General features: G+C 39.7%; 1 protein-coding gene across 2 annotated transcripts; it reads right to left on the reverse strand.

The window, feature by feature from the left end:
* Positions 1-6,841: 6,841 nt before the first annotated feature.
* On the reverse strand, positions 6,842-176,624 carry rspo1 (R-spondin 1). 2 transcript variants are annotated; one of them, XM_073034718.1, is made up of 6 exons: positions 176,124-176,624; positions 171,700-172,115; positions 109,677-109,868; positions 66,630-66,779; positions 64,420-64,608; positions 6,842-7,529 (listed from the first exon to the last, which is right to left on the reverse strand). In XM_073034718.1, exons 2-6 carry the CDS (start codon positions 171,788-171,790, stop codon positions 7,357-7,359), a joined length of 795 nt encoding a protein of 264 aa, XP_072890819.1. In that variant the 5' UTR covers positions 171,791-172,115; positions 176,124-176,624; the 3' UTR covers positions 6,842-7,356. The 2 variants fall into 2 exon arrangements, with proteins under 2 accessions (XP_072890819.1, XP_072890820.1); XM_073034719.1 differs by lacking the exon at positions 176,124-176,624 and adding an exon at positions 173,195-173,347.
* Positions 176,625-288,358: the final 111,734 nt, after the last annotated feature.

Below are 288,358 nucleotides of genomic sequence, written 5' to 3' on the forward strand. Positions count from 1 at the left end.
CTTTTTGCAGTTTGCTCTGGAGTGAGCCTCTGACAGGTCACTTCCAAAATTAAGAGTGCCTCCTCCTGATTCCTTTCTGCAATGACATGTTAATCCTTTACTTCATTACCTCTGGACGGTGTATTGCCTTGCCACATTTCATCTTGCATCCAGCATGGACTTAAGATCTATTAATATTCTATATTTAATATCTTAACCTATTCCAAATCTTCTTCTCCTAAGAACAGCAGAAGAGCACTGTTAGAAGGGCCGGTGCCTCACTGCTCCAGTGATCTTGATTTGATCCTGATCTCTTGTGGAGTAAGTGTGGAATCTGAACATTCTTGCTGTGACCACATGGGTTACCTGTAAGTGATCCATTTTCTTCCAAAAGAGCTGCAGGTTATTAGGTTAATTAATCATTCTAAAATTGCTGCACGTATAATGAGGGTAGAATCCCAGGTGAGTTGTTGGGTTAATGGGAATATAGTAAGAATAAAATTTGATGAGTCTAGGAATAGTGTAAATGAGTGTTGATAGTTAGTGAAAACTTAATGGCTTATAGGGTTTTCCCCCATGCTGTATGAATATTCCATTGATGTCTTGCTTTTCCTTTTCCTCGAACATTCCAACAAGATCTCAGTTTTATCATTGTTTTTTTTTTAAGTTCTGCACTCATCTTCCAGAATAGATATAGGGAATTGGATGGAGAGAAGGACAAGAAAGCTTTTGATGCAAAACATTAAAAGTTGTTGGAAATCTCGGTCTCAGATGTTCAGTCAATTATTACATTCGGAACTAACATCCATCAATAAGTCTTTATTTACCAACAGGATCGGAAAACTAATGAAAAGTTTTGCCAGCGGAAGCAATGGACTCAGGTTCGATTTCAACATTTAAGAGAAATTTGGATAGATTCATGGTTGGGAGGGCTATGTTTAGGATGCAGGCCAATGGGATTAGGCAGAATAATAGTTTGGCCTGGACTAGATGGGCTGAAAGGCTGTGCTGTGTTTTTTTTATGCTTCTATGACTCAGGCATGGGATTACCCACAATCTTGTTGAATGATCGCACTGGTTTGAAGGGGTGAATGGGATATTCCCATTGCTAATTCTGCTGTTCTTTAATTCTCATTTATTATTTTCTCTGCATCCACATCCATTTCTATGAATAATTATTATCTCTAAACTCTTCTAATAACACCCCTTTGTAAATCCCCAATTTCAATTAGTCATTGGTGACCATGCATTGTGCAAATTATTGACCCTGCATTTTTTTTAACTTGCCTGCCTCTCAACCAAATAGGATTTTTAAAATCCTAATTTGCCAGCCATGCTTTCTGACGCCTCTTTTCTATTGCAGCTTAATGTGGAAATGCTCTTTCTTCCATATGTCTTTATGGTTTTGAGATGTGGTGAGGCATTATAGCAGTATACAATGCAACATGTTGTTCTATAATTGAAAAAAATACCATTGCCTTAAAACTACATTCAGCAAAATGAGCAGTCAAATGCTAAGTGCATTTGTGTCATTACCTCATAACTTTATTTCCCACATCTTGATATAGTGAATCATAATTACATCCTCACAACAAAACTAAGCTTTATCTATTGAAACTATTTTTAGAACAAACTTTACCTCATAACCCTATTTTAAACAATTGTTTAAGAAATGCAATCAAATGTTGATTTTAGTTATATCACTTTTAGATTAATTAAGTATGTATTATTATTAAAACTCCTGAATCTGTTTAAACTAGATCAAAATATTTATTTTATTTGTGCACACTTTCAATTAGTTTATTAATTCTTCTGCCCTTTCACCCAGCTATTTTACAGAATAAACTTAGATTCCCTTTTTATTGCTAATCCTTTACAATTTTCACTCATGCATTTGCCTTTATATTCCTGGATGATTGTATGGAAAGTTCTGCTCAGAGTCCTACTCTCTGTCATTGATTTAATTGTCATGCACATTAATTTTAAATGCATACATTCCTGGAGATGGATGTTACTTATCAATGCTAACCACTCAATGGTCACACTTATAATAAGCGGCCTGATTGATTGACCATGAAAAGGCATCTCCGTAAATTGACATAACATTCCTGCCCATTAACCTTACTTCATGTTTTCAATGACATTTGTCATTGTTGAATGAATACATCAGCATTTCCTAATCAATTTCATTCCATCAACTGCCATGGCACAATTGTCTCTAAGCACCAGACTTCTTGGATTGTTGTATATTAAAAATCAACGTGTAAACATGAAAAAGCCAAAGCATATGCCATAGACCATTTGTTAGAACAAACTGGAGCCTTCTGTGACAGTTGAAATCCATTGTATTATTTCTGGGTTTTTGACAATGATTTGCACGATGCCATTTGTACTTTGCATGCCATAGGATGCGGAACATCTTTAAGGAGCGTTGTCTCAAAAAAGTGGCATATATCTTTAAAGACCTTCATCACCTAGGTCATGCCCTCATCTCATTGCTACCATCAGGGAGGAGGTACAGAAGTCTGAATGTATATGAATCTGGAACAGCTTCTTCCCTTCTGCCAACCGATTTCTGAATGGACATTGAACCCATGAATATTACCTCTCTACTTTTTAAAAAAAATTCTATTTTAGTACTAATCATTTAATTTAACTATTTAATATGTATATACTTACTGTAATTCAGTCTTATTTTCTATTACCATGTATTGCATTGGGTTGGTACCACAAAGGCAAAAAATTTCAGGGCATATGCCGATGATATTAAATCTGATTTTGATACTGATTCTGATCTCAATAACAAATCAGTTGTCAAATTCCATGTTTTTGCAAGGTATTCACCATAAGCAGTCAACTACAGAGACAGAAGAGACTGCAGATTCTCAGATCTCAGGCTAAAAACAATTTGCCTGACGATCTCAGTGACCAGAAGACCATAAGACTATAAGATACAGGAGAAGAATTAGGCCATTTGGCCCATCAAGTCTGCTCCACCATTTCATTATGGCTGATCCAATTTTCCTCTCAGCCCCAATCTCCTGCCTTCTCCCCAATCAAGAATTTATCGAACTCTGCCTTAAATATACATAAAGATTTGGCCTCCATAGCTGCCTGTGGCAAATAATTCCACAGATTCACCACTCTGGCTTAAGAAATTCCTTCTCATCTACATTCTAAAAGGACATCCCTCTATTCTGAGACAGCGTTCTCTGGTCTTCACCTCTCCCACCATAGAGAATATCCTCTTCTGCATCCACTCTGTCATCTCCACTCTGTTAAGACAACTCACCATTCAATAGCTTTCAATGAGGTTATCCTCATTCTTCTGAATTCAAGTGAATACAGGCCCAGAGCCATCAAACACTCTTCATATGACAAGCCATTCAATCCTGGAATCATTTCTGTGAGTCTCCTTTGAACATTCTTCAGTTTCACCATATCTGTTCTAAGATAAGTGGCCCAAACCTGCTCATAATACCCCAAGTAAGGTCTCATAGTGCTTTATAAAGTTTCAATATTACACCCTTCTTTTTATATTTGACTCCTCTTGAAATAAGTGCTAACATCGCATTTGCCTTCCTCATCACAGACTCAACCTGCAAATGAACATTCAGGGAAACCTTCACAAGGACTCCCAAGTTCATTTGTACCTCAGTTTTTTTTAAATTTTCTCTCCATTTATAAAATAGTCAACCCTTTCATTTCTTCTACCAAGCTGCATGGTGATAAACTTCCCACCACTATATTCTAACTGCTATTTCTTTACCCATTCTCATAATCTGTCGCAGTCCTCCTGTAGCTTCTCTACTTTCTCAAAACTAACTGCCCTTGCACCTACCTTCATATTGTCTGCAAACTTTTTAACAAAGTCATCAATTCCATCATCCATATTATTGACATATAACGTTAGAAGAATCAGTCCCAACACAAACCCCTATTGAACACCACTAGTCACTGGCAGCAGCCATAAAAGGTTCCCTTTATTCCTACTCTTCATCTCCTATCAATCAGCCACTGCTTTATCCATGTTAGAATCTTTTTTGTAATACCATGTGCTCATAGCTTGTTAAGCAGCCTCATGTGTGACACCTTCTCTAAAGTCTTCTGAAAATCCAAGTACACAATATCAACTGACTCTCCTTTGTCTATCCTGCTTGCTATTTCTTCAAAGAATTCCAACAGACTTGCCAGGCAAGACTTTCCCTTGAGGAAACAATGCTAACTATGACTTATTTTATCATGTACCTCCAAGTACCATGAGACCTCACCCTTTATAATTGACTCCAACACCTTCTCAACCACTGAGGTCAGACTAATTGAGTTAACATTTGCTTTCTTCTGCCTCTGTCTCTTCTTGAAGAGTGGAAAGACATTTGCAATTTTCTAGTCTTCCAGAACCATTCCAGAATCTAGTGATTCCTAATGCCTCCATGATATCTTCTGCCACCTCTTTCAGAACTTTGGGTTTTACTCCTTCTGGTCCAGCTGACTTATCAACCTTCAAACCTTTCAGATCCCAAGAACCTTCTCTCTAGTTATGGAAACTTCACACACTTCATACCCCCCGACAGCTGGAACTTCCACCAGAGGGTTGAGAAGAATCTGAAGGAGAAAGGAACTTTCAGCATTTTGGGATGAAACACTATGTCAGAACTCAGTGATCCCAAGGCACTGTTTCACCCACTCAGTTCTTACAGCAGATTGTTCATTGCAACAAGTTAATTACATTTTCTGGGAGACAAAATGTGTTTATCGTGTGTAGTGGCAAAACTAATCCAAAATGAAAACATAGCTTCTACTTCTGGTACCAATATGTTACAAAATTTGCTGATCATTAGAAGTTGGTGATGACAGAGACAGATCAGATTTTTTTCACACTTGAAGACGAAGAAAATTTGACAAATTTTCAGAAGTTGGTGAAGCAAACTAGTCAATAGATGAGTGAATGCCAGTGTAACTAGTGTGAATCTGTGCAAAATGTTCAAAATGCCTTCAAGTATTTTACCACTAGTTCAATTCCTGCTTAATCTTTCAAAAAAAATCTTTGAAGTACAAAAATTAACTATATCTTATAGCACTGTAATTCAAAAAGAAAAGAAAATGAGTAAATATTGGGAATAATGGCTCTAGCTTATTGGTGCCAAATATAGGTAGCTCCAGTGCTTTGTAAATAAAGGACCAGGTTGATATAAAAATCTCAATATTAATAATATTTGTTTGACATAAACTGCACTAATAATGAATAGTCATTAAAATGCATAAGCAGATTGTCTGAAGGGAACAGTGAGTTCTAAAAGTATCCCAGAAACAACAGAGCATGGATAGAATTAAGACCATCACAATTGCTTATTAAATATAAGACAAGCTGAATGCTTGATGCCATTATTACTTATCTGTTTGTAACCAGTCAATCAATGCAGCATTTTCTTTCCTGATGAGATCATTCAGATTACATTCTCAGCCACTCCTATTTCTCACCTACTTTCTGTTTCTTAAGAACATCATTGGAACATAAGACCATAAGACATAGGAGCAGAATTAGGCTATTTAACCCATATATTCTGCTCTGCCATTCCATCATGGCTGATTTATTATCCCTCTCAACCCCTTCGCCTCTCTTCTCCCCTTGATCTTTGATGCCTTGACTAATCAAGAAACATAAGTGGCCTTACACAAATAAATAGGCAGCATAATTTTCCATACACCGCCTGATGACATAATCTCTACCTGATCCCCATGTCTTGACCACTCTACTATTCTGGATCAATAGAACCTAACACCAGAATCACAGAAGTTTTCCGATAGAGGCAATAACAAAGGTGTCACTTCCAGTCAACTGTGCCAGCTCCAATTTCCTCCAAGGCTGAATTTCATTATATCCATAATATACTTAGCCTTCAAATCCACTTTCGACCAACTATGTGCCCCATCATGAAAACTGATGTTTTCATCTCCATTGCCTGATTCTAAACTTTTCCTTGGAGCATCTGTTGCTCAATTCTTTTCCCATTTGATTGGTTACTCTAGGCACAAGTATTCCAACATTCAGCAATCCAGTCTTCTATTTTGTACTGTGGATAAATATGAGATCTTCCAAAATTGTTTGTCATAATTACACAGCGGTGAAACAAGCTCTTCAATTGTTTGAGTCTGAACTGAACACTTCCACCAATCCTACACAAATCTAATGTTTTATTTGCCTTTTATTCTCATCAATTATCTGACAATTTTATCTTTCGTCTACTAGGAACAATTGGCAGTGGCCAATTAACTTACAAGACTCTTCACCTTTGAGGACAGCAGAGCACTAGAAGGAGATGAAAAGGATGTGCAAACTCAACATAATTTGGACAGGATATCAGGATTTGAACTGGAAGGAATGGCTTTTCTAGCCATGCCACAATACTTGCTGGTTTCTCTCACCTCCTGCCAAGCATTTTGTCATTGTTATCCCTATGACTGTTGACTCCTCCAAATTAAGCAATATTTTGACTTTTAAAAAGTTCTTTGTGGTTAAATCTTTTACTGGCCAAATCATTCTCCATCTGTGCTCTCTGCAGAGCTCTGAGAGTTTTGCTTTGCTCTGAACCTGGTCTATTGTCTTTTTCCTGAGAGGTTTATTGTGAATAGTGGATGAATGACATTCTGGAGACCATTGACATAGCTGATGATTAATTTAACATTTTTTTCAACGTAGATTTCTGTGTCCATTGCTTGTGTATTGATTGCTCTATATCAGGTACCAGTCCATACAATTTTCTGCTGAAGGGAATCTCAAATTAAGATTGAAAGATCACATCACTAAACAGAAATCACTTTAAAGTAACTATTAAAATAATTGATCCTTTTTAAATTGTTATATGTTTTATTGCCTTATTTTAATTTGAAATATATTTTAAAGCAGTTTAATGATGCATCATTCTAATATTCTGTCAGGAAATTAGGCTTACAGCTTTCATTCAACACAGTGACCAACTGCCCAAAATTGGTGCCAAAATCTTTGCACATTTTCAGAAGCTATTCTGTCAGTCATTTCTTCCCTCCCCAGAACAGTTGTTTCCATTAGTTTTGCAGCCGGTCTGCTCTACAATATTCAGTCATTGCTTCGATGAAGGTTCCTAACACAGTCCTCTGAAAGATTGTGTCCACTGAATTATTTAATTCCCATTTCATTCCATTTTCAGATATACACTGAAGCCAGGTGCAATGGGGTTGCAATATTTAAGTCCTCAAAACAAAAAAAAAAGTCACTTCTTTCCTGAAACAGTTAGGGAAGCATGAGCCTTGTAGTTATGTCTTTCTGCAGCAGTGCAGCAGGTCAGAAAGCTGACTTATAGGCATCAGCATTAAAGTGTCTGCGTTGAAGTAAGGCTGTTATTGACTGGTGCTGGGGGTTGTTGCAGGAAGCGTCTTCCCCTGCTGCCCTTTCTTTTTTTTATTCCCGGACTTGTCCTTCTTGCTTTGCCTGTTGCCGCCTTCTTTGTTCCGTGCTTTGCCTTTCCTTCCTCCTTTCTGCTTGTCTCTTCTTCTATTGCCTTTTCCTTGTCCTGTTACAGAAAGGCACATTGTCAGTATTGCTCTGCAAACCTTGCTCCCCCGATAATTACCAAGCTGAGGAAGAACCGCAGTCTGCACGGCGGTGGATGGTGAATGAGCCTAGAAGGTGGATAAATATCATCTTTTACAAAGGGAAATAATATAACATTCCTTGAGTGCCATCACTGATTCTTAATATATTTATGCAATTATAAACAGCATCACCATGACCCCCATGATGTCATTTTATTGCTTAAAAAATAGTGGGGTAAGAAACTCTCTTGCATAAAAATGAGCAGATAATTCTAAATAGAACTGAATGGAATAGAATGTACAGCAAATCAGAAACACAAGAGATTCAGCAGATGCTGGGAATCCAGAGTAACACACAAAATGCTCCTAGAACTTGCCAGGTCAGGCAGCATCAACTCAAAGGAGTAAACAGTCGACGTTTCAGGCCAAGACCCTTCCTCTGCACCCTTCATCTTAGTTTCGATGAAGGGTCTCAACCTGAAACATCGATTGTTTATTCCATTCCATAGATGCTACCGATCTGCTGAGTCCCTCCAGCAATTTGTAGAAGCCACGACCACATTACATTACATACTGTCTCTGATGCCATTGACTGGGGGAGGATTACTAAGGGAGCATTTTCTATACAAAAGCAGAATAGTTAGGGAGTTACTAATCCGATGAAAGGTAAAACACATTAGGAACTCTCAGAGGGGATGCAGATTCACAGAGAGAAAGAGTTAAAGCTTTTGTCACAAGTAGAAAGAGTTCAACTGGAGGATGGGATTTGAAGATCAGGACCTGGCATTTGGTGTTGGTGTAGTTTTGCGACATGACACGGAGTGTGAAGGGAAGTAGGGAGCGGTAGGTCCAATGAAAGAGGATCTGGATTCTCATAGGTATACAATTGACATCCAGAAGAGTAACATTTATAACTGGTCACAGTGGTGCCAGTGAACAAAGCTAACTCGGGAGACATGTCCACAAAACTGTTTCTTTCACATCTTTTTATTTTAAATGTGTTTCTCGTACAGAGTCTACAATCTGTAGTTTGAAGATCAATTGAGTGATGCCCTTGAGAAGATTCCAGGAGGTGAGCGTCCTTGAGGCCTAGAAGTTTAGAGACTGGACATAAGCCCGTGGTCAGTGCCATTTCTCGCCAATCTCTTCGAATAAAGTGTCGAGGAAGATTGAAACATCAAGGTGAGTGCAGAAGGCGAGCGAATGTTCAGCACTATCCACCAGCCTCCCGCTCCCTGCTGCTAGAAGAAGGTGAAGACGTGTGACCGTCTCTTGCTCACTACTCCCGATGGAAGGCCTCCTGCTGTCAGAGGATGGTACCAAAGTTTTGGATCTGTCATCTATGGATTGGACTGTACTTTACGTGGACTTCTTCAATTTAATGTTTTTATATTCTAAGCTTTTGTCCTTTCTTTCTTGTTGCTGTTTAGTGCGAATTGTTTGTTTTCTTTTGTGCGAGGTGGGGTTGAGGGTTTGGGGTTCGATGTTCTTGCATGATTTTCTTTTTGGCGCGGGTTGATGTTTTTCGTGAACAGCATCCATGATTTTCTTTGCTTCGTGGCTGTCTGGAGAAGATAAATCTTGGAGCAGCATACTGCATTCATGCTTTGATAATAAATGTACTTTGAACCTTGAAATTATCATTATTCATTTACAAGTTACTGAAGAACAATGTTTCACCATTAAATTTCTACAAAGATGCCACAATGAAAACTGAAGGTAATTTAATCAAGGAGTCATTTTATGTTGTGGCTTATAAAACTCTAGTTAGGCTAAATCTGGAGTAGTGCATTTGATTCTGGTTTCCCCATTATAGGAAGAGTGTGGAGGCTAGGGAGGGTGTTAGAGAAGTTTACCTAGAAGATGGATAGCTTAGAGGCCATATGCTAAAAGGAGAGATTGGATAAACTTGGACTGTTTTCTCTGGAGCAATGGAGGCTGAGAGGAGACCTGACAGTAGGTTATATAATTATGAGAGGCATACAGGCTGTAGCTGACATCTTTTCTTTTAAAGATCAAAATGTCTGTTACTAGAGTACATGCATATAAGATGATAGGGAAAAGTTCAAGGGAGATGTACGGGGGCAAATTATTAACACAGTGGTAGGTACCTGGAATGGTGATGGAGACAGTTACGATAAAGCAGGTTAAGAAGCTGTATTAAGCAGGAACATGAAAATGCAAAGAATGAAGGGACATGGACCATGTGCGGACCAAATGGATTTGGTGTCATTAGTTTAAAGTGTTCTGCATCACATTGTGGCCTCAGGGGCCTGTACCTCTGCTGGGCTGTTTTATGCCCCATGTTCCTTATATGTTGGGAGTGAGTGGAGTTTAAAAAGTAGCTATTCAATGTGAGGAATAGGTCAGGTAGTGGAAGGAGGAATGAGGTGGATAGGGATGGTCTTCTTCAGTTTCAGGAGGAAGCAAAAAAGCTCCCAGCAGTGTTGCTGAGCAAGGGGAGTGTAAAAAGATAACATTTGGGTGAAACCTGCAAAATATTGACAATGCTATAAAAATAGAATTAGAACTTTCTGCATCAAGAGGGAGGAAGAGATGAGTGACATTTCAGGCTTTCATCAAAAAAATAGAAAATCTTAATGATAAAGAAGGGTTAAGATGCAGAAAAAAGGGCCAGGAGAAACAAAAGGGTTGCATTGTAGAATATCGGGCAATGAAAGATAAAATGACGAAAGGGAGTACTGATTCCAAGCAAAAGGGGGCAGTAATGGAACAAAAAGAAACAGAAGGGTTTGGAGATTGCAAAGCTTCATTTGCTATCACTCATATTATATATATTTCAAAATGTAGCTCATACCATTTTCACTGTATTGGTGTACAAGATGTAACTACCTAAAGTGATGAAGACTGATATGCATTTTCTTAGCACAGGGCAATATTACTACATATCTGTAGAGGAGCCCAGGATTGAGAAGTATGCAGTGGACTAAAACAATCTGCAATGTTACTCTAACAAAACAAAAACTTAAACATATTCAGTACTGTGCAAAAGTCTATATATATCTATATATTTAACTATCTATCTACCTATATCTATGTGTGTGTGTATAGTGTCTAAGACTAGTGCATTGTATCACTGTCACACAATAAAACTAATTTCATGACATATATGAGCAATGATAAACTTAATTCTAATGTGGGTCTCTATTGTGGACTGAGGGTGTTAAGGGGGCAGGGAGAGGGGATTCATGGTCGGGAAAGGGGAAGGTAGTGGGAGGCACCAGAGAGGCATTCTGTAATGATTAATAAGCCAATCAAATGTCCCTGCGTGGTGCCTCAGGGATGGGTGTTTCTTCACCCGTGCCATACCCCATCCCGTCACTTCTTTCCTGCCACCTGTCCCACACGCTTCCCATGCCATTCCACCTTCGGCATTCCCAACATCCTTTGCTTCCGCCAGATTTACAAACTCAATCTCCACTCTATGTTGACAAATACAGTACTATGTAGAAGTCTTGGGCAGCCTAGCTATATAAGTGTGCCTAAGACTTTTGCACAGTACTGTTAAAATGGAACCCTTTTTGTAGGAAGGCTAGTAGCTACTTGAAGACTCTTTTCAAAGTTTACAGCACACTTCACCCTATGCAACAACTCTCATTCCACCTCACCAAACATTTTCTGCTACTATCAAAATCAACATATGGTGCTCTGGGTCAGTCTCGGGTAAATTGGACTGAAATATAACTCACATTAAATTTTTAAAAATACCCACCTGTCCAGAAACAGTAACTGAAAGGCTTTATTATTTTTTATGGTGACAGGATGAAATAAAGCTTTAATATCAAAAGGTAGGAGGTAATCGCCAATAATCCAAGAAAATAGTTCCTGATGCTTGATGAGTGCTTGAAGAGGGAAAAGCTAAGGAAAGGAGAAATCCAGATTTTTGTATTGGAATAGAGAGCAACAATTTTGTTTGCAGAGGTCTCTTTAAATAAGTAGAATCTCTTCAATCTCGCCATTATGGTTAGACCTACACCACTGAGTATTGACAAAATGACAGAACCCTTCTGAGTAAGTTGTTTACAATATTCAAGCCACTTGCTGCATAAATCTTAACTGAAGAAGGATTTGGCTCAGATTGACTGATCTGATTCAGATTAACTTTTATTCTTGGATTCATACCTATCACAGCACTTAAGGAAATTCACAAGAATGTCTCAAGATGTAAGGGCTTAATGAGTAGACTGTACATGAACAACTAGCACGTAATGTTAAATTGAAAACCAATGTTATTTGGGAAAGACATTATTACACATGATATTGACTGGCAGCCAGATTAAAAGCATCCAGAAATGAGACCCAATTTATTATCAATTCCATGTGAATGCCATCAACATTGGTGAACCATAAGAAACATACAAGAAAGCAAAACATAAACAAATCAGGACTGGAGAGTAAAGGAAATAATAAAGTGAGGTCAGGCATGGATGCCAACAGAGCAAGGATAGAATAGAAGACAAATATTACAGAATAGAAGAGAAATGCTGCCTATAAGAAGTATTCCCCCCCCCCAAAAGTTTTCATGTTTTATTGGTTTCCAGAAAAAGAATCTTTCATGTCAAAGTGAAAGCAAATCTCAACAAAAGGTCTAACTTAATTAGAAATATAAAATACAAAATAATTGGTTGCATAAGTAATTATTTAGTAGATGCACCTTTGGCAACAAGTGCAGCCTTGAGTCTGTGTGGATAGGTTTCTGTCAGCTTTGCACATCTGAACGCTACAATTCTCCCCATCCTTCTTTACAAAACTGCTCAGGGGGCTATCAGATTGCATTGGAGACCGTGAGTAACAGTCCTTTCCAAGCCCAGCCACAAATTCTCAGTTGGATTGAGGTCTGGACTCTGATTTGGCCTCTGCAGGACATTAACTTTGTTGTTTCTAAGCCATTCCCATGCAGCTTTGGCTTTATGCTCGGAGTCATTGTCTTGATGGAAAACAAATCTTCTCCCAAGTTGCAGTTCTCTTGAAGACTGCATTAGGTTTCCCCCCAGGATTTCCCTGCATCTTGCTGCATTCATTTTACCCTCTACCTTCGTAAGTCTTCCAGGGCCTGCTGCAGCGAAGCATCCCCACAGCAAGAGGCACAGTAGGGAATCATGGTATGCTTCATGGGTAGGGATGACGTGTTTTTCATGATGTGCGGCATTTGGCTTATGCCAAACATAGCACTTAGTCTGGTGGCCAAAAAGCTCAATTGTGATTTCATAAAACAATAGAACCTTCCAGCTGACCTCAGCGTCTCCCACGTTCCTTCTAGCAAACTCTAGCTGAGATTTCATGTGAGTTTTTATAATTGATTGTGAGTCACTCAAAGCTGATTTCATTGCTCAATCACCCTAATCGCACAACCAATTTTATGCCATTGACAAATACTTTTAATCAAGGGGTCTGTAGATGCCAGGTTGAGAAATTTAACTACCTGCACAGCAATACATGCACCATCTGCAGGGGTATTGACGGTAATTGTGTGTTGGAATAAAAAGCAAAAGTGGGACACTGAGATGAAAATCAAGACCGGAGTTAAATGTGGATGAGCATAACATTTTTGGCAAGACCAAGTAAGATAAAGGTAGGTGCAGTAGAAATGCTTATTAGGGAAACATAATGAGAATAGAGAAAGAGAATAACCTCTAATTAAGACAATAATGGAATCCATATGGAAAGAAATGAAAGATTTTAAGAGGAACAATCACACCATAAGACCTACGGACTAAGTATAATTGGAAAGGGAACGAGGAAGAAAAATATGTGGAACATTGTGGAAATTATTTTTTTAAAAAGAATAATAACGGACGATTTCAATTACCATGATGTAAATTGTAGCAGGAGATGGATAAATGGGATTAGAAAATGTTATTCTTGCAATGTATACAGAGCTTCATTCTAACCCACTGTTTAAAACTTAAGAGAGGATTTGTTATTGGATCTGATAATAGGGAATGAAACAGGACAGTTAAGAGAAATACTCTAAAGAATATTTGACCAAAGAATGCATAATATCAATAATTAAAAGTAGAACACAGTATAATAGATTGAAGGAATTTTGAGAGATGAGAACAGAATTTGGGAGAAAAGGATGGACAGGAAGATAAAAAAAGGAGAAGGTGTTCCTTGAGCCAGCTCAGTTATTCATCCAATCTTGGTCACTGCACCACTTTTTAATTCTTGTCCCAAACTCCTCAACTTATCTGTTTTAAACACCTTTTTTTCCAGCTTTCAATATATTCAGTGACTTCATCTCCATGGCACTCTGGGGTAGGAAATTCAAAATACCAACCACTGTCTAATAGAAAACAACAGTCCTCCTCACCTTCATCTTATTATAATGCCATGGCCCAGCTCATAGCATCCTTCCCGTTAATCCCATAAGAACCTTGTAAGTTTTAGTTAGAACACAAATGGGAAATGGAGAATGAAAATAGTAGGTATTTAAGGTTTTAAGATGATCTTCAATAGAGGGCAGGAAAAATCCATTCCTCTAAAAGTAGCAAACTAAATACTCTTGCAGAATGATGGATGAATAACTGAACGCAGGGAAAGAGGTACATGTTATCTTTGTAGGACATATGACTGAAGGAAATGTGTGGGGAGAGTAAACGAAGTAAAAAACAGTCTGGGGCTAAATGTAAACTATGATATGATATTAAATAGGAAATATTTAAAAAAGTAAAATATTTTACAGATGTATCAATCAGACTAGGAAGGTTAGGATGGTACCAGGCACATTAAAAAGGTAGGCAGAACAATTGACACAAAATGCTGGAGGAACTCAGCAGGCCAGGCAGCATCTATAGAAAAGAGTTAACAGCCAAAGTTTCAAGCCTTTATCGGGACTGGGAAAAAAAGTTGAGAAGTTAGAGCAAGAAGATGGGGGGAGGAGACGAAGGTGGTAGGTGATAGTTGAAATCGGGAGAGGGGGAGGAGTGAGGTAAAGAGTTGGGAAGTTGATAGGTGAAAGGGATAAGGACTGGAGAAGGGGGAATCCGATAGGAGAGGGTAGAAGACCATAGAAGAGAGGAAGTGGTAGCAGCACCGGAGGGAAGTGTTGAGCAGGTAAGGAGATAAGGTGAGAGAGGGAAATGGGAATAGTGAAGATGGGGGAGGGGGGCAATTACCAGTAGTTCGGGAAATCAATGTTCATGCTATCAGATTGGAGGGCACCCAGACAGCATATAAGGTGCTGCTTCTCCAACCTGAGTGGGCCTCTTTGCAGAAGTAGAGAAGGCAATAAACTGACATGTCAGAATGGGAATGGGAAGTAGAATTGAAATGGGAGTCTACTGGGAGATCCCGCTTTTTTTTAGCGGATGGTGTTCAGTGAAATTGTCTCCCAATCTACACTAGGTCTCACTGATATGCAGCAGGCGATGCTGGAAGCACTGGTTACAGTAGATGACCCCAACAGACTCAGAGGTCTGTTTGGGGCCCTGAATTGGAGTGAAGGAGGAGATGTAGGGGCAAGTTTAACACTTCTTCCACTTGTTACAAAAAAGACACTGAGGCACAAGGGAGGAGGGAAAAAGATTTGCTAGGATTACATAAGAGAAATGAGGTTGAGATGACCAAGAAAGAATAAGCAGAATGGACCACCTCTCGAGAAAATAAAGCAGAAGGGTAAACTACTAAAGGCATTTAACATGCTGAAAGGTCTTGGTTGACTAGATACAAAGAGAATATCTCACCTTGTGGGGATGGTTATAATTGCAGGCCATCTTTATAAAGAGAATTACCATGAAATCCAAAAAGGAATTCAGAAGAAACTGGGTAACTTCAGAATGATGAGAATGTGGAATTGATGACCAGGGAGAGTTTGAAACAAATAGAATAGATGGATGTAAGGAAGTATAAATAAACATAGGTGGAAGAAGGTAATAAAAGTTTACCTAATCTTAGGTGAAGAAATAAAGCAGGAGGATCAAATGAAGCATAAATGCCTTCAAAAGGTCAGCAGAGTGTATGAACACACACACACACACACACACTTACTTCATCATGGGATCTTTAACATAAGCTCAAAACATCTGTCCAAGTCCCAAACACTGTTTCAGTTAGGGTTGTCCACAGATATCTTTGCTGGGCTTTATGATAACTCACCTTTTAGGGCAGAGGTTCTCAACCTGGGGTCCACAGACGCCTTGGTCCGTGGCATAAAATCGGTTGAGTGATTAGTGTGATTGAGCAATGAAATCAGCTTTGAGTGACTCACAATGAAATTAAATGTATTTTATTTTCTTAATAAAACTGAACACAGATTGTGGCAATAAAATAATGAAAATAACTTGGTAACTATTAACTAATATTGGTAAACAGTGGTTCTGCTGGTTGTATTCCAACATTTGACTAAGACATTAGTAGAGAAAGCTAGGCTTGAGAATTACTGAGAGAGTGCTGTATTGTCCAATATGCTTTTTTTTAGTTGAGAATAGTACATATGGGTTAGTTTTGGAATAGGTCCAATCAACATCACAAAAACAAATAAAAGTTTAAAAATAAACTGCAGATACTGTAAATCTGAATTAATAATGAAAAGATGGGAAAGGCTGGAAACATTTAGCATTTCCAGTACTTTCTGATTTTACAAGGCATTATCTCGCCATTTTCAGGCAATTCCTTGAGGCTCAAGACATCTTGCTCCCAGCTATGCTGAGGGTAGTTAATAAGATCACTGAGTTACTTGCAGCATCTGCCCACAAAGGACATTCATGTTGCTTCACAGAGTAGGCAGCAAGCGATCAGGGCTGGAGATGGTGTGATCCTTCTGCTATTTTTACCTGGGCTTCTGCACGATCCGGATGAAGAGATTCAAGTTCTTCATATTGCTCTCACGTTCTCGTACTTTCGTAAATACAGGTGGGGGACTTTTGATCCATCGTGTTCGTACCACCTCTCAGAGCACTTCTGTCAATCCCATTCCTGCACTAACTTCCTGGCATGAATGGTTACAGTCTTTTCCCACGTGCAAAGGAGTTTAAAACAAGAGGTCTGGAGTGAGAAGAGAAAGATTTGAAATGGTCCTAAGGGGGATACTTTACCTTCAGAGGGTAGTGGACACAGCCAGATGGAGCAGCAGATGTGGGTGTAATTGCAATATTTAAAAGACATTTAGAGAGGTACATGAGTAGAAAAGGTTCAGGCTAAACACAGGCAAATGAACAGGCTTGGACAGGTACTTTATTTGGCTTGGATGAGCTGGGCTGAAGGGCCTAGACGTATAATTCTATGCATGAGCTATTCAGTATTGTATCTTCTCTCAATGGTTATGAACTCCTTCGGACATCTGAGCTCACTCCAGCTTCCTGCTGCCTTAATGGGGATTGAGTTCTTCTTGTACTCACCTACCACCCCATGACCCTCTGCATCCAACACATCTTTCTCCACAACTTCTACCTCCTTCTGCATGGTCCCAGCACCAAACCTATCCTTACCTCCTCTCCCGCTCTCCACTTTTCACACGGATTTCTCCCTCCATGATTTCCCTGCCCACTGATCTCCCTCCTAGCACATCTTCCAGCAAGTGGCAGAGATACGACACATGCCCATTCCCCTGCTCCATTAACTCCATTAAGGGCCCCAAACAGCCAATCCAGGTGAGGCAGCACTTCACCAGTGTATCTGCTGTGGTCCTCTGTTGTATGCGGTCCTCCGAATGTGGCCTTCTCTACACTGGAGAGACCCGGTGTAAACTGGGGGACTGCTTTGTTGAGCACCTCTGCTTCATTTGCCAAAAGTGAAATTTATATTTTAATTTTTATTCCCATTCCCATTCCCAATCTGACATGTTGGACTCTGGCCTCCTCATTTGCCATGCTGAGGCCATTCTCAGGAGCAACACCTCGCATTCTGTCTAGATATGAACATCAATTTCTCCTTCTGCTAATTTTTCTCCTCTCCCTTCCCTCTTCTATTTCCCACTCTGGCCTCTTACCTCTTCTTGTCATCTGCCTATCACCATCCCATGGTGCCCCTCTTTTTTCACTTTCTCCCACGGTCCACTCTTCTCTCTTATCAGATTCTCCAAACCTTTACCTTTCCCACCCAGCTGGCTCCACCTATCACCTTCTAGCTTGGCCTCCTTCACCTCCTCCCACCATTTAATTCTGCAGTCCTCCTCCTTCCTTTCTAGTGTTGAAGAAGGTTCTCAGCTTAAAACCTCGACTGTTTACTCATTTCCATTGATACTGCATGACCTGCTGAGTTCCTCCAGCATTTTGAGTGTGTGGATTTCCTGCATTTGCAGAATCTGTTGAGCTGATGATTTTTTTTTAGCTTTTCTGTTGATGTAGATTGACTGCTGCGGACTTGCTCTCCGTGTGGAAAAGCAACACCTCATATTTCGTTCAGGTAGCCTCCAACATGATGGCATGAACATCGATTTCTCCTCCTCCTTCCCTCTTCTATTTCCCACTCAGGCCTTTTACCAATGTGCTGTTACATTATGTTATACTTTTGCCATCAGCTGGTATGCAGTAAATCACAAACTCTCCAACACAGTCTCACAGCTTTATGGACCCTGGGCTCAATCCTAAATAATGTTGAGTTTTCACCTTCTCCCTTTGAGCACATGAGATTCTTCTGGGTACTTTCACATCACAAAGGCCAATTGGTTGGTTAATTGACCACTGTTAAATTGCCCCTAGTTGCACATGAGTTGTATTATTTGGGAGGACCTGTTGGGAACATGGGGAGGATAAGTTACAGGATAATTAGAGAAGAATGAGATTGCTCTGTGAGCCAACATAAACGTAATGGACCAAATTAGCCTCCTTCTACGTATGTTGTCAGAAAATAATGGCATGTGGTATCACAAAAACAGTACAGCTGATGTAGTGCAATATTGAATTGAATTGACTTTATTTCTTACATCTTTCACATATATGAGGAGTAAAAATCTTAACATTACATCTCTGTCTAAATGTTCAATGTCCAATCATAGTAATTTGTAATAAATAGAACATAGAATACACTCAAATTAGCATGAGTTAATCAGGCTAATGGTCTGGTGGAAGAAGCTGCCCCAGAGCCTGTCGGTCCTGGCTTTTATGTTGCGACACCGTTTCCCGGATGGTAGCAGCTGGAATAGATTTTGACTGAGGTGACTCGAGTCCCCAGTGATCCTTTGGGCCCTTTTTACACACCTGTCTTTGTAAATGTCCTGAGTCGTGGGAAGTTCACAACTACAGATGCATTGGGCTGTCAACACCACTCTCTTCAGTGTCCTACGAATGAAGGAAGTACAGTTCCCATGCCAGGCAGTGATGCAGCCAGTAAGGATGCTCTCAATTGTGCCCCTGTAGAAAGTCCTTAGGATTTGGGGGGCCTGTACCAAACTTCCTCAACCTTTATTTTTTATATCTTTAATATAAAAAATTAAAGGTTATTCTAGAGATTTAATAGGTGGATTATTATGAATGCGCTATGTGTTCAGACTTCAACTATACCTTCAGTGATTCACGTGTGTAAAAAGTGTTACTGATTTGGGTAATGGTCACTGATCATCTGATTGGTAGTATCAACTCTCTGAGCCCATTGATTAAGTATTTTCTGTAATTGTACCAAGCTGCTTATTGTTGCTGGTTAGGTCACCTTTATTTCATTGTACTTCCTTTGCAGCAACACAAATACACAAAATTAGTTCTCTATAAAGTTGAAATATTCTGTTAAATCCAAAGTTTGAGATCAGTCCCAAGCATTCCATCTCCCCTCATTTTCCTGTTGATTTTAAATCTTCAATTTCAAAGTCAGGTAATTGGTGTCTAGTGAGAAAGCCAATACCTTAGTGGAAGTGCTACAAATCTATCAACCACTTTACTCCTGATTTTAAATTTGACAGTGATGCCAGAATGTGCAGTCCCATGATCCTGAGCTTATCACCATGAGAAAATGCTATGTCCAATGGAGATGAGGAGGAATTTCTTCAGCCAGAGAATTTGTTGCCACAGGCAACTATGGAGGCCAAGACATTGGGCATATTTAAGGCAAAGGTTGATAGATTCTTGATTAATCAGGGCATGAAGGGATACAGGGAGAATGCAGGAGACTGGGGCTGAGAGGAAAAATGGATCAGCCATGCTGAAATGGCAGAGCAGATTCAATGGGCCAAATAGACTAATTTTGCTCCTGTGACTTATAGTATTAAATGTGCCATTGACCTTTTTGCAGAAGCAGACTATCACTTACTATGATTTCTATGAATAATTGAAAAACTTGCTACTGGATGTAGAAATAGAGTTGTGAAGGGGAAGCAGGGGGATTAAATCCAATTGTCTATTAGTCATTGTCAGGTTGTTTAAGGATCTGAGAAATAGAGTTGAGAAGGCTACTGACATAATTAAGAAATATTTATGTTACTGGAAAGCCAAGTATAAATTTGCTTTATTGTAAGCCTTGATTTAGTTGTGGTATTTGCAAGCGTCTCACCCTGGCCCTTCTGCCGACTATATAACAAAATGCCGGAGTATAATGGAATGCTCTCCACTTCTCTGTGTGAGTGTAATGCCCACAGCTTTCAAATCTCAAAAGCCTTAGCACCCATTCAGGACTAAATACCCTGCTTAATTGATACCCTATGAATCACCCTAAACATTCACATGATGCATTGGTAACTATCTTCTAACTCCAAGCTACTCAGTCAGGCTAATCCTATAGCTCCTTTCTAATCCACCAGCTCTTCCATCAAGAGAAGAAGGTTGGCAGGTGCGTGGAAGCACCTTCCCTGAAATTTCCCGTCCAAATTGCATGCCACCCTGACTTGGAAATGTGTCAAACATCGCTTATTGTTTAAATTCTGAAGTTTCATGGCTACCAGTTGCAAGGAGACCCTTCACTGGAAGGTTTGCAGTGGTTCACCACCTCTTTTATAAAGCCCTTTAGAAAAGAGAAACAGATCGCTTTGTGGATGATACGTAAAGTGAATATAAATGAAAATACCTTCTCTGCACTGATTATTGAGTGAAAGCAGTGTGGTCAAGCTTCACTGATCTTTATTAAAGTTAGGTTCATCATAAACCGTCCTCTGGATTGAAACATCATTTAGCGAAGGTCAATTTGAAAATCTGTCAACCAATTCCTCTCTCTGCCTCTCTTATTTGTCAGCAAACACTCAGAGAAAGTCCATTAGTTTTACCCATTGTTATTATTATGATATAAAGAAGGCAAAGTTGTCCTGTCTCTTCATCTGTCCTAACTGCCTATCATATAAGAATAATAACTCTTTAAAATGGCTTCCCTCCTTCTTACCTAAACAAGGTCTCAAATTAATTTTAAATAATTTCTCTGGCATTTCGGGTCAAATTGGTGAATAGGGTAAAACAGATGGATTGTCAACCAGCAATCTTTCTCACTTAATACTTTTTTTTTAAATGAAATACAACACTGATGTTATCCTTCCCCTGCTTTTCAAACAAAAAAAAAATCAGTTTCCATGAATTACGTTGAAACAATTTGGTTCAGCTCAAATTTTGCCTGGTGGTATTTGCAGTTATCAAAATGGTGACATTCTGGCTTTAAGTGAATGAAACATGCATAATATTTCAAGTTAGTGAATGCAGTCAAGTACAAGATTAAAGGTTAATAGTTCAACAGTCTGGTGTCATTACTCTGAGGTTGTATAGAAGTTGCATTGTGTAGATTGATTGGAACTGCATGGTTATCATTTCAAAGTTAAATGGAGTTTTTACATCATCAGTAAAACATGACAAATACCATCTCTCTGAAATGATCCTGATTTATTTATTTTACCCCTAAGATACTGCTTCACATTCCTCAGCACTAAAGAATACAGTATTTGCAAAAGTACCTGCTTGAAAAGAATATACAACATTTTTTTGAAAATGGTTTGTTTAAAGGGACTGTGGAATTTCCCCCAAAAGGTACAGAAGGTCAGTGCGCAGCTTCTATGAGGAGATTCTCTCAACTTTATGGCATCATTTAGGTAAACACAAATCTTATCTTATATGTCGAGGTTGAATTATTGAAGCTTTATTTGAAGACTTAGAATATGTAAACTGCAAGAAAATGCCCTGGTACCAATGGGACAAACCTAACCTGGATCAACTAGGAAATGATCATGGATTCACAATTTAATGTGTTTGGTGCAGAGCAGATACTAAAAGTTTGAAGACTATGTGGATTATGGATACACAATTTAATTTACTTATTATAAACATGTATTGTTCTAAAATGTATAATCACTAGCAAACAAGTAACTTTTGCTTCACTAAATGTGACTATCAAGGATAGGATATGAGTGGAAAGTGTGGCACCCTTTTTAAAACAGGTTTATTTTGTGAAAAAACGCTTGTCAGACTGAAAATATTTTTCCAATTAAATGTCCTTTTCCCTGTTGCCATTTAGACCATAAGATATGGAAACAGATTCTGGCCATTCAGCTAGTTCTCTGCCTTTCTATCACAGCTGATTTATTTTCCTTTGCAGCCCTATTCTCAAAATTAATGCTAATATTGTATTTGCCTTGCTCTGTGCCAGCTCAACCTGCAAGTTAACTTTTACGGAATCCTGCACATGGACTCCTCAGTCCCTATGCAACTCTAATTTCTGAATGCTATCCCCATTTAGAAAATAGTCCACATCTTTATTCCATCTGCTAAAGTGCAAGGCCATCCACTTCCCTGCACAATGTTCCATCTGCTACTTCTTTGCCCATTCTCTTAATCTGTCCGAGTTCCTCTGCAAACTCCGTGATTCCGCATCACTACTGGCCCCTCCACCTATCTTTGTATCATCTCCAAATTTGGCCACAAGGTCATCAAATCTATCATCCCAATCATTGACATACAACATGGTAATTAGTGGACTCATCACCAAGCCTTACAACAGACCAATGGTCACTGGTAGCCATCCAGAAAAGGCTCCCTTTATTCCCATTCTTCACCTCCTGCCATTCAGCCAATCTTCCTGTAATGCCATGGGCTCTTACCTTGTTATGCACCCTCATGTGCTATACCTTATCAAAGGCCTTCTGAAAATCCAAGTAAATAACATTCACTGATTCTCCTTTGTCTATCTTGCCTTATATTTCTTCAAAGAATTCCAACAGATTTGTCAGGCTGAATTTCCCCTTAAATAAATTAATTCTCCTCCAAGTACCCTGGAAACTCATCTTTTCAGCTTGGATGTTATATACAATATACGGACTCTTGTTAAATCAAGGGTAATTTTGTCTTTTTGTAAACTTTAATACAAGGATCAATGTTAATTCTAATTCAATATAGCTTGACTTGCTGTAGTAAGTAGTTTGAGTTTCTCTTTAGCCACTCAGAATCGATGACATAGAGACATAGAGAGATACAGCAAAGAAGCAGGCCTTTGACCCACCAAGTTTATATTTACATCATGAAGCCATTAACTTCATATTTTCACTAATCATACATTTAACCCTTTCTTATTTTCCCATGGTCTCATCAAATCCCTGAGATTCTGCCACTCACTTACGCATTGTACTGGCTATTTAACCCACGTGCCTTTAAGATGTGGGAAGAATCTGGAGTAGCCTCAAGGAACCCACAAGGTTGCAGGAAAAACGCACATACTCTGCACAGGCAGCACCAAAGGTTAAGATTAAGTCCAGGTCTCTGGCACTGTGAGGCAGTGGTTTCATCAGTTATGGCACTGAATTGCACGACTGTTACTGACTCATTTGAATTTTAGTTTACAAAAATAGTTCCGCTTCAAAAAAATGTTCATCATCTCAAATATATTTCCGTTCTGGCTCGGAATTCCCAATTACAAAGCAGGTATATGCAAGCACTCTGTGTGCAGGAGGCTGGCTCATCAGCCATCATTCAGAGAACCTGTCCTCTCCCAACACACAAGTGCAATTACAAAGAAAGCACAACAGTGTTTCCACTTCCCTGAGGAATTTGCCGACATTTGGCATGATGTCCAAAACTTTGACAAACTCCTATAAATGTGTAGTGGAGGGTATATTGACTGGCTGCATGGCATGGAAACACCAGTGCTCTTGAACAGAAAGTCCTACCAAAAGTAGTGAAGGTGACCCAGTCCATCGTGGGTAAAGCCCTACCCAACATTGACAACATCCACATGGAGCATTGTCACAGGAAAGTAGCATCCATCACAAAGCACGCCCACCACGATCTCTTTTCACTGCTGCCATCAGGAAGAAAGTTCAGGAACCTCAGAACTATGCCACCAGGTTCAGGAAGAGTTCCTAGCCCTCAACCATCAGACTCTTGAACAAAAGGGGTTAACATCACTTGCCCCATCATTTTGAAATGTTCCCACAATCAATGGACATACCTTTAAGGACTCTTTATCTCATATTGTCAGTATTTATTATTTATTATTATTATTATTTCTTTCTTTTTGCATTTGCACGGTTTTGCACATTGGTTTAACAGAAAGTTGGCGCAGTCTGTCATTGATTCTGTTATGGTTATTATGCTATAGATTTATTGAGTATGCCCACAAGAAAATGAATCTCAGGGTTGTATCTGCTGAAATGTATGTACTTTGATAATAAATTTACTTTGAACTTTGAAAATATCCACTGCTAAAGGGTGGTAAGTACTGTCTACCCCTGATTACTATATGGGTCACATAAATCAAAACAGGTACATGTAAACTTCTAGGTTTGCATGAACACCCACCCACCCGACAGATAACTGTACCAGCAAATGTTAGGGATCCAGAGCTGAACCAGAAAATCTAAATTAGAATATATAATTTGATATAAATCCATGTCTGGGAAGCAAATACAGAGAATGCAAAAGGAAGACTGTGCCTGAGTCAGTGGTGGAGGCAGATACACCAGTGAAATTTAAGAGACTGCTAGACAGGTATATGGAGGAATTTAAGATGAGGGGATATATGGGAGGCAGGGTTTAAGGGTCGGCACAACATTGTGGGCCGAAGGGCCAGTACTGTGCTGTACTATTCTATGTTCTAAGAGGGTCCGAAAGAGAAAGATATTTAAAAAAACTTTGCCTATATCACAAATAATGATTATTATCTAAGGGAATGAGATCCCACACTTTAATTTCTTTTTATCTTCAGAGAGAGATAATTAATTAAGATGTATTACACGATTAAAGCTTCATTTATAATTAAATGAAGAAGTTTTAATCTTTGGCAAAATGATTCAGGCTAACAAGTGAATAGGTTCTGCAACAGTAACTCCTCTTTCATGGACCAAATCCCATGCAGTTTGGCTCAATCTTCCACGCAGTCCATTGCTAACCCTTGTGGCCCTGCTAAGTGAGATGCTTGCCATGACAACCCCATGAAATGCACCACACCCTCTGTGGTGCATAGGAATCAGGATCCTAAGGCTTTGCTCCCATCCCTACCCAATAAGCTTACTGTTTTTAAATATCTCTGAATTTTAAAACAGTTTCAAACCTTTAAGTAAGATCAATTAGAATCGATAAATAAGTAATACAAAATCAACAAATTCAGCTTAAATCACATTTAACTGATATATGTAAGTCTGCTAAAACAATATCGGCAAGCTGTCCATCTGCACTTGACCGTTCATTCCAACTCAGTATCTCCATTCAAAGGTCTCGCACTGCAACTGTGAGGCTAAATACAAGCCTATTCTTTAGCGCAGCACAACTGAGATCTGCCTTGGACTTAGTGCTGAGTGGTACAGACAATCATGTACACTGCCTTCTTGTTTTCTGTCCTTCTGATTGCAGAAGTCAGGAGCATGCTGATGCTCAAAGAACACACGGAGGTACCGTCTCACGATGCCGGAGATCCCAGTTCAATTCTGATCTCAGGAGTTTGTGTGTTTCTCCTGTGATTGTTTGGGTTTCCTTCCATATTCCAAAGATGCATTTATTTTATTTAGTTTATTTATTTTGTGTAGGTTAATGAGTAAATAGATAGAGTGGACAGCCAGTTCCTCTTCCCCAGGGCACCACTGCTCAATACAAGAGGACATGGCTTTAAGGTAAGGGGTGGAAAGTTCAAGGGGGATATTAGAGGAAGGTTTTTTACTCAGAGAGTGGTTGGTGCGTGGAATGCACTGCCTGAGTCAGTGGTGGAGGAGGATACACTAGTGAAGTTTAAGAGACTACTAGACAGGTATATGAAGGAATTTAAGGTGGAGGAATATATGGAAGGCAGGGTTTAAGGGTTGGCACAACATTGTAGGCCGAAGGGCCTGTACTGTGCACTATTGTTCTATGTTCTATGTAAAGTAGCTACTGTTAATTGCCCGATTGTACGGAGAAGAGTGATAGAATCTGCAGGAAATTAATGAGAATATGGAAGAATATATATTGCGGTTAATCTATCTGTGCATTTATGATTGGGGTTGATAGATGGCACAGACTTGATGGACCAAAAGGCTTGTCTCCATACCGTAGCTCTCTATAACTGTAAATCTGTGACTTTCCATCACCTCACTGGATGTCCCCTACTCCAATATAAGTATATTTTAGCTCCTTAGCTTTGAGTGTCAAATTTCTTGATAAAGTATCGGTAAGGCAAAGCCTGGGCTAATTTGACTGAAGTTGTTGTAATTAACTGAGCATGTGAATTACTATGTAATTCAGTTCTCCTAAAAGCAGTATGGGGTCAGAGTGAGCATTATTTCAAAGTCTAGACCAATGTTCTACAGCTTCAGCAAATTTAGGACAAGAGATTTTTTGCCATCTTAATTAGAAAGGCTACTGTCAAATTTAAAATATCAGGAAACACCTCATTCAAGAATTCGAAATATGCCTTTTGATTTTGTGTTTTATATCCTGCGTTTTTGCTCATTTTTTTCTTTCTGTTGCCATTTGTGCAATTTGTTTCTTTTGCTGCGTGGGGGGAGGGGGTTGAAGTTTTTTTGAACTGGTTCCATGGTTCTTGTTTGTTTCGTGGCTGCATGTGAAGAAGACAAATCTCAGGGTTGTATACATGCATACATACGTTACTTTAATAATAAATGGACTTTGAACTGGATATGTATCATGTTTGGCTGCTTTGGATTAACTGCACTCCTAACTACACAACTTCTGCAGTGGTGTCCACATTTTATATTCCTGTTATTTATTTAGTTTAATTATTTTTTATGGATGTGGCAATGCTTGCTGAGTTATATTTCCACCCATATGTGCACACATGCACCTACAGTGCATATACTGTATGTAGTTTGCAGAAAAGCTCCTCTCATGATACACCAGGGTGGGGAAGAAGAGCAAAATCCACTGCTTATTCCAGTCACAGGGCTTCTGAGACCCAGCTGAGGTGTTGCAACCCAAGTCAGGTCAAGGAATGCACTCGGAACAGGGATTAAACATCCCAATGTGTTTCACTCTGTATTACACTGGGAATAGACAGTAAGAGCCAAAGGAAGAGCGATAACAGAGCAGGGTTAGAAATGCTGAGCGAAGCATTATTGAAAGCTTTTTTTTAACATCAAACTGGTCTGATTAATTACATTGAATCAGCAAGTGCCCGACCATGTGTCTTTGAAGTTGAACTAATTAAACAGAATTTGATATGTAAGTAATCTCAATTTAGATATCAGTTTCTGTTTATAATTTCCATCTTAATAACTAGTTGATCAGCCTTCTAAAGCAGCATGGCTTTCAACAGTACGTACATTCTTCTCTGCTGGAACCTGGCCTGGTAAAAGCTGTAGGGAAACCAGGCTGAAGCCTTGTTATGCTTGCACAGGTAGAATTCATCCTTCAATCACATATTAAAACAAAACATTATTTCATCATGTTAGTGCTTACGGGATGCAGCATACAAATTGCCTCTTGACATTACTTAAGTAATAAATATAATTGCAAGCTGTTTTATCAGCAATAAAGTGGCTTGAAACTCAGTGACATGGAGCTGCTGGCTCCTGATGTTTTTGCGATCCAAGGGTTCTTTGGAAGTTAAAATGAGGCATAAAACTTGTTGCTTACGGCCGTTTTATTAAGCGTTGCAAGAAAAAAGGAAATGAGGGGGAGAAGCATGATGATAGACAAAAAGGAAAAGGGAACGAACAAAGCTGGTCTCTTTATGGCAGACTTCTGATTCCAGCAGGTAGCAGTTAACCAGATTCAAGAGTATGACACTCACCACTGAAACCAAGAGATTTCCAGGCAACCGTAACCAATGAAAAGCTTACTGAACAACCACATCTACAAACGTATATAGGTGATTATATAAAAACACAGACATAACAAAGTTATAAAGTAAGATACAAGGGAAATGACAATTCTACACCACAATTCAACAGAGCACAAATTATTTCTTTCTTAAACAAACCTGTTTTAATTGAATAATAATAATGCATGCTGTCGCAAAGATGCTGTGTATCAATTATGATCAATCCACACCCCTAAAACATGGTAAATTTAATTTACGTTACCTACCGAAGCAATCTCCACCAAGAAATATTTTACTTGCTTGATGGTATTACAGGAAAGATACCAGAATGGATAGAAGATTGGCTGTCTGGCATGAAGCAAAGGTTGGGAATAAAGGGGGCTTAATTCTGCTCTTATGTCCTATGACCTTATGATAGTGCTCCTATGTTTTATGACCTCTTGATTAGTAAGGACATCAAAAGTCATAGGGGGAAGGCAGGAGAATGAGGTTGAGAGGGAAAATAAATCAGTTATGACAGAATGGCAGGATACAATCAGTAGGCCAAATGTCCTAATTCTGTTCCTGTGTCTTATGGTCTTATGGTTTTATATTTAAAATACGTGAATAATTTTGACCAAAAACATTATAACCATTTGGAAATCAAAATCTCAAGCTGGCAGGATATCTCATCGTCCATTTGGTACACTGAATATCGCACTATTAACTGTTATTTTTTTTTTAAATTGCTAAATAATGGGACCTGCTGCTGTACAGAGCTAAGCGTTAACATTCCAGCAATTCTTTCCATTAGAATTAGCCCACTTTTTACAAGGAGTTCATCTGGTGCACCAGACAGAAAATATTTTGTGGATTTATATGGACATAAATCAAAGGTTGCAAGATGGCAAAAATAACAATACCGATTTTACAAATAAAACAAAACCCTCCTGTGTGGAATGATAAGCACACCCCTGCACAAAAAAGAAATAATGAGATTACTTACTAACAGCTTATAGCTGTAGGTCTGATTTACTGCAGGGAACTGTTCCAACAGATAGCTTAGCCAACACACTACAGTATTAAATCCATGTTTTAAGTGGGGAGCGGCCTAATGTCTACATTACAAGTTAGAGGTGGGTTCATTCCTTGCTAAGAAAGGTATCCCTGTCTAAAGTAATGCACGGAAACTAATTGGGGTGAGGGGGGTGAATTGGCTGCAAAGTGACAAAGCTGGCAGAGTATTTTGACAATTTTGAGAAATAAGAACTTAGGATCCATCAAATCTATCAACATAAAATAAGGCAGAGATGTCTGCATACAGGTTAAAAGCTTTAATGCACCCTAATGGGTGTGGGAGACATTTGTTGTAGTTAGGCGCCAACAACCATTGAACCTCCCTTTACAAACTACAGTTGCATGTGGCTGACAAAGCCTTGGCTGCAACTGAATAGGCATTGTATGTATCAGCTGGGAACTTGGACAAAGGTGAGACTTGAAAGAGGTTGTTTGGGAGACAGAAAAAGATGATCATGTTGGAGGCAATATCTGATGGCAAACAATAATGGCCGCATTATGAGTGTCTCCTGTTAAGGATTATATTGCTTTCTGTCTTAATGCGAAAGGTTATTGGAAAAATCTGCTTGGAAGGAACTTCCCATAATGATATTGTTTAGAAACATAAAATGTACCAACAATGATGTATCTTGTTTGCTAGTTTAGGTCTTTAAGCCTTTCCAGAAGAAGAGTCTCAGCCCGAAACATTGACCGTTCATTTCCATGGATGCTATATAACTTACTGAATTCATCCAGCATTTTGTGTCTGTTAGCTTGAGTATGTAGCTTCTTACAGTATCCTTAGGGAAATGGCTGGTTGTGGTGAACTACATATACCTGTCTGGACACGCCCCCTGATGACTGATCCTGTGGCTCCTCCCACAGACCCCTGTATAAAGGTGATGGAGGTCTGAGCCCGGCCTCTCAGTCTCCAGGATGTAGTATGGTGGTCACTCACTGCTTGTTCCTTCTTCCAGTCAATAAAAGCCGATACCTCGTTTTTATGTCTCAGAGTGAGTTATTGATGGTGCATCACTGGTGAAGGTAGAGAAGCAGGATAGGGGCTTATGCGATAGGTTAGAATGCAGGGCTGGATTGTCAGTAATGTGTTAAAGCAGGCCTAACCACTTGGCAGTGGGCTCAGTATGCTTAGGGAAGATCTGGTTATTCCAGAAATGATTCTTGGTGGTTATCCCTAGGGCAAGTTCACTAACGATGGTCTCTAACACAGAACTTACATCGGGGATTCAAAAGCAACTCAAGCCAACAACAATCAGCCACAAATGCTTTTTATTGTTTTTTGCTCCAGGAAAAATCAACTTCCAGTCATGCAGCACAAAAAATGTATTGAGTAACACATTGACCCTTATTGAATCCACCTTTTCTAGTCTAGTTTAAAGCTGGTAATATGCTTTCAATGCAATTTTTGCTGAAACTGAATGAAGCATTTTTAGCTGTAAATGGCAGTAAAGGAACAAAAAAAATAGACTGCTGTCACAAACAAGAGACAATCTGCAGATGCTGGAAATGTAAGCAACACACAAAATGCTGCAGGAACTCAGCAGGTCAGGCAGCATCTATGGAAAAGAGTACAATCAACGTCTCGGGCTGAAACGTCGACTGTACTCTTTTCCATAGATGCTGCCTGGCCTGCTGAGTTCCTCCAACATTTTGTGCGTGTTGAACCAGAAACCTGTGGTGCCTTGATCTGAATGAATCAACAACTTGCCACCAAATACACAAGGTTTAAATTAAAATAACAATTAATGTTCTAAAATATTCAAACAGGGACAGAACATGATTATAATTATCTCATTAAAATTCCAACATTATTTTAAAACCACAAATAAATAGCTGCGCTCATAAAGCTAATTCACAGACCTAGCATTGTGCTTTCTTTACAGCTTTAAGTTTAGGTGGCTGGTTCATTTCAACTACCTCTGCTTATTTACTTTGAAACCAGAGCATCTTACAGAATGACACTAAACGGTAAATCTAACTCGCTTCCTCAATTGTCACTGAGGATTAATTCTTCCACTTTTATCCAGAGTAATTTGATTTTGTGTTTTATCAATTCAAAGCAAAGTTGAACAAAGTTAGCTTCTCAACGGTTTTTTTTGATAGAGAGCAATTTAGAAACGTTCAAAACATTTTAACTGTTTTGGTTAGAGGACATTCCCTACCTAATGAAAATAGAACATGCTGGAATCAGTAGGTCAGGTAAAAACTGTGGAAAGAGAAATAGAGTTATCGATTCCAACCTAAGAAATTACAACAAAATGTTAACTATTTACCTCTTTCCACAAACACTACTGAACCTATTGAGTATTTTCCACACTTTCTGTGCATAATTCAAAATCTCAATAACTGCAGTAAATTTTTGATTTTCTTCAACCTAATTTTAATGATAAATTTTTAAAGATTAGCTTTATTGGTCAAATGTACTTTGAAACGTGCAGTGAAATGCATTGTTTGCTTCAAAGTAAATCAGCAAGAATTGTGCTGTGCAGCCCGCAAGAGTTTCCACACTTCCGGTGCCAACCAGCATGCCCACAACTTGCCAACCCTAACAGGTACATCTCTGGAATGTGGAAGGAAACCAGAACACCCAGAGGAAACCTGTGTGGTCACAGGGAGAATGTACAAACCTGTTACACACAGCGATTGAAATTGAACCCTGATCTTACAGCTATCTTTGTAAAGTGTTGCGCTAACCTCTACACTAATGTGCCATCTTCTGACTTATCTGGATGTCTAAAACATCTGCAGCTATTTCTTATTTGGATTTGTTCTGATTTGCCCTCCAATATGATGACATTTATTACATGCATTCTTCTTCCAGCAGAAGGCTCACTGTTATGGATCTGAAATGCTTTAATCTGAAAGCAGATCCACAAAAGAAAAGGCTGTATTTACTAGGGAGCCAGTGATGTAAGCAAGTGGATCAATACTGGAACAAAATTCTGGTCCATGATGGTTAGAGACGTTTGCTTGGTCACATTTGCACTGCATGCCTGGAAACCATTTATTTAATTAAATAAGCTATAAGTTGTGTGAAGAAGCAAAGGATTTAGGAAAATTACACATATAAGCTGCAATCATTCATTTCTATCGAGAGTCTTAATTAAAATATAATGAAGATAATTGCTCAGAGTGCATTTGATAAAGAAAAAACCTGTTATCTTACAGAGAAAAAATTAATATACTTCACTGGTTTGGTAAGAGTGGTTGATGTCAAATCTCAATAAACATTTTCATTTGCCACTTAATGTTTTGCCTCAGGTGTTCAATATCAAGAATGATAAGCTTGAAAGTTGTACAATCATAGTCATAGAGCCTTCTTCTCAGAAACTGAGCATTCATCCAACTATGCCCATGCCAATCATTTTGCTCATCTACACTATTCCTACTTGCCTACATTAGTACTATATCTTTCTATGCTTTACGTCTTTCTAAACATCTCCTAAATGGCATATTATGTTGCCAATAATCACCGATTAGGGTTCAATTCCCACTGCTGCCTGTAAGGAGTTAAAGCATTCTCCCCATGACCACTGACACTCTTTTTTTCTCCCACATTCCAAAGATTAGTGGTTATGGTTAGTGAGTTGTGGGCATGCTATATTGGCACCAGAAGTGTGGTGTCAATTGCAGACTGCCTCGCACAGTTCTCACTAATTTGATTTGACACAAACTATGCATTTCACTGTAAGTTTTGATATTTCAATAGACATATGGCAAATAAAACTAACCTATATTAAAAAAAAACATTGCGTCACTGTGTCAATGCCATTGATATTGACTGGAATATATCTCAGGGTGATGAATAATACAAATGAACAATAATGAATATTTCTAACTATCTACAAAATGGAAAGTAACTGAAAACCCAGAGGTCATTCAATCCTCACTGGCAAAGCCAACAAAGCAAAATAGTGTACCATTGGGGGAAAATCGGGTTCTTCAGATGATGGGTTATTCAATTTAGTGTCTAAGTTCTTTGACTGAGCCTGGTAATAATCCAGATTTAACAAGGATACCCCTTTGGAAAAGGATTAAATCCTTCATTGATTTAATCTTTCTTGTGGTGAGTTAAATGTTTATGTTTAAGTATATATCTTCTCAAAGCTATAATTAAATCAGCTTGGGTCTTTAAATCTGTACTTTAACAAAATGATGGTTCATCAACGTTTGGCTTAAGTTTCGATTGGAACTACTAACTCTGTAGTAATGGCAGGAACAATACAACAATAAGCATTCTGGTCATAATAACCTAAACCTACAGCCTTTTTTTCAAATAAATACAGAAACCTACTGGAAATACTCAGCAGCTTGGGCAGTATCTATGGAAGGAGAAATAGAGTTAATATTTCAGGTTGACGACCTGTCACCCAAATTGTTTCAGCTTTCTTCCATCTGCACTATTTTTGTTTCATTCTAAGTCCTTCTTAAGCATTGGTTATTTGATGACAGAGTTTAGTGCCTGCAAGCAAATATAGACATTTTCAAAAATAAGTAAAACAAGGCAGGAATATCAGAAATATTCTCTTCCATCGTAATGTTATGGCAATGTTATTGTAGTGTCCTTGTTATATATTCCTGCTCCTCCAAGAGAATCTCCAAGAATTTGAGGGCAAGACAACCAACCAGCCAGTTTGGTCTCTTTGATGGAGATCCAAGCATTCCACAGAATCAAAGCTGACTTGTGACAAACATGTGATTTCACTCAGATGAGAAGATCTTTATCATTCTCTCCTTGCTAAGAATAGAATCTCTTCTAAAGACCAATATTTTTAGGTGACTAAAATTAAAACTAGGTCCCCATTAACATCAATTTGTTCCATCTTTTCTGATTATTTAGTCTATTGTCTGCTGCTGATCAGAGAAAATATTTTTCACTTCCACTGCTAAAAATAGAAACAGTAGCGTAAGTTCTTAAAAGGATCGAAAGTGTTACAGTAAACAAAAACCACATGAGCTAGCCAGACGTACAGAACGTTCTATCAACCTTGACATTTATGGGGAAAACTATTTCAAATGGTTGTTAAAAACATGGCTGGGCTGTCTTGGACTACTGTAAAAATAAAACTTGATCAAAATCAGTCATCTACGTACTAATTCTGTAGATGCTGGAAATTCAGAATAATACATACAAAATACTGGAGGAAGTCAGCGGGTCAGGCAGTTTATAGAGAGAGGAGAAAATGGGTTAAGGTCCTTCAACTCCTCTCCATAGATGCTGACTGACCTGCTGCGTTCCTCCAGCATTTTCAGTCATGTAAATATTTAGAAGTTCTCTTCAACAATAAAGGAGGAACATTTTCCAACTTCTCATTGCAGAATAACTTGTCTATTTGCTGGGCAAAGGAAGCAAAATTATTTGAGAATGTTGTGCTTCACGAGGTCTTAGAGCAATCTTTTGATCCCAAAGTGATTAATGGACAGCTCTCTTCTGAGGAGACCTGTTCATCATTTTTCTGATGGAGACATTGACATCTTGGAGTTTAACTAGCACCAAGGATGAGCTAAAATCAGCACTGAGATGCATGCAGTTCTTTTCTATCTTCACTGTCCAGGCAGATAAAACACAGGAATTATTTTCCTTTTAAAAGATTTTTGATAAATTAGCTGATTAATTGGCTGCTGCCCTCTTTCTCATAAGATGAAAGAATAAAGTCAACGTAAACATGGCAAGGCAAGCAAAGTTGCTTCCAGCAACTCTCCGATGAACTAATAGTATGAGTATACCAAGGAAATCACGCACAGCAGAGCAGAGAAGTTAAACACAACATGGCGTTCAAACATAAAATCTCTAGAAATAACAACACTGAAAAATTGCGGTACCAATGCCATAACTGCTTGGACAAAGGAACTCTAAGCTAAATATATGATTTAATATGGAGTGATCTAACTAATCCCAACCAGCCAAATGCTTATTATATAGTGCTGGTGCTCTTTCATTCTTAGGGTTCAAAAGAAAGATTTTACATTCAACATGATCTTTCAGATAATAACTAAATCCATTGACTTCACTGGAAATAAAATTCCAGGAGACAAAAACACAGCACCATAATAGGGAAGGCTAAGTAAGGTGTGGAAGTAACTGCATTTATCATGTCTATTCACATGCACTCTGAAATTTCCCTGTGACATATCAATCCCTTGCCTTAGAGCTGGCAGAAGGCTCAGCTGGAAAAACATCAGTTTGTAAGCAACACTATTTTTGGAAGTTTACTCTCATGTTTATCAGAAATGGAACCTCAAACAACCCCCTTACAAGGTATATCAAGTACTGTTATAGGTGCCAAAATTCCTGAAGCTAAGAGTTTATAATCATGGAATGGGACCATGTTTCCATTCTCTTTTGCATGTACCCATATATTTTTATTTATGAATACAATTTATTTTTAAAAAATCTACCTGAGTAACTTGTGTTAGCTAGCTTCACAGTGTAAAATAATTTCATACCACTTCTTATGATCATTGGAACATGGGCTGAAGCAACAGTAATATCTCAACATTTTAACATTATGCTGAAATGACAAGACGTCCTGCCACAGAGGTGAACATTTCCCAACGTTTATGTCGCCACTCATCAACTGCTGTTGAACATCCAGAATGGTGATACATTCTCAGTATTCACGGTCATAGATGGCTTCTTACTCTGATATCTCATTCTGTGCAGCGAAGTCCCTGTCTGAGTTTCAGTGATAAACAAAAAATTACTCCTTGACTGTAGAATCAAAGAGGACTTGTTGCTGTCTATTGTAAACTCTTCTTCTCTCAGCTCTTCAGAAGCTGAGCTATTGTTGCACCCATATTGTGACCAGCCATTGTTGGAGTAGAAGGGGCTCCCTGTAAATCACTGTAAATTTCCCCCAGGGAGATGGAGTAATGAGATTTCCATTTAAATGTAAATAAACTCTCAGGAGGGTGAAATGAGCTATTGGTGCCCTTGGTAAGGAGCATCCAGGAAAATCCAAGTGCATTTTATGCATGTACAAGTTGACTACCACAAATCTGGAATGATTGGGACCTGTGCAGTGCCAAATTAGTTATTTTACCGGATCACAGGTGATTAGGTTAGGATTAAATAAGTAAACACCTCTAACCCACTTGATCACCTCGGCCTTGGATAATAAAGAAAAAAAAATGACAAATGGAAAACAATTCTTTTACATATTCCTGTACTGGTCTGTCAGAGTCAACTGCGCTCAGTAGCCACTTCATAAACAGGGAGCAATATTTAGCTTTCAAAGAGTATAATATGCCATTGTCTAGGGATTGATTTAATAACGTACAGTTAGCTGGCAGGTAGACATTACTCTTTACCAAGAGTTCTGCTTTTGGATGCACAGTATGGTTACCTAAACTCAGAGTGATCTTCCAATTAAAAGAAGAAGATAACTGTAGTCTTCTGATGAGGAAGGCAAGCTTCCATTCGAAAAGGGAGGTACAGAGGCCCAGGTTATAGAGCTCGTTGATTAGTTCTAAGAGTGTGATGGTGTTGAACGCTGAGCTGTAATCAGTAAACAGCAGTCTGACGTAAGTATTGCTTTTGTCCAAGTGATCCAAGGCGGAGTGGAGACCCAGTGAGAATGCTGTAGGCCGATTGTGGCGATAGGTAATTAGCATTGGGTTCAGGTCTTTGCTTAGGCATTCTGGCCATGTGCAACCTCTCAAAGCACTTCATCACAGTTGATGTGCACGCAATTGAGCGAGCAATGTCATGGCAGTTCACTCTGCACTTCTTGGGCATGGGTATAATTTTGTCCTTTTGAAGCAGTTGTGAAAATCCTCTCCATCAGTAAGAGACTGAAGATGTCCTTGAACAGCGAATTCATTGGCCCAGATTATCAGTGCCCTATTCATGATGTTAGGTTTTGCTTTGTAGGAAATAATGGCCTGCAAACCCTGCCAGAGCTGACGTGCTTCCAATTGGGAAGTCATAGTGCTGCTGTTTAAGATCTTAGATAGGCTGCATATGGAGTATTTTGTGCAGTTCTGATTGCTACACAGTAGGAAGCATTCACAGGGATATTAATTGAAATGTAAAGCAGTAGCGATAAGGAGAGTCTGGATTATTTGAAAGGGAGAATAAAACTATACCTGTGCAAATCTCTGCAGCATCTGATAACCCTGGGATACATACCTCCAATGTCATCATCAGAATATCTTTGAAGAGGGTGAACCCTCGCAGAAACATTTTTCAAGAGGGTGAACACTCTGGCCCAGATGGTGGACCTAGCAGGGCACTGAAAACCTGTGCTAACTAATTGGCTGGAGTGCTGAAGGATATTTTTGAACTCTCACTGCTGCATTCGATGTTTCCACCTTCTTCAAAAGGGCATCAATCATACCAGTGCCCAGGGAGAATTGACTGAGTTGCCTCAATGACTATTGCCCATTAGAACTCACATCTACTGTGATGAAATGCTTTGAGAGGTTATTCTTGGTTACAATTAATTCCTGAACCCACTGCCACTTGTGTACAACAGCACAATTCCTCACAATTTTTGGAAATTTTCACACAAGAGTTTTAATATGAATGAGACCATGGTCAAAGTGTTAGGTCGTCAGTCAATGCCAAGCATTGTTATTTAAACCCACTCCTACATTCTTTGAAAGATGTATGAGTGAAACCTAAAATAAACAAGATAAAAGAAGATTGCACAGATGGTGACTGTTTATGATTTTATTTTATAATCTACAAACTTGTCAAAGTGCTGAATAGTTGTAATAATCGTTGTACCAATAAAGAGCTCTCAATTTGGCTCATTCTGGCTTTTTATTGGAACATGAGAGGAACTACACTAAACAGCAGCCATTTTATTTTGGTTTTTACATTAAATCCAAAACTTAATTTAGAAATATAAAAAACTACCTCCAGGAGACTTCAAGATCATTCATTCGTCAGTTGAAAGAAATAGCAAGATATTAATAAACCATTCTGTCTCAGCCAGATGGGAGGAACGCTAGAAAGAAGGCTGCTGACAAATATGATAAGCTTGTTTCTAAGGGACGAGGCAGTGCACTCTAGGTACGGCATCCAGCATTTGAGAGAAACAAGTCAGGGAAGAAATTTCCAGAGCTGGTTTTGATTGTATTTCAACAGAGAACAGATACTCTAGGTTAAAATTTATTTATTTGTTTGTTTAATAGAGATACAGTGCAGAATAGGCCCTTCCAGCCCAATGAGCTGTACTGCCCAGCATTTCACGTGCTTTATCCCTGGCCTAATCACAGTACAATTAACAATGACCAAATACACTCAAAAATTTCCATCATACCATGGAGAGTATTCTGACAGCCTGCATCACTATCTGGCATGGAGGGGCTTCTGCACAGGACCAAAGGAAGCTGCAAGAAGGATATAAATCTAGTCAGCTTCATCTTGGGCACTAGACTACAAAGTACCCAGGACATCTTTAGCGAGCGGTGTCTCAGAAAGGCACCGTCCATTATTAAGGACTTCCAGCACCCAGGACATGCCCTTTTCTCACTGTTACCATCAGGTAGGAGATACAGAAGCTTGAAGGCACACACTCAGTGATTCAGGAACAGCTTCTTCCCCTCAGCCATCCGATTACTAAGCGGACATTGAAGCTTTGGACACTACCTAACTCTTGTTTTAATATACAGTTTTTCTGTTTTTGTACATTTTTTAAATCTATTCAATATACATAATTGATCTACTTGTTTACTATTATTAAGTTTTATTTTATTTTATTTATTATTATCTTTTTTTTCCTCTCTGCTAGATTGTGTTTTGCACTGAACTGCTGCTGCTAAGTTAACAAATCTCACATCACAAGCTGGTAATAATAAACCTGATTCTGATTCTGATTAACCTACTAACCAGTATGTCTTTGGACTGCAGGAGGAAACCAGAGCACCTAAAGGAATTCCACAAGCTCATGAGAAAAACGCACAAACTTTCCTACAAAGCATGCCAGAATTGAACACCAAACTCCGACGCCACATGCTTCAGTAGTGTCGTGCCAACTGTCACATGACAGTGGCACCCTATGAAGCATTAAGAAGAATAAAGTTGTAGGCTATTTTCTAAATGCGGAGAAAATTCAGAATTCGGAGGTGTGAAAGGACTTGGGAGTTCCTGTTCAGGATTCCGTTGAGGTCAACTTGCAGGTTGAATTGTTAGTAAGGGAGCCAAATTCAATGCTAGCATTAATTTTGAGAGGACCAGAATATGAAAGCAAGGGGGTATTGTATCTCAGGAGAAAAGTGCTGGTCATGGAGAGGGTCCAGAAGGGGTTCACAAGGGTAATCCCTAGAAGGAAATGTTTTATGTATGAGAAGCAGCTTCTCTGGTCCGATAGTTGATACAATTCAGTAGGATGAACCTGCTGAGTACTAAAAGGCCTGGATAGAATGGGTGCAGAGAGGATGTTTCCATTAGTCACAGAGTCTAAGATGTGAGGGCACAGCCTCAGAATAAAGGGACACTCCTTTAGGACTGAAATGAGGATGAATTTCTTCAACTAGAGGGTGGCAAGTCTGTGGAATCTGTTGACACAGCTGACTGTGGAGGCCAAGGAATTGAGTGTATGTAGGCAGTGATGAATAGGTTCATGGCCGGTATGGGATACAGGCAGAAGGCAGGATAATGGGGTTGAAAATAAAATCAGCCACGATTAATAGTGTAACAGACTAAATCAGCTAAATGGTCTAATTTTCCTCCTATGTCTTATTTCTTAAGGTCTATTAGGCCTTTCAGTCTGGCATAAAGAGGACTCAACCAAGATACCAGCTCAGGCCATAAGTTGGAACCATCTGAGATTTGGTCCTTTTAAATAACTATTAAATGGAGATTTGAAAGCTAAAATCATAAAACTACACAGTATTGGATGACTACCCTCATCCCTTAACCAAGTCCTCTCACACCAACTCTTATAAATATCCGAAATGCATATACGAGGGGTGATTGATAAGTTTGTGGCCTAAGGTAGAAGGAGTCAATTTTAGAAAACCTAGCACATTTATTTTTCAACATAGTCCCCTCCTACGTTTATACACTTAGTCCAGTGGTCATGGAGCATACGGATCTTGGACCTCCAGAAAGTGTCCACAGCAGGTGTGATTGATAAGTTCATGGCTTAAGGTAGAAGGAGATGAGTTATACAGCTCTCTTTACATGCGCATGCAATTCAACTCTTTGAGTGATTATGCAGAAAGTTTGAAGTTAATAATTCATCTCCTTCTACCTTAGGCCACAAACTTATCAATCACCCCTGCTGTGGACACTTTCTGGAGGTCCAAGATCCGTATGCTTCATGACCACTTTTTAAATCATGCTGTTAAAATCAGACCTTTGACCGGGACAAATATGTATATCAGGTTAATCTACAGTACCAATAAACCCTAGTGTCTGGAGCAGTTTTTAATGCCACGCAGAGTGATGATGAGAAATTTATCGCTAGTCCAAATGGACTCACACAAAGTAAAATTTCAGTTATCTGAAATCAGACACCTCAAACAACATTTATAACCTGGCATAGTTTGGCATGAAGTGGCAACACAAATGAACTTCAAAAGATCATGCTGATAACTCTGGACAATAAAGATACTTCTTCCTGAATACTTGTGGGTGTACCTTAAGGATTTTGGGTTGCTAAACATGAACATCACTATGAAATTACCCTACCACACATCATTTTAAAAAAATTGCCTGTAATTTTTATTTCATTTCACAATTCATGTCAATTAAGATGTTGCCCACAATGTAAACTGAAACCATGAAATGCAACATGTTACTAAAGACTCATTTTCTGCATTCCCATTTAGACTTCTTCCCTGTCAGTGATGAGCATGGTGAAAGGTTTCCCCAGGACATTGCAGTCATGGAAAAACAGTATCAGGACAACTGGAATCCATCAATGCTGGCTGATTATTGTTGAACACTTAAGCAAGAAGCCTCCAACACTGAGTGCAAACAAAAATCATCAACAAAACATTCTTAGCTTAGTTGAACTATTGCAAAGCATTAGCCCCATCATCCAATTAAATGCATTATACAGAATAAAAGTTAATTTCTTGTTTCTCCAAATTCCTACATTATAAAGTAGTCTGAAATTATATTTGAGTTCAGCTTCAAGCAGTCTATCATAAATATAAAATGCTTTCTGTGGAAGCAAAACTTTTGAAAAAAAAATTGTTGTCCAGTGTAGTATTTTTTGCTGCATTCAATATTTCATATCCTTGACTTGATTTTGCATTGTCATTGCCAAGTATCTGCCAGCATCAATGTTCTGACCAGAAGCTTGGTCGGACATAAACACAAGAGCAGGTCAGATGTTCAAAATCCCGCTGCAAATAAATCAGCCCTCGGCTCCAGAAAGTTTTTCCAATGTCTACAGGCTCAAGACAGGAAAGAAACTGTCCTCTCACCAGGATGGATGCACTCATGAATATATAAATAGCCGCTTAGATGTTCATGTGATTATCTGCACTCTTTAGTTCCAATGTCTACTATTCAAAACAAAACCCAGCAGTTACCGACTGAGAACGTTTCCACATCAGCTTGCCACCCTGTGACAATCAGAAGGGAGGACAAAAATGACAGGCTTGTGGGAACACCACCATCTTCTCCTACAAGTTACTCACTAACTTGATTCGATAATAAAAAGTTGGGCTTTTTTTTATTAGCACTTTAAGTCTGGGAACTCCCCACCTAATAGCATTAGGTGAACAATGGTTCATGATCACCATGTCAAGGATAATTAATCATGTGCAATATCTGTTGGCCTTACCACTTACACCCTAATTCTACCAATAAATACATAATCAACTATTCTGATTGGGAATACTTGGCACATATAAAGTTTACAGATTCCCCTTCAATGATTAAAGTTCCTGCGGTATTTGAGGCACCTCTTTGACAAAGCCATGCAAACAGGAATGAAACACTGACCTATCAGCTATATGCTAATGCTTGGGTCGGTTTGCATAGATAGACAAAAGGGCTTTTATCTGTCAAGAACTTTAGCTACATAAATTTAATGAAGGTGGATTGGCCACACCCTGAGAAAGCCAATCAACAACATAACCAGGCAGGCAATAAAATTGAATCCCCGAGGAAAGGGGAAAAGGGACATCCAAAGAACACATGGAGGAGAGATGTCAAGGTTGAAATTAGATGATGGGGATTGGCTGAAAACAGAGAATGATGGAGGCAGGAGATCATTGATGGCTTGTGCTCAACTGGGAGTTAAGGGCCCAAGAAAAGGAAGAAGAATTTAATACAAGGATTTGAATAAGTTTATTGCTGTTAAGAAGGGATTGAGTCAATATGGTCACTTGAGTTTCTCAATTCTGCAGATCTGATTCCTATCAGATTCACTTACAAGAAGAGATAAATAACACATGATTTAAAATAAACTTGAATTTTTAAAGAAACAAATCAAAAAGCAGAGAATCTTGCCCAGTTTTATATTGAGCTCTTCAGCAATGACAAATATATTGTTTCTTATAACAGACAGACCACACAGAAAGCACCCATTTAAAACATTCCTCTGAAATGATAAATCAAAATGCTGAGCCATAATCTAAAAATGACTTTGTGATCAATTGAATACCAATCCTTTTGTGGCTTGAACCAACCATCAGCAGTGTATCGTAACTATGGTGTAGACACAAGTCACTACATTTACTCTCTTAGGAATAAACTTACTTAAATGTAATCCCATGGTAGGTAAATGTGTTTATGGATTTGCAACCATTGGATAATTTAGTATGAACTATTACCATAAAGATCATATTACTTGTGATTCATATTCTATTTACTGCTTCTAAAGTTTTATTTTAAATCATAATTTAGCAGGGATATTCATAACTTCTCTACGGACAAGAGAAGAATTACAGAACAATATCTTCAATAAAATTAGATTCATGAAAATTACTTTTAATGTCTTGCACTGTCCTTCTGCCAAAAAAAAATTCACAACACATGTAAGTGATAATAAGCCTGATCCTATCAAAAGCAAGAAAAAATCTGCAGACGCTGGAAATCCAAGCAACACACACAAAATGCTGGAGGAATGCAGCAAGCCAGGCACCTATGGAAAAAAAGTACAGTCGACGTTTCAGGCTGAGACCTTTTGGCAGGACTGGAGAAAAGAAAATGCTGAGGAGTAGATTTAAGAGGTGTGGGGAGGGAAGAGAGAAACACAAGATGATAGGTGAGAATGTGATCAATGAGTCAGAGGACTGCAGAGATCAGAGAGGGATTCTTATTCCAATTGACATAGTGGATCAATACTATGATTAGAGAGTCTGTCTACTTATTTTACACTGGAGGTGAACTTTTACAGGTAACACTTGCAAGAAAAGTGATGTTTCCAAGTTCTTTCTACACAATCAAGAAAGCAGAAATAAAACATCAGCAGAACTTCAAACTTTTTGAACCAGAGAAAAAGAATCATTTTTGTAGGAGCAAAAGAAAAACAGCAGATGATGGAATCAGGAGCAAAAAAGTGATGTTGGAGGAACACAATGGCTCAGGCAGTATCAATGGAGGGCTGAAGTGTGGCGTCAGAGTCCAGGCCCGGAGCGTATCAAGGTGACAGAACCATGTCCTAGAGTGAGGAAGGAACCGGTGTTTGGACAGTCTAAACATGGGACACATGGATTGAAAAGGCTGAGTGTCAGGTCCAGAGGCAACAGTCAGGTCGGTTCTGCTCACTGCTCTGCAATGTTTGGCACTTCTCTCCACTGCACTGAGGCTGAGGCCTTGGGCCTGCTCTGGACTTCATGTCTGTGGGCTCTGTGACATTTACTCCACTACGTGCTGAACAGAGGCTGAGGCTGGGGCCTTGGGCCTGCTCTGGACTTCATGTCTGTGGGCTCTGTGACATTTACTCCACTACGTGCTGAACAGAAGCTGAGGCTGGGGGCCTGCTCCAGCTACTCCGGGCTTTGCATGTCTATGGATTCACTTTTGTTCCAAATGCTATTTGCTCACTTTTATTGTTTGCACGATTTGTTTCTTTGCTTTCTCTCTCTGCACATTGGGTGTTTATTCTTGGATTTCTTGTTTTGCAGCTGTCTGTAATGAGACAAATATCTCAAGGTTGTATAATGTATGCATACTTTGATAATAAATGTACTTCGAACTTTGAAATGGACAGTCGACATTTTGGGTGAAGCCCTTTAGTCTGGGCTGAAAGAGTAAAAGGTTGACAGTCAGTATAAAGAGGTACAGGGAAGGAGACATTATTTTTGCTGTTGCTTCTTAATTGGATGTGGATGGTCTGCCTGCTCCTAATTGCCTCTTAAACTGAATGATTTTCTAGACCATTTCAGCAGGCAGGCCAGGCCGAGCACTAGAGATCTGGAATCACATATAACCCTATCTAGGTAAGATGATTCTAAATAAATTCCACTACCTAAGCTTTCTATGGAGCATCACATTACTCTGTCCTTTGCATATTTGGGCAATTTTCCTTAAACAACCTAATCGTTAATGCCTGCACCATGCCTTGCAGAAAAGTATTTCATAACTTAAAACAGCATGTGTAAAGAACTTTCACCTAATCTCTGCCTCAAGTCTCAATTATGACTTAGAACAGAAAAAAAAATTATTTCTGTCTCCCTAGAGAAAATGAGCTTGCTCCATCAAAACCTTTTAATAACACTGAAGACTGACCAGCTGCATTTGTAGATAATTTGATTTGAAAAGGCTTCAACCTGTCGTTTGCAGTAGAGCATTATACCATATGTATAGAATTTACTCTTGTAACCTTCAATCCACTTCAAGTACGAAAGCTTTTCCCTCTTCCTTTTAACGTTGACTTTCTTTGATGACAATTTATTCCAGATATCAATTACTTTGTCTGAGGAAGAAGGGATTTCTTCCAGCTTCCAGTCTTGTTTCTCATCAAGTCTGGCAACAGTAATTATCTCCCCTCTTTCAGAGTGAACTACAATCAATTCACAAAGCAACTTATGTCAATTTTATCTATTTACAATAGAAATAACAGAGCATTCAGCGGCTGTTTTTATCCACTGATTTTACTGATCGAAGGATGGAATTCTCAGTGGAATTGCAATAGGGGCAATACAGCAAGGATCTTCTATTTTCCATGTTGCCTCTTTGAGGCAGAATATCAGAATCAGGTTTATTATCACCATATGTGACGTGAAATTTGTTAACTTAGCAGCAGCGTTCAATGCAATACATAATCTAGCAGATAAAGAAAAATATTAATAATAAATAAAATAAAAGAACATTAATAATAAATAAACAAGTAAATGAATCACATATATTGAAAAGATTTTTTTAAAATGCAAAAACAGAAATACTGTATATTAAAAAAAAAGTGAGGTAGTGTCCAAAGATTCAATATCCATTTAAGAATCGATGGCAGAGGGGAAGAAGCTGTTCCTGAATCACTGAGTGTGTGCCTTCAGGCTTCTGTACCTCCTACATCCTACCTTCTTCCTCAGACAAAGTAATTGATATCTGGAAAGGGCATGCCCTGGGTGCTGGAGGTCCTTAATAATGGACGCTGCCTTTCTGGAATCTTGCTTCCTGAAGATTCCTTCCACTCATTGCAAGGTAACTGATGAGCAAGGTAGAAATTCCTTCAGTACATTGAGAAAGTTGTGGCACAAAGTCCATGTATTGCCACCAGTGAAATTCAAACCTGTAAAGTAAACTTTAGAAATGTTTTCTATTCTCCTGCAAGGAGACAGACACTTTTTATATCTGGGTTAATCGCTTGTTTGGATGATCATCTAGGAGGTAATTAAATGTGTTCCCTGGTTCTCAAGCAAGCAGGGATTAGCTTCAGACACCACCCAGTAACTGCTGGAGTTGCTGCTTTTAGGAATTTGTACAGGTGGTGCCTTTGTGGGCAGAAGGAGAAAATAGCTCATTTTCAGCTGTAGCTATCAATTTGAAAGATAATGTAGCTAATGTTCAGACAGGCACATTGATAGCCAGGTTTTCTGCTGGTCATTCTGCATTCTAGAGCAACAAGCAACATCCTAGAGGAACTCAAAATGTCAGACAGCATTTGTGGAGAGAAATCAACAGTCGAATTTTTGAGTTGAAACCCTCTGTCAGACTGAGTCTCCTTCAGATTCCAGAATGTGTTTCATTCTGAACTCTTGCTCGCACCATGGACAATACCCTATCTAATATTTGACAAGACATTGTTTTGTATCTTCAACACAACACAGTTATCCGGTGAATGTGGAGGCAATATTTCTTCTTGAAAGGGCATTTATACAGAAGGGTCATCCATCGATGGTGTAGATGAAGGGACGTGCTTTCTTTCAGGCAGTCTTCAGTACTTGGAACTCTCTTCCTCATAGGGGAGTGGAAGCAGAGTCTTTGAATATCTTGTTTTTAGGTCGAGGTAGATGGATGTCTGATGAGTGGGAGGTGAAAGGTTGCTGCGGCTGACTGGGAATGCAGACCTGAGGTTACAACCTGTCACAGTTTTATTAAATATCTGAGGTGAAAGAACTTGCACTTTCAAACATGCGTTCATGTGATTTATGACTTGCACTATAAAGAATGCATTTTTCCTGTAAATGCCTGCAAGAAAATGAATCTCAAGCCGGTTCATGGAGAATTATATGCACCTTGATAATAAATTTACTTTGAACTTTGAACTTTAGAGCAAAATGGTGATCCTTTCAGCTTTTGACTAATGGACTATACTTGAGATGTCTCCTCACATGTGGCAGAGCCTAAGAGATTGATGCTTATGGCAATGAATGAGGAATGAGGGTGGTGATTTTGTCTGGTTTTCTGCCCCAAAAGACAATGCGGTGTGTCCTACCAAGCTGCTGCCTACACACCTTTCAGGAGCTACTAAAAAGGAAGAAACTAACAGTGGTCCAGGTTAGTTCCTGTTATATATCAGTTCTGAACACCTCCCAGAAGGTTGGATCATTGGATCAAGGAGATGCTCTTCAACCTTTTAAACACAAACAAATTAAGTTACAATCAATCAGTTGATTGATCAATTTATATGCAATTATAAAATCCCTTAAGTTTCTCTGAAGTACTGTCATAGGTATTCATTCGTTTGTTATGTACCATGTCATATGACGTAAATGATCATGGTTCTTTCCATGACCAGATTGTTCTTGGCAAATTTTTCTACATTGCCTTCTTCTGGGCAGTGTCTTTACAAGATGGGTGACCCCAGCAATTACTAATACTCTTCAGAGATTGTCTGCCTGGCATCAGCTGTCGCATAACCAGGACATGTGATGTCCACCACCTGCTCCTATGGGTTCACTTGACCCCCATCGGGTGTGCTAAGCAGGTGCTACACCTTGCTCAAGGGTGACCTGCAGCCTTGCAGAAGGAAGGATCCCCGCCTTACACCTCCTTTGGTAGAGACATATCTCCACCCCACCACCCCAGAGGGGTTATGGTAAACCCCTTTCTATTTCTCAAATGAAGCAAAACAAGAAGCTTGTTTAAATAATGGAGAACTAAAATTTATAAGTCTGGCAAAGCTCATAACAACTTGATGAACAGTTTATAATACTTCATTTTTATTATTCCATTTCACTTGGACAAGAGCTCTTTCCAGCAGGCAGGCGTCGCCCAATGTAAATCTCAACCCCATTTCTCAAACCAAGCTGACACCACTGTAGCAGAGGCAAACTCCTCCATGAAGTATTTCCAGTCATGTTTTTTGTTCATCTTATTTTAACAACATTTGTAAAGAAAAGGGGAAAAACATGCAAGCAAAACTCTCAACTAAAGCCCGCAGATAAATATACCACCCGGTGGCCTCTGAAACTTGGTAAATAGTTCCTTGGATATTTTTCTTTGCCTTACACTTCCTCTAGTGTCACTAGACTCTTCGTACCACTAAATCTCATTGCTTTCCAACTGTCCATCAAACCGTCCCATAAACATTCGGCAGGCTGCAATCAAGAGAGCTTTGTCCTTTCACAATTTTAGCTAAAGAATTGAAATAAATAAGTCTATATTATTTATATAGGAAAGATTAGCCACAAGTAAGAGTTGTAATGTGTGCACTCTTTCATCTGTGAAATGCTTGATACGAAGTTTACAATCACCAGGAATAATTTCAGAAGCAATTTATAAATGTTTACAAGTTTTCATCGTATAGAATACAGAACAATTTTCTACCCCAGATAATTTTAATATGACCCATTGGGGGTGACACATTTTGCATCCAAGAAATAATCAAGGTACCAAAATAAAATCAAAGTCCCTATCTGATGAAATGTCTTTGACTTGAACATTAACTCTGTTCTTCCTTCCACAGATACTGCATGGCTTGCTGTGTATTTCAGTATTCGCTGTTTTATAATTAAGGTATTACATAAGTTTTTTTAAAAAAATGTGACCACTTTCTTGAGTTGACTACAAATATTGGGAAAAAACCAATACATGCATCATTGGCACTACATTTATTAAAATGTTGGCAGAGGCTGAATGGAGAGCAAAAGTCTGATAGGATGCAATGTTATACTCTGCTGGATATTTTAAAAAAATGAGTGCTGACATGACCTATGTCCTTGCTTTTATATTCTAGTTCTCTTGAAATAAATGCTAACATCACACTTGCCTTCCTCACCACAGACTCAACCTGCAAATTAACCTTTAGGGAATCCTCCGCAGGGGCTCCCAAATCCCTTTGTGCCTCAGATTTTGTATTTTCTCTCCAGTTAGAAAATGGTCAACCCTTTAATTTCTTCTATAAAAGTACATGACCATACACTTCCTGACATTGTATTCCATCTGCCACTTCTCTGCTCATTCTCCTAATCTTTCTAAGTCCTTATGTAACTTCTCGTTTTCTCAAAACTACCTGCCCTCCACCTATCTTTGGATTGTCTGCAGTCTTTGCAACAAAGTCATCAATTCCATCATCCAAATTATTGATATATAACGTAAAAATAGGACCCAACACTGACCACTTAGGAGCACTACTAGTTACTGGCAGCTAACCAGAAAAGGTCCCCCTTTATTCCCACTCTTATCCTCCTGCTAATCAGCCACTGTTTTATCCATGCTAGAATCTTTCCTGTAATACCAGAGGCTTGTAGCTTGTTAAACAGCCTCATGTGCGCACTTTGTCAAAAACCTTCTGAAAATCGAAGTACATATCAACCAATTCTCCTTTGTCTAGCTTGCTTATTATTTCTTCAAAGAATGCCATCAGATATGTCAGGCAAGATTTTTCCTTAAGGAAGTCATGTTGGATATGGCCTATTTTATTATATGCCTCCCGGCACACCGAAGCTACCTCCTTAACAATCGACTCTAACATCTTCCCAACCACTGAGGTCAGACTAACTACCCTATAATTTCTTTTCTTCTGCTTCTCTCCCTTCTTGAAGAATAGAGTGACATTTGCAATTTTCCAGTCATCCGGAATCGTTCCAGAACCTAGTGATGTTTGAAAGATCATTACTAATGCCTCTAAAATCTCTTCAACCACCTATTTCAGAACCCTGGGGTGTACACCATTTAGTCCAAGTGACGTATCTACTTTCAGACTTCACAGTTTCCTAACAATCTTCTCCCTAGTAATGGTAACTTCACATATCTCATGACCTCCTTACACTTGGAACTTCCATCATACTGCTAATGTTTTCCATAGTGAAGACTGATGCATTATACTTATTCAGTTCTTCTACCATTTCTTTATCCCCCATTACTACCTCTCTAGCATCGTTTTCCTGTGGTTCAATATCCACTCTTACCTCACTTTTACACCTTAGGTATCTAAAGAAAGTTTTGGTACTACCTTTAATGTTATTGACTAACTTACTTTCATATTCCATCTTTACCTTCTTACTGACTTTTTTAGTTACCTTCTGTCGGCACTTAAAAGCTTCACAATCCACTAACTTCTCACTAGTTTTTGCTGTGTTATATGCCCTCTCTTTGGTTTTTATGTTGGCTTTAACTTTGCTTCTTAGCCATGGTTCTGTCATCTTGTGTTTAGAATACTTCTTCCTCTTTGGGATATATATATCCTTTGACTTCCGCATTGCTTCCAGAAACTCCAGCCATTGCTGCTCTTTCATCATCCCTGCCAGTGTTGTTTTCCTTTTTATTCTGGCCAACTCCTCTTTCAAGCCTCTGTAATTTCCTTTAATCCACTGTAATACTGATACATCTGACTTTAGTTTCTCCTTCTCAAATTTCAGGATGAATTTGATCATATTATGATCAATTCCTAAGGATTCCTTTACCTTAAGCTCTTTTATCAATTCTGGTTCATTACATTCATTCTAAACTTGTTATATGTAAATGTCTGCTTAAAATCAAACCTTTGACTTACATATTCAATACTGGTAAGATAAGGGAAGACCTGATGATGTATAAAAAGTCTCCCTTAGCCAATGTGAACTAAATTATGTGGCATTTTTGACAGATGATTTCTATTCATTGTCGAGATTGCGATCACTACACTTCCAGAAGTCATAAAAGTTATTTCCAGAATACCAATCCAAATTCTAAAGCCTAGATGTAAAGAAAGATGAAATGTTATGTTCAATTATTGAAGTTTGAGGTAGACTGTCTTTTTGTATCAGTCAGTTAAAGCCAGCTCTTAATTCTGTTCAAGAACATAAATGCTAAGTCAGACCTTTAAGTACTTTGGATGAAACTTTCATTGTATCTTTCCCCTATTCAGTTTCACTTAGGTTGATTTTATGCTCAAAACTGAATACACACATCATGAACTGCAGTGCCTGTAAAACGTAATCATAAGAAAACTGCAGTAAAGATTTTGTATTGCTGGTTTTGGACAGTCCCCAAGAAGGGCATGACTGGAAAACAAGAGATGGGTTTTCAATGCACTGGACTCAATTCAACAGTATTTTTATTGCAATGAATCCAAGAGATACAGGAAGTAAGGTGATGTATTGTCTAATGTATTGAAATGAATCAGAATATTACATCTCCTGCAGAGTGCACATATTGTGCCAAGTCATAAAGCTACAAAACTAAGCATGCTCTGAATGAATACATAGCTAAGTATAAACGGGGTGGGGAAACCCTCTACATCTGCAACACTCTTTCCCAATGGTCCTTCAGTGATGGTTGTGACTTCAGCCTGAAGCGGGCCCTGGAGACGAAGGAAAGAGAACGAGTCTCTCACGCGTGCTGTTCTTATATTCCTGAGGTGCCCAGAACTGGAAACTGGTGCCGTGGCACGCGAGGCAACCAATGGGAAAGTGCTGCTGCATCCTTTGAAAGAGCCAATTAACAAACGAGACAACGGAAGAGGCTTTTGACCAGCAGATATGCCAACCCCTCGCATAACACTGGCATTGACTTATGACTCCTCCACTGCTTTATGAGGTCTTGCACAAGTTCTCAGGATATTGTTGTCGATGGTAAAGAATAGCCACTGTCTCCTCAGGTGTATAAACTGCCCATTATCTCTTTCTCAGACGCCTGATGATGTTTGGAATTTGTGCTTACAACTAATTATAATAGATTCTGAAGAATTCAAGCACTTGAAAAGGTGGAAGATGAACTGCAGGGAAAAAGGTGGGCTGAAGAATCCCATTAACAAGGGTGAAGAGAGAATGAACGGAAAACAAACCAATCTGGAGAAGAGACATAAGCAGGCAGTTCGTCTAAAATGCTCGATCAATTTAGGATCATCCTTCAAGACTCTGGGCAGGTTTCTGAGAAGCCTGTATAATCTTAAGTCAAGACCATGTTGTTTAACAAATAAATATGGATTAACCATTAAGGATATTCATGAAACTGAAATTATCGGAGAAATTGTGCAGATTGAAATTGATCCACTTAGCCACATGGTCTGCACACGATCAGCTTGAATGGGTCCTTAACAGTGTTAGCGAGCAGAGAGATCTTTGGATCCAAGTTCATAGCTCCTAGGTTGATAAGGTGGTTAAGAAAGCTTATGGAATGCTTGCTTTTGTTTATCAAGGCACTGAGTTCAACGGTCAAGAAGATACTTCGCAACTTTATGTAACACCTTGGGAAAGGTTTCACTGCTAAAGCAATGGTCTTTCTGTAGAAGCAGTGTTTGGGTTATGGTTGGAGATAATGGGTCCTTTGTTTGGTGTGAGATGAAGAGAGAAGACACTGAAGAGGACCAGCTGTACGATTTGACCAGGTGGGGAGATTGTGATTCGATGGAGCCAGGCGGCGAGATTAACTGAGGATCGGTAAATTGAGCTCCAACTGGTGAACATTTGACTGTTTAATTATAATGGGCCCTTTTTGTTTCCTTTACTAACCCTTTAGTTAAGATTCATAAATATGATTCCTTTAATCTTATGCAGCGTGTTTTCTGTTGTTTCTTGGCCCTGAATCGTAACAGGGTTGTAAATTACACAGCATCCACACAAACTTGGGAGAGCAGTCTCAATCTCACAGGTTCCGCGAGACCTGAGAGTGTCTTCCCTGGACTTACGCAGCCAAGAAAACCAGCGGGGTTTCATTTATAAAACTCTGGTTAGGCCACATCTGGAGTACTGAATATAGTTCTAGTCACTCCACTATAGGAAGGACATTGAGCCTTTGGAGGGGGTGCAGAAGAGGTTTACCAGGATGTTGCCTGGTTTAGAGGGCACCTGCTCTCACACGAGGCTGGATAAACTTGGGCTGTTTTCTCTGGAGTGTCGGAAGCTGAGGGGAGATCTGATATAGGTTTATTAGATTATGAGAGACATAGATAGAATGGACAGAGAGTATTTGTTTCCCAGGGTTGAAATGTCTAATCCCAGAAGGCAGGTATTGAAGGTGAGAGGGGGTAGGTTCAAGGAGGATATGAGAGGTAAGTCTTCTACTCAGAGAATCATGGATGCCTGGAATGCAGTGCCTGATATGGTGGTGGAGGTAAATCTTAGAAGCTTATATTAGAGGCTTTTAAGAGACGCTTGGATGGGCACATGGATGTACGGAAAATGGAGGGATATGAACATGGTGTAGGTACGAGGGAATAGTGTTTGGGTGTTTTTGATTTGCTTTTTAGCTAGTTTGGCACAACATTGTCAGCCAAATGCTTTGTACCTGTGCTGTAATGTTCTATGTACTACATGTACATTGAAATGAAGTTAATAGAGTGAAACTGCCTATATAGATCTGCCTATTTGATTTCAATATGATAAAAATCAAATGGTTTCTATAATATGAGGATAATTCATCCTGTTGAATACCATCTGGATCATGAAATAGAGTTCTTTTCTCGCATTGGCATTTCACAAATAGTTGTCTTGAATTGCCTAATCTGTTCTTTTATCCTTGATTCCTGTATCTACCCATTATTTGATTACCTCATCAATCAGTTCTCCTCTTAATTAGATAAATTTATGTTGCTTTCTTTAAAATAGTGGAGGCTGAGTTCTGTAAAATTAAGAGAATTACAGAGAGTAAGTGATTCATTTCCCTTAGTAAAGGAGCCAGCAACCAAGAATATAGATTTAACAAAATTGGAAGAAAGAGTTGAAGAGATATGAGGAGAAATATTTTCAGCCAGAGGATGATAAGGATTTGCTACTCATTGCTTAAAATAGCGGCAAAGGCTAAAACTCTCATTTTGGAAATAAAACTTAAAGAACCATGACTTATTGAGCTATGGAAGGTGGATAATTCTGCTTCTTGGAACTGACACAATGAACCTAATGCATTCATTCAGTTTCTTTGCTTTTCTAAGATTCTACGAGCTGCAGTGGGATTTTGAGTTTGACTACTGAATGGACCGCTTGTATAATAAAGATGAACTCTTGACCTCGTCTGGGCTCTTGCAGATTTTTGGCTACCTACATGGTACTTGCTCTGTAACTGTAACTGTATGCCATGTTCTGCATTTGGCCTTTGCTTTTCCCTTGTACTACCTCAATGTACTTACATTGTAAAATGATCTGTCGGAATGCCATGCGAAGCAAGAATTTTCACTACCTCAGTACATCTGATAATAATAAACCAATTACCATTTATCAATTAGTTATGGGAGAGAATGTCTGCCTCCATTTAAAGTAATTTCATTGAAATAAATAATACTTGCATTATGACAGCAACATAATGATGCTATTAATTGTGTGGAATCACACTGACAGCAGATAATTCCTCAAATACCCGAAAGGCCTGAATGACTGAAAGTAAGTGTGTTTTTGAGAGTGAGTGCACTGGGAGGAGAAGTACAATGGCACGCATGAGAAACTTTCCGGGATCAAGCGCTGTCTTCAAATGCATCCCAGCAAGTGTTCTCATCTGGGGCCTCATGACATCCCTGGGTTGGAGCTCATGCTGTTGTGGGTCTGGATTAAGTGTGTCTTCCTCTTCTTCCTGCTCATTCTGGTGGCTTTTATCTCCCACTCCTACATCCTAGCTGCTCATACTCCATTCTCTCTATCTCTGCAGATAATGCCTGACACTATTGACTGACCATGTTATTTACTGCATAGCAGACAATGACAACCAGGATACTCAAGGTGGGGAAAACAAATAATACTCTTGTTATAGAGGGGTTGGATTCTTGGAAGGCCAATTGTATCACAATTTTCTACAATGCAAAACTCTACTTCCCATTGAATCCTCTGTTGTCAGTGGGCAAGTGTATCTGCAGGATGTTCTTCTCTCAACAACAACGATGTGTTCATAACAGGGAAGGCCACCTATGAAGTTGTGTTGGCAGTTTCCAAAGCCAATGTCTGAATTGGCCAGCAGCTAAAATGGAGACGCAAGTGGCTATAGATATTTATTCCCCCCACCCCCCAGCCTTTAGTTTGAATGGAGATAGACACTTTTAAACACACAACAAATTACATTTGGAGCTCTGATCAGAATGGAGAGATGATAAAGGTTCTCTAATGATGGATGGAAACCACACATTTTCAGAACACACTTTCCTGCGGAAGATTATTTTGTGGGTTGTACATGGTAGATATAAAGTGCATGTGAGAGTGGTCTGCAGGTGCTTTCAGAAGGTTGTTTTCTGTCTTCTTTGGATAGACAATCATGATGCTTCCTGTTCTGGAATGGGACCTCTCTAAAGCTGGGATGCAAGACAAACTGTGAGTTATAGCACATTCTATTGAGACCTGGAATGAATCCAAGGCTAGGAAGCTGAAAGTGACGACAAGCTTGAATTTGAGAGTTGCCCAGTCTTTGTGTGATCACATAATTTACAGTCTCAGGGATGTCAGTGAGATCTCTTAGATGCATCATTTCTTCACTATGAAGTCGAGACAAGGGTGTGTCTTCCTGCAAAGCCCGTGTGGATGAAGATATTAATCTTGGACCTGCTGCAGCTCCATCAACTGTGTCATCATGCCAATTGAGTCAATAACAAAAGTATCTGTAGATGCCTTTCCTTTTTTGTATAATAAGCAATATTGAATACAAATAATAATTGTTACTTTAAGGGTGCGGCTCCTTTAAGGATTGAGTCATTGATATTATGTCCAAAATTTTAATACCCTTCCAAGTGCTTATAGATGCTATTAAAACCTGTTTTGCAGTGTGAACACTCCTTTGTTTCCTTCTGCCTAAATATACAAAATGACAGTAGCATAAAATATCAGCAAGTAAACTGTTTATATTGATGGAATGATGTTATTACAAAACCATAAATTTTTGTACAGCTGAAAGCTCTTTTACTGCAAATTCCTGAGGTGCAAATAAAAGAATTTTAATATATTGATGCGTGCATAACATTAGGCTCAATGGTCACTGGATGTCGAACAAGTCTAGCAATGCAGACAGTCTTTGCAGTTCTCTGAATACATTCTCCATTTTATTGTGTTTATTTATATCTTTTTTGTCAGTATTTAATAATTTTGTTTTTGTATTACGTGGTTCAAAAGTCTGCTTCCAGAATCCCTTGCCTTCATAGAGCTTTACATCAGAAAAAAATACTTCCCTTACACATTGGCTTCACTTTCAAGCGACAATATGAAGTTTTGCCCTCTCAGCTTATCAAAGTTCAAAGTTTGAGTAACTTATATTATCAAAGTATATAGTAACATCATATACAACCCTGGGATTCATTATCAATCAATGGTTATGGCTTTTTCCCAATTTATTTTATTATAAGTCCTCACAAGTTTTATTGCTCTGTCAAGCACTCTTCACTTTCTCAGTTTTAGAGTAAAGCATCAAATTTTCTAAATGTTTCATATTACTGCTTTAGAACAACTAAACCCTTTATATTTTCTGTATTGGCTTCAACATCGTCTCTGAAGCATCCAAAATTAACTTTGTTCTAAATGTAGCTTAAAAAATTATGTGTGTAAGTTTACTGTTACATCTGTAGTCTAGTTGTTCACACACACACACACACACACACACACACACACACACACACACACACACACACACACACACACACACACACACACACACACACACACACACACACACACACAAAATGCTAAAGGAACTCAGCAGGTCAGGCAGCATCCATGGAAATGGACAAACAGTTAATGGTTTGGGCCAAGACCCTTCTCCTTTCCATAGATGCTATCTGATCTGCTGAGATCCTCCAGAAATTTGTGCGTGTGTTGCCTAGGATTCTAGCTTTCCTCTTCTACAGATATAAAAACTTGTTTTATAAAATCCACTTCTGATATTTTAAGATATAACTAAATATATTTTCTCTCACGTACCATTTCATACTTGTTCAAAGTAAGTTTCATTTCACATTCATCTCGCCAACCTCCTTACAAGTATACGCCATGTAGATATTGCAAATAGTAGTGTCCACAGTTATTGGATGGAATATTAACCTTCTGAGATGGAATGGAGAAAAGGGAATTTTAAGTGTGTTGGCAATGGTTAGATGGGTGGAAAAAAAAGATCAAGTCCAATATTGTTTTTTTTTACTGGAGGTGGGTCAGTCACCAAAATATCTTGGTGTCTATCTCCATTTTATTGTGTGTGAAAGAATGGTTGTAACTAATGACTGTTTCTTTATGATTGTCACTTCTTCGGAGAATATATCAAGTGACTAACTGTTGACTCTGTTACAGAATTCACTTGTAGTAATTTCCACAGGCAGTCTATGAAATGCATTGAGTAAACCATGCACATTCTTACTGAGCCCCTGGGTCTTGAGTAGATAAATCTGTACATTCATTCAAGTGCATTTCCCTCTGAAAGCACTGAGGGTAGTTGGTATGCTCGGCTTCATAGGCTATGACATTGATAATGAGAGTTGGGACAACATATTGCAGATAAGCAAAACATTGGTTAGACCTGACCTGAGTATTGTGCATATTTCTGGTTACCAGGAAGGATGTGGTAGCATTGGTGAGGGTGCAGAGGATATTGACCAGGATACTATCTGGAATGGAGAGTGGAAGTCATAAGGAGAGGACGGGAAGGCTGGGCTTATTCTCTCTTCAATTTATGGGCTGAGGATTGACCTTTTAGAAGTTTATGAAATTATGAGGGTCATTGATTGAGTAAATAGTCAATATTTATTTTTCCAGTTTGCGGAGTCTAGAACTAAAGACCACTGGCTTCAGGTGAGAGGGGAGAAATTTAAAGGTAAAATTAGGACAAAGTTTTATTTGTCACAAGTACAATGAAACACAGAGTGAAATGTGTTATTTGCGACAATCAAACAGCGAGGATCGTGCTTGTGCAAGTGTCACCACACTTCTGCCGCCAATATAGCATGCTCACAACTCACTAACCCTCACTATACGTCTTCGCAATGTGGGAGGAAACCAGAAAACTGGAGAAAACCCATGCGGTCACGGGAAGGACATACAAGCTCCTTATGGACAGGAGTGGGAATCAAACCCTGATCTTACAGTTGGTGCTGTAGAGTATTGCACTAACTACTATGCTACCATGCCACGTGAAGGAACTCTAAGTGGTAAATTTTCACAGAGAAGATGATGAATGTCTGTAATCAGCTGTCAGAGAAGATGCAGTTATAATGTTTAAATGACATTTGTTCATGTACGTTGATAGGAAAGGAGTAAAGGAATACAGACCTAAAGCAGACACATGGAATTAGCATAGTTGCCGTGGACGAGAGGGCTGAATAAATCATTTTCTGTACTGTAATGTTTCTACAATTCTTTAACTTTATTTGTTGTAACTGCATTTTTATTTTTTAATCTCAAACAGAGTGTCCGTCCCATCAGGTAAAAGCAGGTAGAGAGGCAGCATCCACTGTCTTTTAAGCCGTTAGTGAATCGGGAAGTGGAACTGTGTTTGTTCCAAGCTCAATACACTGACCTCCAGATAATTCTCTGACATGAACTACTTGCCATCTGCCCAGTAAATATCTGGCTGGCCTTTGTATAGGAAACATTATGTATGGCTTTCCTACTTAACTATTCTCCTGCTCCATGTTCCTCCTTAACTCACTCCACAGTCCTCAGTAAATGTCAGAACATAAAACTGTAAGGAATAACATTAACTAACGCTCACTAAAGACACTTACCAGTGCAAAGGATATGCATATCACAGTAAGCACAGCAACTCTGGAAGTCAGTATTGCAATCATTTTCTTAAACCCATAGACTATCTGACCAGATTTTTGTCGAACCATCATACCCACGAACCCATGAATACAACCTCTCTTTTTGTTTTGCACTGATTTTAAAAAATGTTTTTACATATTTCTTCTTATAATTTCATCTAATTTTTTTTGTATTGCACTGTACTGCTGCCGCTAAACAACATTTTGATGATATACAGTACTGTGCAAAAGTCCTGGGCACATATATATAGGAGGGATGCCTAAGACTTATCCACAGTACCGTATTTGTCAGCACGGGGCAGAGAGCGAGTTTGTAAATATGACAGGACCAAAGGATGTTGACAACGATGAGGTGGAGCACTGCGGGAGGTATGTAGGACAGATGGCAAAGAAGGGGTGCCAGGGGCAGGGAGGGGATTTGCTGGCACAGGTGCAGACACACTTAGCCCTGAGATACCAGGCAAGGACCTTTGATTCCAAACAATTGGCTTATTGATCGTAACAGAATGTCTCTCTTTTGCTTCATGCACCCTCCCCTCTCCCTTTCCCATTTCCGAACCATGATACCCCTCTCCCTGCCCACTTCCCACTCTCAAACCACAATAAAGAGCCATAAGAGAATCAGGTTTATCATCAATCACATATGTCATGAAATTTCTTTTTTTTTGTGACAGCTGTATAGTACAATATATAAACTTACATAAGATTATAAACCTAATTTAGATTCTGATTTTGTACCTAAATGGTCAGTAAAATGATCAGAACAGCTTGTCATGTGTTTTCATTAATTGCTCATCCATAATCCATTAATGGGCTTTCCCCAGTGCCATTGCTTTACCAGGTACAGGGATGATTTACTCAGAATCAAACACAAAATTACAGCTAATAATCAACTGAACACAACACTTTGGCACCATGAGTAGAGCCACTGCCTCATAGTGCCAGAAGCCCGGGGTCAGTCCTGAACATGCCCCCTGCCTGTGTGGACTTTTAAAAATTTCCCTGTGACTACGTTCTTTCTTCAGGATGCTCTAGTTGATGCCTATAGCCCCGAGACAAATGGTTCAAGCAGGCTGATTGGCCACTGTAAACTAGGCCTGATGTGTAGGTTTGTGATAAAATCGGGGAGAACTGATGAGAATATGAGGGAATTTTGTTTTTAAAATGCAGGATTAGTGTAAATGTGTGATTGGTGGTTGACATAAACTCTGGGCTGAAGGGCCTGTTGTCATATTGTACGTATCTTTAAATGTCTCTTTGATAATATCGCCCAACCTCCAATAGGCTGACCATCACTATAAAATTGCCCCTAAAAATGGTTGGTAAGTGATGTGACTACTTCACCTCATCATAGCACGTACAGTTGAGTTAGAAATAGACTTATTCATAGAGCTTCTCTGTTCTACATACAGACTTACAAACTGAGATATTTTTAGATAGAGTAATTAAAATTTGGGTGGCGGCTTAGAAATACATCTCTACCAAAGGAGGTGTAAAGCACTCCTTTCCTCCACTAGCCTGCAGGCCACCCTTTGGCAAGGTATACACCTGCTTAGCACCCCACCCCCCGATCAGGGTCACATGAAGCCAAGTGGATGGTCATATGAGCAGCTGGTGCATGTCTCTAATCCTGGCTAAATTACTATTGATGCTAGACAGACAATCTCTGAAAAGTATTGATAATGGCTTGGATTATCCATCTTGTAAAGACATTGCCCTGAAGAAGACAATGGCAATCCACTTCTGTAGAAAAATTTGCCAAGAACAATCATGGTCATGGAAAGAACCATGATCGTCCATGGCATATGACACAGTACATAACGAACAAACAGATTAACATTGCTTTAAGTTACAAGCTGGGTCTTTAACACAGTTTAGTGATATTATACCAGCTGTTATTGTTCTAATATTTATGTTGTCCAGCAAAGCATTCTGTTTCTGGAAGAAAGGCTTACGCTGTTATTACTGGTGACTGTTACTCTCTTCCGGATGTTATGGCTCTAAAAAGGTATTTGACAGACTGGAGCCAAAATAAATGAAAGAAAGCTTTGGCAAATCTAATTTCTCAAGGCTGATGTTCTGCTGCATACATAATAAAATTAAACAAGCGCATGCAGACTGAGAGACCTATTAATAAAAGACTTCTCATCAAAACAAACCTTCTCACTGGCCTCATAGAAACAGTGCCCACCATTTTCCACAAGGAAATCTGGCAAAAACAACTACTCTGCTGACTCCCATAAATCTGTAAAAAGGAGTTTTTGACCCTGCACAGAATAGCAGAAAGAAAATACAAGTTATAGCTGGAGGGAGGTAAAAAATAGAGACGAGTCTCAATCATTCTGAACTTCCCCTTTAACCTCCTGGTTCCCCTAAAGCCCTTTTCACTTTAAATTCTGACTGAAATTGAAAGCAATGTTGAGTTGGAATTTATAGAATTACAGATCTTATTACATTGAATATTCAGTATAAGATTTTTTTTTGGTGAGAAATATTTTTCATCTGCAACTTTCATTATATTAGATAGAGGATTAATTCCACACAGTCCACCATGTATGCATAATAGCAACTAAATCTCCACCAGATCAGCAAGAGCGGTTCAAGATCTTGGGGATCTGGACAATGATAGCAAGATGGCATTGGTATGTCACTCTGGTCACCCATAGTCAGTCACAAATAAGAAGCTGGAATCACATGTAAGACCAGGATGGCAGACAACACCATGATTACCAGTAAACTAATAGGGATTTGTCAGAAAATAAAGGCTTTGAGTCCACTTTGCAGCAATAGGTTTCAAGCTATCATTTATTCCATCCAACTCAGAGCTTCTGATGGTCAAATTTACTCTTGTAGTCGCTAGGATATCAGGCCAGCACAGTAAAAGGCACGTAGAAAGTGAGAAAGCAATTTTGTTCAGATCAAATACATGTCTTGACACTGAAGTGCTCCCAGAAGGGGAAGGGTATCAGGAGTGAGCAAGGCATTTGATGGTATGGGTTGGTGCAGGGAGATATTGGTAGAGAGGATAGCAATAGGCGGTGATGTGGTTCATGCAGTGCACTGGGAATGAGAGTCTAGAAATAAATGGCGCTGTGGGCTGCTGCTCGGGATATTATGAAAATCTGTGAATGCTATAAATCCAAGCAGCACACACAAAATGCTGGAGGAACTCAGCAGGCCAGGCAGCATCTAAGGAGAAGGGTAGCAGTCGACGTTGCAGGCCAAAACCCTTCACCCGGACTGAGGAAGAAAAAATTCTATCAACCTCCGCTTTGAATATACTCAATGACTTGGTCCCCACAACTATATGTGGCAATGAATTCCACAGATTCACCACCCTCTGGCTAAAAAAAAATCTTCATTTCTGTTCTAAATAGATGTTCCTCTGTTCTGAGACTGTGCCCTCTGGTCCTAGACTCTAGATTAATTATCTCTGAACCCCATTCTTCTGCTTTTGTTCCATAACCTTTGACATTGTTACTAATCAAGAACCTACCAACCTCCACTTTAACATACCCAATAACTTGGCCTCCACAGACACCCTCTGGCTAAAGAAATTCCTCCTCATCTCTGCTCTAATGGGATGCCCTTCTATTATAAAGTGACATCTTTCTATATGTTCTTAAGTTTATCGTTCGTAAAAAAATTATTTTCTTCAAACCTATTGCATGATTTTCCACTTCAAAATGTAGATTCAATTTTGTGCTAAACATAAATAAGATAAAAGGCATTTCTATACAGTACTTTGCCAAGTCTTAGCTGGGATGCCTAAGACTTTTGCACTGTCCTGTATTTGTCAATGTAGAATGGAGAGCAAGTTTGTAGATCTGGCAAGAGCAAAGGATTTTGGGATGGAATGCCATGGGAGGGGTACGCGCCAGGTAGCAGAGGGGATGTCGGGGTGGGAGGTGATGCGGATGCAGACCCACACAACCCTGAAACATCAAGCAAGATCATTTGATTGCAAACAATTATTTCTAGATCATTACAGAATGTTTCTCTGGTGCTTCCCTCTCCCTTCCCCTTTTCCCCACCATGATTCCCTTCTCCCTCCCCTCTTCTCACTATCAGTCCACAATAGAGACAGATACCAGAACCAAGATGATCACTGCAAAACATTATGCCATGTAAATTTTGAGGAAAAAAGGAGATGTAAGGCAGAATGACTCTGCAAATCCTCACCTGGACTTCACCGGACTGGGCAACACAACAGTGTAGCAGATTCTCATTGACTGCAGAAGGCTTGAGTGGCTTGTCAAACTTTTGTTTTGTAGTGTTCTTCCATTAAATTCAAAACAGTTCCACACAGTTGAAGATCACAGGCAAGACCACATTTTTTTTTTACAAATATTTGGAAGCACACAATGTTAAGCATGAGAACAGGAGAACACCATTTCTCCATTGTCACACCATTCAATTCATGAGTGACTTGTACATCATCTCTAACAGCTATACCAGTAATAATGATAGATCAATAACAACATAGGGCTCAGCAGTCCTGAAGTGCCTGTGCATTTTATGTCATGGGTTAAAATTATTTTCTTTGGGCTTGAAAATCTATTTTTCATAACAAGCTAAATTTATGTGGGAGTTGTAACACCTCATTTTCTATATGAGTAGCTTCCTCAGGAAAAGTTAGGAGATTCATGGAAATGATTCAAGATTGAATGGCTTCTCGTATGAAGAGCATTTGAACACTCTGGGCTTGTATTCACCAGAATTCACAAGAATGAGCGGTGACCTCATTGAAACCAATCAAATGGTAAAAGCTCATGGTTGAGTGAATGTGGAGAGGATAATTCATATGGCAGGAGAGTCTAAGACCAGAGGACACAGTCTCAGAAAGGAGGGGCATCCTTTTAGAAGGGTGATGAAGAGGAATTTTTTTAGCAAGAGATTGGTGAATATGTGGAATTCTTTGCCAGAGGCAGCAGTGGGGGGCCAAGTCCTTATATATATTCATGGCAGAGGTAGATCAATTCTTGATTGGTCAGGACATGAATGAATAGGGAGAGAAAGCATGAAACTAGGGTTGAGAGGAAAATTGGTTCAACCATGATGAAATGGTGGAGCAGACCCAATGGGCCGGATGGCATAATTTTGCACCTTTGTCTTATGGTACTTGCATGAACATTGATTTCTCTATTTTCCAGTAACTTCTCACCCCTTCCCTTCTCTCTTTTCCCATTTCCCATTCTGGTTCCTCTCTTATCCCTTCTCTTCTTTTCACCCGCTTATCACCGTTTTCTGATGCCCCTTCCTCCTTCGCTATATTCCATGGTCCACTGTCCTCTCCTATCAGATTCCTTCTTCTTCAGCCTTTTACCTCTTCCTCCTATAATCTCGCAGCTTCTTATTTCATCACCCTTCCTGCACCTGCCCATCTGAACTCACCTATCTCTTGCCAGCTTGTAGTCCATCCCTTCCCCCACACTCCCCTTCTGGCCTCTGCCCCCTTTCTTTCCAGTCTTCATGAACAGCCTTAGCTCAAAATACCGACTTGCACAGATGCAGCCTGACTTGCTGAGTTCCTCCAGCACTTTGTGTTGCTTAAGTTTAGACTGCTTGTTTAATATAAAAAAAGTACTTTGAATTTGATGACAATTATCATATGCTAAAAAGTAATAGCTTTCTTCAATCAAGGGCATCATCTTGATTCGAACAGGCAAAAGCTATTGTTGGTTAATTGATCAATGAAGAATAAAGTCTAACACAAGAGTTAAAACAAGGACTGAAATCACAAACAAGAGAAATTCTTCTGATGCTGGGAATCTGAACAACACACATAAAATGCTGGAGGAACTCAGCAGGCCAGGCAGCATCTATGGAAAAAAAGTACAATCCACATTTCGAGCCTGGCTGCTGGACTCCTTCAGCATTTTGTGTGTGTTGCTCCAATGACTGAAACATTCCTTTTAATTTTGGGTAGGTCTGACTAGAATTGTAATCACAAACAACACCCCCTTCCAAACTTTGCTCCCATTCCCCACCCGGCATTTTGTTTGGTTGTGTTGGCTGATTGATAGGTTGTCTGTGAAATGACTTTTAAAATAAACCTTTGTTGGCATTGTTTCTGCAGCGGCCAGGTGGTCAGCCGCAAAGATCAGATCAGCTGTTGGACTTATATTTTATACAACAAGGATTTTCTGTGTTTTTAATGGATCACCTCAGTTAGCATTCGTGAATTGTTGCCACTGCGTTAACAGATCGAGTTGGATGAAATGTTGGGTTCATGGTTGGAGTCATTTGAGATAATTTGTTTATATTCATCACTTACCATTTGAGCATGGCTTTCGCTGCACCGTGCAACTTCTGCTCTCTCTGACTGGGGAGCACGTCACATCTTCTGATGCAGGCTTCTGGAGAACTTGCCTGGTCCTCGTTTCAGTGCCCCTTTTGAATCCACATAACTTCTCTTTCTTGGTACACGGACCCCAGGCGCTCCACTCACTCAGCTCACAGGGAGCTGTGAAATATTAAGGAATGCATGTTACGAATCATTTAAAAAAAACAAAATTTTCTCCTTAAAGTCTGGTTTAAAATTAGAATCAAAAAACCACATAAATGTTCTGCAGGAGCTTATCTGAGAACATTGCTTAATCTATGGGTTTTAAATTTATAAGTGACTTTGCGCAGGTAGATCAGTTTGCTTGCAAACTCATTTGAGTCTGTCTGGAATGAAAGAGTTTTACTCAGATTAGTTTAAGAGTCAACCAATGGATTTTCTCTTTCTATCTTTAGCTGTTCTCAAGGTCCAGACCAAGTGGACAGCGACTGGGAATGATCAGTGATAGGCAGTGTTGAATTAGCTCAGAAACATGATTTTATCTCAACAAGGTAGAGCAGCAGGCACAACTGTGATCTTCAAGACACCAAACTCATTTTTTAACCTCTGCTAAGCACTTGTCAGTCACTGCATCGAAATGTAATTGCACAAACTATGACTGAGAATATTAAACTGCGCAAATATTTTCGAAGATGTTTTCAAATGAGTGGTATTCTAGGTATTCTAGTATTCAGTTTCTTCAAAAGGGTAACAGATATACCAGTGCCCAAGAAGAGGACTGTGAGCTACCTTGGTGACTATTGACCAGTAGCACTCGCACCTACGGTGATGAAATGCTTTGGGAGGTTAGTCTAGTTAGAATCAGCTCCTGCTCAGCAAGGATCTGGCCCCACTGCAAGTTGCTTAACGCCATAAAAGGTCTACAGCAGATGCAATCACAATGGCTTTTATGCGGCCTTAGATCACCTGGACAGTACAAACACTTATGTCAAGATACTGTTCATTGACTATCGCTCAGCATTTAACACCATCATTCCCACAGTCCTGATCAAAAAGCTACAGAACCTCTGTATCTCCTTCTGCAACTAGATCCTCGACTTCCTAACTGGAAGACCATAATCTTTACAGATTGGTAATAACATATCCTCATCGCTGACAATCAACACTGACACGCCTCAGGAATGTCTGCTTTGCCCACTGCCCTATTCTCTCTATACCCATGACTACGTGGCTAGGCATTGCTCAAATGCCGACTATAAACTTGCCATAATACAACCATTGTTGGTAGAATCTCAGATGGAGATGAGAGGGTGTAAAAGATCAAAGTATGCTAGCCAGTTGAGAGTTGTCGCAGCAACAACCTTGCATTCAGCGAGAGTAAGTCCTAAGAGCTGATTGTGGACTTCAGAAAGGGTAAAATGAGGGAACATGAACCAATCCTCATAGAGGGATCAGAGGTGGAGAGAATGAGCAATTTCAAGTTCCTGAGTGTCAATATCTCTGAGGATCTAACCTGGCCCCAATATATCAATGTAGCTATAAAGAAGGCAAGACAGCAGCTATATCTCATTAGGAGTTTGAGGAGATTGGTTTTGCTACCTAAAACACTCGAACATTTCTCCAGATGTACCATGGAGAGCATTCTAATAAGTTGTATCACTATCTGGTATGGTGGGTTGGTGGGGGGGGGGTGGGTGGGATTGCTATGACACAGGATCAAAATAAGCTACAAGATGTTGTACAGAGTAGAGCAGAGGGCCAAAGATAAATCCTTGAGATACACTTGTGTTGAATATCAGCAAGGAGGAGGTGTTACTTCTGACTTGTACTGAATATGGTCTCCAAATTAGGCAATCAAGGATCCAGTTGCAGAGTGAGGTAAAGAGGCCCAGGTTTTGAAATTTGTTGGCCAGTACTGAGCCGAACTGTAATCAATAAACAACAGCCTGGCAAGGGTGTTGTTGTAGTCCAAGTAGTTCAAGGCTAAGTGGAGATCCAATGAGATGGCGTCCACTGTGGACCTGTTGCGGCGGTAGGAAAATGCAGTACGTCCAGGTGCCTGCACAAGCAAGAGTTAATCCTAGCTTTGATCAACCTCTCAAATTACTTAACCTGGGCCTATACATCACATCTAGACCAAGTATTTCTGTGGTAACATAAGAAGCTTTTTAGTAAGTAGAGTCAATCCGTTGTGTACTTACCAGCATGGCTACACTCCATGGTGCCATTTATGGCTGCAAACCCCTCTGGACAGCTGTCATAACATTTCCCTCGATGCAGGTACAGATTGTCTTTACATTTAGTACAAAAGTTTCTGCTAAAGCAGGCCTCACAGTTCTCAATTTTGCATTCTGCAAAGATAATGACAAGCACATTCTTAGTTGACAGTAGGACTTCGTATAAGGGTGCAATCCAAAGCAATTTTAACATTCAGGGTAACGTTATGTTTTCTGGGCTTGACAAGCTTTTCAAGCCCACAACCTCTATAAACTAGAAAGACAAGCGAAGAAATAGCACGGGAACCCCATCACTTAGAGGTGGCCCTTCAAGCCAGACACGATTCTGACTTTGAAATGTACATCAATGTTGCTAGGTTAAAATCCTGGAACTTCTTCCCTTACAGCATCATTGTTATGCCCATCTAAAGGATTGTGATGGGTCAAGATGGCTGCTCACCACCACCTTCTCAAGGGTAAGCAGTGATGGGCCATTAAATAAATGCTGGCTCAGTCTGCAATGCCCACATCCCTTGACTGAAGAACAACAGAACTCTTTTTTTTAACAATTATCTGGGAGTCTCTTTCATCAGCTCTTGACAGAGTGTTACACTGTGAATTTGACAATTGTGTCAGGTACACAGGCATGTAGAGCTACATGTGGAAACCCTGAAGATGCCATCAGTAATTTCGAACCCCTCCATTTTGCATTCTTCCCTGTGAATTAAATAAACCGAAGAGAAAAGGGATCTAGAGCTCTCCTGGCGTATATGATGAATAAACTCTTCTTGGCTTCCAGCTGGGTACAGGTATCGATTTTAACCGACGTTTAGATGACAAACTCGGCCATCTTCATCAGGGGCAATGCCTATTCTGATGGCATTTATACCCTCATCATCTATCCCTCCTAATTGGTTGGTCCTCATCCAATCAGGTATCCACTGAACCACCTTGCTTACAATTGTATTCCAGTCCTTACTTAGAGCGAGAATTTCTTCTCTGTTAAAATTCTTTTTCCTCTAGTTTTATTTCAACAGCTTCCTTTACCAGGCAGTACTAAAAGCCATTGAAGCAGCAGCACAGTAGTTTTGTGCTGTCAAAGTCAATCCTATGGCCACTGTGAATGCAATGTTCTGCTAACTCCAATTTCTCCAGGTAACCCGAAAGGATACACCTCCTATGCTTCTCGATGCAGTTTTCCACCACACACTCCACCTGGCTGATGGACGCTGCTCTGTATTCACAGTGAATCCTGTAAACTCTGTCTGTCCTAAGTCCCAGGTCACCTTTGACCTGCATAAGTTGTGATTTAAGCTTCCTTATGAATTTGTGGATAGCATTAATCTGATATTTCATCAGGATCCTAGTGACCCTTCCAGAAACCATGGAAACATAGGGAAGATCGACGGTTGCAATAGGTTCCTCCTCGTTGCTAGTTTTCCTAGTTTTTCAGTCATCCCTTTTAAGAGCCTGATTGATTTCCTGAAGCTTGTAGCCATTCTGTAGGAATGTCATGTGTAATCGTCTTAATTCCTCACGGAGACTCTAAGGGCCCAAAGTACTTTTCACACTGTAATCAAAGTAGTAAGAACTGCTCTACATTGGGGAGCGTGATTGTGGCTGTTAGTGTTGAGGTATAAGTCTGTGTGAGTGGGTTTCTGATAGATGCCATATCTGGAGCTACCATCTGATTTCCATTATATTAAAATGTCCAGGAAGGGAGGCTGTCTCCCTTTGCTGGGAGTTGTGAGCATCACATCATGAATTCAACTGATTTCGTTAAAAAAAAAAGAACCAGCATCTAGCTGACCCCAGAGGACATAATGGTCAGTTTCAACGTGGTGTCCCTGTTCATGAGAGTTCCCATTAAGGACAACTTGGTTCTCCTGCAGTCAAGGTTTGATAAGGGTATCATTGACCTTTTTGAATACACACTTACATCAATGTACTTCCTCTATAAGAGGAACTGCTATGGACAGATGGACATAGGGGCCATGAGATTGCCCTTGTCACCAGCTATTGCTAATTTCTACATGGAGGTCTTTGAGGAGAGGGCTCTGAATTCATTGCCCTTATGTCCCAAATGCTTCTTCAGATAATGTCCATGACACCTTCATAGTGTGGCCTCATAGACTCCAGGCACACTAATAGTTCCACTATCATCTGAACAGCATAAATCCAAACAATTGATTTATGATGGAGAATGATTGCCTCCTATTCCTAGACGTTCTAATATGATGGAAACTGGACGGCAGCCTGGGACATGGCATCTATCAGAAACCCACTCACGCAGATTTGCACCTCAATGATAACGCCCATCACACCTCCCAACATCGAGCAGTTCTTTCTACTTTGATTAACCGTTCGAAAACCATAGGTGAAGGAAATCAATCAGGCCCTTAATAGCCAGGAAACCTAACAACGGGGAGCAGCCTGTCACTACCACCAGTCTTCTCCACATTTCCAGAGTTTCTGGAAGGACTGCCAAGATCCTGAAGAAATACGGGATTAATACCATCCACAAACCTATAAGGAAGGTCAAATCACAGCTTACGTGGGTCAAAGATGACCTGGGACTCAGGGCGGCAGGATTTCCTGTGAATGCAGAACAGCATCTATCAATCGGATGGGACGTATGCTGAAAACCCGCATCAAGGGGCATGGGAGGTCTATTCATTTGGGTTACCTGGAGAAATTGGAGGTAGCAGAACATTGCATTCGCAATGGCCATAGGATTTACTGCAACGGCACAGAATTACTGCGCCAAGCCAATGGATTTTGTGACTGCCGAGTGAAGAAAACCATTGAGATAAAATTAGAGGAAATTTTTTTTTAACAAAGGCAAAGGTCTCACTCTAAGTAAGAATTAGAAGTTGATTGGAAACAAGGTGGGACAGCTGAAATTTGATTGGATAAGGACTAACCAATCAGGAGGGACAGATGAGGAGAGTATAAATACCACTGGACTAGATGTGTCCAGGCATCATCCTTGATGAAGGTGGCAGATCTTAAACTGAGGAGAATTTTGTCTATTTATTAAGATTTCTTTGGCGCAGAGAAAATGAACATTCGACATTTTCTGCAGTTGTTAATTAGCTTTTTATGGAATAATTACATTTAAAAAATGTGTACAAGCTCCAAAAGGCTTATTTTATTTATGTGGATTTTAATTTCTTCAGATAAATATTTCAAAGTATGATAAATTTTATTTATTATTTTTATATGGTTTGCTTATAATATTTCAGGATGTTTACATTCCAATTTCTACTTTGTAGTTTGTGAAAGATTTTTTTTTTTAAAAATATCCCTTTTGCTTCTGGTTTGCTATTACACTGTGACTGACTGATCAGCCCATTCAGTGTCACGACTGTTGTTGGATACCAGTGTCACCCATGACAACCAGCACTGCCAACAGAAACCCTTACTCCAGAGCGATCACTAAGCTCTTGTGACCAAGTATCCTTGAAAACCATCACTTTGCCATTGACTGAAAAATCCAGGCCAGTGTCAGCATTCCTTCTGCAAGCAAAAACTTCAAAAAAAAAAGAAAAGAGCCTGTTCTTAATTTCTAAACCGGAAGACACCGTGGAAGAAGAGGTCAAGCGTGGAAAATTTCTTAATTTATGGAATTTGTTGAATTAGTGTTAGTCATGCCACTGACCTGTTCACTGCAGTTGAAGCAAGACAAATGGTGAAGCTAAAAAGACCGCTAAAAATTTTAAGATTATCAATTGTTTCTCTTGTTCCATATGCATCAGCTTCACAATCATAACATATAATGCTGAAAACTGATGACAAGAAAGTAAGACCCTCTCCCATGTTCCAGATTACTTAGTCCTCTATCCTTGTGCTTACATGTGCCTCTCTAGCTGAATAAAACACTGAATTGTTGAGTGCTTTAGTGAGAATCAAGAAGGTAGTTAATGCTACCACATACATGGCCACAGACAAAGTCATAATTGATAATTTTATTATACCATTAAGCAGATCTATAAATGTCAGAAACCGGCTTTGTATTGTGCCAAAATTGAACAAATATCCAGTCAGAGCTTAATGGGGAATGATGAAAATAAAATTAAATTGAGAAAATGTAATTAAATTTGTACTTAATGGCGTCATATATTGCATGATTCTTAATGAAATGATGATATTACTGTATATAAAATGAATAGTTATGAAAGCACACACTCTCACACATACACTCTTCATCCTCAATACTATGTCTTCCGTGATGAAGTCATAGACATTAGCAAGACTGTTACTCAGCAAACAAAATTGTTTCCATTTATTGTATGATTGTCTGTTCACTACTAAAATCACCTCCATAGTAGTAGGATAGTCACCCAGTTCCAGAGAAAGAGACAAAATGATGTGACTGCTGAGAAGCAGTTCCAGAAATTACAACTGAGGGCACGATTTAGCTTGTCTCTTGCAGCTTGACAGCATTTTGTTTGACTTCAAACTAATGTGAATGAGTGGTGTGATGGTAGGGTATCCCATCAAAACTATTGCAAGTACAAGAAGGAGCTTATTGTCCACATGGAAAACTGATGCCCACTTTTAACTAAAAATTCCCAGAATTACTTTTCCAAATGCCCTGTAATAAATGGAGTTTGTGATCTTTATTCTACAGCTATAAGTTGTGGAAGTCTCCAAGTGCACTCTCTGATATTTATTCTTACATAGAAGGAAGTAATTCAGCTCATTCAAGCTGGCTGATGGGCAATCCCATCTCCCACTTATTCTGCCTGTAACTTATTCTCCCACAACTTTACTGAACACCTACAGTCCACTCGGGGTCATTTACATTGGATGAATACTCTACAGAACTGCAGATGTTTGGGATGTGGGAGGAAATCGGAACACCGTGAGAAAACACTTGTGGTTGCAGGGAAAATGTGCGATCTCCACATTGACAGCTCCTGAGGTCAGACTGAACCCGGGTTACCGGAGATGTGGGTGGAGCAGCAATATAATTCTCTGAGCCAGTGCCCAGCCCTCCAATCAACATAATTCTAGTTCATTGCAAAGCAGATTTCATCAGAGGCAACCCACAACTCTTGTGTGCTCATCCGAAAAACATCAAAGGGAGCTGTAACCAAAATTAAAAGGTAATAAAGACCGAACCCTGTCGATATGAATGAAAAGATGACAGTTCTAACCACAGAATGAGCAGGCAGATGAAGTATCCCTACCTTTAGTATGGATTTACTATCACTGTACCTTACAACACATTCCATCCAGTGTTGACAGACAAGCTCCAAAAACCTTCAGGTTGAGAGTGTTAGGGAGACTATTGTAATCACCATTGCTTTTGCATTGGGAAAAGAAGCTAACTGGATTGTGTAATTCACCTTATAAGGTGACTGTGCCACTCTGACTAGGAAGCAATAGCGAGAGCCAAGGCTAATAAAGCTGAAGAAAATATTTTTAGAAAACAACAAGGACTCCATATGTCAAACAGGAAAGCTTGAGGATTAGTGTGAAAGAGTACGTAAGGTGAAGCAATAGATAACGTTGGTGTCACAGCAGCAACTTTGCACTCAATGTCAGTAAGACAAAAGAGCTGATTGTGGACTTCAGGAACAGTAAGACTAGGGAACATGAACCAATCATCATAGAGGGATCAGAAGCAGAGAGAGTGAGCAATGTCAAGTTCCTGGGTGTCAAGATCTCTAAGGATCTAACCTGGATCCCAACATATTGATGCAACTATAAAGAAGACAAAACAGCAGCTATATTTCATTAGGAGTTTGAAGAAATTCAGTTTGTCAAATAAAACAACTTGAAAACTTCTATTGATGTACCGTGGAGAGCGTTCTGACAGGCTGTATCTTTGTCCGGTACAGGTGGGGACCTACTGCACAGGACTGCAAGAAGCTACAAAAAATCATAAAAATAGTCAGCTCCATCTTGGCTACTAGCCTCCATAGTAGCCAAGATATCTTCAAGAAGCAGGGCCTAAGGAAGACGATGTCCATTTTTAAGAATACTATGCCCCCTTCTCATTGTTACCATCAGGAAAGAAGTAGAGAAGCCTGAAGGCACACACTCAGTGATTCAGGAACAGCTTCATCCCCTCTGGCATAGGATTCCTAAATAGATATTGAACCCATGAACACTACATTACTTTTTAAAAAATTATATATAACTTGTGTTTTTGCACTATTTTTAATATATTCAATGTACATATATATATATATATTTAATGTAATTGATTATTTATTTGTTTTTCTTTCTGTATTATCATGTATTGCACTGAACTGCTGCTGCTAAATTAACAAATTTCATGTCACATGCCGGTGATAATAAACCTGATTCTGATTCTAATTCTGAACATACACGAAGAAGTTCATGTTTCTTGCTGCAGTCCCACATAATACTTCTTTGTTTATTGCATATGAAAAAAAAGTGTTCAATTATTGCTTATCCCACATATAGAAACCGCTTCCATTTGGAGCTTAGGTGGGGTGTGACTGTAGAGCCAAGCATTTAGTATTGGTAGGTAAAACACAGAGCAAGAGTATTAAGTGTAGGGAGCTGTGCTTTACTCTCCGTTTGGGACACCGAGGAGAGCAACCAGGAATTATCAAGAGGGAGATCTGCAGCTGGAAATTCATTATTTTAAAACAGGAAGGAGAAAATAAACATGTAGCCACATTCCCTCCTTACCTCACAGGCCTCAGGTCTTGTGTCCTAGGAGTGCCCAATAAGCGGTTTCCTCAGGACAATGCTGGTTCAGGCTGCCTGCAGTGCTCCAAGAGAAGCATTACATAGGTCATGATATCATCTGGGCTCAGGGTGGAATAAGTTGTTCTGTGGAGAGCTGGAGCAAACAAAATGGGCCAAATGGCTGCTGACTGTGCCATAACCATTTCCTGATTCTATGATGCGTGCCCCAAAGCACAAGTAATGCTGGGGTTACAAGAATGACTCACGAAAGGAAATGCCTGTTGAATCTTCTTAGTGACCCGAAACAACTCGGAAATGTTTGTTAAAATTGATTTTTAATTAGATAAAGCCGAAAAAAATAGCTTTAAGCAATTCAACATCCGGGCAAATTATTTAGAAGACTGCAGGGACTATTCAATTTGTAAGAAGAGGAGATATGAGGAATACAGCTGGTCAGAACTAAAGATCTAGATTGCAAAATATTAGATTGCAATCTTAAATGTCTGAAATTATCAAGGGAAATTTCACAATTTTATCTTATTAGAATTTTGGCTGGAAGTTTTCAAGGGTTTCAGCAGCTTGCATAATAGAAAATAAATTGCATTATGTTTTTCATCCATCAAGATTTTGTTTCTTCCAAGAATTCTTAGATCTGCTGGTCCACCGCATTATTCTATGTCCTCTGTTTCCAGTCCAATGTTTTGTTTTGGCATGCTCTCAATATTCTGCACAATGTCGGGGTTGCCATTTCTTGGGAGTGCATTGTGGTGCTGCAAGATATCTTATGGGTGATTTATGATTCACTTCTTTTGACACAATGACTAGCTGCATCAAAGGCTCAGGATTTCATGTGGAAGTTGCATCTGTCAAACAGCATTTTCAGTCCCTTCAAGCTCTGCCCTATTTGCTATTTGCAATTGGATTTGGATCCAAGCTCCTCACCAGAAGTAACTCTTCAGCAATTGTGTTTAACAGCTTTGTCATTTCGTTTTTCTCTCCCACTCCTTTTGCCAGAGATTGGCTAAATTTATTAATATTGTTAATGTTTCGGGAGAACACTGATGAATCTTTTCCATTTCTCAACAAGGTGTAATTGTGCACTCCACGAGTGTCCAAATATATGGCAGTTGTCATCCTACTCATACACCAGTTAACATAACAGACCCTGAAACAGGTATAGAACAGGGTGGCTTTTTGGTAGTCTCTTACGATCCTGTATTTGAAGTAAATGGAAGCGGTGATGCATCCACAGATTGAAAGGATAACCCGGGGTACAGAGAAACAGTGTTAAGGTGCAGATCATTTAGAATCTGCAAAGCTTCTCTAAATAGCAATAGTATCTTTGGTTTTGTTATTTAGACTATTCTTTCTGCTGCTGATTGCATAGCCCAGTGGAAACATGAAGGTTTCTGATGTTCAATCCTCATCAATTGGCAACTCCTGAATCAAAATGATCTAACTTCTGCAGTGTAGCTAGCACTCCTGATTGGTAAGTCAAGCACTTTGTTGCATACATAGCACCTCCCTCCCTTCACATTAGTTATGGAGACTTTACTCAACCCTTAAAGGATGAGATCACTGTTGTAGTGAACTATGATATTGGCTCAGAAGCTGAAACTGCAGAATGATTTTGGGTAAGAAATCACTGCTGGCAGTAATGTAGAGGGTTCTAACAGTAACCATGCTCTAAATGAAAAAATAATGCAGGCTTGTTAAAAAAGGAACTGTAATAATCATGGGTCATATTAATCATCAAATTTATTGAAAAATCATGTTGAAGATAGGACTACAATCTGTATTTTAGTTACAAACAGGAGGAAATCTGCAGATGCTGGAAATCCAAGCAACACACACAAAATGCTGGACGAACTCAGCAGGCCAGGCAGCATCTATTGAAAAAAGTACAGTTGATGTTCCGGGCCTGCCGAAGTGTTTTGGCCTGAAATGTCAACTGTACATTTTTCTACAGATGCTGCCTGGCCTGCTGAGTTCCTCCAGCGTTTTGTGTGTGTCATTGTATTTTAGTTGCTTTCTTTGAGCAATATAATGATGAAGCAATTTTAGACCTTAAGTATTGCCAAAGGATTAGCTTGGCAAAAGGTATTGGGGAAAGAAGGCCGTAGCAGAGTAGAACTATAAATTCATTTTGAATATGAAAATCTTGAAGCCTGTCTTAAGCTAATGTCTATAATTTAAAGGGTGCATGGTGAGTTTTAGTTAAAATGGACTAGGATGGGATTTAATGAAATAACAGCAGAAGTACACATTCAAGGAAATATCAACAAATATGCATTGCAGTGAGAAAGAAAGGCTCTTTGAAACTTTTGCAGCATCCAACACTTTTTGAGAAAGTTAAAGTTGGTATTCAATTGACCCAGAAAGGACATATCATAAAGACAGTCCAAAAGTTTCAGAATCTGTAAAAATTATCAAAGAATTAAAAAAATAAGTGAAGTGAATATACTTGAACTTCTATTACATATAAAAATGAAATTAGTAGTTGAAGTAAGTATAAATTTTAGAGGATAAAACTGTGCAGTTGAAGGAAATAGAAAAATTACAGAAATCCTAAATAATTGTTTCAGATCTTCATGGAAAAATACACTAATATAATTACAGGTAATAATTGGGTAAAAGGAGTGAAGGTAAATTGGGGGTGGGTGGGTTAAGAACTAACAAATAACATAGGCATGATGAGGGAATCCTTGGACCTTGATAGAGCCACGCCAGAAATGATGGATGTGTTGATATAAATTTTCCTGGCATTTGGAAAGGTTGTAGAGAGTGGAAGATGCAAGTGTACCATAATATTTAACAAAGGAGGACGAGAGAAAGTAGGAATTTATAGGCCACTTTATGAAAACATTTATCATTGGGTAAGTGCCAAAAATTAATTATTAGAAAGGTAATTGAGCATATAGAAATTTGTAAGATAGCAGAACCTATGTAGATTTTTTTCAAAAGGAATTTCATTTGACAAAGTTGCTAAAGTTGTTTGAGAATAGTCAAAACAGAGTGGGGGAACCAGTAGATGAAGCATATTTGGATTTCCAGAGGCAACTGATGTTTCTTAAAAAACTATTGCACAAGAGTGTGTGGGGTTGAGGGTCATGAATCTGTAGAGATAGAGGAATGAGTAATGAACAGAATACAGGGAGGTAAGATAAATGGGCCATGTTTGGTTTGGCAATCAATAACTTATGACTGTTCAAGGTATCAGAGGTTGGTCTTCAACTGTTTACAACGTATGTCAATGAGTTGGATTATATCATTTACAGATGATATAATGATAGATGCCCTTGCAAATTATGAGGAGGATGCAAAGAGTCTGCATAAGTGATATAGGGGTTCAGGTAGTAATAAGAAACCGGTGATGGAGTAAAATGTGCCAGATTTTGAGGTTATCTATTTCTGAGTCATATTTAAAATGTCAATTGCTATTTAAGTTGAGTCAGATGTCAAGGTAAAAAGTAATCTAGTTATCCTAATGCATGAAACAAAAGATGACATGAAGATATCATAAGTAATTGGAAGAGTTGATTAAACGACTATCTTAATTGCATTGGCTGTGAATCTGGAAATAGAACAGTTTTAATGCAACTTTCCAGGGTGCTGGTGAGTGTGTAGAAAGCTGTAGACCATTTTGATTTCCTAACCTCAGGAAGGGTGTGCTTAGAGGTGACACAGAGAGAGTTGACCATGTTGATTCCCACAATTGCCATTCAGATATCTTATTAATACAGACAGGTCTGATATCTTTGGACGTGCCTTAATGAGAACATAGAATATATCATTTCCTTTTGATCAAAATCTGATAGGAATTCTTTAGAATCACCCAGTTAATCAAACCCAGTGCTGGCAATGGTGCTGCTTTGCATTGTTGTTATACTGCATACAATGAGAGTGCTATTTCTAGATCCTTATCAATACATGATCAAGGCTCAAAACCCCTTGCCAATAATAAACTCTTACGTTCTATTCCAATATTTTAACCTAACCGTATATACAAATACAACATGATATCCACAACTGAATGCAGCACACTAGATATGGTCTAATTGGGAGATATCTTTAATATTTGTATATATTAATATCTCTGTTACCTATTTCTGGAATTTAGTCTTTTCTAGTTTTTTTTCACTGATCTCCAAGTTTTATTAATTTCTATATACCAAATCTCTAAATCTTTTTGCTCATGATTCCCAGATATTGCCATTATAAAATAGTTAAATCTATCTTCTTTGGGAATGATGTCAGACTGTCTCTGACAGTCATTGATCTCAGTCTGCCTTGAATTTACCAGTTGATTTTGGTGTAAGTTCTCACAGGAAGGTATTTTCAGAGGATGGGATTTGACTGATCATTTATTACATATGATTCATTTATTATTGATGAGAGGCATTGATTGTGGGGTTTTTCCCAGGCCTGAAATGGCTAACATGAGAGGGCACAGTTTTAAGGTGCTTGGAAGTAGATACAGAGGAGATATTAGGGGTAAGTTTTTTATGCAGAGGGTGGTGAGTGTGTGGAATGGGCTGCCGGCGACAATGGTGGAGGTGGATACGATAGGGTCTTTTAAGAGACTCCTGGATAGGTACATGGAGCTTAGAAAAATAGAGGGCTGTAGGAAACCTTCAGTAATTTCTTAAGCAAATACATGTTCGGTACAGCATTGTGAGCTGAAAGGCCTGTATTGTGCTGCAGGTTTTCCATGTTCTATGTTCTATGATGGTTCTGCCGGCAAAGCCTTCACTGTGGCAATCTTCCCCCTCCCAAAGGCCTCACTTTCTCTAAGTAGCACATGAGTCAAGGCTAGAGATCAAGCATAAGTACACGTGAACTTCTGTCCCACTGCTGGGCTTTGCACCACACCCTACTCTGCATCTGTTTCAGTTCTTCATTGTGATGCTTCAAGCATTCGTGGATTCCTTCCTATCACCCTCCCTTGGAGATGCAACGGAGGGCTGTAAGTATACTGAAGCAGGCTTGAAGAAAGCAACTATTCTAAAGTTCTTCCAGGGTTAGAATAAATCATTCAGTCTGTGAAGCTTCATTTAGATGCTTGTTGGCCTGCAGACAAATTCAAAACTGTGAACGCAAGAGATTATACAGATGCTGAAAATCCAGCGTAACACATACATAATGCTCTAGGAACTCTGCAGGGAAGGCAGCATCTATGGAGAAGAAGAAACAGACAACATTTCAGGCTAAATACTTGAAAGGAAGGGATGAGAAGCTAGACTAAAAAGGTTGGTGGTGGAGGAGGACATGCTGGCAGGCGATAGCTGAGACCAGGTGGAAGGTGGGTTGGGGAGAGGCAAAGTAAGAAGTGAAAAGTTAAAGAGCAATTGGGCTCGAGATGAAGGAAGCTGAAAGGAGAGGACAGAAGAGACAGGGAAGGAGGACAGGCACCAGGAGAAGGTGATAGGTAGATGAGGAGAGGAGAAGAGGTAAGAGGGGAGGCAGAAGAGGGAAAGTAATAAGTGAGAAGGCGAAGGGGGAGAAATTACCAGAAGTTAAGAAATTAATGTTCATGTCGACGGGTTGCAACAAGAATAACCTCAGCATTAGAAACGGCTGATTCAGTACTTATATTAAAGTAGCAAAAATTGGAATTCACTTCCTCGAAAAACAACTGATGATGAATAAGCTAAAATGTGCAATAATTTTCCTTATATGTGGTAGAGATATGGAGCAAAGATGTGCAGATTGAATTAAAATATACATCTGTTGTGAACCAACTTAAAGATGAAAAAAGCTTCCATGACTAGTTGACCTATCCCTGATCCCATATTACATAACAGCCTCATCTACACCTCTAACTACCCTGGTTAGAGGCATACACCATAGTCATTAAGGTCAAGGGGGTGAATATTGATGGCTCACTCCTCATTAGCATTCTTTTAATTTTATGTAACCAAGTTATAACCATCACTGACACAATTTATTTGAAAACCAGTGCTACAATAATTACTGGTATTTTCCCTGTGGTTTGATTTTCAGATGTCATGTAGGCTTGAGGCATGGTCAGCACGTCTGTACTCCGATGATACAAGATGAGGTAAAGTTTATGTGGAGCAGGAGTGAGTGTGAGTTGAGTCATCTATCCAACTTTACCCCACAGCAGTCCAAGAAGGCTACACATCATATTAGTGATGAAATATCACACATGGCTTCTGCTGTTTGTGAAGCTCTTTACCAGTGTTAGACCATAACCCGCATAAATCATTGGCTGAATCAGAATTGCTCATTGTATATTAGGCAATGCTAAAATATTCATCCTTTGGTGGAATTCCAGTTTCAATTACTCTTACTGTTTATTTCAGTTTCTGTCATGAAAACAATTCTTAAGTTGCTATCCAATGAGTTAACTCCAGCTAGGACTTGTTCATACCTACTTTTTCACAGCTCTGGCTTTGATTCTGATCTCCGTGAGGAATCTGTGCATTCTCCCTGTGGTGACGTGCTTTTCCCCAGGTGCTCTGGTGTCTTGCAAATCTTAAAAATGTGCTAACTTACTAGGTTAGCAGATGACTATCAATGAGTCCCAGTCTAGTGAGCAGCATAGAAAATGGGAGGGGTGGAGTCAATGGGCATGAAAGAGTGAAAAGTTTACAGAGAAATAAATGGGGATTTGTGGGTTTGAATTGATGGATGAAATGCCTTTCTTCTATTTTGTAAGGAACAATTTGATGAATATACTTCTCTGCATGAACAAGCTGGAATTGTTTTGAAATGGTGCTCAATTTGCTTAAACGACTTTGGAGCCATTGCGCGTTCCTTGAACATGTTAGAATAATCTTAAAATGAGGTGCTAATTTCTTAAAGATTACATTGTAGTACGTTGAAGCTTAGGTTGTCAATGAGAAACACATTCTGAGGATCATCTGGGGAGCAGTACACAAATATCACCATGCTTCCAGCATCAAGATGGCACAACCTCAAATTACTAACTCTACCCTATATGTCTTTTGGAATCTGAGAGAAACTAGAACACCCGGATAAAAAAAACCCATACAGTCATGGGGTAAACATACAAACTTCTGACAGACAGTTGCAGGAATTGAACTCCAATCTTACAGCTGGTGGTATAAACCATGGTGCTTGCTACTACACAACCAGTTACTGACAGCAACTATATTGTCAGGAATTAACAACAATTTGCCGAATAATTCTTGCGGCTGATTTACTATTGTGATTCCTATACACAGAAAAATGCCACTCAAGCCTATTAGTCAGGTTACGCTAGTCACCCACAAAGAGAAGCTTCTTGTTTCTTAAACCAGGGGCACAAGTACACATGAGCAATCAGATTTTGAAGCTAAAAGTAAAATGCAAGCCATTTCAGAAGTGAAAAACTGAAAAGAAAACAACAACTTCTGGAAATCTGAGTATAAGCAGAAAATGCTAGAAATTCAGCAGGTCAGGCAGCATCTCTGGAGAGAGAAACATGATATTTCAGATCCAGGACCTTACATTAGAATTGAGAAAGTGACAAATAGGTCAGTTTAAGAAGCAACGTAGATTGTGAAGGGTTATGGGTGGAATAAAGGGAATTTCTTTGATGAGATGAAATAATGTAGGTACAAAAGGAGAAATTTGGTGTCTTTGTCTGTGTAAAGTGTTTGCAAGGAGCAGTGTTGAATGGTCCAACGTACAAGCAAGTAAAAGGGGTGGAAGGCAAAAATACCAGTTCTGATATCAAGAGAAAGAAAAAGAGATTTATCTGAAGTTGGAGAATATAATATTAATAATAATCCTGCCAGCTGCACCAGATGATGGTGTTTTTTTAACTTTTTTTTAACCAGATTGTGAAGCCTAAATCTTAAGATAAAATTTAATCAGAAATGTACAGATTCCTGGAGCTGCTGTCTATGATTTACCACTGGAAACCTACTATTCTCTGGATGCAACAGATGCATCAGAGAGGCAGTTTTGCCCAACATTTAGGTCTCAGCCTCACTAGAAAAATCTGCAACAGCGGTTCAGATATTTTAGGTGATTGACCATTCCACAACTGTATTTACCTCTCTGTTATTAAATGTTTCTTCTCCTTTTAAAAATTGATCAGTGAAATTCAGTAAGGCAAACTTGCCTTGGATTTAAGCCACAATCAAACAATCACTTGTATTGATCAGAAAGCAAGAATTTCTCATTTGCATTCACATTAATTTCAAAAGGGCGCCCCATTTATTTTCTGTAAAACAGCCATTATTTACACAGCAGTTCACAGATTATTAAGGTGCACTGAACACAAAGAATAAAATCTAATAAAGAGTCTGAATAAAGAGTCAAAATACGGAAGACCTTAACTTCCATATTCTCTATTTTTAGGGGAGGTTTTGTGAAGAAAAAGCTGTAGAGATGGGCTTATATTCCCTCAGCTTGGACTCTCCAGACCCATGAGAGATAATTTTCCCTTCCAAGTGAATTTGTACCTCACAGCAATGCCACATAATTCCATGATCTGAAAGCTGTCCACAAGTCTAGTAACACTGTAGTTTGAAAGCTGATCATCAAAGACTGAAGGTAGAGGCCCAAAGGAGTCACGCGGTTGGAGGTCCAAGTGAGTCCAGAGTCAAGACCCGCAGGTCAAACCCGTGATTGATGTCATGGGGTGAAGTCCAACATTGTAGGCATAATATCTATGAATCTGGGAACAAGAAACGGAGGCCAGCAGGCTGCCTGTCTGTGTGAGGAAGTGGGTGGGAGAGTGGGTCGGAATGACGGGAAAGGGGCTTGTTTTACTGTTGTTCTTTTGTTCTGTTATTATTGTTGCTTTTGTGTTGTTCTGTGGAACATTGTAGGGGTGCTATTTTGATTCTGGAATGTGTGGGCTGCCCCCGGCACATCCTTGTGTATGCTGGTTGTTAACACATGCCACATTTGACTCTATATTTCAATATGCATATGGTAAATAAATCTGAATCTTGTCATCTTAGCTGTACCCCCGTGAATATGTGTACATATGTAGGATAGGTGGGATTCAAGCCCTACTTGCTAGTTAATGAGAAAACAAGAAATCCAATTACTAGTAAACTCTAATGCTGGTTATGTTCAATCACTGGACACTTGTGTTATAAATATTTATTACACGTACCTGTGCTTTATACATTCCATGCCTTACTTTAAGATATGGCCTTAATCTTTAAAGCAGCTCCAGGTATTTGTTATTCATAACATATGTTCTGCTGTCATTTTATATGGGGATTTTACTCAGCTTGGGCCCATGTTAATTTTAGTTTATATTAGCTTTGAATGAAGAGGAATGTCTTCATCTCAAATTTTTGGAAGACCAGCACTACAACCTGCTCAGTACGACATCTGGCTGCATTCTTAATAAGTCCTGCGTCATGGTGTCAGCCATTTACCCTGATAATAAGTTCCAGCTGCAGTAGTTCTGAGCAACAGGCCAAAATTTACCATTTACGGAGCAGAATCTGGGTCCACTTCTCACTTCAGCTGAAATGACTGTAGATCCCCAAGTACTTTTTCTCTTCAGTACATTTCAAAGATCAGCATTCTTCACTTATAAATTAGTTATTAATGATGCAATGCATTGAAATCTCTTGTACTGTCTCCCAGTTCTTAATGCTTTACAATACAGGAAATAGGAATGGTTGTAAACATATCAACAGTGTTCTGCCATTCAATCTCTTTGTCACTTACTGGTAACATCTTACTGTTTACGTGGGATGTAGTCATCACTGACAAGTCCAATATTCAATTGTTGGTGAATTGGTAAAGTGGTTTATTATGTTACATGCACCAAGGATATAGTGAAAAGCTTGCCTTCTCTACCATTCATACAGATTGATCCCTTACAACAGTGCACAAAGGTAGTGGCAAGGTAAAACAATCAGAGGATGCGGAATGAAGTGTTACAGATAAAGTGTAGGTATTCTGTAAGGTGCAAGTTCATGAGGGAAATTGTGAGGTCAAGGGTCCATCTTATCATACTAAGGCTCCATGTAATAGTCTTATAAACTGCCCTTGAGTCTGTGGTATGTGCTTTCAGGCTCTTTGTACCTTCTGCCTGATGGGGAGAATGGGAGAGAAGGGAGAATGTCTGGGGTGGGTGCGATTTTTGACTGTGTTGGCTACCTTACCAAGGTAGCGAAGTGTAGGCAGAGTCCATCGAGGGAGACTAGCTTCCATGATATGCTGAGTTGTGTCCACTGCTCTTTACAGATTCTTGCAGTTATGGGCAGAGCCGTTGCCATAACAAGCCATGAGGCATCCAGTCAGGATGCTATCTATGGTGCATCGATAAAAGTTGGTGAAGGTCAAAAGGGACATTCCAAATTTCTTTAGCCATTTGAGGAAGATTTATTAGTTGTGACTTCTACATGGTTGGACCAAGATGGGCTATTGGTGAAGTTTATAGTTAGGAACTCAAAGCTCTCAGCCTTGTGAACCCAGTACTACAGGTGCAAACAGGAGCATGTGCATTGCCCCCTTCCTGACGTCAATAAAACAGCTCTTTTGCTTTGCTGATTTTGGAGGAAAAGTTTGTTTTCATGTCTATCACCCTTCTGCAATTCAAATCACCATTATGTGATGCCCCACTATGGTAGCATTACCTACAAACTTGTAGGTGGAGTTAGAGCACAATCGGGTCACGCAGTCGTGATTGTAGAGGGAGTAGGCGGGTTGACATCGCAACATCGTGGGGCACCAGTGTTAAAATGATCACGGAGGAGGTGTTGCTGCCTGTCCTTGCTGACTGTGATCCATTGGTCAGGAGGTCAGAGATCAATTTGTAGAAATTGTCCCCAAGACATGGCAGTCCTTGTGATTAAGGTAATCCATTTGTCGTGCAAGGCTGGATTTCCGATGGATGAGCAATAACAAAGGGAAAAGTATATGTTATCATAAAGGTATCTGTGTGACTTGGAAGGGATGCTGCAGATGTTTGCACTCCATATGCCTGTTACCTCCAGTCTTCTAGATGGGCTCGAGGAATCAAGTCAAACAAATTGTGGAAAGTTGGCTCAGTGGATCCTGTAGGCTGGAGACAGTGTGTCAGTGGTGGAAGAAGCAATGATTTAGGATTGCAGAACAATTGCTGTTGAGTGCCTTGCTCGACTGAAACATCATGACCTTCGATTGTTGATGGAGTAAACTTCATGCAAAGTGGTGGTGAGTATTCCGTCACTTTCAATTAAGTGGCTTGCAGACAATGGACTTTGTAAATGGAGAGCTAAAAGGCACGATAATCATAGCAGCATTCCAAGCTTCTGACCTGCCAGTCACTGATGTAGCTGCTTCAGATAATTTTCTGATCAATATGAACGTAAGTTAACTATAATGGACATGCTGAAGTTATTAATGTTAGTGAATGTAAAGGAAAGTAGTTTAGACATTCTCTCTTGCTGATGATGGTACTTGCACAGAATTTAAATAACAAGAATGCGAACATGACTCAGGTCCAAATTGCTGGGAGTGGTCAATGCCCAGACTTCTGTGGCATAAGCAATACTTACTAGGCCAAATGTTCTCCAGGTCTTGGGATATTTCCACTGCCCCATGATGGCAGGAAGATCTTGTTTAAATGGCTGAAGAAACCCCATAGAAGTATCCTGGGTGAAATAATTGACTTCCAGCCACAGGCATCCTCTTTTACCTCAGGTATGTGTTTTCCCCTTCCTTTGGCTTTATTGCAGGTTTGTCATTATGTTAACAAATCCTCAGCTGAAGGCTGAGCAAGAATAATTTGGAGTAAGCTAGGAGTTATGGAATGCACCTTGTCAAACTCCAGTAAAGGTCTGAATAGCATTCCTCTGATCTATAAAATGCCACGCTTTGGTGAAAGGTCAAGATGTAATTTATGTTTTCAGACATTGATTCAGTCAGTTCTCTGAATTTTCTGGCCGGCGGGTTCAGTATCCTCACTTTAGAGAAGCTTCTGCTTTTCACTATTAGATGTGCCATTATGTTGTTCTCCATTTATGTCTCAACTTCAGTATAAGGAGGAGATCTTATTGATAAAAGTTGCGGAAGACTTTCTGTAATTGGTAGGAGGTGAAGTCACAATAACAAACTGATGATGCTCTTGCTACATTTTTCTACTAGGCACAAAAAGTAATGAAATACTTAAAGCATTATCACTGTGACATTTGCTTCAATATTGCTTTCTGGGTCAAAACAAAATACAGGTGTTGAGAGTCTGAAATAAACACAGGTAATTATGGAAGCAATCAAAAATCAGAGTTGAATTTATTGCCATTTGCACGTTTGCTCAGGCGCAATGAAAAACCTACTGCAGCAGCATCGCAGGCATATAACATCACATAAGCAGCATTCACAAGAAAAACATGAATTAACATTTTTTACAAGACTAACACAGTTAAGGCGAAGTAAAATATAATAAATCCATTTTTGTGCAAAGTGATATATGTGGTCTTGATGTTGCTAAACTCGTCATTACAGTTGGGCCAGTTGGTTCAAGGACCAAAAGGTTGAAGGAAAGCAGTCAGTTCTTGAATCTGGTTGTGTGGGGCTCCGGGCTTCGGTAACTCCTGTCCAATGGTAACTGAGAAGGTGGCATGGCCTGGATGATGAGGAACATAGAAGATAGACATTGCTGTCTTGAAGTGGTGCTTCCAGTTGATACTGCTGCATCAGAAGACAATCAAGTTTCTGCCATCTGGGACATTAACTGTGATTCCCTTTGTACAGATGCAGACCAACTTGCTAAATCCAGCATTTTCATGTTTTTAAAAAAAATTGATGTTTTATTTGCTCTGCTTCTTGATACTAAGTCTGTGCTTCACAAAGAATCCGTTCTCACATCCAGCCAACACACTAGGGGATTCTGCAGGGAGCCAAGGATGTGTTGGTAGGTTTTTGAAACTGGGGGTGCATTTTAATTTAGGAGCCTTAGGGTGTTAAAACTAACAACAAAACAAATGTTGGAAAGCCAATTCCAATTTTCACGCTGTATCCAGTTGCATTCATTCATAATACATGCCTGAGAGGTGAATTTCCTTTTAGCATATGCCAAGCTATCTATAGGAGAAATATTTTAAGCCAATGTTGTCACATCCCAGACTTTTCTCAACCGGCTGAAGCTCGCAAATGAAAGACGACGATAGACACATTTACATTTGAGGAGACTGATCAAATCTCATGCATGCTTACAAAGTGGCACAGTGGTACAACTGACAGAGCTGTGGTCCCACAGCTTCAGCGAGCCAGGTTCTATCCAGGTCTCTGGTGATATCTGTGTGGAGTTTCCGTGGTCACTCTGTGACCATGGGTTTTCGTCCCACATCCCCAAATATGTGCAGGTTGGCACGTTAACTGGCCCGTGCAACTACCACTAACACAGAGGTGAGTTGGAGATGGAGTTGGGGGGAATGTGGGGAGAATAAAATTGGATTAATGTTAATGGTGGTTGATGGGTCAGAGGACCTACTTCAGTGCTGCTTGTCCAATAAGTATTCAACAGCAAGGAAGTTAAAAGGTGACTTGACACCCGGAATGAGCAAGATGGGAAAATAATGTAAAATAACGATGCAAACTGAGACACAAGGGACTGCATTTGTTGTATCTGGAACAAAAAGCAACCTGCTAGAGGAAACCAAAGGGTCAAACAGACAATCTGGGGGGTGGGAAAGAGACACAAATGTTGACCTCATATGTCAACCGTTGCTTTCCTCCATAGATGCTACTCACTCTGCTGAGTTCCTCCACCAGGTGGTTTAACGATACAAGTTGATGGATTGGATTGTGTGGTAAAATCAGAATTAGAATCTGCATGTATTGTTAAATTTATTGACTTTGCGGCAGCAGTGCAATGCAAAAGATAATAATAGAGGTAAAAATTGTGAATTACAGTAAATAAATATATTAAATAGTTAAATAAGTAGTGCAAGAAAACAGAAATTAAAAATTAGTAAGGTAGTGTCCATGGGTTCAATGTCCATTCAGAAATCGGATAGCAGAGGGCAAGAAGCTGTTCCAGAATCACTGAGTGTGTGCTCTCAAGCTTCTACACCTCCTTCCTGGTGGTAGCAATGAGAACAAGGCATGACCTGGGTGATGGGAGTCCTTAATGATGGACACTGCCTTTTTCAGGCACTGCTCCTTATTCATACACTCAAGCACGTACTCTTCCCCAGCTTAAAGGTTTGCTCTTCTATTTCATGCGTGACTCAACTCAATTGGCTTCAGCAGAGGTAGAGGCAGGTTGCTCAGACCACCAGTGGCTGCTGTTGTGGACTTGGACTGAGTCCTGGAGCTTTGAAAGTCTTGCCAAAAGGCTGTTCCTAATGAACCAATGAAGAGGCAGATTTTAATCACTGAGAAATAAGGAAGAACATCAAGCACAGACAGGAATGCAGGGACGGATAGGGTCAGTGGACAATGTGTTGAGGAATTCATTCTTCCAGTTTGATTTTCATCTTCATCCCTTTCATGGATCAGATGTACTGTTATTAATCTGCTTTGGATCAACTGAGTATTATGACCTGGTAAGATGAATCCTAATGTGTCTGCATTCCTCATTGAGGCAACAGATATTTTTGGGTAGATCCTTAGTTCTTTGCAGGTGATACCTTGGCTGAGGGATACATAGCTTCCACTCCAATTCTGTAGATTCCATGAAGGGTCTGCACTCTCTTTAACAAGTGGAGCCTGATGGGGCAAGTGTATGAGTTACTTGTCATCTGGTGTTTATACTTGACCTGAATACAAGACCATAAGATGTAGAAGCAGATTTGGGCCACCCAGCCCATTGAGTGTGCTCTGCTATTCCATCATGGTGATTTATTATCCCTCTCAACCCCTTTCTCCAGACTTCTCCCCCTAATCTTTGAGGTCCTGTTTAATCAAGAACCTATCAACTTAAATATACCCAATGACTTGGCTTGCATATTAATCTGTGGCAATGAATTTCACAGATTCACCACTCTCCAGCTAAAGAATATTTTCCTTGCTCCGTACTAAATGGTTATCCCTCAGTTCTGAGGCTATGCCCTCCAGTCCTATAGGAAATATCCTCTTCAGATCCACTCTATCTGGGCCTTTCAATATTCAATAGGTTTCAATGAGATCCCTCATTCTTCTGAACTCCAATGAGTACATACCCAGAAGCATCAAATGTTCCCCACCCTTTCATTCCTGTGATCCTCGTCTGGACCCTCTCAGTGCCAGCATTTTTTTTTCTTCAATAAGGGGCCCACAACTGCTCAGAATATGCCAAGTGCAGCCTGACCAATGTCTTATAAAGCCTCAGTACTACACCCTTGCTTGTGTATTCTAATCCCCTCTAAATGAATGCTAACATTGCATTTGCCTTCCTTATCACTGCCTCAACCTGTAAGTTAACCTTTAGAGAATTCTGCACAAGGACTTCCAAGTCTCTTTGGACCTCTAAGTTTTGAATTCTCTCCCCATTTAAAAATAATCTACGCCTTTATCACCTCTGCCAAAGTGCATGACCATACGCTTCCCTGCACTATATTCCATCTGCCACTTCTTTGCCTATGCTGTCAGTCTGTACAAGTCCTCAGTAGGCATTTTGCTTCTTCAACACTACTTACCCCTCCACTTATCTTCATATCATCTGCAAATTTACTTTACTCCAAATTATTTTTATTGACATATAATATGAAAAGAAACAGTCCCAACCCTGATCCCTGTAGCACACCACCACTAGTCACTGGCATCCTACCAGAAAAGGCATCCTGCCAGTCAGCCAATATTCTATCCACGACCTTTCCTGTAATACCACGGGCTCTTATCTTGTAAAACAGCTTTATGTGTGGCACTTTGTCAAAGACCTTTCAAAAATCCAAACGAACAGCATCCTGTCTATTAGTGCCTCAAAGAATTCCAACAGATTTGTCAGGTGAGATTTCCTCTTTAGAAAACTATGCTGACTTGTCATGTGCCTCCGAGTACCCCAAAAACTCATCCTTAATAATAGAATCCAACATCCTCCCAACCACTGATGTCAGGCTATTTGGCATAGAATTTCCTTTCTTCTGTCTCTCCCCCTTCTTAAGGAGTGCAGTGACATTTGCAATTTTCACGTCGTCTGGAACCATTTCAAGAATCTAGTGTTTCTTGAAAAATCATTAATAATGTCTCCACAATCTCTTCAGCCACCTATTTCAGAACTGTGGTTAGTAAACCTCAGCTAGTGAAGTCTTGGGCAAGGAATTTCCTTGAGTCATAAAAGCACCACAGTTCAAGAAGGCTTTGACAATGTTCTTTGAAGAGTTGTTTCTGAATTCCTTACCGTTGCTTGCTGTGATGCAACTCAGAGTGCTTGTTCTTAGAGTGATCCATTGGATGTGCAGACTATTGATGCAGGTTGATCAAATGCTGAGCAATTTGACCTGAGAGGTTATCTATGTTGCCAATGTGTTTTGCAAATTTTATGTAGGGATCATTGGTTGCATCTCTCCACTGCTTTACTCTGGGCTGTACATTAATAGACAGGTGGGCACCCTTCATTTCCAGTTCTGATTGAGAATATCAGAGCTGAAATGTTTACCCTGTTCCTTTTTCCTGTCTTCCTGTCTTCTTCCAACATGCTATTTTTGAATTGTGGTAAAGAGGAGAATGGCGATGCTGTTTCAGGGAGAGTAATGTGCGTGAACATTGAAAGATATTTCATTTTTTTCTTTCCGTGTTCATATCTTTAGTACTTGAATGTACTGTGAATATTTCACCATCTTTTATGGAAAGATAGTGAAGCGTTCTTTCAAATGTCACCTTTGGATTGTCTCTGTAAATATTGATTGTGTTGCACGGGCACTACCATATGTCCATGAGAAAAGAAGAAGCCAAATGTTAATCAATGATCAAGGATCAACTTTATTCACCATATACGTTTAAATATATTAGGAATTTACCATCGTGTGATAGTGCAATATGCAAGAGAAAACAATGATATTTGACAATTATAAAAAATTAAAAAACATATAAAAGAATAAGTTAGATTATTGATATGAAATAAAATGTGCATAAATATGTAAATACTAGCATTTATTTATAAGCAGTAAGGCTGATCAACACCTCCACCCACTTACTCCACGACTACTTTATTATTTCTTTTTGGTCAACTTATGTATAGCCCAGCATTACTTTATGGAAATATAATCAATATACATCTATATAATCTATGTATATAAGCTATCTTATGTATTTATATTTATTGTGTTGGGTCGAGTGAACTTGGCCATTTCTCCTTCAGGCTGAGGCATTGAGGCAATCTTGAGGCATTGATCGTGTGGTTAGCCAAAGACGTTTTCCCAGGGTTGAAGTAGCTAAACACAAGGGAGCATAGTTTTAAGGTGCTTGGAAGTAGGTACAGAGGAGATGTCAGAGGCAAGATTTTTTACACAGAGAGTGGTGGGTGTGTGGAATGCACTGCCAGTGAAGGTGGTAGAGGTGGATACAATAGGGTCTTTTAGGAGACTCTTAGATAGGTACATGGAGCTTAGAAAAATAGAGGGCTATGTGGTAGGGAAAATCTAGGCAGTTTCTAGAGTAGGTTACATGGTTGGCACAACATTGTGGGCCAAAGGGCCTGTAATGTGCTTTAAATTTGTATGTTCTTTGTGTTTTATTATTATCATTGTGTTCTTTATCTTTTGTGTTTATTTAATTCTCATTTACACTTGTGTACAGGATATTACATTAAGCAATCTTGAATCTTATTTAAAATGTAAACGGTATATTAAAAAGTGGTTTAGAGTTTTTACCATGCATTGCAGTCATTGAGGTAATAGAGTGGGGTAGAGGGGCTAACTAGAATAATTTATCGGATTAATTGTGTGGGGAATGAAACTTTTAAGATTGTGGTGAAGTTTTTGTTTTAATAACCCTATAGTGCTTTCTAGCAGGGAGCTTTTGGAAAAGGCAGTTTGCAGGGCGGGTAGTGTCTGCAATGGCATTTCCTGCCTGCTTCTTTGTCCTGGATGCGTACAAGTTCTGCAGTGAGGTAGACTGAAGCCAATGACTTTCTGCTGACGTGACAGTTTGCTGTAGTTTCCATAGTCGAGTGGTAGAAGGAAATCAGCAACGTGGAGACGTCCTGGTATTTTTACAGCATTTATGTCAGACATCCACCTCCACTAGTCTCTATATGATTCTAGTTAATAATGGACCACCAGGAGACAATCATTTCTGCTGGCAATCTGTAGATCCTACCCACCCCTCATAATAAAACTACCAGAGAACATTGGAAACATCCTTGTTTTGGCATCACCACAAACACTGGGCTGTTGAGCAGCCTGAATAAAATGCTAGCTTTGGATTGCCAACTTAATTCTTTGGCTTCCACATGACACTCTCTGTTCTCTGCCTGAAGAGTATGTCCAGGCTTGAGGCAATTTTTTCATTTAAAGCAGACTTGTTCTGCATGTCTACACTGAAATAGCAATTAGTTTCAGATATTGTGATTACATGATGAAAAAAAATAGCAAGATATTTTTCACTGATACCTTCCAATCATGAGGGGGTTTATAAATAGGCTATTCAAAATCTTTCCAAACCAGATTCCCCGTTTAACTTGAAATACAAACTAGCTTTTGAATAGAGAATGGCATAATGGGACCTGTTCAAGGTGGAGTTGTGGCTTGGGGCTTTCCCAGCCCTATTTCAAGCCCCAGTCTTCCACCAGTTATCCATATAATCTAGTTTGGATTACACGTTATTAATATTGGTCCGTGGCATAAAAAAGTTTGGGAACCCCTGCACTGGAACAATTTATAGTGGTCAATTAAACTCTCTCTCTCTCTTTCCCTCTTCTCTATCCCTCCTCTTTCTCTCTCTTTCTTACATGCACATTTATTATCTCCTTAACATCTTTCTGTTTTATCAAATTTGTGGTCGCCGTACGTGACATGATGTCACATAACATTGCTGAAGCATCTTCATGTGGTTGTGACATGTGGTTTTGTCACAATAGAAGTACGATAGGAGTAATGGGTCCAGCTGTGGGAGTGACCCATGCCTGAGTAAGTAGATTGAATTTTAAGGACTGAACAGACAGGCTGAATCCAGGTCACTGGAACTGTGAGGTGCCAGCTCGACTCACTCACTATCAAGATTATTTTAAGTATCCTGCCCTGCCACTACAATTTCAGCTCTAGGATGTTACTGTTGTTACTGAGCAGGACAACAAAGCCGAACTGGCAACTGAAGATGTTGATGACATGGTCCAGTGATTTTATTGATGCCAAGCTTGCCAAGGTACACTCGTGAAGGACTGGACCCGTGTGCGGAGGAACAGCAGGATCCCCAGGAAGAGACAGAAAGAAGAGGTTAAACATCGGAATCAGAGCCTCAGAGGAGTGACAGAGCAACACCATCAGACAATTCACCCTCTCCGACACAATGGCCCCACTAAGGCATTGACTGAGAGTCCTCCCAAAATAATCATAGAATATGGGAAACTCCTGTCAGCCACAATTAACTTTACAACCAAAAACACAAGGGCTTAACAAATCTAGTTTAGGCACTGATTAGCAAATACTGGTGCTCAAAAAACCCAGAAACATAATGCTCTACAGCAAGCCACAGGGCTCATGACAAACCTAAACTTTACTCAAAGTCTAAAGGAGAGAAAAATAAAAGTGCCAGTGAAACAGACTGTAGCAGGCAAGGTGGCATTCCTATTCAGTTTTGTGAAGTGATCTCCCTTTATGTATTTATTTATTTATTCCAATTAAATTCATTGTGTAATAACAATGTACAATGTGAAAGATACGTGTTTGAGTCAATCGATGAACTATCAAAGCAAAAGAGATAAAAGTCACAATAATTTTAAACAATAATCTTGGAGACAATGCAGTAGAGGAACTCCACTACAAGTCTAAAGTCCCTACCACTCAACACAAACATGGCAACGGTAATTGACTTGATATTGTCAGTATGATGACAGGTTTTTGTTTGTAATTTTGTTTTCATTCTGTTCCTATGATGCTTTTGTTGTGATGTGAAGGATATTCACTTCCCAGTGTCTGAGAGGCTTATTGCTGACCTCAGCTTTCTAGCCCAGCGGAATGCCCTTTCCAAAGGCACAGAATTGTTTTTGAAGAAGTTAAACTTCTAACCAATATTCCTTGCTCAGTTTCTTGTGCACAAGTAAACATCGAGGTCTTGTCCACCCCTGTTTAATCAATGTAAGATGATGGAGATATGCTAACTGGTCTGTATCAACACTGCCTGAGTTATTTGTGCATTGTGATTGAGCTCAAAGAAGCTTGTAGATCTGACTGATTTTGTTATTTAGCACATCAAGCATGGTCACAGGTATTGTTGATTAGTCAATAGTTGTAATATTTGAGTGCTTTGAGAGTCAGCCCTCACAGCATTAATTCTGGGTGTCTGGGATCTCAGTCCGCAGAAAACTTTAGATCATTCAAAATGCAGGGCAGAGCAGTGAAAAAACAGACAGAGGTGCCGCTGATAAACTCAAGTGATTCAAGTCTGATCCTGGCAGATGTTCCTGTGTAAAATTTCGCATATACTCCCTGCGACAGTGTGATCTTCTTCATGTTCTTTGGTCTTGCACACACATCTCACAGACAAATTGGTTGGTGGGTCAAGTGGCTGCTGTAAATATTAGAACATAGAACAGAGGAGAATACAGCATGGGACAGGCCATTCAGTCCTCAATGCTCTGCTGAACCAGCAAAAAAGCAAGACAAAAACACCCAAACATTAATCCCTCCTACCTACATCATGTCCATATCCCTCCATCTTCCTTACATCCATATCCCTCTCAAAACATCTCTTAAAAGCCTCTCCTATGTTTATCTCTACCATCAGACCAGGCACTGCTTTCCAGGTATCGATGACTCTCTGAGTAAAAAATTTACCCCTCACATATTTCTTGAACCAACCCCTCTCACCTTCAATGCATTCTCCCTGGGAAACAGGTACTCACTCTACACTTTGGCTATGCCTCTTATAATCTTGTAAGCCTCTTATCAGATCTGCCCTCAGCCCTCTAAACCAGTCAGCATTCTGGTGAACCTCTTCTGCATCCTCTCCAGAGCCTCAAGATCCTTCCTCTAGTGGGGTGACCAGAACTCTATGCAATACTCCAGGTGTCACCTAACCAGAGTTTTATATAGTTGCAACATAACCTCTTGTCTTTTGAACTCAGTGCCTCAACTAATAAGAGCAAGCATTACTGCGTCCGGTGCTCCTGGTGCGGCCTTCTATATATTAGTGAGAGCCGACGAAGACTAGGAGACCATTTTGCTAGATGCCTACGCTCTGTCCTCCAGAGAAAGCAGGATCTCCCAGTGGCCACATATTTTAATTCCACGTCCCATTCCCATTCTGGTATGTCTATCCATGACCTCCTCTACTGTCAAGATGAAGCCACACTCAGGTTGGAGGAACAACACCTTATATTCCGTCTGGGTAGCCTCCACCCTGATGGCACGAACATTGATTTCTCTAACTTCCGTTAATGCCCCTCCTCCCCTTCTTACCCCATCCCTTATTTATTTATTATTCCCCCCTTTCTCTTTTTTTCTCTCTCTGCCCTTCTCACAATCACTCATTGCCTGCTGTCCATCTCCTTCTGGTGCTCCCCTCCTCCTTTCTTTCTCCCTCAGCCTCACATCCCATGATCCTTTCCCTTCTCCAGCTCTGTATCCCTTTTGCCAATCAACTTTTGAGCTCTGGTACTGGCAAAATGCTGGCGATAGACTGGCGTCCTATCCAGGGGGGAGTCTCATACTCTCAGTCGCTTCGCGCCACGGAACCCAGCATAAGCACCAGCCTGATGAGCCTATAAGGCTCGGGACAGACTTCAACTTTAACCTCAACCGTGTATGGTCTTCTTGCATTTGCCCTACTAAAGTGCAACACCTCACATTCATCTGGGTTAAACTCCATCTTCTGTCCCTCTGCCCATGTCTGTAACTGATGTACATTGTGCTGTATACTTCCTCACCCAACCATCTACATTTTCAGCCAGGTCATTTATATACATCACAAACAGAAGAGGTCCCAGCACAGATCCCTGTGGAAAACCAGTAATTTCAGACTTCCAGCTCAAATGTCCCTTCAAACACTACCCTCTGTCTTCTATAGAACCATAGAACCAAAAAAAATTACAGCACAGTACAGGCCCTTCAGCCCTCCATGTTGTGCCTTTCCATATAATCCTTTAAAAAAAGTACTAAATCCACACTACCCCATAACCCTCCATTTTACTTTCATCCATGTGCCTGTCCAAGAGGCTCTTAAATACCCCTAATGTTTTAGCCTCCACCACCATCCCTGGCAAGTCATTCCAGGCACTCACAACCCTCTGTGTAAAAAACTTACCCCTGATGTCTCCCCTAAACTTCTCTCCCTTAATTTTGTACATATGCCCTCTGGTGTTTGCTATTGGTGCCCTGGGAAACAGGTACTGACTATCCACCCTATCTATGCCTCTCATAATCTTGTAGACCTCTATCAAGTCCCCTCTCATTCTTCTACACTCCAAAGAGAAAAGTCCCAGCTCTGCTAACCTTGCTTCATGTGACTTGTTCTCCAAACCTGGCAACATCCTGGTAAATCTCCTCTGCACGTTCTTCATAGCTTCCACATCCTTCCTACAATGAGGTGACTAGAACTGAACACAATGTGCAAGCCAGTTCTGAATCCAAACAGCCAATTCGCTGTGGACCCCATGCAAATTAATCTTCTGGATTAGCCTCACATAAGGACTTCTTTCAAATGCTTTACTAAAATCCAAGTAGGCAACATTCACTGCCCTACCCTCATCAATCTCTCTCATCACCTTGTCAAAAAACTCAACCAAGTTGGTACAGCACGATCTGCTCTCCTAAACCCTTGTGTAAATGGACAACAGGAGAAGTTGACAGACCTCTGAAAGAATTTCAGGTTGTATACTGTATACATTTCTCTGACATTAAATGCACCTATTGAAAATTGGTCATGGGAAAATAAGTGATTGGCAAGAATAAATGAGAACTAGCATAGATTTACAGACAGACAGACAGACATACTTTATTGATCCTGAGGGAAATTGGGTTTTGTTACAGCCGCACCAAACAAGAATAGTGAAGAAATATAGCAATATAAAACCATAAATAATTAAATAATAAGTTAATCATGCCATGTGGAAATAAGTCCAGGACCAGCCTATTGGCTTAGGGTGTCTGACACTCCAATGGAGGAGTTGTAAAGTTTGATGGCCACAGGTAGGAATGACTTCCTATGACGCTCAGTGTTACATCTCCGTGGCCAAGTCTCTGGCTGAATGTACTCCTGTGCCTAACCAGTACATTATGGAGTGGATGGGAGATATTGTCCAAGATGGCATGCAACTTGGACAGCATCCTCTTTTCAGACACCCTGTCAGAGAGTCCAGTTCCACCCCCACAACTTCACTGGCCTTACGAATAAGTTTGTTGATTCTGTTGGTGTCTGCTACCCTCAGCCTGCTGCCCCAGCACACAACAGCAAACATGATAGCACTGGCCACCACAGCCTCGTAGAACATCCTCAGTCTATGATATGATAGTGGGCCTATAATATGGAAAAAATAAAACAATAGAGCAAAAATGCTTGGAATGCAATAGAATAAAAATGGGATCACCTGGTCAAAAATCTAGTATCAGATATAGTTCAAAGTTTCTAATTTATCAATAACATCAGCACAGACACAATCCAAAAGTGCAAAGTTAGCATGTCTGGTGTTAGCATGAATCATAGAATCATTGACCCATAGTGACACAGAAAGAATGCATCTAGCCCATTAAGTTCATGTCACATATTTGTGGATTAATCCAGTTGTTCACTTTCCTTCTTTCACTTGCTTTGGTCCTGCAAATCACTTTCTCTCAAATACCTTTCCAATTCCATTTTCAAAGTCATTGTTGATTCTGCTGCCAGAGGCCATAGAGGCAGAATTCCAATTTATGAAGAGGAATTTTTCTTATATCCTCTCAATCTTTTGCCCTTTGTTGTAATGATGTGAACTCTGATCTCAGAATATCTGTTTATATCAGATTATGAGTACATCTATTTCCATCAACACTCTTTGCTCTCAGAGAACAACTCCATCCTCTCTGTCTTAATCTTGGATCTCATCCTTCATCTCTGGAACCAATTTTTGTGCCATGTCTAAGATTACTTGCAGAACAATTTTAATCTCAGACGGACACAATCAAAATGGATTAATTGTTAAGATGACCTATTTGTTTCATTTATTGAGTTGCCCAACTCTTTTAAACAAAACTACCGGTAATATTTCAGCACATAAACTGAACAAGTTAATTCTGCACATGCAGAATTGATTTAGAAATTTTGGAAAATTAATGAATTAAATGTTTGTCGAGTTTTCCTTTTCTGGGGAGCTGGTTCTAAGAAGGAAATGTTATGCACTCCCTTTTAAATTGTGGATATTAAGGAAACTCCATTGCACTCACTATGATAAAATGAAAAAGACATCTGTACATTTGCAGAATTTTGTTTTCATTTTCTTAGACAACAATTTACGATGAGTACCTACTGTTTATTCTTTTCCATAGAAGCTCCTGACCTGCTGAGAATGTGTTGCTTTGGATTTCCAGCATTTGTAGACTTTTTCAAATTTAAAATGGATCTGCGATTGAAATATTTTCATAGAACTGCTCTAGACAGCATCAGAATGTTATACAGTTGGCCCTCCTTATCCACGGGGGATTGGTTCCGGGACTCCCCGCAGATACCAAAAGACACGGATGCTCAAGTCCCTTATTTAACCCATTTCAGTGCGGTGGTCTTTAGGACCAGGTGCAGCTCTGAATCCGCAGTGTTTCTGTTCACGAAAATAATCATGATCAGGTGATTGAAAATAAGCTGTAAGTAATAAAGCGATCAAAAAGAGGTGAAACGCCATCGGTCATTGGAAAAGCGTTAGGCTACAGTCGGTCAACGATTGGAACAATTTTAATGGAGCATGTGAAAGGCCCTGCCCCAATGAAAGCTACAATTATTACTAAGCAACGCAGTGGTTTAATTATTGAAATACGTATGTTTCTTAAGTGCTTTATATGCATAAGAAGGTAAAATATATACTATATACTAAGAAAAATGTTTTACTAACTGACGCTAAATAATGCCAGATGCACTTCAAATCCGACTTAAAGACGGACTCAGGAACAGAACTCATTCATAACCCGGGGACTGCCTGTACTTTTAAATCATCTCTAGATTACTTATAATACCTAATACAATGTAAATGCTATGTAAATAGTTGTTATACTGTATTGTTTAGGGAATAATGATGAAAAAAATAGTCTGTACATGCTCAAACAATGCGTGCTGGAGAGAGAACTTCCAGGTTTTCCTGATCTGCGGTTGGTTGAATCCGCGGATAAGGAGGGCTGGCTATACTCCTATATCATCACAAGCCCACTGGTGGTGTAGTAACAAACTGCGAGGTGAGTGGTCCCGGGTTCAAATTCGGCCAGCATGGTTTCCATCCATGCTGAGTTGCGCTTCGAACAAGCAACTTGGCCTCATTGAAAAAAAGACAAAAGCTAAAGAAACGGCAAGGTTGCTGCCCGATGCACCGCAAGGCATGGAGAGCAACAACAAACAAGAACAATATCATCATGAAATGATGTGATGATCATAGCTCACCAATCCCATTAAAGACATCAGATATCAGAAATCAATGGCAAGAAACTCAAATAGGGTAAAGCAGCCCACTTGGTCAGCGCCCCATCAATGAAAAGGCTGAAAACATTATTGGAATGCTTGAATGTTCCTGTTCAATTTACACACTTCCTTGGTTTGAAATCCAGATATTGTCAGTGCGTAGTGACTCACTGCAAGCTGCTCTCTACAGATCCATTCATTACTTCTATTATAGTTCTTTTTGTTAATCTAAATTCTAAGCTGTAACTTTAACCTTATATTCTGCATCCTTTTATTGTTTTTCCCTTGACTCTATGTATTGATGTCATTGAATGATCTTCATGGATGACATGCTGAACAGAGGTTCTTCATGAATCTCAGAACATCTGACAGTAATACATCGAATTACCAAAATATATTTTCAGTTCTTCTTTGCTGCGAGGTGATAGTCCTGCAAAATACCTCCTTAATTGGGCATACTTCTAGCATTGTGACTGAAGCACCCCAAGGAAGCAGTTAACTCACACACTTGTGTTTAGTGTTTGGCATTAAAGATCAGTCTAACAATTGAGTCATAAGAATTTTTCAACTCATTCAAAATGATTTTTCAAAATTCATTCAATTTTTCAACTTAATGTCAGAGAATATGGACAGTATACATCCTGAAATCTTTCATCTTCACAGACATCTACGAAACAGAGAGGGAAAAAATCCGAAGAATGAATGACAGAAAAACATGAGAACCCCAGATCCCTACTCCCCACCCTCCCCCTACTTTTTCCACCAGAAAGGATCTGCCCATCTGCCACCAAGCATTAGCAAGCCCCCTGATACCATGATCTATAGATCACCAAACTCCACTATCCATCCTAACACCCTGACATCGCAACAGGCCCTCTTACTAATGAGGGATTGATATTGCTCCTACCACAGCCAGAGGGTAGGGGTTGAATACAAAACAAATAAATCATTGTGTTAAAATTTACAAAGGGTACAAGCCTTTAGGTGCTAATAATGTCCGCAAATCAGCCTTACTCGGTGATCGAGTTGTGTATCAAACAAATATTCAGCTGCATAGACATGTCAATGCCTTGTACTTTATCTCCAATCCTACAAAATGAATGATATGAAATTAAGAGGCAGAATGCAATGTACTGACATGACTATATTGCCTGGTTACTACCGCTAAATGGGGATAAATATCAAGCAAATTCTCTACTTTGCATCTAATAAACACTGACCACCATAATTTGGAGTAGAAATACATCACATTCCAGAACAGTTTTAATATTTGAAAGACACGCCATACAAAACTTCAACCAGCCACTCTCACTTGATAAGAAGAAAGATTAATGGTATTGATACACAGGAAAGCCAAGGAGATCAAAACTAAACTCTCAAGCAGTGACTGCATTAAAAATAGCTGAAAGTTTGTTTTAAAATGAAGGCATCAAAGCAGAGAGAATGCTGACTGTTTGATTTCTAATTTGTGTTAAGCAACTTGAGATAAGTGAAAGCTATTAGTGTGTAATGACAGGTTAATGTATAATGACAGCCAGACCACTGTATAGGATTAGTGTTGCTACAGACCATCTCCAGTAAGTGATTATCCCTGGAATATATAACTTCACTCAAACTTCTGCAATTTGTTCTTAACAATAAGAAGCCACCCTTATTTCATTCTGTTTACATCTAATCACCATTATGGTCAGCAAGGACATGATGGGGCTAAAGGCCCGTCTCTCTGCTATAACCTTCAATGTTCTCTGAAAACTGCCAACTCATTCCAGCATTCAGTCTGTGTAATTGCTGTGGTCCCATGTTATTTTCCAGGGCATCTGTGCTTTTGCTTTACATTTCTTGGAAGGAAGACATCAACTGGGTTTGAAATGTATAAACCATAAACATCTAGCATGATAGAATACTATCAACTAGAATATAAAAGCAAGGATGCAATGTTGAAACTTTACAAGGCATTGATCCGACCTTGCTTAGAGTATTGTGAGCAGTTTTGGGCCCTTTATCTGAGGAAAGATGTGCTGGCATTGGAGAGGAGGTTCAGGAGAATGATCTCAGGAATAAAAGAGTTAACCTATGAGGAGAGCCTATTGGCTCTGGGCCTGTACTAGTTAGAGTTTAAAAGAACAAGGGAGGATCTCATTGAAACCTATCGAATATTGAAAGGCCTAGGTAGAGTGGACACACAGAGGATGTTTCCTATACAGTAGTTGTGGAGTCTTGGACCAGAGGACACAGCTTCAGAATAGAAGGACGTCTCTTTAGAACAGAGATGAAGAGGAATCTTTAGACAGAGGGTGTTGAATGTGTAGAATTCATTGCATTGGGTATACTTAAAGAACAGATTTATAGGTTCTTGATTAGTAAGGGTGTCAAAAAGGTTGCAGGGAGAAGGCAGGAAAATGGAGTTGAGAGGGATAATAAGTCAACCATAATGGAAGAGCAGATCAGAGTCAATAGGCTGAATGGCCTAATTCTGCTCCTATGTGTTATAGCCTAAAAACTTGCTCTTTGAATGTGATTGAACTATGCTCAGACTCCAGGTTTAGCAAAGCCATTTTTCTTAACAAGCATCTAATATGCAACATTATGACTTGTTGAAGAACACAAGGAAAGCATTCAAAACAATGACTTATTACGATCAGCCCTGCTGATTGCTGACCACCCCCCCCCCCCACCCCCATTGACAGGCTAAGGTAATCTGTCAGTGACACCTCTCACAAGCATCATGGAGCTTCTTGTAATACTTCAGAATTGACAGTGCTCAGAATTACTCTCCAAGCAGCAAGGAGGATAGATGGAATAATTCATCGTAAAAATGACACATATTATTAAAAATTCATGAACTCTGTGGCACAGCCCCAGTTCTCAAGCTTTGAATAAAGGCACTAATCCATTCTATTTGTAATTACTCCAATACCTATTTATTTATTCATTGACATAGAGTGCATAATAGGCCCTCCCAACTCTTCAAGCTGTGCCACCCAACTATCCCTCAATTTAATCCTAGCCTAATCATGGGACAATTTACAATGACCAATTAACTTACCAACTGGTATGTCTTTGGACTGTGGGAAGAAGCAGAGGAGGTCACGGGGAGAACATTCAACCTCCTTACAGGCAGTAGCGAGAGTAGAACCTGGGTTGCTGCTGGTACTGTAAGGTGTTGTGCTAACCACTACCCTATCATGTCACCCCAGTGGACCTATCCACAGACCAGGAATTTGATTTCACATATTTTCTTTTTCAATCAGAGGATCACTGACAAGAGTGCCATTTATTACTTGCCCCTAACTGTACTTGAAACAATGGTGGTGAGTCACCTTCTTGAACAACTGGAGTCCTTGAGGTCACTGTATTCCCAGAGCACTGTCGGGAAGGAAGTTGTGGGTATTAGATCCAATGACAATGAAGGAACGGCAATACATTTACAGGTTAGGGTGCTGTGTGACTTGGAAGTTAACCTACACGCGGCGGTCACCTGTTGCCCTTGTCCTTCTTCGTGGTGGAGGCTATAGGCTTTGGCGATGTCATCAGAATTACCTGGACGATGAACCAGAGTGCACTTTGTAGGTGGTACATACAACCACCTTTTTGCACTGATAGTACAAGGACTGGATATCCAGCATAATATCAGGCTGCTTTGCCCTCCATGGGGATGAGTTCTTCAAAGTACAAAGTAAATTTTTTATCAAAGTACATACGTGTCACCATGTACAACCCTGAGATACATACTCAATGAATCCATAATAGAATAATAACTATAGACGGTACCATCTTGTGTGTTCAACCAGTGTGAAAAAGACAACAAACTGTGTAAATACAAAAAGAAAGAAGTATTAATAACAATAAATAAGCAATAAATATCAAGAACATGAGCTGAATAGTGTTTGAAAGTGAGTCCATAGGTTGTGGGAACATGACTAGGCAAATGAAGTTGAGTGACGATATACGCACTGGTTCAAGAGTCTGATGGTTGAGGGGTAATAGCTGTTCCTGAAACTGGTGGTGTGAGTCCTGAGGCTCCTGTACTTTCTTCCTGATAGCAGCAGTAAAAAGAGAGCCTGTCCTGGCTGATAGGGGTGGGGCGGTCCTGATGATGTATGTTGCATTCCTGCAACAACGCTCCAGTTAGATGTGATCAATGGTTGAGAGGGCTTTCCCACAATGGACCGGGCTGTATCCACTACTTTTTGTAGGACTTTCCATTCAAGGGCATTGGCGTTTCCATACTGGGTTGAGATGCAGCCAATCGATACATCATCTACACATCTATAGAAGCTACGAGTTGTTGGACTAGTTTTATCCAGGCAAATAGGAATGGTCCTCTTATCGGTTTAAAAGGCCTCATACTTGGCTTAAAGATGTTTTTCAGTCTTTAAACAACAAACACTCAACAACTACTTCTTCCAGAATTTAATTTGTCATTTTATTGGGGAATTGCAATGTTTTCCTCACAGCTGCTTTCACAGAAAATATCAATCAAATGATCTAAGCTGGCAGAGTTACATGTACTGTACATGTGAATTTGTATTTGACTACAAAATAAGCAACTTTTCTTCAACAAACACAGGGAGTGAGTGATAGTGGGATTACTCATTTCTGTCTGACACAAGGACAGAGTTTTTACTGAAAGGAGAATCAAATTGAATGGAAGTGTAGGAGCCATGTTTCTGTTTTCTATCTGCATTATATTCTGTGTTGCACTTATAGTACGTTTATTATAATAACTGGTCATGTGGGTGGGGGCATGGTAAAAACAAAGGGTTTAGTTATGTATTCGTGCTTTGTTTTGGGCAGTTTAGAGCTGGAAACCATCGGGTTTCATAACTTGTTGACTGCTTAATTACACTTGAAATTGCTTAATTATTCTTAACTTTGCTTACTTATATTTCAAATCACTTAACTCTACTTAACTTTGCTTAAGCCCACATAATATTGCTAGTTTAAGTTTCATAAGTTTCATCACTTCAAGATTGTATGATTTGCTAGTTGCTAATAAAGGATTAAACCGATTTCCTTGACTTTTTGGAACATTATTATTGGATTGGTCAGAGGGTGTGTCATACAAGGATAACTTGCCATGTAGTTTCTAGCAGCAGCATGTTGTTCAAGCAGTCACTACAGGCAGCATGTTGTTCAAGCAGTCACTACAGGCAGCAAACAACAGAAAGGAAAGGAAGAACTAATATTTTTAGAACATTTTCTCTGAATTCAGGGCATCTAAGGTAATTTACTACCAATTAGAACTTAAGAAATTAAGTCACTGTTGTAATAAATGTTCACAGTTAAATTTCACACAACCAGATCTTCGAATCAGCAAGATTATAGTGACCAGATCAATTGTTGAAATAATATCCAATGACAATTAAACATTGGACAGGTTAGCATGGAGAATTATTCTCATAAAAGAGTCTTTCATAGTTTTTCAGTTCACCTGTGGACAGCTTGGGGTTTCTGATAAATATTAAATGTTTCTTCAGCACAAAAGTGTGGGAGATAATAGTCATGGTTGGTGCCAGCAATGTCTGTCTGGAAATTTCAGATAAAAATCTCTGGTACTAATTATCTATTGTTATTGGATGGATGTAGTTGCAGCTTCTGTTACAATGGTGACTGGTGTTCAAAAGCAGAACCCTATCTGTTCTGTAATCTCAGTCTTGAGTTACCATGCGTGTTTTTTTGTGTTGTGTTTTTTTTCAAGTTGTTCTATCTTCCTAGTATCAGAAGAAATCACAATGCTTGTGCCAAGGGTACTAAGAGGCACTTCCTTTTGTGTGCTTCAGTTTTCAAAATTCAGTGCTTTTTTCTTAATAAATTACATATGTTAATAAAAGAGGACTTAACCTAAAAACTCAAGCAACGCCACAGACTCAGGCTCTCACAAAATTGCTTTTATAATCAGTCCCCCTTTCTGCTCCAAAATGAAATGTCACCCTGCCATCTAACTGAGCCATGAAATCGAACACAGCTTTGTTTCTAAGAACCAATATCATGGGAAAATGAAGAGTTTTGGATCAGTATTTGCCACTCTGTGCCTGTAAGTCTTCAACTAAGCTCATTCAGGCATATGTGTATGAAAATGGGAGGTCACCTGAGACTTCGAGGAGCAGTAGGCTGTTGCCTGGGGGAAAGAATGAGCAGGTCTCCAGCAAGCATACCAAATTCAATAAGGATTTCAGTAATATTGTACAGTGTTTATGAAGCAATTACTGGCACATCATTCATATTGCAAGACGGATAACTCAGCAAGTTATATCACTGCTTAAAAGGCTAGCAACAACAGGCAGTTTTGGGGACCAATATCTTGCACCTCAAAGACCCCAAAACGACAAGTAAGTCCATATTCAGTTCAAATCTCAATATTGGGTCAGAGTCATAGAATCGCAAAGTATAGAAGTAGGCCTTTCAGCCCAACTTGTCCAAGCCTAACTGTTATTCTCCTTAGTCCCATCAACCTCCATGCCCCCACCATCCATGTACATACCCAGACATCTTACAAAATGTTGCAATCAAACCCACATCCACCACTTCCATTGGCAGCCCGTTACACACTCACACCACCCTCTTGAGTGAAGAATCTCCACTCACATTTTCCTTAAACATTTCTCTTTTCACCCTTAACCTGACCTTGAGTTTTAGTCTCACCCAACCTCAGTGGATAAAACCTCCATGCATTTTTCCTATATATACCCCTTATAACTTTGTCTACCCCTATCAAATTTCATTCTCTTACACTCCAGGGAATAAAGTCCTATCCTATTAAACCTTTCCCTACAACATATGTCCTCAAGTCCAGGTGCATCCTTGTAAATTTCCTCTGTACTCTTTTAATCTTATTGATAACATTCCTGTAGGTAGTTGACCAAAAAGAATGCACAATGCTTCAAATTAAGCCTCACCAAAGTCTTATGCAACTCCTATGCAACATCCAAACTCCAATAAGTTCCTCACAGAACTAAACATTAAGTAATTTCAAAAGTGGTAACAGCTTTGGTGTTGATAAATTATATCTGTATACCCCTATAATTGGTGGTTTCCATCTTTATATTTTATTGATTTTAAGCAATTATCCACAGCCAAACTTACGGTGTGCTCGTAATCGGCGAGACTAGCAAGTATGAAGCAGCTAAATAGAATAACATATCACAGCTATTTTCAAATTTTTTCTTAAAATAAAAATGTATGAAATTTAATTTGTGCCCATGACAAACTTATTTTATGTTTTGACTTTGAGAAAGCTTGTGTTCATTATGCTGAAGAAAATTAATAATAGAGGATGCAACACGTTCCCATTGTGAGCCCCTAGTGTCAGCTTTAAGCATGTCTAGGTCAGCCATAGCATGCTATGACCCAGACTGAAGCTTCCTGTCGCTGGCTCAACAATAAGCCTCGACTTCAATTTCAGAATGCTGTACAGCTACAATGTGGCAATTTCTCCACTTGGCATACAAATATAATTTGCCTTTTTGCTTCCAAGTGTTTTTTAATTAAACCCAGAGTAAGCTTGTGTTTATTGACAGCGCTGCAGGGTTAACAAAGAACAGGTATAATCCATGACCAGGCAGATGCAGCTGGTTAAATACTTCAACAATTCTGATCCGAGAAAATAGATTTTAAAAATACGTTTATATTAAAAGTTATGTTTCAGGGTTCCTTAATGTTGTTATAGTTGGGGGGATGGTAATGTGGACGAGCTCCCACTACCTATTCAATGCTCCCAATGGTGTGTGTCTCAGATAGCCTCTGACAACCAAATCTAGCTCTTGGCCTTCACGTGTGGCTTAGCTACTAAGCCCGGTGGAACCATTTCTACCGACTGGAGAAGGGTCAAAGGGTTACCAGCGCCTTAAAACCAGTCGCTTCAGACAGATGGGGTATGTCAGCTCATCTAGGAGAAGGAGAACTCTGATCTCAAACCTCCCCTGACTTGCAAGTATACCCACTCATGGGGAAGGCTTCAGGAGTAGACACCGAGGGAAATATCTGGAGCTGGAATCCCTACGGCAGTGTGACTTTGAGTTCAATGCTGATTAACAACCCTTGTGATGCTTCTGGTACCAAACTGTATCAGTCTCTGCTGTTCCTTTGGGTTTATCAGATGTGTGGGTAATAGCTTGCTCTCCAAACTGCCCAAGCTTGCATATCTAGGCAGCTAAGACACAACATCCATGGTCAACTCTGACCAGTGGAGGCCTCAACTCAGCTAAGATTCAGGGCAACTAGTTCATGGCTTCATAGACCTTAAATTGTAATATTTTTAGAATTGTATGGCACAGGAGGAGGCTGACTGTGTAAGAAACTTCCAAAATTTGCTTCACCTTTTTGATTTTTTGATATTTTATTTAGAGATACTCTGCGGAACAGACTGTTAGAGTAACTTATTAGAAGAGAAATAAGAAAGAATAAAAAATATGTGTATACAGTGCCTATAAAAAGTATTCATCCCCTTTGAAGTTTTCACGTCTTATTATTTTACAACATTAAATCACATTAAACATTAAATTTAATTTGGATTTTTTGACACAATAGAAAAGACTTTTCCATGTTAATGTGAAAACTAATTGGACTAAATTTATTAGAATTATTAAACACAAAATAATTGTTTGCATATTTACTCACCTCCATCAAGTCAGTATTTAGTAGATGCAACTTTGGCAGCAATCACGGCCTTGAGTCTGTGTAGATAGCTCTCTATCAACTTTGCACATCTGCAAATTGCAATTTTTCCCCATTCTTCTTTACAAAACTGCTCAAGCTCTGATCGATTGCCTGAGGGGGCTGTAAGTGAACAGCCTTTTCAAGTCCAGACACAAATTCTCGATTGGATTGAAGTCTGGACTCTGACTTGGCCACTTAAAAAACTTTGCTGTTTAAAGCCATTGTTGTGTAATTTTGGCTTTATGCTTGGGATCATTGTCTTGCTGGAAAATAAATTATCTCCCAGGTTGCAGTTTACTTGCAGACTGCATCAGGTTTACTTCCAGGATTTCCCTGTATTTTGCTACATTCATTTTACCTTCTATCATCCCAAGCCTTCCAGGACTTTCTGCAGTAAAACATCCCCTAAGCTTGATGCAGCCACCACCATGCTTCACGGTAGGGATGGTGTGTTTTTACTGATGTGTGTGTTTGGCTTATGCCAAAAGTAGCATTTAGTCTGGTAGCCAAAAAGCTCAATTTTGGTTTCATCAGATCATGGCAATAGTTGTTGTATGCACAGTCTCTCCCATCTCAGCCACTGAAGCTTGTAAGTCCACCAGACTTGTCATAGATCTCTTGTTAGCCTCCCTCACTAGTCCCTTTCTTGCATGGTCACTCAGTTTTTGTGGACAGCCTGCTGTAGGCAGATATACAATATTAATGATTGACTTAATATCCAAGGGATATTCAGTGACTTGGAAATTTTCTTGTATCCATCTCCTGACATGTGTTTTTCAATAAACTTTTCAAGGAGTTGCTGGGAGTGTTTTTTTTGTCTTCATGGTGTAGTTTTTGCCAGGATACTGACTCACCAACAGTTGGACCTTCCAGATACAAGTGTATTTTTACTACAATCAATCGAAACACCTTGTCTGCACACAAGTGATCTCCATGTAGCTAATAATGCGACCTCTAAAACTTCTAAAAACTTTTGAAGATTAGAAAATTTTAAAATGTGACTTCTGAAAATTAGCTGCACCAGTGATGATTTGGTGTGTCATATTAAAGCAGGTGAATAATTATGCAATCAATTATTTTTTGTGTTTTCTGTTTGTAATTAATTTAGTCACTTTGTGGAGATCTGTTTTCACTTTGACATGAAAGAGCCTTTAAGCCAAATTAAACCCATTGTGTTTCAGTGTTGTAAAACAATAAAACATGAAAACTTCCAAGGGGGGGTGAATACTTTTTATAGGCACTGTATTTGTGCACTTGTAGTGCTACTGTGACACTGTAATTCCTTTTCAATGAATAAAGTATCCTCTATCTAACTACTATGCTCCTGTTTTCTCTTTCCTAGAGTATTTTTCCGTTGAAAATAATATATAGAAAAACTTTTCACATTTGCTATTGAATCTGATTCCATCACCCTCCCAGATTATAGCTTCCTTTTTCATAAAAGAATGTTTTGTTATCTCCTCCTGCCCCCTCTTCAATCTGTCTCTGGTGTTTTTGTTAATTATCTCCCCGTAGAAGCCTTTGGATTGCCTTTCATTTTGTTCACTTAGCTACTTTAAATATGTGATAAATATCCAAGGAATTTACAGGTTGTTAACAGGCAGTGAAGTTAATTGCATGCATATGGTATAAACAACATGAGGCACTGGCCACGGAGCTCTGCAAATGGATCAGCAAGTGTATCTGCTGAGCAGCTGAGGCTCGAAGGCATAAAAAAGATCCCAAACACGATCAGTGATTTAACCAATCTCAGACAAGAAAGTTTTTTTTTGCAAGTTAAAATTAAAATTGTATCTGTACTTTTGGCATTGGGAGGAACAATCTGGTCAAGGTTCTTTCAATCCCTGTAGGATTTGCGTGTGTCTGCACATCAGGTAAGAGATTTGGCACATTACCATCGATAACTAAATAGTCCATTGCCAGACATTTCCAAAGTCCCAATAATAACAGCAATGTTATGAGAAAAATTGGACCCAGCTAAAATAAATGGCAAGTGATCAACGCATTACAGACATTTTAAGATGAACAAGACAGTGTATTTAATATGGAATTTCCACTTACTGGTACATTTGTTCATTTCTGGCGTCCGAACGCCAAAGTGTCCAGGTGGGCATGATGGTAAGCAAATGCCAATCTGCCTAATGTCATTCCTTTCCAGAAGGATGAACAATTTAGGCAAACACTTTAAACATCCATTGTACTCCGAACACTGCTCACACCCTTTCGGACAAACTGGAGTAACCTCCGTGCTTACTGTAAAACAAAAATGCACAAGAAAAACTTTAAATGATCAGATTAAAGAAACTCGCAATACTGTCTCCCAGTACATTTAGCACTGAGAACACTGCAATTCATGTTGTTTCTCTAGGATTTTTTAATCAAATACTGGATACCACAGTTTAGCAGTAAGTTTTGACAATGCACGCTTCACTGCCAGAGGCACTGGAAAAACTTACTAAGTTTCTATCCCACATTTTGGCTTAGGCACAACTAGATTATTCGCTTCACTCATAAACGTGCCAGTGTGGATTTTCTGTAAATACTTGAAATATTCCATTGGTTCTTTGAGAGAGATGATTAGGTGTTGTGGTGCAAATTTAGCAAAAACTCTGCCACAGACACATATACCACTTTAGACTAAATTAAGTTCAACATTAACCGCCAGTAAGTAATCACTGGACTTCAGCAGCACCATCTTAAACCATAAGTGGACGAGTGAACGGAAGTGGAAGTGGAAAGTTACTGCAGGAACAGAAGCAAATTTTACAAAAACCAGTGTACCAATGCTCTTAATTCATCAATAAAATTTCTCCCATCCCTAACATCAATATTAACACACTACTGCCATCAGTGTTTTATCAACAGTTAAAACTTGATTCCGTTAGATCTATAATTACTGGACAGTTCCTTTAAGAGGAGATGGTAGGACATTTCATACTTTCCTTCATTATGTGCTTTGCATAGTAATTAAGACGTTGCTGATTACAAAAAGCTAGTTTGGAATTGCCAAATCATACCCACTGAAAGGTACATGAAGATCAGATGACAAAAACCAAATGACAATTAAACTCATTTAAAGCAACACAACTTACAATATCTTGATCAATAACTAAATAATGGAATTTTAATTCCTCCCTCTTTGAGCAAAAATTGAATATGTGGTCCATTTTTCAATAACGTTCTATTCCCTTGTATAATTTGCACAAAATTTCATTGGAAAATACACAATTTTGAAAGGGAGAATTTACCAGTAATGATTAAAGGAAAGAAAGAATTTATTGCATTTGTATGCCACTTTATCCAGTGTCAGCAGGCCACACAAATCACCTTACGATCATGTGATTACTTTTGACATCATTAGTTGGGTGAATTGAAACTAACAACCATGGTCACACTAATGTCGGCAGTCAGAGTCGATGACTGAGAGAAGGGTCGCCTAGGGCACCAGAAGTCCCTTCCTTTTTCTGGTAGTAATTTAAAATCCTACATGTATTGTGGCTAAAGCATTTGTTTACTTGGTTAAACCTGTTCTGAAGGATGGTGAATTGTAACTCAAAATTTTAACAGCTTTGCATTGCTTAGGGTATGCATTCGGGGCTATGCCAATGACTATTGATTTAGCCTCTCATTCACTTTTTTCGACTGTTGCACTCAATGTTGTAAGATCCTATTCACTGCAGCCTCAATTTCAGACTATTTGCTTTAGATTTGGTTTTAATTCTCTCTTCACCCAATTCATATAGAACTGTTGTTATCACAACACACACAAAATGCTGGTGGAACACAGCAGGCCAGGCAGCATCTATAAGGAGAAGCACTGTCGAAGCTTTGGGCCGAGACCCTTCGTCAGGACTGACGAACTGTGGTTATTCCTTTTTCCATGCCTTGTGATGCACTTTTTTTTTTTACCATTTCCTCATTTCGTTAGCATTTAGCATAGGCGAATTGCTAGCTCAATGCTCAACCCCAGCACAAATGGAAAGCGTGCAATGAGGCTGGCTAGATTTGAACCCAGGACCATTTGCCTCAAAGTCCATTGCTGATGGCACTACACCACCGGCCATTTACTGAACTGCAAAACACACTATTTCCCATTGCAACTACTTATCATTATAATGTTCTCCACTTCCTTCTTTCAAGCCTGTTTTTAGTTGCTTATTTAAAACCCTCATGATTAAACCATATTCCATGTCAAAACCCAATTTTATCACATGTTGTTTCCTCCAAAGTTTATATTTCCCATGTCTATATTTAAATCTCTTCATTCATCTTCCTCCTCCACTGATGCACCATCAATAACTCACGCCGAGACTTAGGAAGTGAGATATCGGCTTTTATTGACTGAAGGACAACACTACATCCTGGGGAAAATGAGGGAGAGCAGCAGGCCACAGTCGCCTTTATACAGGGGTCTGTGGGAGGAGCCACAGGGGTAGTCAGCAGGGTCTTGGGAGGAGCCACAGGAGCAGTCAGACAGGTATATCTAGTTCACCACATCCACCACAGTTCCAAAAGAATCTTTTGAGTTCAAAGTTCTCTTTCATATTACAAGTTCTGTAATGTTTATCACAAGCACATTCCTTCCTTTTCCTTTATTTCTTTTAAGCAACATCACATTAAAATAGTATCAGATTGCTTACAGTCAAATGATCCTTAATATTCCTTCACCGACAGTATATTGGTTATCCCCACTCTTTCTCTATTGCTGGGCAGTTTCTCTAAGACCAAGTTTAAGATGAACTAAAGTTTAGCTTGCTGAGCATTGGGAAATCAAAAGAGCTATCTTCAAGCAAATACATATACATTCCTCTCTCTAGTCGCTGATTCCTCTTGAAGTTAAATATTTGCTATCCCATTTGACCAAGTACTGAGCTTCTTTCCTGATAACCACTTTATATTAGAAACTTCTTTCTAATTGAGCATTGGCATCTCAATGGGAACATCCAAGTGATATCCCAAGGAGTCCATCTAACTGCATTTACTGCTATTATTATATGCTGAGTAAACGGATGACATTATGCCCACCAGTGGGAAATATTCTTTACTTTGAATTTGGATATGAAGAAAACGTAGTTTCCATTTCACTTCCAGCAGTTTTCCTGTTCCCAACTACTTGCTGCAAAATCATACATCTACACTTTTGGTATTTTTAGACTTGACTACTAAAATGCATCGGCAACTACTTACCCTAATCCATAATAAACTTCCACATGTGCAAACTTCTGCTGTGCTGCCCGTAACCCAGGCAGTGCCAAGTCTCACTCATCCATAGATTTCTTCACTTTAATGTTTCCCAGCTTGCTGTAACCTCAAATTTTAAAGTCTAATGCTTGTTTTTAATTACATTCATGTTTTGCCACTCCCTAACTCAGAAACAACACTACAGCCTACAATCCTCTGAGTTCTTCCTACATTAGTTTCTTCTGTAAACCCCTCGCTCCAACACACAGTCACACACTCACCTATCCTTTCAATTATTTCCTGAAACACCCCCACTTTCAGATCCTCCTTTGGAACTCCCTCAAAACTTAACACTTTGAATAAGTTTTCAATTGTCACCATTAATATTTGTTTTTTGGTTCACTCTGAGGTGACCTGTAATTCTTTAACATGTTTAACTAAATGCTAGTTAATTGTGATTTTTTTTTTGAAAGAAAATATTTTACTCAAATTGCCTGCCATGCTTACAATGTCACAGGGTTTAAGAGATGTAGATTTCATATGTACTGAAATCATGAATGATTCTGTATAAATACAAGTTAACAATTTTAAAATATCATTTCCATTTGAAATGCAATCCATTTAAACCAATTATTTCAATGCGTGTCAAATATTTGCTCTTTAATTTCCAATTTTTTAAATATATTATTTGGTTTAACTCATCAGTACATTGATGTTTATGGAACGGCTTTGAAAAATTGATTACACAGTATCTACAAAAGTATGAATTTGTAAATGAAAAACATTTTTACTGAATAGAAGAAAAGCTCAAATTAATTAGTGGTTCTTCAAAACATAGAATTCAAGAGGATAGAATCTTTTATTTATCTTTGAAAATAATCATATCTTTGTTGTGGTTAAATAATCAAAACTGCACATAATCCTCCATCTGAATTCATACTAATTTTTTAGGTCTAAAAATATTTTTTTTTCCTTTCTTCTTTAATTCCATGTCAGGAACTGGAATTGCTGGCAATGTCAATATTCATTGTTCATTCCTAAGACACTAGAAAATCTTCAAACACCAGAAATCTTGAGCAACAGTAACAAATGTGTCTTCTGTACTCGATCCCCCAGTTTTTTTGCAAATATATTTTCTATTACAGTTATGTTTTGTGATTATGTTTTTATTTTGAATTAAACATGGCTACAAGATCTTTTGGCTATTACACTAAATAGTGCAATTTGTAGATAGTGCATGTTGTAGCCAGAGTGGGCTGGTCTTGGAGGGAGAGACTATTTATGATGGTGGGTGGAGCGTCAATTCAGTGATTAGCAGAAGACCTAACACGGGTTGCAAGGTTTTCATTTATAATAATGTCCCAACTTGAAAACTTTGCAACTTTCTATTTAATTCCTATTCTCGGTTAAGTCTCTAATTTTCTTTGCAGTTTACATTACTTAGTCTGTTCAAAGTTTCCTTAACACTCAAACAGAAATTGAACAACAGATCTTCTCTAAATTTAAGCATGATATAACATCACAAAACCATTGAGTGTGAGTAGGCGGGGGGGGGGGACATCCTTCCATTTAAGCAAGATCACCCCCTAGTTATAAGAGAAATAAAAGCCAAAATGTGCAAATCAGATGTCTCTGAAATAGTATCTTTTCCTCCAACAATACCGAATAAGGCAGTCAAAGGGTTTGGCTTAAAATTTACTTTGAAAAGTACAGAGAAAGTTTGGAATACTTCTTTCCAGTATTTTTCAAGACTTGGACATGTCCAAAACATATGAATTAGTGAAGCTACTCGATTGTTACATTTATCACAATAGGGAGATATATCCAAATAAAAATGAGATAGCTTATCCTTGGTCATGTGAGCCCTATAGACCACTTTAAATTGAGAGGAGGGAGTGGCGGGCACATAACAATGAAGTGTTAACCAATTTAAAAATTCCATGCTAAGTTTCCTCAGAAGTTGAAGTCTGTAAATCTTGTTCCCAAAGATTTTTAATTTTGTCTAAAGGCGCATTTCTCATTCCTAGCAACATGCCATAAATATTGGATATTGAACCATTATAAAAATCGTCATTTTTCCATTGTTCAATTTCTGAATCTAGTCAAGACTTCCAAACATTGTGGGGACCATTTTTGAACTATTTTCAAAATCCTTGATTTGCTCTTAAAGTACAGACGTTGGCTAATAACATATTTCATTATATGATAAGGATGTTTTTTTTCCTTTTTTCTTCCTCTACTAAACAGTGTCAATCTTGGTAGTGGGCTTAGATTTTTTTTGGATAATAAAATTAGCACATTTCAATATTATGATTTAATTTAACTTACATGAATTGAGATTCCAAGTGTGATTCAAATATAATGTATTTGATAGTATTTTATCCTTTTTCTGACTTATTATATATATATATCTTCTTGTACTCTGTATTCTTCTATGTAGAATTTAATAAAAATATTGAAAGAGAAAACTCAAATAGGACACATCATTGCCCACTGGAAATACCAGCAGGGTGTCCAAGGATTATATTATATTCCTGCCCTAAATTCATTTGACAAATTATAAGATTAGTTTACAGATTTAAGTCAATTTCTGGCTGGGTGGAAGCTTTTAAAAGATAGGAAAGAGAATGACAAGACCTGTGAGTTATGTTTGTTAAATGCAATGGTTTTTATTTAAGGAATGCTTCTTTCAATTTGTATTCTAACACAGGAAAAAAAACATTGAAATGATTCTACATCAGCTACATGAAGTGATTTGTCTCCTGAGATACTTTCAAATGCTCAAATGTTATTTTCCTTGTGAAAATAAAATTTTATGTCACCGAAAATACTGCTAATAAGACTGCTAATTTGACAAAAGGGTTAGAGAAAGGTTGACATCAATCTTTTGGAGGGCTACGTTCACTTTGGCATCTAACCATAGATTGAGTATTGTTCCCCTTCAAAAATCTATGTACAGAGGAAAACAAAAATGATGTGTTAGGATCAGAATCAGGTTTACTCTCACTGTTATAGCTCATAAACTTTTTGTTTTGTGGCAGCAGTACAAGGCAGGGTATGAAAATTACTGTAAGTTACATAAATAAATAAACTGCAAAAGAGGAATAATGAGATAGTGTTCATGGATTCATGAAACATTCAGAAATCTGATAGAGGAAGGGAAGAAACTGTTCCTACAATATTGAACATGGGTCTTCAGGATCCTGTACTTCCTCCTCGATATTTAATATATTATTATATATAATGTGATGATTTGCAGTAAATTTTATGGATATCAACATGACAAAGGTACTTCCAACTTCTAATGCCTATTTCAAAACAAAGTATGTGTTGCTAGTAAAATGCTTCATTTGTGCATTCTTAATAATCAGTCTAAACATCGCTTTCAAATGAGCATTGCTGTACAACTGAGACAATTTGTTCCAACTTATTTTTTTTAAAAGAAGAACAATGATAAATTTTAACATTTTTATAGCTATCAATTAATTATTTTAAGCAAATATTAAGTACTGATCTTTCGCCTTTGGACATAGTTCAGATCAAAGCCATAATATTGGAAGAGTTACATTGGTGCAATCGAGGTTCCACCTGGACACTGAATTTCCGATCATCTAACCCAGAAAGAATTCTGCTGCCAACAGAGTGTAGACAGCTACAATAATAACTCTCTGAGAGCCAGCTTTGATAATCTCAGCAGGTATGATGATTTTCCAGTTAATTTTGAATGTTTTATTATTAAATTGCCAGTCCAAATAATCTAAGAAACGAAAGGATGATGGGCTTGGGAATGGTAAAATATCACTATGACAACTTTCACTCTGAGGCTACGTGTGATATTAAGGCAAGATAGAAGAAGCTGCAACTGTCTATTGTATCTGCTCTTATTGATGACATCTTAAAATATAGTGTCCCAACAACACCTGATTTGAGCATAACTTGTTGAATAGTTGTCTAATGATGCAGATGTTTCTTTGGCATCATTCGGAAGATAATTGCTTTATTAAATTAAAGACTATCAAGAAAAAATAATGGAAAATAATTTTACACTTTACATGATTCAAGAGATAACCAGAGGCTATTATTACTGCAAGTGGGATACATGAGTGAAATAGAAAAGATGAAATGTCTTTGCTCGAAGGGAGGCATCTTCCAACTCCTCTCAATCTGCCAGCATAACACATATCCCAGGATAACTTCAGCATGGACTGGACTGATGTGGAGTTCCACAACATCTCGGTCGCAAATTTGCTTTAAGAAACAATTCATGTTGATGCATATGATTACCTAATTTCTAAGTGGAAATTGAATTGGTAGCTGCATCATGGAACAGTTTAGTGATGACTTTTTTTTAACAGTCCCATCTGCTATTAATCATGAAGTCATCTCCATTAAGCAAGCAGATCTTTTATAATGTTGATACCAGTGCCAGTGGTGCAAGCCGAAGTTTTTCTATTAGTGACCTTTATCGCTTTTGTTCTTTTCTCATAGCATTATTCCCACAACCACACTGCATGCTTGGTGCGAGTCTAATCTTATAAAAGTTATCCCCTTAAGGTAAAGAGGATGCATTAGTAATGCTGATGTTATCCAGCACTGATGCATGTGGCACTAAGTCCACAAACCAATTCTACTTCGTCAGGACCTTGGTAGTCAGCACAGGGACGCTTTTGAAACCAAATGGATTTTAGATTTCTTTAAAACGATTTCTAGTCATTCACTGCACTTGGCAGTCTTTTCCAAACATTTCGAAATGTTTGCCAGCTGTTAGTGATATCTGCAAGTATGCCTAAACCATGCAGGCAAATATACATATAACATCTCAAGCCATCCACAGCATCAATAATGGGGTGCATGATATTTAGTCATCATTTGTACTACTCTTGGAGAGATATGTGATCTTTAGAAACAAGAGGCACCGCAGACGCTGGAAATCTAGAGCAATACACATAACGTGCTGGAGGAACTCAGCAGTTCAGGCAGCATCTACGGATGGGAATAAACAGCCCATGTTTCAGGCTAAGAGTCCTGATGAAGGGTCTCGGCCTGAAATGTTGACTATTTATTCCCGTCCATAGATGCTGCCTGACCTGCCGAGCTCCTCCAGCACACTGTGTGAATTGCCCACTTTAGAACATCAGTGCAGCACCATCACAAATATCTCATTATTTTAAAGTAATGTCAGGAAAGACTAGGATGAGGCTGTGAGTTCCTCATGTCTCACCTACAATGACAAGCTGTAATTTAAGAAAGCTTGACCACATCAAAAGATATGAACCTCCTGATTTTCACAGTTATATTGTTCTGTCTGTCAGTTTAGGAATAATTTCTTCCCCCTGCCATCAGACTTCCGAATGAACAAAGAACCAACCCATGAACACTACCTCACTATTTTTGCTCTCTTTTTGTACTACCTACTTTTTATATATATTTCTTATTGTATTTTATAGGTTTTTATATATTGCTGCAAAACCACAAATTTCATGACATATGTCAGTGATATTAAACATGATTCTAATTCTGCTTCACGCAATTCCAGGCTCATCTGCAAATCAAATGCATCTTCCTTGCATTTGCAGTGGAAGTTTGCAGACTGGAAATTGTCTGGTACTGGGAGAGTTTGGGGGTTGAGCAGATGGTGGAGTGGGGGGTGCTGGTGGGTGGCTGAAATACAGGTCATGGGTAACAGGTCAATACTTATGCAGGAGATCAGTACCTACAGTGGAGGTCATGTGGAGCGTGGAGACAGATTGACTACATCTGCTGAGATGGTAGAAAGGTGGAAAGGGAACAAAAAAAGGCATATTACTTAAAAAGACCTACTTGAAGGGTTCCAAACACTGGATTCAAGCAAGGATTTTCCCAGTGCATTTCTATTTAAACACCCAGGGGTCACTTCACTAGCTACATCCTGTACCTAATAAAGTGGCCAGTGAGATTACGTATGTGATCTTCTGCTGCTGTAGCCAATCTACTTTAACATTTGACATGTTGTGCATTCAGAGACATTCTTTCGTATACTACTGTTGTAATGTGTGGTTATTTAAGTTACTGTCACCTTCCTGTCAGCTTGAACCAGTCTGGCCATTTTCTTCCGATCTCTCTCGCTATCAAGGCATTTTTGCCCACTGAATTGCCACTCACTGAGTGACTCACTGCATTCTCTGAATACTCTAGAGAAAACTGTGCATGAAAATCCTAAGAGATCAGCAGTTTCTGAGATACTCAAACCACCCCATCTGACACCAACAATCATTCCGTGGTCAACATCACTCAGATAAGATTTCTTCCCCATCCTGATGTTTAGTCTGAACAACAATTGAACCTCTTGATCATGTCTGCATGTTTTTAATGCATTGAGAGTTTCTGCCACGTGATTGGCAGATTAGATTAATGAGCAGGTGTACCTAATAAAATGGCCACTGAATCTTTGAAGAGGCCTCGTGAGCAGTCTGAGCTTTTTAAACAGTTCTTAACCCTCAGGAGAACATGCTCAATCTCCTTTATGTCAGCAAGTCATAGAGGAGCTAAACGATGGTCCTCATGGGACTCATAATAAAATTATGACTTCCCTTCAGAAAGCAACTTTTCATTGAAATTAAGTCATAGTGTTTGCAGCATGTTTATAAGTGATCAAATTTCAAAGTTCAAATCCCCCTCTACAGTCTTTGAGTTGACTCTTTGTTGCTGGTACTCGGGTAATCAATAATCTTTAGTTCATCTTTGGTGGTTCTACAATGAAGGACAGTTGTCCAACATTCATCAGTAAACCAACAATTCCTGTTAAAGGATGTTTTAATTTGTAATTACTCTGTTATATTGGATTCTGCTGTGTATAAATTGGCTGCTGTGTTTACAAGACTACAACTGCTAAAACATTTCAATGTGTTTTTATCTTTGAAGGAAAAGTTCTGTGGGCTACAATAGCAAGAGGTCTTGAGGTCATGTCTAAGTGTTAATCTACTTCTATAAATAAAATAGTAAAATAGTACCTTACAGTAGTGGTTTGAGTTTTCCCTTAATATTATCAAAATGCTTCCTCATTAAAACTGAGAACGAGTTTTAGCATTCCTTATTACGTATTACACATTTCTCTGCCATCTGTCAGTCGCTTGTTCCATCTGCTTTCACCCATATGATCCCAATACTATAAATAATTTGGTTAAAGTTACTGATATATCTCAGTGAAACTGCAGTATGAAAGAACCAATTTCATTAACCTGCATGTATTGATTTAAACTGCAGTGGTTAGATTGTAACATGGAGACTGAGGATAAACCCAGATGCTATAAGGCACCACCAGACCAATCTCACTTCAATCAATTTGACATAAAACAGTCACAGAATCAAAGAAATACACAAAGAAACAAACTCTTTGACTGCCAAATCCATGTTGACTATCAACCACCCATTTACACAGAAGCTACGTTAAACCCATTTTTATTCTCCCACATTATCAGCTTCTCCCTGGATTCTCCAACACACTCACACACCAGGGACAACTTGAAGTGGCCAATTCACTGATCATCCCACTTGCACTTAGGATGTGGGACAAAACTGGAGCACTTTATTTTGATCTGCAGCAAAGGACTTCGCCAAAGCTATTGAGAAGCATTGGTTTAATCTGTGCCTTGGCAGGACCATTCACTTCTAGACTTTATTACATATTATACACCTAGTCCTAACATTATGCAAGACCAGAATTCAGATTTGATGTGAATTTATTTTTTTTTTGCTTGGCATTGCTTGGACGACCTTGTAAATTTGGCATCAAAAGGAGTCAATTTTGTAACCGGTTCCTTCTGTGTTCAGGGAAAAATGGCAATGCTTGTTGGAGACTAATCATCTGTTTGCTACATGCTAGAAAACATACAACTTTATTTGCAAGTGTTCAGGTATAGAGTTGGTTGAAACCCATGTTCAGCATCTAAGCTGGGACTGATAAAAGGCAAGTTATGTTTGCACCACATGATGAACGTGAAATCACCAGAGAGAGCTGTTTCATCTTTTTAACATTTAACATGGGTTTTAGTAGCTGAATCTACATCATCTACAACTTCAAATGTGCATGAACACCAATGTCATTATCAAGAATTGCAAAATCCTGACTGGAAAGCATGTTACCATTACTTCCTTGCCGATCAGTGAAACGGTTATGTTTATAGGGTGAGAATGCTGCTGAAAGTTGTTATTTCATTTAAGCACTATTTTAGCCATAGGAAAAGTATTGTTCTTAATAAACGACCTCTATACCGCGTTTCAACCCAAAACATTGACAGTTCTTTTTGTCTCAGAGATACTGTTCATCCATTGAGGTCCTGCATCATTTTGGCTGACTCCATCATCCTGGTCCTATATCTTATTGTCTTATGGGACACGAGGAGAAGGCAGGAGAATCGGGCTGAGCGGGAAGTGGATCAGCCATGATAAAATGGCAAACAGACTCGAAGGGCCAAATAGCCTAATTCAGCTCTATATTATGGTCTTATGTTTATTGTTGAAATATAAATGATAAACAGAATGCAAGATAAAAGTTGAGACAATTGCAGCGCTTAAAAGGCAGTTAGATGAGTACTTGGATCGGAAAGGAATAGAGGGAGATGAGTCCAATACAGGTAAGTGGGATTAGCACTGATAGACGTTGTGGTCTGCATAGAGAAGGTGAACTAGAAGGGATTGCTTTTGTGCTGGATTATTCCATGATGCTATGAAATACAGACAGGAAGAAGAAAAATAGATGAGCAATGCTATTTAAAAAGAAGTCTTTTAAATACTGAAGGAAAAACATTTTCGTCCTTCTAGTTCACTCAGGTCTCAGATATTGTAAATTTTCACCTTCAGCTGGTTGCCATGCAAAAAGTTCAGGAACCTAAGTATGCCTGACTAAATTCAGATCCCAATAGATGTCCTGCTATGTTGCCATGCTCCATTAATGTCTATTCTCATCAAAGAAACAGATGACCTGCTGAGTTTTTCAATATTTTCTGTTTTGTTGCACGTGAGATCTTTCATATACAACATTTTTTAATTATTGCCATTGGCAACCTGAAAGGTTGTTTTGCCGTTGCCACGAGTGACCTGACTGAGAGGTATTTAGGATGGTCTGCAGCCAAGACAAATGGCTGTGACAATAAACAAGCAATAACCAGCTGTTTGGTGATGCAGAAAATGCAACCTCCCTTTCATTTCTTTTCACATTCCTTTGACATGGATGGTAAGAATCAATGGCCTGGACTGTGTTCTCAGTGGCAAAGGAATGATGCTCACAGTGCAGAGTATTTTTTTTAATATAATATCCCTTAGAACAGAATCAGTTTCAATGGATTAGTGACTTGTGGCATCTGTGAGCAGGACAAAATACAGCAAGGGTCTTCAACCAATCACACTCTTTTCAGCAATAGGCAGATCCATACCTGGAATTACAAAGAGGGAAATATAACTTATACTCAATTTATGGGTCCCTTAAGGTCATTATATCCAGGGGTGGTAATGGGGTTAAGCTCCCGCTACCTATTAAATGCACCCAGTGGTGTGTATCTCAAATAGCGTCTGACAACCAAGTTCAGCTCCTTTCACATGCCGCTCAGCTACTAAGCCTGGCAGAACCGTTTTTTTACTGACAGGATAAGAGGCAAGAGAGGTTACCGGTGCCTTAAAACCAGGGCTTTGGACAGATGGAGTTTATCAGCTCATCCAGGAGAAGGAAAACTCTGATCTCGACCTACGCTGCCTTGCAGCTTCACTCACTCATGGGGAAGGCTACGAGAGTAAACGCCAAGGGAAAAATCCAGAGCTGGGGTCCTTAAGGCAGTCCTATGTTGAGTTCAATGATAACTGGCAATTCCTGCGACAATTCCTTTAGGTTCATCAGCTGCGTGGAGAGGGAGCACTTGTTATATGGGCAACAGCTTGCTCTCCATATTGTACTGCCCTTGCTTTGCGTATCTAGACTGCTTGGATGCAACATCTATGGTTGAAACTGACCACCAGAGGCCTCAGACGTAACTGATAAACAAGATGTTGTATAAAATATCCACTACATAAAGTGTAAAAGAGAGGTGGAAGTGGATATCAGACTGTTGGAGAAGTAGTAATGGGGAAAAATGAAATGGTGGAAGAACAGAAGTATTTTTTGTCAGTCTTCACTGTGGAAGACACTAGCAGTATGATGGATGTTCCAGGTGTCAGGGTCATGAAGTGTGTGAAGTTACCATAACAAGAGAGAGGGTGCTTCGGAAACTGAAAGGTCTGAAGGTGGATAAGTCACCTGGACCAGACCATGTACACCTTTGGGTTCTGAAAAAATTAGCTAAAGAGATCGGGGAGGCATTAGTAATGATCTTTCAGGAATCACTAGGTTCTGGAATGGTTTCAGAAAACTGATAATTGCAAATGTCACCCCACTCTTCAAGAAGGGGGAGGCAGAAGAAAGGAAACTATAGGCCAGTTAGTCAGATCTGACTGGTTGGGAAGATATTGGTCAATTACTAAGGATGAGATCTTAGAATACTTGGAGGCATATGATAAAATAGGCCATAGGCAGTATGCTTTCCTGAAGGGAAAATCTTACCTGATAAATATTTTGGAATTCTTCAAAGAAATAACAAGCAGGATTGACAAAGAAGAATCAGTTGATGTTATGTAATTGGTCTTGCAGAGGGCCTTTGACAAGGTGCCACACATGAGGCTGCTTAACAAGCTTTGAACCCATGGTATTACAAGAAAGATTCTGTAAAGCAGTGCTAAGCTGTGGCTGATTAGCAGGAGGCAAAGAGTGGGAATAAAGGGAGTCTTTTCTGGCTGGCTGCTGGTGACTAGTGGTGTTCCACACAGATCTCTGTTTGGACTGATTCTTTTTACATTATATATCAATGATTTGCATGATGGAATTGATGGTTTTGTTGCAAAATTTGCAGACAATACGAAGATAGGTGGAGGGGCAGGTAGTTTTGAGGAAGTTGAGTAACTACAAAAGGATTTAGGCAGATTGGGAGAATGGCAAAGAAATTTCAGATGGAATGCACTAACAGGAAATGTATGGTCATGCCCTTTGGTAGAAGAAATGAAAGGATTGACAATTTTCAAAGTGGAGAGAAAATACAACTGAGGTGCAAAGGGACTTGGGAATTCTTGTGCAGGATTCTCTTAAGGTTAGTTTGTCGGTTGAGTCTGTGCTGAGGAAGGCAAATGCAATGTTAGTGTTCATTTCAAAAGACTAGAACATAAAAGCAAGGATGTAATGTTGGGTCTTAATAAAGCACTGGTGAGGTCTCCATTTAGTATTGTGAGCAATTTTGAGCTGCTTATCTGAGAAAAGATGTGCTGAAACTGGAGAGGGTTCAAAGGAGGTTCATCAAAATAATTCCAGGATTGAGTGGCTTGATATATTTAGAGCGTTTGATGGCTGTTGGCCTGTATTCACTAGAATTCAGAAGAATGAGGGGTTACCTCATTGAAACCTACTGAATGGTGAAAGGCCTTGATAAAGTCGATGTGGAGAGGATGTTTACTGTAGTGGGAGAGTCTAAAACCAAAAAACACAGCCCCAGAATAGAGGGGTGTCCTTTCAGAAAGGAAATGAGGAGGGATTTCTTTAGCCAGAGAGTGGTTGATCTGTGGAATTCTTTACCACAGGTAGCTGTGGAGGCCAAGTCTTTATCTATATTTAAGGCAAAGGTTGATTGATTCTTGATTTGTCAGGGCATGAAGCCAGGAGGTTGGGGCAGAGAAGAAAATTGGATCAGCTATGATGAAATGGCAGAGAAGACTTATTGGGTCAAATTACCTAATTCTGCTCCTATATCTTATGGTCTTATGATCTAAAAAAATGTGGTTGAAGAGTAAGAAATTAAAAATATTAGCATAAATATTTGGGAAAGAAGTTGTTGTTAAACTTCAATCATTAACATTCTTACCAGGGAATGAAACTCCACACAATTAAAATCAATTTTCAAGACAAATTTCAGAAGTATCTGTCACTTAATACACCATTAAATTCCACTGACTCTTGGGGGCAGAGTTAGTGAGAAAGAATCAAGTTCTCACCAGAGTAGCTGTCAGTCTACTCTTTGAGAGGACTGACACTTTTGAAGAATCATTTGTCTCTGAGAGGAACCTTCAGGTTTCTGTATTTAATTGTTCATTCACAAAGTCCTGAAGTAATTTGCAAACTTATTTGTAATAGCAATGCATGATATTAATACTGGAATATCCTGACCAATGCCATCAGCAGTTTCCATGAGTTTATAATCGTGTCACAGGAAATGCTGGCAAAAATTTTGAACTGCCTCATTTTGTAATCATGAAAATGTCAAAATGATAAAACAGAAATACATCCTTGGTTGCAGTTATTGAACATGTAATGTATAATTTATCTTCTTAATCCTTTAATTCAAAAATTCCCTTACACTAATTTCAACAGAACAGAATTTTGCAGAATGTGATGTGCATATGCTGTTATGTCACACACTGAGTATTTATAGCCAATGAGAAACTTCTGCAGTGTTGTTTCACTGAAGGAATATTACCAATCCACAGAAAATGCACCAGGAATTTCTTAATAAGGAGGCAGATCATCAGTTGTATCCCAGTCAGTTTATGCCTGCTCCATTTAACTGTATGTTCCATCCTCCATGTAAAAATCAAATAGTCTGGCACTTGCAAGCAAGGGTAGAAATTTTGAAAGTATGGGCTATAATAGAACAATTGTACCCTGTCATAGTCCTTGTTCTGAACTTCTAGAGGTTAGCATTTCCCAGTGTTTAGAAATCTACCCACTGTACTGTAGCTTGTTAATCTGGTGATAGTCCAATCATCCACCAGCTGGTTTATTTTTTTTATTGTTTAATTGAATTTATTTAACTGTTTTAATTGTTCCTCAAAGATTCTAAGATATTTTTTCAATTTTATGATTTTATATAAATATGTTTTTAATTGTTCTTAATATCTACCTTTAAATGTTTTTAGAAATGTTTGTAAAGATAACAATGTTTGTCATTGGAAAGGAATAAGGAGTCAAAGTTCCTCTGCAGCAAGAAGGCAAAGTGTTGCAGAAATTCTGGGTTGTCCGCTTCCATTTCTTATAACATGTAACACGACTGCCCCTATACCATAAGGTGAGATGTCACAGGCAAGCTTCACTGAACTGTATGGATCATAATGTTTGAGAACAGTGTCTGACATCTCCACTTCCTTTGCTCTTTCAAAAGCCACCTCACACTGCTTTGTCCATCATCATTTCTTCCCTATGTATAGTAGTGAGTTCAAGGAGAATATCCTAAAAAGGACTGCAACGGTGACATCTCCTTTGGGCTTGGGGCATGCACCACTGCTTGGATTTTCACAGCACATTTGTGTAAATCTTGTGCATGAATGGTGTCACCACAGTAAGTGATACTTGGTTTAAAGAATTCAAACTTGTCCCGTCATGCTCTGAGCCCATAATCTTCTAATCCTTTTAACACTGTCTTCAGATTTTGGAGGTGTTCCTTGCCATTATTGCCAGTAACAATGATGTCATCCAGGAAACACTGAAAACCTGGACAATCTTGCAGCACCTGGTCCATAGCTTTCTGCCAGAGTGCAGGTGCAGACGCTACTTCAAAAATAAGCCTATTAGGGCAATAAAGCCCTTTGTGAGTGTTTATGGTGAGAAGCACTTTGGACTCTTCTTCTATCTCCATCTGTAGGTAGACCTCAGCTAATTCCACTTTGCTGAAGTGTTTTCATCCAGAATGGTTTGCAAATATATTCCCTATCCTATACAGAAGATATTGATCTACTCTCAGTTATTGAGTTGATGGTGGTCTGAAAATCACCGCAGGTCCTGACAGACCAATCCTTCTTGGCTTCTGGGTCCATTGGTGTTGCCCACTGGCTCAAATCAAGAATTCCTTCAGCCTCTATGCGATCTAGCTCACTGGCTACTTTACCACAGCTAGTATAAGGAATTGGATGGGCTTTGTAAAACTTGAGAGCAACATTTTCTTTTAGCACTATTTTACCATTGATATGTCTGAACTTTGCAATGCCATACTAGAACATTGCTGTGGCATCATACAGTACCTTTCTTAATTTGCTTTCATTTGACTCTATTGCAGAGGATGTGGCAGGCAAATAGTGAATAGATCTCCAACCAAGTTCTAGTTGTCTCAATCACTAATGTCTCCACAATGCTGGCTCTCTTGTTTTAATCACATACAAACCCAATGTGTTTGTCAGTTGTTATATTTCACTGATACAAATGTCATTCCTATGGAATTTATATTTTCTTCGGTATAAGTTCTCAGTTGGATAGCTGCAAACTTCAGTTCAGTATCTTAGAAATATTGTTCAAATTCATTTTGTGGAATGACTGAAACAGCGAACCACTGATCAATCCATTTTAATTAATTTGTAAGTTATATTGCGGTATCTTTTTTTAATGTTTGCACTCAGTCCTGTTTCACTCTCATCGTTATCAGATTTTTTTCAGTAGAATGCAGATTATTGCTCTTTTTGAAACTGCAACTTGACTTTTTATTTTTTTCTCTGTGCAGGCTATTTATTTTTGTCCGACAATATGCTCTTTGTGTGTGTCCCACTTTTTTGCATTTTCTGCAAGTTTCACCTTTAAGTCTGCGTTGGTCTGATGCATATGAGCCCCTGCCACAAAGGTAACACAATTTATGCAACCAGGCAGGTTTCTGTGTAGACTTTTCAATTTTTTCATGCTCACTTTATTTCCTGACTGGAACTCAATAATGTGTCTGTTAGTTTAGAGGAGATCTAATGTACAAGGAGTTACTGTTGTGGATAACATTAAACAAATAGATCAAGTATGCTATTAAATCATAAAGTGCAAAAATGGAAATTAAAGAAGTAATGAGGTAGTGTTCATGGGCTCAAAGTCCATTCAGAAATCAGATGGCAGAGGGAAAGAAGCTGTTCCTGAATTATTGAGTGTGTGTCTTCACATTTCTGTACCTCCTTTCTGAAGGTAGTAATGAAAACAAGGCGAGACCTGGGTGATGGAGGTCCTTAATGAAGGACACTGCCTTTTTGAGGCATTGCTCCTTGAAGGTGTCCTGGGTACTATAGAGGCTAGTACTATTGATAGAGCTGGCTAAATTTACAATTCTCTGCAGCTTACTTCGATCCTGTGCAGTAGCACCCCTCCCGCCACCAATTCCATACAGTGGTGCAGCAAGTTAGAGTGCTCTCCATGATACAACATTGCCAGAGTTGTAGGAGACATACCAAATCTCTTCAAAGTCCTAATGAAATATAGCTGCTGTTGTGCCTTCTTTGTAGCTATATCACTATGTTGTGCGTCCATGTTAGATTCTCGGTGATATTAACACCCAGGAACTTAAAATTGCTCACTCTTTCCACTTCTAGGGGGACTAGTGTGTGTTCCCTAATCTTATGAGTGGAATTATGACAGATCCAATTCTGAGTAGGTGGGTGTGAATTATCAGTATACTTAGCAGAGGATATTTAATGATATGGAGATGCAATAGAAAGAAAGATGTTCATGGTAATAGCTTTGCCTTAAAATGTTATGTGTCTCCGTCTGAAAGAGTCAAGACATAGTACACCTTCAAAACATACAAATCACTGAGTGTTACTTTATGTAGGCACAATCAGTCTGTGTATATAACAGTTACTTGTACATTGTGTTTTATTGGATTGGTTTTATATTTATATTTATTTTGTTTTCATTTTTGTTTTTTTAAAAAAAAATTTACGCATTTTATCCTGCATTGGATAAGGAGCAGCAATCATTTTGGACTCCGTTACACCCCTGTATTGAAGTATGACAATTAACATTCTCAAGTATTGAATCTTGAGTGATTAAGGCTTTAACAAAACTACATGATCCTTAGTTAATAATGCCAAAACAAACTACAGAGCTGCACACAGTTTAGTGCTAAAAGCTATTTTAAATTACAGGGCATATTCTGCGAAAAACACAAAAATGAAGTACTCAGCTGCAAAGTTTTATAAAGAGCTCCTGATGAACTGATCTGGTACCAGAACATACATTAGAAATTGATTGTTCATACCAAGTTGGACCAAAGTAAATGCAGTGATTCCATTGCTGTTCCCAGTATCAAAGGGCTAAGGAGGAGGAATAAGAGCCTTGGGTTGCATTCCTGTTCACCATCTGAGGACAACTGCCAAAATATACAACCATTAACCCCTTATTATAGAAATGTATTATCAGCCAAGATGGTCACTGGATCTAAATTGTTTATTCAAACCATTTGACTCCAATATAGTCCTTACAATGTGAGTGGAATTGGATGAGAATAGAAGTCAGTGGCTCCAAGAACAAGAAAATAATGAATGTGACATAGCAAAATGGTGCAGTATGTAATAGTGTGTAATATGGAATGTAAAATGTAATATGGTAATATAGAATTATACTAGTGTCGAAATTGAGAAAAACACAAATCAGTATTCCTCTCCTCAAATCTTGTTTATTTGTCTGGTAAAGAAATAATTGAGTTTTATTTTTTCAGCATTCATATTTTCTAGCATCAGGCTGCAGGTCAATAATCAGCAAAATATTCCTCCAGCGCAACAATGTTTGTTGACAAATCCTTGTGGTGTGCATTGACTGCAGGCAAGTGATGAAAGAGCGAAATGCAGGAGAAACAGAGAGAAAGACAGGGACTGAGAGACTGAAAAAAAGCAAAGACAGAGGGCAGAGAGAGGCAGAGATGGTAAGACTGCCTTCAGATGCACATGAAAATTCACAAAATTGACTTTCCTGGGATATGATGTCATCTGCTCGCCTTGATTTGACCAGTATGGCATTGTAATTATTCTCAATTATATATTAATCTCCACATAAATCATATGAACAGAATGAGATCACTGCAGCCTTGTAATTATTCACAGGTATGCATTAGTCTCTAAATGAATTATTCAAATTTCTCAGTTAGATCATTTCTACCATGTAATCGCACCCAGGTATTAACTTACTTCGTACGGACAACTCATGTTCCTTGATTGGGACTTTAATGCCTTATAATCACTCCAAGTTATTGACTGTGTTATTGTTAACTTATTCTGAATTGCAGATGCATGGAACAGCGTCAAAAATTTATGATACTAACAGAGAAAAAATAGATTGCCAGATTGCCGGACCTTGCCGAAAGTTCAATTACTTCATTAAATGATTGTTTGGGTTGATTAACTGTATAGTATAGGAGACAGTCACCATTAATTTGTTTAGTCTGGAAATCTAAGAAAAATATTATATGCTGTTGGATCTCTGTTTAATTTCTGATCCTTAGGGTTCTTATGAGGGTCAAAAATTGCGAGCAGTCTTAATTCCAAGACTTCAGTTTATTTTAAAGTACAAGCAAACAGCGAAATGGTAAGCAAACAAAATAAAGACCTAAGAAACAATGCTAAGAGAGGAATTAATGCTAAAGGGCATAAGACAAAGGAATAAAAGATGGCGCTCCTGAAAGATCTATCATTTTTATAGTTAAGATAAAGAAATTCCTTAGAGATAAATTAGTTAGTCTACATAATTAAAATAATTACATCACATGGGTATTATGCTAATACTTAGCCAATGAAAAATGAGACAGGTGATAAATTGTAGGTTTAGCTGCTGTATTGCTTTCTGCTAATGAATGTGAAAATACATGAGTTTGTTAAAAAGTACAAATTTTGTTAAAAGTATTATTAAAAAAAGACAGTGGTTTCCAACAATTCCAAACTTAAGTCATATACCCACATGGTTTAGGGTAGCTTGACCGTTGAATTAAATAGCACAGCACCACAGGTAATTGAGTTTCTATATCTCAGCTGTAGAAACCCGCTTTCAATATTGAGCTTCAGAGAATGTCAATGTTGTACTTCAATGTTCTACCGGCCACCATGCAGAATTCCTCAAGATGTACAGGTTTCCTTCCGATCACAAAGTCTTGCAGGTTGTTAGATTGATTGGCTATTGTAACTTGCCCGTTAGTTGGTGGCGTTCAAAAGTGAGAGGGAATTTATGCAAGGGCAAAGATAATAAATTAGGATTAGTGTAACGGGTCCTAATGGTCATTTTGGACTCAATCAGTTGAGAGGTCTGTTTTGTGCTTTGTTTCCTGGCAATTTATATTTCTTTATGACACAGGAGACCATTTAGACTACTTAAGCTAGAGCAGCTCACATAATTTTTGTCTTTGTTTTTGAGGGATAGTGCAGAGAACGCCAGGATGCCAGCATGCAGGATACTCAGCTGAACTAATTTGATAACCCTGCTTGTACAGAGTTATCAATTTAGTGAACTCCTCCCATGCAGAAGTGGCTAACTGAAAGGTTTAGGAATACCATTATTAATTATCACTACAAGAACAACCCCAAGATTTTCTTCCCACCTGGTAACTTATGCTTATTGACTTTGCCTGACTGCCCCCACCTCAATTCTCCTCTCACCTATTGACACAAGGGATAATTTTCAACAGTGAATTAACCTACCAGTCTTTAGGCTTAAAGATGTGGGAGGAAACTAGAACACCCAGTCACAGGAAGAACATACATAGAAACTCCACACAATCTGCACTGCAGTTCAGTATCAAACCCAAGCACTTGAACTCTGTAACATTTCTAATCCCTCTTAGTATTGATTTGTGGCCTTCAAGATAAAATCTCTCCACAGATGCTGCCTGACCTGCTGACTATTTCCAGAGTACTCTTTTTTTTTTAAAAATAGAATTACCTGTAATATTAGAATCGCTAGAGATAAGTAACAAAAATAACAAGCCCTGCTGGAGGACTTTAGAATAGGCTGGGGTTAACATTAGTTTCAACAACAAATGAGTCAAGGCCAAGTAATCTTCAATTAATATTTAACACTTTTACAAATATTGAACAGTATTTAATTTTAAGATGTTTTAGTGGGAGCATGTCTTCTTCGACCATAGACTCATCAAAGAGCAAGCAGACATAGATTCAACCTTTCACAGGAAAAGCCCTCCCACCTTTGAGGGCATTTACAAGGAGCATTACCACAGGAAAACAGCAGCCATCATCAAGGATTCCCACCATTTAGGCCATGGTCTCTTCTTCTTGCTGTAAAAGATCCAGAAAGGAGTCTAATGTCCCTCACAAGCAGTTTCAGAAACACTATGGAAACACTTTTAAGGACTCTACAACTCATGTTCTCAGTTTTATTTATTTATTTACTTACATTATTTCCACAGATTGTCTTATTTTGTACATTATTGTTTATCAGTCTTTATTGTGTAGTAGTTTATTGATTCTATTGTATTTCTTTGTTTAAATGTGAACACCTGCACGAAAATGGATCTATGGATCTCCTGGTAGTATACGGAGACATATAGGTACTTTGTTAATAGATTTACTTTGAACTACGAATCAATCACATGAGAGACAGTTGGTCCATGGAGATTACAACATCAATTAAAAAAAAAGGTTTTGATCTGCCCACTATTTACTTTATCGGTATTTTTAACAAGCAGAACTTAGAGAAGGGGGACCCAACCTGGGGTCCAGGGACACATTGGTTAATGGTAGCGGTCTATGGCATTAAAAGAGGTTGGGAACCCCTGACTTAGAGAGAGCAGTAGCTTCAAGAGAAATGGTAAAGAAAAAACTGGGAATCATGCATCTGCAATTTGAAATTAGTACTGAACGAACAGGTGAGATTATTGCTAAGCCACAAGTCTTCTCAGAGAGCACATTTCAGACAATTGACTTCCATCATATAGGGTGCACAGGGCAGGAGCAACATGGAATTGCCATCATCTTCAAGTTACAGTCATTCTGATTTCTCTATATATGGATATGTCTTCATTAAAATTAGTTCAATTTCTTAAAACTCCCTCATTAACAGTGCAATAAAGACAGCAATTGCTGAAGGAGTTGACATTCAAGCATCCTCTCAAAGATAACACAAAGTATGCATTAATTCTTAATATTTCCTTAGGCTGAACAACCAATCATGTTGATGGATTCTCAGAAGGAGCAAGTAAGAAAGCAAATGCTCCAGTTACTAATAAATGTAGAACATTTCTCAGAGAATGAAATAAGCATAGAACTAAGATAAAATTATTTACTAAAATATTAAATAGAAAATGTTAATGTTAAGTACCATGTAATTCTGTCAGGTGGCAGGAAGGAGGTACATACATCTCTAGCAAAGGAGTTGTAAGTCGCTCCTTCCCTTTACTAGCCTGCAAGTCACTCTTGAGCAAGGTGTAGCACCTGCCTAGCCCCCCTCTCCAAATTGGGGTCACATGAAGGAAGCAATGGGAGCAGGTGGTGGATGGGCAGCTGTTTAATATTCTGTTTTACATATTTTATATAGATTTATATAGCTGTTTTATATTGTAAGCAGATGTTTATTCTGTGTTTTTTTCTTGTAATTTATTCTTTGTGCATTGGGGGCTTGAAGTTTTTCTTTGAATGGGTTCCATGGTTTTCTTTATTTCTGAGGGAAGACCTATCTCAGGGATTTATATACTTTGATAATAAATGTACTTTGAATCTTTGGTGCATATCACAAATCCTGGTTATGCAGCAACTGATGCTAGAAAGACAGTCTCTGAAGAGTACTGATAATGGCTGGGGTCACCCATCTTGTAAAGGCACTGCCTAGAAGAATGCAATGGCAAGCCACTTCTGTAGAAAAATTTGCCAAGAATAATCATGGCCATATGACCATAATCACTAATGTTATATGACAGGGCACGTAATGATGATGATGAAAATGTAATTCTGATGTAATTATTTTGAGCAATTATACCAACAAATAAAATTAGGCTTCAGGGCTATTCAGTTACTCATCAGTAATTATATTTGAGTTTAATGTTAAAATAGTGTTACAAATTATTCACAAAATCTTAACTGTTTCAAATGTTTTAAAGCAAGTATTTCATGTAAAAGAAATTGAATATGATATACTTGCAGGAAAGACCACTACAAATCTCTTTATCGGAGATCAGGGTGTTGTTGTTAAGATTTTTGAATTTCAACTATAGCTCTTGAAGGTGATGTCGGTTTCAATATATAAAAAGATCAGATTTATCAGTATCCACAGTTGTACTACCATTACTCCTTGCAAAGTAGTAAATACATTCAGTCACCTCTTTATTACGTACACCTGCACACCAGCTTGTTAATGGAAATATCCAATCAGCCAATCATTGACACCAACATAAAGCATGCAGACATGGCCAGGAGGTTCAGTTGTTGTTCAGACCCAACAGAGAATGGTGTGAAAAACAAAAATAAACATTCAGTGAGTAGCAAAAAAAAACCCCTGTGAATGAGAGTGGCCACACCGGTTCAAGCTGACAGGAAGGCAACAATAACTCAAATCACCATGCGTTCCAACTGTGGTGTGCAGAAGAGCATCTCTGAATGCACAACGTGTTCTGATGAAGGGTGTCAGCCCGAAACATCAACTGTTTATTCCTATGCATAGATGCTGCCTGGTCTGCTGAGCTCCTTCAGCATTCTCTGCGTGTTAAACTCATTGACTACATAATTAGGTGCAGAAGGTATCTAATAATGTGACCACTGAGTGTGTAGAGTGCATATGATTTAAATGCAGAAAAATGAAACATCTGACAGTACTTCCTGCTTCAACACAGATAACCTGTTTTTAGCAACCATTTCCAGTTCAATCCTTAGAAATTAATCATCTTCTGATAATGGAGGGCCAGAAATTCAACCATGTAATATTTCTTTCCGTGTATTGCAGTTAAAATGAAGTTGGAGGGAGTCAAATATGATATTTACTATTTCCAAGCAACACACACAATTTGCTGGGGGAAGTGAGCAGGCCAGGCACCATCTCTGGAAAAGAGTACAGTCAATGTTTCGGGCTGAACCCTTTGTTAGTGGTTGACTCTTTCCATGTTGCTTTGTGTTACTCTTGAAATTTGACTGGGTGCTTCACCCTTAAATGACCTCATTGCCCATGCATTTCCCTTTTTGCAATGTCTGGGGAAGCACATTGTGTTCAGAGCATAACTGAGTTTTCATAGCTGAGCATCACACTCAATCTCATTGAGGTGAACCCCTTGCTATCCTCCTAGTCCGTTGATACCTCACATCCTTAATCCTGAAACCATACTCTTGATATTCCTTGGCAATGGCCTCTTAGTTGCCCAACTCCCCGATAATCCTGTCACAGTCCCAACCGTTAATTCCCCATTTTCTCCTAATTTCCTTTGATGGCAGCACACCTGGTTTTCATCAAGACCTGCAACATAAGAACCCTGGCTTTGCACCCACTAGTTGCCAGATTGTTGGTTTTGCCAGTGTGGTAATTAACGCTTCCCAGCCGTTTAGGGTTGTGTGTCCTAAGTTTTGCTTCAGTACCGAGATATTTCTGTGAAACTCAGTCTCTCCATGTCAAGATCACTTTTCTAAGTTCTACTCCAGTTCTGAGGTTTACCGGTGAAACCCAGTCTCTCCGTGTCAAGATAAATTCTTCCTGTCTCCTGCATTCCTGCTCTCCCTCCTGTTTGCTGTTCAACACTCACACCTGCACCTTCATCCGAACTAAATCTCCATGCCTGTGTCCTGCGCTTGGGTTTGCCTCATTTGTTGCAACACATCCAGGCCCTCTGATTGCTGCCCTGATACCCCATTTTGCAAAATAATAATTTATGACTTTAATTTTTTTTAAATTTCACTGCATTGCCATTTCTATCTTTAATTGCATACAAATTAGTTACTAGCTTGATGATCAGCCAGCACAGGTGGAAAGTGTACAAGGAGTCGGCCAAATTCAGATCTGTGACCTCTCACCTCGAAGTCTGGTGCAGATGCCACTACACTAACAGCCGGCAATTTTTATTTTACATACTGAACAAAGGTTGAAAAATGTAACTTAAGAAGTTAGCGTTTTACCCCCAACTTTATAGATCAATGTTGTTCTACAATTGGCTGATCAACTTGCCTGATACCATCGGAAATTGACTTCTGACTGCTGCCAGTAATGTAGAGAATGCTACTAATGAGACTTCAGATTCAAGAGTCCAGATTGTAATTGTCATTCTTCAGTATAGGAGTGTAAAGGAGAATAAAATCATTGTTAATCTGGATCCGATGTAGCATAAACAAAACACATTAAGCATAAAGAACACAGTAAAGAAGACACAATAAATATAAATACGTTAGATAAGCATATATGCATGTACGTACAATCTGGAAGCAAGACACAAAGGCTGTAGAGGAACACAGAAGGTCTGCAGTAACTATGGAGGGTTATCGACAGTCAACATTTCTGATCTCAAGTCTCCATGATAGATCGTGTGTTATACATATTTCTTCAAAGTTAGTGCTGATGAGATATTCTGAATTTTTAACCAATAAAGAGGAAATCATTAAACCTCTATTGTCCTTGCATTAAAACTAACCCTATGTAAAACCATTAAGAAGTAATCTACCATGGAAACATGCCCTTTGGCCCAAGTCATCCATGCTGACCAACAGCCTAACTGAATTTTTCCTGCCCACATCCTAGTAAACCTTAAACAGGTCATGGTCTCTTCTTGCTGTTGCCATCAAAAAGAAGGTACAGGAGCTTCAGGACTCACACCACCAGGTTCAGGAACAGTTGTTACTCCTCAACCATCAGGCTCTTGAGTCAAAGGGGATAACTTCATTTCACTTACCCCATCACTGAACTATTCCCACAACCTGTGGATTCACTTTCAAGGACCCTTCATCTCATGTTCTCGAAATTTATTGCTTTTTTCATTTATTATCATCATTATTATTATTTCTTTATTGTATTTACAGTTTGTTTCCCTATGCACGCTGGCGGTCCATGCTTTTTGTGCGGTCTTTCATTGATTCTATTATGGTTATTGAATTTACTAAGTAAGCCCGCAAGAAAATGAATCTCAGAGTTTGTATATGGTGACATATATGTACTTTGATATTAAATTTACTTTGAATTTTTGACCTTTGAACTTGGAACCCTTTCTATTCATGTGCCAGTGTAAATGTTTTTTTGAACAGTTATCGAATATTTGTGAAATTAATTGTCCAGAATGTCTTAAAGTTGAAATTGTACAAGTAAAAATGTTATAACTTTGCCCAAGCATTTACAAAGTCGACATTTCCCCTTCTGAGCCTGAGTTTCATTTCAAAATATACTTTAGAACCAGATATCTGCTTTCTGTTCGGTGGTACTCAGTTTGAACTTTAATTGGGTTCAAGGGCAGAGAAAAACTAAGAAGTAAAACCAAATCGTCAGTCTCAGAGGTCTGATATTACAATAGACGATGCTGGAATTGGAAGTCTCTCAACACAAAGAGTAATGATTGGGAAGCTGGATTTAAAGTCAAATACCTAGAAATATTTGACACTGGTAAAATTGCATAAAGCTATTGGTGCCCAATGGGGGGGGGGGGGGAGGGCAATGAGCATTCTGTTAGACAGTCCAGTTCTGTAAAATTGAGCAACACACAAGGTCTATTGATGAACACCCAAAGAAAATGACATGCCGGGGTCTGTTTTCAGGTCCAGGGTATCATTTGGGAAAAAGTCCTGAGGGGAGGGTTGGGGAGGGCAGGTGATGGGGGGAGAGAAAGGGTCTAGAAAGAGGGATTGGATCCATATTTCAGATAGAAAACTCAAGGCTAGGTTGGATAAAGTCATAAAGCCCTACAACACATAAACAGGGCTTTTGGCCCACCTATCCCATACCGAATTGTTATTCTGCCTAGTCCTATCAACCCACACCTAGAGCATAGCACTCCACATCCCTCCCTTTCATGTATTTGCCCAAACTTGTCTTAAATGTTTCAATCAAACCCACATTCACCAATTCTGCTGGCAGTTCATTTGGCACTCTCACTACCCTTTGAGTGAAGGAGTTCCCCCTCACATTCCCCTTAAATATTTCACCTTTCACCCTTAACATATGACCTCTAGTTCTAGTCTTGCTCAATCTCAGTGGATAAAGCCTGCTTGCACTTATTCTATCTACACCCCTCATCAGAATTTTGATAGCAGGATTAAAATGAGAGTTAAGTTGGTGGATCTTCAAGAACTGTTAACAAGACCAGGGTGATGATAATGTAGCAGACAGGAGAAGGAGCAGGCCAATTTTTTCCATGGTCCTTTGTCGACATATTCGAAACACTTTTAATAATCTTATTATTTGTACCATTGCTTTGTCCTTTCCCTTTAATTTTCTAAGTTACCCTGAATATAATCCTGTCTTTCCCACTCCCTAACTCTCAGATACCTACAAACACTGTTAATTGATCCATTTTGATTTCATTCCCACCGTGCTTCACATAAGCTCTGTGCCAACAGGACCATTGCTGGTGCCAGTGTCCAATATAAGAAATTTATTTTTCCCATATGAATTTCTAAGCCATACATACAATTCTCTGATCTTACTTACCACAACCAATTTGCATTTCATTTGGCAAATAGGATCACAAAATTAAATCCAGAGATCATTTCTTTTGCTGTTCTTTTTCTTTGAACATAGCTTCTCATCTCCTTTCAACAGAACCTCTTCTTTGCCTGCACCTGGTTCCCATATGGTCATAACAATAGAACATCTATCTCCATTCCAAGTTCCTCCCTGGCCTCAAGAAGGTGCCCTTAAACTTGGCACTTGGCAGGCACCACACCTTTCAGCACTCATGCTTGTTGTTTCAGAGAACAGTGCCTATAGGGAAGGTGTGATTAACTGAGAGAGGGTGAAGAAGAGATTCCAGGAATGTTATCTGGACTGAAGGGCTTCAATCACAGGGAGAGACTCGTGAGACTGGAGACGGAAGAAACTGGAATTGCCGTAACCTGGAGCTAAAATCAAGCTGCCAGAGAAATACAACAGGTCGAGCAGCATCTGTGGGGGCAAAGGAACTGCTGAAGCTTCTAACTTCAACTGTTTGCGTTTGAAACCTTAGGTCCCATACCACAGGCTCAGGGATTCAGGAACAATTATTACCCTTCAGCCCTCAGGCTCCTGAGCAACTTCTCACACTTCAGATCTGAACTGGTGCCACCACCTATGGATGATACAACTTGCACCCTGGGTATTATTTATTTATTTAATTACTTAATTGCTAATTATTAATTAATTAAAGCTCGCACAGTTCGTCTTCTGCTGCACATTGATTGTTTGCTAGTCTTTCTTTGTGTGTGGCTTTTCACTGGTTCTGCTGCATTTCTTTGTTCTACTGTGAATGCCTGCAAGAAAATGAATCTCATGGTACTATATGGTGATATATATGTACTTTTATAATAAATTTACTTGAACTTTGACCTGTTGACATTTCCTTTGCCTCCTCTACTACTACTTGATCCATTGAGATCTCCCCGCAGTCTGCTATTTATGGAAAGACTGAGGTTGTTTTCCCTGGTGCAAAGGAGAGTGAAGGGTAATCTAAAAGAAGTTTGTAAAATTATAAACAGAAGAGGTTCTGAAGGTGCTAAAATATCAGAGTAACACACACAAGAAGCTGGAGGAACTCAGCAGGCCAGACAGCATCTGTGGAAAGGCATGTAGTGCTGACGTTTCAGGCTGAGACCGTTCATCAAAAGTAGAAGGGACATAGACAGGGTTGATAGTCACAGTTATTTCCAAAGAGTAGTGAAGTCTAGAACTAGAGGCTGTAGGTTTAAAGCGACAGTTATAAGATTTAAGGGCGAGATTTTCACACAGGTGGTTGCAGTGTATGGAATCGGTGGCCAGAGGAAGCGGTAAAGACGCATACATTTATATGTCAGAGTCACATGGCATGGACTTTAGTCCCAACCCCACATCCATTCAGATGGCTACATGCATAGGAGAGATATCGGACAAACATCGGAAAATAGGGATTGACATACATGATCATTTTAGCCAGTATTGATGAGTTAGGCTGAAGGGCCTGTTTCTTAGCTCCATAACACTATGGATCTGTACTGTCTCTGTTCCAATAAATTTGCCTAGCTTGAAGCACGTGGCCACTTCACAGTTCCACTCTTCTCTCGGTCACATTGGGGGCAGAAAGCTCACACCTGCTGAATTAGTGTGGCACCCACAATCCTGCCTGAATCCCATTACTGGCTCATGTAGACACATTCTCTTCTCTTTCATATCTGATTAAAATGTCTACAGTACTTAATCAAAGGAATGTGACTAATTCTGCTGACAAGCTATTCGCATGACATCCCCACCCCCATGATGCATCATTGTGTCTGAATCCCAGACTGCAGCTCATGAGCTCTGAGGCAAGGCTCTGCAATCTGCACCTTATGGTGGTTGCTACAGATCTACTGGTTTCCTTCAACTCTAACACAGTGCTGCAGCAATATACAGTATCACCAAGCCTATCTTAAAATACTTTATTCAGTTTAGTCAATTATTTAATGATGTCATTTTTGCACCTATACACAGTATGTGCACCTCAGTTGCATCAGTAAATTAAGTCTACACTCAGTGAATATGAACTCAAGGATGCCATGCAGGAACTATGTCTGAAACTATGGAGGTGAGGTCCAAGTGTGTCCAAATGATATGTCCATTGCCCTTGCATGCGCTGCACATATCCTGGCTTCTCCTTTTTCCCAGGCAGCACAGAATACTGAACGGAAAGTTGCAGCCCTTGTTCAACTCATTTCCCTTCCTTCCATTCTGTTTTACTTTTCCTTGAGACACAGTACAGAAAACAATCAAATATCCAGTGATTTTGCAGAAACGTTTCTAATATGTTACTCTTCACTGGAAACTGCTCGAAAAAAAGAGCACAAAACATATCACTGTTTATTTGTTTTAAAAATCTGAACAATAACCCTTGCTTCTATTTGTTTCTTCAGCAGTCTTGCAGCCCAGACAGCCATTTGGACCCACACCATGAAATACCAGTGTAAACAGAGATTAGCATCTGAACAAAATTTACTTACATAAGTGACGGTAACTCAACAGATTGTTTAGAACACATACTGTTTCAATTGGTATGCTTATCAATGAATATGAAGCAGAAATCATATGAGCATAAGACCCATAGGAGCATTTGGCCTATCGAGTCTGCTCCATCATTTCATTATGGCTGACCCATTTCCCTTTCAACCCTAATGTCCTGTCTTCTCTCCATAATCTTTGTCTTATCAAAAATTAATCAACGTCTGCCTTAAATATACCCAATGATTTTGCCTTCACAGCCACTTGTGGCAAAGAATTCCACAGATTCACCATTGTCTGGCAAAACTTCCTCATCTTCGTTCTGACCACATACATATGTAAATATTTCTCTCTGACCTAGATAATTTTTTATCTCAAAGAGGCCAACAACCTTGTTGTAGGGTTTGGAGGCTTGCATGCCTCAATGACCCAGAGGGCAATGTTGGCTGGAGTCAGGGCTTTATGCTTTGACTTTTGCTAGGGTCACCCATGCCAAGCAGGTCAAAGGGTAGAGACAAAACTAAGAGTTATCCAACTGTCCTCACAGCTCTGGGGTTCAGCTTCAAGCTAACAACCCTGACTGGTAAAACAAAACTGTTTCGTAAGCAGCAAATAAGAACCCTTTTACATCTGAGTGTAATGGTATTCCTGAGTCTCCATCAGGGACCTGCATGACTGACAGTAGTGAAAACTGAACTACTAACATGATGAAGGAAGCCCTGATCACTGCCAGAAATGCTTCATTGCTTCCCTAAATGTCAGCAGTAGGTAGGTAGGTCAATCATTTTAAAATTTTGTTTGCACTTTTTTTTTGGATTGAACAAGAGTATCAGATTTATTGTACAGGTATCTGTAGTTCCAATTATTGTAACTCTAAACATTGAGATATTTTGAAAGAGCAAAATATTATCATACTACATGGATACCAAATGTAGTGGTTAGCTTTGCAAGTGGAATAAAAACATTGCTTGGTTACAGATATAATAAGAAGTGCTGTAGAATTGGTTTCATCATGATGATGAGGTTTTGAAATCAATCATTTCCTTTATTTTGTGCCCTGAGTCTTAAAATCTGATTATTTTAATTTCTACTACATCTCAAATTCTTCTGATGTGGACAGCGATGAATACTCTGATTTGAACTGGCTTGATGGTACATGGAATGTTGCCAGACCTCGAGTAACTCTAGATTTTATCAAATTCACAATAAATGAGCTTTGTTTAATACTGATTTGTTTTTGAACTTGTGGTTATAAGAGTTAGGTTAATTGATCACATATATTTCAAGTTATGAATGAAGTGCTTTAATCATTGTAGTGTAAGAAAAAGTCTAAAATGCAATGAGAGAGCATAGTTTGATTCAGAGTTTCATTAAGTAAGATATGAGGGGCAATTTGCTCTAACTTGATGGAATTCACTGAGGGAATTACATAAACTTCTAGAAAATCTTCCCTTTGGTTCAAGAACCTGACATAATAACTGTTCCTGAACCTGGTACTGAGAGTCCAGAGGCTCCTGTACCTTCTTCCAAATGACAGAAGTGAGAAAAAAGCATGTCCTGTGTGGTAGGGGTTCCTGATATTGGATGCTGCCTTCCTGCAACAACACTTCAAGTAGATGTGCTCAGTGGTGAGGAGGGCTTTACCCTTGATGGACTGGACCATAATCCCTACTTTCTCTAGATATTTCATTCAAGGGCATTGATGTTTCCATACCAAACTGTGATGCGGGTAGTCAATCTACTCACCACTACGCTTCTATAAAAGTTTATCGAAGTTTTATATGTCATTCTGAATCTTTGCAAACTCCTAAGGAAGTAGAGGCACTGCAGTGCTTTCTTTGTATTTGCACTCCAAAATAATAACACCAAGGAGTTTAAGATTGCTGATCCCCTCCACTTCTGATCTTCCAATGAGGACTGGCTCATAGACCTCTGAAGTCAATAATCAGCTCCTTGGTCTTGCTGACATTGAATAAGAAGTTGTTGTGGTACCGCTCTGCCAGATTTTCAATCTCGTCACCACCTTTGATTTGTTGTCAGCACACTTGAATATAGCATTGGAGCAGTGCTTGGCTACACAACCATAAGTGTAAAGCCAGTAGAACAGGGGGCTAAGCACACAGCCTTGTGGTGAACCTGTGCAGATGGAGATTGTGGAGATTGTGGACTGTTGCTAATCTGAAATGACGGGGGTCTGCAAATGAGAAAGTACAGAATGTAATTACACAAGAAGATATCGAGGCCAATGTCTTGAAGCTTTTTCACTAGTTTTGAGGGAACGATGGTACTAAATGCCGAGCTGTAGTCAATAAGGAGCATCCTGATGTATGCAACTTTGCTGCCCACATGTTCCAGGGTTGAGTGAAGAACCAGTGAAATAGCATCTGCTGTGGACTTGTTGCTCCAGTCGATAGATTGGAGTGGATTTATGTCACTTCTCAGGCAGGAGTTGATAAGTTTCATCACCAGCCTTTCTATCACTGTGGATGTAGGTGCTACACAAGGCTGTAAGACACTAGGATTTCCATCGTTCCCTTGAGTGATGGAGTCTGAAGAGATACCCAGCAAGTCCATACTGACCATTAACCTCTCACTTACATTAATACCATTCAGAATGAGCATCAGAATCAGAATCAGGTTGAATATCATTGGCATATATCATGGAAATTGTTGTTTTCCAGCAGTACTACCATATAATACATAACAAAATATGAAGTGCAATAAGAAATATATAAGTTAAAAATAATAATTAAATAGTTAGTCCAAAATGAGTGAAAAAAAATCTCCTTATAATCTATCAATTCTCCCCAGATTATACTACTCACCTACATAGTAGGGGCAATTCATAGTGGCAAATTAACCTAGTAACTTGCATTGGTGTGGCATGTAGAATAAAACCAGAACATCCAGGGGAATCCCACAAAGTCACAGGAATCAGCAAACTCCACACAGACAGCAGTCAAAGTCAGAACTGAACTCAAGTCTCTGGCACTGGGAGGCATTGACTCTATTAGCTGTGTCACTGGGCCACCCAAAATGAAGGGATAAGGGGATCACCTGTTAATCCATTTAAGGTGACTGGAATTTCAGTGAGTAATATGAGAAGAATAGAAAGTCCAGAAAGCCATTTCTGGTTACCCCATTATTGGAATGACCTTGAGGCTAATGAGAGTGTACAAAAGAGATTTACCAGGCTGTAGTCAGGATTAGAGGGCAGGTGCTATAGGGCAATTAGTCAAAGTAGGTTTGGAGCAGTGGTAACTGAGTGGAGAACTGATAGAACTTTATAAAACTATTGAGGACATCTCGAAAAGGCAATGCCTCAAAATGGCAGCATCCACCATTAATGACATGCTTTCTTCTTATCAGTACCATCAGAGAGGTACAAGTCTGAAGACATACACCGAAGTTCTAGGAATAGCTTCCTCCCGCTGTCATTAGTTTCCTGGTCAGACAATGAACCAACCTATAAACTGTATTTCACCATTTTGCTCTCATTTTGCACTAGTTACTCAATTAAATTTTCTATATATATTTCTTAAGACCATAAGACCACATGACAAAGAAGCAGAATTAGACCATTTGGCCCATCAAGTCTGCTCTGCCATTTCATCATGGCTGATTCAATTTTCTGCTCAGCCCCAGTCTCCTGCTTTCTCCCTGTATCCCTTCATGCCCTGAACAATCAAGAATTTATCAACCTCTGCCTTAAATATACATAACTAATTGGCCTCCACAGCTGCCTGTGGCAAAGAATTCCACAGATTCACCACACTCTGGCTAAAGAAATTCCTCCTCATTTCCATTCTAAAAGGGGACCCCTCTATTCAGAGGCTGTGTCCTTTGCTCTCCTACCATAGGAAACATCCTCTCCACATCCACTCTATCATGGCCTTTCACCATTTGATAGGTTTAATTGAGGTCACCCCTCATTCTTCTGAATTCCAGTGAATATAGACCCAGAGCCATCAAACGCTCTTCTTATGACAAACCATTCAATCCTGGAATCATTTTCGTGAACCTCCTTTGAACCCTCTCCAGTTTCAGCACATCCTTTTGAAGATAATGGGAGCAAATCTTCTCACAATACTCCAAATGAGGCCTTTACTAGTGCTTTATAAAGTCTCAACATTACATCCTTACTTTTGTATTCTAGTCCTCTTGAAATTTCTTCTACCAACGTGCATGACCATACACTTCCCAACATTATATTCCATCTGTGATTTCTTTGTCCATTCTCGTAATCCGTCTCAGTGCTTCTGTAGCTACTCAACTTCCTCAGAACTATCTGCCCTCCACCTACCTTTAATTGTCTTCAAGCATTGCAACAAAGTCATCAATTCCATCATCTAAATCACTGATATATAATGTAAAAAGAATCGGTCCCAACACAGATATTTGTGGAATACCACTAGTCACCGGCAGTCAGTCAGAAAAGGTTCCTTTTTATTCCCATTCTTTGCCACCTACCAATCAGCCACTGCTTTATCAATGCTAGAATTTTTCCTGCAATACCAAGGGCTCGTAGCTTGTTAATCTGTCTCATGTGTAACACCTTGGCTAAGGTCTTCTGAAATTCCAATTACACAACATCAATCGATTCTCCTTTATCTATCCTGCTTGTCACTTCAACAGATTTGTCAGGCAAGATTTTTGCTTGAGGAAATCATGCTGACTATGGCCTATTTTCTCATGTATCTCTAATTACCTTGAGACCCCATCCTTAATAATCAACTCCAACATCTTCCCGACCATTGAGGTCAAAATAACTGGCCTATAGTTTCCTCCTTTCTGCCTCTCTCCCTTCTTGAAGAGTGGAGAGACATTTGCAATCCTCCAGTCTTCCAGAACCATTCCAGAATCTAGTGATTCTTGAAAGATCATTACTAAACCCTACACAAGATCTTCATCACCTCTGTCAGAACACTGGGTTGTACACCAACTGATCCAGGTTACTTATCTACCTTCAGCGTTTTCAGTTTCCCAAGAGCCTTCGATCTAGTTATGGAAACTTCACACACTTCATGACCTTTGACCCCTGGAGCTTTCACCATACTGGTAATGTCTTCCAAAATGAAGACTGATGCAAGATACTTATTCATCTCATCTACTATTTTGTTGTCCCCCATTACCACCTCTCCAGCATCGTTTTACAGCAGTACAATATCCACTCGCGCCTCTCTTTTACAGTTTATGTATCTGAAGAAGCTTCCTTGGTATCCCCTTTAATATTATTGGCTAACTAACTTCTGTAATCCATCTTTACCTTCTTATTGACTCTTTGGTTACCTTCTGCTGTTTTTTTAAAAGCTTCCAGATCCTTATTTTTGTTCTAATCAATAGTATTTTTATATGCTTTGCACTGCACGGCTGCTGCAAAACAACAAATTTCATGTCATACGTCAGTGATATTAAACCTGATTCTGATTCTGATTCTGATGGTGTCTGGAATGCACTCCTAGGGTTGGGAGTGGAGGCCGATGAGACTGAGTTGTTTAAAAGTTTTTTAGGTAGCCACATGAGTACGTACAAATGGAGGGATGGAGACTATGCACAAGCAAAAGGCTTCAGTTAATTAAGTTAAAACAACATTCTGGGTCAAAAGGCCTGTTCCTGTGTTGTTCTATGATCGATGATCTACATAAAGCTTTGCATTGATAGCATTGAGCTATAAGCTTGATGAAACACAAAGAATATATTTAAAAATTTCAACAGAGGTGAGACAAATCTTCCACAAGTGTTTGGGATAATAACCAAAGTAGGATTGTAGAATCTCTTGGCACCACTTAGGAAAAGTTTGATTCCCCCTTGTCACTGATGCTAAGCAGAATCAGGCCTGGTTAGTACTTGGGTAAAAACTCTGGGATTCACTTTGATTCTGAAGAAGGAAGTAATAAGAAATAATTGTTGATGGTATGTTTCTGATTCACTGCATATGCACCAAATGACAACAGCTGTAATAAATATCTCAGGGGGTATTCTCAATAAATATATCTATACAACTCTTTAGGTAATGAATTGTTTCTGATTACTGATATCTGGAACTCCAGTTGAACGGATGACCAGTTTTCTCTGCATCAAACTGATGGGTTTGCGTGTTATATTGAAGTTCCCATTAGTTTTATTGCATTAGATCTAATGTTTCCTCTCCTAAAGGCAGTGACTCATGCCCTTGATGAGCTCAATCCTGTTATTGAACCTGTAGTTATAAGGGTTCTGGTTAATTAATCACGTACACTCAGTGGCGGTCCCTCCTGCAGCTAATAACATAGCCACGGAGCCTCTACTTGTGGTCAGGGACCAGATAAAATCAAACCTTTCCTGAGTAGTGCCCAGGGATTTGACAGTTCTACTTTGGTTTTTATTCCAAACACCTGTGGTAGATTTTTCTCATCTCTGTTGTAATCTTTAAATGCATTCTTTGCTTGTGGTCTTCTACTGCTGTTGCCCATGTGATTCAATGTTTGATGGGTCGCGCATTCAGTAATCCTCTTCTGCACACCGCTGTTGTAACGCGTAGTTATTTGAGTTACTATTGCTTTCCTGTCATCTTGAACCGGTCTGGCCATTCTCCCTCTCTCTTAAACAAGGTGCTTTCTCCCGCGGAACTGCCGCTCACTGGTATTGTTTGTTTTCCGTGCCATTCTCCGCAAACTCTAAAGACTGCTGTGTGTGAAAGTTGCAGAGCAGCATTTTCTGAGATACTCTAACCTAGTCTGGCAACAGCAGTCTTTCTACAGTCACAGACAATTTAATCACATTTCTTCCCCTTTCTGATGTTTGGGCTGAACAACAGCTGAACCTATTGACCATGTCAGCATGCTTTATGTAGGCACTGAAATGCTGCCACTTGATTGGCTGATTAGATATCTGTACTAATGAACAGTTGTAGGGGTATACTTATAAAGTGGCCACTGAGTGTGCATTTCAGATCATGAATGACATGCTTTAATCATTATGATAAAAAAGGTGTCTAAAAATACCAAGAAAGGTAGATTATGTACTTCAATAAGGTATGAGGGGCAAATGGCTCTAAAATAACTTGAATGACTTTGCTGAGGCAATTACGTAATATTCTAGTATCTCTCCTCTGGAAAGTTAATTTAGCCTTGTTGAGAACAGCAACCTATATATACTATTTCAGCACCCAACCATCCAATCGTTCACAGAAAATCCTGAAAAACAAACAAGTCAAGCACAATCTGTGGGAAGGAAAACAGTCAATATTTCATCTCTGTGTCCCTTCAGCAATTCATTCTTCAGGATGCTGCCTGACCTGCTGAGCTTTTTTCAGCATTTTCTGTTTTTACTTCTAATTCTTAGCATTTATAGTGTTTTTATATATCCATCTGCTACTGTTTGCCTCCTATCTGCTGTTGTAAGTCACAAGGATCATTACATATTCTCTTGAGTGATGGATTTAGAAATGCCCACTAAGTCCATGTTGACCACTGACCCCTCACAGACAAATTGTTATCCATTATGGACCATCAGGCACTTCCTGTCCATGACCCACTGAATAAGCAGTGGAGCATCCTTTTGAACAGACTCATTCAGCTCCGCTGTCACAAGGATCGTTACAGAAAATCGAGCATATACAACAGTTCATCTCTGTGCAATAGGAAAATGCACATCTTAGTACAATAATGTTTTATTATTTCATACTTTATAATTTCAGATTATTGAACAATGGTAAATTATTATTGTGTATATTGTTATTCTGTACTTAATTAATATTTAATATTATGATTTTTATTATTATTACTATTATTGCTAAGTGTGTTTTTAAATGTTGCTGCTGTAATGAAATGATTTCCCACTCAAAGTCAGTAAAGTTATTATTATTATTATTATTATTATTATTATTATACGTAAATACCGTTCAGAATCAGCATCAGAATCAGAATCAGGTTTAATATTACTGGTACATGTCATGAAATTTGTTGTTTCTCAGCAGCAGTACAGTACAGTACATAAAAAAGTTACAACAAGACATATATGTATTAAAAATAATAATTAAATAGTGCAAAAAGAGAGTAAAACTATGTACAAATGATCAATTCTCACCATTACACTACTCATCTACATACTAGGCAAAATTCACAGTAGCCAATTAACCTACTAACGACTATACCTCTGGCACGTAGGAGAAAACCAGAGCACCCAGAGGGAACCCACAAAGTTACAGGAAGAACATGCCATCTCCACATAGACAGCATCCAAAGTCAGGACCGAACCCAAGTCACTGGCATTGAGAGACAATGACTCTACAACACTCTGCCACCCAATACCAAAGGAAATTTCAAAGAGTGATATGGACTGAAATGAATATCTAGAAAATGCAATTCCATTTGTCCCATTATTGGAAGGACACTGATGCTATCAAGAGCGTGCACAAGAGGATTATCAAAGTGTTGCCTAGATTAAAGGGCAGATACACCAAGGCAATTGGATAAACTAGGGTTATATTCTCTGGAGCAGTGATAACTGAGGGGATAATTGAGGGTATAGAAATACATTAAATTATAAGAGGCTTAGACACAGTCGACACCTGGTATCTTTTTTCCAAGTTTGAAGTATGTATTTGCAAAGTGAGCAACTTTGAGATTGACTTCAATTATGAAGACAGATTAATTTTTAATGGTATGTTTCTGAGCTAGGGCACATGCACAAAATAACAACAGTTGTAATAAATATTTCAAGGAGTATTCACGATAAATACAGCCAATTTAGGTAGTGAATTGTTTTTTTGTTACTGACAACTACATGTGATTGGAGTTTGATTTGGAAGATTGATCAGCTTTTTCTGCACCAAGTATTGGGCTTGTATGTTATCATATTGAAGTTCCCTTTAGCTTATTGCATCAGGGATCGTTTTTCTTCTCCTAAAGTCTGTGATTCATGTCAGTGATGAGTTCTGTGAGTGTCAACAATCCTGTTATCTCAGCCAAGTAGTCATGAAGTTTGAATGAGCCCAGACTGAGAGTATTAGCAAGCATTTTAACATAATCTGATGTCGGAGGGCTGGGGAGGGGAAAGCTTGGCTGGAAGGAAGTGGAGATGGAGAGTGGTGGAGGGATGGATAAGAAGGCCTATCGAAGGGAAAACAGGCTTACTGTTCACTGTTTCTATGCCTGACCTTTTTCAGCAGACGTCTATGATACTAATTACAAGTGATGGCATTAGCTGATAATTCTTTACATTGGACAGAACACAGAGCCTAAATAACCTTCCATCTTCAAAACCATAGATAAGATCACCTAACTGTGTAACAGGGCTCAAATCTGGGAATTTATATAGCTCAGTACCATACCACACCGTAAATTTCTAACCAAAAACAGGTGGGGATGCAGGCAGATAGACAAATCTTAAGAGGTGTAATTTTAGAGGGCATCTAGTTTTACTTAATGAGGCAATCAAACTGGATGGGTAGGCTTTCAGAAGGATGCTCAGAAATTCATCAACAATTAAGGAAGTAAACAATATTATTATTTTGATTTCTATGCATCTATTAAAGCTGCTCTATCATATTATAGGCAGAGCATACCCTTCCACTGAAATTCATTCAGTTGATGCAAATCTAGAGGAGATACTTAACAAATGTATTTCAATGTTGTGAGTTAGTGCCTATAAAATATGTTCACCAAAAGACAAATAAATTGTATTATTTGATTAAAATCACTGTTCTGTGGAAAAGTTCATTTAAACTGGCTTTCTATGCATTCAATCTTTGTTTCAAAGCAAATTTGTTCTTCCAAATAAATAATTAATCAGTTATTTATCATGAAATTCAGCAATTTGTGAGCAAACATCCCTGATATTTTGTGCAATGGTTATTACCAACTGAATGGATCAGGTTGAGCTCTCGATGGTCAGCCTAATCATCAAGTGTTAATCTTGATAATTAAACTTTTGCAGAATCCAGTTAGAAACCAAGATACTTAATCTGGAGAAGTAGAATATTATGTCTTTGTTAGTATTTAAAGGAGATAAAAACATTTTAAAAGACTTTTATGTGGATATTAATTTGTTTTTACAATATCTTTCATGTTTGTTGACTTATTTCATCAACTTGGCAAGTTAACCTCCAGCATCAACAAGAAGTAAAATATTTAAATATAAATTATCACTCTCTTGTTGGTTCTTGAAATTGTGGTTTCCTTTATTGATATGGTGGCTTGTAAAAATGTTATTTTTCCCACTAGAGTCTGCAAATCTTGGCTACATATGTCACCCCGTTACTTCCTAGTGACTAGCTGATGATTATCTGATAAAATTCAGGATACAAATAAAATAGTTATTAGTCATTAAACATGAGTGAAATGATGCATCAATGACACAGTGTCTGAAATTGTGTGAGTCACATTATCTGAAGACCCTGAAATCACTGCCTTAGGAGAACATGTTCCTTACTCCCCACCTGACTAAAACAAAAGTATTTCTAGCCAAGTAATTCATCTTACTCAAGCTCCAGTTTTCATTGTGGCAGACCTGACTGTGTAACGGCTGACTGAAGCTAAATAATTAGTGAAATATCTGGTTCCACTTTCACGCTCAGAGCTACCAATTGGAGAAGTTATAATTAACGGAATTACATTTGCTGCTACATTCACATGGTTTGACCAAAGACCATTCTCCATCAAAATATCTGCACTGAAGTAAAACATTTTCCCTTCTCCAGTGTTTGAATTGTCCTAAAATGACCCTGAAATTAAACTACCAGTACTGCAGAGTTACTGAAGGAGAACACTGTCAAATTTATTGAGTGGGTTTATCTTTTAGGTCTGTCAGTTAGCCATGTGGCTGTGATTAAAATGACAAGCTGCACTCAGAAGTTTGCATGATACTTGTCCTGCATGGTTGATTGACAGCTCAATCAGGGAAGAACTTTTTTTTTTCAGAAGGTCCATACATTTGACTGGCAATTTTAAAAGGTGCAATAAAATTTACACCCCTGTAAATGATACATTGGATTTTGCAATTATGAAAAATTATTGTGGATTTGGAAGAAGAACATAGAATTGCAAATTTGGAATTTAGCCAGTCCATTAGCTCAGTATGGTTATCTCTCATGGGTAGGAGTTACTGTCTTTCATCATAAGTAATGGAAGATCTGCAAAGCACCACATGCTATCTTTTTCTCAATATCTTGGTATTAAGCTCCAAAGTTTACAATAAAAATTTTATTTTAGATTAGTTTGTATAACATAAACCAATTAGAAGAAATATTATACATTATATATCCCTTCCCCACCACCCCAGCCCCACACACACACACACATGTTTTGTTTAAGTTGTACTATTCGAAAGAGGGAGTCACTGCCCTTCAATCAATTCATCTGGATTTAAATGTACATAAGACTTACTGAATCACAATAAGTCTGGATTTAATGTGAGCTATGTGATGCTCAGCACTGGACCTCAGTCTTACTGGGATAAATCAGAATTACACTGGGGAACTGCCTTGAGGAAGACCTGGCGTACGTTCAGCGAGACTTACCAGCGGAATGGAAAAGTTAGTAGTCATACAACAGAGAGATAGGTTGCTTGTCTTACTATTCATACTGAACATAAAGCACCTAATTGCACTAATCCTACACCAATTCCATCATATACCCCACAATTCCCCTTTACAATTGTTCCCCTTTTAACGTTATGTGTATATACCCTCCAGTTTTGGACATCCCTACCCTGGAATAATGATTGTGGCCATTCACCTTATTTAAGTCACTCATGATTTTATATGCCTCTATAAGATTACCACCCAGACTCCTGCACACCAGGGGAAAAAGCTTCAACTTGTCCAGTCTCTCTTTATAACTCATGGCCTAAATATATGTTTGTCACTTTCAATTTAACATCATGAATATATTGGTCCAGCCAACAAATATGGAAGTGGTGAGTGGTCTACAAATACTAAAGAGTGTGGCAAACCCTTGACTACCTGAACATTGACACCATACTTGTATCTCATGGCAATTTGCCTCCCCAGCTGGCAGGTGGCAATTAACTCAACTGACAGGCACCCTCTGGCAATTGACATTGATCAACAATGACCTGAGGACATGCTTTTGTTACAAACAAGAGAAAATCTGCAGATGCTGGAAATCCAAGCAACACACAGAAAATGCTGGGGAAACTCAGTAGGCCAGGACTTGGCCCGAAGCGTGAACAATACTATTTTACATAGGTGCTGCCTGGTCTGCTGAGTCCCTCCAGGATGTTGTGTGTGAACCTAGTTTTGTTGTTCTGGAGCATTGAAAAGCTGTAGCATTATGAGCAATCCTGGTTGACAACCTATAGGAAAATATGCGGAGGCTTTGGAGAGGATGCAGAAAAGTTTTCCTGGAATATTGCATAAATTGGAGTGCACTAACCACAAGGAAAGGTTGAACAAGCTTGGACTCTTTCATCTGGAGCATCAAAGTATATGAAGTTATGAGACACATGGATGGGATTGACGGAGTTTTTGGTCACAATGAAAAAGTTCGGTACTTGAACAATTAGGCTTAAACTGAGAAGTGGGTATTTGTAACAGAGATAAGCAAGGCAATGTTATTTTTATCCTCAGGTATGGTTGGTGCCTGGAATGTGCTGCCAGAGGAAGTAAGAGAAGCAAATATGTTAGCAAAGTTTAAGAAACATTCAGACAAAACAGATGGACAGGCAATAAATGGAGAGAAACAACACACACAAAATGCTGGTGAAACACAGTAGGCTAGGCAGCATCTATAGGGAGAAGCGCTGTTGACGTTTCGGGCCGAGACCTTTCGTCAGGACTAACCAAAAGGAAAGATAGTAAGAGATTTGAATGTAGTGGGGGGAGGAGGAAATGCAAAATGATAGGAGAAGACCGGAGGGGGTGGGATGAAGCTAAGAGCTGGAAAGGTGATTGGCGAAAGTGATACAGAGCTGGAGAAGGGAAAGGATCATGGGCCGGGAGGACTCAGGAGAAAGAAAGGAGGGGGGGGAAGCACCAGAGGGAGATGGAGAACAGGCAAACAACTAAATATGCCAGGGATGGGGTAAGAAGAGGAGGAGGGGCATTAATGGCAGTTAGAGAAGTCAATGTTCATGCCATCAGGTTGGAGGCTACCCAGCTGGTATATAAGGTGTTGTTCCTCCAACCTGAGTTTGGATTCATTTTGACAATAGAGGAGGCCATGGATAGACATATCAGAATGGGAATGGGACGTGGAATTAAAATGTGTGGCCACTGGGAGATCCTGCTTTTTCTGGCGGACCGAGCGTAGGTGTTCAGCGAAACAGTCTCCCAGTCTGCGTCGGGTCAAATAAAAATAAATGGAGAGGTTTAGATCATATGGGAGCAGAGTGGATTAGTTTAGTTTGACATTATGGCTAACAGAGACATAGTGGGGTGAAGAGCCTATTCTTCTGCTCTATATCTACGCACAGTTAATCTGCAACTGACCACTCAATTCCATAACCACAAATTTGGGTCATGATCTGCAATTACTTATCCTGAGGACATATCGACTCTATTTGTTGAAGAATATCTTTTGTGGAAAATACAGATTTCAGTTGCACCTTTAGTACCAGGTTTAGTTCTTCTGGTGAATGCTAAGTTGATTTATTTATCTTAATATCTTTCCTCACAAACCAGCAAATCAGCAGGAGGTTAAAAGACAGTGACTCTTTCTCAAAGGTAAACCTATCTCACAAAACATGGAAGAACTGTCTGCAGAAGTAATGACGGAAAATGCTGGAAGATGTGCAGCTGTACGCAGTATGTGGAGAAAGAAATAAGTCTCTCTTCCAAAGGTCTTTCACCTGTGGTGAATCTCGTTAATGGAAATCAGTAAGGAAAGTGAAAAGGGAGATTTACCTTCTGAATTGGTTGCAACAATCAAATCGAAACATGTCAAGGCTAAAGATTGCAACCTAAAATTAATAATGATGAAGTTTATTGTTCTAAGCAGTAATGAGAGGGATGGACCAATTTACTGCTGTTGTTTATCTGTGTAGCCAGGGGTAAACCCTAGTTAGTTGGATATGCATCACTTTGGTGCTAAATATGGGCAGGTGGCCTGGTCTGCTAGCTGTTTCTAAGACTTTCTGAGGATGAGTCACTGTGCTGATTGCTGTAAACACCTTTGATGGTCAGATTGCAACCAGACAAGTAAAATTGCATATGATTGTGAACTATCTCTGAGCCCTGTTTCTGGCATTACGTAGAACAGGCAGCCAGCATTTGCACAGATGTGTTTTAAAGGGTCTCACCAGAGCTGGCAATTCAGGCTGAAACTCGCAGTCTACTCTACAGGAAGCAAGTCTATAATTTAAAGTACACATTCAGAGAAAGAGTCATAGTGACATATTTTGTTCAATGTGTCATATTTACTCATTTGTTGCTTGTAATTGTGATGGACATTCACTCTTCTGTGGTGAGAGTCTGATTGCTAACTTCCATTTTCTGTCACAGTGGCATGACTTTTCCAAAGGGTTAGAGGTGTTGGTTAAACTTTCAATAAACGTCTTTGCTCAGCCTTTTGTTGTTCTTAATATAAATCTCCAGCAGTAATCAGTTTCAAGTTAAAGCACGGGCTGCTAGCCCACAGCCAGTGGCTGGCTGCTAAGAGGTCTGGTTTGCAAAGTGCGGTGACCAGGAGGCATCTTGCCTGCATTCGACAAATGCAAGATAATGGGGTTACGTCACTTAGCACATCAAACATAGTTACACATTGGGACGTTTGTGTAAATGGACAGTCAGCCCTCAGAGCATTAATAATGGACTTTTAGGATCTCTGTCACCAGTAGCTTTTAAGACTATCTGCATGAGTTACTTTGTCCCAGCAAAGGATTCTGGAAAACATCACATGTGAGTGAAGTCATCCAGTAGAAGTATCTAAAGTGCTGGGGGTTGTTAGGAATGACAAGGCGAAATATAGAAAGACGGGGTGACAGAAGGAAGAACTAGAATTAATTACTCAATCTTTGATTTCTGTGAAGGACGGCTTGTTCATTTGCTTCTCATTGGTACGTTCTTCCTATTTGTAAGAGTCGTACCTGTGTTTGGCAATCCATAGTAGTTTGTAAGACTTTGCAGATTTGTATTTTTTTATAAATTAGAAATACTCCATGAGTGTTAAATATGTGTTAAGTATCATTTGTCTAAATTTATACATGTATCATTAAAATGATATAAACTGTGCTTGAACTATTTTGTTAGCTGGAAGTATCTCCTCCCTGGTAGGAAATGGGAAGCCACCACCAAAGCACTGAGTGTTGGAAGCTAGACCTCACTGCAGAGACTAGACATGGAAGTAAGTGAGTTCTTGAAGAGTAGATAAACTCCCTATTGTAGATTTTAAAATCAGATAGGACGTAAAACCTTCTTTTGAGATTAGGGCTGTGTGGAATGGGAATCCAATATCATCACATAATTCGATCACTGATTGGCCAAATTACCTGTCAAATTTTGATAAGATTTTGTAACTGGTCATCTTTGGAAGAAATAATTGTGCAGTTGTTATATACTGTCTTCCAGTTATTGATGTTCAGTATCCCCAAGACAACATCCTAACATGTAACTATGCTTGATGTCCTAAGTGACGTTACCCCATTATCTTTCATTTGTTAAGGAAGTCAAACAGTTGCTGGCACGTCACCCAAAATAAGTAAGATGGTCTCAACAACTAATGTTTAGGTCTGGCCTTTTGGGTCGATGATACACTGTGAGTATCATGAGCTGAAGAAATGAAGACGACCCATTCCATCCACTTTTGTATAAATTCAAAGACATTTTTTTAATGAACTGCATTCACTAAACAAAAAAAAATCCCTTGTGTATATTTCTTAAGAAAATCAGGAATTTGCTAAATTTCAACAATGAAGTTATTTGCTTCATATCCTGGCCAATTATTCTCTTATAATTATGTGTTCAAAATTTGCACATTGTGATTTACATGTATTTTTAACCTTTGTTACAATAAGAATTGTTACACCATTTTCATAATTTTTATACATCTCAAGAGATGCACCTTCCTCTCCAGCCCTCTCTACCTTCCCTGGCTTCACCTATCACCTTCTAGCTATCCTCCTTCCCCTCTCTGCACCTTTTTATTTTGCTGTCTTTCCCTTTCCTCTCCAGTCCTGATGAAGGGTCTTGGCTTGAAACATCGAATCTTTGCTCATTTCTATGATGCTGCCTGACCTGCTGAGTTCCTCTAGCATATTGTGTATATTGCTTTGGTTCACCAGCATTCCAGCATTCCAGCATTCCAGCATGACTTTCTCATGTTTATGATTACAATTGAATACTTCAGAGCATTTATTAACAGAACTAAGGAGAAGTCATCGAGGATACCCTGTTTGAGGGTGAAGAGAGTTCAGAGAACTGGGACCAGATGTGCTTGCAAATTTAAAACATTGCATAGTTTTAAGCTTGCATGCACCAAATGGTATTGCAGTGCCAAGGGTATTCGAATAATCTGAATATATTTTCCTTTTCCAGAAACTATTATCAAAGCTATTTTGGCTGATAATGAAAATGTGCAAATATCCAACTTAAAGAGCAACAATTTTGAAAATTTGTTCACAATTTAAATAACTTGTACTTCTAATATATCAGGTGAATCAAAGGTATTGTTGTGTGGGGTTAAAATGTATTGATTGCACAACACAGCTCCATTGACGCAAATAGTGTTATGGAAAAACACATATAATTTTTGTACTTTGTTCTAACTTGACACAACAGCCATTAGACTAATGTGCCTCCTAAGTATAATTGACATGTTTAATGCATTCTGTCCATAGCAAATCAGGATTTTAAGTGCAGCATTGTACTGGAACACCTTTTCTTGAAACCTCTGCATTCAAGAAACTGCTTATACTAATATTAGTAATCCCGATTCATCATCTTTACTCAGTAGGCATAAAAGCAATGCTTTCCTTCCTCTATATTCTGCTTTCTTTATTTTAATGCCCTACTTTCTTATAGGGAGTGAACTAGAATCCTGAGCTCTAGTTAGCCGAAGGCACGTGAAGTACATTGTGGAGCAGCAAAGTGAAAGATAAGTCATTGGGTTGCACAGCATCAGGGTGGCTAGAGATGCTGCCTTAAAGCTCCATAAGCCTTAAGACATTGGAACAGAATCAGGCAATTTGGCCCATCGAATCTGTTCCACCACACAATGGTGGTTGATTTATTTTCCCTCTCAACCCCATTCTCTTGCCTTCTCCCAGAAACCTCCAATACCCTTACTAATCAAGAACCTATCAACCTCTGCTTTAATTACTGTATATCCAATGCCTTGGTCTCCACAGCTGAATGTAGCAATGAATTCCATATGTTCTTCACCCTCCTCCTCATCTCCGCTCCAAATAGACATCCCTCTATTCTGAGGCTGTGCCCACTGTCCCTAGACTCACCAAGTATTGGAAACATCCTCTCCACGTCCACTCTATCGAGCCCTTTTAGTATTCAATAGGTTTCAATGAGATCCCCACTCAGTCTTCTAAAATCCAGTGAGTACAGGCACAGAGCCATTAAGCAGTTCTTTATTCACAGGATCATTCTAGCGAATCTCTTCAGGGCTCTCCAATGCCAGCACATCATTTCTTAGATAAGGGACCTAAACTGTTTGAAATACTTCAAGTGTGGTCTGACCAATTCCTTGTAAAACCTCAGTGTAAAAACCTTGCTTTCATTTTCTAGAACTCTTGAAATAAATGCTAACATTGCATTTGCCTTCTTACTACCAACTCTACCTGAAAGTCGACTTTTAGGGAATCCTGCAAGGCTCCAAAATCTCTCTGCTCCTCTGATTTCAAAATGCAGTCCCTATTTAGAAAATAACCTACACCCCGATTCTTTCTAACAAATTATATGACGGTACACTTCCCTGCACTGTATTCTATCTCAGCCTTACCAGCAAGCTGAAGGTCTACCGATCAGTGGTTCTCATCACCCTCCTCTATGCCAGCGAGACCTGGACTGTCTACAGCAGACACGCTAAACAGCTCAACCACTTCCACTTGAGCTGCCTCCGCAGACTTCTCCACGTATGATGGCAGGACGAAGTCCCAGACATGGAGGTTCTGGAGCGGGCTAGCACCCACAGCGTCTACACCCTCCTACAGAAAGCCCAAGCCAGATGGGCTGGCCATGTCGTCAGGATGTCTGACAGTCCACTACCAAAACAGCTGCTGTATGGAGAGCTGAGCCAGGGCAAGCGCTCAGTTGGAGGGCAGAAGAAACGTTTCAAAGACTGCCTCAAAGTGTCCCTCAAAGACCTCAACATCAATCCCAGTAGCTGGGTATCGCTTGCTCTGGACCGCCCAACCTGGTGGAGCAGGACCACTAAAGGAGCGTATGCAGCAGAAATCAGACACACCGCAGAGGCTCAGAGGAAACGCGCCGCGCGCAAGGCTCGAGCTACCTCCTCTTCCACTGCAGCACCTACCCTCATGTGTCCCACATGTGGGCGAGCTTTCAGGGCCCGGATTGGCCTCACCAGTCACCTCCGGACCCACAGTCACAAACCCTCCACCTGACAGAAGTCGTGGTTGTCCTCGACTCCGAAGGACGAACAACAATATTCTATCTGCCACTTCTTAGTTCATTCTCCTGGTGTGTCCATGTCAGTCTGCAGACTCCCTGCTTCCTCAACATGACCTGCCGTCTTCACCTACATTTGTATCATCTACACACCTGTCCACAAAGCTATCAATACCATTATTTAGATAATTAACATGTAATATGGAAAGTAGCCACCTCAATACTGACCCCTGTGGGACACCTCTTGTCGCCGGCAGCCAATTAGAAGAGACCCCCTTAATTCCCATTCCCTTTCTGCCAGTCATTTTCCGTCTATGGTAGTAACTTTCCTATAATACCATGGGCTCTTATTTTGTTTAGCAACTTCATGTGTGGTACCTTGTCAAAAGCCCTTTGAAAATCCAAGTAAATAACATCCAATGACTCTCCTTCATCTGCCTGTTATTTCCTCAAAAAACTGCAACAGATTTGTCAGGCAGTATTTCCCCATCATGCTGACTTTGTCCTATTTTATTGTGCCTCCAAGTACCTTGAAATCTTACCCATAGTGATGGAATCAAACATCTTACCCATCATTAAAGTCAGGTGTACTGGCCAATAATTTCCTGTCTTTTGTCTCCCTTCCTTCTTAAAGAGTAGTGTCAAGCTAGCAAATTGGCCTCTTAAAACAGACAAGCATTAAAGAAGTGGCAAGGTTGCCAGCTGATGCACCAAACAAGGCACAGGGAGAAATCTCTTAAAGAATGGAGTGATATTTGTAATTTTGCAGTCCTCTGGAACCATTCCAGAATCCGGTAATTCTTGAAAGCTCCATGAACTTGGGTTTGTTCCTGACTGCCGGTGCTGTCTCTGTGAAGAGATATGCTCTCCCTGGGACAAAGCTAATCCGTTTTTCTTCCAGTCCCCCCAAACTTGTTTTAAGTTAATTAGCTCCTGTACATAAGAACATAAGAAATAGGAGCAGGAGTAGGCCATCTGGCCCATCGAGCCTGCCCCGCCATTCAATAAGATCATGGCTGATCTGTCCATAAACTCAGCTCCATCTACCTGCTTTTTCCCCATAATCCTTAATTCCCCTACTATGTAAAAATCTATCTAACTGTATCTTAAATATATTTAGTGAAGAAGCCTCAATTGCTTCCCTGGGCAGAGAATTCCACAGATTCACCATTCTCTGGGTAAAACAATTTCTTCTCATCTCTGTCCTAAATCTTCTCCCCTGAATCATGAGGCAATGTCCCCTAGTTCTAGTCTCACCTACCAATGGCAACAACTTTCTGCAGGAGGATCAATGGGACAATCTGGCTGAGCATCGGATGGGCTCAGTGGGTGAGGGAGCTGGATTCAGTTGGTTGAACAGCTTGATTCTATGTTGTATAGAAACATCAGATATTACATAAGCACAGCTTAACTGAACTGAATGTCACTGAGAAAAGAATCCCCTACAACTGGTGATGAAATATAATGCAAAAATAAAATCAAACAAGCCTCAACTTCCTGTCGACACTGTCAAACAAAAAATATGGCCCAGTACAAACCATTTATCCCACAATATTGTGACAATCTTGTCACCAATTCATAATAAATTACCATATCTCTCCATTCCTTTTTATATTCACACGCCTGTTCAATAGCCTCTTAAATTCCAACCCTAACCCGAACTGCCTTCTTCCGCTACTGGTATTCGATGTCATGTTCAAATTTTTCCTTCTCTCGCCTTAAAAGCATGTCCCCTGATATTTCTTGATTCTACTGTAGGGAAAATATTCTCACTGTCTATCGTCTCTATGCTTCTCACTACTAAAAAAAAATCATTATCAGAACTCCCCTCAGACTCCAACGACCCATGTTTGTCAAATATTTCCGTATAACTCATACCCTCTAATCAAGGCAGCCTCCTGGTAAACCTCTTCTACTCCCTAGTTAAAGATTAAGATAAAAAGATGAAGATGCAGATTAGCTTTATTTGTCACATGAAAAAGAAAATATCAAAACATGCAGTGAAAAGCAACATTTGCACAACAACCAATAGAGTCCGGGGATGTGCACCGTGCTTCCACGCCAACATAGCATGCTCACTATTTACTAACCCTAACGTGGGCATCTTTTGAATGTGGGAGGAAACTGGAGATTCTGGAGGAAACCCACACAATCATGGGGAGAATCTATGACAGCAGCAGGAACTGAACACCGATCTTGTAGCTGGCGCTGTAAAGCATTACCTCCAACACCTAGGGCATGGCCTTTACTCATGGTTACCATTCGGTAGGAGACACAGAAGCCTGAAGGCACACACTAGCCACTGAGGAACAGCTTCTACCCCTCTGCCATCCGATCCCTAAATGGACATTGAAGCTTTGGACACAACCTCACTTTTTTAATATGCAGTATTTCTGTTTTTGCAAGTTTTTAAAAAAATTATTCAATATACATAATTGATTTACTTATTTATTTCTTATTATGTCTTATTTAATGATTATTATTATTATTTTCTCTCTCTTCTAGATTATGTATTGCATTGAACTGCTGCTGCTAAGTTAACAATTTTCACGTCACATGCCAGTGATAATAAACCTGATTCTGATTCTGAAATCACTATAGGCTGTGAAAGACAGAGCCATGGATACCTGGTACATTTTTTCTTTCAGTCTTCCATCAGGGGCCACAACAATTAAAAGGAAAAAGTGACATTTGGAGATCACAGTTATCTGCTGTTGATTACTCACTCACAAGCTTCTCCACAAGTTAAAAATGCTTTGAAAATGGCTTTAACAACAAAAAGATGCAAAGGAAAACATGGATGGACATGCAAACATTATCTGGCAGAAAATTTATTTCAGCAGCCATTGTCAGAATTGTTCCTTGTGACAATTATAAATGGAAACATATGAAATCAGAAGCCGACTGAGAGACTGGGGTGGGGGGGAGAGGGGGGAGGGTGGGGGGGAGAGAGAGAGAGAGAGAGGGAGAGAGAGAGAAGGAGAGAGAGAGAGAGAGAGAGGAGAGAGAGAGGGAGAGAGAGAGGGAGAGAGAGAAAGAGAGAGAGAGCAGTAAATCAATAGTTTACACTGTGAGGACCAACGTAGCTCATATTGTCATGGAGATGAGTTTCAAAATTGCAGCATTTGATCTGTAAGTGCAGCCCATGTCATACAGATGAGACCTTGCTAAGCAACTCACACTTAGAGTAAGCGTCAATAGCTATCATCTCTGTGATGAGTAATTAGGCCATTATGCTTGTCCAAGCTCTAAATTAGAAATCCATACACAATTGTTATGTTTTCTCCCCAAATGTTTGATTAAAAAAATATACTCCAGCAGCCATGCAAGTGTATTCTTGATTGTGATAAACCGCAACGTGAAAGAAAAACCTCATTATCATCGCTTTTCTATGAATGTCAGGAACAGATCAGATTTAGACCCATCCACTCTGCCATTGAGCAAGAATTCATCTTGTCATCAACGTTTCTCCTTTATCCTCAGACCCGATGTGTTTATCAGATTCTGCCTTGAATATATTCCATATCTTTCTGGGATACAAAGATTCATGACCCTCTCTGAAAGAGGGAAAAAATACTCCTGCTAATTCTCATGTCCAATAGATGGTCCTATATTCTGAATATATATATATCTTCACATACAAAGGACATTGATACCAAGCTTCATACTAAAGGAAGCTTACTTCAAGAAGTCACATGTCTGCGACAAAGCTCTTACAGCAAGTCAACAAAATTACATTTTCCAAGATCAATACCATGATACAGGGCAAGCGCCCAAGTGTAGTATAACCCGTACTGGTTTGAGAGAGAATTATACACGTTGAATTGGACATATATCATGACCTAAATTCCAATCACCCTCACACCCCCAACACACCTAAACACACACACACACACCACACACACAGACACACACACGTACTTGATAATCATTTAACAAAGCCTTTTAAATCTTTCAAATGGACTTGATATCTTTCTCTGGTAGCATGTCCAATACCACTTACATGATGTCATCTGCCTGATAAGCACTGGACTCACAGGCAGTATCCAGATGATTCATCAGTATCATTTGGCTCTCTATCCCTCCATCCGCAGTGGTCTCTGCCATCGCAGGATAAATGAAAGCATTTAACATTCCATTGTTTGCCTCAGCTTTGAAAATGAAGTATATTAATTTCCTCTCAGGGTTAAAGCTCAGCTTTGAACTTTTGGGGAAATCATTTGCGGAGATGACGAAATTTCATGGAACAGAGAAATCAGGGGCTTATGATCTGTGTAAATGTACTTAAGGAACTGTTACCCTCTAAACGTGAAGGCTAAACCTTTCCTCTGCTCTTGTCAGTGCTCTGGACATAATTCTATCAGCTTTGCAGAACTATCTTTTATCTAATGGGACAAACCAGCAACGACAACATTTGGTGATATACCACAAGATAAGATTAGCTCTCTGTCTGGACCAGCACATTATCAGACTGTAGCAATTCAATGGAATTTACAAAATCTTTCTCTTGTGAGTCTCATCCCACTTCACATTCTTTCACTGCAACCAGCTCAGTGGGGTAGGATTTGATATGAATGCTAATAATAACTACTGTGTCTTAAGATCTGTAACACTAGTTGAGAGAGGAGCATAGACAATGCCTTTTACCATCTTCTGCATTGGATATAGTTCTCTAGTGCCCACACAGGGTCCCGATTACTGGACTTACATTCTGAAATACTCAACACCAACATCCCTTCCCTAATTCTTTCTGCAGATGTCCATCTTTTGATGTTCTTATAAGCAGGTTATCACCTAAATGTATAGTGCAGCCCATAGCAAGCCTCGCTGGTACTCCAAAATATAGCTGGTGCAAACTATACTCAGAAGTGTAGTCAATTATATGTGGACAACTATTTGCGTGCATTAATAGTTGAAAACTTCTTAGACTATTCCTCTAAACTATTTGTTGATGTGCGTAACCAACTCCATGAGCAGTGGCCTTCCAGACAAGACTGCGAATGTTGAACGTAGAACAATGGAATACTACAGCATAGTACAGGCCCTTCAGCTCACAATGTTGTGTCGACATTTTCACCTACCCCAAGATCAATCTAACCCTTCCCTCCTACACGGTCCTCCATTTTTCTATCACCCACGCACCTATCCAAGGGTTTCTTAAATACCCCTATTGTATCTGCCTTTACCACCACCTCTGGCAGGTTATTCCATGCACCCATTTTTCTCTGTGTAAAGAACTCCCCTCTGACATCCCCTAATACTTTCCTTCAATCACCATAAAATTACTCCCCCCTGTAGTAGCCACTGCTACCCTGGGAAAGTCTGTGGCTATCCATTCAATCAATTCCACTTATCACCTTGTACAGAAATGGAGTACTCTTCCAGGAATGAGACGCAATTAACAATCATATTGTAGTTTCCACAGATCCTGATGTACAGTATTATCCATTCAGAGGGTCCAACAGATTCAATTGTTTACTTCCTGTCATCTTCAAGATACCATCATCATAATGGCAATCTGGCAGGAGGTACAGGAGCCTTAGGTCCCATACCACCAGATTCTGGACCAGCTATGACCCTTCTGCTTCTGAACGAGTGTGGGTTAACTTCACTCACCTCAATGGTGAAGTGACTCCACAACCTATTGACTTACTTGCAAAGGCTCTTCAACTCAATATTATTTATTTATTTTATAACTGCACAGTTTGTCATCTTTTGTACAGTGATTGTCAGTCCTTTTTATTTATAGTTTTTCATAAATTCTATGGTGTTCCCTGTAAATGCCTGCTTGAAAATTAATCTTAGGGTAGTATGAAAAGAAATTTGAACTTTGAATTCAGGTTCTGTCTCATTACATAAGTCACTAACCTTTGTCTAGAACAGAGGATCCCAAACTGGGGTTCATGGACCTTATGCTTAATGATATTAGCCCATGGCATAAAAATGGTTGGGAACACCTGATCTAGAAGAAATGTGATGAAGTCAGTATCAACATGAATATTGGCTTGGCTTCCAATCAATGTACCTGACTCATTTTTGGAAAGCCGCTCATATCACCAACGTATCTCACTATCTAACCATGGTCTATGATTTTCCAGTCCAGGGGAATTTCTGTCAGTCTCTTCCTTCCCAATAGGTTTAGTCCACACCCTTCAACAAGGGCTAGTTGTATTTCATTGTTACACGACGACTTCATTATTTTCATCTGTATAGACTATTAGATTCAGCACTGCCATTATAAGTTCATTGAACATAGAACATTACAGCAAGGCACCAGTCCCTTTGACTCATGATGTTGTGCTAACATTTGAATCTACTCTAATATCAATCTAACCATTCCATCCTGCATAGCTCTCCATTTTTCTATCATCAAAGAGTTTCTAAGTTTCTTAAATGCCCTAATGTATCACCCTCTACCACCAGACCTGGCAGGGCGTTCCATGCACCCACTTCCCTCTCTAAAAAAGATACCTCTGACCTCCCCTCCCCCTAAACTTTCTTACAATCACCTTAAAACTACACCCTCAGTATTAGCCATGACTACCCTGGGAAAAATGTCTGGCAAGCCACTCATTCTCTGCTTGTTATCATCTTGTATACTGCTATCAAGTCGTCTCTCATCTTCCTTCACTCAAAAGAGAAAAGCCCAAGCTCACTCGACCTATCCTCATAAGACATGCTCTCTAATCCAGTCGGCAGCTTGGTGAAGCTCCTCTGCAGCCTCTCTGAACTTCTGCACCTTTCTATCACAAACAAGGGAAAATCAGCAGATTCAGGAAATCCAAGCAGATTCATGCAGAGGGTGATACATTAGGGCATCCTTTCTATAATGAGGTGATCAGAACGGTACACAATAATTTAAGTGTGGTCTAACCAGGCCTTTCTCGAGCTGTAACATTACCTCATGGCTCTTGAACTCAATCCCTGACTAATGAAAGCTAACACACCGTGCACCTTCTTAACAACCCTACCGACTTGTGTGGCAACTTTGGGGAGGGGGAATCTATGAATGTGGACCCCAAGATCCCTCTTTTCCTCTGCACTGCTAAGAATCCTGCCATTAAACCTATATTCTGCCTTCAGATTTGGCATTCCAAAGTGAACCACTTCCCACTTCTCCGGGCTAAACTGCATCTTCTAAGTCTCAGCCCAGCTCTGTATCCTGACAATGTCCCATTGAAACACATGAAACCTTCTACACTACTCACAACTCCACCAACTATCTAGTCATCTGCGAGCTTACTCACCCACTTTTCCATGTCCTCATCCAAGTCATTTACAGTATGTATAAAAATCACGAAGAGCAGGGGTTGCTGGAACAGATCCCTGTGGTACGCCATTGATCACCGACCTCCAGGCAAATGCTCTCCATCTACAACCATGCTCTGCCTTCTATGTGCAAGCTAATTCTGACTCAACGCAGCCAAGCTACGCTGAATCCCATGCCTACAGTCTTACTGAAAGAGCCTGCCATGGGGAACCTTATCAAAGATCTTGAAAAATTACATATACACCACATCCACTGCCTTTCCTTCACCAATATGTTTTGTCACACCCTCAAAAAATTCAATCAGGCTTGTGAGGCATGACCTGCCCTTCACAACGTGTTGCTGACTATTCCAATTCAAACTGAGCTTTTCCAAATGCTCATAAATCCTGTCACTAAGTATCCTCTCCAATGATCTGCCTACCAATGAAGTAAGGTTCACTGGTCTATAATTGCCAGGGTTATCCCTACTCCCTTTCTTGAATAAAGGAATAGCTTTTGCCACCTTCCAGTAATCTGGTACCACTCCTTGGCCAGTGGCGATGCAAAGACCATCGCCAAAGGTGCAGCAATCTATTCCCTTTAATTTTATGGTAACCTGGGGAATATCCTTCCTGGTCCCATCTAACCCATTTGTCTCTAAAAGCATTTTCATCATCAGCCTGGTTCCTCAGTTTGTGCTCAACACAGTGCCAAGCTCAAATGTTACATCTCTGACATTCATTTTGCTGTTTGCTTGCTTCCTGTAGTAACCTGGGGTATATCCCATTGGTCCCATCTATCCCAGCCAGCCAAGACTGTGTTTTCTTATTCAGCCTGGTTCCTCAGTTTAGTGGTTCACCCAAGTGCCAAGCTCTAATATCATGTCTCTGTGATTCACTTTGATGTTAGCTGATCAACAGTTGCCAAATCTACCCCCCATTCTCATTAAGGGACCTTCGCTTCATATTTTTCATTTGCTTCCTTAATGCGCTGAGAACGGTGGAAGGTTAGAAAATTAGGGGCACCTTCTTTTAATTGGTTTCGTTTTGTTAGTCCTAATTTATGTTTTTTCCCCCCTGCAAGTTCTTGAGAAATGTCCTTTTAACTTACTGGCTTAAGAATTCACTTGTCTGAAGCAGCAGTCAGATGGCGTATGTTTTCTTCCCCAGCAGTAGCAGCCCTTGTTGACCTTCTTGAGATGATGTTTGGTTTGCCTTGGAGAAATGAGTTTTATCCTTTGTCCACAGTGGATGTCATTACATGGAATTGGCCTACTCACAGTTCCTGAGTACTTTTGCTTGCCAGTTTCACTGATTGGACAATTCACAGTGGACTCCCAAAGTCAGATACAACTCTTGACAATAGCTATTTCTAAATACAGTTACGATTAATTCCACCCCTTAGCACCCGAGAGAGTGTATTACCGTAATTATATTCAGTATTGATTGCTTACAATCTCTTACTGCCATTGTTTTGCTTGATAATAAATAAACTTTTGCATGATCTCACTTGGTTTTGGCTTCAAGATTTTTTATAATAAATCTACCAAACCTCATTTCTATTATTGGAATTTTCTCATTAACTCTGTGTAGGAGTTCTCAGTACATTAATTTGGAGAGATCCCTGTTTATTTTCATTAACGTTACATATTACCTTACAATAGTCCTCCCATGTCTGGGCTTTGGAGTCAATTTGTTTTTGTAACCATTTCTCTTTCCTTATTTTTTCACAACATTTTTCCTTACACCAACATTTTTTAAAAGAGTTTCTTTGCTACTTAATTATTGTATGTGTCACAAATATGTACTGTCTTAACATTTAACATGAGTAGAAAAGTGAGCTGTGTCCTTTAGGTAGTTTATTTTCTTTAGGCCTGATACAAACACAGCCATAACAGAATTTAAACAATATGGTGTCTGCTGAAATGTGAACAGTGATAGATAGATAGATAGATAGATAGATAGATAGATAGATAGATAGATAGATAGATAGATAGATAGATAGATAGATACTTTATTCATCCCCATGGTGGCAGAAGTTAAGTTCTGAAGCATCGTGACCCATATCTTGGAGGAGAAAAATATCAAATCTGGGGCGGCATAGCAGTGTAGTGATTAGCACAACACTTTACAGTACAGGTGACCAGGGTTCAATTCCCGCTGCTGCCTGTAAGGAGTTTGCAGATTCTCACCGTGACCGCGTAGGTTTCCTCCGGGTTCTCCAGTTTCCCGGTTGGTAGGTTAGTTGGTCATTGTAAATTGTCCCACGATTAGCTAGGATTAAATTGGGGAATTGCCGGGTGGTGTAACTCGAAGGCTTGAAATTGTTTATTCTGCACTGTACATCAATTAAAAAAATTAAAATAAATCTACACATTCTATTACATAAATTGCATACATTACTATATATTCTAGTTCCGGATAATCTATGAGGGAAACATCCTCTCATCATCCACTTGTCCATCCACCTGAGGATCTTATATGTTTTGGTAAGATCACCTCTCAAACTGTATTCTGAGTGGTATTGGCCTAAACTGCTCAACCTTACGTTCACCTCTACAATGTAGGAATCAATCTAGTAAACTTTTATACTTGCTTGTCATGACAGTATATACTTCACTAAGTATGTAGATCATACTACGTAGCCTCACTAATACTTCAAAAAGCTGCATTAAAACTTTATATGTTGGTAGCGATGACAATTGCTTCAGCTTTCCTAATTATGCATGCTGTCATTTTGTGTTTCATATATAAGAGCCCCCCAGATTCCTTTGTATAGCAACATCCTTTGGCCCCATTTTGTTCAAATAATTATTTGTTTTCTTTTTCATTTTTTTTCCAAATTGGATAACCTCACATTCCCCTGTGTTACACTGCTTCATCCAAATTTTTGCCACTCACGTAACTTATCTATATCCCTTTATTGGCTCCTTCTGCCCATCTCGTAACTTGCTAACCTAGTTATCATTATATACTAAACAGATCTATTTACACTACACTCAGTGCTTTCAACCAAGTCATCTCTATAGATTATAATTAGTTAGCCCCTGCATTGATCTTGTGGAACCGCATTAGTTTCTGGCTGCTAGTAATGAAAATGACAAATATAACCCAACACACACTGTTCTCTATTTGTTAATCACTCTCCAGTCAATGTCAATATATATTAACCTCATCAATGTGTTTAGGTGCCATCTTTGAATGCTAAATGGAAACCCAAGTATATTACATTCACTGATTCTCCTTTATCTACCCTGCTTGTCACATCAGTAGAACACCCAGAACAGCTTGCCAATCACTATTTCTTTTCTTTCATAAAACAGTGTTGGCCCTGCTTCATTGTCTTATGATTTCCTAAATGTGCTGCTATTACCAGCTTAAATTTAAGCATTTTCCCAATGTTAATTGTCAGACTAACAGACCAATAGTTCCCTGCTTCTTGACTTTGTGCTTTCCTGAATAATAGCATTCTATTTAATAGTTTTCCTCTCCCGAAACCTGGAAACATTTCTGGTCTACATAGCCACCGCTTTTAAAATCCCAGATCTGATGCAAGTCATCATTTCCAAGGGTTTTGTCATCTTTTTAGCCAACTTAATTTGCCTAGTACCTTTTTCAGATCGATTGACATTACTGTAAGTGTGTTCTTCCTGGCAGATTCTGGCAGAGGCAATATATTGAACATAAAATGGAATATGAAACATAGTTGACCTTAAGAGGATCGAGATTTTGAAACTGCTTTTTTTTCTGATTCATTCTTTGTGAATTCCTGGATAATGAAAAACACTAACCAATTGGACTTATTGCTCAACCCTTTCTTCAATTGGTGCTCCTACTCTGAATATCACCAAAGGCAATTAAAATGCTTGGTTTTAACTCTTAAGAGAAAAATACGGTATTAAATAATTTTATTAACTAGCAACATAGCGTTCCATCTTCTGGGAATATCATTTGGTCTCAGAAAACAATTTGTGTATGGAAAGAGACATACTTCATTTCATTTTTTCCTCTACATACCTTCCAACCAATAAATTGTGACTCCAATATAAACACAGAACCTCCTCTTGAATCTAAATGACAACAGCTTTTTCTGCACTTGTTGGTCAATATACCCCTAGTGAAACAATTTGAGAAAGCTTTATGCCTGAATTCACATTCACTAGAAATTAAATCAAAGAGTCTGAAATTTATTTATCTGCAGTGATAGAACTGGTTAACATTGCGTCCTCTCACTTGTAAGCCTCTCCGCTATTTTAAAACAGCCCAGTAGTTGAGTACATTATAATAAGGAAGAATACTTTTGCATAAGTTATTAACTGCTTGATAGCACGCTGCAGTATCTTCTAGCTTACTGTAACCCAACAGAGGGGACCCTTGCTTCTAGCTCAAAAATCACTGAGCAATATGTTAACTTGTTCACATCACCTGTGCCAGACCTCTGAAACATTTATCCATCTTTTTTCATGCCTGTTTGACCCCGATCAATTTTTCATTATCATTGCTGGGAATATGCTGACAAATATTAAGTATTCAATCATTTGTTTTTTTTTGAAGAAAATTACCCAAATCTCTCCCTTTGTTACTTTGGTGAAAACCTTCAGTTATCAGGCCTCAGCAACCAAAAGTTATTCCGCTTTTTTTTGCTTCATCAAAATCTCTTAGAACTTCCAACTATAAAATCTTTTCTTAACTTTTGATGTTCTTGGAAAAAGAACTTCACCCTTTCAAATCCTCAAAGCCTCAAATCAGCAATGCGATCTCAGAAAATCCCTTCAGGACCGTCTCCCTACTTTTGGCATTCTTTCTAAGCTATATTGCCAATAAACAGGATGCACTGTTCTAGCTGTAATCTAACAGATTATTTCCATCACTCCAGCATTTCCTCTTTTTGTTCTCCACACATTTTATTCATAAAATGCAGGATCTCACAAACTTATCAACTGTTCGTGCCAGTTTATAAAGGGGAAAAAAAAATACAAGTTTTTGTTTAGAATAGTCAGTGATGGCATTTCATTCCATTTTATTAATCTGAAACCATCCACAAAACCCACAGGAGCAGCATTTTAAACTACTGTTCCCTCAGGTTTTCTGGATACCTACATGCAACTTTAGGAACTTGCTTTCAATTAGGAAACTTGCATGGTTTTTAATATACCAATAGTAATAATTGTTTCTCTTGTTCACCAACATAAGCAGAAAGCAGCTTAATCAAAATTGAACAGGTATTCTCACAGACAGAAAACTCTGCTACTCACTTCGCCTTTGCCTCCTTCCCTTCAAGACATGGCCGCCGGTGTAATCCATGGAGTTTAAAATGATCACCACAAAAAAGAATCCACACTGCATAGTAATAACTGCACAGCTCTGCCTCTGTTCTAGATGAAGACTGGTGCTGATGAAGGTAGGATCAATACCAAAATGACACTTGTGATACTGGGTAGTCGTTTCTAGAGTGAGTCATAAAAGTTTGGCTTAACACGCAAGGTTTTGTCCACATGCACTCCCCACAACTGGGACAAGAGGAAGCTTATTTTCAGGTATAACTCCATGGAGCTTGCGCGTTGATGGAAAATGCTCTGTTAAAATCCATTCAGATGTATTCTACATGAACGCAATGTTTAGTGGCCACTGTGTACCGCTCGAACAGATGCGGAAATAAGCAGCTTGCAGTCTGAAACATAATCATCCGGAAACATCAATTAGAATGTTCACAGAATATTTTCAGTTAAACATTAAAAATATGTTCAGATATAAAACTGATAGAAGTAGGTCTTTATCTTTTTTTCTAATTCTTTTTAAAGAAGTGATGCTTGATTGACTGTCAGGAATGAGTTAAAATAAAGTCAAGACAGAAATTCTTGGTATTTTCTTACGAAATGTAAACATTAAGTCCCACACAATTACTTTCAGAAAGTTGGTTACATTCAGGAATGTAATTTTCAACACTTTCACACTTAAACATGATGTCTCAAAGTTGTGCTTCTAGGAAGGAGCTTTGTTTCACCCTTGGCAATGCTGCCCACAGCCACCTGCACGTTAATATTACTCAGAAGCCCTTCTTATTGAGCACTTGATAGATTTGAGTAATTTACTGATAAAGCATTAGTTAAACGAAATTAATTTTATTGTCACCTCCTGTACATTATTCATCACAGACCAAATACTATAGTTTTAAACCAAGAGGACAAGAAATTAACTGAAAAAGTTTGTCAGAAATTATTATGCGCTCCTTTATCTGTTCGTTTTTGAAGGTTACGTCTTTCTAACCCTGTCCAAGTAATTCCATTAGTTTGAAAATGTTATAACATTTGAATCGGACTCTGTACAAGTGTCATTTTCACAATATTAACAGCTCTAAAATTATTATTTCTTCTTTATGAAACCTCAGTATCGACAAATAGCAGTGCAGGATTTCAAGGAGCAGGTTACAGATTGTAAAGCATAGACTGGATCAGATTTGATGAGGGTAAAGCTTAAAATTTGTTATCACTGTCACTCTTTCTCCAAGTTATCTTACTGGAAAGACACATAGTCTATCAATTTATTGTTTTCTAATACACATGTTAACAAAACCTAGAGATGTGATTTCATAGATATTTTAAAGAAACACATCACAGATCTATTATGTAACTTTGAATTTTTAATATATAGTTTTATACAGTGAGTTACATCACCCATAAAGAATATTTTAGTTAATTATTTTTCCCTTATCTAGCAACCTCATGTTAAATACAAATATATTGCTCTTACCGCTGTGCCTCCAATCACCGCTCTTCAACGTATGCCTAAAGTCTCTACAAACTTAAACTGCAGCTACGATTAATACTGCTTTCTGATCAACTGATAGGAGGTGTGTTTCAGGGAGGGCAGTGGGAGGTCGTATGATGAAGCTGTTTCTGGTTTAGCTTCACCTAACCCATCCTTCCCCAATCAACCCCGAACTGAGATAGATTGCCGTGCTGCAATATAGTGCTCCACCTAGCAGTCATGCCAAGAATTGCCAGGGTTCATTCAGTACAAATGGTCAGGGCTGAATATACCAATCTGGGATTCAGGCTGACAAATCTTATGACTTGGAATTTAAAATTACTGTTTCATAAGCTGATAATACAGCCATGCATTCCTCCAACAATAATTGATCAGATATTTTTAAATGCTGATAAACATCAATATTATAAACAGATAAAACATAAATCTTGAGAAATACTCTATTTGGTGATAGCATTATGAAATGGTGGACTCAATTTTTTTGAAAGGTTTTTTTTTTGGCCTGTTTGTTTATGAAAACTCATTGCTTATCCAGGAACACATACAGTAGTAACCATCTTGGATCAATTTTCAGAGTTTATTTAAAGATCAGGGCAAATGTACACAGTCGGAAAGCAAAAACATGGTTAACAGACATCTGGATTGAAAAGGGCAGCTCAGAACATGCAGGTGAAAGTAGATCTGCTCAAACTATTGTGTTTTTGCTTCCCATGAACAAACTGCAGAGGCTGTTGACACACCAAGTATAAAATTCTTCAAATTAATCAGCAGTGTAAAAGTCACAGCTACAATTTTAATCACCATGCGGCAATGTGCATGACAATATGCATATTATAATGGACTGAATCTGAAAGTACAAGTTAACTTTTAAAGCACGAATAAGTGGGGTGAACTTCTATCTTTATAGGTTGTGTTGCAATATAGCTGGTTAGATACCTTTACAGAACTTATCTCAGTTTCCGATGGAAGCTGGTTTAGCCAACAATTGAAATCAAAACTTATCAGAGAATAAGGTTTAAACGGCATGGTTTGGAAAATTAATTGTGATGTTTCTAAATTATACCTGCACCTTTCCTTTCAAGGTGGTTTTGATGGCTGTACTACTTGTTAAAATGATTCATAGTCTACACATTTGTCACTTTTATAGGTGGAGGAAGGAAGATCTCAGTCACAAATTACATGATAGAATCAATTAAATTTGCAGCACACTATCCAGTAGCTAGCCTGTCAGTTATATGACTGTGTTTTCCCCTATGTGATTATGGGAAGATTGGCTGCCACTTTGCTGTGGGCTAATGCAGGAGGATATCCATTGATATCCCTTCAGTAAAACCCACTATCTCTCCACTATGACCCTAAAGACTTCAATATCTATATTGCCTGAATACAGGGATTCCCAGCCTGGGGTCTACAGACCCTTTGCTTAATGGTATTGATCCATGGCATAAAAAAGGTATGACCTGAAGAACCCCAACAAAATGCATAGGACCTTTCTTAGGGTAGCTATATTATGTTTATTGGTAGTTTCAATGTTGTTTGCACAGGCAGTCAACTTGTGGGATACTTGTTAGCAAAGTAAGTATTACCTGATCACTTATTTACAAATACAAGTCAATTTGAACTCAAGGGAGATTTTAATAATTAAGGGAATGAGGGAAAAAAAGTCTCCCATAGCAAGTATAGGTGAGAAAACGATGTTGAGATGAATGAAGTTATGCCAGTTGAAAGTGGTCATTTAAGAGCTTTCATGAATCTTTGGATGGAAATAGAGTTACTGAAATTGAGGATGTGGCAAGTTTTATTTTCTGACAGAAGTTCACAGCTTAGATAAGTACTGATATCATGAAGATAAGTAGATAACTTTATTTTAGATATGGAATGACTTTCAATCAATTTTGTCATAATTGCCTGTAATACTCTGTATGTATTAGTATAAACCAACTTAATTTAGTAACTCTGTAGCAAAACCTATTACACACATTTTTAAAACTGATTCACTAGGCATGAAACCCCCTGAGTTAACTGAAGTGCTCTCTTTATAATCTACCTAATACTACTCCCTCTGACATCAATTGAAGGTAAAAATTAGACGGAGTATAAATTCAGTATTGCAACTAATCTGTTCAGTTTTCTGATGAGCAAATTGGATGGCAATTGTTCTCATATGCCAGATGGAACATAATCACAGATTATAATTCATGCTACGAAGAGTTCACTTGCTTGCTGGCTTTGCGCATTTTAGCGCAATGCATATTTCTTACAATACTTTTTTTTTAACCTGTTGCGTTTCTATTCTCAGCCACAGTAGGAGAGGTGATAAACCAAGATGGTCTGCTTCACCAAGTGGGTTGTGAACAACTGAAGGGAAGAAACAGCTCTGGCACATTTTAGTGTGAGATCTGCAGAAGGGAGTAACAATATTGTAGACAATGTGGTACCTCACAAAACCGCAGCCACAAATTAGTTTCTCTAAAGATCTTACAGAAATAATCCTGTCTCTAATAAAAATATGCTAAGACCAATAACTGCAAGGCTGCTTGTTTACTTCAGCCTCCTTTGCTGGTTTAGGAAGGTCTATTTTTCATTCTCTCACCTTTGACCACTCTGCTACCGTCTTTGGAACGGGTTTTTTTTTGCATTAGAGCCCTGGGATTCTCCTTTTGACTGAACATGGAAAATATTATTAATAATAAAAGCTAAGTTTAAATCATTAACCCTTACCTCAGTACTCAGAAATGCACATTGGATACGACTTACATGTTTTACAGTACGCAGGGATGCTGTGCTTTAGTTCAGTATTTGTAAGAGCAGTGAAAATACGTTTGTAATGTGGTTATCATTTACAGAAAAATAGATACTGCAATCTCAATCCGAAACACACTTCTGTAGCTGAAATAACAAAGTCTCTTACCTGAATATTAAAAATCAGCAGCTGTACCATCAACAGGTGTCGAAGAAGATTCTTTTATTTGTTTCTTATCTAAGCAAAAAAAAAAAAACTTCCGACTATCTCTTCAGTTGCAAAACTTCTTTTTTTTGTGTGTGTGGTCTCGGTATTTTTCAGTCTGCAAAAGTTAGCTTTTAAATTGCTTCAATTTCAGCTTGACAGCAACCATAGCAGCATGGCTATAATGAAAAAATATTGCTTAATTTTACTCAGCTGTTCGAAGCTGAGCAGAGACACCGGTACTCAGCACTCCAGAGATATGAATGGGGAAAAGCCAGTGGGGATGTGGAGCATCTGAGTACTATAGACAGGATTTCCTCCAACAGAATCTTCTGTCTAATTCATCTCACCCAATAAAGCTTCTTAATAACAACTTAGGTCATTTTGTGGTGCAAGAAATCCAGCTTTTGATTCAGACTCTGTGCTCTCAAAACACTGATTATAGCTCAGAGCTCACAGCATCTCGCTTTGAATAAACAGCCAGCTCTCAGTCCAAGCTGAACACATTTAGTCACACCTCTTTACATTTTCATGCCAATCAAGTGGTCAAAGGGAAACCCTGGACTGGATCTGCATTCAAGCATTCTTCATTGGTGTTTCTATAGCTAAATAATGTTCCAGATTTGCACGGTTTTTCTGACACACTGATACGCTATTTCTTTGTAATTTGCTTTATGCTTCTTCAGATTTGTAATGCGAATAAAAGTTTAACAACAAGGCCTTAAGTGAGTAGGCATGGCCCCCCCATCACCCAGTACATCTCCTCTTCTCATTATACCCATTAGAGAGGAGCTACAGGAGCCTGAAGACACACACTCAATGTTTTAGGAATAGCTTATTCCCTTCCACCATTAGATTTCTGAGTGGACAATGAACCAACCCATGAACACTATCTCACTATTTCTCTTCTCGATTTGATCATAACACACATGAACGGACCATGAAATCATAAACATTACCTCTCTTTTGCAATAGCTATTTATTATTTTATATTTCTTATAACTTGTGTTTTTTATATATATTGCACTGTACTGCTGCTGCAAAGCAACACATTTCATGATACATGTCAGCAATATTAAATCTGATTCTGATCAGTCTGAAACTTATGATAGATCTCTAAAATATCATTCAGAATCAGAATCAGGTTTATTATCACCAGCATGTGTGGTGAAATTTGTTAACTCGACTGCTAGGTAGTGTTGTTCTGCAAAGGTGTACACAGGAGCAGTATAAACCAATAGCTATGCTTTTATTTCATCACTCTCAGCTTCTACAGTTTTTGCATTGAATTTACATCACATAGCATGGGCAGAACAGCAAATGTATGATCAACAATTTAGTCAGTCCTTCCTCCATATGAGGATATAACAAAGAATTACTTCATGCAACACAGAGCCACAGCTAAACTCATTTTACATTCTGGCTTTTCAGACAATAGCTTGTGTCAAATGAAAAGTTTCCATAGAAAGTGCATCACTTTTGGCACGATGCTTTCACATGACAATAACCTTTAGCGGGGGTCCAAATGTGTCATTTGAATAAAAGTCCAGTATCTGTAAAAACAAAAGCTCTAGACTACAGGATGAAGCAGGTGGAATTGCCATAGAAAGGCCAAGCTGAGTGGAAATGGTGTCAGGACTGGGAAAGATCAGTTTTGGAGTTACTTTACTGCGAGTGTACTGGATCAGGGAAACAAGCTTCTGGATGCTGACAGACAAAGGGAAGGCATGACTGAAGATTGGCACTGAACTCAGCTTCGGGAGCTTACAATCATACCGTCAATGCCACAGGCAATTTACTAATGTAAGTGAAGATTGAAGGAGGAGCATTTCATTTAAAAGGCCACATGATAGAGATACACAAGATGATAAAGAGTCATAGATCGTGTGGTTAGCCAGAGATTTTTACTCAGAGCAGAAATGGCTAATACGAGGGAGTATAAGTTTAAGATGATTGGAGGAAAGTACAGAAAAGGTGACAGAGCTAAGTTTTTTACACAGAGAGTGGTACATGCATGGAACACCCTGCCAGGGGTGGAGGTAGAGGCAGGTATATTAAGGACATTAAGATACTTCTCAATAGGCACATGGATGATATGAAAATGGAGGGTTATATAGGAGAGGAGGGTTAGACTCATCTTAGAGTAGGTTATAAGTTTGGCACAGCATCATGGTCTAAAGGGCCTGTACTGCTCTATGCTCTATCCTCTATTACACCTTGATATGCATTCCTCCCCTCACTCTACCTTCTCAACCTTACTCCAACATTAAACCCTTCATTTTATCTTAATTACTGATTTACCAACTCTACCTACGTAATCCTTTATGTTCCCATCCATCCAGTGTTACAGCACTTCCTTAGTGTTACCCTCAACTCTCCTCATCTTTCATCAATCTGCCGTCGCTCTCAGTCGCAAGAACCCATTCATTTCACTTATAGGAGCAGGGAGTGTCAGGAGAGCTGGATCTTTGCCCATCTCGCTTTTAACAGCTGCAGAGGAAAAGTTGGACTTCAATGAAGTTTTGGCAATGCATACGAGGAAATAGAGTCCTCCCAAATACCTAGTGAAAATCAGACAGGCACACGGAATGCAACACCTACTCATAACAGCTTGATAAGGAGCCAAAATATGATTACCTGCATTGATGGCTTTAATTCAAGATTTAACCTTCCACAGAAATCTTGATCATTTTGTGGTGTTACTATGTTAACTTTACACTAAGTCCTGAACTCAAATGAAGAAGTTAAGCCCTATCCAATGTAAGTACCCGTGGGTACACTCATTATAAAAAGGTTATTCAATAACCACCTATTCATCAAGGACTGTCTTAATTCCCTGTCTGCAGTGAGATCTAGCTACTAATACCTACTGTTTGAATTATGGAATCCCCTCCCTACCAAGGAGATACTTCCAGTTACAAAAAACACAAAATGCTGGCAGAACTCAGCCGGCCAGACAGCATCTAAGAGAGGAGGTAGTGATAACGTTTCGGGCCGAAACCCTTCATCAGGAGTGTAGTAACATGGGATAGTCGAGGGGGGATCAGAAGTGGGGGGAGGGATGAAGTAGAGAGCGGGGAAGTGATAGGCTGGAGGGAAATGGGCTAGGGGGAAGGTGGAGAATTATGGGAAATAAAAGAGAAAGAAAGGTAGGGCTGGGGGGAGATTATAGTGAGGGGGGAAAAAGAGAGAGAAAGAGAACCAGACTAAAATTATAGATAGGGATGGGGTAGGGGGGGGCAGGGGTATCAATGGAGGTCTGTGAGTTGAATGTTCATACCAGCAGGAAGGAGGCTACCTAGGCAGGAGACAAGGTATTGCTCCATCGACCTGCGTGTGGTCTCATCTTGATGGTAGAGGAGGCCATGGACAGACATGTCGGAGTGGGGGTGGTCTGTGTGTGGCCACAGGGAGATCCCGCCACTGCTGGAGGACTGAGTGCCGGTGTTCGGCGAAACGGTCTCCCAGTTTGCGGTGGGTCTCCCCAATGTATAAATGGCCACATCGGGAGCACCGGATACAGTATATCACCCCAGTTGACTCGCAGGTGAAGTGGTGCCTCACCTGAAAGGACTGTCTGTGGCCTAGGATGGTGGTGAGGGAAGAAGTGTGGGGGCAGGTGTAGCACTTCTTCCAGTTGCAGGGATAAGTGCCTGGAGGGAGGTCGGTGGGGAGGGATGGGGGGGATGAATGGACTACAAAAAATCTACTATAAACCTACAGACTCCCACAGCTACCTAGACTATTCCTCCTCCCACCCTGTCTCCTGCAAAAATGCTATCCCTTTCTCTCAATTCCTCCACCTCCACCGCATCTGCTCTCAGGATGAGGCCTTTCATTCTAGGACAAAGGAGATGTCTTCCTTTTTTAAAGAAAGGGGCTTCCCTTCATCCACTATCAACTCTGCCCTCCATCGCGTCTCCCGTATTTCACACACCTCTGCCCTCATCCCATCCCCCCGCCAGCCCACCAGGGATAGAGTCCCCCTGGTCCTCACCTATCATCCTACCAGCCTACAGATCCAACGTATAATCCTCCGCAACTTCCGCCACCTCCTACAGGATCCCACCACCAGACACTTCTTCCCCTCCCCCCCACTCTCGGCTTTCCGCAGGGATCGCTCCCTACGTGACTCCCTTGTCCATTCATCCCCCCCCCATCCCTCCCCACCGACCTCCCTCCAGGCACTTATCCCTGCAAACGGAAGAAGTGCTACACCTGCCCCCACACTTCTTCCCTCACCACCATCCTAGGCCCCAGGCAGTCCTTTCAGGTGAGGCACCACTTCACCTGCAAGTCAACTGGGGTGATATACTGTATCCGGTGCTCCCGATGTGGCCATTTATACACTGGGAAGACCTGACGAAGACTGGGAGACAGTTTCGCTGAACACCGGCGCTCAGTCCTCCAGCAGTGGCGGGATCTCCCTGTGGCCACACACTTCAATTCCACAGACCACTCCCACTCCGATATGTCTGTCCATGGCCTCCTCAACCATCAAGATGAGACCACACGCAGGTCGATGGAGCAATACCTTATCTCCTGCCTAGGTAGCCTCCTACCTGCCAGCGTGAACATTCAACTTACAGACCTCCATTGATACCCCTGCCCCCCCTTACCCCATCCCTATCTATAATTTTAGTCTGGTTCTCTTTCTCTCTCTTTTTCCCCCCTCACTATAATCTCCCCCCAGCCCTACCTTTCTTTCTCTTTTATTTCCCATAATTCTCCACCTTCCCCCTAGTCCATTTCCCTCCAGCCTATCACTTCCCAGCTCTGTACTTCATCCCTCCCCCCACTTCTTATCCCCTCCCCTCGACCATCCCATGTTACTTCACTCCTCATGAAGGGTTTCGGCACGAAATGTCATCACTACCTCCTCCCATAGATGGTGTCTGGCCTGCTGAGTTCTGCCAGCATTTTTCGTTTTTTATTTATTTCCAGCATCTGCAGATTCACTCGTGTTGACTTCCAGTTACAAATTAGTTTAAAATCATTATATTTTAACTTTAATAACACATTTTTAAATTTAGACAAATAGATCTTAATACACATTTAACACTCACAGAGGATATCTGATTTATAAAAGAAACCAAGGTTGAGGAATAAATTCTAGCTCTTCTTTCTGTCTCCCCATCTTCCTGCTATTCTGCTTCTCATTCCTAATAATCTCCAGTGCTTTCTACTGTTTATACTACTTTGCTCCTAGTTGACAATTGTTTCTCAGATACCTTTGCTGGGACAAAGTAATTCACACAGATGGCCTAAAATCATTTGGGAGACAGAGCTCCCAGACACCAATGTGATCACATACTTTGGAAGGTACTCCTTGGGGTAATCCTTTCCCTTCAAGTTGTCTGGCCACAGTGTTTCTATGTACCATGCACCTGCTGAAATATTTGTGATACTATTCATCATTAGCTCGGTTTTTATCAGGCTATAAGTCAACAGAAGGAAAGGATGAAGATGGCACGAGTAGTAGAAAGGCCACATTGGAGGCCATGGGAATGCTCCAGAATTTGGTAAAAATCTCAGGCCCCTAGTCCATCAGGGAGTTCTGGAGCAGGAGCAAATATTGTACAATGTAGTGTCAGTCACTTCAGTTCCAGCAGCGGATTTTAGAAAGATATCTTTTCCAGTAGAATGAGAGACACTGTGTATTGAGGACCAAATGAAAGTCTTAAGCCCTATCTAATACAAATAGCTTCAGACACCCTCACAAAGGGGAGGTTATACTGTAAGTACCGATTAAGTACTAGTTCACTTCCCTGTTTATGCTTCATGAAGAGTTTAGCTGCAATTACCCATTATTTCAATGGTGGGTCCACCCTCCCAGCCAAGGATCAGATACTTCCAGCTAACAAAGTAGCTTAAACACAGTGCATTTACTTTCAGTGATATATATTTAAATACAAACAACATTCTTAAGATACATTTGAAACTTACAGAGGATTTCTATCATGTCAGTTATTCCAAATTACAAACCATTTACAATGCACAGGGATTTCCAAAACATACAGTATTGTACAAAAGACTTAGTCATTTGTAAAAAATTTCATAAAGCAACAAAGTTTTCAAAAATAATAAAACAAAAAGTTTCAAAATATCAATAAAAAATACCATAAAGAGCAGTAAACAATAAATAACTAAATCAAATCGCTATTTGGTGTGACCACCCTTTGCATTTAAAATTGCATCAATTCTCTGTCCTGTAGTTTTATGAGAAAATCAGCTGGTAGGTTGTTCCAAGCATCTTGAAGAACTTGCCAAGGCTCTTCTGCAAACTTGGGCTCTCTTGCTTGCTACTGTCTCTCCAGGTAATCCCAGGCAGCCTTGATGCAGTTGAGATCAGTGCTCTGTGAAGACAAAGCATACAAATAATCTAGGGTAACTAAGACTTTCGCACAGTACTGTAGGTACAAATCCTATTAGCTAAAAATACATATCTATGAGACATAGACAAACCAATAATTCATTGTAAATTCAGAGGTAAAGGAATGGATTCAAATTTACTCCTTGTTTTTCTCATTCTTCTTGGTGTTCCTAGACTATTCCTAAAAAGCCTGACTTCTCTTGCCATTCATACTATTTCTTTCCCACTTAGGTGACTTCACATACATATGATACTTTTTTCAGATACCCTTCAACACAAACAGTCTAAAAGCTTCTCAAGACAGAGTTCTCAGGTACCTGCAATTAATGATGTGAAGTTGACTCTGTAAGTAAATAAACCCTCCAACATATTAAAAGATCAGCTATTGATATGTTAAGTGATAGTATCCATCTTATCTGCAATCATCCTTCAACTGAACAATTTAACTAGTGTTGTCTAGTTTGAAACAGGCACAATTAAATAACCCATTGTCTTATAATGCATCTCTTGAGCAGTTAGCCCGGATGCTGTGGGCCAGCAAGTTTGTGTCTCTATAGACAATGTTTGTTTGCAAAAGCATCTTTTTAACTTCAAACTGATTACTGTTTGTCACCTATATTAAAAACTGAAGACTAGTCCCTGTTTATCTCAAGCAGCTAAACAAAGAATATTGGCTGGAAGTTTAACTTACTAAAAAACAACACTTTGATCGTTAGAAGTGGCAACTGCTAGTGTTTAGAATGCTGAGTTAGGCAAAAAAAAATGGGGCTCCCTTTGCCCAGGACAGTGAATATCCATCACAGTTCATACAAGTCTCCATATCTTATAAAGGTGTATTGGGATTGGAGAAGGTCCAGAGGAGGCTTATGAAAATGATCTCGGTAATGCAAGCGTTAATGTATAAGGAGTGTTTGATAGCTGTGATCCTATATTCACTGAAGTTTAGAAGGACGAGGGGTGTGCTCACTGAAGCCTACCAGATATGGTAAGGCCTAAGTAGCATGGATGTGGAGAGGTGGTTTCCAAAAGGAACTGAAGATGGCTGTTCAGAACAGAGATGAGGAGGAATTTCTTTACCCAGAGGATGGCTGGGATGAGGTAAAAGGGCTATTGTTACTTTAGACTAGAACATGTGAGAGTGGGGAAATTTTCCCCTGTAGAATATCAGGTTTAATGATTATCATTTTGAATATTATATTTTTATTTCATCATTCAGTATTTGAATTCTCTAGCTCTATTGAGTCTCCATTGTCGCAGTGGAATTCAAGTAACTGTGGAAGCAAAAATCTAGTATTAATCATACTATAATACTTCAAATGCTAATAGTATTAAGACCATAAGGCATAGGAACAGAATTGGGCCATGTAGTCTATCCAGTCTGTTCCTCCATTCAATCATAGCTGATTTATTATCTCTTTCAATCCCGTTCTCCTGCCTTCTCCCCATAACCTTTGACACCCTGACCAAGCAAGAATCTATCAGCCTCTACTTTATATATATCCAGTGACTTGGCCTCCACAGCTGTCTGTGGCAATGAATTCCAGAGATTCACCACCCTCTGGCTAAAGGAATTCTTCCTCATCCCTGCCTTAAAGGGACGTCCTTGTATTCTGAGGCTGTGCCCTCTGGTCCTAGACTCCCACATAATAGGAAATACCTTCTCCATGAACATTCAAGGCATGGATAGAGTGGACATGGAGAGGATAGTTTCCTGTAGTGGAGCAGTCTAGGACCAGAGGGATCTTCCTCTGAATAGAAGGGTTTTCCTTTATAAATAAATAAATATTAGACTGGTTTCAATGAGATCCTTCCTCATTTTTCTAAATTCCTGCAAGTACAACCCAGAGAAATCAAATGCTCATGCATTAACACTTTCATTCCCAGGAGCTTTCTTAATAACCTCCTCTGGACCCTCAGTATTAGTAGTAGCATCATTATTATTATTAATAATATTACTAATACTAATGATCATTCCTGTGTCTCCAGTTATTTGTTATTTATAAGTTCAAAGATGAATTTTGTCCAAATCTTGCCTTCTTTTAATGTGTTCCTCACAGCAAAACCAAAGAGGGCCTCTCATAGCCATCATATCCTTACTGCCCCTCCTCTCCTTCCAAAGAATAGAGAGATGAATGCAAATGATCAAATATCTGTTGTACCTTCAAGATTAGCATGACGAACACTAGTACAGTTACAAAGATCAAAGTGAATTCAAACATTATTAATGTTAATGCTGCAAATTTGTACAAAAAAGAGAAAGTTTACAAATGCTGGAAATCCAAGCAACACAAACAAAATGCTGGAGGACTTCAGCAGGCCATACAGCATCTATAGAAAAGAATAAACAGTCATCGTTTTGGGCTGAGACTCTTCAGGGTCTCAGATGAGAAGTCAGAGTAAGAAGATGGAGGGAGAGGAAGAAGAAATACGAGGTAGTAGGTGATAGGCAAAACCTGGAAAAGGGAAGAGATGAAGTAAAGAGCTGGGATATTGCAAACACGAGGAAATCTGCAGATGCTGGAAATTCAAAAAACACACACAAAATGCTGGTGGAACACAGCAGGCCAGGCAGCATCTATAACGAGAAGCACTGTCGATGTTTTGGGCTGAGACCCTTCGTCAGGCACACATTTAGAGCTGTTATCTGCTTATTATTCTGTACACTCTGCTTGATGAATGTGTGAATGTGGAATGAGCTTCCTTGAATGTGGAATGAGCTTCCTGTAGAAGTAGTAGAGGCCAGTTCAGTTGTGTCATTTAAGGTAAAATTGGATAGGTATATGGACAGGAAAGGAGTGGAGGGTTATGGGCTGAGTGCGGGTAGGTGGGACTAGGTGAGATTAAGAGTTCGGCACGGACTAGGAGGGCCGGAATGGCCTGTTTCCATGCTGTGATTGTTATATAGTTATATGGTTATATGATACCACATGGGGAACCCTTGTAGAAAAACTCATCTCCTCCTCTTTCTCCTTCTCTTCCTTTTTTCCCTCGGCTGTATCTCCATTATCCCAGTTCGTAGAGGATAGAAGGAAATTCCACCCAATGAGACAACTTCATTACACAATATGGAGCACTTGTCCATTTGGGGCCAGGCATGTATAGCATTAGTTCAGCAAATATGTGGTTTCTGTGCTAATTTTAATGTTGCCACATGGTTCTCATTTTAAAGAATTGTTTCTCTTGCATCCCTGGACTGGGAGGCTTGGGAAACCTTCAACAGCCACCACAAAGTAAGACTAACTTGAAGACAACCGGCTCAGCTAAATTCAACTGTAGAATAGAAGAGTGGACTTCTTCCCTATTTACATTATCATTCATCATTTGAATTCTCCAGGTCTATTGAGTCTCCAATAGAGTTGGGGAATTCTAATAACAAGTAATGTAGTAAAAGTTTAGTATTAATACTAATGGTATTAATAATTGTATTAGTGTTAACAATAATGGCATTTCAAATAGTAATCATCACTAATGCAGCAATTTCAAGGTTCAACGTAAATTTTATTATCAAAGTACATACATACAACCTTGAGATTCATTTTCTTGTGGGCATACTCAACAAATCTATAGAGTTGTAGCTATAACAGGATCAATGAAAGATCATCCAGAGTGCAGAAGACAACAAACTGTGGAAATGCACGTACAAATAAATAGCAAGAAGTAACAAGTAGCTGAGATAAAGAGTCCTTGAAAGTAAGTCCATTGGTTGTGGGACATTTCAAATATTAGGGCAAGTGAAGTTCAGTGTCTTTATTCCCTTTTGTTCTTGAACCTGGTTGTGTGAGTCCTGAAGCTCTTGTACCTCCTATCTGATGACAGCAGTGAAAAGAGAGCATTGTCTGGGTGGTGGGGATCCTTGATGGTGGGTGCTACTTTCATACGACAGAGTTTCATGTAGATGTGCTCAATGGCTGGGAGGGATTTACCTGTGATGTACAGGGCTGAATCCACTAATATTTTGTAGGATTTTCCATTCAAAGGCATTGCTGCTTCCATACCAGGCTGTGATGCAGCCAGTCAGTTTACTCTCCACAACTCATCTATAGAAGTTTGTCAAAGTTTTAGATGTGATGCCAAATCTTCACAATTGCACTGACATGCTGGGTCCAGGACAGGACCTCAAAAATAATAACACCTAAGAGCTTAAAGTCGCTAACTTTCTCCACCTCTGATCCTCCAATGAGGACTGCCTCACGGACCTCTGGTTTCTTTCTCCTGAAGTCTCAGTCTTGCTATCATTACTCCTAAACAGGTCATTTCTACTTACAGTTGAAACCTTTTGGTTCTATTAAGCATTCAGGGGCTGACATATCTTGAAACTCTGGTAAGCTTCTATGTTTTTTGATGAAACCCCTAATGAAAGTTGGATGCTGTCTCTCACCTCCTGCATCAAAGGAAAATCCCACATGTTTGCATTGCCTAGCACTGGCTCTCTCCACCCACGGAGAGGGGCATGTAATCACCAGTCCCTGAATAGAGAGCTCCCTTTCAGCTCCCTAACTCGATGGCTGCAGCTGAGGAAATGCTACTGATTTCTCCAGAAAAGGTAAAGGCAAAGACAGCCGAGCAGCGCTGTGACTTGCCTGTTTCAGTGTGAGTGGATCACGTACAGCTCTGTGACCTGTCAAAAGCCCCTCAGACCCTTTCTGGAGAACCCAGCTCAGAAAAACTGAGAGATGTGCTTCAGGCCTATATTTTCTACCCATTCTGATAGGCTTGAACCCTGTCAAAAGCACCCTTATTCTCTTACACTTTCTTGTAGCTTTTACTACTTCGAGTCTTTTCTCAGCCCTGTCACAGCAGCCTGTCTGCAGACAGCAGCGACAGTGCTTCCTCCTCTGGTTGATGCAACGGCTGCGCGGGTAAAGAAGGTGCGTGGTATACCTATCTTTACTGGCGCCGAGTTCAAAAGTCAGGAAGCTATGCTACAGCTTTGCACAACACTGATTAGTCTGCATTCGGAATATTGTTCTCAATTCTGGCTGCCCATTATAGGGAGGATTTGGAAGACTTGGAGAGGGTGCAGAAGAGGATAGCTAGGAGGTTGCCTGGATTAGAGGGCAGCTTGGACAAATGTTGGTTGTTTCCTCTGAAGTGTCAGACACTGAGAGGAAAATTGATTGGAATCTAGCCAATTATGGGAGGCATAGAATGAACATCATCAACAAGGGATGATCTGGTATCTTGGCCTAGACCACAGTCCTGACAGTGAGAACCTTAGTGCTGGCCTCTTTCCTTGTTAGTGCAGACTTACAGGTGACTTTCCACCTGCTCCCCTTGTCCTGCTGATGCTGTCGGTCACCTGCCTTCTTCTGAGTCCCAGCATCATGCAGTATTACCAAGAGTCATGCTGCTCAGTTAAATCAGAGCTTAAATCGGGCATTCAACCCTCCAATATTGCCAGTAACCTCTCAGTATGAGGTTTGTGAATAAAAAATCCTTCTGGGCATGTGTAAGTGAGGCAACAAAGCAGTTTCAAAATTATATCATCACAAATGGTTTGTGATATTACATTCCCCTATCGATTAATGAGGTCGAAAGCGAGTGGACCAGAATCCGCTACCTGTAAGGAACCATCAATATACTTGCATTTATCTATTCTTATCTGCCAATGACAAAGCAATCCCTGCTTGTCCAGTCGTAAGGGTCTGCGCAATATCAGGTCATCACACGGCGATGAGAGAAGAGGGCGTATCTGTGAAACAACCAAATTAAAAAAAAATACTTAACAGCCAGCAAACCCATGTCCTGGCTTTTCCAAATGTCAAACTCATGAGGCACATGGAGAGTTTCTGGTGCCATTACATTTTGGGACTCTATTGGAAATCCATCTTCAGGGTGCAATCCAGGTACTCATATTTCCAGCAAGATCAAATCCATCATTTTATCACCTTAGTAACCAAATATTCTACAGCACTAGATATACCGTCAGGAGAAGCACCAATATTAAATCCCTTGCTTGTGCCACAGACTACTTTTTCCTACAAAAAACACATTAATCTAGATAATTTTGTTAAGCAGATCTTATGTTCAAAACTGAAGATATTCACTCATTGATTTTGCATTACCCAGCCTCTTTTCCTGACCTTACATTTCCTAATCCACAAATTAACAAATCCACAGGATTAGCTTTCTCAAAACTCTGCACTGACCTTCACCATTTCGTTATCGTGACCAGTGTAGTCCGTCTCTACAGCCCACACTCAGTGACAAAAGAGACGGGAGGTAAACCTTAAATATGACGTGGAATACTCCACTCTGCATCTTCCTGCCCAACCTTCCCCAGTCACTTGTTGTGCACCCAGCTGCCCGTCTAACATGAAGTCCAAATGAACCAGAACTTATGTTAGCTCAACGGTAGCAAGGCCTATTTAATTTGGCAAACAATAGAAAATTTTTGCCTCAGGTATTGATTCCATCTGCATTTCTAGTTCTGTGCTCAGATTGAACAGAAGATACAGTATGTAATGACCATGTCCTCTTTGACACTGAGCTTAGTTTCATGTTCCATATTTGGCCCACAGTCAAAACCACTTATTTCTATTTATTCCGCTCCATGGCTACAAATGATAAAATCAATGTAAGGCTCAATTTCACTAGCATCTCCTTCACTGGAATCCTTAGGTCTGCACTTATGCATTCTCAGACTGAGACTGTCTCTTGCTCCCGTAGATAAGGTAATCTAACATTGATACTTGATGCTGGTTTCTTGATACCCACCACCACCCCCAAGCCAAGAACTTAAAATTCAGAGTATATCATGGACCCAAAGCTAGTCTGGTTCTTGATCCCCAGTTGTTTACGACCCAGGCCTCAGCTAGCCTCCCAGTGCCAACACTCTCAATGCCAACAGACGGCTGACCTCCTGTGTGCATCAATCCGGATTTGTGGACCTGCTATATAATGCCAATCTGATCTTTCATTATAGTAGCATCCACTGAAAATGCAACTCAAACAGGACCCTGATTGACAGGCAGCTGCTATTTGACGGGGAGTTTGAAAAGGAGAAAACCTCCACCAATCCCAGATCAAAGAAAAAGACGTCAGCCATTATGGTTCCCTATGCCAGGCCTGTGCGTCTAGGCCAGGATAAGGGATGAGAGGATTCTCATTTCATTTCTGATAGGTAAAGTGAACAAGAATCCTTGCCCAGACAATCACTAACTCAGCAGTCCTTTTATTAGTAGCCAACCTAGAGAATTCCAACCACCTGCTGCCCTTGGCTGCAGGGATGCAAAAGAATTCTCTGGATTTTAATATTGCCTTTGAAAATTTAGCTGTCTTACGAACATCATGCTCTTGATGGATCAAAAGAAAGGTATGTCAAGCATTCAGGAAGATCTGGCATTAATTCAAGAGAGTTCACCCTTCCATTTTGAAAAGTGATTGCCTTTATTTGAACAGTCCACTGAAATATTCACGCACAAGTCATCCATAGATTTTTATTGTAATCGTGTAATGACATTCTGTACAATGACTGGAGCCTTTGTTCAATGCAGTTAATCAGCGCGTGTAACTTGCTTACGGAAAAACAAACAAGATGTAACTGAAAGCAGTCTGAGCTTAATGCTGAACATTGCACCTGAAAACAATTGCTGAAGAGGAACTTATAAGAGCACCTTTACTATGTCAGGATGCAAGATATTTACCAGAGGATAGCCTGTTTCTGAACTCCATTTGTTGCCATGGTATTCATATGATGAGCCCTGCTGGATTACTGGTCGATGGGAACCCCAAGATATTGAGAGTAGGAGACTTAACAATATCATGAGAAGGTAGTTGGACCCTTGTATTAAAACATAAATTATAAGAGTAGCAGAAGGCTATTTGGCCACAAATGTCTGCTATATCATTTAGCAGGATTGTGGCTAAGCTTTTTTTTCCTCATAAGCTATTTCCTGCATTATTCCATAAACTTGATTTTCTTAACCTCGGAAAATGTATTGATTTCTGACTTGAATTTTCTCCTAGTCAGAGAATTCCCAAGATTCACTGCAGTCTATGTGAAGCTATGTCTCCTTATCACAGTCCTGAAGGACCAGCTCCTTATTTTGAGACTCCAGAATCTCATCATTCTTCCCTAGCATTCAATTCGTAAATAAGCGTTCTGCGTTTTAATGAGGTTACTTCTCATTCATGGGTTGGCACGGTAGAGTAGTGGTTAGCACAATGCTTTTCAGTACAGGCGACCAGGGTTCAATTCGCACTACTGCCTGAAAGGAGTTTGTATGTTCTCCCCATGACTGCAAAACTTTCCTCCCACAGACAAAAGTCATACCAGTTGGCAGGTTAATTGGTCATTGTAAACTGTTCAATTATTAGGCTTGAATTAAACTGGGGGATTACTGGACAGCATAACTGTAAGGGCCAGAAGGGCCTATTCCATGTTGTATCTCAATAAATAAATAAATGAATGAATAGATACATTGATAACTACATCATACTGCACAACAGGCATACTATATCTTCTTTCAGGATAAGAATTCAGCATAAGAATCCATCTTTAAACCTTCATTGCATTTCCTCTGTCATAAATATGATCTTCCCTGGAAGGGAGACGATTGCCATACATAGTTGAAAAGCTACGGTCTCACAGCAAGAAATCTTCTGTACTCAAATCTTGCTGTTGGAGAGAACTGAAATGTTATTTACCACTTATCATCCATGCTGAATGCTGTAGCTTGATCTATACAGGCATACATTGCCTCATTTACAAAACAGTTGCAAATGGAATTGAATGATTCCACCTCATCCCACCTACGTCCCACTTCAGAAACCACAAAGTCTGCACTCAATAAACCATATCCTATGGTCATGACCCTTAAATTGGGATGCCCAGAGGCCTTTTTCATCATTGCTGATGACCTCAACCAAAGCCAATGTCGGGAGTGTGTGACCACAAGACTATCAGCACGTCTTGTGTCCTATCAGGAGCCCAAACACCCTCAAGCATTGCTATACAACCATCAAAAATGCCTACCGAGCCATTTCCTGCCCACATTTTGGTCAATTAGACCATTAGGCTTTGCTCCAACTTCATATATAGAAAGAAAAGTGGAAATGTGAGAATCCAGTACAGAAAGTCATGCAGTGCTGATCGGAGGGAACAGATGACAGTAGTGCCACGTAGGTCAGACTATTGTTCACTGATCTCAATTCTGCCTACAATACTATTACTCCAAGAAAACTCATCATCAAACTCATAATCCAGGGAGTAAATGCCTTCCCTTGCAACTAGAACCTTGACTTCCTGACCGCTAAACCACCATCAGTAAGGAGCAACACCTCCTCCACTGTCATTCTAATCATGGGGGCTCCTCAAGGTTACATACTCAATCCTCTATTCTACACCCTGTACACTCAAGGCTGTGTGGTTACACCTCAGATAACATTGATTTGGAGCACAGGAAGGAGAGCAAGTGTTTGTGACACGGTGTTATGACAACAACGTTTTTCACAATGTCAACAAAATTAAAGAGCTAGTCATTGACTTCAGAAAGTGAATGGCGCTCATGGTCTTCTCTGCATCATTGGCGATTAGATTTAAAGGGTTGAGAATTTCAAGTCCCTCGGCGTGATTGTCCTGGTCCAACCATGCTGATGTTACAGACAAGAAAGCTCGTCAGTGCCCCTGCCTCCTCAGGAGACAAACGACATTTGCCATATTCTTGTTGATCCTTACCAATTTTAATTGATACACCATAGAAAACACTCCGTCTGGATGATAACTGCTCTGCATATGACTGCAAGAAGCTGCTGAGAGCTGTAGACACAGATCAGCACATCACAGGAACTAGCCTCCCCTCTATGGACCCTATCTGTACTTCAGTAAAGCAGCCAGTATAACCCAAAACCCTATCCACTCTAGACATTCTCTCTTCACCACACTCTTATTGCACAGAATATACAAAAGCCTGAAAGCATGTATCATCAAACTCAAGCACAGTTTCTATCCCACTGGTGTCAGACTCTTGAAAGGACCTTGTGTATGATAAAATGAACTCTTGGCCTCACAGACTACCTCATTATGATTTGCACTTTATCATCTACTTGCACTTCACTTTTCCAGCAGCTTTTGCACCTTTTTCTGCATTTTTATTGATTTACCTTACTTTAGCTCGTGCATTGTGTAATGATTTGATCTGTATAAATAGTATGCAAGACAAGCACTTCACTGTGTCGTGGTACATTTGACAATAATAAACCAATATCAATACGAATAGATATTCTGCAGTCACCCCACCTTTGGCCATGTAATGGAAAGAAGGATTATCGACGAAGTAGCTGAAATGGCCGAACCCATAATATTAATAATATTGTCTTGATGAACACAACAACACCAAAAAGGGGTAAGAGTAGGCCACTCAGCCTGGCCAGCTGGCACCATCATTCAATGTGATCATGACAGACCTATGCTGGCCTCAATTCTTTTTCTGGCCAAGAAACATAATAGAATCAATGAAAGGCCACGTACAGCAGATTGGCCAAGCAGCCAGTGTGCAAAAGGCAACAAACTATGCAAATACAAACTAAAAGAAATAATAACTTAAATAAATAAACAATAACTATCGAGAACACTGGATGAAGAGTTCTTGGAAGTGAGATTATTGGTTGTGGGAACAGTTCAGTGATGGGACAAGTCAGGTTGGGTGAAGTTATCTCTACTGGTCCAAGGGACTGATGGTTGAGGGATAATAACTGTTCCTGATCCTGCTGGTGTGGTTTCTGATGCTCCTGTATCTTCTTCCTGGTAGCAGCAGCAAGAGGAGAGCATGGCCTGGATGGTGTGTGTCTCTGATGATGGATGCTACTTTCCTGTGACAGTGCTCCATGTAGGTATGCTCAATGGTGGGAAAGGCTTTACTTATAATGGATTGAGTCATGTCCGCTACTTTCTGTAGGAATTTCTGTTTGAGGGCATTGGTATTCTTGATGCAAGTAGTCAATATACTCTCCTCCACACATCTGTAGAAGTTTGTCAAAGCTTAGAATGTCATTCTGAATCTTTGCAAGCTTCTAAGAAAGTAGAGGCGCTACCCTGCTTTGTTTGTAATTGCACATACATGCTGGGCCCAGGACAGATCCTCTGAAATGATAACACTGAGGAATTTAAACTTACCCCCTCCACCTCTGATCCCCTGATGAGGACTGGCTCATGGACCTCTCATTTCTTCCTCTGGAAGTCAATAATTAGCTCAGTAGTCTTGCTGTCATTGAGTGAGCGTTTGCTGTTGTGGTACCACTCAGTTAGATTTTCAGTCTCCCTCCTAAATGCTGATCAGTCAACCACCTTTAATTTGGCCAACGACAATGGTGCTGTCAGCAAACTTAGAAATGGCATTAGAGCTGTGCTTAATCTCTCGGTAATCAGTATAGCCTTGTGGTATACCTGTGCTGATGGAGATCGTGGAGATGATGTTGTTCCCAATCCAAACTGACTGGGATATACAAGTGAGGAATTCAAGGATCCAATTGAACAAGGAGGATTTTGAGGCCAAGGTTTTGAAACTTATTGATTAGTTTTGAGGAGGATGATGACATTTGATAGCAGCATTGGCAACAATTGCAATCACCTTGTTAATAATTGAGATTGATTGGGCAGTAATTATTTTGTTCTTGTGGGCAAGTTTCTACATTGGTGGCTGAATGCTAGAGTGGTAACTATACTGAAGCAGCTTGGCAGGAGGTTCAACGGTTCGATTTAATAGCAGAGAAATTATACAGTATACAGCCTGAGATTCTTACTCTTCACAAACATCCACAAAACAGAAGAAAAACCCCAAAGAATGAATGACAGAAAAGCATTAGAACCCCAAAGACACCTCCTCCCCCCCCCCATGCACAAGCAGCAGCTAGGTATCAACTCTCCTCCCTCCCCCACTTGTTCCAGCAGGAAGCAGCAGCCCCCATCACCAAATAAGCAACCAAATGCAAAGCCCCCAATTTATACCATTTCTGAACAGAAGTATACCAGCCAGTATATCAGCTTCTATAGTGACAGAGGATCTTCGGATGAAGCTGAGGTAAATCTGCTCAGTACCTTCTGCAGACTCTGGTTGTGAGTATTGTAACTATGATTATACCGATCACATGCTGGCCCCTTCATCATTGAGGATAAGAGTTTTCTGTATCCTTCGCCTCTCCTTGGTGGTTTAATTATCCACCACCTTTCATTACTGGAGATGTCAAGCCTGCAGAACTACGCTCTGGTCTGCTGGCTGTGGGATCATTTTGTTCCAGCGCATGCTGATTTTGCCGTTTAGAAGCACGTAGCCCCATGTTGCAGCTTCAAGAAGTTGGCACCACTTGAGGTACACCTGGAGCTGTTTCCGGAACATTCCTGCACACACTCTGACCTGCTATGAGCAACACATCACACTTCATTGTCACTAACTAGCTGTACATTTAACAACCCATCCCTACAACAGCCTTAGCACCAACTATATCATTTGTGGCACCCATATCATACCATACCATCTCTCTCTTTGGAGTAAACACGAGGAAATCTGCAGATGCTGGAAATTCAAACACACACAAAATGCTGGTGGAACACAGCAGGCCAGGCAGCATCTATAAGGAGAAGCACTGTCGACGTTTCGGGCCGAGACACTTCGTCGGGACTAATCAAAAGGAAAGATAGTAAGAGCTTACTATAAAAACACAAAATGTTGTCACTACCTCCTCCCATAGATGCTGTCTGGCCTGCTGAGTTCTGCCAGCATTTTGTGTTTTTATTTATTTCCAGCATCTGCAGATTCACTCGTGTTGCCTAAGAGCTTACTATCTTTTGTTCTACCTCTTACTATCTTTCCTTTCGAATAGTCCTGACGAAGGGTCTCAGCCCAAAACGTCGACAGTGCTCCTCCTTATAGATGCTGCCTGGCCTACTGTGTTCCACCAGCATTTTGTGTGTGTCATCTCTCTCTTTGGGTTGCTTACATTTGTTATAGCAGAGTTCTTTAAGGTTGTTATAGCTCCCTCTAACTATTAAATACTCCCAATGCCACATGCCTCAAATAGCCTCTGACAACCAAGTCTACCTAATGGCTTTCCAGTGTGGCTTAGCTACTAAGCCCGACAGAATAATTTCTACCGACAGAATGGGCAAAGGCGGGTTACAGTTGCTTTGGGCAGATAGGGCTCATCAGCCATGGTTGGCAGCTCTTCTAGGAGAAGGAAAACTCTGATCTCAAACCTCCGCTGACTTGTGGCTATACCCACTCATGAGGAAGGCTTTGGGAGTAAACCCCGAGGGAAAAATCCAAAGCTGGAGTCCCTAAGGCAGTCCTAAATGGGGTTCAATGCTGGCTGGCATCTGCTACCCTGCTGCCACCGAACAGTATCAGTCTTTGCTATTCCTTTCTCATTCTCATGGAGAAGGGAGCTTGCTACATGGGAAACAGCCTGCAGTCCGTATTGTACTGCCCAGGTTTGCATATCTGGACAGCTAGGATGCAATATCCATGGTTAACTCTGACTGATGGAGACCCTTACTCACTCACTCATAGCTCCTCCGGGACGTCCAGTTTCTTTAATTACTCATTTTTATTTATTTAGATATATGATACAAAAGTGTCACTTCTGGCCCAAAGAGACACGCTGCTCAGCCAACACCTAATTCTAGCCGAACCAAAGGACAATTAACCTACTAACCATTGGACTGTGGGAGGAAACCAGAGCGCCTAGGGTTCATGTAGAAACATACAAACACCTTACTGACGGTGCCAGTGTTGAGCTCCAAAGTCGGGAATGCCCGAAGCTGCAATTGTATTGCACTAACTGATACGCTACCATAGTGCCCAGAGCAGTTCCGAGCCAATCCCATTCAGCATGACGATAGAGCCACACGAAGAAATGGAGGACGTGCAAATGTGCTCACCCTGAGAATTTATCAGTGAAACGGCAGGAGTGTCTGAAGCTCTGCCGGCACCAATAACAATTAATGTGGGGAGCACATACTGTTGGGAGATACAGTCTATACAGGCATGGATATATATAATTTGTGTTAGCCTCGTTCTACCCATCTCCAGAAATAGTCACAGAGTGATAAAATGCAGAAACAGACCCTTTGGCACATCCAGTCCATGCTGGCCGTCATGCAAACATTAACACCAGTCCTTAGCAAATCCAATTTCTCTTGTTTACATTTTGATCAATTCCCACTGATTCTACCAATCTCCTTACACCTTAGAAACAATTTTCAATGGGCAATTTACAGTCTTTGGGGCACGGAAGGAAGAGGCAGCACCCAAAGGGAACCCACGCACTCGGAGAGATGTTACTGGACCGCTTCGGACAACGACTCGGGTGAGCGTGCAGCTCCCAGCAGTTCTGGGTACTGTGAAGGAGCAGCTCTACAAGCTATGCCACTGTGCACCATTAAATAGAAGATGGACATCTGTTAACTCAGCTCCGGTAAGATATTTCTCTAACACATGGCAGGGGTTTGTAACTTGCCACTCTGCATTAGGTGTTGCTCGGCAAGTCAAAATTTACTTGACTTACTGAGTGAATGGATGAGTGTGTGAATTGGGTGCAAAATTATAGGAGAACCTTGATTAGCAGAGGTTGCTAATACAGCCGTGGCTTACTATTGGGCTTCCCCTCCACCATGAAACCAGAACACTGCAGATACTGGAAATCTGAAGTAAAAAAGAATCAGAAAACGCTGGAAACACTCAGCAAATCAGGTGGTATCCGTGGAGGTAACAGCAGATTTCACATCTCAGGTTGAAGATTCTTCATATGAAGGATATCTCATCAGAAACATCTAATACTGTAATATCTCTCCACAGATGCTGCCCGGCCTAGTGTACCTCTGTGGTTGTTTCATTCCCCAGGAGCTTGAGGGTGATCTTGTCATGCATTCCTAATGATGGGGAATTCCCTTCCTAATGACCATTAATTCAATCAGTTTGCTCCATTCCTTATCTATGATGATTCAAATTTGTTTATCATATGTACATCGAAATATGCAGTGAAATGTCTTGTTTGCATTAACAGCCAACGCAACCAAGGGTGCAATGGGGCCAGCCCACGTGTCCCCACACATTCCGGTGCCAACATAGCATGCTTGGCAGAACAGCACGGGACACAGCAAAACAGAACCCAACAACTGGCAAAAGAATAATAGCAAAACAAGCCCCTTTCCTCTGTAAGCAAACACGAGGAAATCTGCAGATGCTGGAAATTCAAGCAACACACACAAAATGCTGATGGAACACAGCAGGCCAGGCAGCATCTATAGGGAGAAGCACTGTCGACATTTCGGGCCGAGACCCTTCTGTCAGGTCTGTCCTGATGAAGGGTCTCAGCCCGAAACGTCAACAGTGCTTCTCCCTATAGTTGCTGCCTGGCCTGCTGTGACCCACCAGCATTTTGTGTGTGTTGTTTCCCTTTCCTCTCTACTTTCCTTCCACCCACCCAGACGCATACACAGTTGTCCCACCCCTGGACAGACTGTTATTAACCTCCAGCGTGCTCAGACTCAGAGACATTGGGACTTCGACTTGCCCAGTGGACTCACAGAGACTCACAGACTCTGGCCAACAGGCCTCAAGCTGATTGAAATGTGAGGAACAGGAGCATCAAAGTGAATGTGTGTGTATGTGAATGAGAGAGAGAGAGAGACTTGGCCCATACAGTAGTTCAGTACACCTGCAAGATCTGCCTTAAAGTGATATGATCTTCCAAGTAAGTGCGTAAAAGAGTAGCATAGTTGCCTTAGTTCTTAATGTGCTACATTAATAAAATTGAAGTAAATTACCAGTAATCTCTCTGTGGTTTCCATGCTGCGGGCATTTATTTTGAGTAGGAAAGTGCTAAGTACATTTATCTTGGCATTCTTCCTATGAATCATGACTTTCCTACTCATTCAGTCCCAGAACTTTCTGCAATTTCCTTCTAAGCACTTTACACAACTGTGTGATGGAAAGTGGAACTCAGGTTGCATAGGCATTAATATGCCCACCCCCTTATAACAGTTGCTCCATATTTGGAGTGGAAAATATCTAAATAAGTTATGGTTCACTCTGCCACTGGCTCAAGAGGATCTCATTTATGCTTAACTCAGTCGTATTTATGCAGGCTGATTACAAAGTGGGAATTGTTCGACATTTTAATTGGACAGTACGTTCCAGTCTGGTATTTTAGGGCTAGTATCATGACTTCTTTTGTTGTTTGTCAAGTTAATCCAGTTCCAGCAACCAAGATCCCTGACTCCATTTCACATGAGCTACAGTTAATCTCAAGGTGCTCAGCATTGGCACTGAGAACAAAAGGTGGGAAGATTGGACACAAAAGTGAAACAAAAACAGATAGATTAACCAATTTTTGGTAATCCTATTTGTTCAGGAGGATGTCAGGCTTTCTTGGAACTTGTTGCTTTTTAAAAAGAAATTCAAACCGTCAGTTGAGGTGGCAAAATGTTCCACTTGAGAAGATTTGTTGGTGGGAGTGCTTAGAGCATATGCACGGCCACTGAAATGGGGTTTGAAAAGTTGGAATGTTGACAAAAATGCGGAGCTGACACCAGCAAATTCCTGGAAAAAAATTGTTCGTGTAACTGGTTACCAAATCTCTTTTAGTTTCTCACAGATGTATTCCACATGATACAAGAGTTTTGTGATATACACGTTCACTTACATCACCATTTTAGTTATAACAATATGAATTATTAACAAAGGTTTTTCATTTTGTTAGAAGTCAGACATACTTATAAATAACTTTCCATGATGTTAGTGGAAGTATGCCCGGTCAATAAATGTTAATGTAAAATATGACATTCGGTGGTATATTTGGGAGTGCTACAGTAGCAAAGCCGGTCGCAATACTATTTCAGCTCAAGGCTTTGGAGTTCCGAATTCAATTCTAGCATCACCTATAAGGAGTTGGCACATTCTCCCCGTAACTGTGTGGGTTTCCTCCGGATAACCCAGTTCATTCCACAGTCCAAACACATACCTGCTATTAGGTTAATTGGACATTATAAGTTGTCCAACTGTGATTAGGCTAGAGATAAACAGATGAGTTGCCGGGTGTTGTGCCTCATTGAGCTGGTAGGGCCGGTTCCACACTGTATCTCTAAATAAAAACAAACAAAATAAAATAAATATTTAAAAATGTAAATTCTGCATTGCAGAAAGTAACTAATAGTTTGTGGTAATTGTTTTTCATCAAAGACTTTAGAATATTACAGAGAGGTGGAGCATGTGCACACAATTTACAGTGGAATGGGCAAAGTTACTAAGAAAATACAGATTTATATTCCATCCTGGGATGGACATAGTCGGTGTTATGTCTGTCTTATAGGCTGTTAAACTGTCAAAAACATTTAAAACATTCACAGAGAGAAAAGAGACGAATAATTTTGACTTGTTAAAATGTAAAACCTTTCAACAGCCTACTTCAACTCAACTCAGCTGGAGAGCCTCAGCTGGTTGGGTCGACCACGGATGTTGTGTCCTATCTCAGTAGACGGGCCAGGACTGTACGATATGGAGAGCAATTTCTTGCCCATGCAGCAGGCTCCATTCAGCTGCTGAATCCAAAGGAATGGCAGAGACTGATACAGTTTGGCACCAGCGGCGTCACAGGAGTAGCTAGTCGGCATTAAACTCAATGTCGGACTGCCTTAGGGAATCCAGCTCCAGACTTTTCCTCCCAGTTTACTCCCGAAGCTTTCCACAGGGCCGCTGAGGATTGAGATCAGAGTTTTTCTTTTTCTAGATGAGCTGCCAACCACAGCTAACGAGCCCCATCTGCCCAGATCAACCCAACAGAATTCAGAAATTCTCACAGTAAAAGAATCTAAAGAATTCATAGAGCACGCTGGCTGGGGGAATTAGGAACCCATACCAGGGAAATGAAAATTAGAGAGGTAAATTAAGAAAGTGAAGCATTTAACATGCAAGTCAGACCTTCTGGTGTTACTTTAATTTTTTACAAGTGACATGAAAAACAGTGAATTATAGCAATAGCTACATGAATCGGCGACATGGTGGGGTAATAGTTAGCACACTGCCTTACAGAGCCAGCAATCTGGGTTCAATTCCCACTTCTGCCAGTAAGGAGTTTGTACGTTCTCCCTGTGATTGCATAGGTACTCTGTGTTCCTTCCACTGTTAACTGGTTATTGTAAATTGTCCTGTGATTAGACTAGGATTAAATCGGGGGATTGCTTGAAGGTCCAGAAGGACCTATTCTGTGCTGTACCTCAATAAATATATTTTTTAAAATGTAGGAATGGAATGAACATGAAGCACACATTAGGTTTATCCACAAGGAGCAAAACTTCAACTTCCGGAGCTTTCTGTAGCAAACATGAACAGATTGCAAAATAACAGACTGAAAATATTCAGCTTTGTAAGAACATAGAAGTTGCTTTTTGTGTTCTGTATGTCTTTAAGGCCATAGGCTTAATATAAATGAACAACATCAATTTGGGATCAGGTGGAAAAGTGTTATAGAAAATGGTGTCCTATTTTCACTGAAGTTCAAAGAGTTGGATGAAAAACATGCCAGTCATGGGTGAAGTAGTGCAGGCAGTGGAACCAGATTTTACCCATTTGTAATGGAGAATATTACAAAACTGCAGAGAAGTAAACGGAAGACAAAATTGGCAGACATTTAGATTTCACAGTGGATTTTAGAGGAGAGGTTCCGGACATGGGGAGAGATCTTGCAAAGAAATGATTAAATATGGTGAAGATCGCTAACTTTCCACAACATGGCTTTGTGTGGAAGGCAGGAGGTAGAGAAGGAAGAGTCAGAAGAGAAAATATAGAGAGAAAAGTTTAGCGACAAGTGGACAGAATAGTAGCTGGCAAAAGTTAAATAAAAAGTCACAACACTGGCACAGAGTTGAATTTAAGTTTTGCTGGTTGAGGTAATGTTTCAGCTCAGAATCTTACACTATGGTTGTCCAGCAATTACTTAAACATTAAAATGGCTTGCTCTGATCATCTTCACTTCTTCCATTCTATGTGCCACAAAGTCCTTGGCTCACCTTGCGTCCTCTCTTTCACTTTGAGCAGCGCAGCAGGACGACCTTGGGCTCTGTTCCTGTGAACAGGAGGTGAGTAGGAGTAAAGCTACTTTCAAGTAGTTAAGTGGCAAGGACAAGTAACTTATCAGCACTGATGCAGTGCCTCCCTTGGCAAGGTTGGCAAGATCTTCCCTGTGCCAGGTTAGTAATTAAGCCCTCTCAAGTGCCATCTATCGGTAAAGTGAGGTAGAACACAAGTAGTACTTTTTGCTCCCTTTCCCCCTTCGTGAAAAAGAAAAGATTAAAAGATTAGTTTTATTTGTCACACGTGCATCAAAATGCCGAAACTTACAGTGAAATGCGTTATTTGTGTCAAATAAAATCGGTCAGGATTGTGCTGCCGTAGCCCGCAAACGTCGTGATGCTTCTGCCGCCGACAGTGCTTCTCCACAACTTATTAACCCTAACCCGTATGTCTTCGAAGTGTGGGAGAAAATTGGAGTATTGTAAGGAAAATCAGGCAGACACAAGAAGAATATCCAAACTCTTTATACACACAGGTGGAATAGAACCCGGAAGGTAAAACGAGTGTTTTAACCATTCCACTAACCTGCCACCCCAAAGTGGTTCCAGTTTGGGTTGTCCATGCCAACTCAGGCCAGAGGTCAGGATCACACCTAGGTCTCCAGAGTTATGAAGTAACATTTCAGCACAGTCCTAAACCTCTACAAACCTATCTGATTAATTCAAGTGTTCTTTTCCATGAAGCCTAGTTCTAGACAGGGGGAATGAAATCAGATATACGGCCTTGACCATCAAACTATTTTTATTCCAGATTTCTGCTGATATTTTGCAACACGTAATATTTTCAACAAAAATATAAAATTATCTTGGTCAATGAGATAAAATATTGGATTCTGCTCTCACTAGTAGTGGTGAAATAAAACAAAATCATATTTACAGACAGATACCTCATTCATGAAAACAAATCACTGTGCTGAGTAACTTGGTGAGTATTTTAAACCCACAGATAGTCTAAATATTATGAAAATGGTGTGTATTAGGAATATTATCGTAGTCCCATTTATCCTAGTTTTGAATTTGAAACAGATTTTTACGTAACAGTTTTACTCTAAATAAAAAGATAAGAACAGAGGAACACAGACAGAATGTAAACATGAGATTCCTCATGTTTGTTCTTCCATTCAATGGTACTCCCATTGGCTGGATCAAACCAGATCAGGGCCAAGTTCATAGTTCATCGATACCTGCCAGTTCAGACTACCATGATGTGGAAAATAAAAGCTTATTGAGTTGACCATCCTGCATCCACTCCACTCCAGCCCAATATGTCTGAGAAGGCTAAACACGGCATCTGAGCTCAGAGCATCTGGTGGCCCATTAACAACTTGCCGTTTTGGGTCGTCTGTGTTGGTGCCCCAAAAGTGGGTGACGCAACCATTGTTGGCAGAATTTCAGATGGTGACGAAACAGCATTCAGGAGCAAGATATACCAGTTGTGTGATGTGGTGTCTCTGCAACAACACTGCACTCAATGTCAGCAAGACCGAAGAGCTGATTCTGGACTTTAGAAAGGGTAGGATGAGGGAACACAAACAAATCCTCATTGAGGGATCAGAAGTGGAGAGAGTGAGCAATTTCAAGTTCTTGGCTGTCAAAATCTCTGAGAATCTAATCTGGACACAGCATATTGATGCAGCTATAAAGAAGGCAGCACAGCAGCTATATTTAGTTAGAAGTTTGAGGAGATGTGGTTTGTCAATTAAAACACTCAAAAACTTCGACAAATGTGCCATGGAGAGCATTCTGACTGGTGCATCACCATTTAGTATTGGAGATGTGCTATTGCACAAAATGGAACTAAGTTGCAGAAACTTGTAAAATTAGTCAGCATGGGCACCAGCCTCCATAGTATGCAGGACATCTTCAAGGAGTGGTGCCTTAGGAAGGTGACATCCATCATTAAGGACCCCCATCACCCTAGACATGCCCTCTTCACACTGTTTCCATCAGGTAGAAAGTACAGAAGCCTGAAGACACACACTTAGCGATTCACAAACAGTTTCTTCCCTTCAGCAGAAGGGAAAATATAGACCTGTTAGCCTGACATCAGTGGTTGGGAAGTAGATGGAATCAATTGTTAGGGATGAGATTACCGAGTACCTGGAGGCACATGACCAGGTAGGCCAAAGTCAGCATGGTTTCCTGAAAGGAAAATCCTGCCTGACAAGCCTACTGCAATTCTTTGAGGAAATTACAAGCAGGGTAGACAAAGGAGATGCAATAGACATGGTGTACTTGGATTTTCAGAAGGCCTTCAACAAGGTGCCAGACATGAGGCTGCTTAGCAACATAAGAGCCCATGGAATTACAGGGAAATTACTAGCATAGGTGGAGTATTGGCTGGTCGGCAGAAAACAGAGAGTGGAAATAAAGGGATCCTATTCTGGTTGGCTGCTGATTACCAATGGAGTTCCACAGGGGTCGGTGTTGGGACCGCTGCTTTTTAAAATGCATATCAATGATTTGGACTACGGTATTAATGGATTTGTGGCTAAATTTGCCGATGATACAAAGGTAGCTGCAGGAGCGGATAGTGTTGAAAAAACAGAGAGCCTGCAGAGAGATAGTTTAGGGAAATGGGCAAAGAAGTGGCAAATGAAAGTGTATGGTCATGCACTTTGCTGGAAGAAATAAATGAGCAGACTATTATTTAGATGGGGAGAGAATTCAAAACGCAGAGATGCAAAGAGACGTTGAGGTCCTTGTGCAGGATACCCTAAAGGTTAACCTCCAGGGTGAGTCGATTGTGAAGTAGGTGAATGCAATGTTGGCATTCATTTCTAGAGGTATAGAATATCAGAGCAAGGATGTGATGTTGAGACTCTATAAGGCAATCATGAGACCACACTTGGAGTATTGTGTGCAGTTTTGGGCTCCTTATTTTAGAAAGGGTATACTGACATTGGAGAGGGTTCAGAGAAAATTCACAAGAATAATTCCAGGAATGAAAGGGTTACCATATGAGGAACATCTAGCAGCTCTTGGGCTGTATTCCCTGGAGTTCAGGAGAATGAGGGGGAATCTCAAAGAAACATTCCAAATGTTTAATGTCCTGAACAGATTAGATATGGCAAAGTTATTTCCCATGGTAGGATATTCTAGGACAAGAGGGCACGACTTCAGGATTGAAGAACGTCCATTTAGAACTGAGATGTGGAGAAATTACTTTAGTCAGAGGGTAGTAAATCCTTGGAATTTTTTGTCACAAGCAGCTGTGGAGGCCAAGTCATTAGGTGTATTTAAGACAGAGATAGATAGGTTCTTGATTAGCCAGGGCATCAAAGGGTATGGGTTGAAGGCAGGGGAGTGGGTATGACTGGAAGAATTGGATCAGTCCATGATTGAATGGCGGAGCAGACTCGTTGGGCTGAATGGCCTAATTCTGCTCCTATATCGTATGGTCTTATGGTCTAAAATTGTAAAATAAAATTTCAAGAAGTTAATTAAAAACTTTATAATCAATTTAAATTAAGAAAATAACAACTGATTTGCCTGTTCATCCATTTGTATTTTAATGAACAAATGCAGTGGATCTCGCACCAACAATGATACGCTATTGCACTCAATGGTGAAATATAGGCAGGAGCACGAAATGGCTATCAGCTTATCTGTCAACATTCACTTAACAAAGTGCAAGGTGGGAATTCGGAGCTGACCCGTTCAGTAAGGATCAAAGTTCAAAATTCAAAGTTAATGGTATTATCAAAGTGCATATACTGTATATCACCACATACAACCCTCAGATTCATGTTCCTGTGGGCATACTCAGCAAATCTATAGAACAGTAACTATAACAGGATCAATGAAAGATCAACTAAAATGCAGGAGACAACAAACTGCAAATGCACATATGAATAAGTAACAAGAAATAACAAGAACATGCAATAGCAAGGTAAAGAGTCCTTAAAGTGAGATCATTGGTTGTAGGAACAGCATAATGGATGGGCAAGTGAGTGTGGCTATTTCTTTTTGTTCAAGAGCCTGATGGTTGGGGGGTAGTAACCATTCTTGAACCTGGTGGTGCAAGTCCTGAGGATCTTGCACTTTTTACCTGATGGCAGGAGCGAGAAAAGAGCATGCTTGGTTTGGTGGGGATCTCTGATGGTGGATGCTGCTTTCCTACGACAGCGTGCTTGATGTAGATAGAAGCACCATCATGGCATGGTCAACGGAACCACCTGTGCAGATGAGCAAAACCTGATCCTTCATACATTCTGTCCTTATCATGATTGATTATTACAGATTATTCATCTGAAATTTGGAATTAAAACTAACAATTTAGTTTCTACTATCACCCGGGGATACACACGTCCATTTGTGTAGAAGCGTTCCCTCACCATTTCTATCGAGCTTGGCTCTAATGGTTTTGATTATATCTCCTAATGGTGGTTTTCCAGTTCCATGAAAATCATCTGTATTCATTAGGCCTGTCCATTTCCCTTAATACCATGAAAATAAATCACATTGACCCTTAATTTTTTTAATTTCAACAATTAGAGCCCTCATTTATATAATCACCCCATTTCTAATGGAGACTCGTGAAATAACAAATGTCTTTCAAAGACTTTGAAATCACGATCAACTATTACATTGTAATTTTACTATATATATATATATAGAGAGAGAGAGAGAGAGAGAGAGAGAGAGAGAGAGAGAGAGATTATTTATTTATTATTACCGAGTTATCCATGATAGTAGTCCAGGTTCTAGATCTACAGACTTTCAAAATGAACATTTCCAGTATAAATTTCTACGCTGACATTCACAATGGAAGTGACTCAGACAATCAGGCCTTGCTTTAAGTAAGTTATTTTTATTTCAAAAGTATACCTTATTCACAAAATACTTGCTCTTCTCTATATTCTTTGTGCCATTGAACTAAAGTTATTTACTTAGTAACATAGGGTGGTTGGCAGGACTTCATAGTAATGATCTCTCATGTCTCTTACAACATTGAGATGGCAATCTCAAGAAAGAGAGATGAAAGGTTTTATGCAATGCTATACTTCCTTTATCACTTCAAATATTCATGACCAATTTTCCACTTTACAGAATGTTTTATAAACATAACAATTGAATGTGCCACATCAAAAAATTGCCATTCTAGTCCACCTATCGAGAAAATTATCCTACACTCTTCTTTCTTTCGTTTGTTCAATGTGACCTCTCACAAATTCAGTGTATTGAGAAGTGTATAATGGATTTTAATTCTGACATAAAATTTAAATATATAGGCATCCGTTAGTCTTGTGAGACCATGGATTTCTTCCTTGGAAGGTTTCCAGGGTGCAGGCCTGGGCAGGGTTGTATGGGAGACCAGCAGTTTCCCAAGCTGCAAGCCTTCCCCTCTCCACGCCACCGATGTTGTCCAAGGGAAGGGCGCTAGGACCCAACCAGCTTGGCACTGGTGTTCTCGCAGAGCAATGTGTTGTTAAGTGGCTTGCTCAAGGACACAACACATTGCCTCAGCTGAGACTCGAACCAGTGACCTTCAGTGGCCTTATCTACTAGGCCACGCGCCAACATGACATAAAATTTGATGTTATTTAATCATGAGACAGATTCTCCGCACTATTTAGGATCAAGGGTCAGTGCAACTTCAGTCTAGGGTAGTATATGAAATCAAATATTAGAAATATAAGTCTTAAGAAAATGTTGTCCTGTTGGCTTTACAAGTTTGGCAAAGAGAGTCTCATATCTAATAGAGTGAAGAACTCCTGAACTTGAACTAAAAAAAAAATAATTAAGAACATGCTGTTGCAAATTTTGTGAAGTCATTTTATGCCCAAGTGCTTTTTCTGCAACATAATGTGTTAACTACCACCAGTCATTGCAAATTAGAAATAAGCTTGGGAACTTGTTCTTCTAGTTTGATATATTATTTAAAACTATAAAAATATAACTTGGGAAAAAAATGTAGCTCAGGTGTAGGTTGGTTGGGTTGAGTTGTTCTCCAACTTTGCAATCCATTTGCAAATATTTCATCACCATATACGGAGACATCTTCAACTATACAGATAGTTGCTTTTTAGTTTTGTTTCTGGTTCATTTTGTTTCCTTTTAATCCAGTCATTATTCCCAACTTTAATTCCAAGGAACTGTCAAAGTGAGTACAACAGGTGGCCAATATCTTTATGAATTATTAACACCATCAAAGGATCACTCCTCTCCCTTTCTAAAGAATGCACAGTACTTCCCTCACATGAGGTTAGTTCCTAGGATGAGGTTATTGACACTTAAGGGGGGTTGTTGGGGAAATGTTGGAGGAGGTTAATATTCTCTTATTTAGTAACCTAGCTGAAAAAAACAATCTTAATTTTTCTGGGTTTACTCATTTTTCTTGGTTATGTAAGGAAATTAACCTGAAGGAATTAACCATTCCTGAGGACTGCCCTAAGGCAATTACTCCAAAAGTCAGAAATGCTTCATTTCTATGGTAAACCAGATCATGTGGCTTGATATAAACTTCCTTTAATTTAAGTATATTGCATAATCAACCTAACGCTGCCCATAATTAAACTAATGGAATAGATAAGGTATCTATTCCACAGTATTGATGAATACTGAGAAGCACATCAATATTACTAGTTATCACTACAATTTTAAATGGTTAAAAATTACGGGACGACTTGTGAAAGGTCAGATTTCCGCAAGTCTGATCATTCATAGCTGAGGGGACCCTATAGGTCAGCATGGAGCTGTCAGCAATTACCCACGTTGGTTTTTGAGCCACAGTATGGCTGGAGAGCATTCTGATCTGTTCCATCACCACCTGATATGGTCACTCCAATGTACAGGATCAAAAGAGACTGCTAAGGGTTGAAGACTCGGCCAGCTCCATCACTGGCACAACCCTTGTTTCCACTTCGAGAGGTTGTGTCTTCAGAAGGCGTGATCCATCAGTAACAACTGGAGTATGCCTTCTTCTCATTACTATTGTCAGACAGGAGGTTCTGGAGCCCAAAGACACACAACTTATTGACTCACAAGCAGCTTCTTACTCTCAGCCATCAGATTTCTGAACTGTCCATGAACACATCATTGCTTGCTTACACCCTTTGTTTATGGTTTTAACTTATAATAATTTTTATATCTTTTATTGTACTGCTGCCACAAAATGAATGTCATGACATGTCAGTGATAATAGACCTGATCCTGATTCCGATTCTGGATGTGCTTCTGAACTTTGCTGGCTTGTTACTGTCAGTGATTTCCCACCGCTGTCTGAACACTGTCAGTAATTTTTTTTGTCACTGGCTTAATTCTGCCAGTCATTTCACATCACTGGATGAACACTATCAGTAATTTTATAAGACCATAAGACATAGGAGTAGAATTAGGCCATTTGGCCCATCAAGTCTGCTCCACCATTCAATCATGGCTGATCCTTTCTCCCCCTCCTCAGCCCCACTCCCAAGCTTCCTCCATATAACCTTTGATGCCATGACCAATCAAGAACCTATCAAGCTCTGTTTTAAATACACCCACTGACCTGGCCTCCCCAGCTTCCTATAGTAACAAATCCCACAAACTCACCATCCTCTGGCTAAAGAACTTCCTCCATATCTCTGTTTTAAATGGACACCCCTCTATCTTAAGGCCGTGCACTCATATCCTAGACTCCCTCACCATGTGAAACATCCTTTCCACATCTATTACATCTAGGCTTTTCAACATTCAAAACGTTTCAATGAGATCCCTCCTCATCCTTCTAAATTCCGGTGAGTACAGACCCAGAGCCATCTAAAGTCCCTTTCATTCTCCAAATCATTCTTGTGATCCTTCTCTGAACTCTCTCCAATGCCAGCACATCTTTTCTGAGATGAGGAGCCCAAAACTGTTCACAATACTCAAGGTGAGACCTCATCGGTGCCCAATAAAACCTCAGCATCACATCTCTCCTCTTGTATTCTAGACCTCTTGAAATGAATGCAAACATTGTATTTGCCTTCTTCACCACCAACTCAACCTGCAAGTTAACCTTTAGATGCTCTGCACAGGGATTCCCAAGTCTCTTTGCATCTTATGTTTGTGGACTTACTTCCAGTTTAGAAAATAGTTTGCACATTTATTTCTACTACCAAAGTGCACGCCCATGCATTTTCCAACATTGTGTTTCATTTACCACTTTCTTGCCTATTCTCCTAATCTGTCTAAGTTCTTCTGCAGTCTACCTGCTTCCTCAACACTACCTGCCTTTCTGCCAATCTTCCTATCATCTGCAAACTTAGGCAACAAAGTTATCAATTTCATCATCTAAATGATTGATATACAGCATAAAAAGAAGTGGTCCCTACAGAGCACCACTAGTCATTGGCAGTCAAACAGAAAAGGATCATTTTATTCCCACTCACTGCCTCCTACCAATCCGCCAATGCTCTAACCATCCTAGTAAATTTCCTATAATACCATGGGCTCTTAACTTGGTAAGCAGCCTCATGTGTGGTATCTTGTCAAAGGCCTTCAGAAAGACCAAATATACAACATCCACTGCATTCTTTTTGTCTATCCTACTTACAGTCTTCTCAAAATATTCCAACAGGTTAGTCAGGCAAGATTTTCGCTAAAGGAAACAATGCTGACCTTGTCCTGTGTTGTGTTGTGTCACCAAGTACTCCACAACCTCATCCTTAACAATTGAATCCACCATCTTCCCAACCACTGAGGTCAGGCTAACTGGTCTCTAATTTCCTTTCCTTTCTGCTGCCTTCCTCTGGCACCATGCCAGAGTGCATTGATTTTTGAAAGATCACTCCTAATGCCTCCACTATCTCTACCACTACCTCTTTCAGCCCCTAGCTGAATTTTCTGTTACTAGCTGAATTACTGCCAATGATTTCATGTCTATGCATCAAAGCTGGTTTCCACATGAGTTAAACACAAGAGCTATAGCTTTCTGAATTGTCCAGCATTGGGTATCTTCTCTCTGATTCTGCACCAGGTCAGAACACAGACAACACCTCTGAACACAAATACTGGAGTGATATTTAAAATAAAACCAGAAAACTCTGGAAATACTCAGCAGATCAGGTTACATTTGTTACATTTTAAAGGCCCTTCACCGGAAACTGAATGTTAACTCTGCTTTTCTTCCCATAAATGCAGCCTGCCCTGCTGAATACCTCTAGTATAGCTTTCCAACATGTGAACTTGTTTATCAACTTTCATTTTTGAGTGGCAATTTGTGGACCACAGAAAAGAAAGCAAAAATTACATTGTGCTATTCATTACACTGGACAACAAAGAGTTTGCTTCCTGAATACCTTTAGGTGTATCTTATAAATTTTGGGCTACTGATCATGAAAATCACAATGAAATTTCTCTATCATGCACTATTTTTTGAAATCACTTATGTTTATTATTTCAATTCATAATTCAAGTCAATTAAAATGTTGCCTACAATGTAAGCTGGAAAGATTCCAATCTTGTCCATGCATGCTTGGACATGCTTAGGCAGTGTGGCTGCTGCATGGCAGGACAGGTTTTAGTAATAATTATTGGGTTCAGGACTGTAAAGGTAGAATTTGCTATCACCAGGCACAAAAATTTCTATGAAGGATTTTGATATTTGAGACAGATGCTTCTCAGAATAACTGATGCCAAGATTAAGGAAAGCATTTTTGTTGGTCCACAAATTAAACAGGTCATCAGTGACAGGCAATTTGAAGAATTTCTAGTGGGGCCAGAGAAAATCACATGGAAGGCATTCAAGGAAGTTGTTGAAATTTTTCTTGGCATCTACAGAGCACCAAACTACATGCAGCTGGTTGAAAGCACGTTTCAAGCATATAAAACCATGAAATGCAACATGTCACTAAAGATTCATTTTCAGCATTCCCATTTAGACTTCTTCCCTTCAAATCTTGGTGCTGTTAGTGATGAGCATGGTGAAAGGTTTCACCAGGACATTGTGGTCATGGAGAAAAGATACCAGGGCAACTGGAATCCATCAATGCTGGCAAATTATTGTTGGACACCTAAGTAAGAAGCCTTAGACACCAAGTACAAATGAAAATCATTAAAAATATATTTTAACTTAGTTGAACTATTGCAAAGCATCAGCACCATTATGTAATTAAACACAGTATATTCATTAAAAGTTAATTTGTTGTTTCTCCAAATTCCTACGTGATACAAGTAGTCTGAAATTATATTTGTGTTCACCTTCAAGCAGTCTATCATAACCAAAAAAACATTCTGAGGAAGCAACACCTTTGAAAAAATTTGTTGTCCAGTGTCTTAAATAATTATTTAAGAGTTCTTTTAACTATTTCAACTTCATCTTTTTCTCATGAAAATCTGTTAAAATTATTTTTGTCACCTTTAATAGTTCCAAAAGAGTCAGGAGTAATTTAAAGTTCAAAGGAAGTTTATTATCTTTGTACGTATATGTTACCGTTAGCTATCCTGAGATTCATTTCCTCGCAAGAGTTCAAAGCAGACCAAAGAAATCAGTTCAATAAAATCAATGAGAAACTGCACATAACGACTGACAAACAACCAATGTGCTAAGGAAAACACACTGCATAATCCAAAATAATAATAATGATAGTAATAATAACAATAATAATAATACTTGTTGGCACGTGGCCTAGTGGGCAAAGCATCAGACTAGTAACCTGAAGGTCATTGGTTTGAGCCTCAGCTGAGGCAGCGTGTTTGTGTCCTTGAGCAAGGCACTTAACAACACATTGCTCTGTGACGTCACCGGTGCCAAGCTGCATGGGTCCTAGTGCCCTTCCCTTGGACAACATCGGTGGCGAGGAGAGGGGAAGGCCTGCAGCTTGGGCAACTGCCGGTCTCCCATACAACCCTGCCCAGGCCTGCGCCTGGAAACTCCAGGAGCAGATCCATTGTCTCTCGAGACCAACGGATGCCACCACCAATAATACTTACACAGACACAATCAAGTGGCAAACATCATTCACCAAAATCCTTAAAATACAAACTCATAAGAAAACTATAATATAAATACAAGCCTGATCCAGTGTTTGAGTCAGAGTCCAACAAATTATATTGTGACCAATCCATTATTACTGATATGACAATCAATAATAACTGTCCAGATATGATATTACCGGATAAGCAAGCAAGTGCAACTTACTCAATAGATACAGACATTCCGAAACCAAATACAACGTACATAAATCAATAAGTGAAAAACATCAGTAATATGCTGAATTAAAAGAGGAAAATGATAGCCTATGGAACATGAACAGAGTATGCATTGTCCCAATGGTAATATCTACAACTGGTATCCTCCCAAAGTCACTACACAATAGCATTCAATAATTTGGCCTACACAGCAGTATTTATGTAAATCTTCAGAAAGCCACAATACTAAACACCACCAGAATAATCCAAAAGTTCCTAACAATTGAGTATACCTGGCTATGCTTGTACCTCTGGTTTTAGCAGCTTGAGCAGAGAAAATAACAAAAAATAAAAATAATAATAATAAATAAGTAAATAAATAATACTGAGAACATGACTGTAGAATCCTTGAAATTGAGTGTATAAGTTGTGTAATCTATTTAGAGTTGAAGAGAGTGAAGTTATTCATGTTGGTTCAGGTGTCTTATGGTTGAAGGGTAATAACTATACCTGACCCTGGTAAGGTGGTATCAAAGGCTCCTGTACCTCCCTCCTGATTGCAGAAGTGAGAAGAGAGCATGGCCTGGATGAAAGTGGTCCTTAATGAAGCTTTCTTGCAGTAGCATTCTTGCTCCTTGTAGTATTCTGGAGTCTGACAGCCATGTTAGACAGTATAGTAAAGAAATGTCAAAGGTTACTGAAGGAGTTTACTAGGAGGATCTCCTCTGGCCCACCCTTGTGAACTAAACAGATGATCGAGGCTGGTGCTCCACAAAGAATCTTGTGACTAATTTCTAGAGTCGTTTCTGCCCAGCAAAGTTAGCAATATGTGTTTGGACATGGTGGATTCTAGAGAAAGAGGAAAAAAGAATATTAAGTTAAAAAGCCAAAGAATTCCCAAGGTCAAACAGAATAAATAGTAAGAATTTTTTTCCCACATTGGATCTTGTATCTGGAATCTTAGGATAAGTTATCAGCCATTATTGTAATTAGGTGAGAGGAATCATATTTTTACCTGCAGCTTTATAAAGTATTGAAACCCTTTACTTCAGAAACTAATAATTCTCAGTCAAAAATATATATTCTTAAGACTGAAATTGATATATGATGTTCAGTATGAGAATTAACATAGGGAAATGAAATTGTTATAGGGTTTCAGAGACGTGATAGGGAATAGAGGATCAGGATTGAAGGAATAATCGACTTACTCCAGCTGTTCTGATATTTAAAGCCTTCAGATCGCCCATCGTACCACAATCATGGCCCAGTAAATCATTAGTTAAGCCCTCCCCACCACTGAGCAAATCTATATGAAACAGTGTTGCAGGAAAGCAGCATCCATCATTAGGAACCCCCACTACCCAGGGCATGCTCTTTTTACCCATTGCTACCTTCAGCATGAAGTACAGGAACCTCAGGAACAGCACGACCAAGTTCAGTTACTACCCCTCAACCATCAGAGACAGGAGCCACTGGAGAGAGGAACAAATATACTTTTAAGTAGGTTGGTGGTCAGACAGCCCTCTGGTGATCTCTTATACAGTGGTGAAAATCTGCACAATCACTGAACCCTGGATCGTTGAGAAGGGGTGCCTGAAAGCTTAGTCTGATATGAAGTAAATGGGTCCCTTTCTCAATATATGTTACTGTGCAATGTGATTAACTCTCTACATCAACAGCACTTCTTGGACTGGATGAAGCATCAGTGTGAATGATGATACTGGTGATACAAGATTCAGCATGAATGGCTTGTTGTAGCATAGAGTTTCTTTTCCAACACAAATAATTTGGAAACCTCTCTGATCTTAATTTAAATTCCTAGGGTGTGATTGATATTCAGTTTTCAGGGTCCAAGAGGTTTCTTGCTAACCTTAACTTTCTAGCACAGCAGCACAACCTTTCCAAAGGATCAGAGCTGTTTGTGACAAAGTTAATCTTCTAACCAATGTTCCTTGCTCAGCTTCTTGTTGTAATAAAAAAAAACAGTCTTCAAATCATATTGTAAATTGCAAGAAAATTGTCTGAAGTTAAAAGGACAGCTTTGCAAACAAATAGAACTGTCTAAAGAGTGCAGGTTGGTGGTCCACAGCAGGTGATTAGCTGATCAAGAGGTATGGATTACAAAGTGAAGGCACCATGAGACATTCTCATCACATCAACTAATGTAAGACAATGGGGTTATGTTAATTGGCTTACATCAAACCAGGCAACTACAGCTAAGTTATCTGCATCACTGTGGTAGATATGGAGAAAGGTTCCAGAACAGACTTATTTTGTCATTTAGCACATCACACATGGTCAGAGGTATGATCAATCAAGAATTACGATATTTGTGTGTTCAGAGAGTCAGTCACCACAGCAATAATTTTGGGTGTCCCTGGAAGTTTTTAGACCACCTGCGTGAATTACTTCATCCCAGCAAAGGTATCTGAGAAACATTACCTACAAATATTGTCAACCAGTGGCAAAAACAGTATTATTGTTAGAAAGCATCGGGGGTTGTTAGTAATGACAAGGAGAATGACAGAAAGATTAGATAACAGTAAGCTAGTCTTTGAAGCGTAGGTGGAAACAATATAACCTCGCTATAGTGATGGTACCTGTAGATATCTATATTGGCTAGTGCCTAAAATCTCCCTTTGAATTTCAAGGTTGGTGGACAGTGAATGCAATACCATTACCAAGGGATATAATTTTATATCTGTACTGTACTGAAAACATTTCAAAATATATCAGTTTAATTTCCAGCCAGACAGGAGCCGAGCAATGTAAACTGGGTTGGGTGGTTTTCTGGCATCAACCCAGAATAGAGCTATCATTCCCAGATCAACAGGAATGGTGCAAGTGCACCATAGGAGAAATGGCCATGGTACCAAAAATGTCTCCTGTTCTCTGACGCACTTCTCTAAGTGGCTAGCTAATGTTTGTGCAAATCTTTCTTAACACTTAATAGATGGCTTTTCTGGAATGCCCTCATTCTGCCTGATTGTATACATGTTTCTCAAGACTGGTCTTAGTAAACATAACTTTTTGACAACTTACACTAAAATTCATTGATCATATTTTAAAGATTAGAATCTTCATGGATGAACTAAATAACATTAGTATTTTCTCTGAAAATTACATTAAGGTTATTGTAGCTGGGTGTAGTAATGAGGTCAAGATCCCACTACCTATTAAATGCTCCCAATGACCTGTGCCTCAAGTAGCCTCTGGCAACGAAGACCAGCTTATGGCCTTCATGTGTGGCTTAACTACTAAGCTTAGTGGAACTGTTTCTACCAACTGGAGAAGGGGCAAAGTCGAGTTGCAGGTGCTTTAAAACTAATCTCTTTGGGCAGATGGTGCTCATCAACTGTGTTTGGCAGCTCATCTTGGAAAAGGAAAACTCTGATCCCAAACCTGTGCTGCCTTGCAATTCTACCCACTCATGAGGAAGGTTGTGGGAGTAAACCCCAAGGGAAGAATCCAGAGCTGGAATCCCTAAGACATTGAGTTAATGGTGACTGACAACTCCTGCAATGCTGTTAGTACCAAACTGTATTAGTCTCTGCCATTTCCTTGGGTTCATCAGATGTGTGGAGAGGAGGAGCTGGCTACGTGGGGCAACAGCTTGATCTTCATATTGTACTGCCCAGTCTTGCGTATCTAGACAACTAGGATGCATTATCCATGGTCAAATCTGACCAACAGAGGTCTCAGAGACATTATAGTCAGCTTAGGTGTTTATTTGAAAAGATGTAAATATTCATGCTTACATCAAGTACCATTGAGTACATTTATAAAGAGCCACAAGAAAGCAGTACCTATCATCAAGGGCTCTCACCATCCAGGCCATGCTCTTTATCGCTACTTGCATCAGGCAAAAGGTACAGGTGTCTTAGGTCCCATTCCACCATTTTCAGCAACAGTCATCACCGTTCATCAGGCTTCTGAACCATTGTGGGTAACTTCACTCCCCTCAATGCTGAATTGATACCTAGACCTACAGATTCACTTTCAAGGACTCTACAACTCATGTTCTCAGTATTGTTTTTTTTTTAATTTGCACTATATTTCATTTTTTGTGCACTTGTTGTTGATCAGTGTTTTTCATGTATAGTTTTTCATAAATTCTATTATATTTCTTTATTTTCCTGTAAATGTCTGCAAGAAAATAAATCTCAAGGTAGTATATGATGACATATGTGGTCCTTTGATAATAAATGCACTTTGACTTCTGACATTGTAGAATTTTAAAATTTTCATTTTAGAGTGAATTATTTCAAAGCCATATGGTATCATAGTCAAAGATAGTTACATAAATAATCGGTGTTTTCAAAATTCCTACTGAACTATCAGCAGTTGAACATTTTTAATATTAGTTGATGCCTGGTGAAAAGAAAGACTTACTGTTCAATAATCTCATTCCATCATTATGCCTAGTATTTCTATCCTGACTCCAACACTGCCTCTGCAGAAAAATTGCTTGAAACATTGAACAACTTGAAACAAGATATTAGCATACTACTAACAACATGATTGGATTCCACTGGAAATCTCATTTTGCCAAATTAAAGTTTGAAGAAAATATTGTTTCCTCACACACAAATAAAAGATGGTAAAAATTGCAGGCAAAATATGTTTCAATCTTGGCCAAAAATATTAAGCTTCTCCAGGAATTCAATCTTGAAGACTATTTCTTAGGTTTGATATGATAAAGTAATCCTCGTGTGCACATATTGCTTTTTATGTACTGTTTAGTCAATTGAAACCTCTTTCAAACATAGACACTGGAAATGAGGCATTCAATTTATATACTACAAAATCCCACAAATTGTAATATAACACAGCAAGATAATCTACTTTCTGTACCACTGAGTGAGGATTAACCTGAATACACAGGGAAATTCATGGGCTCTTCTTCAAACTTTTATTTTGGGATTGATTTCACCTACCTAAAAGAGTAGATCCAGCCAGAGGTCAACATCCCATTCGAAGAAAGAGGTTGGGAAGAAACTGGATCATGCCTTATTATATTTTTGAGCACACCATACAATTACTCTGAAAAATTTAACATTTTTGAAGATCAAGATCTTGGCTGAATTATTGCCTCCTCTCCCTCTCCCCTGAATCTAACATTCTTCTCCTAGTGTATCACAAAGATATATGCCAATATTCTACAATATGTAATGTCTATCTTAGTACGATTTCCATAATTTTCAGACACATATGTATAATTCACATCAACTCAGCTTAACTCCTGCATAAAGAAGCTTTCAGGATACCTGTGAAATTTACTTCAGGGAAAATTGAAGTGCCTCTCTAAGCAAATACCAGGAATCATACTTGAAAGGGTTACCTTAAAGTTCTCCATTAAGTTAACCCATTTTCTCAGTCAGCCTGTAAGCCCCCATTTCCTAGTCACTGTAACTGTGCTCCACACCTTCCCAGTTCATGTCCCATATCCATCTGCCATCTCAATACATGATATCTACTACAAACCATGAACTAATGCTCCCAGCTTCAAAGTGACAGTCATCATAAAGTCTGATCACATCCTCCAACCATATCACTAAAGACACTTGCACATGACAATCACTTTGTTCCCTAATGACAGCTCCGAACACCAGTCATATTTCTGCCAATTTGGCATGCCCATCCCCTAAAGATAATTGCTGCTTTTATCAACTGACCAGTCACCCAACCAGCTGCTACCTCCTCGTGATTCATTGACTCACATCCATCACTTGCTCTGACCTGTCTACCTCCTGGTCAGATATTAACCAGCTATCCACAACTCCTGATATTTTTATCTCCTCAATAGCCCAAACCCACCAAACCCCATGAATCAGGACTAGCGATGCATTCATGAATAACATACACATTAGTGCTTAATGCAGCATCTGATTAGCATACTGACCAAAATGTAGACACATGCCTCCAACTGGACTGTACTTGATGCGGCCCACACAAAAGGCTGGAAGAACTCAGCAGGCCAGGCAGCATCTATGGAAAAGAGTACAGTTGACGTTTCGGGCCGAGACCCTTCAGCAGAACTCTTTTTCATAGACGCTACCTGGCCTGCTGAGTTCCTCCAGCATTTTGCATGTGTTACCTGGATTTCCAGCACCTGCAGATTTTCTCCTGCTTGTACTTGGTGTAGCCTTCATTTTTGAACTCAGAATTTATAGAACTGAAGATTTAAACTCAAAACATTCTGATTCAGTGACTTAGTGAGGCAAAACCTCCAACAGTTTAACCTGCCAGTGTTGTAAAGTAAAAATGGAACCGTTCTTGTTTGAATAGTATTTAACCTAAAGGGTTAACATTTTCTTCTCCATCCAGATCCTGCCTTCTCACTGTTTCCTCTTTTTAATTCAGATTTCTAGCGTCTGAGATTTTTATGCTTTTCAATTAAGTTGCAAAACACACATTGGGTTTGTCTTCTTGTAAATCAACATCAAAATAAATTAAAATCTATAACCTGTTCTACAAAACTACAAGAGGTATACATGGAGAGGTAGTAAAATGGATTAGACATTGGCTCAATGGAAGAAGTCAGAGAGTGGTAGTGGAGGATTGCTACTCTGAATGGAGGCCTGTGACTAGTGGTGTGCCACAGGGATCAGTGCTGGGTCCATTGTTATTTGTCATCTATATCAATGATCTGGATGATAATGTGGCAAATTGGATCAGCAAATTTGCTGATGATACAAAGATTGGAGGTGTAGTGGACAGTGAGGAAGGTTTTCAAAGCTTGCAAAGGGATTTGGACCAGTTGGAGGAATGGGCAGAAAAATGGCAGATGGAGTTTAATGCGGACAAGTGTGAGGTATTGCACTTCGGAAGGTCAAACCAAGGTAGAACATACGAGGTAAATGGTAGGACACTGAGGAGTGCAGTAGAACAGAGGGATCTGGGAGTACAGATACATAATTCCCTAAAAATGGTGTCACAAGTAGATAGGGTTGTAAGGACAGCTTTTGTTACATTGGCCTTTATAAATCAAAGTATTGAGTATAAGAGTTGGAATGTAATGGTGAGGTTGTATAAGACATTGGTGAGACTGAATTTGGAGTATTGTGTGCAGTTTTGTCACCTAATTACAGGAAGGATATTAATAAGGTTGAAAGAGTGCAGAGAAGGTTTACAAGGATGTTGCCAGGACTTGAGAAACTGAGTTACAGAGAAAGGTTGGACTTTAAAGGTTAGGACTTTATTCCCTGGAGCGTAGGAGAATGAAGGGTGATTTGATAGAGGTGTATAAAATTATGATGGGTATAGATAGAGTGAATGCAAGCAGGCTTTTTCCACTGAGGCTAGGGGAGAAAAAAAACAGAGGTCATGGGTTAAGGGTGAAGGGGGAAACTTTAAAGGGAACATTGGGGGGGGGCTTCTTCACGCAGAGAGTGGTGGGAGTATGGAATGAGCTGCCAGATGAACTGGTGAATGTGGGTTCACTTTTGACATTTAAGAAAAACTTGGACAGGTATATGAATGAAAGGGGTTTGGAGGGATATGGCCCAGGTGCAGGTCAGTGGGACTAGGCAGAAAAATGGTTTGGCGCAGCCAAGAAGGGCCAAAAGGCCTGTTTCTGTGCTGAAATGTTCTATGGTTCTATGGTTTCTACAACCAACAATCAAGATGTGATGTCATTTGTAAGCTCGCATTGCTGATTGAAAAACTACTCGCATACTATGTGTCCTATCGGCTCTTGTTTAATTACATCTGTGCTATTTTTGGTTCATTACTATTAATCCAATGCATACACCTATATGCCAGTTATAAATAACATCACCTATGGAAAGTATGATTGACAATGCAAACGGTCAAAAAATTATACAAGTGATAGAAACACAAGAGTTTCTGTCGATGTTGGAAATGCAGAGAAACACACACAAAATGCATGGGGAACTCAGCAGGTCAGGTAACATCTATGAAGAGGAATAAACAGTTGATGTTTCGGGCTGAGGCCTTTCACTGGGTGTCGTATTAAAACTAGGGGCAATAGACAGGAAATCCCTTTAGTTGCTATTTATTTATTTACAGACCTACAGTGTTGAGTAGGTCCTTCCAGTCCTCTGAGTCTCATTGCCTAGCAATTCCCCAGTTTATTTCTATCCTAATCACAGGACACTTTACAATGACCAATTCACCTACCAACCAGTACATCTTTACACTGAGGGACAAAACTGTCCCAGGGAGAACATACAAACTCCTTCCAGTCAGCGGCAGGACCTATTGTTAGACATATTAAGTTTTTATTCAGTTTTCTACTTGCCTTTGGAGCATCAAGTAAAAATGTACAGAGTACATTGCTGGCATTACAGTTTCCTAGCCAAATGCAGAAGGTCAGAATTAATTTAAAAGACAGTTGATCAGCAAAGCAAAGGGAAATAATGACCGATTTTATCCAGCCAGTGTCTGAGATTATCTTTGTTTGGATCCATGCCCTGAGTTCAGACTATGCTTAACCGTTTTACATTTCTACAACAAGTTTATTTTTCAAAAATTCATTTCAGCCAAATGTTTAGTGCTTGCTGAGATATATTTTCATCACCACAGCTCAGATCCCCTTACATTACCAAATAAATACTAAGCTTGTCATTTATTTAAAATGGGAGGGGGAATCACTGCTACCTATACCAATGGAGATATTAAAGTTGTAAACCATTTGATAAGAGTAAAAATATGGAACACGCTGTCCTTAATATGGTCAGTATATACTACATGTTCTTCTTTATTAGGTAAGTAATTAGGTTGGTAACACAATTTGAAAGTACAGGCAAGGGGAAGCTGGTTGATACCTGCATTTATGAGTTTGAGAAGTCCTTTTATATATTAAGGAGTAATGGTAAAGGTGAATTTAAGTAAAACAGGAAAGGCTGGATGCAGACTTAATTTCCAAAGAAGTTTGTTAGGGGTTTGCAAGTCATCTGGTAAAGAGAGCAAGTTTGTAGAAATAACTTGTAATCATTCCTTTTTTTTTACAGTAATCCACTCCTGGTGTTGTGATTGGCTTGTTGATTGACAAGAAGCAGGGAAAAGAGGGCACGGCAGCACAGGCATATGTACGGTAAAAAAAAGCTAAACTGAATTCACTTGATGTAGGTAGCTGTGCTTTAGAGGAAAAGTTTAAACCTTTTCCTTCACAAAATATATTTCCAAACAAAAATTGAAGGCTTGAAAGGAAACGATTAAAATGACTTGAAAATGAAAACAACTTTAAAATGATGGACTTGTAAATTGAGAAGTGAAAGGGAAACAGTGGGCAATATTATCTTTTGTAAGATTAAATAAACAGTAATCAGCTGTTCTAAACTGCCAGAAAATTGGGAAATGAAATGCAGAAGGACGTGTTTTACAAAATGGAAAGAAAACAACAACATTATTCATCAAATGCACACAAGCATTCACAGAATGTTGTTGTCTCAGAACTCCAGGGCCCTGACTTTGATCCTGTCTTAAGATTTGGTACTCTCTACTAGCAGCTTGTGCACTCTTCCTATAATGATCATCTGTCATCTTGCCTTTAGAATACTTCTTCCTCTTTGGGATGTATATATCCGGAGCCTTCCAAATTGCTTCCAGAAATTCCAGCCATTGCTTATCTGCCATCATCCCTGCCAGTGTTCTTTCCCAATCAATTTTGGCCAACTTTTCTGTCATGCCTCTGCACATATATTTAAGGTAGAAGTTGATAGATTCTTGATTAGTCAGGGTATGAAGGGATATGGGGAGAGGGCAGGAGATTGGGGCTGAGAGGTAAAATGGATCAGCCATGATGAAATGATAGAGCAGACTCGATGGGCCAAGTGGCCTAATTCTACTCCTGTATCTTATGATCTTTTGTGTGCTTTTCTCCTTGGGTACTCTGTTTTCCTTTCACATCCCGAAGATATGCGGGTAGGCTAATTTGCAACCATGAATCACACCTTAGTGTAAGTTAATGACAATATGAATTAAAGGGAAGTTGGTGGGAATGTGAGCAAAAATAAGTGGCAGAAGTACAAACTGAATGTTAACTCCGATTTTCTCCCCATAAATGCAGCTTGCCCTGCTGAATACCTCTAGTATAGCTTTCAACATGTGAAGTTGTTTATTGTGAACTCATTTTTGAGTGGCAATTTGTGGACCACAGAAAAGAAAGCAAAGAGTACATTGTCCATTACGCTGGATGGCAGGACTGTCATATTTTGAAATATTGGAGTGACTGGGCTTGTATACACTGGAATTTAGAAGGATGAGAGGGGATCTGATTGAATCATATAAGATTATTAAGGGATTGGACACGCTAGAGGCAGGAAACATGTTCCCGATGTTGGTGGGAACGTGAGCAAAAATAAGTGGCAGGATTACAGGGGAAGAAGGAGAGGGGTATGGGTTCTTCCCTGGTATCTGCCCTTGTTCTGATGAATCAAATAACCTCTGTTTCTGTGCTTACAAGTATGGTTGCCTTTCTTTCTATTTCACTTTGTCCCAATATCTTGGACTATAAAACCATAAGATATAGGAGCAGATTTAGGTCAGTTGGCCATCAGGTCTGTTCCACCATTTCATCATGGCTGATCCATGTTCCCTCTCAGCCCCAATCTCCTGCCTACTCCCCATATCACTTGATGCCCTGACTAAACAAGAATCTATCAACCTCTGCCTTAAAATATACTCAATGACTTGGCCTCCATAGCTACCTATGGCAACAATTTCTACAGATCCACCAGTTTCTGGCTGAAGAAATTCCTCCTCATCTCCATTCTAAAAGAGTGCCACTCTGTTCTGTAGCTGTGTCCTCTGGTCTTCGATTCCACCACCTTCTTCCTTACCTTCAGCTATATCCTTATTCCAGCACAGACTGTGTACCTCTAACCACCTTTGGCCTTCATTATGGGGCAAAAGCTGGTTTATTTTGACAACTCTTTCCTTTCATTCAGGTTAGAACTACTGACTATTTTGCCAAAACCTCTCTTCACTTCCTGAATGGCTTCTTGAAACTCTTTCTCCCTGCATTGCCTGGACAGTCATCTAGTTCACAATCACACCTTGAAATTCTGCTAATTCTAGGCTGAAAGAAGTCCATCAGCACTTAAACATAGCTCAGAAATTAAAATAGCCCAGGTTTATGCTACAGTCAGTGAATGACTGATGATCTAAAAACTATTCTGTAGGCCAACAAATGACCCTCAACAGTTTCAGCACAATTATTTAATCGATGGATTCAGAGTGAAACGATAAGCTGCCCAGACTCACTCAATTTAAGACCTGACCTGAGCTTTGTAAATCACTTTGAAAAATCTATCTGACTTGGTATCAAGTTGCTAGTATCTCCTACTAAAGAGTTTACAGAATTCGCAATGCAACACACCCTACTTTGCCCCATCTGTCTCTCATTTACTTCTCTCTCTTTGCCTGCCTCCATCTGCTACCCTCACCAAAGTCCAACCACCCCCTCCACTACACTACTTGCCATCTTTCACCCTGGCTAATTCCACCAACCACCTCAGACTGCTCTGTCACAACTCCCCCCTTCTGTCATAATTTTCCCTCTTTACACTCAGTCCTAATGCAGGTTTCAACTCGAAACGTGACGATTCCTTTCCCCCTAGAGATGCTGCTTGACCTGCTGAGTTCCTCCAGCAGATTGTTTGTTGCTCCAGAATCCAGCATCTGCAGTTTCTTGTGTCTACGCTCACATGTTCACTGGATATCACCTTAATGAAATTGGATAAATTTGACAATTTGACAATCTGACAATTGGCATGATCAGATTGGAACTTTGCCTAAGTTTCCTTTCATTGATAAAGGCTGTGTTTGACTAAACCATTGAAGGCACATTGACAATTTTATGCCCCCTGCTCTCCAAGCTTTAAAGGAGGCCATCATGAAACATGTTTGCTTACTTTATGAATATCTTCAAGAAGAGAAGTAGCTTCAGCTTGTAGCTGATGTTAGGCAGATTTCATGAATGTCCATTCATGGACTATGGGCATCTTCACACAATAATATGCTGTCACTCAGAACAAGTGACAGTTGCAAATTTCAAGCAAAATGTTACCCTTTCAGTGAGTTTAACTCCAGCAGAGTTAATGGCAGTGACCTTTCTTTTAAATGGGCCAACTTTTGTGAGTTGGATGTAGACTCCCAATGCCATGGAGCTTTGGCTCAGAATCACTGAAAAGAGAAACCAATTTTAAGGTCTATGTATCAGCATGTGTGATAGTATTGGATTTGCTGATCGTGAAACTCTAAACTCAGAAGTTCTTAAGCCCTATTGGATATAAATAGCCATAATCTTTAAAGAATAGTTTACCTCCCTGTTTATTATCCACAATGAGCTTTAGCTTCCAACATCCACTATTTGAATGGCGTGTCCTGCTTCTCTACGGAGAAGATACTCCCACCTAACAAAGCAGTTAAAAAATGCAGTTTATTTATTTTCAGTGACATTTTAAACATATTTAAAACTCACAGAGAATTTATTTTCTATAAAGCATTTCTAAATTATAAACCATTTCTAAAATACTAAGAACTTCCAAAACACAGGTATAATTCCTATAAACTAAAATGACATACAGTTATACCATTTTTCTACCACTTGGCTGACTTTACATGTACAGTAAATGTACAGATACCAAACAATATCTCCCCTGACCCGTACACTTACAAACGTTCTGAAAGCACTTTAGAGACATAGCTCACTCATCTCAGCTTAATGTTTGCAGTTCAAACTTAATGCTATAATGCTAACTTTCTTGAGTACATAAACTTTCCAACTACAAACTCATCATTATTTGATATGCTAAATAATATTATCCTTCTAGTTTGGCAAGCTTCCTTGAACTAAACAACTTAGAGTCAGCTTGTCTGTTTAAAACAAGTCAAATTAAACAACCCAAACATGAGGAAATCTGCAGATGCTGGAAATTCAAGCAACACACACAAAATGCTGGTGGAACACAGCATTTTGTGTAAATTAAACAACCCATTGTCTTATACTGTATCTCAAACAGCAGTAAACTAGGTGTAGTGAGCTAAATCTTACTTCTCGCAATCTGAGTGTTCATTACCTACAGAGCTTGTTGCAAAGCTCTTCTATAGACAGTACTTGTTTTAACTGCAGGCTGATTACTGCTTTCCATTTACATTTAAGAACTGAAGACTGGCTTCCATTTTCAACCAAAGGTCAAGGAAGTTTATTTACATCTATTTGTGATCTTACAAGTGCCAGCTGCTGTGTTTAGAAAGCAAGATTATCAAACATCCTAGAGGCCTACCAACCAGGAGTGAATATCCATCACACAACATTGCTGATTCCTACACACACCTGACCCATCAGCAACTAGGGAGGGATAGGTAGCATAGAGGGAGTGGTAGAAGCGTCTTTTGTACGGCTTCTGCAGTTTTTTGGGATATATATTTGTTTTAGAATTTCAGAGGGTTCGGAGGCAAGCAAGGAAGAGGGAAGGCTTAGAAGTCTGGAGGCAAACCACCATCCATTTCCATGCACATTGTCTGGAAGCTAACCCATCTTTCTATTGAGATGGCTGAGTCCAAGGCCTGGAGTATTCTGTAAATGAAGACTAACTCTGGAAGATAGGCCAAATATGAGCTTAACAATTCTTTATAATATTTTAAATATCCCATAAAGGGGTGTTAAAGCCACCTTTTGTCCTGTGTCTGTTAGAATTGGAAATGGGTGGGTTAGTAAATAGCTGGGTCATATTTAAAATCATTTCAAATTTTATATCCCAAAATTTGTTAAAGTAATCTATTCTTTTCTTTAACCTAATGAAACCTTCTTTTCAAAATCCTTTGAACTTGGTACATGGTCATATTTATTCTGAGCTTTTCCATTTTGATCAACTTAATGTGAAGACTTTTAAAATCCAAGGAAAGGTCTACAACAGTCACTTTATCTATCAGAAGGGATTGAGGAAATGAAACTGATCTAATCCTGCTGGCAATGAAAAATAGCTCAGAACTGCAGGAATGTTAAACATTTACATGTTTCTTGTAAGTGTAGTAAAATGAAAGTCCAACAGTGATTTTACTTTCTAGTTCATTTCTTTAATTCAGAGTCAGGATCTCAGGCCAGACATTGCAAAACAAGATGAAGCTGCTGAGTTTTAATTGCCAAAAGTTTGATGCCTTTGCCCTTTGAATAACCTGACGCAGATTCATAACTAAAATATGATGCAAATAAAGGTAATTGCTGATGTTATCAAAAACAATGAGCAGTCATTCTAAATGAAATAAGGATAAAGAAATATGATATAAGATACACAAATTCTCAATTATACATTTCTAATCCTATGTACTCACAAATAAACTCACTCAGAGATGATCACTCATTTAGGCATTTAACATTTAAATTAACATTTAGGCACTGTAACATTTCAAATACCTTCATACAGATTAAAACCCAAGAGCTTACCGTACATACTGACCCAATACAGCCCAAAAGCATTAATCTGTAGGTACATGGATGCAAAGTATGGATGCAAAATATCAGAAGAATAATTCCACCATTTTGCCAAGAAATTGCTTTTACGCATTCATTACAAATAAAAGCAATTTAATCCAGTCCATTTGAAGGATCTTAACCTGAAACACTGAGAGTCAAATTCCCTCCTAAACTGCTGCCTGACAAATTGAGGTTCTTTAGCATTTTATCTGTTGTTGAAATTTAGCACTAATTTGGTTTCAATATCAATCATTACTGGTGCCTTCCAGACCCTTCTTGCACTGTTCACATCAGCATACTTGATATTTTTATGGGTATCAAGTGTACCCTAATGATGTCAATATCCATTCCACACCTCTTTCTGCCCTTACTAACATAAGGTGGAGCTTCAAGCTGCAATTTATGAACGTCATGGAACAGACACTCTGTAACGACATGCACAGCAACTACCTTGTTGCTTTTTCCATCCCTTAGGAGGACACACAGCTGACATTGGCAAAGTTGTCAGGGCAGCTTCAGAATTGACTACAAGCTCCTGAAATTAATAAATAACTTGATAAATTGGTTTATTACTATCACATGTCCCGAGGAACAGTAAAATGCTTTGATCTGCACACCATCCAATAGGATCAATGGACTGATGTAGTTGAAGGGAAAACAATAACAGAGTCCAGAATAAAGTATCACAGCTACAGAGAAAGTGCATTGCAGACAGACAATTAGGTGCAAGGACATAACAAGGAAAATTGTGAGGTAAAGGTCAAATACTGTCTTAGATTTTTTTTTGCTTGGAATATTAGGGCTTTGAGGCTGTGGGGAACTGGTCAAGTGTACAAATTGAGGCCAGCCATAGATCACCATGATCATATTGAATGGCTGGGCAGGCGTGAGGAACTGTTGGTCTATCCCTGCTCCTACTTTCATGCACTCTGTGCATTCAAAAGTCCACAGAATGGATTGAAACATAAAATAATTTCTCCCATATGTAGCTCCTGGGGTAATCATGTATCATAGAAACAGAAACATAGAAAACCTACAGCACAATACAGGCCCTTCGGACCACAAATTTGTGCCAAACATGTCCCTACCTTAGAAATTACTAGGCTTATGTATAGCCCTCTATTTTACTAAGCTCCATGTACCTATACAAAAGTCACTTAAAAGACTTTTTATTGTATCTGCCTCCATGCCTCCACCACGGTTGCTGGCAGCCCATTCCACGCATTCACCACTCTCTGAGTAAAAAACTTACCCCTGACATCTCCTCTGTACCTACTCCCCAGCACCTTAAACCTGTGTCCTCTTGTGGCAACCATTTCAGCCCTGGGGAAAAAGTCTCTGACTATCCACATGAACAATGAATAGTGTTGTGTGGTTCCAGGATCTTAGACCAGAAGATATATTCATGTCTATTAATGAACAAACAGCTCCAATGCAATCTTTAGACAGATGACATTCCTGATGACCCTCTCTGATGATAAGTATGACCAATGTATTTGCATGCACAGCTTTCTTAATTCTGCTATAATCACTTTTTGTCCAATTGCTTCTGGTGATCTAATTGGATATTTAGAGGAGGAAAGCAGAAAGGAATTCATTCAGTCCATAAGGGACTTCAATAGCCATTCAGTAGAAGCTTGCAAAATCATAGCACAGAATGAAAACATAGATTCCCTTCTTTAACACTGACTATGTGTCTCAATAAAACAGAGGCCAATGACACATATGACCCTTCACTGGAGACATGATCATAACATACAAATGAATGAAATTGCTGATCCAGTGGCTGAAATGGTTCACTGCTGATTTTAGTGGTGTGAAACTCTGGCCTCTCTTGTGAGGAAATGAAATTTATTGGCATCTGCTTCCGATGGAGGCTCAGTGGATCTCCTGATCCTCCTGAGAGGCAAGAAACACCTTCTGGAATGCATCTCACTAACTTTTGGAGTTCTCTCCCCCTCACCTGTAGCCTCTCTCTCCTGACAGCTGTTGCTTAGCTGCCATAGGAACTGTACCTATATGGACATTCACCCTCTGCAACAAATTGCTTGAAGTGGTATTCAACTAAGCCTGATCCCTTTGTAAGGAGGACAGATCCCACTGCTGAATGTAAACAATACGTCCACTCATTACATTTATGCCTTGTGTCAACAAAGACCAATTTCACAATTGCCCAGAGACATAAGAGACTGCAAATGCTAGAATCTAGAACAATACCCTGCTTAAAAAACTCAGTGGGTCAAAGTTGGCTAGATGCTTGCATAGTAGAGGAATTAAGGGTTGTGGTGGAAAGGCAGGTAGATGGAGATGAGTTCATGGCCAGATCAGCCATCACCTTATTGACTGCTGGAGCAGGCTTGACAAGCCAGATGGCCTACTCTTGCTCCTATTTCTTATGTTCTTATGTAAGCTGACAGAGGTTCCCAACCTGACTTAATGGACTAACACCATTAAACAAGGGATCTGTGAACCCCCGGTTGGGAAGCCCTAGTTGAGTAGTATCTAGGAGAGGAACAGTGATGTCCTGATGCAGGGTTTCTAGGTGAAATGTTGACATTTCCTTTCCTCCAAAAGATGTTGTTCAACCTGTTGAATCCTTCTAACAGTCTGCTTGTTGCTTCACAATTTCTTGTCTGTTCCCAGTAACATAAAACACACCACATAAAGTTGATGAACAATTTCAAGGAAACTTTTGGGCACTCTGAGTACTCGTTGATGGTAATGTTGTGCCTGACATACACTGGGAAACTTGCAGTGTACCAGCAAATTGGAAAGGGTGATATGACAGGCACAGAACTATGCAACTAATGCTGAAGTTCTACTCCATCTTTAATGCCAACACAGACAATTTTGACATTGATGGTTAATGCAATGTATTCAATACAGATCTCAAATTGAACCCCTATTAGCTCAAGTTTAAGGGGTTTCTCACACTTTTGCCGCTGATTAAATTAAGCAGTGTTGATTCAAATAAGATACGGGTCTTGCTTTTCCAAACCTTGTGGAGGTTTCTGATGTCTGCAGAGAGTAAAGAAGCAGGAGAAAAGATTGTGGGCTAGAAATTTTATCATTCAGCACATCACATTTTTTTTGTGTGCTTTATGATATAAGATTAGATAGGAAATTCAACCACTTAAAGGAATTGGCAGCTCCATTCACACAAGGTGCATTTGTTAAACCATAATGCAGTCGTCTGTGCATATGAAATGTTTTCAGTCAGGAACTTCAGGGTGCAGAGCGGTGACGTCAATTGGTGTACAGTGTACATAAGCGCTTCAGAAATGACATGGTTCTCAAATCCAAGGGTAGAACTTCATAGAGCACATGCGTCATGTCCCTACTTTAGCATTGTGGCCACCATGGATGATAGAGGCCACAGGAGAGAAGAAGAAGAGAATCCCTAGATTTACTGAAAGAGATTAGTCAATCCCTCTCCCATGGTTCCGTATAAAACTGGTACAGTTCCCTTATGCACTGCTGTTAAGGAATACTTTTCAACATTCAAACTTCTATAGTCAGTGCCCTCACTTATGATGCCAAATATGTCAAAAGTTTTTCTTTCATGATTCTGTGATGCCACTTTGAGGAATCATGCACTTGTTCCCTCTGTTCTACAACACTCCCTGGGGCCTTACCGTTCACTGTGACCTTTTTTTTTGCCTCTTTAGTGTGTGCCCATGGTGCTTCCTGAGGGTAAAGAACAACTCTCATCTCTACCTCTCTAGCCAAGCCTTGCTAGAAAAATAAACCCCCCATTTTTTCCGCTGTTACTTTTAGCAAGTTACAAAGACTGCTGGGATATCAGATGCTTAAGAGAAAGTCATGCTGGCTATAAGCAGAGCTAAACAGCCACACCCAATTCTAGCTGATCACCAGATCTGTGGTGGGATGGTTTACAGCAGAAAAAGATAGTGAAAAATCTGGAAAGATCTGCGGGTTAATGAGAACTGGAAGTAAAACAAACAAAAAATAAGGGGAGGAGCTTTGGTGCCACCTGATCCCAGATTCCCAGCATACAATGGTGGGTGCCCGCCATATTCAGTAATGACAGGAAACCTGTCTGGGAGTGGGTTATGTTTTCTAATTCCAAAACATAAAAGTAATTGAAAAGAAAACAAAGGAGTCAGGAGATAACTTGTGCATGTTTGTTTTTACTTTAAGCGAATAACACACCTATGACATAGAGGCATGATGACTATACCATTCACACACTTCATACATATAATATAATGAATTATTTAAGCAAAGAATGCTTAATCAAACAGTATATTTACAATATTACTCAAATATTATTGAAGTATATACAACACTCCTCCCTGCTGTGCAATAAACTCCAACTCAATATAGAAGGCATCTTAACTATATACACAGAATACTATATAATTGAACTACAATACAGACGTCCACCACATAGGTGCTAATTAGGAGTCCACTTTAAATAAAAGTATGTAGAAGACCTGTGTCAGTCAAAATAAACTTGGCAAGGTCAAGCAGAAAGCACAAGGGCTTAACAACTCCAGGTGAGATAACAATTAACAAATACAGGTGCCCAAGCACACAGGGCTCGTGACACACAGAGGTTGGTGCCAGTGCCTGTTTGCCCTCTGTTGGGCAACAGTTCATGGTGTACAGCATGGAGACTGTTGTAGCATCAACCAAAACCTTTCATAACTCATATTCATTTGCTTCCTTTGCAAGGGATGTGGCATGCAACTGATGAATGGATCTCCAATCAAGTTGTGGTTGTCTCAGCCAATCATGACTTCATAATGCTGGCCCTCCTGTTTTTACCATATACAACCCCAATGTGGCTTGTTGGTTGTTGTATTTCACTGTAACAAATGTCATTCCCGCAATAGTTATCCTTTCTCCAGCTTAAGTTCTTAATTGGAAAGCAGCCTTCAGTTCAATACCTTTGAAATGCCATTCAAACACACTTTGTGGAATGACTGAAACAGCCAAACCCCAGTGAATGATTCCATTTTAATTAATTTTCCATTCACTTTGGGCGTAAGCCATATTGCTTGTCCATTGTTAGTTTTTATATGGTAAATCTCAAGGCTACCTAGTCCTGTGTCATTCTCATCATTATCAGATTTTCCATCAAGTGTTCTTTTTGAAACTGCAATTTGACTTTTTATGTTTATGTCATCCCTGTGCTTTCCATTCTTTTCGTCTGTCTGACATGCGTTACGTATATGTCCGACTTCATGGCATTTTCTGCAAGTTTCACCTTTAAATCAGCATTTGTCTGATAATATGAGCCCCTGGGACAATGGTAACACAACTTATTTGTCAGGCTAGTTTCTGTTTAGGTACTGCAGTTTTGTTCCTGACTGCAACTCAATTGCATCTCTGACTGCTCTTTCCACTGATACAGCTATTTTAATTGTAAGTTGTGCTCTCTTAGGAGCCGTTTTGGAATGCTTTCTTGTAAGATTTCACACTAAATGATACCCCAGTGCATCATTAAGCCCATTATTGAACTGACAATGTTCAGACAACTTCTCCAATTCAGCCATGTACACTGAAATTGACCCCACTTCCTTATGATTCCACTTATGAAGAGTAAAACATTCTGCAATCAACAACAGTTTTGGTTCTAAATGTTCCTCCATTACTTTTGCAATATCAGCAAAGCTCATTTTGGCTGGTTTGTTTGGAACAGTTGAACTTCAAGGCAAACTGTCTGCCTTTAAACCCAAAGCACTCATCAAAACTGGTACTTATTTCTTTTTGGTTATTTCATTTGCTTTAAAATACTGCTCAGTTTGCTCCATATATAATGTCCAGTTATCTGTTGTGCAATCAAGTGTGCTATTCTTCTCAATGTAGCCAGTCATTTCTGCTCTTTTTTTTAATGATTATTATCATATGGTACTCATTCACAGAACCTGTGAATTCTTTCATGTTCTGCCTTTTCTTTAACTCAATCGCCTTTCCTCTCGCAAAGAAAATGAGCTGGTCCAAAGACAAAAAAATGTGCTGAGCTACTTTTTAAACTCAAACATCTCGCTGCACTTCAACAGGTAGGTGGCCACCTTAGATTCATTTAAAAACTTCCTTGCCTCCAATGTTATGTTTTGTAACTTCAAATCAGAAAACTGGTTGAAAGGAAAACAAGGGAGCTGATAAATAATTCATGTGTGTTCATTTTTAAGTGTAGCACGCACATATGGCGTGATGGCGAGATGACTATGCTATTCACGCACTTTGTACATACAATCATAATGAATTAATTAAACAAACAAAGAATGCTTACTCAAACAATATATTTACAATATTACTGAAATATTAAATACACAACTTGGAGTTTTTAAAGTGGAAATTCCATTGCACTGGGGCAGTTCCACTCTCTCAATCTCAGAAGTCCAGCTTCAGTGGTATGAGTAGTCATCACAACTGGGGTCTTCTTTGGATGCATTGGATAATTATGGCTTCTTCTGTGCCTCGTCATACTTTTCGCTCTCTATGGAGTTTTACAGAAACGCCTTCCTGGCGTTGGATCTCACTGTAGATCTCATCGACCCATACTGTTCGAGTTGCTCCACTATAGGAAGGATACTGAGGTTTTGGAGAGGGTGCAGAAGAGATTTACCAGGATACTGCCTGGTTTAGAGGGTATGTGCTATCATGAGAGGCTGGATAAACTTGGGTTGTTTTCTCTGGAACACAGGAAGCTGAGGGGAGATCTGATAGAGGTTTACAAGATTATGAGAGGCATTATTGGAGTGGACAGAGAGTATCTGTTTCATAGGGTTAAATTATGTAATGCCAGAGGGCATGCATTGAAGATGGGGGGGGGGGGGGGAGTTAAAATGGGATGCAAGGGTTAATTTTTTTTTACTCAGAGAGTTGTGGATGCCTGGAATGTAACACCTGGTGTGGTGGTAAAGGCAAATACATTGGAGGCTTTTAAGAGATGTTTAGATGGACACATGGATGTAAGGAAGATGGAGGGATATGGAGATGGTGTAGGTCTGAGGGATTAGTGTTTGGGTGTTTTTGCTTTGCTGTTTAGCTGGTTCAGGACAGCATTGTGGGCTGAATGGCCTGTTCTTGTGCTGTACTCTTCTATGCTCGATGCTCTATCTACCCAGTCTAGCAGAGTTGACTTTGTCTGCCAGGACTGGCATGCCCTATCTCACAAGGGAATGCTGCCCGCTGGCTACCCTCACCTGGTTTAGACCACCAGTCGAAGCGCTGTACCAGGGTGTGGCTGCTTTCGCATTCAAACAGCTACTTGGAGCTACAGGAGAGAGCTGAGTGTCTGATGAGGACCACAGGGGGGCGGATTGGGCACTCCAGCCCCTTTACCAGAGGTGCTACCCCTCCCTGGACACCCTGCACACCTCCGCATACAATAATAGTGGCAGAGAGTGTTAATGATGTGCTGACTCGTAGAACGTGATTTTGATCTTCACATCTGCCAGACAAAATGTCATAGAATCATAGAAGAACCATAGAACACTACAGCACAGTACAGGCCCTTCAGCCCTCCATGTTGTGCCGACCCATATAATCCTTAAAAAAGTACTAAACCCACACTACCCTATAACCTTCCATTTTTCTTTCATCCATGTGCCTGTCCAAGAGGCTCTTAAATACCCCTAATGTTTTAGCCTCCACCACCATCCCTGGCAAGTCATTCCAGGCACTCACAATCCTCTGTGTAAAAAATTTATCCCTGATGTCTCCCCTAAACTTTCCTCCCTTAATTTTGTACATATGCACTCTGGTGTTTGCTATTGGTGCCCTGGGAAACAGGTACTGACTATCCACCCTACCTATGCCTCTCATAATCTTGTAGACCTCTATCAAGTCCTCTCGCATTCTTCTATGCTCCAAAGAGAAAAGTCCCAGCTCTGCTAACCTTGCTTCATATGACTTGTTCTCCAATCCAGGCAACATCCTGGTAAATCTCCTCTGCACCCTTTCCATAGCTTCCACATCCTTCCTATAATGAGGTGACCAGAAATGAACACAATGCTCTAAGTGCGGTCTCACCAGAGATTTGTAGAGTTGCAGCATGACCTCTCTTCTCTTGAACTCAATCTCCCTGTTAATGAAGCCTAGCATCCCATAGGCCTTCTTAACTACCCTATCAACCTATGCAGCGACCTTGAGGGATATAGGGATTTGAACCCCAAGGTCCCTTTGTTTATCCACACTCTTAAGGAACTGACCATTAATCCTGTACTCAGTCTTCTGGTTTGTCCTTCCAAAATGCATCACCTCATACTTGTCTGGATTGAACTCCATCTGTCATAAGTCATGTGTACATGGAACAACTTATTGATTTCATTCTTTGCAAGCAGAGTGACATGTTCACAATGTTTTACAGTAAAAAATTCAGAATGGGTATCAGTTCATGGTACTTCCAGGAATATTTTTATAAACATTCATTATAATCACTTATAAATTTGAAATACACCCATTCGCTTTCAATTTGACACCGTCTTCAAGGAAAACGCAGCTCAACATTAAGTTGTCCTTCTTTCTACTTCGGGCTCCTTAAGCCCCTAGAAAGATGCCAGCAGTCAGGTCAACGTTTTTCACCCATAACCACCACATCTGTTCACCAAACTAAAAAATAGCTTTGAAAGACGGTCAACAAACATTGTTTGTCCTCTACTTAGTCACAAGGAGAAAATTAAATTGCTGGAAATTTAAACTATCAGCATAAAGAATGCACTGGCTGCTTACCTTTCCCTTCTTTACAAGCAGCCTCCTTCTGCAACTTTTCACATCCCCTAGTACTGTTGCAACATCAGAAGCAGAAAAAACAACCCTTCCATTTATGACAGCACAGAAGCAATAATTATTGTCTGAAATGCAAATATGTCACATTCTTTTTTTTATAATTTTATAACACAAGCACATAAAACATCCAAATAACTGTCCAGACAACTTGTGCTTCAATTTAGTAAAAAGCTGTTGAGACACTTAGGTTGACAGACTGTCTCCTGTCTGCTCTGATCCTAATTGGTTCTGGCTCTCCATATTTTTATAAATCCCTAGTTCCACATAGAAGGAATCCTTGCAGCCTAAGAGGTCTGGGCAAACTGACAGAGCAATCCCTTTCACTCATTACTTTTCCTTCTAACCTGTTCAGCTTACATTTCCTAAAATTCTACACCCATTTTCATCAGAGTCATTTTACAAAGGCCAATTACTGTTGCATGCCTCGAGGATGTGGGAGTACATCTGAATATCCATGGGAAACCCACACAGTTGCAAGAGCAATGTGGAAAATCCACTCAGACTGTGCGGAAAGTCAGGGCTGTATCTGGGAAACTAGAATTCCGAAGTTGTACTGTAGCTCTGCTAAAGTTCAAAGTACATTTTATTATCAAAGTATGTATACTTTATATAGCCTTGAAATTTGTCTCCCTACAGGCAGCCACAAAACAAAGAATGCCAATAGTACCCATTAAAAACAAAAGAAGTCCGTCCGAACACCCAGTGTGTGCAGAGAGAGAGAGAAGAAAAAACAAATTGTACGAACAATAAAAGCAGGCACACATCAAACAGATCTGAAGTTCCCAAAGTCAGGCAATCCAGAAGTGCACTAGTTGCAGGCCACAGGCTCAGTCCAGCAGAGAATCAAGCAAACCCTGTGGAACAGAGACCCAAACCCGACGACCTCTCGCCTCCAACCCTGACAGGTAAGCCAGTTCGGCCTACTGCTCCACATGATTTGCTTGTCTCTATTCTGGACTGAGGAAACAACACTGGGCTGCTCAGCTATAATGAGTTAGCCTTCTTCATCAGCTCCTTGGCCAGATGAGATGGTGACATCCAATGATTTTCAGGTCAGTAGTTTAAGAATATCAACTTTCACACTGTCATATGAGCTTTGATGAGTGGGTACCTCTAAGAAATATATATCAACTAAGCTTGAAAAATAATCATCAGGCACCATATATGCTTCAAACAATACACACAATATGCTGGTGGAACACAGCAGGCCAGGCAGCATCTATAAGGAAAAGCACTGTCGACGTTTCGGGCCGAGACCCTTCGTCAGGACTAACTGAAAGGAGAGATACTAAGAAATTTGAAAGTAGTGGGGGGAGCGGGAAATGCGATATGATAGGAGAAGACCGGAGGGGGTGGGATGAAGCCAAGAGCTGGAAAGGTGATTGGCGAAAGTGATACAGAGTTGGAGAAGGGAAAGGATCATGGGACGGGAGGCCTTGGGAGAAAGAAAAGGGGAGGGGGGGAGCACCAGAGGGAGATGGAGAATAGGCAGGGTGATGGGCAGAGAGAGAGAAAAAAAACAAACAACTAAATATGTCAGGGATGGGGTAAGAAGGGGAGGAGGGGCATTAACGAAAGTTAGAGAAGTCAATGTTCAATATATGCTTAGCACATTCAGTGAAATAGCTGAGCAGAAAATGAATATGCTTGGAACCTTTCGATGACTTTTGTGGGTTGGTGTTTTATATTCTGTGTTTTTTGCTCATTTTTTATTTGCTGTATGCCTGATTTGTTTTGTATTTGTGCGTGTTGAGTGATTGATGTCTTTCTGTTAACGGGTTGCATGTTTTTTCTTCGTTTTGTGGCTGTCTGTGGGCAAGATGAATCTCAGCATTGTATACTGCATACATTATTAGATAATAAATGTACTTTGAACTCTGAAATGGAGCAACTCAGGACTCTAAGACCTTCAAACCTGAAGATTGATCACAAGTCCTGATGGCTGGGGTCCCAAATCCGCTGAGAATACACCGGGGAGATTGAAGCCTAACATTTGTGAATCTACGTGACTGTTGGAGGCTAGAGGTTGGGGGTTGTTTTGCTGTTTGTGCGATCTGTGTTCTGGTGCTGAGCACTGTGGCCATGCCTTGTTGGTGCCGGAAATATGTGACCACGCACATTGGCTGCACACAGCACCTCCCTAGGTGTGTTGGTTCTTCACGCAAATGACGCATCTCACTGTATGCTTTGATGTACATGTGATAAATAAATTAAATCAATCTGTATATGTCTGGGCCAATGAGAGTGGGATTCTTTCTTTGTTTAGCTGCCAGACATAATTTGTGGTCTTCCTATTTATCCCAGGTCAGCAGATGCTTCATCCCACTCAGTGGAAGTGGGCATTTGCTCCTTATCCTTTTCATTCTTCCATGGTCTTCTGTCCTCTCCTATCAGATTACCTCTTCTCCAGCCCTGTATCTCTTTCACCAATCAACTTCCCAGCGTTTTGCTTCACCCCCTACCCTTCCCGGTTTCACCTATCACCTTGTGTTTCTCCCTCCCCTCCCCCCACCTTTCAAAATCTACTCCGCATCTTTTTTCTCCCTTCCAGTCCTGCTGAAGGGTCTCGGCCCAAAACGTCGACTGTACTCTTTTCTATAGCTGCTGCCTGGTCTGCTGCCTGTCCAGCATTTAGTGTGTGTTCCCAGCTCCTTATCCCTTGTGCCCTTTACCCTGTTTTATTTTCTGTCATTTCATGGGAATATTTACTATTTGACGCTGAAACATTAGATGACATTAAACATCGCTCTCCAGGGATTATAATCAGAAGGCAGATCCAATCTCACATTGTCTCTTTTCATCCTCTCTGATCACTACAATGCGATGTTTCTAATTATTTTCCAATTAGAGACAAGTCATTAACAGGCATTTAGGATCCGTGCTGAGTCTGGACATCAATTAACTCATCAAACTGCACATCTTTGGGATGTTTCGAGGAAAATGGGGTGCACCCAGGCTCAGATATTTCAAACAAGAGAAAATCTGCAAAAGCTGGAAAACCAAGCAACGCGCACAAAATGCTGGAGACACTCAGCAGGCCAGGCGGCATCTATGGAAAAGAGTGCAGTCGATGTTTTAGGCCAAGACCCTCCATCAGGGCTCAGATATTTATTTATTGAGATACAGTGTGGAATAGGCCCTTCTGGCCCTTCGAGCTGCGCTGCCTAGCAACCCCTGATTTAATTCTACCCTAATCACAGAACAATTTACAATGACAAATTAACCTACCAACTGGTACACCTTTGAAACATGGGAGGAAACAGAAGCACCCGGAGGAAACCCACGCGGTCATGGGGAGAACGTACAAACTCCTCACAGGCTGTGGCGGGAATTGAACCTGGGTCACTGGTATGTGTGTCAACTACTTGTAGTTGTGCCAACTACTACACTACCTAGGCAAGTCATTGGTGTTGTGAGGCAGTGGTTCTACTGCTTGTGTCATTATACCACAAAGTGAAATATACAGCAAAGTGAAGGGATTAAAATAACATTATCCACATGTTTACATGCTTTGAATCTCGAGTATATGTTACTAATCCAGCACCCTTCATGCTTTGGTCATTTCAGACTAGTACTTTTTTCTGGACTCAGACGTTACTCCGCATAATACAGAAACAAAGTTTTATATCCTTTTAAAAAAAAATTGTATCAGAATTGGGATCAAGTTTAATATCACCAGAATATGTCATGAAATTTGTTGTTTTTGCAGAAGCAGTACAATGCAATACACGGTAATAGAAGAAAATAAAATAGCAAGTATATATATTCACACTATATATAAAACAGTTAAATTAAATAAATAGGGCAAAATAAAAACATAGTGAGGTAGCGTTCTTGGGATTGGAAATCTGATGGCAAAAAAGGAAGAAGCTGTTCCTGAATCATTGAGTGTGTGCCTTCAGGTTTCTGTATTTTCTTCCGAGTGGTAGCAATGAGAACAAGGCATGACCCTGGCGGTGAGGGCCCACCTTTCTGACGCAGCATCCATTATTATATATTGTAAGTTAAATTTGCCAAGGAATCCAGTGTGCTTAAAGAGAACAGGAGCTATGCTTGCTCTCCAGACCCCAGCTCCACCATAACTTACTCATCTTCCTGATCAACAGTGTTCAGGACTTCAAACATCTTCCAACTGCACAATGACCCAGACCAGACGCTGGCCAGTGATCATTAATGGAGAATGTGTGGAGCAGGTTAAGACCTACAAGTATCTGGGAGTACAGTTGGACAAGAAGCTAGACTGGACTGCCAACACAGATGCCTTGTGCAGGAAGGCACAGAGTCGACTGTACTTCCTTAGAAGGTTGGCATCATTCAATGTCTGCAGTGAGATGCTGAAGATGTTCTATAGCTCAGTTGTTGAGAGCGCCCTCTTCTTTGTGGTGGCGTGTTGGGGAGGAAGCATTAAGAAGAAGGACGCCTCACGTCTTAATAAGCTGATAAGGAAGGCGGGCTCTGTCGTGGGCAAAGTACTGGAGAGTTTAACATCGGTAGCTGAGCGAAGGGCGCTGAGTAGGCTACGGTCAATTATGGAAAACCCTGAACATCCTCTACATAGCACCATCCAGAGACAGAGAAGCAGTTTCAGCAACAGGTTACTGTCGATGCAATGCTCCTCAGACAGGATGAAGAGGTCAATACTCCCCAATGCCATTAGGCTTTACAATTCAACTGCCAGGACTTAAGAACTTTTTTTTTAAAGCTATTATTAATGCTTTTTGAGTTAGTGATTTAGATGCATATCATATTATTACTGAGTTAAGTATTGTATGTAATGAGTTTTTGCTACAACAAGTGTATGGGACATTGGAAAAAATGTTGAATTTCCCCATGGGGATGAATAAAGTATCTATCTATCTATCTATCTATCTAACTGCACTCCGTATGTCCTACTTGTGCTCTTTCCCATGAGTGAGACAGATGGAAGCCCACCAAATTCCTGAGTGATCAACTACTAAATTATGAAGATTCTCTCCACTGAGTTCAGAACATTGACTTTACAGAGGCAGCAATACTCCATTAGTAAGCAACAATATTCCACCACTGCTATGTTTATCACCACAAGTTCTACTGTTTCTCTTTGAGAGTAAAGTTCTGGCTTTAACAAACCTCATCTCTGATCCATGAGAACCAGCTCCCTTTGGATTAATGTTTGAGACTATTACCTTAACTGATGCATCTCTCTGCTTTTGATACTGAAAATGGACTAGAGGCATACCAACAGTAGACAACGCCAGGCAGGTATTGCTGACAGTAATGCAGTAACTTTGTGGTTATTATATCTAAGTATAAGGAAAGGGAATATTGATATTTAAATGAAGTATGCAATCAATCTGATCCAATCTTATCTAGGCAGATCTCGCTATGCATAGAGATAATGTGATCCCAGGTCAGTTGATGCTATATAAAGAAAATGTTTCAAAGGCAAATATCAATGCATTAACTGGGATATATGAAGAGCAAAATAATTCCATTGATTCAATAATTGGTGTGTGGTAAAGTGAACCACGTGAATATCAATTTAACATGGGTAATTGTTTACTTTGAGACACGTCTTGACAGTAGTGCATTTTAATAGCACATTATTATTTCTGTATGATGAATGATAACTCTTTGTAATTTGGCGATCTGCCTGAGATCTTGATGTTCCGCTTTACATTTGTGATTTTGTAACATTTTATAAAATACCATGTATAAACATCACTCTCTCCACACATTGCAAACTTTGAGAACTATGTTGCCATTATTCAGTTGTTAAGAAATTGGATAACATAAATTTTCTTTTTTCACTACACTGTTGATTAAAAATCAACTTATAACAAATTAAACTATGTTTGTGACTATATACAGGTTCAATGATTTCAATTGTGGAATACAACAATCCAGCTCCTTATAAACCCAATCAGGAACAGGTGCGATGACATCACTCTTTATACATCACTCCTATTGGAGAATTGCAAGCAGACTTGATTCTGTGCCCTGGAACCACCTGAGTAGAGCACTAGGAGAACATGGTATTAATATCACAGCACTGGTTCTGAAGATAAATTCCTTACTGAAATTCTTACCACATGCCCTGTAACCAGTCCCACATTCCACATCAATTTCTAAACTCAGCCCACTAAACTCTTGTCTAGAGGACACCTGAACCTGACATACACCTATCTTTGATATCATTCCGCCCCTCTTCTGACCCCTCACAACCATTCCAACTCCAATACCTGCATCTTACCCCTGCTCCTGCCACTTTAGAAACATAGAAAACCTACAGCCCAATATAGGCCCTTTGGCCCACAAAGTTGTGCCGAACATGTCCCTACCTTAGAAATTACCAGGTTTACCTATAGCCCTCTATTTTTCTAAGCTCCATGTGCCTATCCAAAAGTCTCTTAAAAGACCCTATTGTATCCGCCTCCACCACCGTTGCCGACAACCCATTCCATGCACTCACCACTCTCTGAGTAAAAAACTTACCCCTGACATCTCCTCTGTACCTATTCCCCAGCACCTTAAACCTGTGTCCTCTTGTGGCAATCATTTCAGCTCTGGGAAAAAGCCTCTGACTATCCGCACAATCAATGCCTCTCATCATCTTATACACCTCTATTAGATCACCTCTCATCCTCCGTTGCTCCAAGGAGAAAAGGCCAAGTTCAGTCAACCTATTCTCATAAGGCATGCTCCCCAATCCAGGCAACATCCTTGTAAATCTCCTCTTTGTCATCTCCATTCCCTTTCATACCTTATTTCCCTGAACTCTGCCCTCTCATCCTCTCTCCCAACCCAAGTATATCCCAGTTATTCACCCCAATATACCCCTCCACTTCCTCTGCCCTCTTAACTCCCCAATGCAAATAGTTTTCCCATTAACTCTTCTCGGGCTTCCAGCTGGATAAAGGTATTGATTTTAACCGATGTTTTGATGACAAACTCAGCTATCTTCATTAGGGATTAGGCCTGGGTATGTCTTGTCTGGTGGTATATATACCCTTGACGTCCAATCCTCCTTAATTTAGGCTTCCGCTGTCCCACATTCTTTTCAATCGAATTCCAGTTCTTACTTAGAGCGAGACCTCTGTCCTTGTTAAAATTCTTTTCCTCTAGTTTTATTTTAATGGCTTCCTTTACTAAGGGGTCCAAAAAGCCATTAGCACAGTAGTTTTGTGCCATCAAAGTCAATCCTAAGGCCAAAGCATTTGCAATGTTTTGCTCCCACCCATTTATTGGGGTAACCCAAATGGATACACTTCCTGTGCTACGTGATAGTGATTTTTTTTTAATGCATTGCACTGCACTGTTAAACAAAACAACAAATTTCATGACATACAGTATGTCAGTGATAATAAACCTGATTCTGACTCCGTTCTTAAACTCAGAAAAAAAAAAGTTCACTGCAAGACTTCATTCTGCCTCTGAATTCCTGAAGCTTACATCACTAACACAATTGTTCACAATGTGTGTCTTCGGCCTGGATTTTAGCCAAGAGCTGTACTGTGTACTTTTCAGAAAACTGAAAAGTTTGTTTTTGTTTTAAACCACTGAGCTCTTTCTGTTTGGCTCCTGAACACAAATAGACTAGTTGGTATGTTGTGAGGGCTGTTTGCTTCACAAGGCTTCAGCGGATGATTGTAGGTCTGTGCTGCAGAGTGGAGATACAGGAGAGATTTTATAAACGGGTGATAATTACACGGGCACTCTGATGATGGGGAAGTGGAATGTGGAATCCTGGGATTTAGTGTCTCAGTAGGTGTAGTTCAGGAAAGTAGATGGTGACTGGATATTCAGAGGTAATCAGGATGGAGCAGCCATTTTGTTAAATAGGATGCTTACAAGTGTGTTAAGCCCACAGGGAACACTCATTTTTCTTGCTCATAAATACACTTGCCAAATAACATTTTCCTGTTTCTTTTCACAAGCTAATCAGAACCATGTTTATTACAACTAACATATGACTTGGCATTTGTTGTTTTGTAGCAGCAGTGTAATTCAATATATAAAATATACTGTAAATTATAATAAGAAATACTTGTATAAAAAAGATAAATAAGTAGTGTAAAAAGAGAGCAAAGTAGCTAGGTAGTGCTCATTAGTTCATAGTCCATTCTGAAATTGGATGGCAGAGGGGAGCAAGCTGTTCCTAAAACATTGATGTTACATTTTGTAACTCCAAAAGTAATTGAAATAAAAACACAGGAACCCAGAGATAAAATGTCTACTTAATTTATTTTCTTCAGTGAGGCTCTCACATATGACATGGTGGCATAATGATGTATGCTATTCATGTACTTCTTACATGCATAACCTGTAATGAATTATGTAAACAAATGAAGAATACTTAATCAAATCAATACGTTTATAACTTTACTCAAATATTACTGAAACACTAATACACAAACATTGACTGTGTGTCTTCAGGCTTCTCTACCTCCTCCCTGATGAGAGGAATGAGAAGAGAGTTGTCCTGGTTGGTGAGAGTTCCCAGTGATGGATCCTGCCTTCTTGTGGCATCACCTATTGAAGATGTTCTTGAAGGTGGGAAAGCCGGTGCCCTGATTGAGCTGGCTGAGTTTACAACCCTCTGCAGCTTTGGCCAATCCTTTGCATGGCCACCCCATATCAGACAGTATTGCAACCAGTTAGAAAGTTCTCCACAGCACAACTGCAAAAAATTGCTGGAGTCTTTGGTGACATACCAAAGTAAGATGATGAAACATATCAAGTCCTGCCTGATAAGTGACTTGGATACTGATTGGTTGTATCACCGCAGGGTATGGAAACGCCTGTCCTTGAATAGAGAATCCGACATAAAGTAATGGATACGTCCCCGTATGTCATTGATAAAGCTCTCTCCACCATTGAGCATGTCTATACAAAATGTTGTTGCAGGAAGGTAGCATCCACCACCACAGACACCTATCACCACCCAGGTATGTTCTCTTCTCACTGCAGTCATCAGGAAGAAGGTACAGAAATCTTAGGACCCACATCAAATGTCAGGCTTTTCAACCAAGGGGGATCATTTCATTCAACTTCACTTGCTCCCTCATTGAAATATTCCCACAGCCTATGGACTCACTTTCAAGGACTCTTCATCTCATGGTCTTGGTATTTATTGCTTATTCATTTATTATTATTATTTCATTCTTTTTGTATTTACACAGTTTATTGTCTTTTGCACACTGGTTGAACACCCAAGTTGGTATGGTCTTTTATTGATTCTATTATGGTTATTATTCTATTATCGATTCATTGCAAATGCCCACAAGAAAATGAATCTCAGGGCTGTATATGGTGACATATATGTACTTTGATAATAACTTTATGTTGTATTTTGAACATTGACATACCAAATCTCCTCAAACCTCTAATGAAATATAACTGCTAGCATGCCCTCTTTATACGATGAGCTTGTCAATACGTTGGGCTCAGAACAGGTCTTCAGAGATGTTGACAACCCAGGAAATTGAATCTGCTCACCCTTTCCACCGCTGATCCCTGACCATAATCAATATCTTGGGCTTACTGACAAGGTTGTTGTTGTGACACTACTTATCCAGCTGATCTATCTCAATCCTGTATGCCTCCTCATCACCATCTGAGATTCTTCTGACAACAGTTGCATCATCTGCGAATTTATGGATGGTGTTTGCACAGCACTTACCCACTCAGTTGCAGGTGTAGATAGGGTAGAACAGTGGGATAAGGACACATCCTTGGTGACTGCCCTTTATTCTGTCTTGGCTAAAAGATTGTTATGCAGACTCTTGCTAGATTCACTTCCTGTGCCAGATTTTATTTCATTTTGTTCTTTAATTCAAACCAAAAAAACAACTATTTTTGGACATTAATATTTGTCTTTTTGAAACAGAATACTATGGGTTAGGACCCACTTCATCATAGAAATATCAAACAAAGTTATCTCTATGTCTGTGCAGTTCTGACAGGCATAGTATTATTTTGATTCTTGTGAGTTAATGGTGGAGAGGAGGTCACAAAACAAACTGTTATCCATTATGGACAATCAAGCACATCCTCTCCATGACCTACTGAATAAGCAGTGGAGCATCCTTTTGAACAGACTCATTCAGCTCCGCTGTCACAAGGATCGTTACAGAAAATCTTTCCTATCAAATGCAATAAGCATAGATAATAGTTTATCTCTGTGCAATAGGAGAACACACATCATAGTATCATGGTCTTTGTTTTATTATTTCATACATTATTATTAAACATTATTGCACTTTGGCACATTATTATTGTGTATATTATTATTATATACTTTAACATTAGTTAAATCTGCACACAGTTAGGTGTGTTTTTAAATGTTTCCGCTGTAACAAAATAATTTCCCACTCGGGATCAATAAAGTACTTATGATCATGATGATCATCATCATTATTATTATTATTTTAATGCATACCCATGCATACCCATGGATACGCATGCATACCCATGGATGCAACATTAAATCAGTCCATTTTGGTGAAAGCTAGTAGCAACAAACTGAATTATCTCCATTCTCCCAATTAAAATAGCCTTATTATTTTGTTAAGAATTGCTGCATTTCCCCTCTGGTTCCAGTGACATATTGACAGCATTAGTGATGAAGATGGAAACAGTAAAACAGTGACTGAGCAGAAAGAATGAGGTGGAAATTCCAAAAGGCCAAAACACTGATAATATGAGTAAAACTCAATCAAACATTTCGCACAGTGTATAGAACCCATAGACATTCCTAAATATAGCTAATGTTGAGTAAAAAGAAATGTAATTCGTTGTGATCTGCTTTGATGGAATGGGATCGGCAACAGAACCAACAATGTTGGGCAATTAGCAAGGTACTTCAAGGAAATCACGATGTTATTAAAATATCAAATTGACACATCTCAATTGGCAGATACCAATCTCAGAATGAAATACGATGCTAATTACACGTAACATTGGATACAATCGGGACTCTTAGCATTCGACTTGCATGGAATGCCATTCTCTGTTAAAAGCTACTTTTTTTCCAAGTAAACATCTTGAAGGCAGCCCGATCGTGATCCAAACACTGCAGAAAGATGTCGTTAATTTAAGAAGACTGAAAAATAGCATCAGGTTTCATGACCTTAAAAGGGCAAGCAAAAAAAATTTAAACTGCACAGCAGAGCACCAACTTGATCAGTTGCAATGAGGCCCTGACACTAATCAGTGATTTGATAAATGTGGTTGTGAAAATCATATTGGTGCATTTGCAAAACAATGCTGATGTCTTGGTCTTTTTTCAATCTAACATCTTCTGTATCTTTTTCTATTGAAAGCTTCTTGTTCAATCATTGGACATAAATTAGGTTTAGAGGAGAGTCTTGTTTAATTGAGGTAAGCAATAAAAGTATTGATATTCCAGACAATGGAATGGTGTATCACACTGTTCAATGTAGCCACTGTTCAAGATAGTCATGGAATATCTTGTGATAACTCTGAAGAACAAATAAGTTGGTGCAAAAATACATTATTGATTTTATTTTTATTCTGAAATGATAAAATCATACTTCACCATAGAAGGAGTTTATTATATTGGCCTAATAATTAGATTCTTTCTGCATCTGGCATGATCACTCAGCCAAGATAAATATTTTAGTGCTATGGGAAATAAAGCTTTATTATGCCACGCACGAGCAATCCAACGTGTAGCACCACTTGCAGATTAACCATCATTAAAATTACAAATAGACATGTATTTATTAGCAAAAGTACAAAGAAATATATATCATCTGTATGTGGAATTAATTTGAAAAGGATTAAGTTCTGATTTTTACAAAAGCAAATTATGCAGTTAGTTTCAACAAACAATAAATAAATACACTTCTAACCTTCTTTGTTGACATTGACTGAGCAATGACTTGGTCAGGAGAATCTGAGTGGCTTCTGAATCGTAATGAACCACAGGGATTTCAGTGGTACTTTTCAAAGGTACTGCTGAGATTTTGATAGCTCAGTATCACCTCAGCAATGGATTGTCCACCTTGTTCCATATGCTTAATACTTTGAGAGCAAATTGAACTAAGAACTGTTCATCTTGGGCTAAAGCTGTATGAAATCAAGGCTATTTCTGAAGCCAGTTACCTAAAATATAGTTACATTAAAAAAAGATATTTTGGGTAATTGGAATGTAGATAATGGAAATAAATGTTCCAATTTTTGTTCAAAGCAAGTCTTAGAATCAATCTGCACATATTTGTGTTTACTTAAACATAATCATATTACTTTTGAAATGCTTTATGAATAAATTCTCTGAAGACTGTGTAGATCATTTTTTTAATTTGTAAGGAAAATTAAAAGAATTAAGTTTGTTCATCTTGGAAAATAAAAGACTTTGAGTGAGCATCATTAAAATAGTTAAAATAGTGAAATTAAATAATGAAAGTTACCAAGAGTATTTTTGAAATTGCTCTGAAGGATTTAAACTTCAGAGGCAGATGTTAAAAAAAAACAAGCAGTTAACAGCGAATGGAGTGATCGGACATAATTAGATCTATCGACATATAACAAGTCATAAGGGATGAGTTAAATGTGTTAATTAACACACTTTGTGTCAATGAAATGGATTTCTGGAGAATGTAATTTGTAAAATAAAAGTTGAGGATTTGTCATAGAGGATATGAAGTTTATGGGCCAAGTGGACCATTCCTGGTCTCAAAAATTCCCTTGCTGTTGATCTCATAAGTGAAAGTGGCCAAAAGTTTATTAAAGGCTATGCCTGGCCAAGATAAGTGCTTTCTTTGAGAAAAATTATATACAGGCAGAGGACATTGATTAACTACTTATGAAAAGTGTTGCCAGATAAATGGAAGAAAAATTAGCAGACTGAAAAGCCTAGGACATCTTCCAATGTACTTACAAGTTACTGACAAGATGCCAACTCCCTCTTGCAGGCCCATTAAAGATGGTAAAATCTGTCCTTTTTTTTGAATTATTTAAGATTTTACTCAAACTTTTTTTGTTTAATAAAAATGGAATTTATTTCCTGGCAAATTTATGATTATTTCATGCTTTAAATTTATGGTTATTAGTATTAATATTAGAAACACAAAACATTTATCTTTAAAATTGTTACCTTAAGAAAACTTGCACTCCACTTCTTAGAGATCACAGACAAGGAGATTGTCTAACAAATACTAGGCACACTTAAATACATAATTTCTGAGTGAACATCTTAGATTAAGAATTTATTATGACTTGTCAACAAGATTTTTCACTGGAAATTAATGTCAGATTGTTCTTGTTAATTAGCACTTTTGTATCTCTAGTCTCACAAATAATGATATTTATCACCAACCAAATCAAAAACAAAACATAAGTACTCAAATCATCTTTCAGTTAAAACCATTGTACATCAGTTAAATTTGAAACTCATTGCCAATTTTTTTGATGTTTATGGCAGGCTGTATAAAGAACTGTACTGAAATCCCAAAGGCATATTTTCAGAAATAATATCTTACATTTTCAACAAACAAAACCATTTATAATTTCTGAATTTCTCAGAGGACAATGTTCACATTGTGTGAAACAAGAAAAAAATGTAAAATTAAACATGCAGAGAATGTCATGTTATGTAATACACTTCAAGTAAGAGTTTGTTCCATGACCTTGAAACTGTATTGGTAAAAAAATTAACTTCATTTTACCCCTTTCTCTAAATTTAGGACATAATCATCATTTAAAGTCATTAGGTGAGAAAAGGTGTACCATTATAAAGATGGAGATTACTGCAAATTGAGTCGTTTTCATTTAACAATACCTATTTATCTTTTTGGATTTACCATAAACTTCATTCCATCATTATTCTATATCATTTCAGTTAATCTTACAATGTTACATATGGTATTGCCCAGATGAATAGAGGCAAGTGACTGAACTCTTTGTCAAAAGAACCACTACTTTTATCCCCTTAAGATAAAGATTAGTTTTATATGTCACATGTACATCAAAACATACACTGAAATGCCTCATTTGTATCAATGGTCAACTCAGCCCCAAAATGTATGGAGGGCAGCCGGCAAGTTTCACTGTACTACAGGCACCAATATAACATGCCCACAGCTTACTAAGCTTAACCTTTATCTTTTGGACGGTGGGAGGAAACCAGAGCACACAGAGGAGACCCAAGTGGTCATGGGGAGAAGGAACAAACTCCTTACAGACAGCAGTAGGAATTGAACCCCGACTTTCCCATAGCTGGTGCTGTAAAGTGGTACGCTGACCGCTAAACTCACCGACCATCAATGAATGCTTGGCCAAAGCCAGTAACTTGCCAAGCTCCAGGGACCCTACAAAGTATGACCAAGTTCATAAGATCATAAGATATAGGAGCAGAAGTAGGCCATTCGGCCCATTGAGCCTGCTCCACCATTCAATCATGGGCTGAATCAATTCATCTAGACATCCCCACTCCCCTGCTTTCATCCCATACCCTTTGGCGCCCTGACTAATCAAGAACCTATCTATCTCTGCCTTAAGTTCAACCAATGATTTGGCCTCCACAGCTGCTCGTGGGAAAAAATTCCACAGATTTACCACCCTCTGACTGAAGTAATTTCTCCGCATCTCTGTTCTAAAAGGACACCCTTCAATTCTGAAGTCGTGCCCTCTTGTCCCAGACTTCCCTACCATGCGAAATAACTTTGCCATATCTAATCTGTTCAGGCATTTTAACATTTAGGTGTTTCTATGAGATCCCCCCTCATTCCCCTGAACTCCATGGAATACAGTTCAAGAGCTGCCAGACATTCCTCATACGGTAACCCTTTCATTCCTGGAATCATTCTCGTGAATCTTCTCTGAACCCTCTCCAATGTCAGTATATTGTTTCCAAAATAAGGACCCCAAAACTGCACACAGTACTCCAAGTGTGGTCTCACGAGTGCCTTACATAGCCTCAACATCACATCCCTCCTCTTATATTCTATACCTCTAGAAATGAATACTAACATTGCATTCACCTTCTTCACCACTGACTCAATCTGGAGGTTAACTTTTAGGGTATCCTGCACAAGGACTCCCAAGTCTCTTTGCATCTCTGTATTTTGAATACTCTCTCCATCTAAATAATAGTCTGCCCCGCTTATTTCTTCCACTAAAGTGCATGACCATAACTTTCCAAGGAAAGCCATGACAGAATGTTATAGTGTATAGGCAATTCTGATCTGAGGAAGAGATTGTAGCTTCTCTGAACTTTGGGACTGATCACAGTACCTCATCCATCCACTGTAGCTTGGACAAGTTCCTTGAACACAGGGCATCAATCAATTCTGAGAATTTGTGGTAGAACTTGCACAAAATAAACTACTAATGCTAAAACTCTGAATCAACAGCAGAAAATGCTTGAAATACTCAGCATGTCAGGCAGCATTGTGGAAGGAGGTCTGGGATCCTCTTTTAGGAGAGGTGGTGTGAAAGAGTTGGTCAGAACAAAAGGGGTGCCTTCAATAGACTGAGACTAAATGGGCCAATATGCAATGTGTTGTTGATGGCAAGTCCTTTGGCCATTGCCCACCAGTAGATCAGACAAATAGAATAAGAAAGCCTGTTAGTATATTGGAAACAAAAATAGCCAACTCTGATTCAGAGTTGGTGTGGGAAGGAGAGAGTAAGAGAGATAGAGAGGGAAAGAGAGAGAGAGAAAGAGAGAGAGGGGGGATTGAGAATGGGGAAGATAGAAAGACAGAGAAAAAGAGTGAAGTATGCATCAAAATGGCCATTTCTATTTCTGCCTGATATCATACTGTCTTCAGTGTTTCTCATTCCATCCCCTTGTCCCAAGCTTCACTATTTACCTCACAATGTGCAGAATGAAGCCCAAAATGGTAATAACGACCTTCTTTAGTCTCAATCTATCAGAGATGTTCCCCTTGTTCTATTGATCCCTTTCCCACCTTCTCTGCCACTGAAAGCTAATGTACTTTTGTCCCTTTCTTAGTCCTGACTAAGTGTTAGGTTGACTGCTACCGGCTTCCATCTTGGATCCTGTTCGACTTGTTTAAGTGCTTTCAATAGCGTTTGTCACCATCATAGATCTTCAGAGCAGTGGAGCCAATTCACACACAGAAACAAAAATAACGTGTTTACAACCAGCCTTTCATAACAGTTTCAACTATCCCGTGCCCTTGGGAAATTAGATAGGAAGTTTAGGCCACTGGCAGAGGAAGAGTTAAAAACTTAACTGAAATACTCTGCATATTCAGTCTCCACTAATGCTTACAATGAATGGAATTCAGGTTCAGAACAATAATGCAATTTACAGGAAGTGTTGATTTTGGAAAGAGAAAAAAAGATCCTCCTGGACTGTAAATTGTGGGAAGCTTTTATTTTGGTATGTGTCACTGCATTTCATTTCGTGGCAAGAAAACATATAAAGTCTGATGCTGCAGTATTCCGACAACATCAGAGAAACACAATTGAGTGAAACAAAGCACCCCGCAGACGTGTTAATCCAAATGCAATTGTATTGTTTCCAATGGTGTTAGTAGATCAGTTATGGTCTGCAATTCACTTTGCAACATTAGCAGAAACATTAATCTTTTCAGCACAAGATTGTGGGGATTATACATGCACACACACACGTCAGCTTGGTGTTAGGAATGGTTCTGCAGTGTTCGGCAATGTCCTCTAATTTCAATGAAGCGGTGGTGAAAAGTGAGATCACATTCTAAGGACTTGGCAAGTTTTCAAACAAGGAATCCGTTTCCTACAATTTATGAAGCCCTATCTATGTCAGACGTGACACGTTTACCAGGTTGCAAAGTATCCACGAGAACTTAGGAAGGTTATTGAACGTGTTCATGTCTGCAAGATGGAACCAAATTCCGTGCCTTCCTCCATCTCTTACACAATGTCGAGGCAGTCATAAAGCTAGCAAACTCCAGGCATGGGGGTTGTCTTGAAAACAAGTCTCCCCTTTCAAAGACTCAGAAACAATAAATACCAAACTATGTTTCTATACACAAAAAAAGTGAGAAACCAAAGTGTGATATTATTATTAGTTGTAGTGTTCACCATGCAGTTCGTCATTCAGTTCCAGAAGATGTAAATAATATCTATAGACACTTGCTAAAAACATGAACCAATCTGTGCCCATCTTCTTCAGCATAAATTTGATACATAAAAATATATATGTTTTGCTTCTGTTTGGATGCTATTGCCCTAGTTCCTGTTGAAGTCCTAGCTGAAGGAAAATTGGGGCACTAGCTGTCATGATCTAGCCTAACTTGGCTGCTTTTACTCTTCATATTTTGCACATAGGATGGTGTCATGAGCATGCATGCAGCCAATTAGTTGATTACTAACAGAAATTAGATCACAAAGTCTCAAACTATGACCTTTTTTAACTCTCAATTAAATAAGGAGTATTTTCCACTGGAGCTAACGAACGCTGCACTATTTGAATCGTTCCCAAATATCCACACTAGTGCATTAATAACTTTATTGCTGGCAGCCGAGAACACAGGCCCAAATGTCCCTGTATCAATGCCTTCGGAGCACAGAGGTATTGCATCAGCATCAGTCCTTATTCCGCCACACAAACTACATGGTGGTATGAATGTCTCACTCTATGAGTTGAATGATGCACTTCCATTGGGGAGCCACTCAGCCAACACACCTTATCCTCCTATTTTCAGTAATCCTTCTGCCATTTACCATTCTGACAGGTTGATCCATAGCCTGCTCTTGTGCCACCCTCAAGGTGGAGGAACCCCATCTTATATTCTGTCTGGGTACCCTCCAACCTGATGGTGTGAATATTGATTTCTCCTTCTGAAGAACAAAATCCCCCCCTCCGCCATTCCACAATCTGAATTTTTACTTCCTCCTCCTTACCTTTCTTCTATTGTCCACTGTCCTCTCCTATCAAATTCTTTCTTCTCCAACCCTTGACCTTTCCCACCCATCTGGTTCCACCTATCACCTTCCAGCCCAGCCTCTTTCCCCTACCACCACCACCTGAGAAGATCATCGGGGTTTCTCTTCCCGCTACACGCTGCATCCGCAAAGCAAACAGCATTATGAAGGACCCCACACACCCCTCATACAAACTCTTCTCCCTCCTGCCATCTGGAAAAAGACACCGAAGCATTCAGGCTCTCACAACCAGACTATGTAACAGTTTCTTCACCCAAGCCATCAGACTCCTCAACACCCACAGCCTGGACTGACACCAATTTACTGCCCTCTACTGTGCCTATTGTCTTGTTTATTATTTATTGTAATGCCTGCACTGTTTTGTGCACTTTATGCAGTCTGTAGTCTAGTGTAGTTTTTTTTTTCTGTGTTGTTTTTATGTAGTTCAGTGTAGTTTTTGTACTGTTTCATGTAGCACCATGGTCCTGAGAAATGTCTCGTTTTTGCTGTGTACTGTTAAGGTCAAAATGACAATAAAAAGAATAAAAAGTGACTTGACTTGACTTTAATTCAGGTATCTCCCCCCCCCCCCTTCCCCCTCAGTCCTGAAGAAGGGCTTTGGCCCAAAATGTCGACTATTTACACTTTTCCTTAAACTGCTGCATAACCCAATGAGTTCCTCTAGCATTTTTGTGTGTGTTGCAATTAATTTCGGAAGTTTAAACATCTTGATATGTTTTAAAATGCAATGAATAGTTGGTCTGCCTTGGCAGTTTAATATATCTTCCTTCAGGCTAGATAAGAACTGCAGAAGTGTCCATCTTGAGTTGGATGCATGGCAGTTCTAAATGTACTATTCCAGTGCTGCTATATGCATTGAAGCCCTGGTTTTAAGATAAGGCGTAATAACAAAAATTTTACATTTTCATTTGTTAGCAAGTCCTAATTATGAAGGATTCCAGCAAAACTGGTTGCAATGTACATGATAGGGTTAAGGAGTTACCTGACCAAGTCCAGAGTCCTGGGAGAGCAGGCCGAAAAGCGGAAGCTTAATGTTGGCAAGCTAACTTCTGTATTGTTTTCACTGTCAGATTGCCTTCTCGTAATGGGTGACAATCAAAAAAGGGAACTTGCAATGCTGGAAGCTTGAAATATAAACAGTAAATGTTGGAGCCACTCTTCAGGCCAAGTAGCATTTGTAGAAAGAGAAACAGTTTTGGATCTGACCAAGGGTGAAGACCATAGCTCCTCAACGCAGAGCAATGTGCCTTTGTGCTTAATGGGAATCTGTGGAACTCTCACTGAGGATATTGCATTCCTTCCGTTAATCATGATTTTACCATAAGACATGGAAATGTCCAGGGTTAAGGCAATGTGCTAGTTAAGTTCCCTGTCAAACAAAGCTCTGCACCATTGATTCATGGGCAGTTGCAGAACTTTGATTCAAGAAATTAAATAATTTAGAAGTTAAAAGAAATAAAGCCAGTAAAAATAACCAAAAGAAAAAATCCATTGATTCACTCATGTCCCACGAAGAAGGAAAACTGCCATCTTTATCCACACTGGCCTATATGTAACTCCCAACTGCCTGCTCAGTTCAGACGAAACAAGGGCTTGTCTATAAATGCCAGCATTGCCAGTGACAACCTACTATTTGTGAAAAGAATTTAAAATATGAACCCAAGAGATTTATCAATCTATTCTGAGCTTATAAATCCTGTAAGCAAGATGATGCTATCAGATAAAACAAGAGCTGATGATGCATAAATTTTTATCTTCACCTTACCAAATCCCACCTGAAGAGGGTTCTCAGTCTGAAATGTCGACTGTTTATTTGTTTCCATAGATGCTGCCTGAACAGCTGAGTTCCCCCAGCTTTCTGTATGTGTTGCTTCAGATCCCATCATTTCTGTCCTATTCATCTCAGAATAGAGCCCCTGAGATTGCTAAACCTTTCACCAGAGTTATTTGAGGTAGCATTTCAGAAAGTCATGTTGGCTTATCTTAATTCTTTATCAACCAGACACTTAATGGTAAGGAACTAATCAATACCTTCTGAATTCAGGTCCAATCTGATACTAGAAAGGACATCTAGAAAGAAAACATCATACCACTTGAATTTAACACAAAATAGAGTACATATTTAATGCCATGTCAGATCTGGATCTGCACACTTTTAAAAGATCATACAGTTGCTTCGATCTGTGTGTTCCAAGTGTATTTAACAATACACAAGGGAGTAATCTCCCAGACAACAGCAATCAAAATGAAGAAACTAATAGTTTATATTAACAAACTTGAATAGTAATAGATTTGAAATATATGTTTTGTTTTTCTTTCTATAGATACATCAAGTATTTCCAGTATTGGAATCATAGAGAACTACAGCACAGAGACAGACCCTTCAGCCCATCTAGTCTATGCTGGACTGTTATTCCCTGGAATAACAGACCAATATTTCTATAAGTATTCTCTTTTCTTACTTCAGGTTTCCAGTTTGTGCAGCTTTTTGCTGCTAAGTAATCAGGATGTTGCCTACCTGCCTGGAAGCAAGGCTATAGTTAACATGCATTGACATCAGATACAACTAACAACAGCAAAGTGGCTCAGCTGTTGGAGCTGCTGTAGTACAACACCAGAGACCTAGGTACAACTCTGACCTTGGGTGCTGTCTGTATGGAGTTTGCACATTCTTTCTGTGACCACTTGGGTTTCCTCTGGATGCTTGGGTTTCCTCCCACACCCCAAGCACTCCTGAATCAGTAGTTCAATTAGCCACTGTAAATTGCTCCTCATATGTTGGGAAGTGGTAGAACCTGGAGAGAGATAAACAGGATATAGATTTTTTTAAAAATTCCAGCTCTTCAGGCCTATGTGGGGAGCCAGAGGTGTTGGGCTCTGAGGTTTCCAGAGCCGCTGATTCAGTTAATTGATCTTTAACAAGAGTCATTAGTTGTTTCAAGTTCCTTGTGTTTTTCACGAGCAACTCAATCTTTGTAAAATGGTCTCCTGGTGCTTTCTGTTTGAACTTGTTAAGGTTATTTGGATTGGCTCAGGGATTCTGTGTTAAAAAAAGAAACACAGAAAACCGACAGCACAATACAGGCCCTTCGGCCCACAAAGTTGTGCCAAACATGTCCCTACCTTAGAAATTAGTAGGCTTACCTATAGCCCTCTATTTTACTAAGCTCCATGTACCTATCTAAAAGTCTCTTAAAAGACCCTATCGTATCCGCCTCCAACATCGTTGCCGGCAGCTCATTCCATGCACTCACCACTCTCTGAGTAAAAAACTTACCCCTGACATCTCTTTGTACCTACTCCCCAACATCTTAAACCTGTTTCCTCTTGTGACAGCCATTTCAGCCCTGGGAAAAAGCCTCTGACTATCCACACGATCAATGCCTCTCATTATTTAATACACCTCTATCAGATCACCTCTTATCCTCCATCGCTCCAAGGAGAAAAGGCCAAGTTCACTCAACCTATTCTCATAAGGCATGATCCTCAATCCAGGCAACATCCTTGTAAATCTCCTCTACACCCTTTCTATGGCTTCCACATCCTTCCAGTAATGAGGCAACCAGATCTGAGCACAGTACTCCAAGTGGGGTCTGACCAGGGTCCTATATGACTGCAACATTACCTCTCGGCACCTAAATTCAATTCCACGATTGATGAAGGCCAATACACCGTACGCCCTCTTAACCACAGAGTCAACTTGTGCAGCTGCTTTGAGTGTCCTATGGACTCGGACCCCAGGATCCCTCTAATCTTCCACACTGCCAAGAGTCTTACCATTAATACTATATTCTGCCATCATATCCAACCTACCAAAATGTACCACTTCACACTTATCTGGGTTGAACTCCATCTGCCACTTCTCAGCCCGGTTTTGCAACCTATCAATGTCCCGCTGTAAACTCTGACAGCCCTCCACACTACCCACAACACGTCCAACCTTTGTGTCATCAGCAAACTTACTAATCCATCCCTCCACTTCCCTATCCAGGTCATTCATAAAAATCACGAAGAGTAAGGGTCCCAGAACAGATCCCTGAGGCACCCCACTGGTGACCAACCTCCATGCAGAGTAATAATACAAGCAGTTACTTGTATTATTTAAGCAGACACCTGACTAGCCCTAATTGTGGGGTCCTAGTTTTGAGAATGTTACATCTCACAGTTTTGAGTGGCTGATCCACCAATGTACTATTGGAATCTAATGAATAAACACTAATCAGTGTCTCTACATTGGAGTCTGTTTTACCTCTAAACTTGTGTTCCAACATTTCCAGCACGCGTTGTGACATAAAATAAAAATGAGATAAATGTATGACAATTTGTTGTCTGTGTCATCTCTGTAGAACAAATAAGCTGTTTCTTTCTCAATGCTCCAAATGTTAAGACCATTACTAATTATTATCTGAAGCAAAATTAACTCCCTGTTTATTGGTAAACTGAGCTTTACCTGAGGGTTTGGCGATTTGGTTTTTCAGTGTGAAGACCTGTTAATTTTTGGGTACAAGAGAAGGGTTTGGCAGTTTGATGCAGTTGTCACTGTTTTCCTTTGTGAGGGAGGGGTTTGGGAGTTTGATGTTATTATCCCTGTTTTTGTGAAGGGGGGCAGTTGGGTGTTTGATGGTATTGTTGCTGGGGTATTTAGTGAGGAAGGGCTTGGGAGTTTAGGGATTCCAGTGCTGTTTTCCATATGGGCAGTCTGGTGGTTTTTGTGCCAGGGAGGGGGCGGGGGGGGGGGGGGGTTTGAGGCTTGCAAATTTGATAATTTTTCCTTTTTGTGCAGGGAGGATGTTGATGTCTTTTCTTTTTTTTTCTTTTTTTTTGTATTTCATGGCTACCTGGAGACGACAAATACCTCAGTTGTATTGTGCATGCATACTTTGATATTAAGATGAACTTTTTGAACCTTTTCCTTTCACTTTGTCCATGCCACAAAACCTCCCTCACTTGCTTAATGAGGTCAGGCTGTTCCACAATCTACTTAGCAGCAGCGTGCCATCCTTCTGCTCACCGAATCATAACTGTTGACCAATATTCCCAAATTCCAGGAGCATCATGGTAGCACAGCAGTGAGTACAATTGCTTTGCAGGGTCAGAGATCACCAGTCGGATTTGATTCCTGACACCGCCGGTAAGGAGTATTTTGCTTTCCCTCCTGCACCCGTGTGGGTTTCCTCCGAGTGCTCCAGTTTCATCTCACATCCCAAAGATGTACGAGTCAGGGTTGGTAAATGGTGGGCATGCTGTGTTGATGATCATGGTGACACTTGTGGGCTGCCCCAGTAAGTGACACAATTCACTGTATGTTTCAAAGTTTTGGTGTACTGTATATGTGACAAATAAAGCAAATTCTTCTCCATTATTATTCCTGGGTTGGTCAAGATAATCCACCAGATGGGGAGAGTCTATGACATACAGACATTGAGTGCCGTTGGGGCAGATTCTGGAATTATCTTCAGCAACACACACAAAACACTGGAGGAACTCAGCAGGCCTAGCAGCACCTATGGAAAAAAGTACAGTCAGCGTTTTGGGCCGAAACCCTTCTGCTGAGTACCTCCAGCATTTTGTTTGTATGTGTTTCTCAGATTTCCAGCATCTGCAGATTTTCTCTTGTTTGGGGTTGGATTAACTTCAGCAACCAATCTTTAGATCTAAACATGGATTGTAGATTCAATTTAAAGTGGAACCCTGGTCAATAGGAAGCTGTGGACACCAGATATTTGAAAATGCTGATTAACATTCATTTTGTGAATCTGGAGTGAGGGTGCGGTGAAGGTGGTGTGAAAATTATATGTAATTCAAAGGAAGCATTGTATATTCATTGTAACTATCGAATTGTCCTTTGATCTCAGCATATATAATAACATGTAATATTGGGTTGAATGGGCCTCATCCACTGGGAATGACTCATTTTGTTGAATAAAACACTTCTGTATCCATTAGCTCCAGTGTTCCTCCGGTGACTTTGTTCACGTTAAAGCAGATATAATACAGGAATACTTCCACAATGACTCCACACCTTCTCAACACTGAATCTCAGGACAAACAATGGCAAGGAAACATTTATCTAACACTCCATCCACTCCACTGATCAATAGGACCATCACCTCTAAGAATGCACAGCACCTCTATCAGAAATATCATTACCAAGTACTTTTTTAAAAAATAAAATTACAAACTTTGTAGTTACTTTTTTGGGTAGTCCAGCAAAATAATTAAAACACAAAAATCTTTTATTTGTTTTGTACTATGGATTATCAGCTATCTAAGCAGCTGATGGCATCTATTTGCAGGTCGATTCCTCTGGTGTCAAGTCCTGGTGAAGGATCTCAGCCTGAAACATCAGATGTTTATTCCTCTTCATAGATGCTGCCTGACCGCTTGAGTTTCTCCAGCAGTTTGTGTCTTGCTCTGAATTTCCAGCATCTGAAGAATCTCTTGTGTTTATGTGATTGAATTTACAGAAATTTGTCATTTTATCTTATTCTAACTTCTGTGAAATTTTACCTATTCTCTTATGGAATAAGGATTCCTTCCTATAAATTAGACCCCTTTTGCCTGGCTGCACTCAAGTACAAAATTTTGTGATAGTATCTTCCTCTTTATGCACTTCAAAATGGGAAGACTGATGAACAGATGCTGGTGTTTTGGAGCTGTAAGACTGGTGATTAAATACTCCCTGCTGATGTATATACCATGGGTAGCACCTGCTATAAATAGCAATCTTGTAAAACATCAGGCAGCAACAGTTTGCCAGGTTTCCTGCAATGCAGAGAATTGGCTTGTATTGTAATCCCCACTTTCATTTCCACCACTAGTTTTCAATTCTTTTCCATCTTATCTTCCAGATCAGAAATTAATATAGTGCTGTGCAATTGCTGAACAGCAATAGCTAATAGTCAAGGTAGATGTCCCTCTACCATTACTTAATCAACTACTGGATTCTCGTGTTCTTCAGTTATTTTCAAATATACAATAAATCTTTTCATTATCTGAGCTTTTTTAATTTTTAAAATCCATTTCTATATTTCAATCTTTAAATTAAAAGGAAAATTGATTCTTGATTCAAAGAATAATAAGTTGAAATGTTTTGGTAAATGCTGGAGGAAATCTTAACACATCCAGGGGTTCAATAATATTACAATTTGATATCCCTTATTTGAGGAAAGGGATGCAAGATAACATTCCCCATGTCTGCTATGTTCAACAGAGATCAAAGCACTTGAGAAAGCCATTCCAACATATCAAGTTAATTGCAAAAGATAAAAATGCAACAAAAGATCAAAGTAAGTAATTCAGCTACAAAAATCAGTAGAAGCTGTAAACAACTCTCTCCTCAAATCCCATTGCCATGCTGTTTTACTCATAATTAATTTGAAATTATGATGATATTATGTTGAATTTTTAATTTTTGGATTAAATTTTGGAGCTACTTGATTGATTTATTTACCAGTTTTTTGTAATTTCAATGTATTTTTATTTTTAAATAGAGTAGCCTTCTGATTGGGTGGAGAGGCACTTTTTCAGTAGATTAAAATCTTCTTTTGATGGGATCATCAATCAAAAGTTCAGCTGGAAACGTTGTGAACATTTACTTCTAAGTCATCCTCTTCCAATATTGTAGAGGGTTTCAAATAAGATATTGAATAGCTGTCCCTCAGTCTGGCTAACAGAAATGACACATCATCTGTTAAATCACCGAAGTGGATCGCTACATTGGGCCGACCTTTTCTACCCACCTGGTTTTACCTATCACCTTCCAGCTAGCCTCTTTCCCCTCCCTCCAACTTTTTATTCTAACATGTTTGCCCTTCTTTCTCAGACCTGCAGAAGAGTCTCGGCCCGAAACATCAGACTGTTTATTCTTTTCCATAGGTGCTGCCTGACCAGCTGAGTTCCTCTAGTGTTTTGTATGTATTCCAATGTGGGAAGACTATGTTTGGAGGTTCTGATTTTCAAGCATCCATCTGCTCCCAAGTTAAGTGGATTCTGAACACTGCAACCCCCTTTCAAGTACAGGATAAGCTGAGTGAGTGATGCCAGTATACTTGTAGATTTGCTTGAGTGGCAGAACCCAGTTCATGCAGGGAGGAGACACCATTGTGATTGTATGTCAGCCAGAACGGCTGTACTGGAGACACAAGAGATGGCCGATTCTAGAGGAACTCAGGGAGTCAGGCAGCATTTGATAGGGAAATGGACTCAGATGAAGGGATACAACATGACCCACTGACTGTACACTTCTCTCCACAGGTGCTGTCTGACCCATTGAGTTCCTACAGCATTTTATTCATTGCTCCAGATTGGAACCCCTATCCATTCAAATAAGCATATTCAATCTGGAGTCCAGGAGGAAAGAACTATTCATTTGATCTTCATTTGTTTATTTTACATTAGCTATTTATCAGTTTTTTAATGTGATTTTCATAAAATTATTTTTTTAAATCTGTAAATAATTAAAATTTCTTCAATTAGTTGAATTTTTTCAACTTTTGTCTCCAGACTATCTATAAGGTAAAACTTAAACAAAACAAAGTCACACAAATGCATACACACAAGGCAAGGCTCCTTCCCGTTTTGCCTTCTGTCTACGTGCTAAGGCATTCAGAGAACAAGGCCTCAGTACAAAGCACACTGAAGGCTAATAAGTGTTGAAGGCACATGCCTCAAAGCATTCCCAAACTTCCATGGAGTTTGTGCCTCTGTTGGTCAGGGTCAACCGTGGAGGTTGCATCCTTGCAGTCTGCCTACGCAGCCTGGGCAGTATGATATGGAGAGCAAGCTGTTGCAATGGGGTAGGGAGTTGATATATCAGCTCCTTCTGCCTTCTGCATCTAGCCCAGACGTGCAGGTGGATGGAAGCCTCCAAGGACTAAGCCAACAACAGAGTGAATCCAGGATGATTCTATTCCTTGTGATACACTTTGGACAAATATTTAATCCATAGTCACTGAATGCATGCAGCCTTACAAAATTCATCAGAGTTTAACATTGACTCAGTTTTAACTTGCATTGTCTTTGCTAGGCAATTTATTTAACATTTCTAACCAGCAGAATGGATAATTTTCACAGCAATCAGGGTCAGATCCGCCTTGCTGTAGCTAGCTATACTTACTTACCACCTCATGCCACTGGTGTTTAGGGCAGCAATGATGGTCCTCCATCTCTAGTAGTGTTCAGGGGTTTCTTCATCACCTCAGGAGCTTCCTCTCAGTTTTCACTACTGTCAGCCATGCAATTCCTGGGTGGAGACTCAGGTCTCTACATTGCTGTTTCCGCAACAATTTTGTTTTACCAGTTAGGTTTGTCAGCCAAGAGCTGAACCCTGAACCTGGAGGTCTGGTGGACCACTCTTAGTCTGGCCTCTACTCTTTGACCTGTTTGGCATAGGTATCCCTACCACAGCTTAAGCATGAAGCCCTGACTTCAGCCAGCATATCACTCTGGGTCATTGAGGCACTCAAGCCTCCAAACCATGGCAAGGTTGTTGGGCGCTTGAAGGTAGCTATAGGTATAACCTTCTGTATAACCTTTTGTAAGGAATGAAAGAGTCAGGCTTGATGGTTATTTTATCAGAGTGCTAAAAACACTTTCTTCACTTGTCAGTATGTTCCTGTTGTTACAGCAAAACATTTTGATCCTCTTGGATTAACTAGAATTTATTCTCTATATGCGGGCACCGTTGACGTTTTTTGCCACACCTAGCTGAGGAGAAGCCAGCTGATATCTCCTTTCTTGGACATGAGGGCATTGCTCCATAACATCCCCAAGGATGCTGGTCTGTTTTGTATTTTTTTCAGATTGTTTTGATTCATCCTGGGGCTGGAGTCACAGACAAGGCCGGACCAGGACAACCTTTTCCTACAGAAACTCACTCAGCTTACAAACTTGGCTTGGATGACAGAAACTCCTCACTGGATTTGTTATTTTTCTGCAAAGCACAGCGGATGATCTCCCTCCTGGCACTTATCCTTGCAAGTGGATACCACCAAGCACATCTTTCCCTTCCCCTCCCCCACTTTCTGCAAGAATCACTCCCCACTGACCTCCCCCCGCACTTATCCTTGCAAACAGAACAAGTGCTACACCTGTCCCTGCACCTCCTCCCTCACTACCATTCAGGATCCTAAATAGACCCTCCAGGTGAGGCAAAACTTCACCTGTAGGTCTGCTGGGGGTCATGTACTGTGTTCGGTGCTCCCAGTGTGGCCTCCTCAGTGAGAACCAATATGGATTGGGAGACCACTTCGCCGAGCACCAAAAACAAGCGGGATCTCCTAGTGGCCATTCAACAATTCCACTTTCCATTCCTATTCTGATATGTCCATCCATGGCCTCCTCCACTGCCGTGATGTGGCCACGCTTCGGTTGGAGGAACAACACTTTATATTTGTTTGAGTAGCCTCGGACCTGATGTCATGAACATCGATTTCTCTAACTTCCAGTCATGCTGTCCAACCCCTCCCCTTCACTATTTCCCATCCCCTTTTCCCTCTTTCACCGTATCTCTTTATCCACCCATCACCTCCCTCTGATGCTCCTCCCCTCCCTTTTCTTTCTTCCATGGCCTTCTGTCTCTTTCACCAAACAACTTCCCTGCTCTTTACTTCATCCTTCTCCCTCCTGGTTTCACCTATCACCTTGTGTTTCTCTCTCACCCCCCACCTTTTAAATCCACTCCTCAGTTTTTTTTCTCCAGTCCTGCCAAAGGGTTTTGACCTGAAATGTCGACTCTACTCTTTCCCTAGATGCTGCCTGGCCTGCTGAGTTCCTCCAGTGTTTTGTGTGTACTGCCTGGATTTCCAACATCTGCAGATTTTCTCTTTTTTGTGATAGGACGTAATCAAATTTCAGTCAGAGTTTCTGATGCAAAGAGCAGTTTTAGTTCCTAAACTTCCCTTGCCTTATTTTCATTTAGTACCTTCTGCAGGCTATACCAATCCAGCTGCCCCCTTGATTGTATATGTTAAATGGGTGATGCATTAGCATATATGCATTGTACTTTGCTTCTAAGATCCTTTACCAATGACCTCAACACCTGACGAATCAGAAATGAAATATTGCATTAAGACTAAAGCTGAATTTTGTTAAACATTATGGCTTTCAACAGCATTAGGGTTAAATTATAAAATGTTTTCTTATTATTTTGGCACTGTGACTTTGGCATTCAAATGATGCATTGATACAGTTGGGGCCAAATGCGTCATAATTAGACAACAAATAAAAAACAAGAAGGCATGTGGATATCAAAGGTTTTACCACATCATTGATTATTTTGGCATAAGACAAAACTGACAGCTGAAGTAAACAAGGTTTTATTGCAAACAACATTCTATTGCCCATCTCAGTTTTTTACAGACCCCATCACTAATCCAGAAGGAAAAGGCCTTCCAATTAAAACCCAACAAATTTCCTTCACTGCAGTGCTAATTAACATTTAGGATTAGTTTAAGTAAGAGTGCCAATTATTAGCAGCAATAATGAAGAGAAATTGCACTGCACATGTGCTAAACTTGATTAATGAACTTAATATGGAAATGAGTATCATAGCTGTGGAGGGTTCCTGGTAAGATCGGTATGGAGGTTGCTGTCTGCGCTGGGCCTTGATGTAAAAGACAAGAACCGAGCAGCTCACAGGATGGGGGAGGAAGCAGAAAGAGCCTCTTGCTGGATATGGAGCAGGTGAGTGGAGTTGAGCTTGAAGTCAGCAACAGATGGGCAGTGACTTAGCCACCACTGCTGACCCACCAATTGCAGAACGTGGTGGTTACGGGTCATAACACTCTATGAAGGTTGGGCACCAACTGCCAACATCTGCTCCTGGCCAAAGGCTGTGTTACCTCATCAGGTAACTGAAGAGAGCACCCGAGTATGATGGAACGTATTGTTAAAACAACCCACGAAGAAATTTAATTTGAATTTACAAAATGAGATTGCACACTATTTCAAAATTCCCCTCCTCCTATTGTCACTGCATTCTCCAATTCACTCCTCAGTTTGTGTGGCTTAAACACCATTTAATTTTCCACAAAGTAACTACTTGTCTTTTTCACACTGAATTCAGAAGATCCTAATATAACTATAGTTCCCTGCTTTTATAGGGCTGATGTCTTTTCTGATAATTAGCTATAATTGATACCAGCTAATGATCATTGTCAGTGCATATCAAGTTCATTGATTAATAAACCAGTTTAATTTAATTGGGCTAATTTAAGAGCACCATAGCCATTTTCAGTCTCCTTTCCAATAAAAGAAAAATAAAAACACTGAGGAAATGTATGATCACCCAGATGGTCCATTTATTACCACCAGTGAAAGTCAATAGGACATAATCCAATTGAAGTGTTTACATTTTTGAATGGCTTAGATAGAGGTGGGTGTATAGAAAATATTTCCACATTGTTGAGTCATAGAGCCATACAGAACAGAAAAAGCCAAAACTGTGGTTTAACTTTATTTATTTTTTTATTGAGGTACAGCATAAGATCGGCCCTTCCAGCCTTTCTGCCCAGCAACCAACGTTATATCCTAACCTAATCACGGGACAATTTACAATGACCAATTAACCGACTACCTGGTGCATCTTTGTACAGTGGGAGGAAACCAGAGCACCTGGAGAATAGCCACGCATTCCATGGGGAAGACGTACAGACTGCTTAGAGATGACATCAGAATTGAACTCTGAACTCCGATGTCCCGAGCTGCACTAATGTCATGCTAACTACTACACTTCCACAGTACGCAAACCAACTTTATATTTTGCAATATTTCTTAGAGTCATAGAGTAGTACATCACAAAAACAGGTTGTTTTGGCCCATCTAATCCATGCCGAACCATTTAAACCATCTACTCCCACTGACCTGCACATGGACCATAACCCTCCTGTCATGGTTCCATTTGGCTGTTCCCCTTTAATACTCCTTTCTCACTGATTATGCCCCAATTTCAGTTATTAGACTTCCAAGTGCTGCTAGTTTAGTTAATTACAGTGCACCTGGTTTTCATCAGAGACTATGAAATAAGTATGATTGCATCACTATCACAGGTTGCCAGTTTGTTGATCTATTCTCGTGTGATACTTTGTTTCTTGTCTGATTAGAACCATTAGTTCTAAGTTTTGCTCTAGTTTCAAGATAGTCCCTGTAAACCTCTTCTCCTTATCGAGATCCCTCTGGTTTGCTGTTCTATGTTCACGTCTATGCCAGCATCCCCAACTCAGTCGATGAGCCGATGTCCTGCACTTGGGTTTTCCTCAGTTGCACCTCCATACCCCTACCATCCATGTACTTATCCAAACTTCTCTTTGAAATCAAGCTTGCATGTACCACTTCCACACTCTCACAACACTCTGAGTGAAGAAGCTTCCCCCTCATATTCACCTTAAACTTTTCACCTTTTGCCCTTAAGCCATGATCTCTATTTGTATTCCTACCCAATCTCAGTGGAAAAAGCCTACTTGTCCCTCTCTATACCCTTCATAATTTTGTATACCTCTATCAAATCTTGTACAAATAAAGTCCTAACCTATTAATAATCTTCCCTTATAAAATCAGGTCTTCCAGTCCCAGCAACATCCTTGCAAATCTTCTATGTTATCTTTCAATCTTATTTCCATCTTTCCTGTAGCTAGGTGACCAAAACTGTATGCAATACTTCAAATTAGGCCTCACCAATGTGTTGTACAACTCCAGCACACCATGCCATCACCTGTACTCAGTACTTGGGTTTATGAAGGCCAACATGCCAAAAGCTTTCATTATAACCCTATCTACCTGTGCTGCCACTTTCAATGAATTATAGACCTGTACTCCCAGATTCCTTTGTTCTACCATTCACTGTGTAATACCTAACCTGGTGATCCTACAGGAGTGCAACACTTCGCATTCCGCCTGCCATTTTTCCGTCTGTTTTTTTTCCAGCTGGTCCAGATCTGGCTGCAGGCTCTGATAGTCTTCCTCGCTGTTTTTATTTTTTGATCCAGTTTGTCACACCATTGATCTAGATGACCAACAACAGTGGGCCCAGAACCAAATCCTGAGGCGCTCTACTAGACATGCCTCCAGTCAGAGAGGCAACCGTCTACTACCACTCTCTGGCTTCTCCCACAAAGCCAATGCTTAATCCAATTCACTACCTCATCTTGAATGCTGAGTGACTGAGCCTTCTTGACCAACCTCCCATTCCGGACTTTGACAAATGGCTTGCTAAAGTCCATGATGACAACATCCACTGCCTTGCCTTGTTCAACTTTTCTGGTAACTTCCTCAAAGAACTCTACAAGTTTGGTTAGACATGACCTACCATGCACAAATCCATGCTGACTATGCCAATTCAGTCCATGTCTAATGTCCTGGTTTATTTTTTAGAGCCTTTCTTAAAAAGTGAAACAACATTAGCTATCCTCTAATCCTTTGGTACCTCACCTGTCACTAAGGATGATTTAAGTATCTCTGCTCGGGCCCCAGCAATTTCTGCCTCACACAGGGTCCGAGGGAACACCTTGTCAGGCACTGGTGAATTATCCAGCCTAATCTGCCTCAAGACAGCAAACACCTCTTCCTTTGTAACCTGTACAGGATCCATGACCTCACTTCCATAGACTGCAAAAAATCCATTTGAGATCTCCCCCATCTCCTTTGGCTCTATGCATAGATGTTTGTTCTGATCTTCCAGAGGACCAATTTTGTTCCTTGCAATCCTTTTGCTATTAACACATCCATAGACTTCCTTGATGAGAATCTGTAGATCCTCATTTCCCCTGGAAATGCTTCAAGACATAGATGGGAAAGATATACATTTCTTAAGAAACTTATACTGGGACCAGACAGCATCCATCAGACTAGAAGGAAAAGTGACTGAGTATGTGAATATCATGAGAGGAGTCAGGCAAGGTTGTGTCTTTTCACCCGACTTATTCAACCTGTGTAACTATACACTGGTGGCGTAATGGCATCAGTGCTGGACTTCGGAGCGAGAGGTCCCAAGTTCAAATCTGGCCGGCTCCCTTGCACGCTCTCCATCCGTGCCTGGGTTGAGTGTCGAGCTAGCAACTCGATCTCGTAAATAAAAAAACCTGGCGAGGGATGGGCTCCACCAGGTTTCAGATGCCCAAGACACACCATACGCTGAGCAATCACCAAAAAGATCAGTGCAAAAAGCTTGTCGTGACGGCGCCCTGACGACTCCACCAGGAGTTAAGGGCGCACACACATATACGCACATAGTGAAAATATCTTGAGAAGTATCAAAAACATCAAAGGACTCACAATTGGAGGCCATAATATAAATAACATCAGATATGCTGATGACATCATACTAATAGCTGACTCAGAAACAAAACTTGAAGAATTACTCACTATAGTGGCAGTAATCACAGAGGCCTCTCAATCAACACCAGGAAGACAGAAAGCATGGTCATCTCCAGAAAGACAAACATCCCACAGTGTGTGATCAAGATCGGAAATACAAACATCAAACAAGTCAACAAATTCAGATATCTTGGCAGCCAAATAACAAGTGACGGCAGGTGCAACACAGATATCAAATACAGAATATCAATGGCGAAAGAAGCTTTCCAGAAAATGAAGACCATATTAACAGACAGAAAGATGAGCATGTACACTAAAAACAGAATACTGCAGTCCTACGTTTATTCCATCCTGACTTATAGAAGTGAATGCTGGACCATTTCCCCAGCAATGGAAAAGAGACCAGAAGTAGCTGAATTGTGGTTCTACAGGAGAATATTAAAAATATCATGGACCACACACACATCAGATGAAGAAGTTCTCAGAAGAGCCCAGGCAGTTAGTTAGATCACTCGTACCAACAATAAGAGAAAGACAACTCAGATTCCTAGGACACATCATGCAGAACGATGAACTAGAAAAACTCACACACTCTGGAAAGATCAAGGGGAGCAAACCTAGAGGAAGACCTCGGCTTATGTATATCAAAAGCCTAGCCAGGTGGCTACACATCGAAGAAATGGAAGTCATCCAAAGAACAAGGGATAGATCTGTATGGAAAACCACGGTCACCAACGTCCGCAGCAGACATGGTAACTAGACAGGCAGACAGATTTCCTTATCATTCTCAAGTCAAGTCACTTTTTATTGTCATTTCGACCATAACTACTGGCACAGTACTCAGTAAAAATGAGACAACATTTTTCAGGACCATGGTACTACATGAAAATAATACAAAAACTACACTAAACTATGTCAACCAACACAAAAACTACACTAGACTACAGACCTACCCAGGACTGCATAAAGTACACAGAATAGTGCAGGCAATACAGTAAATAACAAACAAGACAATAGGCAGAGCAGAGGGCAGTAGGTTGGTAGTCCGATGGCTTGGGGGAAAATTTGTTACATAAATAAACAACTGAACGGCGGCGTCCGAGATTCTGTCCATTTCTGTACTCCCGCCAAGTATTTCATTGCCACAGATGTAGTCCAATTTAATGTATTCTCCTTCACTTTTTCTGGTAGGGCAAACTTATGCCTTGTTTTAGCCCTCCTGCTTTCTTTCTTAACTGTTCTCCTGTACTCTTATACTCCATAAGCACCTCATTTGTTCCTACCTGCCTGTATCAGCTATGCACCTTTTTTTTCACTTAACCAGAGCCTCAATATCTCTTGAAAACCAAGGTTTGTTAAACCTGTTATCCTTACTTTTTATTCTTACAGGGACATACAAGATTGGTACTCTCAAAATTTCTCTTTTGAAGGCCTCCCAATTACCAAGTACGTATTTGCCAGAAACAGCCTATCCCAACCCACACTTACCAGGTTTTTTCTGATACCGTCAACATTGCCCTTTCTCCAACTTAGAAACTCAACCAGAGGTTCAGACCTATCTTTTTCTATATTTACTTTGAATCTAATTGTGTTATGATCAACAAATACGAAGTGTTCCTCTGCGCAAACTTCTGTCACCCGCCCTGTCCCATTCCCTAATAGCAGATCGAGTATCGCACACTCTCTCTTTGTGACTTCTACATCTTGAGTAAGAAAACTTTCCTGAATACATTTGACAAACTCTTTCCCATCTAGTCCTTTTGCAGTATGGGAGCCTCAGTAAATATGTGGAAAGTTAAAACCACCTACTGTAACAACCTTATTTTTCTGCTTTATCTGTACATATTTGTTCCTCTAAATGCCATGGACTGTTGGGTGTTGTATAACATAACCCCATTAATGTGGTTATGCCTCTCTTATTCTTCAATTCCACCCATAAGGCTACACTGGATGAATTCTCCAGTCTGTCCTGTCTGAGCACTGCTGTGACATTTTCCCTGACTAATAACACCACCACTCCCCTTTTAATCCCGGAATTTTGAGCTGCCAGTCCAGCCACTCCTGCAACCAAGTCTCAATAATGGCTACCTTGCCATAATTTCAGGTGTTAATCGATACCCTGAGCTCATCGGCATTTCTTACAGTGCTTCTTGCACTTCGCCCTCTCCCCCTCCCCCTCTCCCACTCCCCCTCTCTCCCCCCCTCCCATTCTCTCTCTCCCCCTCTCCCCCTCTCCCCCTCCCCTCTCCCTCTCCCCCCTCCCTCCCCTCCTCCTCTCCCCCTCTCCTCTCCCTCTCCCCCCCTCTCCCTCGCTCTCTCTCACACACACACTGAGGAATACAATAACAGAATGCATGTAATGTTTGGGATGCATATGCACATTCTGGAATGAAATAAGAAGCAAGGTAGGTTTTCTGTGAAGAAGCGCAGAGAAAGTCACCATAAATGAGCCATTGTTCAAGCGTACAAATAAGATTGCTAGATTAATCTCTGGCTACCTGGTGCTGAAGTGGGACACAATGCATAGCAATGACTTAAATGGCAACCAAACATGGGACAGACACTATGGTGGATATTATTCAGCAGTTGTCAAATTGTATGAATATATCAGATATTAATTCAATTGAGAACCAATCTTCAGTTCTTAATGCAAACTGAGTAATCAGTTTGAAGTTAAAAGGACAGCTTTGCAAACAAATAGTTCTGACTGTGTAACACAGGCAGCTGGCCCAAAGCAGGGGATTGGCTGCTTAAAAGATATGGTGAAGTGAGAATGAAATGCTCTCATTTGCACCAGCTAAACTGCCAAGAAGGCCCACCAGCGCCTTTACTTCCTGAGAAAGCTGAAGAAATTTGGCCTGTCCCCTAAAAATCTCACTGATTTTTATAGATGCACTGTAGAAAGCATTCTTCTAAGGTGCATCACAACCTGGTATGGAAGTTGTCCTGTCCAAGACAGGAAGAAGCTGCAGAAGATCATGAACATAGCTCTGCACATCACACAAACTAATCTTCCATCCTTGGACTCACTTTACACCGCACGCTGTCAGAGCAGTGCTGCCAGGATAATCAAGAACAGGACCCACCCAGCCAACACACTTCTTGTCCCTCTTCCCTTCGGGAGAAGGTTCAGGAGCATGAAGATTCGTACGGCCAGATTTGGGAACAGCTTCTTTCCAACTGTGATAAGACTGCTGACCGGATCCTGACCCAGATCTGGGCCGTACCTTCCAAATATCCGGACCTGTCTTGCACTACCTTACTTTCCCTTTTCTGTTTTCTAATTATGATTTATAATTTAAATTTTTATTATATTTACTTCAATTTGTACTTCAGGGAGCGCGAAGCACAGAATCAAATATCACTGTGATGATTGTATGCTCTAGTATCAATTGTTTGGTTACAATAAAGTAAAGTAAACATTAGACATTGGTCTAGGCTAACTGGTTGGCCTGAAATCATGCGAGTATGGACTAAGTTGTAACAAAGTTCAAGGAAGCTTTCAGAATAGACTGATATTGTTACTCAGCTCATCTAACATGGTCACAGGCATAGCTAATCTATCAATAGGTGGAATATTTGTGTACTCAGAGTCTCGGTCCTTGCACTAATCATGGGTGCCTGGGTTCTCCCTCCTCAACAACTTTTGGACCACCTCTGTGAATTAGTTTGTCCTAGCAAAGGCATTTGAACCTTTAGAAGTGACTTATCAATTACAATATGCCATCACTGTAAGTACATACCTCAAAGGACCCATTTGTCAGACATAAAATATTGAAGTATGCAATGTCATTGTAATGATGGTGATTGTATTGAAATCACCTGCTGTATCCTTGGACTTAAGGGTATAAGAACATGGTGTGCTTTGAGATTGGGAGACTCTACAAAGAGGGTCTCCAAGAGAATGACTTTTTTTTTGTCAGGAATAAAGACTTTCATATCCACCGTCTTTGCCAGTTCTCCAGTGACTTAGTCACAGTCATGACACAAAACATGTTTGATGATGGTGCTGCTGCTCCCCACAGCACAGAAACAGGCCCTTTGCTGACCATATTCATCCCACCCATTGTACCCGTCCATACTAATCCCATTCACCTGCATTGGAGCCATTATGCATTGGAGCATACTCCCTTCCTCCTGCAGAGGGGATAGACAGCAACAGCAGTGAAGGAGAATGTTTTTCCTAAATTTAGGAATAGATTGAATTATCACAGGTGGATAAAAAATGTAACACCCAATATTTTAAAATTTGCCACAGCAGTAGAAGCTGAAGCCTTAAGAAAGATGAGATCTGTTACCTCAGATATATGTCTATATCCAACAGTGGACAGATGATCAATGGGTGATTACACATTTCCATCAAACTATTGGGTTTGTGTAGCATTAAGTTAGACATTTAATACTCATCTGTTGCTAGTTTGCCTTATCCACATGTCCCAGGGAATTATACCAAAGGAAAAGATACCCAAGGAATGTTTCACAACTCTCCCATAAAATCTAAATATGAATTTTATTTTCCAGAAGCACAAAGTCTTAAGTGTTCACTAATAGAACACTGTTAACACTAACAGATCTTGAATCAATTATCAACTTAACTGCATAAACTTAGCATATTATTATTTGATAAGTATAAGAATTCATTTAGAGTCGGCAGCAAACTCACTAAGTTTGTGACGGTGTAAGTCAGAGTCATGTCATTAGATAATTCATTTAATGATTCTCGGGAAATCTAAACACAGTATTCAATTTCCTTATTTTAGAAAATGGCAAACAGCTTGCATAATATTTAACATTTAAACTCAAATAAATTTGCCTGTGTAACTCAAGCTGTCGTAGTTGTTAGCAAGTTCAGAATTTGAGGAATCCATTACAAAGGAAAATCCTAATTATAAATAAGATGGAAAGATATAGGATATCTGAATTACTGAAGTCACAGGTCCAATTAATAAAACATCACTTGGGGAAACCTAGATCAGATGATAACCTTGCCCTTTATTTTCATCAAAGTAATTTGAAATCTGCTGTTTTCTATTTCATTGAGTGATGGTTCAAAAGATTGAAAACTTTATCAGTTTAAAATGAGTGCTTAAAATTAGCCAACATTAAATACATAAACTATAATCAAGTTGCAACTTAGATATTCTAGTAACTTCAAAGGGAATCAATATTATTCCAGCTGCAATAGATTGAAATATAGATTTCAAAATGTGTCAGTCTCACTTATTTGAACTTATTTAAACTGATAATTAGCTTCAGTCATTGGACCACAAGATACAGTACATAAACTTCATTTTGCCAGCATCAATTGTCAGAATATATGCCTGCTCTTTCTTTGCTTCAACTGATATAATCAATCAGGAAGATACTAACAATCTACCAATGTGTCCTGACATGTACTCCATCGAGATCTGCTAACAGACATCAGAAAATTATCAGCCACACATTATAAGGAAAACGGTAAGAATAGCACATAGTTTCCGAAATCCATCATTTCAAGCCAAGTCACGCAATCACGTTAGTAGCAGCCTTGAACATCAGATGGCCATTTGGCATGGGCCAGTCAAATGATAATAAAAACATTTGATAGCTGCTCTACATCATCACTCTTTTAGGCATAAAAACCTCTAATTTAGACCAGCAGCTTCTCCTTTGTGAGAAGTACCACTTGAAACACATAAAACTCTTTAGACATATTGTACCAGACAGCAACTGGATTCTGTACAGCAAGCTTTGGAAACAAAATACATGCTCCATCAAGGGCAGCTGTCATCTTCAATGGCATTATGGTAATCAGTATTTGAAATTCAGATATCCTGGCAGTTCTCCAGAAGCACAGGTAGGGTTGCCACTTGGCATGCTACATGATTAGAGAGTTACTTTGAACTATTATCTTGTTTCGAGGGCAAAGTATTTCTGCATGCTATCATCTGAACCACTGTGATATCTGTGAGGCCTGGTGATTAGCCTGCCTACTTCGGTTCTTGTTTATTCGGTTAGCGGAAGCGGAAAAGCATAAATTGCCAATCAAAATGGTTAAAGAGATTAGCTTCATTTGTCACATGTAACATTGAAGCATACATTGTTTACGCCAAATCAGATCAGCGAGGGTGCTGCCATGCTTTCGGCGCCACCAGAGCATGCCACGACTCACCAACCCCCTAACCGTCAACATCTTTGGAATGTAGGCTGAAACCGGAGCACCCGGAGGAAATGCGTGCAGTCACGCAGGAAAACTACAAACTCCTTGCAGGATTAGGTGGGAACTGCATCTCGATCGGTGATCTCTGTGCTGAACCACTACACTACCATGCCACCCAATCAATCTAAGTTCAAGTTCAAAGTAAATTTATTATCAAAGTACATATATGTCATCACATACAACCCCGAGACTCATTTTCTTGTGGGCATACACAAAGATTGATAATACAATGGTAACCATAACAGAATCCAAGGAAGACCGCACCAACTTGGGCGTTCAACCTGTGCGCAAAAGACAACAAACTGTGCAAATACAAAAAGAAAGAAATAATAATTATAAGTAAGTTAGCTATAAGTATTGAGAAAATTAGATGAAGAGTCCTTGAAAGTGAGTTCATAGATTGTGGAAAGAGTGATGGGGCAAGTGAAGTTGAGTGACATTATCCCCTCTGGTTCAAGAGCCTGATGGCTGAGGGTAAGAACTGTTTCTGAACCCGGTGGTGTGAGCCCTGAGGCTCCCGCACCTTCTTCTTGATAGCAACAGCAATAAAGAGCATGGCCTGGGTGATGCAGGATTGACAAAGGTGAAGAAACCCTAGTAGAGAGGCGTGTGGGTAATGGGCAGATGGAACTAGGTTGGCAGAGAGGGTTGATGAGCCTGGGGTAGGAACAGAAAGGTGAAGGAAAGGAGGGAGACAGAGATCCTGAGTGGTCTGATGACAACTGGAAAATAACACTTGAAAAGGACATATGGGAAAGGAATAAATGCAAATTCAATGTCTATACCATTGGCCTGCAAACTACCCAAGTGGAATATGAGGTGAAGTTCTTCCAGTTTGTGCCTGACCTCACCCTAGCTGTGGAGAAGGCTGAGACAGACAGGTCGATGTGAGAATACAAAGAGAAATTGAAGTAACATGCAACCGGATGCTCGAAAGGGTTATTGCAGACAGAACCCACGTGCTTGGCCTTGTCAACGTAGAGGAGGCCCCATTACGCAATAGACCAGATTGGAAGAGGTGCATGTGAATCTCTGTCTCACCCGGAAGGACCATTTAGATCCCTGGAGTACGGCAAGGGAGGAATTGTAGGGACAAATGTTGCACTTTTTACAGTTGTGAAAAAACTGCTAGAGGAATGGGATGGTGGGTGGGAAGAGATGAACAAATCGTGGAGTCAGGGAGAGTATGGTAAAGGATGATATGTATGTTGCTAGTTGGGTGAGACGACCTCCTTCCTCAGGAAATGTGGCTTCCTCTCTGTGTAGTTGTTGGCAGCCTCACACACATTTCTTTCACTTCCTACGCACCCACTCTCAGCATCCTCCCTCTCCCCGGTCTTCTCCTTTCACCTGGCCTCCACATCCAGTGTATTATCCTTCTCCTCTTCTGTCAGCTCTCAGCACCAGTATCATCATTCCTCTCTCCACACCCTCTTTCTGTTTTCTGTAGGGGTCACTCTGTGACTTCCTGGTCGTCACATCCATGGCTATCTTCTCTGTACATTCTTAGTCCTGATACAAGGTCTTGACCCAAAATTATTGTCTATACCTTTGCTTCCACAGATGAGGCCTGACCAAATGAGCTTTCAAAAGATTTTTCTTGTTCTGGATACCAGCATCTGCAAATTCCAGTACACATATGTACATGCCGTGATACCTAAAATACACTGGAGAAACTTAAGGCTGAAGTTTCTAATTTTCTCTTAGATTTCTCTAATAATGAAGTATTTAACTATCAATGGCCAAGGATTTGAAATAGAACTACGTAAGACTATATATCAAAAGCAGCTTTGTTTGAATTCATTATAAAATCTGAAATGTGATGTTTTAAATCAACATCTAACACAGTACGGATATGTTGGGTGCAGTCCACAACGGTCACCGTGCTTCTGGCACCAACATAGCTAGCCCACGATCTACTAAACCTAACTGTAGACACATTATTAGTTGAGCCGACTGTACACTTCCTTTTTTTGTTTTAAGCACCCATCTAATAATGATTTTGAATTAATAAATGCAGCTAATTAGTTAGTGAGAATGAGAGCCATTGTACATCCGCAAAGAGGTCAAGCTGATCACGATATATGCAGCTAAATTTAGATGAGCTCAGGGTTCTGAATGATAAAGGACTACTACTGGCCAGAATGCATTGGAATAATGAACTCCAGAAATCACTAAAACACGGGCCAGGATTTCAGCAGTAGAATAGTGTGCCATGGTGAAGAGGAGGCACGCTACCACAGATTCAGTCATATTTATGATTGAAATGATCAGTTTAGCTACTGAATAGAGATAATAGATGACACTGAAATAATGGGTGTGGAGAGGGATTAACTCAGTGCTGAAAGGTTGTAAATTGAAGTCGGGGACTATAATAATGCCGGTTTTCTCAAGGTTTATTTAAGGCAAATTGAAGATCACTTTGGGCTGCATGTTCAGCTGGAAGTCTAAGAGAAGTGAGGCAGCAGCAGAATCAAGGGAGGAGTGTGTCAGACCTGAGCTTTGGAGCTTACAGAATGAACCTGAGGTATTGCAGGATGTCATTGAAGAACAGCACGTGGATAGGATATAAAATGTGGCTAAGAATTGTCTGGAGGACTGGGCAGTAAAATGGTTGGCAAGAGAGATTATTGCTGATGACTTTCTGTCTACATAGCATGAGGGGTAAGAATAGATACTGTATCAACAGTGGTTGATTTACTGGACCAGACTATTTAATTTAAGGCCCAAATTATTGATCTAGATACATGGTAAAACTCTCCACAGTAGATCAGTATATATTTCAACTAAAGGCCTTGACTAGAAATAGTGAACAAGAAACTATTGGGTTCTTATAAAAAACAATCTGGTCTGACTCTGATCTCAAACATCCACTATCTTGCAGCTATATCCATTTATAGGGAAGGCTTCAGGAGTAAACCCAGAGGAAAAATCAGAAGCTGGAGTCTGTAAGGCAGTCCTATGTAGATTTCAATGCTGATTGACAACTCCTGCGACACCGCTGGTGCCACATGGTATCGGTCTCTGTTGTTTCTTTGGATTCATCTGCGGCGTGAAGAGGACGAGCCTGCTACATGGCCAAAAGTTTGCGGCCCTTACCATATCGCCCTGGCTTGCGTATCATATAGAGAGCTGAGACACAACAACAATGCTGACCCCGACCAATGGAGGCCCTCAATCTGGCTGGATATTTCAAAAGATTAAGAATATTATGATTATATGCTTGTAATTAAAAACGCAAAAGATTTTGAAGAATGACATTCGTTATGCCTTAACATTTCAATGTATTTTCCTGTTAACTTTGATACAATACTGCTTGTGCAGAATACAAAGTTGAAGAACAACCATGTTAGAGGTGCCAAGTGCACTTGAAGCTGAGATAAGCTGATGGAGAAAATAAACAGAGCCAATATTCTAAGAACTTTGTTGATCATGCTGTAATAACCACCAAAAATCTGTAATGAAAAAGTCAGCAAAGCACAATTTGCACAATCTTTAACTTTATCTGCAACAGAGGTATTCCAGTTGTGAGAACTTGACCACATGAATAACTGCAGCTTGTTGAGAAAATACCAGACATGTGCCTAAAGGCCAGGTTTCAATTTGCCACAACAGCTATTTGTTTTATACAACATCTCCAACTTTGTAAAATATTCCAAGACCAAAGCAAAATTATCAAAATAAAAATCTGAACCTTAGGATGAATTAGAATAAATAATAGCTGGGGTTTTAGGGAGCTACTTAAAGGTGAAGACAGTATGGAGTAAGTTTAGGGTAAGGTTTCTTTTGCAATTGACCGCGCGATCACCAATAATGCAGTATTAAAAATGGACGTGATTAATGAGAGGAATTGGAAGGGATGTAAAGGTGAAGAAAACTGTGCAGAGAGGAAGGGATAAGGCAATGAATTGTCTATACATTTTAAAAAGCAGTGTTTCTGAGGGAGCAATTGAGGTCAATAATCTGGATAGAGCTGGAAGAGATTGTCATGAATTTTAGTTACACAGCATAGAGAAAAGGAGACACATGGTTGAGAGAAGGATGCTGGCGTAGATTGCAAAGAAATATTTTAGTCTTGAATTACAAGGTGTGAATGTCAGTTTCAGCAGATGCAGTGAGCCAAAAGCAGAGTCAGCAAATCATACTAAGGTGCATATAAGGCTTTAGAAATCATGTCGTAAAAAATTTTTTAAACTGCTAGAAATCTGAAATAAAAACAAGAACATTCTGGAAGCACCTGGCAGGTTATGTTGCATCTGTGTAAAGAGAAACAGTTCATGCTTCAGGTTGAGACCCTCTCTCAGACCAGTAAAGAAAAAAGAAGAACATGTTACTTAGCAGTAGCAGAGTAGGTGGGTTATAGATGGGTAGGACAAAGGGAATACCTTGAACAGTATGAAATCAAATGAGTTAATAAGGGCTGTTACTAGCACGTTATGTGCCTTTGTCTATGTAATGTGTTGTTAATAGTGAAGCAGTTGAAAATTCTAAGTTCAAAGTTCATAGTAAATTTATTATCGAAGTATGTATATCATGTAGAACTTTACGATTTATTTTTTTGCAGACACCCACAGGAAAATAAAGAAATACAATTTCTCATAATTAAAAATCTCTCATAATTAAAACTGACTAACATCCCATATGCAAAAGAGGACAATGTGTACAAATAATAAAAGAAGTAAAGAGACAGTACTGAGAACATGAGCTGCAGAGTCGCTAAAAGTGAGTCCAAAGGTTGTGGAGTTAGTTCAGGGCTGAGTCAAGTGAAGCCAACCATGCCAGTCCAGGAGCCTAGTGGTTGTAGGACAACTGTTCCTGAACCTGATGATGTGAGACCCTCGACTCCTGCACTTCCTGCCCGATGGTAGTAGGGAGAAGAGAAGGGGACAGGTCAAACACAGGCAGATTGGATGGGCTCAGGTGGATATTGGCTGGCACAAAGTGCACAGCAGACCTGACTGGTTGAAAATCTGACCCAAAAAAAATGTAATCAGTTCTGATGCAGACATAAATATTGTTACAGGAAGTGATTAGGAAATGTATATTAGATTTCTCCAATGTAGAAGAAACTTACTATGAACTACAAATGCAGTAAGCTACATTCAGAGAAGTGAATGTGAATCACTGGTCATCAGGAAGGGCTGTCTTTGTCCTTCATGGTGTGAAGGACAGAGGTCAAAGTTGTTGACACTCTTGCAGTTGCGAAGGGCTCCAAGACAAGAAATTATTGTTAAATACAGATTGGGTGATTGCTTTGAGGAGCATGTGAATTCTGAGAAATAACCCTGAGTTTTGTAATGCAGTGTTTCTAATTTGATTCACCATCTATCTCTGTTCTGACCTTTCTGTGAACTTGTTTTCTGTCTGGGCATGTCACAGCCTGTAGGATTCAACATTGAAATCCCCAATATTAAGTAACTCACAGTTTCTATCTGTATATATCAGAACTAGCTATTTTCGCCTGCCACAAACAAGAGAAAATCTACAGATGCTGGAAATCCAAGCAGCACACACAAAATGCTGGAGGAACTCAGCAGGTCATGCGTCATCTCTGCAGGGAAATAAATAGTCGATATTTTGAGGTGAGACCCTTCATCTGGACTTTATTCCCCTCCAGTGATGCTGTTGTGTATTTGCAATCGACCTTAGTACTTAATTAGATAGTGTATATGTCATGACTCAACATTTCATGCTGTTTATTTCTCATTCTCACTTCCATGCTCCCTGACTGATGATATCATCACCGTACCTGCCAATTGTCAAACTACGTTAACTGACCTTACGATTTTAAAACATGACATCCCTCCTTTCCTGCAAAATGAACTTGAATGTTTTAGAACGCATTCAACTCACAGACTTACCCATTTCAATTCAACACATATTCACTGATATGCACGACAATAATCAATATATTTTCTGTTTCAAATTAATGATAACACTGGAACTGAAAACTTCATTTTCAACTCACAACAGTTTTCATTGTTTCAAAACCCACAACTTAAAGCTCTACTTCAATACAAAGTCATTAAACTTCAGAGGTTGTTTTCTAACTCTTTGAGGTCTCTCTACTGGTTTCTCTTTGCTTTCAATGTCTGGTAATGGGTTTTGCTCACTATGAACCTCAGGTTGTCCATAACTGCCCATCATATTGTCCTCCTATCCTGGTACCTCATTGTCAAATCCTCTAAATTCCTCCTGCTTGTCAAAAGTCTCTCTTGTGTAGAACTTTTTTACGTTTGGTGTTCCTTGCATACTGCACACCAGTTGGAGATTCAATTACCACTTGATTTCCTGTTTTCCTCACCACCCTATGTGGTGTTGTGTTGAAAGGTGTGGTGAAGTTATACACTTTTTCTTACTTTTACAGAAAACAATTATTCTCCTCTGTGATCGTCTGCATACAAATTGTACTTTCCTCTTTGCTCTGCATCCCAATCTAGTACTTCCAGTCCTGCTGCGTGTACCTCCTTGATGTCTGGTAACTTCCCCCTTACTTTGTGGTTGGAGAGAAGTATGGCAGGACTTTTCCCTGTAGTGGCATGTTCCGCATGTCTGTATGCAGTCGCATAATTTCTCAGTTCACTTTTCCAGTCAAGTCTTTCTGCTTGAGCAATCCTAAACCTTTTCATCGGTGATGCATTTTGGCACTCCACCATTTGCTTGAGCCCATTTTGGCATTGGTTTAATCTATTTGATTCCATTACTCTCAAAATATTCCTTGAACTGTTCAGATCTGAACTGAGGTCCATTATCTGATTTGATAGATTCCCCGTCTATTGAAAATGATCGCCAGACTGTCAATAATTCTCTGTAGTTGTAGAGGTCAAAATGCCATATTGGTAAAATCGGCTGTAGTAATCAACTACTACTAGAATGGTATGGTTTATTGGTAATGGTCCAAGTAAGTCAACGGCTACCTCCTGCCAAGGACAATCTGGTAATGGTGTCAGTTTTAGTGGTTCTGGAGGGTCGGGTCTAGATACAGTTTGACTGCCGTGACAAGTTTTGCAGTATTTCTCAGCTGCTTTATCCGTACCAGGCCACCAAACCTTGGTTCTGAGATGCCAACTATTCCCAAGTGACCTTCATGAGCTGGGGTGAGTGCCCATGTGTGCAAGGCTTTAGATAACACAATCCATGTCCCTCTGCGGATAAGATGACCCACTACACACAGTTCATTTGCAGTGGGTGCATATCACTTACAGTTCTCAAAGTGTCTCTTCATTACGGCTTTACACACCTCCAGCAGCTCTGGTTCTGTGGGTGATGCTCTCTCTACTTCTCATGTCAGAGCTTTAGGTGTAGTACTCACAGCTATGAACCTGATACATTTCCCTGAATCATGCCTGTGTCTCTTTCTGAGCAGTCTCTCCCAGCAGCCTTGACACTGGGTCTGCAATGTTCTGTTTACCTGGCATGAGTATGACTCTGTAGTAATATGGTTGTAAACTCAAGACTCATCACTCAATGCATGTGCATCATTTAGATCTTGGGCTGTAAATCATCTCCAAAGGTTTGTTATCTTTAAACAGGTCAAATTTTCTCCATTACAAATAAGGATGAAGTCTTTCACAGGCCCATACTAGTGCTAATGCTTCTCGCACTGTTTGTGAGTAGTTTTGTTCACAGTCTGTGAGACTATGGCTCACATAGCGACAGGTACCATTCCTTCATTTTGTTTTTGAATGACTACTGCCCCCAGGCCGACTGGGCTGGCAGCTGCTATTACTTTAGTTAACGTATCTTTATCAAAATAGGTCAATGTACCTGCTCTTGCTAGCTCCTCTTTTAGGGATTTGAAGACTTGTCTATGTTCTTCTCCAAACTTGAACTGTGTGTCCTTCCTGGTCAATCATCTCAATGGTTCTGACGAAGCTGCAAACTCTGGAATGAATTTGCTGCTATAGCCAACAATTCTTAGGAAACTCTTCAATTCTGTGGCGTTTTGTGGTTCATGTGCCTCCATTACTGCTCGCACTCTCTTCTCAGTTGCTCCAATGCCTTACTGTAACAAGAGAATTCCCATGAAAACTAGTCTGTCCATGTTGAACTGATAATTCCCCATGTTCAGTGTCATTCCACACTCTGCAAGTCTCTTTAAGACAGCTTACAGTCTCTCATTTTTCAGTTTTTGGTGAGGTGCATGTAAAATCACATCATCTGAGATGTTCTCAACTCCTTAAATTCCAGCTAAAGCAATTGCTCTTGCATGCTGGAACTGCTCACGGGCTGATGACACATTAATTATATTTCTCTTGTACACATACACCTCATTATGCACAGCAAATGCGGTCATCTCTCTAGATTCTGGAGTTAGTTCTAGCTGGTGACAGCGCCTTTTCAAGTCTAGTTTGCCAGACATTGTGGCTCCATTCATACCCTGCAGTATCTGATCTACAGTTGGAATGGGATATCTCTCCCTCACAATTGCTTCATTTGCCTTCTCCTGTCTAGTAACATTCTGATATCCTTGTCAAGTTTTGGTAAAATGACTACCAGGTTAACCCAATGAGTTGAGCCTTCAACTTTATTAATAGTGTCTATTTTCATTAGCTATTCAATTTTTTTCTTAACAGTCTCTCTTAAGTTGTAAGGTATACATCTGAATGTCTAGGCCACAGTCTTTAATTTGGATCAATGTACAGACTGATCTGCTTTGTGTTCAGCTTTCCTACCCTTTCAAACACTTTTGGGTACGGCAGCTTAAGTGACACTTTAACATCTGTCACCACTGACACATTTTCTCCAGTTTTTAACACACTCAATTTTGTGGCTGTTTCTCTACGAAGGAGTGTTTCACCATTGCCTTTTATCACAATGAACTCTGCCTGGTCTGTTCTGTTTCCAATACCCATTTCACATTCAAACACCCCTTTAACCCCCAGTGATGTGCTGGATGAATATGGGTACAGTTTTCTCTTCTGCTTAGGAATATATGAATGGCACGTTATCTTCCTTGACTTAAGTTTTCATTTTCACCTAGTATATTTCTTCTGCCTCCTGAATCTACCAACATGCACAGATTTACACCCCCCTGCACAAAAAGTAATTCTTTCGGATGACTGTATCATTAACAACAAATGCAAATTCTTTTTGTTCCTCCTCAGCATTGTTCACCTTCTGAGTCTTTAACCCTTTTGTCCGGTATATTTTTGCAAAGTGGTCCTTTTAGTGCATTTTCTGCACGTTTGTCCACAAGCTGGGCACTTTGGGTCTCTACCCAAGTGATCTGTGCTTCCACATCTATAGCATTTCCTTTCATTTGTAGACTTAGGCTATGTCCACACTACGCCGGATAAATCCGTAACCGAAGCTTTTTCTCTTTGTTTTTAACCCTCCGTCCACACTAAAATGGCGTTTTCGTCCCCCGAAACCGAAGCTTTTTTCAGAAATGCTCTCCAAAGTGTGTAATTTTTAAAACAGTGGACTGGCCGGAGCAGTGTGGATGGGGTAACCAGAGAAATCTGAAAATACCGTCAGACGGCAGCGTGCTATTTCAGTTTTCTTGAATGCAACCTAACAATTTCAGAACAGACGGCAACGAGACTGACTCCGGAAGAGTTAGAAATATGCTCACCAAATACTTTGACCCATAACTTACTGAGTAAATAAATATACTCACTTTGCCCTGTTTTCTGTCCTTGCTCGTATGAAGGTGGTTTTACCTATTATGCAAGTACTTCTCTGACAATAGATGTGTAACAGCCTAATGCAACATTGTATGGAAATGCAAGATAATACTGATGCAGACATGCTTTACACATTTAACAATATGCTTTATTAATGCAACAGAGTTATTCAGTTTTTCAATGTTCGTCGTCACCCGGGTCAATCTGTCCATGAACTCCCTGTCGGTTGCCTCCATATGCTCTGGTATTTGTTTTTTTTTTTACTTTTAAGTTCTCCTGCGTGAGAGCCAACAGCTGTCCATCATTTTAAGTTTCTCTAGTCTGTAACTACACAAACGCGCACTTTCATGGCAAGATTTGACACCAAACATGTCGCTTGTCTTCGGTAGATGCGCATGCGCAGTAGGAGGAGACTTGCCGAAATTTCCGTTTCAATGTAGACAGAGATATTTTAAAAGCACATAGCGGGGACGCCTATCGTTTTTACGTGAAACTGGCGTTTTCAAAATTATCCGGTCTATTGTGGACGTAGCCTTAGTTTTTCCCTCCATCTTTTTGCCATGTGTTGTATCCTCATGGTGTGAGACATGGTGCACAGACTCTGGCTTGCTGCCTTGGAATGACATGGCTGACAATTGTTCCTCTACTTTTTCACATTGTGCCACTATTTCCAGTGTGCAGGTAAGTGTTAGACCCTACACATTCTCTAGTAGTTTTCTCCGCACATAAACTGAGTTTCATTTTCCCACCAGAGCATCCCTGATTTGTTTATCTGTGTCAGTTAGAAAATTACAGTCTCTTGCTGCCTTCCGAAGAGAACTGTTGACCCATCTCACCTTGCTGATGAAAATGCTGCCAGGCCAATGTAGTGTTGACCGGGGGAACGAAGTAAACATTCAGCGCATCCACCGCAGCCGTGTAGGCTGTGACTTGTCCCGTGTTTGGTACTGTTGGGTATATATCCTGCTCATCAGGTCCGACAATGTGCAAATGTAGTGCTCTCCATCTTTGTTTTGTATTATCTGTTGTGTTATCATCCACTATCAGCCCTATACCATCAGCATAAAGTTCAAATGAGTTGAGCTACCATATTGATCTTGGATCTAACGTAGATGACTTCATAAAACATTGGAAGCATTGGATTCCGGATTTGTCTATTCTCATCAACTAATGTTAAACTTACTTACAAAATCCCATCCTTGTCACTACTGTTGCGTTATTGCAACCTATTTTAGTGCTTAATTAGATTTTGCATAGATCATGACTCAACACTTCATGCTCTGAACATGTCTTTATTTCTCATTCTCTCATCCATGCTCCCTCACGTCTCGTGTTATTCTATCCCCGACTGATGACATCATCACTGTACTTGACAAGTTTCAAACTACATTAACTTACCATTTCAATACATGACAGATGCTGTCTGACCTGCTGAGTTCCTTCAGCATTTTGCATGTGTTGCCTAGCATCTGCAGAGTACGTTTAAAAAAAAATCACTTTGTCGCACCTGGGTGTATCCCATAGTCTAAAGTGTAAAAGCACACTGCACAGACAAAGAAATATGTAATACTTGTAACACACACACAAAATGCTGGAGGAGCTCAGCTGGTCGGGCAGCATGTTGCCTGACCTGTTAAGTTCCTCCAGCATTTTGTGTGTGTTGCTCTGGAATTCCAGCAGCTGCAGAATCTCTTGTGTATATGTTGTACTTGTAATTATGCCCATGAATCCATTTGGTCTCACTCAATAAGATATTTATTTATTTACGATTAAGCCTTAAGGAGATTATATAGAGGGTTTTTTAAGGATAGGAAGGTAGTGGACACAGATTGTATGAAGGATTATATGAAACTGTAAATGCAGTGGACTCTCCCAGTACAACATGAGCACATCTACCCCCACCATTGGTAGTATCTACAGGAGGTACTGCCTCAAGAAGGCAGCATATATCATCAACAATCCCTCCATACGGGTCATGCCATCTTCTTGCATCTGCCATCAGGCAGGAGGTTCAGAAGCCTGAAGTTTCACGCAAGTTCATAAGCAGCAAGTTCCTTTTAGCCATTTGGTTCTTGAACCATCTGGCAAAACCCGAATCAATACAGTTTGCCAACACAATGACCAGTATGATCACTTTGCACTAAAATAGAGATATCTTTTGAAGTCCAAGGGTGTTCTTTCTTTTATTTATTATGTTTAATAAATAATATACTTCTTGTGAATGCTGCATATATGATGCTATGTGCCTGTGATGCAGTTTCAGAAAGTTACTCATTGCAACCATGCATATATGCACTTGTGCATATGACAGTAAACTTGTCTTTGGCTTTGAGTTCAGATATAATTGGATCTCGTACAGGTGTAGAGTCATTCAGTGTTGATACAAAGGAAAGAAATTAGTGATGAGAAATAAACCACTACGCAGTGAGGAAAAAAACTGTTACTTTATAAAATTATTCTTAATGTAAGAAGAGAAAATAGATGAGAACTGAGAAAAGAAATTGTTTTTGATAAATTAGTAGCAAGAGAAATTGCTGGGAATGGAAGACGGTTGTGAGAAAATTATTTTCCCACATGGGAACTATGTGGAGTGAGGGGAGAAGCAGTCATTTCCTTTAGCCACTCATGCCAAGCGCATATGTTTACCGTGGCTAAGAGTGGTGCTCATCTCTGTGCTTTCTGTTCCATTGAAGTCAATGGATATGGTTACATTCGCATAAATATTAACAAGCAGATTGAGAGCATAGTCACCTGATCAACACCAAAACAAACTGCAATCTCTCCCTGGTTATGCAGCCCTGCAAAGTATCTCGTATCCTTTGACTGAGTTTATCTCCAAGCCATCTATCCTCTATCCAGATATATATCCCCTTATTTTCTGAAACTAATGAAAAAACTTATGACAGCGCTAAACGGCGACTCCTTTGCTTGCATCTTAGCAAACAGCTCTATTTCTATCTTTGAAATCTCTTTTTTATCTTTGAGGTTCTTTTGAAGACCCTGACCCGGAGTTACCCTCTGATTTCAGTTCTTAGAGGGAATAGGACCCGCTCACAGGGCCTCATGATCGACCGCTTTTTGATATCGCAAGGATGCGGCCTGGAAGACTAGCATACCTTCAGGGTGCCGGATTTTTGTGGCTCTTGAACTGGGCTGACTTTTGGCTGGTGTCCCTGACTGAGGCATCACGGGAGAACACAGAACATCTGGAGCGACGGGTTAGCTGCTGTGGGCTGCGTATCCAGATGCCTGAGCCTTTCTGGGGCTGACTCTTTAGGCACAGAGTTCGGAAAAAGCGATGCAACAGACTTTTAACATCAGCATTCAGAGAGTTGTTTGTTATGTCTCTCCTCTCGCTGTGAAATGGGAACATCTCTTTTTCCTTTTTTAGGAAGAGAGAGAGCCTGTGGTATGTTGAA

This window comes from Hemitrygon akajei, chromosome 32, assembly GCF_048418815.1.
Source record: "Hemitrygon akajei chromosome 32, sHemAka1.3, whole genome shotgun sequence".
Lineage (NCBI taxonomy): Eukaryota > Metazoa > Chordata > Chondrichthyes > Myliobatiformes > Dasyatidae > Hemitrygon > Hemitrygon akajei.

What these genes read in the sequence shown, in the direction of transcription:
- rspo1 (XM_073034718.1), bottom strand. Translation starts at nt 171,790, where the DNA reads ATGCAGTGTGGATTCTTTTTTGTGGTGATCATTTTAAACTCCATGGAT. An exon ending in GGGAAGGAGGCAAAGGCGAA is followed by an intron (nt 109,869 to 171,699) that starts GTGAGTAGCAGA and finishes TTTGTTTTACAG; the next exon opens with TAAGCACGGAGGTTACTCCA. An exon ending in GCGAAAGCCATGCTCAAATG is followed by an intron (nt 7,530 to 64,419) that starts GTAAGTGATGAA and finishes TTTCTGTAACAG; the next exon opens with GACAAGGAAAAGGCAATAGA.